The sequence below is a fragment of the Medicago truncatula genome, chromosome 1, assembly GCF_003473485.1.
Source record: "Medicago truncatula cultivar Jemalong A17 chromosome 1, MtrunA17r5.0-ANR, whole genome shotgun sequence".
NCBI lineage: Eukaryota > Viridiplantae > Streptophyta > Magnoliopsida > Fabales > Fabaceae > Medicago > Medicago truncatula.
In genome coordinates this window covers 56,482,390-56,695,761 of record NC_053042.1, presented here as the reverse complement: position 1 = coordinate 56,695,761, position 213,372 = coordinate 56,482,390, and the positions used below count along the sequence as shown (strand labels likewise).

The 213,372-nt window shown below is 34.8% G+C and overlaps 20 protein-coding genes, 3 long non-coding RNA genes, 1 other non-coding gene and 1 pseudogene across 36 annotated transcripts; 14 read left to right on the top strand and 11 right to left on the bottom strand.

Moving 5' to 3' along the window:
- Positions 1–8,178: 8,178 nt before the first annotated feature.
- LOC120577915 (uncharacterized) lies at positions 8,179–14,187 on the bottom strand. The gene is made up of 5 exons (XR_005643852.1): positions 14,100–14,187; positions 13,990–14,017; positions 8,556–8,630; positions 8,372–8,482; positions 8,179–8,288 (listed from the first exon to the last, which is right to left on the bottom strand). It is a non-coding gene; the product is annotated as an uncharacterized lncRNA (long non-coding RNA).
- Positions 14,188–16,770: 2,583 nt separating this feature from the next.
- Positions 16,771–18,807, bottom strand: LOC25485763 (exocyst complex component EXO70B1). Its single transcript, XM_013615067.1, has one exon. The coding sequence runs from the start codon at positions 18,805–18,807 to the stop codon at positions 16,771–16,773; it is 2,037 nt and encodes a 678-aa protein (XP_013470521.1).
- A 4,009-nt stretch (positions 18,808–22,816) lies between these two features.
- On the top strand, positions 22,817–30,373 carry LOC25485762 (serine/threonine-protein kinase PBS1). 7 transcript variants are annotated; one of them, XR_005643928.1, is made up of 7 exons: positions 22,817–22,941; positions 23,191–23,357; positions 23,608–23,837; positions 23,935–24,124; positions 28,984–29,375; positions 29,480–30,018; positions 30,113–30,373. XR_005643928.1 is itself a non-coding variant. In XM_039830081.1 (6 exons), exons 2-6 carry the CDS (start codon positions 23,225–23,227, stop codon positions 29,957–29,959), a joined length of 1,422 nt encoding a protein of 473 aa, XP_039686015.1. In that variant the 5' UTR covers positions 22,817–22,941; positions 23,191–23,224; the 3' UTR covers positions 29,960–30,338. The 7 variants fall into 7 exon arrangements, 6 of the variants coding, with proteins under 6 accessions (XP_039686015.1, XP_024629188.1, XP_024629186.1 ...); XM_039830081.1 differs by having other exon boundaries at positions 23,611–23,837; positions 29,480–30,338; XM_024773420.2 differs by having other exon boundaries at positions 29,480–30,338.
- A 6,625-nt stretch (positions 30,374–36,998) lies between these two features.
- On the bottom strand, positions 36,999–37,105 carry LOC112422253 (small nucleolar RNA R71). Its single transcript, XR_003012620.2, has one exon. It is a non-coding gene; the product is annotated as a small nucleolar RNA R71 (small nucleolar RNA).
- Positions 37,106–44,512: 7,407 nt separating this feature from the next.
- On the bottom strand, positions 44,513–45,783 carry LOC120577954 (uncharacterized). Its single transcript, XR_005643929.1, has 3 exons — positions 45,637–45,783; positions 45,407–45,555; positions 44,513–45,172 (listed from the first exon to the last, which is right to left on the bottom strand). It is a non-coding gene; the product is annotated as an uncharacterized lncRNA (long non-coding RNA).
- A 267-nt stretch (positions 45,784–46,050) lies between these two features.
- LOC25485759 (photosynthetic NDH subunit of lumenal location 5, chloroplastic) lies at positions 46,051–51,458 on the top strand. The gene is made up of 5 exons (XM_013615062.2): positions 46,051–46,215; positions 46,309–46,695; positions 50,471–50,525; positions 50,716–50,801; positions 50,892–51,458. Exons 1-5 carry the CDS (start codon positions 46,162–46,164, stop codon positions 51,042–51,044), a joined length of 735 nt encoding a protein of 244 aa, XP_013470516.1. The 5' UTR covers positions 46,051–46,161; the 3' UTR covers positions 51,045–51,458.
- Positions 51,459–58,748: 7,290 nt separating this feature from the next.
- LOC112417490 (UPF0235 protein At5g63440) lies at positions 58,749–59,904 on the top strand. Its single transcript, XM_024773383.2, has 3 exons — positions 58,749–58,932; positions 59,002–59,525; positions 59,613–59,904. The coding sequence occupies exons 1-3, from the start codon at positions 58,818–58,820 to the stop codon at positions 59,670–59,672; spliced, it is 699 nt and encodes a 232-aa protein (XP_024629151.1). The 5' UTR covers positions 58,749–58,817; the 3' UTR covers positions 59,673–59,904.
- A 179-nt stretch (positions 59,905–60,083) lies between these two features.
- LOC25485758 (phosphoglucan, water dikinase, chloroplastic-like) lies at positions 60,084–71,724 on the top strand. The gene is given in 16 exon segments (XM_024773393.2): positions 60,084–60,915; positions 61,113–61,238; positions 61,359–61,537; positions 65,028–65,112; positions 65,453–65,617; positions 65,707–65,759; positions 66,219–66,427; positions 66,532–66,650; positions 67,028–67,098; positions 67,272–67,389; positions 68,533–68,619; positions 68,695–68,781; positions 68,880–68,953; positions 69,105–69,255; positions 69,911–70,022; positions 70,436–71,724. Coding segments are annotated over 16 exon segments (2,679 nt in total). The 5' UTR covers positions 60,084–60,777; the 3' UTR covers positions 71,341–71,724.
- A 1,667-nt stretch (positions 71,725–73,391) lies between these two features.
- On the bottom strand, positions 73,392–86,831 carry LOC11441760 (ATP-dependent DNA helicase 2 subunit KU70). The gene is made up of 14 exons (XM_003592813.4): positions 86,469–86,831; positions 85,952–86,380; positions 85,814–85,872; positions 84,948–85,081; positions 84,612–84,655; positions 83,687–83,763; positions 81,226–81,373; positions 80,680–80,741; positions 79,944–80,004; positions 79,696–79,788; positions 79,461–79,581; positions 74,580–74,682; positions 73,944–74,127; positions 73,392–73,754 (listed from the first exon to the last, which is right to left on the bottom strand). The coding sequence occupies exons 1-14, from the start codon at positions 86,742–86,744 to the stop codon at positions 73,641–73,643; spliced, it is 1,905 nt and encodes a 634-aa protein (XP_003592861.2). The 5' UTR covers positions 86,745–86,831; the 3' UTR covers positions 73,392–73,640.
- Positions 86,832–88,062: 1,231 nt separating this feature from the next.
- Positions 88,063–89,029, bottom strand: LOC11445551 (E3 ubiquitin-protein ligase MPSR1-like; annotated as a pseudogene).
- Positions 89,030–90,789: 1,760 nt separating this feature from the next.
- LOC25485757 (importin beta-like SAD2) lies at positions 90,790–107,561 on the bottom strand. Its single transcript, XM_013615060.3, has 19 exons — positions 107,102–107,561; positions 106,687–107,002; positions 106,427–106,611; positions 106,174–106,347; positions 105,856–106,001; positions 105,644–105,767; positions 105,388–105,568; positions 104,452–104,611; positions 104,319–104,360; positions 104,123–104,241; positions 103,817–104,015; positions 103,137–103,268; positions 94,094–94,197; positions 93,772–93,951; positions 93,216–93,355; positions 92,936–93,075; positions 92,615–92,781; positions 91,638–91,755; positions 90,790–91,525 (listed from the first exon to the last, which is right to left on the bottom strand). Exons 1-19 carry the CDS (start codon positions 107,395–107,397, stop codon positions 91,365–91,367), a joined length of 3,084 nt encoding a protein of 1,027 aa, XP_013470514.1. The 5' UTR covers positions 107,398–107,561; the 3' UTR covers positions 90,790–91,364.
- Positions 107,562–109,406: 1,845 nt separating this feature from the next.
- On the bottom strand, positions 109,407–118,340 carry LOC25485756 (signal peptide peptidase-like 5). Of its 4 annotated transcripts, none has more exons than XM_024773354.2 (14): positions 117,632–118,339; positions 117,398–117,556; positions 116,899–117,004; positions 116,491–116,613; positions 115,900–116,057; positions 115,320–115,499; positions 114,275–114,309; positions 114,014–114,170; positions 113,389–113,442; positions 113,178–113,270; positions 112,760–112,902; positions 110,759–110,829; positions 109,790–109,864; positions 109,407–109,691 (listed from the first exon to the last, which is right to left on the bottom strand). In XM_024773354.2, coding segments are annotated over exons 1-14 (1,467 nt in total). In that variant the 5' UTR covers positions 117,743–118,339; the 3' UTR covers positions 109,407–109,689. The 4 variants fall into 4 exon arrangements, 2 of the variants coding, with proteins under 2 accessions (XP_024629122.1, XP_013470513.1); XM_013615059.3 differs by having other exon boundaries at positions 109,781–109,864; positions 117,632–118,337; XR_003007993.2 differs by having other exon boundaries at positions 109,632–109,691; positions 112,764–112,902; positions 117,632–118,340.
- Positions 118,341–121,651: 3,311 nt separating this feature from the next.
- LOC11440759 (prolyl 4-hydroxylase 1) lies at positions 121,652–124,243 on the top strand. Its single transcript, XM_003592803.4, has 5 exons — positions 121,652–121,849; positions 121,919–122,406; positions 122,499–122,588; positions 123,703–123,795; positions 123,923–124,243. Exons 1-5 carry the CDS (start codon positions 121,783–121,785, stop codon positions 124,028–124,030), a joined length of 846 nt encoding a protein of 281 aa, XP_003592851.1. The 5' UTR covers positions 121,652–121,782; the 3' UTR covers positions 124,031–124,243.
- A 2,285-nt stretch (positions 124,244–126,528) lies between these two features.
- On the bottom strand, positions 126,529–128,128 carry LOC11419595 (protein CMSS1). The gene is made up of 4 exons (XM_003592804.4): positions 127,636–128,128; positions 127,450–127,499; positions 127,229–127,342; positions 126,529–126,919 (listed from the first exon to the last, which is right to left on the bottom strand). Exons 1-4 carry the CDS (start codon positions 128,080–128,082, stop codon positions 126,793–126,795), a joined length of 738 nt encoding a protein of 245 aa, XP_003592852.1. The 5' UTR covers positions 128,083–128,128; the 3' UTR covers positions 126,529–126,792.
- A 3,190-nt stretch (positions 128,129–131,318) lies between these two features.
- On the top strand, positions 131,319–135,127 carry LOC11440758 (transcription factor bHLH128). 3 transcript variants are annotated; one of them, XM_039830078.1, is made up of 6 exons: positions 131,321–131,986; positions 132,094–132,426; positions 132,528–132,653; positions 132,744–132,809; positions 134,461–134,529; positions 134,743–135,127. In XM_039830078.1, exons 1-6 carry the CDS (start codon positions 131,615–131,617, stop codon positions 134,794–134,796), a joined length of 1,020 nt encoding a protein of 339 aa, XP_039686012.1. In that variant the 5' UTR covers positions 131,321–131,614; the 3' UTR covers positions 134,797–135,127. The 3 variants fall into 3 exon arrangements, with proteins under 3 accessions (XP_024629103.1, XP_039686012.1, XP_003592849.1); XM_003592801.4 differs by having other exon boundaries at positions 131,321–131,999; positions 132,095–132,426; XM_024773335.2 differs by lacking the exon at positions 134,743–135,127 and having other exon boundaries at positions 131,319–131,999; positions 132,095–132,426; positions 134,428–134,529.
- Positions 135,128–137,726: 2,599 nt separating this feature from the next.
- On the top strand, positions 137,727–145,406 carry LOC11446024 (uncharacterized). The gene is made up of 14 exons (XM_003592800.4): positions 137,727–138,087; positions 138,160–138,301; positions 138,446–138,772; positions 138,870–138,991; positions 139,077–139,168; positions 139,898–140,003; positions 141,231–141,385; positions 141,975–142,102; positions 142,384–142,505; positions 143,844–143,941; positions 144,025–144,233; positions 144,389–144,469; positions 144,571–144,940; positions 145,028–145,406. Exons 1-14 carry the CDS (start codon positions 137,782–137,784, stop codon positions 145,101–145,103), a joined length of 2,334 nt encoding a protein of 777 aa, XP_003592848.2. The 5' UTR covers positions 137,727–137,781; the 3' UTR covers positions 145,104–145,406.
- Positions 145,407–168,587: 23,181 nt separating this feature from the next.
- LOC25485755 (extensin-2) lies at positions 168,588–173,463 on the top strand. Of its 2 annotated transcripts, XM_039830077.1 has the most exons (4): positions 168,588–168,968; positions 169,116–170,074; positions 170,594–172,953; positions 173,039–173,463. In XM_039830077.1, the coding sequence occupies exons 1-3, from the start codon at positions 168,718–168,720 to the stop codon at positions 172,915–172,917; spliced, it is 3,534 nt and encodes a 1,177-aa protein (XP_039686011.1). In that variant the 5' UTR covers positions 168,588–168,717; the 3' UTR covers positions 172,918–172,953; positions 173,039–173,463. The 2 variants fall into 2 exon arrangements, with proteins under 2 accessions (XP_039686011.1, XP_013470510.2); XM_013615056.3 differs by having other exon boundaries at positions 168,588–170,074.
- On the bottom strand, positions 173,187–175,392 carry LOC112417482 (uncharacterized). Its single transcript, XR_003007989.2, has 2 exons — positions 175,162–175,392; positions 173,187–174,297 (listed from the first exon to the last, which is right to left on the bottom strand). It is a non-coding gene; the product is annotated as an uncharacterized lncRNA (long non-coding RNA).
- A 2,612-nt stretch (positions 175,393–178,004) lies between these two features.
- On the top strand, positions 178,005–178,921 carry LOC11446765 (zinc finger CCCH domain-containing protein 44). The gene has a single exon (XM_024775178.2). The coding sequence runs from the start codon at positions 178,096–178,098 to the stop codon at positions 178,783–178,785; it is 690 nt and encodes a 229-aa protein (XP_024630946.2). The 5' UTR covers positions 178,005–178,095; the 3' UTR covers positions 178,786–178,921.
- A 630-nt stretch (positions 178,922–179,551) lies between these two features.
- Positions 179,552–182,005, top strand: LOC11446764 (protein NRT1/ PTR FAMILY 7.1). Its single transcript, XM_003592810.4, has 4 exons — positions 179,552–179,741; positions 179,822–180,039; positions 180,139–180,695; positions 181,076–182,005. The coding sequence occupies exons 1-4, from the start codon at positions 179,639–179,641 to the stop codon at positions 181,965–181,967; spliced, it is 1,770 nt and encodes a 589-aa protein (XP_003592858.1). The 5' UTR covers positions 179,552–179,638; the 3' UTR covers positions 181,968–182,005.
- Positions 182,006–183,328: 1,323 nt separating this feature from the next.
- LOC11446763 (AP2/ERF and B3 domain-containing transcription factor At1g51120) lies at positions 183,329–184,225 on the top strand. Its single transcript, XM_003592809.4, has one exon. It carries the CDS (start codon positions 183,329–183,331, stop codon positions 184,223–184,225), a length of 897 nt encoding a protein of 298 aa, XP_003592857.1.
- Positions 184,226–189,566: 5,341 nt separating this feature from the next.
- Positions 189,567–192,706, top strand: LOC11443787 (non-structural maintenance of chromosomes element 4 homolog A). The gene is made up of 6 exons (XM_003592808.4): positions 189,567–189,842; positions 190,640–190,909; positions 190,974–191,380; positions 191,637–191,853; positions 191,951–192,042; positions 192,228–192,706. Exons 2-6 carry the CDS (start codon positions 190,732–190,734, stop codon positions 192,486–192,488), a joined length of 1,155 nt encoding a protein of 384 aa, XP_003592856.1. The 5' UTR covers positions 189,567–189,842; positions 190,640–190,731; the 3' UTR covers positions 192,489–192,706.
- Positions 192,707–192,825: 119 nt separating this feature from the next.
- On the bottom strand, positions 192,826–195,646 carry LOC11424712 (cytochrome P450 76A1). The gene is made up of 2 exons (XM_003592807.3): positions 194,439–195,646; positions 192,826–194,083 (listed from the first exon to the last, which is right to left on the bottom strand). The coding sequence occupies exons 1-2, from the start codon at positions 195,351–195,353 to the stop codon at positions 193,430–193,432; spliced, it is 1,569 nt and encodes a 522-aa protein (XP_003592855.1). The 5' UTR covers positions 195,354–195,646; the 3' UTR covers positions 192,826–193,429.
- Positions 195,647–198,395: 2,749 nt separating this feature from the next.
- LOC25485754 (protein adenylyltransferase SelO) lies at positions 198,396–204,599 on the top strand. The gene is made up of 7 exons (XM_013615055.3): positions 198,396–198,770; positions 198,862–198,971; positions 199,068–199,424; positions 199,765–200,015; positions 202,997–203,303; positions 203,383–203,656; positions 204,115–204,599. Exons 1-7 carry the CDS (start codon positions 198,465–198,467, stop codon positions 204,367–204,369), a joined length of 1,860 nt encoding a protein of 619 aa, XP_013470509.1. The 5' UTR covers positions 198,396–198,464; the 3' UTR covers positions 204,370–204,599.
- A 132-nt stretch (positions 204,600–204,731) lies between these two features.
- On the top strand, positions 204,732–207,068 carry LOC11424711 (extensin). The gene is made up of 3 exons (XM_003592805.4): positions 204,732–205,370; positions 205,699–206,673; positions 206,760–207,068. The coding sequence occupies exons 1-3, from the start codon at positions 205,289–205,291 to the stop codon at positions 206,789–206,791; spliced, it is 1,089 nt and encodes a 362-aa protein (XP_003592853.2). The 5' UTR covers positions 204,732–205,288; the 3' UTR covers positions 206,792–207,068.
- The last annotated feature ends 6,304 nt before the right edge of the window (positions 207,069–213,372 follow it).

Here is a 213,372-nt window from a genome sequence, read left to right as displayed (position 1 = left end):
TTAGAGGTAAGAAAGAGATTGAGTTTCTGGAGTTGAAACAGGGTGACATGTCCGTCACGGAGTATGCTGCTAGGTTTGTGGAGCTTGCTAAGTTCTACCCTCATTACAGTATGGAGACAGCTGAGTTCTCCAGGTGCATCAAATTTGAGAATGGGTTGAGGGCTGACATCAAAAGAGCTATTGGGTATCAGCAGATCAGAGTCTTCTCTGAGTTGGTTAACAGGTGTAGAATTTATGAAGAAGACACCAAAGCTCATTACAAATAATGAGTGAGAGGAGGGGTAAGGGACAGCAAAATCGTCCTAAGCCTTACAGTGCTCCTGCTGACAAAGGAAAGCAGAAGATGAATGATGATAGGAGGCCTAAGAGGAGAGATGCTCCTTCTGAGATTGTTTGTTACAAGTGTGGTGAAAAAGGCCACAAGAGCAATGTTTGTGGTAAAGATGAGAGGAAGTGTTTCAGGTGTGGTCAGAAGGGTCACAATTTAGCTGAATGTAAGCGTGGGGACATTGTCTGCTACAACTGCAATGGAGAGGGTCATATCAGTTCACAATGTCCTGAACCGAAGAAGGTTAGAACTGGGGGCAAGGTGTTTGCATTGACTGGTACGCAGACTACCAATGAGGACCGACTTATCAGAGGTACTTGTTTCTTTAATAGTACTCCTTTAATTGCTATTATTGATACTGGTGCTACTCATTGTTTTATTGCTATTGAATGTGCTTATAAGTTGGGTTTGGATGTATCTGATATGAAAGGGGAAATGGTTGTTGAAACTCCAGCTAAGGGTTCAGTAACTACTTCTCTTGTTTGTCTGGGGTGTCCTATATCTATGTTTGGTAGAGATTTTGTGGTGGATTTAGTTTGTTTACCGTTGACGGGTATGAATGTGATTTTTGGAATGAATTGGTTAGAGTATAAACGAATTCATATCAACTGCTATAGTAAGACAGTGCATTTTTCTTCTGCTGAAGAAGAGGGTGAGGTTGAGCTTCTGTCTACAAAACAGATGAAACAGTTTGAACGTGATGGAATTCTGATGTATTCTCTAATGGCACAATTGTCGTTAGAAAATCAAGCTGTGATTGACAGGTTACCTGTAGTGAATGAGTTCCCATGAGTATTTCCTGATGTGCCACCAGAGAGAGAGGTTGAATTTTCAATTGACCTTGTTCCAGGAACGAAGTCGGTGTCGATGGCACCATACCGTATGTCAGCTTCTGAGTTAGCTGAATTGAAGAAACAGTTGGAGGATCTGTTAGATAAGAAATTTGTAAGACCCAGTGTTTCACCTTGGGGAGCACCGGTGTTGTTGGTTAAGAAGAAGGATGGTAGTATGAGACTGTGCATTGATTACCGTCAGTTGAACAAGGTTACGATAAAGAACAGGTATCCGCTTCCTAGAATTGACGACTTGATGGATCAGTTGGTTGGTGCTAAGATTTTCAGTAAGATTGACTTGAGGTCTGGTTATCATCAGATAAAGGTGAAGGATGAGGATATGCAGAAGACGGCCTTTAGGACACGATATGGTCATTACGAGTACAAAGTGATGCCTTTCGGTGTTACTAACGCGCCTGGTGTGTTTATGGAGTACATGAACCAAATTTTCCATGCTTTTCTGGATAAGTTTGTTGTGGTGTTTATTGATGATATCTTAATTTATTCTAAGAACGAAGAGGAGCATGCAGAGCATCTGAGAATTGTATTGCAAGTTTTGAAAGAGAAGAGGTTGTATGCAAAGTTGTCAAAATGTGAGTTCTGGTTAAGTGAAGTGAGTTTTTTGGGTCACATTATTTCTGGTAGTGGTATTGCAGTGGATCCTTCGAAGGTTGATGCAGTATCACAATGGGAGACTCCGAAGTCCGTAACTGAGATTAGAAGTTTTCTGGGTTTGGCTGGTTATTACCGCAGGTTCATAGAAGGGTTTTCAAAATTGGCTCTTCCATTGACTCAGTTGACCTGTAAGGGTAAGTCTTTTGTGTGGGATGCTCAGTGTGAGAGTAGTTTCAATGAGTTGAAGCGAAGATTGACAACTGCTCCTGTTTTGATTTTGCCTAAACCAGAAGAATCGTTTGTTGTGTATTGTGATGCATCTAAGTTGGGCTTAGGTGGTGTTCTAATGCAAGATGGTAAGGTGGTAGCATATGCTTCTAGGCAATTGCGTGTTCATGAGAAGAATTATCCTACATTATGACCTGGAGTTAGCTGCAGTGGTTTTTGTTTTGAAAATTTGGAGGCACTATTTGTACGGTTCCAGATTTGAGGTGTTCAGTGATCATAAAAGTTTGAAGTATTTATTTGACCCTCAAAAATATTTCTCATCACTCTCATTATTTTTACACTTGTTAATTTATTATCTTGAGAGCTATTTTATACTACATAGTTTATCTTGTAGTTCTTGTGCTTCAATTTGTTATATCTACACATTTGGTGTATTACTTTATTATTGCAACTCTTATTTTGTATTGGGCGCAATCCCAAAGTTTCAAGAGAGGTGATCTCTCTTGGGTTTAGAGGCTCTTCTACAAAGGGTAATTTTGTTTGGAGAGTGCTCGCTATTTTGTAAAGGTTACTAGCTTATCCCGTTTAAAAGCTAAGTTAGTGAAAATCTCAAGGGTCTTTTCCTTGGGGACTAGACGTAGGCCTTGGTGTTTTAGGCCGAACTAGGATAAATTTCTTGTGTCCTTTTCTCTCATCCCTTTATCTCTTTTACTTTATTTGTTATTTATTTTAGCGCAAAATATCTAGTTTTCATCTTTATTATAAACTTTTATAAGCACTTTATTTTATTTGGTTAAAATCTTTTTTTTTTTTTTGTGCTTATCTTAAATCGTTTTTTAAAGAACACAATTCACCCCCCTCTTATGTGTTTGAAGTCACTTGGTCAACAACCACTAATGTGTTTATATAGGCTATTCTAACATAATGGGTCAATTACAAATTACTAATAATAATTGTAAAACTTCACTATTTACAACACTCCCCCTCAAGCTAGTGAATTAATATCTATCATTCCTAGCTAGGAAACAATTCTTTCAAAGTTCTCGTTGTTCAATACCTTAGTTAGAATATCTGCAAGATTGCCTTGGGAAGAGATCTATGGAGTGCAAATTAGACCACTATCGAATTTTTCTTTGATGAAGTGTATGTAACTTCAATATGTTGGTTCTATCATGTTGCATTGGATCTTGAGCTATGCTAATATCATATTTATTATCACAATAAAATATCATTGGTTCCTCACTCTTTATCCTCGAGTCTTCTAGAATGCTTTTCAGCCATAGTAGTTCACATGTCCCTTGTGTCATTGCCCTGAACTTTGCTTCAGCACTAGATCTGGATACCACAGTTTGTTTTTTTACTCGTCCAAGTCACAAGATTACCGCCCAGAAAGTGCAATAGCTTGTAGTTGATCTCCCATCCACAATCGACCTTACACAATCAGCATCAGTATATGCTTCAAGTCTCATGCTTCCATTCAGTTCAAACAATATTCCTCTACTTGGGGTTCCTTTCAAATATTGAAAAATTTGGAGTGCAGCTTGTAAATGAATCTCCTTTGGTTGGTGCATGAATTGGCTGACTAAGCCTACAGCAAAGGCAACATCAAGTCTAGTATGTGATAAGTATATAAGTTTGTCGACTAACCTTTGATACATTTCGTTATCAACCGCAATATCTTCTGCATTCCTCAACTTTACACTTGGATCAATCAGTGTACTTGCAGGCTTGCATGCTGCCTTGCCAATCTTCTGCAGAAGATCAGTAACATATTTATGTTATGAAAATTTCTTTCTTAGAGTGAGTCACTTCAATTCTCATAAAATATTTCAATTTCCCAAGGTCTTGATCTCAAATTAATTGGCCAAGTGTTGGGATAATAGTTGTTGCTCCTCTTCATCATCACCGGTTACTGTAATGTCGTCCACATACACCAATAACACTGTTACTCCCCCTAACTTAGAGTGTTTGACAAATAAAGTATGGTTTCCTTGGCTTTGTTTGAAGCCCAAACATACCATAACTTTAGTGAATCTCCTAAACCATGCTCGTGGTGATTGCTTTAGTCCATATAAATCCTTTTTTAACTTGCACACGGTGTTGACTGAAGTAAGTCCATGGTATCTAAGGGGTACATCCATGTAGATCTCTTCTTCAAGATCTCCATGAAGAAAACGTTTACATCAAATTGGTTCAAGTTCCAATTGTAGTTAGCTACTAAAGATAATATCACCATAACAGTATTCAATTTTGCCACTGAAGTAAATGTCTGAATAATATCCATAAGTTTGAGTGAATCATTTGGCTACCAATCTTGCCTTGTACCTTTCAATAGATCAATCACCCTTGTATTTTATAGTGTACTCCCTCCGTCCCAAATTGTAAGAAAAAATAAATAAATCAAATCACACTTATTAAGAAAACTAATACATAAGAATTTGGAGTATAGTTTTTTGTGTTTTCTTTGGAATAAGTTTCACGGGAAGATGTAAAAACAATTTTCATTGGCTATTGATTAGGGATAAAATAGAAGAGAGAGAGAGAGAGAGAGAGAGAGAGAGAGAGAGAGAGAGAGAGAGAGAGAATGAATGTAATTTGTATTTAATTTCATGAGAATAAGCAAAAGTTTTTCTTGGGGTACAAAAAAATTGAGTTTTTTTTCTTACATTTTGAGACGGAGGGAGTATACCTACTTGCACCCAACAGATTTATTTCCATTTGGTAGAGAAACCAATTCCCAAGTATTGTTTTTATCGAGTGCCTACATATATTGTTAACCATAGTCTCTTCTTTTTTTCAGTTTTGTGTTCGTCTCCAAGAGACATCATTCTTTGGTCTTGGAGCAGTCCTGGAACTGCTGACACTGCTGTCGAAGACACGCGTGTAACGCCCTATTTATTCATTTCAATATTTTGGTTGATTTTAAGTCTTTTATATGACTTATATGAATTATGTTGATTTTGTGGTGTGTTGTATTTTATTAAATGATGTATTTTTATTATTTATTAGAATATGTGGGAATTAGAAATAATTGGAGTTTAGGGGCTGAACTAGAAATAAGGAGAGTTGTGTGGTTTAATTAAAATAATTGGGAGTTAAGTTAAAGGATTAGAAAACTGAGAAGTCAGAAAAACAGTTTCACGTAAAAACAAGCTTTTGGGAGAAAAAGGGAGAAGAGCCAAGGTAGCCAAGTGAAGAACCGGAGAGATTGTAGAGCTTTGTTCATCTAAATTAAGGTAATGGTGAGGCTAACTCTCAATAATCATAGTGTATGCAAATTCTGAAATTGATTTAACATGTAGTTGTTTATGAATTTGGGAATTAGGGTTAGAATGTAGAATTGAATCGTTGGAAGAAGTAGGTAATCTGATGGATTAGGGCAATAAAGGATGTTTAGATTTCAGATTAATCACAAACTAAGTTTCCAATCAGTTTTGGGGTATGGGTCGATGGAAATTGGAATTTACACTTGAAAAGTCGGAGTCTAAACGTTTTTGCAAATAAGAGATTATGTGAGGTTTGGGAAATCGATTTTTGGGTGGTTGAAACTTGAATATTTCTGTAGATTATGATAGGGCTAAGTTTCAGGAACATGTAGGTGAAAACGGCATCGAAAACAGATTAACGGTTTGATTTTTATGCGCAAAAACGTGAAGGTTGAAAATCTGATGCTGTCTGTCAAACTATGATCGTGCCATGATTCGGGACCAACGTGCCACGATTTTGATAAGTATTTTAGTTCGTCTGACTCTGGAAAAATCGTGCCACGATGAGAGACCAACGTGCCACGATGCTGTCATCTAAGAAACCTTAAAAATGCAATTTTTTTCACTCCAAATGCTTCCAGACTTCTTCGTAAGTGTAGGGACCTTATCCTAACCATCTAGAGATGTTTTTAGGAAATAAATAACTTTGTATAAAGTTTCTAATGAGTTCATGAGTTGGTCCTTGGGGTAGGAATGGAAGTTGTTTATAAAGGTATAGCTTTTCACTGAATCTAAGCTAATATAATTGATGTTGTTGGTTAATTTAAGCTACATATATTATGTGGAAAATGTATGATATAGAAAATATCGTTGTTTATATCATTCAAGTTGTTATTATTAATGTTGTTATGTTGCAAGTTGCTTATGTTGATGTCTCTGCAGTTGTTGATTATTAATATCATTAAGTTGACCAAGTTGTGGAGTAAGTCATAATTATTTTTGCACAGTTGTTGTTGCTGAGTTGTATGTTGATATACACAGAGTTGAGTCAATTGCATACTCATAAACCGTTGAGGGCTTATGCCATGTGAATGTCTTGTCATTCAAAATTGTAGAGGGCTCATGCCCTGTGAATGCTAGTTCATTCAAATTGTTGAGGGCTTATGCCCTGTGAATGCTCGTTCGTTCAAACACTTTAAAATGGTACCACATGCATGTGCATTGTCGCATTTGTCGTTGTGTCGTTGCATAGTCGTTGTTGTTGGTTGAGTTGTTGTTGTTGTCGTTGTTGTTGGTTAAGTTTGTAAGTGTTATTAATGTTGATGAAATATGAAACATGACTGTTGAAATACCCATTGTTAATTAGGTTGTTAAATACAGTTGATGATTTATATACCTATTATTATTGTTTGTGAATTTCACCCCTTCTGCTTGGAAATGTTGCTCTTCGTATGGGTAACTTGCAGGTGATCAAGAATAGTTGTGGTCGTGAGTGGATTTCTCTCACGTGTGTCTTAGGTGCTCTGATACATAACGGGATGGGAATTTGTTGTTGCTTTCTATTCCTTACGTATTATTTTATGAACATGTTGTTGGAATGAATTTTATGAGATTCTACGTTGATGGCCTGTGTCAAAGTTGTTTTAAATGTTGAAATAATTTCTGCTGCGAAGTATTAATTGATATGTTGTTGTTTGAAGGATAAAGAGTTATTTTATTCTATTTATGAATTTATGAAAAGCAGTGTGACATTCCGTATACGTTGAAATACTCTGATTTTATGTATGATTTATATTGTTGGGAATACCGGGTGTTACAACACGCCCCACCATCATAACTGAAATGCATCTGCCAATCTTTCGCTACCAGAAACATAACCACGATGAAAGTACCATGCAGTAAATTTCTCTTGTTGCCTCAATGTATATTTAAGGTTAATTATTGTTCGTAGCTCGATGGCAGTCCAACAAACTTCTGCTGCAGCCACTTCGGCTCATTTTAGTAATTCTAAGGGCTTGCCTATCTCACTTTGTGGGATCATGAATTTTAGATTATGGAGCTTCTGAACATGTAGTTGGTAATTCCTCGCTTATCTCTAATTTGTCACCTCTTAAAATACCTTGCAATATTACCCTTGCAGTTGGTAATTCCTCTCTTATCTCTAACTTATCACCTCTTAAAATACCTCACAATATTACCCTTGCTAATGGTTCTCATGCACAAAGTATTGGTCAAGCTTCACCTCTGCCATCTTTATCCTTGAATTATGTGTTATTTATTTGTACCTGGTTGTCCTTTTAATTTGATTTCAATAAGTAAACTTACTCGTTCTCTCAATTATACCATAACATTTTCTTCCAACTCTTTCTTTATACAGGGCCTGAGTACGGGAAAGACAATTGGAACATGATCTGAATAACAAGGTTTATACTACCTTCAACAATCATCCATCCACCATTTATGGTGTTTTTGCATCTCTGATATCATTCATTGTCGTTTGGGTTATCCAAATTTAGAGGAGTTAAAAGTATCGGTTCCTCATCTTTTATATTTGAATTCATTAGATTGTGAGTCATGTCAAAGCATCTTTTCCAAGTAGTGCCACAAAAGATACATGTCAGCCTTTGATATTGTTGGTTATGATGTTTGGCTCCTAGTCGGGTGTCATCTACTTCAGGATACAGATATTATGTCACTTTCATTGACGATTTCTCTAGATGAACCTAAATCTTTGTATTGCATGATCATTCACAATTATTGGGTGTCTTTTAGATGTTCTGTTCAGAGAGATAAATAAGCAATTTTGAAAAATATGGTTTATGATAGAATATTATGGTGTAATTTGATCCTTGTAGCCAACCCCACTTGGTGGGATAACGATTGGTTGTTGTATTAAAAAAGATTAACATATGTGACGAATTGATATCAAAATGACTTGTTTGTCATGCCAAGAAGAGATGCCATAATCCAACCACCAAAAGAAGAAAAAAGTGAGGCTAAACCAGACAGTAGCTTACCATATTTTGTGGCTAAACCCCAATAACGAGCTAGCCAACACCTCTTAAGAACAACTTCCTCCTAATAAGAAGATAGTTTATATAGTAAGAATTCCAAATAACTTACGAATTTCACTGGATTCCAGAAACTGTAGAAGTACCTACCATTTCTTTCTGAGTTAATATCATTCTCTGTGTCATTGATCGCAGAGTTTTCACTTCGGATTCAACCCCATTCAGCTGTCTCACTGTGGCTTCAGTCTCTACTTTTGCATTCTATTTGAGGAGATGGTTAAAACATAAATGGTAGAATGTATTGAGGATGTTTTAGAAAAATTGACATAATCACCTCAACTTCAGCCTGTAGAGATGTGATTTCCTTATCAACTCCATCCTTCGAGTCCCTGGAACTTTTAAGTGTGGCCTACGAAATATAAAACTGTATTAATAAGGGACTGAATAAGAAATAATAGCACGTTCTTTTATTTTGCTGAAAAATAGCTCCATCGAGAAATTCTTAGGTGCAAACGAACATAACACGTCATAGTTTAGAAACAACCAATCAAATTTTTTTGTTCAATTTAATAAAATAAAAACTAAAATAAAATAGACATGTTCTCTCTATTCTTCTCTCACCGTCTCTCTCCCGAAACAAAAACACAGCAACAATGTTGTTTTAAAATTCTTCCTTCTTTTCTCTAAATTACATCATGTGTTTGTTGCTTCTTCCTCGGACAATATCCTTTTTAACTTTCTTATTTAAACAAATCCAATTCTTATCCACATCCAAAATGTTTTCCAATAGCCCATCACTTTTCATTCTTCTCCATTCAATCTCCCGCATGAAGGCCATTGATGTTGGGTCTCTTCTTCTGCACCTACACTTGTGTTGTGTGCATCCTTCATAAGGGTTTCCTAATTTCTTTGGTTTTTGTATTTAATCAAATACATGTACATTTGGTATGTAGAATTGATCATAGAGAAAGACACATTGAAAGAGAAAAGTAAAAACTTTGAAAGAAAACGTGCCAATTTTAATTTTAGTTTTTATTTAATTAAATTCAATAAAAATTTCTGATTAGTTGTTTCTAAATATAACGTGTTATGTTCGTTTGCATCTAAGAATTTCTCTAGCTCCATCTCCATTTACTGAATAGCATATTTTAACTACCCCATAGTGTTAGTAATAGGTCTCCTATCACAAGGACTTGTGTTAGATTGAAGCATAGAAATCATTTATTGTTGGGGCAAAAGTTATGTAATATTAGTAGGCAATTAATTTTATTATTATAAAATGTTTGTTGGAATATATATATTGTTTTCTTTTATTATTAATGGTTGTTTATTTTTCATTATGTCACTCCTTAATTAAGAAGTTGAATAGTTGTATTCTCTCCTCTAAAAGGAGCACCATTCTTATTGAATAAAATACTCTAAAGAATATAGAGTAATTTCTACATGGCATCAGAGCCCCAGATTTTAGGGGTTTGCTTCCGCATAAACCCTAGCCGCCATCACTACATCATCTTTTGTTTTTTCTGGTTTTTAATATCCAGCAACACTGTTCACTGTCGCCGAACTGTTCATGCGAGGTACTATTCACGTGATATTGTTCATCCATGCGGTACGGTTCATGTGCACTATTCATCGGGAAAAAAAAAACTCTGTTTGAGTCGGATCAAAAAGTGAAAATAAAAAAATAAATAAAAAGGATGAATAAATCTAAGACTAGAAGAGAGAAGGCGCGACAAAGGGTGTTGGGTAAGACAATTTTCAACTCATCAACTGAAGATCGTGCACTCCAAGATAGTTCTGATCAAGGGCAGCAGTCTTCCTCAAACTCACTTTCGTCCACCAATGAACAACTGTACAATCTTCTTGAGTCTCAAACTACTTCCCGTATGTTTTCTTTCGGTTCCATTGCCAAAAAGGTAATTTCTTAGAGTCAGCCTTTCTTACTGTCAAACCAAGTCGTACTTGGATTGTTGATTCAAGTGCTTCTGATCATATGACAGGAGAGTCTAGTATGTTTTCTTCATATAGTCCTTGTGTAGGTAATTTAAAAATTAAGATTGTTGATGGTTCTCTTTCGGACGTGGCAGGAAAAGGTTCAATCATTATTTCTCCATTATTAACTCTTCAGGATGTTTTACATGTCCCCAATCGTGTAACCTATTGTCTGTCAGTAAATTAACCCGAGATAAAAGGTGTCAAACTCATTTTTTTTATACTCACCGTTTGTTTCAGGATTCAGTCTCGGGAAAGAAAATTGGCAGTGCTAAGCAAAATGGAGGACTCTGCTACCTTGAAGACGAACTTCAAACTAGACACCAACTTGGACAAATAAGTTCTTTCTCTGAATCCTTTTTTGTTTCAAATAATAAGGATGATGTTATATTGTGGCATTTAAGATTGGGCCACCCAAGTTTCAAACATTTAAAAACTGTATTTCCGAAATTGTTTGTTGATCAGGATTTTTCTTCTTTCCAATGTGAAATTTGTGAACTTGCAAAACGTCATCGAAATTCTCTTTATTCTCTATAAACCTTCAAAACCTTTTTCTACTAATCATAGTGATGTTTAGGATTATTTTTTTATCCAACAAAAGATGGTTTATCACCTTTCCTGATGATCTAGACTTTGTTGGGTATATTTTTATTAAAAGAAAAATCGGAGGTGGGACAAATTGTCAAGAATTTTATTAAACTGGTGCAGACTCAGTTTAATTCCATTATACAAGTTTTTAGAACTAATCAATGAAATTGAATATTTTAACACAGTTTTGGGAAGAAGAAAAAAAAAGTGAAATGGGATAGTTCATCAAAGTACATGTGTTAACTCACCCCAATAAAATGGAATTGCATAGAGGAAAAATAGGCACCTTCTTGAAGTGGCTAGAGCCTTACTTTTTTCCACTAAAGTTTCAAAATACTTATGGGGTGACCGCAACACTTTTAATAAATCGTATGTCATCCCGTGTTTTAAACCTTAAGACTCCTCTCGAAACATATTTAAAATTCTTTCCAATTGCCTCTATTTCAGCCGATTTGCCTCTAAAAATATTTGAATGCATTGCATTTGTCCATGAACACAAACAAATAGGAAAACTTGAATCTCGTGCTATTAAATGTGTCTTTGTTGGATTTTCCTCCACTCAAAAGGGATATAAATGTTTTAATCTCAATTCTAAACGGTTGTTGGTAACTATGGATGTTACTTTTTTTGAAAATAAACCTTTTTTTGAGAGCAATCATCTTCAAGGGGGAAAATCAAATGAAGATTCATATTTTTTTTGAGAATTTAATTCTTTCTGAAAATATGTGTTTATACCACAAAGTTCTAGGTTGTTTGCACCAAAGAAAATGTCCCAATTAATGTATGTGAACCTACTCCTTTCATGAGTGAGGATGTCACAAAATCAGGGGCAACAAACCAAAATTCTAATAATGAATCTTTTGAACCTAAGCATAATCAAGAATTAAGTCAAATGTCACTACATGAACATCCTTATAAAAAAACAGAAAGAAAGTTTGGAGAAGGTGAAGGAACTTGGAAAGGAATAATTTATGGAAGAAGGAACCATGGTAAGGTAGTAGAAGACTTGATTCCGCAGCACAGTCATGAATCTAAACCGAGGGAGAATCAACCTACAAAAACAGATAAAGGTAAAGGTAAAATTCTTTCTGATTTTCATGATCCTATTCTTGATGTTCCAATAGCTCATAGAAAACCAGTTAGAGCTTGCACCAAGCACCCCATATCTAGGTTCGTATCATATTCAAATACATCCTCCTCTTTTTTCTGCATTTACCTCTCACTTGTCTTGTATAGAAATTCCAAAGAATGTACTGGAAGCTCTAAATGTTCCAAAGTGGAAGGAAGTTGTGTCTTAGGAGATGAGAACACTTGAGAAGAATAACACTTGGAATGCTATGACTTTACCAACTGGAAAGAGAACTGTGAGTTGTAAGTGGGTGTTCACAGTAAAATATAACTCTGACGGTTCAGTAGAAAGATATAAGGCAATGCTGGTTGCTAAAGGGTTTACTTACTCAGACATATGGCATGGACTACTTGGCCTCTACAACAATTAGATGTAAAAAATGCATTTCTCAATGGTGATTTAGATGAAGTGTACATGGACGGCCCTCCACGCTTTGAAGAAAAATTTGGGTCAAAGGTGTGCAAATTGAATACATCTCTATGCTTTAAAGCAGTCTCCAAGAGCTTGGTTCGAAAAGTATACTCGACCAGTAAAGAAACAAGGATACACTCAAGGGGAATCAGATCACACATTATTCATAAAGTATAATTCTAGTGGAAAAATTACTATTCTAATTGTTTATGTTGATGACATAGTTCTTACTGGAGATGATGTGACAGAAATGGAAAGACTAAAGAGAAACCTCGCAGTAGAGTTTGAAATCAAAGACTCGGGATCTCTAAAGTACTTCCTTGGCATGGAAGTAGCTAGATCAAAGAAAGGAATAGCGGTGTCCCAACGAAAGTATGTTCTTGATCTCTTACAATAAACAAGGATGTAGACCTGTTGATACTCCCATAGACCCAGATGTAAAACTTTCGGAAAAAGGGGACACACCTATTGATAAAGGAAGATACCAAAGGTTAGTTGGGAAATTGATTTATTTGGCACATACTCGGCCTGACATTGCTTTCCCCAATAGTGTTAGTCAATTTATGCATGCCCCATATGAAGAACACCTTGACGCCGTCTATAGAATTCTGAGATATTTGAAGGCTGCCCCCAGAAAAGGCCTATTCTTTGGAAAAATTGGTGATAAGAATGTGGCTATTTTTACTGATGCCGATTGGGCAGGATCCATTACAGATAGAAAGTCGACTTCAGGTTATTGTACCTACGTGAGGGGAAACTTGGTAACATCGAGAAGCAAGAAGCAAAGTGTAGTTGCAAGAAGCAGTGCATAGGCTGAGTTTAGAGCAATGGCCCAAGGAATTTGCGAGGGTCTTTGGATCCATCGAGTTCTAAAGGAACTAAAGATAACGGTAGAACTTCCATTAAAACTATATTGTGACAACAGGGCCGCAATAAATATAGCCTATAATCTAGTTTAACATGATCGAACAAAACATATTGAAATCGATCGTCACTTTATAAAAGAGAAAATAGATTATGGAATACTTTGTCTACCTTTTGTGCCTTCAAATCAGCAAACAACATATATTTTAACCAAGAGCTTAGCAAGGACAAGTTTTGAGCATGTCATAAGCAAGTTGGGCATGATTGATATCTATGCACCAACTTGAGGGAGGTGTTGAAATATATATTGTTTTCTTTTATTATTATTCTATTTTAATGGTTATTTATTTTTCATTATGTCACTCCTTAAATTAAGGAGTTGATTAGTTGTATTCTCTCCTATAAAAGGAGCACCATTCTTATTGAATAAAATACTCTGAAGAATATAGAGTAATTTCTACGATGTTGTGTGATTGGTAACTGCTACCGTAGAAAGTAAGAAATGTTGTAGGAAGTTAGAATAATAAATAAAGGCTGAAAGGGAAAAGGGAGGGCATTCGGTTATTTTTATGTTTGGTTAGTTGGGAGAGACTAGGCTCTCTAATTCCTAGAGGTTGGGTTATTGTATTTCTCTTTGTTCTTGTAAGCAACTCTGTATAATGTTATTCTCCGATTGTTGTTGATTATATTATAAGTGATATTCAGTAGATACTATCCCTCACCCGTAAATTATAGATCTATCACATCGCTTATATCATATACAGCAAAGTTATTTCCTTATTACCTCTCTTTGACGCAATGCTGCCTCCTTTCTGTAATGTAATAAGATTGGGTTCATAAATCTACCAAGTGAAGGAAAACCATATGCAACAGGTTTAACTTTAATTTACTGACCTGCTCAAGAGTTTAGCTTCCAAAGATGCTCCTTCTCCGAGGGAAGCAACCTACAAACTTGGATAAAAAGAAAAGATTAAAAACAGCATATGCAGACTTGAGAGAAAATTCACTGGTGCGCAACATACAAACAGCATAAGCAATTGGTTTGATTGACAACAATATGATGCATTTAAAATATTAAAAACAATATTATATTTTAAGGTGGGATGGATAATGTGGAAAAATTGGTGGATCAAATTAAAAATATTGCTTGGATATGGTTCTTGAGCAAATTGCAAGCAGTATTTTAATCAAACCCGTGCAACGCATGGGTTTTGCACGGGTTATATACCTAGTATATAAATATAACAATAAGAGAGCTGCAAAATCCTCCCAACAAAACTTCTGCCATGGAGCCTTTTGTTTTGCGTTGTTTGTTTGTTACTCAAAGGCCATAAAGCGTTTTGCAGTTAAATTATTGTAAGGAAAAAGGGAAAAAAAATTGTTCGGCAACTTATACTTCCAGTTACCAGTAAAATAGATAAAATAAAGGAATGAGGTGGCCAATTATGATTGAAGCGTCTTAAAAAGTTTTTTTTCCTCTTCATAAAAAAAAGTTTTTCTCTCTTAAAAAAAGGTTATTTTCCCTCTTTATTTTTTGTCACTAATATATAAAAAAAAAATATATGTTACCGAGATTTATAAAATGGTAACCATAAAATAATACGGGACCAATGTTTAAGATTAATAATTATAAAACAACAATATATCAAAATTTATGATTGATAAATATTTTTTAACTATAAAATAATATATCAAAATTTATGACTGATAAATATCAAAATTTATCCTAGAACCCTATCAATTAGGGTTTAGCTATTCATCGTAGCTAAAGACAAATTACAAAAAGAATTGAACATACCCTAAAGACTAAGGTTGAGGAGTGAGACTCCTCCCTTCGAGCTTCTAGCGTGTGCCTTCCTCTTAAACCGCTTCGTTCTGAGAGAATTTGTGAATGAAAATAGTTGTATTTATAAGCTGATTTTCAAGTTGATTTGGGCTGAAAATTGGGCCTTTTCACCAAACCAGCAACTAGAAAACATAAAAAAGCTGTTATTTTTCGGACGGCCATGATAACAGGAAAAAGCGCCGGTCATTACTTGCATTTATCTCCCATTACATGTGATCTTGAGTGTAGGCAAAGCCTATTTAGTATTTATTTAGTTTAATTAGTTTTATTGTGCTTAAGAATCTTTATTTTAGTTTTTGAAGTTTATTTGAGTTTTAGGAACCTTTTATGCTTTCTAGTGTTGGTTTGAATGACAGGTCGTGTGAAAATATTCAAAAATATATCGATTGGAAGCAAGCTAACAATGTAAGAAGTTGTAGTGCTGAAAAGATGTCTAGAGTTATAGCATTGAAGATCTCTCAGCACAAGTGTACGACCTTGGGTCCATTGTTTGCAAGTCTTAAAGACTAAGTTTACATGAGTTGGCTACAAAGAATGTAGTACAAAGAAGAAGGAATATGTTGATTACAAGAGATAAGGCTGACAACTCAGAGGAGAGAGTATTGAAGAATACATCCTGGTGATGCAGGAAGCTGCAACTTTACATCCTGGTCATTAGAGTAAATTGTTAATGGATTTCTGCAACGAACTCACCTTCATCCTCAAAGGATTGTAATTTCTCTTTTGTAGACTCTACTCTCTTAATGATATATTCAGTTATGTTTTTGTCTTTTATCTTCTCCATTTCTATTATTGTGTTTATGTTCATTATGAACTAACCAGTTTTATGGGTAAGTGATAATTATGTTTACAAGTTTAGTTTGTTGCAATCTTTGAAGCTTCTTTCAAATAAATTGTTTTAACTCAAAATCTTTGAAAGAAAAATTTAATCTCTTCTACTTTTAATATTATAGTTCTCTAAGACCGATAGGGTATGAGAATGAAACTTGTTTGTTTAATATGAGTTAATCCCTATGCATTGAAAGATGAGGAGATAAAGAGAAACTAATTTGCACTAGTAGTACACTTACAATTGTGTCATTATGCATCTATTAAATAGTGTAGATGTAGATAGTAGTTACAAATTGTACCAACACTATCTAAATGAAGAAGAAGAAAAATTAGCAAAAGGGATCATAGTTTTGACCCTCATTTCCTTAAGTTTGATATTAGTGACAACTAAGTGTCCCATTTTTTTTTATATTGATTAATGAGAAATGATTTTTCTATTTTTTTATATTAATCAAATGCAAATATTTATCTTTTACCTTTTTATATATGAATGTTGAACATGTTTATCGTGTTCTTTTATGTATTTATTAGTAATTAATAAATACATTAATTTCATCTAATTATTTTGCGACAAACATTTGTCATGTGTATGATTTTTATAATGAACTATAATTAATTTACTTAATTTTTTAAAAAAGATATAAAAATACTAAATTTAATTAATTAGTGACCAATATTGTATCTCTTGCATGAGAGATAGACTTAATGTAATAAAAAAAAAAGTAGAGAAAAATGACTTATGTATAAAAAGAAACTGATAAATGCATGCCAAAAATGTAACTAAGGTGGTATGGTATTTATCTCCACTCAACTCACACACACACATATATATAAAGTGTGATGACATATTCTCATCTCATGAAAATAAAAGGAAATAAGTGATGAGTTTCATGTCCTCCTTCGAGGCATGGACGTAACATTTCCAACAAAAAAATCGTCAATCAATGTCTCAATGTCGTCGGGATGATACTTTATGTACTTGTCAATATGTCTTCCTGTTTCTAGATGATGTTTAAATCTTCCCATAAAGGAGCGATACGCAGGTATGACCAAGGCAGATATTGAAACTCTTAACTCTGATTGAAGTTGTTCATCGCTCACCATCCAACTACTTTGCGTCTTGTGGATATCTTCAAACATGGAATTGAAACACTTAAACCTCTCTCTCAAAACCTGCTTAGAGACCTTGTTCCCTTGTTGATGAAGGCCATCTGGGTTAAGGCACTGCAACACCTTAGTCCAAGTCTCTCTCTGATAACTCTTATGGTGGAACTTCAAACTTGTTTGCCTCCTCCTACACCAGTTATCACCCATGGACTCATGAAGATCAACACACCCTTTAATCTTTTGCACTATGTATCTCCCATTGTTCATTAGAAAAACACATCGTAAAGCCATATCCCTATATAACTTGGACTTCCTTTCGGTATTTTCATCTAAAAGGTCCATAATTGTCATCAATTGAACTACAAAAGGTGATTTGTTAGGCTCTCCATCTAAATTTTGATCCCTTGTTTTATCGTTGTTTTCTTCGTTTTGAATATCTGCGGTGGATGTGGATGTACCCTTATTATTATTACTATCATCAACATAATGGTGTCCTATAGTAGCAAGATAATCATCTGAACAATATTGGTAAAACACTTGCTCCAACGTCACTTTGTATTCACATGCATATTTAAGATAATTCATGACATAACGAGTCAATGGATGAACCGCTCCATATGGGACGGGAATCCTTTCATTATCACCCTTGATGGAGTTTTCCAAATCATAAAACATCGAAACGACAGCCTTTATTATTCCATGCTTTGTCATAGTCATCTCGTATGCCAAATCCTTGGCACATTGCTCTAAACCATCACCATTAATGAGTGTAATGACAGGTTCCACGTCATCCCTCAAGGTCTCATACATATCTAGGAATTTGAACAATTTCTCTGATGATGGCTTGGTTAAAACCACTGCTTGAGCAAAATTGAGAAAATTGATGATGACAGCTCGTGCAAGATCACCAAACATGCCATGAGATATAGAGGGTTGATTTGGGAATATTGAATTGTATAATTTTCGTTCAATGTTGAAGAGGACGGTAGTGCAATGCCGAAATGCTTTGTTCCATGTCAAAATTTCTCCTTCTAGTGATTCCCATTGCATTTTATAAACATCCCCCATCCTTACACATGTGTATCCTAATTTTTGCATTACATTTTTAAAAGCATTTCGCCTAAAATTAGTAATGGTCATGCAACACTCTGTATGATAGCCGGCGTTAATCATAACGGTGGCAATTTTGTTCATGACAAAAATTTCTTCTGTTGAGAAAGTCGGCAATAAGTTTCCATCTTTGTCATCCTCGTCAACTAGGTTGTTGGACCTTAAAGATTCCCTCTCGTCTTGCAAATCAAATTGAAGTTGAAGGGAACCAAAGGACGAAGATTTCACGGGTGGTGGCGTTGGTCTGAAAGTTTTTGATTTGGGGTGATGTAGAATAGCACAAAGGTCATTCTCTAAAATAATCATTACTTTTTCTAGGACAGAGCTTGTTTTATCTAAGAAGAAACCACTTAAACTCATGGTGGTAGACAACTTGAGGATTCGATCCACTGCATCTAGAAATAAATTGTCGTCATTTAGATCTTGCCCAAACCTGCTTCTTCTACCTCTACGCCCTCTATTGTATTTATCCATCATAGATTCTAACGATTTATGCAACACAACCACGCAATTGGGAATTTCTTCCCTCGAAATTGAATTTGTAGTTTTTGTGTTGTTGAGGAAACAATCTACATCTTCCAAAACATGTGGGAGAGGGATCAAATCATCTAATTGCTTGTGGAGATTGTCCTTTTCTTCTTCCCATTGTTGACTCCCAATGTCAACAATATCACCGCTTCTTGATGAGAAGCTCCACAACTTGTCCATCGATCGCTACCAAACCCAACGTCTAGGTAATTACTAATAATTTTGTTCCTCCACGAGCGTATTGATATTTATTATCACCAAAGAAATAATTATATATTTGAGTATTGCATGAAAATAACATGATCAGTGTTAATATGAAAAATTTGTTTTCATTTTACTCACCTCTCCAAATTCTAATTTAAGATTGCTTGCTTGTCTGCAGCCAGACAATTTAAATGTTGGATTGGATTGGATTGATTGTTCATCCAATTGATGTCGCTTAATTATTTTTCCCTCAAATTTTTTGTTCATATTTTTCTTTCTATTTTATCTCACTCTCCAGCTATTTAGGTGGAAAGTTGGCTCGCAAGATGTTTTGACCGATGACTCAAATGTGAAGGCATTCCGATGTTTGTGCATTATCCATGTCCATCATTTTACATCTTAATAAGGGAGGCTCTTACTTTTAGATTGAGTTATAATATTCTAACAATCAATTTTTGACAACTTTCACACTGTATGTACAAAGTTATAAAATATTATTATTTCTTTCTATTTTGTTTCATTTCGATTTCCATTTTCTTTCTATAAGAAAAATTTCAATTTCTCTCTCCAGGTAAACAATTTTCCCTTTTCCCATCAATCAACTCTTTCCTCTCTTTTCCCTAAAAAAAATAAAATAAAAAATTCCTCTCATTCAACCCCTCTAGAAAGTTTACTAATCATCTACTCTATTCGCCTACCATATTCATGTAGTGATGTTAACCTGTTGAAGATGTTCAAGTATAACTTTGATGGAAGAGATTATTATTGTATATGGATCTATGTCTATTCTAATTTTATGACTTTTTCGTATATTCAGAGATGGGATTTATTCGGCAAAAAAAAAGATATGATTTGAAAGTTTCTTTTGATGATGACATTGGCTGGGAAAAAAATCATAATCTCAATTTCCCTTTAAGAATGAATGGTTGTTATCGAGATGGATATGGTTTTTTGCTAAAAAAAATAAAATAAAATTACCTGTTATTTTATATGTGGGTGACATAATCAACGAAGGATCTAATTAGGGTAATTTGTACATATTTGGTGATCACCCATTATTAAAAGTTTATGGATAGTTCAAACAAATTGGATGTTTGTGATGGTTTTGATGGTGAAGTTAATGGAGTTGATATATAGTTTTAGTGGTGAAGAAGGAAGTTGGGAGCCTTCAACAAGAATGTTTTTTCTTTTATGGATAATGTGAAACCATTTTTGTGAAAAATATGCTTCTATGAAGGGTTTTGGATGGAAGATTAGAAACATCAAAGAAAGGAGGGGATGGGAAGATAAATCACTAAATGTTGTCATGCTCTAAAGAAGGATATCATGTGGATTGAAGACGCTTCCAACTAAAGCAAATAAATTGTCCAACAAAGATAATTGCTAAGTTGGCAAGAGATGGATTGTGACAAGTTAAAAAGTCTAAACCTAACCACTCTAACATAGTTATCGCCACTAAGTCAAAGAGAAAATTATTTGTAGTTGAAAAAGTTATGTAGAGATGCAGGAAGCATACCAATAAAGTGGGTGACAAGTTGACAACTAAAGCACATGTTTATTCTCATAATATATGCGTTAATGCTAAGTATTAACCAATCTATGGCCATGAGTATCACAAACTGCAGGCCAATCTATTAGAGTAGAACAAAAAGTGCAGCATTACCACAATGTTTACAAAATTATATCCATACTGGCAACAACATCACACAATAAGCTCTAAACTACAACACAAATATATCTCTCTATTTGATGCTACATTGTACATCTCGTAATACAAACCAGCAAAACATCTTAAAGTTTGTTTTTACCAATTTTTCGATATCATCTATTTAACTCCCTTCTTGCCTTCTTGAAGCCTGTCTGTCATGTCAACGACCAGTCATTATGAAATTATGAACAAAGGAGATAATTAAACGAATTTTTGGGTTTGTTTTTGTTTTTTTCTCAGATTTCGTTTGTGTTACTTTTAATTTGGTCTCTCTGCTACATCATTCATCGCCCAAATCAATTGCTACTTCATATGTTAATGAAAGTTTTTAACGTCAAACACTAAGCTGAAAACGGAGGTACACATCCAGTGATCATTTTGTATTTTATCTTGAGTCATGTACCATTGTGACAACGAGGTGCAAAGTGAAGGACCAAAGTAACCATTTATCATTTAAAAAATATGAAGTTATGATTGTGTTGTTTCAAATATATTCGAAATAATATAATTTTTTTGAACAAACGAAATAATATAAAATTAAATATGTGTCGCGTTAAGGAGTTAAACAAGTACTTTACTTCCAATTGCTAGTCATATAGACAATTTGATAAATATGGCTCGTAATGATAAAACGACATCAACGACTCAAGCTTTTTTCAAGTTTAGTTCAAAATACTTCTCACGCGTCAATGTCAGGTATGATCCGGTTAGATGACAGCGACCACAACACGATCGCGTCAAATGTAATGTCGATGCATCATTTTATGAACAACTAAATATAACATATATTGTGATATGTATTAGAGATGACGGAGGCACATTTGTGTTGGCCAATACTTTACCTATCACATCAATGAAAGTTTATTTTTTTATTTTTTTTTGGATTGAATCGTCCCTATAAAAATCTCAAATTTTGTTTTTACGTTCTCTGAAAAATTTAGAGTAAGTTTTGTTTTTAGGCTGTTTTCTATAGATGTCATATCATCATGGACAAATGTGACTGTTTTCTATTAATGGTCGTGTGGAAGGTGTTCAAATGTTGACATGTCTTTATTTTTTTGTGAGGATCGATGAGAGAACTTAGATTAAATCTTAAAATGTATTATTAACTAGTATGTAGAATTGTGTCAAACACGAGCAAGAATTCTGGTTTAATATTTTTTTATTATTTAAAATTAAGTAAATTATAAATAATTTTTATTTTTTCCTTAAAAAAATATTTATTTTTTATAGCGGTCCAATGTCATATATCGTGAACATGTTTTTTGGTCAAACTATTGAATATTTTTTTGTCAAACTATTGAATATTAACAGTCACACAAATATATTAAATTGAATTTTTTTGTAGTTAGACTATACTAATTTAACTTTTTTTTTTGAAAAATTTGATTTAACATTTATGAATCTTTATTAAGAGTAATGAAATCTTTTGGTGTCATAACTAAAATAAAACAAATATTTGGATTATAATATGATTATTAATTAATTTATTCTCTTATTAAATTATATATCTTATTATATGATATTATCAGATTAGATATCTTAAGTATTGGTGGTGGACTCCAATCGAATAATAGGATTTTTATTTTTTAATTGAAAAAATAAAAATGATGAGATGGAGCAAATTTTTATTGTCCTTATTGATTGATATATCTGTTGTATTTGCTTCTCGTGATGATTGGTCAAGTAATAAAATTGTTGTATTTTTCGATACATCATTATGGATCACTACTATCACTATTTGATGGGTTAATATTATAGGCGATGAAATAACTCAATTAATAACTCATTATATAAACTTAAGTTCCACCGAAGGTTAAGAATTTAATTTGGCGTATGTGTCGAGGATGTTTATCGACCCGTGTCCGTCTGTTAGATAAAGGTGTAGTTTGTCCCACTAACTGTGCTAGCTGTGACTCTTCTTATGAGGATCTTTTGCATGTTTTTTTCAACTGCTTGAAGCGACGACTTTGACTCTTCTTGTCCCACTAACTGTGCTACCACTTTGCTTGAAGCGACGACTTTGAAGATTGACTGTTCCACATGCATGAGAGAGCCGTATACCAGAACATCTACCGACCTAAGTGTTAATCTAAATATATATATAAATACTTATGTCCATCTAAATATATATATATATATAAAAAAAAAACATTCCTAATGAAATAGTGATTTTAAGAGAAAAAAGCAATAGTCAATATTATTTTAATTTATTCTTAAAAAAAAGATTAAAAATAGTGTTTTCAAACGATTTTAAGTGTTTTTAGAAAGCATCCTAGCAGGTAGACCCAGTAAAAACAAAAAAAGATTTAAAAGAGTAATTTAAAAAAGTGTGTGTGTTAATTGATGACGGAATATTTTGGGGGTTTCTATCGATGGAGTTAAAAAGAGAAAGCCGCGTGGTAAGTGTGATCACTACAAGATCATTCCCTTTCTCGCTCGCTCGCTCCCTGCTGTCAGTCTAATCAAAGTCTTTGCTAGTTGTTTGTAATAATCCCAAAAGCTTAAGCTTAGGTTACTCTGTTTTTGTTTGTTCGGCCACCACCAAGGCTTTTTAATTTTGATTTGTTAATATATTTATTTATTTATGATTTTTGATATTGATAATTAGAGAATCAATCAATCAATCGAATCTACCTATCTATTTGTAGAATTGGGAGATGAGCCTGCCCTTGAATTGATTGAATGGGTTGTTTTTCGTGTTTCGATTCCAAGGAGGATGAGAAGTTGAATCCTAATCAGCATCAACATCAGGAAACCCATCATCATCATCACGATCATAATAATATTTCTAGATTGCCCTCTTCCGGACCCTCTGGTCAGTTTTTATTCCTTTATATTATATTCATGATGATCTATCTGTATGTATGTATGTATGTATGTTTCTCATTCTGATCTGATGATTGATTATGTTATTCCAATCCAATCCAATTCTTTCTTTCTTTACAAATAAATAGATAAATATATTTATCTAGGAAATCAGATCCATCTTAGTTTAAGTTAAAAGTTGAAGTTGACTTCACATGACCATGAGTCAGTTAATAATTATGCCTTTTCCTCCAATTCAGGAGGAGTGGAGAAGCTGCGGTCAACAAGTAATGGATCTTCCAAAAGGGAATTGCAATTGCAATTGCAATTACCTGCTGCTCTCAAAGACGGACCACCTGGCCAAATTGCCGCTCAAACTTTTACTTTCCGTGAACTTGCCGCTGCTACCAAAAACTTCAGGCCTCAGTCCTTTTTAGGGGAAGGTGGTTTCGGAAGGGTCTACAAGGGACGCCTCGAAACCACGGGTCAGGTATTATATCCTTCTATGCTTCCATCCTTCTTTCAACTTTCTTATCCTACAATTACAAACCATTCTCATTATCTTATCTTATCTTATCCTATTACAGGCTGTTGCTGTTAAACAGTTGGACAGAAACGGTCTCCAGGGTAATCGGGAGTTCCTTGTCGAGGTTCTCATGCTCAGTCTTCTACACAGCCCTAACCTTGTCAGTCTCATTGGATACTGTGCCGATGGCGACCAACGCCTCCTAGTTTATGAATTTATGCCATTGGGATCGTTGGAAGACCATCTTCACGGTATCTAGTTAATATTTTCCATGCTGCTCCTTTCTAATGTATATGACTATAGTTGATTGTCACATAGAAGCTGGCAGTAGGATAGCATGATCATGAATTGAAATTGTAGTTTGTTTAGCAAATCATCCGACACATTGATTAGTATGATTTATTGTGGCATCCCTCAAAAAAGTGTCAGCAACAATAAGAGTCAGCTATAAAATGAAAATAATTGAAATTAGTTTAAGCCTTTATACAACTTGGTAACTTTTCTTGTTTAGTAATCTCTCTCCCTCCCTCCTATTTAAGTTTGTGGAGAGGTAGAGATGCGTACGTGTACAGCCTCTCCGCTCGGGGGTAAGACTGCATACATCTACCCTCCTCAGACCCCTGATGGGAGTCTCGTGCATTAGGCTGCCTTTTTTTATTTATTGAGGTAGAGGGGATCGTTGAGGCTTAGCTTTTGGATTGGAGCCAGGCTTTTTGACAGAGAAAACTACATGTTAGTTCGTTCTGAATAAAGTAGAATGCCTTAAGACTCCTTCCAAAATTTCATATATTACAAATAAATAAATTAACGGAATGTTTTAAACAATAAGTGTTTTCAGAATTATGATTTAAACATGTGAAAATAATGATAATGAGATAAGAATTTCAAATTCAGAAGTACAAGCTTGAAGGTACTTTATTAATTGTTTTAGCCTTCTTCTCAAAGTACAAGCTTGACCGTGAGCGTGCGTGTATAGACCTGGTCCGAAAACCTTGATAGCAATTCCTACAACGACGGTACTTTATTAATTGTTTTAGCTTTCTTATATGGAAATATATTTACTAGAGATGTTTGCAAGAATGAATAAGAGTTGAAGTGACTTAAATGATTTAGAATGAATGACTTGTTTATTACACAATGATGTATACAAGCTTATATACAAGAGAGAATCTCTCAATAAAGCAAAATAAGAAAACTAAATCAACCATAATAAATAGAGAATAATCAACAACCCCCCCTCAAGCTGGAGCATATATATCATATGCATCCAGCTTGTTACATATTCAATCAATCTGAGGTCCTTGTAGAGGTTTGGTGAAGATATCGGCTAGTTGATCATTGGAGCTTATTGAAGAGGTTTTAATGATGTCGGAAAGGATCTTCTCTCTGATAAAGTGGCAATCAACTTCTATGTGTTTAGTCCTCTCATGAAAAATGGGATTTGACGAAAGATGCAACGTCGATTGATTATCACATTTAAGTTCCATATGGCCCAATTCACAAAATTTTAACTCTTCTAACAAATGCTTCAACCATAAAAGTTCACAAGTATCATGTGCCACAGCACTACAATTTGCTTTTTACTTTCCCATGAAATTAAGTTTCCTCCCATTAAAACACAATAACCTGAACTAGATATTCTATCATTAACATCACCTGCTCAATCTGCATCTGAATATCCAACAATATTGTTATGGCCTCTGTCTGAATAAATAAGTCCTTTTCCAGGTGACCCTTTAATATACCTCAAGATTCGAACTACAACAGTCGAATGGCTATCACAAGGTGAGTTCAGAAATTGACTTACAACACTAACAACAAACAAAGTATCTGGTCTAGTCGCAGTGAGATAATTCAGCTTCCCAACTAACCTCATCTGCCTGGGTTAGAATACAACTCTACTTGATTCAGTAAAAGCTTCACATTGGGGTCCATAGGAGTATCAACTGGTTTACATTTACAATCAAGCATCCTTGTCTCTTCCAAAATATTTTCTCTGAGAAGTAACAATGCCTTCTTGGGACTGAGCTACTTCAATCTCAATAAAATAACGCAATTGACCTAAATCTTTTGTTTGAAAGTGGCTGAATAAATGCTGCTTTAGGTCTTTAATGCGTTCTTGATCATTACCGGTAATAACAATATCATCTACATATACAACCAAATAGATGACTTTGTTCAAAGATGAATGTTTAAAGAATACATAATGATATGTTTCACTACGAATCATGGCAAACTGTTGAATAACCTTGCTGAATTTTCTGAACCAAGCCCGAGGTGATTGTTTTAAACCATACAATGATTTTTGTAACATGCAAACAAGGCCATACTCCCCCGAGCAATAAAGCCGGTGGTTGCTCCATATAAATCTCATCTTGTAAGTCACCATGCATGAATGCATTTTTAATATTAAGTTGATACAAAGGCCAATGTTTCACAACAACCATTGACAAGAAAAGACGAACAAAGGCCATTTTAGCAACTGGAGAAAAGGTGTCAATGTAGTCAAGGCCATAAATTTGAGTGTATCTTTTTGCTACTAATCGAGCTTTCAAACAGTCTACCTGTCCATCAGGGCCTACTTTATAGCAAAGACCCATCGACAACCAACTTCAGATTTTCCATGAGGAAGTGGAACAAGCTTCCATGCACTACTAGACTCCAATGCATTCATTTCAGCAATCAATGCTTGCCGCCATCCTGGATGAGCCAATGCTTCCTTGACGGTCTTAGGAATAGAGATAGTAGACACAAAAACATGATGCAATGGAGACAAGCAATGATAACTCAAAAAATTATATATAGGATGCAGATTAGAAGTAGACCGATTAGCTTTACGAAGAGCAATAGGTAAGTCGATTGAAGGATTAGGTGGGTCAACAACGGGAGAAAGGATTGGAACAGAACCTGAATCATCAGAAATAGTAGGGGTAGTTTCTTGAACAATATTGTCAAAATCGGTAGGAGCACTCTCTGGAGCTGCAACATGTCGACGTCCATAAGTAACACCATAAGATGGAACTCAGGACGACTCTGTGGCTATGGAGGTCGCTAAGTATGGACAAATGGTTCAAATCAAGGAATTGGTAACATTTGAGAGTTAGAATTTGATGTAGTTGGTGTTGTAAAGGAAGGTGTATCCTCAAAGAAAGAACGTCTGCAAACCTCTTGAGCAGCCATCATATACAAACTAAATAACGGACCAAACAAACCGTAGAGTGTTCAACAATAGCGATGAATGTGCAAATATACACAGTAGACAAATGTTCACGATCACAAAAAACTCCAAAACTTTTCTCAAACGTTGTCTAGCATTGCAGAAACAGTCAACCAACTGAAAGTTTCAATGCTAAGAAACAGAAACTATGAGAACCCGACACAGCTGAAGCGAAAAACTACTGAAACGCTCCCCAAACATGAGACCTAATAACTGGAAGTCTGGAAGGGATACCAAAAGAATCAGGACCAAAAACCGAGCGTGTTGGAAAAATCGCCGTAGAAAACGGACCATCAGAGGGCGGCGCATGGCCCACACACGCGCGTAAGGTGGACCATTGTTGGCGGCGCATGAGAAATAATACGGCTGCACGGTTACTGGAGATGGCAGATCGGAGGGCTCTGATCACGATGGTGGAGCGTGTGTCACCGTCAAGGCTCCGGTGATGGAACCCTAAAATCGAAAATAAAGCCAGAACCGAACCATATTGCTCTGGTACCAACTTAGAAGTCGTGGTTGGGCCTAACACAACCGCCGTAGAAAACGGACCATCAGAGGGCGGTGAATGGCACACACACGCTCGTAAGGTGGACTATTGTTGGCGGCGCATGAGAAATAATACGGCTGCACGGTTACTAGAGATGGCAGATCGGAGGGCTCTGATTACGATGATGGAGCGCGTGTTACCGGCAAGGCTTCGGTGATGGAACCCTAAAATCGAAAATAGAGCCAAAACCGAACCATCTAGTACCAACATAGAAATCATGGTTGGACCTAACACAACCCCATAAAACCGGCTTTTGAGGTGAGGATTGCCCTCACTTATAAACACATTGTCAGACCATCTCCTATCCGATGTGGGACACTTAACACACCCCCTCACGACTAGCACTATTGAGCTTGTTTCGTGTACATAACTGGTGGGTGGCCCGATAGCGGAAACCTGATAGCAGGTGGCCCAATGGATCTTGAAGAGGCTCTGATACCAACTTAAATGATTCAGAATGAATGACATGTTTATTACAATGATGTATACAAACTTATGTACAAGAGAAAATCTCTCAATAAAGCAAAATAAGCAAACTAAATCAACCATAATAAATAAAGAATAATCAACAAAGTGAAACGCCTCTTAAAAAAAATAAGAGTTGAAATGAAATGCATTCCCATTGTAAGATCTGGAACCTGAACATCAATTGAATTTCTTGGTTGATAGAATATAAAAGTGAGGTCATTAGTCCCCGTGAGCATAGCTCAGTTGGCAAGGACATGCATTGTTATATGCAGGGGCCGGGGTTCGAACCCCGGACGCCCCACTTATTCACGTTGGAAAAGGTGAAAAAAGTGAGGTCATTATTGTGTTATCAAGTCTTGTAATTGCAAGATCTAGGTGTCATAAAGTATCAGATTTTGTCACTAATGACTAATGAAATTTTCACAAATCTATGCCATAGATTCTACAAGAAGGATGGATAAATGCATCTTGAACTGCTTAAGGGATGCATGTTAGCTCCTTCAAGAGATAATAGAAAGAATAATTTTCACACTAGAAAGTTTATATGTATGATCAACTCGAAAAGGTTTCCTGAGAAGCTTGATCAACTTGGTGTGCGGAATAGCCTTCCTTTTAGATTCCGAATTACAGAAAAGGAATACCATACATTTGATAATCATTGTATTGTCTGCTAGAGGTGTTTTGGTTTATCCTTTACTGTTTTTGTCTTCTGATGATTGGGAAGTGTCCCTAAATTTGGGAAGAATAGAGGATAAATGCTGTTTGTACATCACTGCATTCTTAAAACATAACACATTTAACTTCTTTTATTGACAAGAACATAATGCATTTAACTTGATAAAAACTTGTGTTAACTCATTGTTTATCGACTCATGCAGATCTCCCTGCGGATAAGGAACCATTAGATTGGAACACTAGAATGAAAATAGCTGCTGGTGCCGCAAAAGGATTGGAATACCTACATGACAAGGCAAATCCTCCAGTAATTTACAGGGACTTCAAGTCATCTAATATATTACTTGATGAAGGTTATCATCCAAAGCTTTCTGACTTTGGTTTGGCTAAGCTTGGTCCTGTTGGGGACAAATCACATGTTTCCACTCGTGTCATGGGAACTTATGGTTACTGTGCTCCTGAATATGCTATGACTGGACAACTAACTGTAAAATCAGATGTATATAGTTTTGGTGTAGTCTTTTTGGAGCTAATTACTGGCCGTAAAGCCATTGACAGCACCCGCCCCCATGGAGAACAAAACCTTGTCACATGGGTAGTTCTATGATATTTTCCTGTCATTTTAAGTTAATTTATCTTGCATCAACTTATGATTGCATAACAGTGGAGTGATAATGGTGGTTTCATATTTTTGAGCAGGCACGGCCTTTGTTCAATGACCGTAGGAAGTTTTCAAAGTTGGCAGATCCACGGTTGCAGGGGCGGTATCCCATGCGAGGTCTTTACCAAGCTCTAGCTGTGGCATCAATGTGCATTCAAGAGCAGGCAGCTGCACGTCCTCTGATTGGGGATGTGGTGACAGCCCTCTCTTATCTTGCCAACCAGGCACATGATACCAACAATGCTAGTATTGGTAATAATAAGGGAACTGGTGATGAGAAAAGGAATAGAGATGATAAAGGTGGAAGAATATTAAAAAATGATGAAGGTGGAGGATCTGGACGCAGATGGGATTTGGAAGGATCTGAGAAAGATGACTCCCCACGTGAAACTGCAAGGATGTTAAACAGGGATCTTGATAGAGAACGTGCTGTGGCTGAAGCCAAGATGTGGGGAGAGAACTTAAGAGAAAAAAGACGACAGAGTGTGCAGGGCAGTTTTGATGCTTCTAATGCCTAGTTTACATTCTGCAAATCCGAGCACCGTCTTCTGTAATATCTTGATTGTGGCCATGCAAGGTGAATTTTTTTGGAATCTCATCTTTAGTAGAGCTGGTCTAGGACAAGCCTGAATGGTCATTTTGGCGTTGACCGGGCTCTAATTTGTTTGCAGTGGATGCAAGGAAACATTATGAACCTGGTACCAAATCTGTTACTTCAGCCTTTTATGCACTTCGTTTTCCTTAATGTATTTAATTTGCCTGGTGGTCATGGGCATACCGAAGTTGTACATTATTTGCTGGTATTAGGAGCACAAGGTTACAAAACTGGTGTTTTAAAAAAGATGCTCCCGTAAAAACTGCAAGAATAAAATACTTGTTCTAACTTCCTTGTTTTTAGGTTTTGCCCGAGCAATTACGAGAGATTCCAACAATATTCTGAGTAAGCTCTAGCAGTTTGCTATAATTCCGTTATCCAACTAACATTCAATTATTGGTAAAAAAAGAACTAACATACAGTTAGAGGTGGCAAAATTAATAATTTATCCATCATCTATCGTGTTCATCCATTTATTGTACGGATCGTTAGAAGTCCATTTGCTATACATACAAGTCTATTGGATTATAATTATTTATATAAAACAACAAAAAAAGGGATTGCTTTATCCCCCCCCCCCCCACATTCTATAAAAATTGATATGTTCGTAGTGGGCGATTCTACGAGAGTCAAATATAAAGAAAAACTAAAATATATATCTTTATGAATCTTATCTTGACGATGTTTATATGTTCGTAGTGGGCGATTCTACGAGAGTCAAATATAAAGAAAAACTAAAATATATATCTTTATGAATCTTATCTTGACGATGTTTAGTTACTATAGAGATTGAACGTATCGAAAAAACAAAAATAAATTTATCTGTCAAATTTTATTTTTTTCCTTTTTAATATCTATATCTATTAATCTTATATACATACATTTGAGAATAAAAAATCAAAATCAAATATGTAAGAAAAGTTACATGTGGATTTTTTTTTTTTTGACAAAAAAAGTTACATGTGGATGGCAAGGTAGAATCATAAACATTTAAACAATAGCGGCAGAAATTTTGAATAATGCAGGCACAATATATATATAATTTATAGCATTAAATATACATTTTATTTTATTTTTAAAAGCAAAAATATACATCACAATTGTATTGGAAATATTGCATTTCAATCTCAATAAAAACATTTTATTTTTGAAAGAAAAAATATTGCATGATTCACTAAAAAAAAAAAAAAATTCTCTCTAATAGATAAATAACTAACAACCATTTAACTATTAATCTCATATGATTTCGCAACTCATTCTTGATAATAGCAAAGTTTTTTCGACTATTATACTTGTCACTAGTAGTATCAAGAATGAGTCCAAAAGTAAATATTTCAACACATAATGATTCCTACTCCATCTAAGATGTCATCAAAGTTGAAAGTAAAAGTACAAATATCACTACACTATTGCATAACATATGAAAACTATCTAGGACAAAAAAAAATATAAAGGGAACTGTACAACCATTTTAATCTTCAACAAAACCAACGTAAGTTTATTATAGTGGGTGGAGGTGGGATGAGATACGACAAACAAAATGAAAATATTTGTGCAGGCACGAGCTCGCACAAGCTTGTGTGTGGCATCACCAATGCATTTAAACATATTTATTTATTATAATTAATTACTCCATCTGTTCTTTTTTAAGTGGCATTTTAGAATATTAACATCAAAACAATGAAGTGTATTTTTGCACCTTTTCTTCATGTTATACCATCATTTTAATCTACTAATATGTTCTTATTTTTTGCACACACTTTCTCTCTATTAACATGTTATCTTCATCTTGTAACAAACATTTGTTAGTTAATATCTTTTTCTCCAACAAATTTCTATTTTTTTTGCGCTCTCTCTCAACAAATAATTTTCAATTTTTTAAATATTGTTATTCTATCTTGTCAAAGGAGTCTTCAACTATTTCTTCATCTTCACCTCCCATCAACCATTCCAATGAGTCTTCCACTCTTTCTTCTTTTTGAATGTTGTAACGCTGCTGCATGCCTAAGACTGAATTCAAACCCAAGACCTTGGTTATACTAAAAGAGACTCGTGTAATCTCATTTAAGCACTCTTGAGTTCTAATTTTATTTTATTTTAATATAAGTTAGTATATTTAGTAATTAGCTACCCAATAATATATATTTAACTGCCAAATGAGCTACCATTTAAAACATTTTATGTCCAGACTTTATTTACTTTTGGACGAAACATGATAGCCAAATAACATGAATTTGAATGGTGGATCAACTTATACATATTTGATTATGGTACCTATTAGTTTTTGAAGAGAGAAAAAGTCCTTATATAGCTATCAGGTAACTACTCCCTCCGTCCCATTTTAATTGAGCTTTTGACTCATTTCACACTAGACTCTCCACCCGTGCTGCCGCACGGGTCATATACATTGTAGATGTATTAGGCCAAAGCAAAATTTTAATAGCTCAATTACAATTTATAATTTTAATGTTATCATTTTTTTTGTATAAATAGTCAATATTTTGTGAAGGTACTTTCAATGTTGTTTATTCAAAATTATGAAAACCATATCTCTATTTCCACTCGGGGTCATATACATTATAAATGTAATAGGCCAAAGCAAACGTTTAATAGCTCAATTACAACTTACAAAAGCAAAACTAATGACATCAGTGTCATTCATTCAGATAAAAATTAGAAGACAATAGTTTGAAGACCATATGATTTCCCGTTCAGCCACCAATTCTCAAATTACCTCAACATTTTTTGTGTAAGCTGTAAATATATCAGCAACGATGTGCCTTAAATTCCCACAATCTTGATGTAGTCAGTACACATTCCCATTATAATACTAAATTTTCTTAAGAGAAATATGTTAGAACGCACATGTCACTAACTTTCAGCCATAATAGTATGCATAGTTATCATGTCATTATAATTTCAAAAGTTATCAAATTGTGGTTACCTTTGGTCATTATTCAGTAGGAATAGAAGTAGCATTGTATCACATGTAATGCTAAGAATCAAAAAACAATATATCATATACATTTAAACACATAAATAAAATACTATATTTTATATTACTTAAATGTACAAAAATAGTCATATGATATTAATTGTAATTATAATATCCTTTACCCCTATTAGTGATTATACATTTCGAAAATTTTCTTTATAGACAACATTTGTGGGGCACAGATCGGCCAATATGTAAATTACAAAAACAAAATATATGATAGAAAACATTTGGGTGACAAAGACAAAACACTTTTTACACTATATCTTGTCTACAAAAATTGTAACCCTCAATGCACATTAGAGCCATTCTCACTAAGTTTGATTTCACGACCCTTTCAAATATTGAACCAAAGCATTTCTGCCAAAAAAAAAAAATAACATGGTGAAATAATATGTAAGATTAGCACATCTTGGTTCCTACTAAATTATATAAGATCTAACTTGGTCAAATAACCTCTTATGTATAAAATTTGCATGAACAGATTCTATCAAGTCTCTGATGGTCATTCTTTTTTTCTTTTTGAAAACAACATATATTATAACAGCCGACTGCAAAGCACGACATAAATGGCCAGAAACAGGACTACAAATGCAGCCTAGTGCATTCACAAAGGTGGTCGACAGAGCCATAAATAAAAAACAGCACCATTCAATCGCAACAGCTCCTAAAAACTGGAAAAGCTGGACACAAAATCAGTAAAATTGAACACCTTAGCAGTACCCAAAACAGCACAGCAGCACAGAAGGTCAAAAAATAGTCCCACCACCAAGCTAATCATTATATAATAAGATCAATCAAGAATAAAGGCATTTATTTGATTAAAGTCAAAAAGGGTATATTTAATGTTCATTCAAGACTATGAATATTTGAAGTACAAAACATTAGGAATATTCCATTAAGAATATCATCCTAGATGTTTTCCACGCTGCACTTCATAAATGTTTCACTATTAGAATTTGATTACATCAAATAAGAGTCTTACAAATCATCCTAAGTGAAACAAAAGAAACATTCTGAAGTCCCCTGAGTTCAGAAAGTTCGATCCTGCTCCATGCTTTTTCTGACATGAACAGTACACTGGTTGGAAAGTAAAAGACAAAGTCAAAAAGCAAGATCTAATCTGATTCAACAAGATTTTGATACATAAGGGAGTTGGTACTGTACAAAGCAAATCAAATCCCCTAAAGCATGGAAGTGAAGTGGTAACACCCCGTTTTCCCCAACATAAAAATTTCGCATAAATAATCAGAGTAATCCACATAAACGGAATGTCACACTTCTTTCTTAAAAACCATAAACGGAATAAATAACTATTTATCCTTCAAGGTTCAACAACATAATAATTAATACTTCGCAGCGGAATTTATTCAACATCTAAAATAGTCTTTGGCACAAAGACCTCATCATAAACATCTCATAAAGGTCCAATCTAAAAACATAGTCATGATAATTCATAAAGTAATACGTAAGGAATATAAAAGCAATAACAAAGTTCTCATCCCGTTACGTATCAGAGCACCTAAAGACAAACATGAGAGATAGTCCACTCACGACAGCAATCTAACAACAACTTATTCTCGATCACCTGCAAGTTACTCATACAAAGGGCAACATTTCCAAGCAGAAGGGGTGAGATTTCACAAACAATAATATTAAGCATATAATTCATCAATTACATTTAACAACATAAACATCATCAACATGTCATAATAATAATTCATCATTAAACAATTCATAAAACATATCAACTTAACAACTTGACTCGACAATGCAACTTCGACTTGACTATGCAACTTATCTTCTTAATCATGCATGTGGTACCAATCCAGGGCATCAAGCCCTCAACTTATTTGAGCATTAATATACTCCCAGGGCCTCAACTTAATTGAGCAAAGGCTCCAGGGCATCAAGCCTCCAACGTGTTGAGCAAAGGCTCCAAGGCATCAAGCCTCCAACATGAATGAGTATGCATGGACTCAACAACTTACATCTTAGAAACATCGACATCTTATATAACTCCAATATTTTGGAACAACATCTTACTTCTTAGACCGACTCATGTGATGAGTTAATTATTATCTATTTTTATATGTTATTTAGTTTAGTTTTAATTAGATTTTATTTTATTTTATATTAGTATTATTTCCTTTTTAAGATAGTTTACTACAAATTGCATTTTATTTTATTTCAGGAATGAATATTGGATGGATTGAGTCTTGGAGCAAAAGAAAGGGACTTGGAGATGATTTAGTACGAAAATACGAAGATTCAGAGACAAAATTATGTCTCCCCCAAAGTCAGAAGCCTGGCACGGCCGTGCCACCCTCCAGAGTCACTTTTGCTTAGATTTTAAGCTACTCTATTTTAGCCCGCAGTTTCTTGTGGAACATTCTAGTAATGTAATTACTTAGATTTTAAGTCAAATGTATGCTATAAATAGAGTAGCTATCCATCACAAATATTCATCTTTTCTTGGAATTCAATAAGTGACGATTGTCTTTCTAATAAAAGTTCTTTTCTTTTCCTTTATTTTCTTGTCATTTACTTTTATGCTTTCTCTCTTCTTCCCCATGTCTACGATGAACATGAGTGAGTAGACTTCTCTTTGTCTTGGGATTGTTGGATAAGTCTAAATGACATAATCCTGATCAAACCAAGCTCTAAGCCTTAATCTTATGTAACCCTAATTTCTTATCTAAATTCACCGTTTTAACATGGATCAACCATTATCAAACTGTGGAAACGAAAGGGTTTGATAATCGTTTATCCATTATCTCAAATATCAATTCATAAAACGAAAGTGGAGCTTTGATATTCGAACAAGTGAATTTAGACAAGGATTGCAAAGGCAGCGAAATAGCCTTTGCAATCTTTGAGACACATAGTTTCGATCTTCAAGGGAACTAATAACGATCAAGTCAGCGAAATAGGCTTGGTTGTTAGAGGAACCAAAATCTAAGAGTAATCAAGTCAGCAAAATAGGCTTGATTGCTAGAGGAACAAAAGAGAAACTGTCTTGAGAAATTAGGTCTAACATAAAGTTATAAGCTTATAGTTTGGTTTGTGAATGACTTGTTATTTAGATGAATCAATGATCCCAAGGCTCCTTTTATATTATTATCTTTCAATCGTTTGAAACCCCCAACTTACAACTCGTTTCTCCTCTAATCATCATCAAAGGTTAATTGAATTAAACTACTCCCTGTCGGAACGATACTCTTTTCATACTACTTCGGTAAGACCGTGCACTTGCGGTTTTATCTCATCAAGTTTTTGGCGCCGCTGTCGGGGAGTTAACTAACTTAATTAACTCTTTCTTTGTGATTAGAACTCTTTCTTCTTCCTCTTTTCTTCTACTTCTTTCTTTCCTTGTGTTACCATTAACTTCTTGGGTTCTCGATTTCTTATGCGGAGAAGTAAAAGTCTCGGATAATTTATTCCTGAGATTGAAAGATATTTGCATAAGAAAAAGAAAGAGGCACAAAATAATATTGCTATGGCTGAACGCACTCTCAAAGAGTATGCTACTCCTTCAACGGAAGAGCCACAAGCTATTATCGTGTACCCGACGGTTGAGGGTAACAATTTTGAGATCAAGCCTGCACTACTCAATTTGGTGCAGCAAAATCAGTTTTCTATATCACCCACTGAGGATCCAAATCTCCATATTTCTTCCTTCCTTAGACTCAGTTTCGAGATCAAGCCTGCACTACTCAATTTGGTGCAGCAAAATCAGTTTTCTATATCACCCACTGAGGATCCAAATCTCCATATTTCTTCCTTCCTTAGACTCAGTGGCACTATAAAAGAGAACCAAGAAGCCGTAAGACTTCATCTCTTTCCTTTTTCCTTAAGGGATAGAGCTAGCGCTTGATTCCATTCCCTAGAAGTCGGTTCCATCACTTCATGGGATCAAATGAGGCGAGCATTCCTTACCCGATTCTTTCCCCCCTCTAAAACCGCCAAACTAAGAGACCAAATCACGCGGTTCAATCAAAAAGATGGGGAGTCTCTCTATGATGCGTGGGAGCGTTTCAAGGAAATGCTTAGACTTTGTCCCCACCATGGTTTAGAAAAGGGGCTCATAGTCCACACTTTTTATTGATGGCCTAACTTATACTACTAAGATGTCTGTTGATGCAGCTGCAGGTGGAGCACTAATGAATAAGAATTATACGGAGGCTTACGCATTGATTGAAGACAGGCTCAGAATCACTACCAATGGACCAACGAAAGAGCCATCACCGCCTCTACGCCCTCCAAAAAGGAGGTAGGTATGTACGAGGTCTCTGATTATGATCACCTTACTGCTAAGGTTGATGCCTTAACTCAAAAATTTGAAAAACTTAATGTTAATGCTGTCACACCTTCTCCTACATCTCCTCCTTGTGAAATCTGTGGTATATTTGGTCATATTGGTGTTGATTGTCAGTTAGGTAGTGCTACTAATAGTATTGAGCAATTAAACTATGCTAAATACAACCAAGGAACGAGGCCAAATCAAAACTTTTACAAAAACCCTCAAGGTTCCTACGGACAAGTAGCACCACCTGGCTATACAAACAACCAGAGGGTGACTCAGAAATCAAGTTTGGAAATTTTGTTGGAAAATTGCATGATGAATCAAAATAAACAACTCCAAGAAATGAAAAACCAAACAGGATTTATGAACGACTCTCTCTCCAAACTCACTACCAAGGTTGATTCTATCGCCACACACACCAAAATGCTTGAGACCCAAATCTCCCAAGTGGCCCAACAAGTGGCCACCTCTTCTCAAACACCGGGAGTCTTTCCCGGTCAGACCGAAACAAACCCCAAAGCTCATGGCAATGCTATTTCTTGTGGGGGTAGTAAGTTAGAAGAGACCGTTGCTCAAGCCAAAAGTATTAAGGGAGAGAGTGTTAGGCTTCTGGGTAAGAAAGATGTGATAGAAAGTGAGAAACCGCTTGATAAGAACAAAGCCCTTTCCCCATTAAGGCTTACTAAGCTTAACTTGGAGGCTCAATTCAAAAAGTTTGTCAACACCCTTAAGAAGATCTGCATTAAGATTCCCCTTGCGGAAGCTTTGTCTCGAATGCCTCTATATGCCAAGTTTATAAAAGAAATTTTTTCAAAGAAAAGGCTATAGACCACAAAGAGACAATAGCTTTGACTAGGGAAAGTAGTGCAATCATCAAGAAGCAACCCCAAAAGCTTAGAGATCCAGGTAGTTTTGCCATCCCTTGTGTGATAGGGAAAGAAACCGTAGACAAACCCTTGTGTGACTTAGGAGCTAGTGTTAGTTTGTTGCCTCTATCTCTCTTTAAAAAGATGGGAATAGGAGAGTTGAAACCTACCGAGATGACATTGAAGTTAGCCGATCGTTCTGTTATCCCATAGTTGGATACGTTGAGGACATCCCCGTTAAGATAGAAGAGATATACATCCCGACTGACTTTGTGGTTGTTGACATCGAGGAAGACCATGATTGCCCTATGATTCTAGGAAGACTCTTCCTCACCACTGCGGGTGCTATAGTTGATGTTAAGAATGGTAGGATAGTTTTTTAAGTGAGTGATGATATGGTAGGATTTGAGTTCGAGAATGTTATGAAAGGTCCCGCCCTTTATTATTGCAATATGATTAAAGAACATGATGTGAAAGAACGCTTTTTAGCGTCATCTACACAATACGATCTCTTTGACCTTTCTAATGGACACTTTCTAACGTCAAGCTAATGACTATAAATAAGCGCTTCGTGGGAGGCAACCCACGCATTTAACCGCTTTTGTTTGTTTCTTTTTTGTTATTTTAAGTTGTTTTGTAGGTAATTGTCCGAGTATGATTCAAGAAAACGGAAAATTTTGAAGCCCCGTAGTCCAGAACCTTGGCACGGCCGTGCCAGACCTTGCCAAGCCAAAACCATGCCGCATTCCAGGAAGTTGGCACGGCCCGTGCTAAGGTTGGCACGGCCGTGCCCGACCATTAGGTAAGAATAACCGCATCTTTTGGCCTTCTTCTTCCTTCACTCTCAACCACAAACATCTCTCCACCTTCAAACTTCTCTCTAAAACCTCCATAACCACAAAACCTCAAAACTCCATATCTACCTCAAAACCTCACCAATTCACACAATTTCTCACCCAATCAATCACAAACACCATTCCAATCATAACCCCCCATTCAGAAACAACTTTCATTCATCCAAACCAACATCACCCAAGTTCGTAACCCCCCTTAACCTAACCCAAAAACCAGAAATTCATCACCAAACTCCACAACCCAACTCCTAAAACTCACTTCAACCTTCACCACATCACTAAACCAACCTTTTCCAGCAAAACAACCCCAAAACCAAACCATCACCAACACCACACCAAATCAAAAGCAAGGTCAAGGCAATGGCTTCAAAGAGAAGTGGAAAAGAAGTTGCAAGCTCATCAGGGGGGCCTCCTCCAAAGAAGAAAGCACAAGCCAAGAATCATGGCATAATCTTCAGGGACAATAAGCAAAGAGATAGACCACGATGATGAAGACGAGGAAGGTGCACACTTGCACCAAGAAGAGGAAGGTGCACAATTGCACCATGGTGAGGAACACCATGACCGTGATGCCGGAGAAACAAATGAAAATGCAAGATGGGCATGGATGCATACCGAGGTCGAGAGGATAAGCATCGAGCAACAAAGGCAAGGTGTTGAATTGTCAGGACTAAGGAATGATGTCCTGAGGGGCAACCGCATATCCGAAGAAAATAACCAAATGCTTCGGAACATGATGCACCACTTTCACCTCCAAGGTACTCCCTATGGACCCCAATGAAAAAAAAATGTGAGCTTTCCTCTTCCTCTCTTCCCTTACTCCTCCTCCTCCTTCTTCTTCTTCTTCTTCTTCTCCTTCTTCTCTTTTATTTTTCTAATTTTGAATCACTGAGGACAATGCTTCTCCTAAGTGCGGGGGGAGCATAATAAAGTGTCTTTAGTCGTAGTGTTTCCAAACTCCCTTGAACTTTATTCTTTTTGTTTTGTTTTATTGTGAAAGGCATGATTAAGTAGCTTGTTTTTATTGAAAAATCATGACATAAAATTTTTATTGTCTCCTCTTATTGGTCGTTTCTTGTACATGAAAGTAAACTCTTGTGTTTTAAGTTCTCCTGATATACCCACATCTTGTTTTAAAGTGAATAAAACCTCCAATGAGAAATGCACAAGTTGCTTCCCTTGAGTAAATGTATGAATAGGTATTTTAAGGAAATGCGTTCTAATTTTAATGGTACGTTAACCTTTAAAAATTCTCAAAGTAAAAATAGTATAAGTTAGTATAAAGGAGTTTATAAAAAGCCAAGCTAAAATTTATTTCAAGGTTGCATTATTGAATCTAGATTGGGGAAGGAGGTAGGCCCTCTGACTTCCTACGTGAAGATAATGTTATCTTGAAAAACTTTAAAAGGCATCATTGAATCTAGATTGGGGAAGGGGGTAGGCCCTCCAACCTCCTACGTGAAGATGATGTTTTAAGGGGCACCATTGAATCTAGATTGGGGAAGGGGGTAGGCCCTCCAACCTCCTACGTGAAGGTGTTGTTCCTTAAATAAAGTACCCAAAATATGTAATTGGCAAAAGATCAAAAGGTCACAAAAAAACTCTCATCTCTCTTATATGAAATGAATAAAAAAAAATTCTTGGTTGGTTTAGTACTGGGATTAGAACATGTTCCTCATTATATCTATCTTATACAGGAGCAAGAAAAGGGTTGGACTACACACACACACTCACTTAAGACTTCATTGTTGGGTTGAAAAAGGATTACAAGAAATGCTTGAGTTTGTGATTAGTGTACTCTTGAAATAAAAGCCTTTGAGGAGACATGTGATTTGATTTAATTGTCATATGATAATGTTGTTTTATGCTACCATGATTATGCCTTTTGCTTGAGGACAAGCAAAGATTCAAGTGTGGGGGAGTTTGATGAGTTAATTATTATCTATTTTTATATGTTATTTAGTTTAGTTTTAATTAGATTTTATTTTATTTTATATTAGTATTATTTCCTTTTTAAGATAGTTTACTACAAATTGCATTTTATTTTATTTCAGGAATGAATATTGGATGGATTGAGTCTTGGAGCAAAAGAAAGGGACTTTGAGCTGATTTAGTACGAAAATACGAAGATTCAGAGACAAAAATATGTCTCCCCCAAAGTCAGAAGTCTGGCATGGCCCGTGCTAGCATTGGCACGGCCATGCCACCCTCCAGAGTCACTTTTGCTGCTTTTGCTTAGATTTTAAGCTACTCTATTTTAGCCCGCAGTTTCTTGTGGAACATTCTAGTAATGTAATTGCTTAGATTTTAAGTCGAATGTATGCTATAAATAGAGTAGCTATCCATCACAAATATTCATCTTTTCTTGGAATTCAATAAGTGACGATTGTCTTTCTAATAAAAGTTCTTTTCTTTTCCTTTATTTTCTTGTCATTTACTTTTATGCTTTCTCTCTTCTTCCCCATGTCTACGATGAACATGAGTGAGTAGACTTCTCTTTGTCTTGGGATTGTTGGATAAGTCTAAATGACATAATCCTGATCAAGCCAAGCTCTAAGCCTTAATCTTATGTAACCCTAATTTCTTATCTAAATTCACCGTTTTAACATGGATCAACCATTATCAAACTGTGCAAACGAAAGGGTTTGATAATCGTTTATCCATTATCTCAAATATCAATTCATAAAACGAAAGTGGAGCTTTGATATTCGAACAAGTGAATTTAGACAAGGATTGCAAAGGCAGCGAAATAGTCTTTGCAATCTTTGAGACACATAGTTTCGATCTTCAAGGGAACTAATAACGATCAAGTCAGCGAAATAGGCTTGGTTGTTAGAGGAACCAAAATCTAAGAGTAATCAAGTCAGCGAAATAGGCTTGGTTGCTAGAGGAACAAAAGAGAAACTGTCTTGAGAAATTAGGTCTAACATAAAGTTATAAGCTTATAGTTTGGTTTGTGAAGGACTTGTTATTTAGATGAACCAATGATCCCAAGGCTCCTTTTATATTATTATCTTTCAATCGTTTGAAACCCCCAACTTACAACTCGTTTCTCCTCTAATCATCATCAAAGGTTAATTGAATTAAACTACTCCCTGTCGGAACGATACTCTTTTCATACTACTTCGGTAAGACCGTGCACTTGCGATTTTATCTCATCATCATGCAGCTTAATTAATATACAACAACAACATAGGCAGCACATAACATCTCAAGATATAACAATACCAAATAATAATCAACATCAACTTAAACATCTTATATAATTCACATAATGCATATACAACTACATCACATTACTAACAACATCAAATCATATTATATCAGAGTCACTGAACATCAGTAATATTATAATCAACCTTCATTCCTACCCCAAGGATCAACTCATAACATCTCGTGCGACAAAGATCGCAAAAACCTATACAAGGTTTTATGTCTCTCTGCAGCTCGCGAGGCGAGCCACTCTACTCGCTATGGCGAGTTCAGGAAAATGGCTACTCGCCTTGGCGAGTAAGCTACTCGCCTTAGCGAACTGAAACTGGGTGCTCTCGGGAACTTGACATTTTTCACCCAAAAATCTCATTTTTAACTTCCCCGTGTTCAATTTCAATCTAAAGACTTGCCTAATTATTATTATACATGTTCAGGCACTCAAAATCATCTAAAGCTCGACTAAAGGAGTTGAATCACAAAATCAGGTTTCCTCACTGGTCAACTCGCTATGGCGAGTGATCTGCTCGCTATGGCGAGTAACTAAGGGTCACTCGCGAGGCGAGCGATGAAGTTCATCACTCGTGTGGCGAGGATCATCCCTCGCCAGGGCGAGCGATGAATGTCAGCTCGGGCAGAATGCAGATTTTCACGAAAATGCATCAATTCACATGGTTCTAAGCTTAAAACTGATTCTAAACATCACACTATGAATTATTTGAGGTCTGTACACACTTTCTACATCAATTCTACAAGTTTCCATCATCTAATCCTCAATTATCACTCTTAACCCTAATTTCCAATTTTCAAAAACTAACCCTACAACATGTTAAATCTAATCATCAGAATTAAAGGCTTAAGAAGATTGAATGTTAGTCTCACTCTTACCTTAAGAAAATCGATCAGCAGCTCTCTCTTGGTTCTTCTCTCCTCTTGTTCTCCCTTTTCTCCAAAACTGGTTGTACGTGAAAACTTTTCTAAACCTATTTTCTCCTATTTATCTTTTCCCATCTATTTTATCTTATTTCCTCATTTTCCCACAAAACTCTCTAAATTCTCAAAACAACCCTTCATCTCAATATTTATTTTATTTTCAAATCTTATTCTATTAAATAATAAAATAAGCCACTTAATAAATCACAACACATCATATAATCATTTAAATCACATAAATCATCTAAATAAACTCTAAACTCTATAAAAATAATCAAATAATTAAAGAGGGCGTTACAAAGTGACAGCACCACTTTATGAGATCCTGCACGCGCTCCTAGACATATTTCAAAGAAGATCTGATCTAACAACATTCTGAAGTCGTGTAAAGCAAATCTTTAAGTACAACCCAGAAATTCATGAAGAACACAACAACATTCTGAAGTATTCTCAAGAACACAACAACATTCTGAAGTATTTTCAAGAACACAACAACATTCTGAAGTATTCTCAAGAACACAACAACATTCTGAAGTATTTCAGTTTGCCCAGAATTTCAAGTGAAAGTTGGTGGGTCCCAGGACACGTGGCATAAGACCATTGGTCACTCTCCAACGGCTACAAAGGCTCAAGAACTCTATAAATAGAGATCAAGACCTCAGCATAACACACACATTTGCAAAGCATACAAGAAAACAACATAAGAGTGTTTGAAGCTTTAGCAAAAACATTGATCATCACAAAGATTCCAAGAAGTCTTCAAAAGTGTAAATCAATATTTCTCTTATCTTTTTAAAGATAAATATCTCCCTCTATTCATCTCTTGTTTGATCTATATCATTCAAACTCCATACAAATTGTAAACAAAGTCTCATCTAGCTTTAGGGGTACTAAAGTGTTAGTTTGAGCAGAAAGGTGTAAAGTCTAAGTGGGTAACTTAGCAAGAAAGGTGTAAGTCTGCTGAGGCTAAGAGAATACAATTGTTGTAATTGTTCAGGTGAACAAGGTTGTAAGGTGCAGAATTTGAGAAGTTATCTCAAGCATCATAATGGAAAATCTCACAAAACTGTGAGGAGTGGACTAACCCACATTGGGGGAACCACTATAAATTTCTGTGTGTTCTTCTTCTCTTCTCTTTACTATTTACTTACAGTAAACACAACACACACAAACACATTTAATTATTTAAATTGTTTTTATACTAACACTTCAGAACGTTCTGAAGTCTGTCTGTTAACTTAACCATTCCAAGTTTTCAACTTGAGAATAACTTTTAAGTGACAGGTTTAATTTTAAAGGGTCACAATTCAAACCCCCCTTCCTTGTGACTATTTTATCTACTTCAAATTTATCTACCACTGCATTACCAACTATAGGAGGAGTCTCATCATCTTCAACTAAAAACCCATCATTCATGCCCATAGCTTTTTCCTCTTCACTATCATCCAATCTTACTCCAGCAGCTTCATCTTCACTACTTCCCATATAGTCATCAGAACCATCACCACTCATTTCTTCATCATCACATACACCATCAGCTTCATTCATTGTGCCTTATTCAACTACATGACCTTCTTGACCTCCAACTCCCCCTGACATGTCCAAGTCCATAGAACTCTGCCCCACATCCATAGAACTCTACCCCACATGTGAACCTACCATCCCTATAACTGAATGTTCAACATATAAATGAGCCACACGTTTGTTCTCAATAACATAATCACCAACAATATCAGTGTCATTATCATCAACAATCCTTTTGTATTTATCATCTTCAATAACATACCACCATAAATGATACTTAAGGTGATCATCATAACCTAACTCTTTTAGTATACCAGTCGCTTCGAAGTAACACCACCTATCCCTATCAATCCCATTACTACTACGTGTTCTTGACCCCCAGTGTAATACAAAATATAGTCCGTAACAAATTCACCCCCATGGTGAAATACAATTGACACACTCATCCCTGTCAAATTTTAGAAACATAAACTTTGTTAATAAACCTTCATCTTCGTCTCTACCAAAACCACATGCAACAACAACACAAAAACAAGTATAAAACAACATCAAACAACATATAACGACATCCATTCTACTCTTTTACATCATTATAAACTAGCATTCAAAGATTTTTTGATTCAAACAACAAACAAAAGATAAGAAGAAGAAAAAAATAAGAGGATAGGTTAGAATGTTCTACCTCAATCGCAAGCCAAAAACCGCTTCTTCTACCGTCGATCACCTTCAAAAACCTTCGCTAACTGTTGATTACACTTCGTTGCCGTGATTCACCGTCAACTCACCTTCGTCTCTGTTCTTACACCATGACTCTCTAACTTCTCTGAAACCCTATTTCACAAGGACGAAATGGAAAATGAGAGCATTTTTTTTCAATAAATAGGGGGGAAATCAAAAGACAGGATGACTCACCAACTCTTTTGACACGTAACCCTCCTTTTGTCAAGTCACACTAAGCCACGTATGTCTCCGCCTGCCACCTCGCCGTTTTTGTAACGGGAGTTAACGGGAAGAATCATTTGCAAAACGAAAAAAGCTTACAAGGAGAGTTTTGAAACAAAAAAAGATACATGGACGAATTGCAAAAATGCGCAAAATTACAGAGACGGTTTGCATATTTAAGCCACTGTATAAATGAAATATCGAATTTTGTTGTAGTTTATTTTTTCCCCCTTATTAACCTAATAAAATAATTAAATCAAATCAAATTTGATACATCTTAGTCTAAATTTTAATTAAATTAAATGCAATCTCTAGCAAATGAAATCTAAACCAATTCTATTTTAGTTTTAATTATAATGTGGTGGCCCCCACAAAAAATGGTGGTGAATCCATCCATGGGTTTGAGTTGAATAGATATAGATTGGTCGCATCCTCCCCAATTTTAACGCATGCGCGATATCCTTCCTTCCTTCTTCTTCGGTGTTTAACCAAACGATGGCTGCTGCTGCTGCATTCAATGTTACTACAACACCGCCACTTTTCTCACTGGTAATATATATTTTTTTTATTACTTGAATTTAAATTTAATTGGTGTTGAATTCATTTTTATTAAATGATTGATTTTCTTGGTTGGGTGGTCAGTCAAATGTTGTTGCTCTGAACCCTAACCCTAGAAGAAGTATTTCCGTCGGGGTGGTTAGGTCCCGAGGTGGGGGTGTGAAACTAGCAGTAGCAGTACGACGACAAGTGAAAGTGAGGGCAGTGGAAAGTGGTAGTAGTTCAGAGGAGAAAGTAATAGTACAGTCAAAAGTGACTCACAAAGTATTCTTTGATGTTAGTATTGGAAATCCAGTTGGGAAGCTGGTTGGAAGGATTGTGATAGGACTCTTTGGTGATGATGTCCCACAAACTGTTGAGAACTTCCGTGCCCTTTCCACCGGTGAGAAGGGCTTTGGCTACAAGTCCTCCACCTTCCATCGCGTCATCAAGGACTTCATGATTCAAGGAGGAGACTTTGATAAAGGAAATGTAAGTATCTCTCTATCGCTATCTCTGTAATGATTCTACTTAATTGGAATAAAAATGTAAATGAAATTTCATTGATTCACTCAATTAAGCATTACAACTTAGTAATTGGAATCTCTCATAGAGAGTAATAGGTAACAAAGGAATGTAATAAGAATAAGAAAAATAGAAGTGAGGGACTAGAGAATTAGAGAGAAGGAGAAGAAGTTACATCAATCATTTCATACTTATTTCCTTGGCTTTTCTCATATTTATAAGGGTCCATATTCCTATTTCCCATAATGCCCCTTCTAACTCTAAGACTCATTACATTACCATCCCCTTTAAAATCAACCTTGTCCTCAAGGTTGAAGCCAAGATAATAATGTTGAAGAGTAGTAGTACTAGTGACTTTCAAGTAACTGCTAAAGTCACATAAACCTTGCCCTCGAACAAGAGAACATCCACCCGGGTCCCATTGTTGGAATTGTTGAGACCCTTTGGTATAGAAAAAATAGCCATTAACATCTACTAGAACGCCGATCCGTGCGGCGCACGGGTCATATAGATTGTAGAAACCGACAATAATATAGAAATTTGTATAAGCCTTCATAGCAATAAGTCATTAGTACGGTAATAAAGATAGTGTATTACATCATTCATACAAATAAAAAGACTATAAATATGTTCAATCATACAAATGACATAAATTAAGAAAGATTACGAAAAACCTCTCTATAAACCACATTAGATGTTACACAATCGTCTTCACCATCGTCATTAGATATTAAAATCTTCAAACCTTCTCTTGAAGTAACTCTTGACAATGCCATGTTCAATTGACAATATGAATTAAGCTAATATAATTGACAAAATTTGAGTTCCCTGCCTTAAGTAAACTAATATAATTATATACTCTTAATATTGAGTCATGTATAGTTAACGTTATTTTCCACTATACACCAACAAACTACAAATTTCTTTGAGTATATTAGTCATGAAATATAGTGTAATTCAGGCTGGCTAGTATCTAATCTTCCTACACAAAGGTTTGCAATATGAATTAAGCATGTAGTACAATGCTGATGCATAAGTTTCGCTCTCTATATTAACCGGCCATTAACAAATAAGTGATGTATTCAGATTAGCTATCCAGACAAATAAGTAAATTTAACCTTAAAAAAAACTATACAGATTTAACAATCAGACTTACCAGGCGCACCAAGCACACGTCTTTGTTTGTGCAAATTGTCATCAATTAGATTAGGCGAAGTGCTATTCCAAACAACCTCTGGTCTGTACAGCTGATCAGAAACCGTCAATGCTGCAAAAAGTCTTCACAAGTAGGTGCCCGTACCCCACAAACTTGCCTCTATTATGGCGTCAATGAATTCTCTGTCATCGTCCAACAGTCCCATCGCAAAGCAAGTGTCTTTGAAACTAAAGTATTTGACGTTATCCACCGTTTTTATGTCTTCGAAAGATGTAGGACCCTTGACATAATTTAGTAGAGTTCTGAGATAAAACTTTTCACCTAAACCGGGTGGTGCAAAATGTTCTGAGATAAAACTTTACCACGCCACTGTTATTTACAATTTGTATGCACAATGTCACAAAAGAAAAAATACACATTAAGCTTCATTTGAGATTAGCTCCACCCTGAGTTTTGTAGCAACAATGGCACTTTCTTCTTTGTCTGCAATAGGGAAAAAATATTGAAGAATTAAAAATAGGAAAAGAGAATAAGCATAAGTGACCTATCAAAAAAAGAATAAACGTGACTTACTTACTTATATGAAAGATGCTCTGGAAAAATTAAATCATCATTCCTTTTGTCATAATAATTAAGTTAAACTAATCCTTTCAAAAGAAAAAGTTAACTAATAGAGCTTATATAGTTTTGGAAAAAAAAAAAGTTAAATGGAACACAATGGTCGGACCTCAAACTTATTTTCTTTCCATTATCTTCATAGTTGAATTTAAATACAACTAACCTAAGGGATCCCCATCATGTGAGTATCTTCTATAGAAGTGCCTACAATGTTAACAGATTGAAGGTGAGTGTTGTGTTACAATTACTTTTTTTTTTTGGAGTGTTGCAATTACTTAACCTAAGTTATTCAACAATTTGAGCCATTGTGCACCCTAAATTTCTCTTTATTTATTAGTACTAATAATTATTATTTATGCAATTAACCACACTAAAACTTTAGTCTTATTAAAAAATATCTAGCTTTACAATATGCGGCTATTTATGGAAAATGTTTCAGTCCAGGCAATGAATTATCAACAAACACCGTGAAAGACTTGAAAAAGTTGTACATTGCTTTTGAAAATGATATCAGAACATAACAATAGATCGTTTTTTTTAAGGAAACATAACAATAGATCTTAGAAACATATTTATAAGATAAAATAATTTATTCTTTCAAACTTTAGAACTGACAGTAGATAAATAATGTTTTACAGAGCACACACCTAAGAGTATCAATCACATAATATTTATCTAACTACACAGTTGGAAATATTTCATTCTAGCACGGTGAGACTTCTTACTTGCCTACAATACTTTTCATCTGAAAAACATGTCAAATTATCCTGACTATTTTAGTAACAGTTGAAAGCAAAATAAATGTTCAATGTCATATGAAAACATTAGACTTCAAACAATAACCTCAAGTACAAAATATCAATGAAATAAACTAAATCAAAATAGAATAGAAAGGTTACTTAATTATGTGAAGCATGAAAAGAAACTTGTTAATATCTTTAGAAGAAGTGTAAATAGTCATGGATTAAAAAAAAAACAAAAAAAGAGAAGAAAAAAATACTATTATAGCGAAAATTCAAAATCAAAAGTCGGACACTTAAAAAATTAATAATGATATATGGAGTATTGCAAATTTGAAATCGTTTTTTAAAATTGCTTTGCTTAAAAAACCAAATTATAAGTGATAGTTCACATAAACATATCAAACATGTGGAATAGGAAAAAGTAATTAGAAGAAAAATTGATTCACAAAAGAGTGGTTGTGGCTTGTTCTCATGAGCAAATGAAAGTGACAAACAATTCCTATATTAAAACCTCCCAAACCCAGAAAACCTTCACTATTAGTGACATGTAAGGTTGAAATAAAAAATTATGTCACAAACAAAATCAGTTTTCATTGAAAGTAAGAAAAGTTTTAAATCATTGAATAAAATGAGGGAACCCAACATAATGTGAATATCAACATAGACAACCATGTTGGTTTTGTTGATATTCTATGGATGCAAGTTAGGGAAGACAATATCTACACTACAAAAAACAATATGGATAACCTATAAACAAAAATCACCATTAAATTTTTGTAAAAAATACAGCTCATATTTTATAAACCAAATGGAACTCGTCGAGTCATATTCATATATTAAAGGTAAGAAAGCCAGGTGGATGTTGAGAGAAAAAGCAAGATATACCTTGCTGTCAAGAGTTAATCTTTAACTCCATCTTGATGCTTGTGAAGGGAGGCCAAGAACCCTAATTTTGCAGCTGCGATTACAAATTTTTAAAAACCTTTACCACCACTTCTATCTATAATTGCAATTGAAAGCCTTCTCCAATTGAAAGCCTTCTCGGGAGAGAAGAAGAAGAAGTTACATCAATCATTTCATACTTATTTCCTTGGCTTTTCTCATATTTATAAGGGTCCATATTCCTATTTCCCATAATGCCCCTTCTAACTTTTAGACTCATTACAATCTCCTTCCTTTTTTATTCATTTCTTCTCATTCTCTTCAACTTATCTATCTATTGCAGGGAACTGGAGGCAAAAGTATCTATGGTCGTACTTTCAAAGATGAGAATTTTAATCGTGAGCTCTGTTTGCTTGCTTGCTTACCCCTTTCTTCTATTATTCTTATTTCATTTCTGCTGTCTTTGTTTCATGATACTGTCCCCCTTCACTGTGTTTATTTTATTTTAGTTTAGTTTAGTTTAGGCTGCCAAATGATTAGTTCAAGCAATATTGCAAATATAATAATACTCATGTACAATATCTCCAGTGTCTCATACCGGACCAGGAGCTGTTAGCATGGCAAATGCTGGTCCCAACACCAATGGGAGTCAGTTTTTCATATGCACTGTCAAGGTATTCATTCTTCTATACTTTTAATTCTCTCTTATAGGGTGCTTGTTTCTTGACATAATAATAAACTTAATTGTCTCATGACATTGGCAGACGCCGTGGCTGGATCAGAGGCATGTTGTATTCGGCCAAGTTTTGGAAGGCATGGACATTGTTAGGTTGATTGAATCACAGGAGACTGATCGTGGTGATCGTCCCCTAAAGAAGGTGACAATCAGTGACTGTGGCGAGCTTCCAATTGCTTGACATGTTTTGTCTTCTCATGGCTTCTCTTTGCTTGTTGCTGCTGAGGATAAAAAGAAGCTACCGCTCTCTCGAATTTTTGTTTGACTGTTCTAAATGAGTTCAGTACCTCTCTTATTTTCATACTAGGACCCTACAAACTCTTACCAACTATTTGTATTCTAGTAGAAATATAGTTGGAATTAGTATCATATTGGGAGATTTCAGATTCTATATGAGTAGAGTATCCTTAAGTTAGGTCTAAATGCAGATTCCATATGAGGGAACTCTAGCAGTCATCTTCTAACCGCTGGGTCAAATTTAATAACATTGTGAATGAGTTGTCTCTGATATTCTGTGAGTGATTCTATCACTTATTTCCTGATCCATTGAGAATGTTCTAGAAGATTTGGAATGAACTTCCTCTTGCTCTTTCCAGAGATACCCTTCAAATATTTTAAGATGATATCCATTTGATTGTTTTTTAAATGTAGAAGGATCTAGCTTAACTGTCACTAGCACTAGTCTGCAAGATTGGAGTGTTGATTACTGACGTTGATGTCCAGGGTTTCCTCTGTCCACTTACACACCTAATTGTCTGTCTCGTATGCTCCTCTTCCCACCTATTGTTTTCGCCTCTTTGATTTGATGCCAAAGAAATAACTTAGACCATCCCCAATGGTTTACACCATTCAACACCCCACTTTCTTTTTCAATTCCTAACACTCCACGTCATTTTCTCTCTCTTATTCAACACTCATTCAACTTTTACACTCTCCAATGGTTTTTCATTCAACACTCTACCCCATCATTTTTTATTTTTTATTCTTATTTAATTTTTGTTTTTATAATTACATAAAATTATCGATTATAATTAAATTAAAATAATACAATTAACTATTTTTTTTATTATTTTTGGAAAAACAAAATTTTGTAAAATAATTTATTTTTATTTTCTTAATTTAAAATGCAAGTACAACAAACTAAGCACGTGGAACACAAATAACTTAAAATGCAATACAAAAAACTAAGCATACAGCACACAAGTAATTTATTTAGTACGATACAAATCATCTTCAATCACGATACATTCCAAACTTTGTTCATATGTGTTTCACTAGATCTGCTTGCAATTCGTGATGAACATCTGGATCACGCAACTTGGATCTAGCACGCACATGATTTGCAAATGCTGGTAACACCTCGGTCGAGTATGGTTGCGGTGTACTAGATCCACTTCCCCCAGGTTGCTCAAAATCGGTCCAACGTTGAGCATATGTATCTCGTTCATCCTCAACAATCATATTATGTAATATGATGCATGACCTCATGATGATATCCAAATCGGCTATGTCCTACAAGCGAGCTGGTTCACGAATGATTTTAAATCGAGCTTGAAGCACTCCAAAAGCACGTTCAATGTCTTTCTGACATCCCTCTTGATGTTTTGCAAATAACTTATCGGGTTCACTTTGAGGAATTCTAATTGATTTGACAAAAGATGGATAAGAAGGGTAGATACCATCAGCTAGATAGTATGTCATATTATAGGGACGTTGATTCACAAAGTAATTCACCCTTGGTGCCTTTCCTTGTTCCACATCATCAAACACTGGTGACCGGTCTAGAACGTTTATATCGTTCAACGTTCCCGGACATCCAAAAAATGCATGCCAGATCCATAGATCATGAGATGCAACTGCTTCAAGAATAACTGTGGTGGTTCCCTTATCCCCCCTGGTAAATTGACCTTCCCATGCTTTAGGACAATTTTTCCACTCCCAGTGCATGCAGTCAATACTCCCGATCATCCCTGGGAACCCCCACATTTCATTAACATGTAGTATTCTTTGCAGGTCATCTTGGGTTGGTGCTCTCAAGTACATTTGCTCATACAGTCGTATGATTCCTTTGTAGAATCTAAGTAAGCACTCCAATGTTGTACTACTTCCTATTTTGATGTCTTCATCGACCGCATCTGCTGCTACATCATATGCTAACATTCGCATTGTTGTGGTACATTTTGCTAACGGTGATATACCTTCTTTATTGGCTGCATCAATTCGTTGGGTGAAGTAGTTATCACTGCTTGAAAGGTCTCCAACGATTTGAAGGAAAACGTGTTTTTGCCTCCGGTACCGACGACGAAACATTGCATCGTCGTATGTAGGCTCATTGGCAAAGTAGTCGTCAATTAGTCTTTGGTTTGCCACTGCATGATCTCTATTGAAATATTTTCTAGTACGAGATGCACTACCTTCCTCTAGTTTTTTTCGACGCTGAATAAATTGGTTGACGATATAAGTGTCTTCAACATCACGTTTTTGGAAGTAGGCTTCGATATCAAAAGGGTCAATTGATAGTTTTTTTGGAAGTAGATATGAATGAGATTTGTGAAATTGGAAGTAGTATTAAATGAGAATTGTGAAATTGGAAGTAGATATGAATGAGATTTGTGAAATTGAAAGTAGATATGAATGAGATTTGTGAAATTGGAAGTAGTTATGAATGAGATTTGTGAAATTGAAAGTAGATATGAGTCCCTATATATAAGTACATTGTGTCGTGGACACTGACGGATTCGAAATAAGTTATTGTAGGTGAAATAATGGGAACGTGGTGGACATAATTATTAAAGCAAATAGTAGGTGAAATAATGAGCACACAGTGGGCATAATTATTAAAGCAAATAGTAGGTGAAACAATTGGCACATAGTTGGCATAATTATTAAAGCAAATAGTATGTGAAATAAGTCACGGGGGACTAGACAACACTAGGGACTATCATTGAGGACTAGACAACACTGACAATTATTAAAGCAAACACTGGGGACTATACAACACTGACAATTTTGACCGAATACAAACAATTATTTGATTGAAATTAATTTCCAAACAGCTCACGCTCCAAGTTTTCCAACAGCTCTTTTTCCCGGTCATCGAGATGCTCTTCGGAACTTAACTTTACATACAGTTTCATTTTCTTCAATCTGTTTTTCTCCTGTTGCACCAAGGTGTACTCTTTCAATTGTTCAATCTCTTGCACCTTGATTTCTTTGAATTCAACCCACTCCTTTTCCACCCCCTCCAAGGAAGCGTCCTTGCTTTTCTTTTTACCTTTTTTTTTAGCTGCCTCCCTACCCGTCGGATGAGCACTAGATCCTACAGAGTCCTCGTGAGATCTCTTAGATCCACTACTTCCTGACCCAACATTTCCTCCCATTTGACTACCATAACGTGGTTGATCACGGAGAGCGTGCCATTCTTCATTTAAAGTAAATTGAATATTCTTCCCACGTGCAAATAATTCCTGCGCATTTGCCAAAACATCATCTTCCGACCAACCGCTTCCTTGCAAACGCTTAGTGCTTTCATAAGCACCAATCCATTTATTTATTACTTTGCTCATATAATTAAAACGGTTTCGGCATGCAACTAGATCGCGGAGAGAATCGAATGAGCAATACTCATTACAATACTCAGCAATTTTACCCCAATATGTTTCTCCTCTCTGGTTTCTCCCGACAACATTGCTTGTTCCATATTTAATCCATGCACTAATTAGAACCAAATTTTGTTGAGTGTTCCATGCTGGTTCCTTACTTCTCTTGCTCTTAGGAGTTGAATCTTCTGGAGTGACTTCATTAGCAACTGTCATGCCACCAGGAGTTATTTGTGTTGAAAATTCAGGATATTGAGTTGCACCAACACTAGGAAAATTTTCATTCTCCATTGGCATATAACCATTAAACGGGGGTGTTTGAGATGAATATCTCATCATAGATCCATAATATGGATGAAAGTTTGGAACAGAGGATGACTGGTTGAAATTTGGTGCAAAACCAAAATTAGGTACGTTTTGAGGACGTTGGTTGAAAAATTGATTTGGATTTGGATAATTGTTGGGATTTTCGTAGTTAAATGGATAATTAGAAAAATTTTGGGTGTTGAAATGGTTATTATTGGGATACATTTCACAAAAAATAAGATTAAAACTTCACTTAGTTTGCTAATAGAAATATAATAATAAGATGAAGATAATGAAAAACTTGGTTTTTTTTTCTGTGTTCAAATCAAATGAACCAAGTCTCTATTTATAGAGAAAAAAAATCATGAATTTTGGTATTTTTTTTTAAATTAATTTACAACGAAATAATTGAGGTCAAATTATTAAAATGATAAGAATTCGAACAACCAATTAAAACGCGTCACGTGTCCCTATCTATCCAAAACGTGCCACGTGTCCCTATCTATCCAAAACGCGTTTTCTCTCTCCGCCTTCTGAACAGTCACGCGCCTTGTCGGCGCGTGTGATGCACACGCCCGTTTTCAAGCAATAGCAACGCGCCGCGTGGCATCCGTGACAATATTCAATTGTGTTGAATGCGTTCATCCTCTCTCTCATCCATCTCACCATTCAACATGCATTAAACACACCATTGGAGGATCTACATCTTAAAAGAACAGGTTTGGATTGGAAAGGGAGGAAAGTGAGGAGGCGGGTGGGAGAAAGAGTTTGTTTAGAGAGATGTTAGAGCAAAATTAGAGAGAGAAAGCCTAAAAAATTCTTTGGCTCCACACCTTCGTCTCTCTTTGGTTTTAACATTACAACTTATCGTGGGTTTGTATTTGGTTAATTATGAGGTTGTTGTTTAAGAGTGCTGAGTCTGTTCAGATATAATTTCACAAGGCTGAATGTAAAGAAGGAAGCAATTAAAATAAGATTCTCTTGATGGCTTCACATGATGAAAGTTTAATGTTGAAAAGTAAGGTATACCATAATTGTGACGGTTATAAAATTCAGTTTCACATTCAACTATTCTTTTTTTCTTTTTTTTTGGTACAATCAGTTGTCCATCTATATATAATATGATTAGAGCTGTCAAAACGGGCCGGACCGTATGAATCGACCCGTTTAGCCCGAATAAATATAGGGTTTGGGTCTAAAATATTGAGCCCAAATTTTAATAGGGATTTTTAGCCCGGCCCGTAAAAAACCTGGTGGCCGCGGGTAGCCCGTTAGCCCGCATAACAAAAAAATCCTATAAATTATATATATTTTTCAGATAATTCTTTACTTAGTTGATTATCAAAGTAAAAAACAAAAGTGAAAATTCAATGAATGAACACAAATATAAATGTAATATAAAATTATATTTATTTGTTTCGTTATTTATAGTTTTAAAGATCAAATATATAAATATCTATAACCATAACATATCTAATTTATTTAAAATCATTTTCCTCGTTGTTTTAATTTACGATGTTTGTACGAAAATGTTTACAATTTATTCTTGTGTTAGACATTATTTAAACATATTAAAAATATTATTTATAAAAAAATTATAGCAGTGTTTTATAGTACTTTTTTAAAATAAAAAAAATATAATTTTTAATACTGGCCGGCCCGTTTAGCCCGCAGCCCGTGTAGGGCCGGGTTCGGGTAGTATATTTCAAGCCCGTTTTTCAACCGGACTTTTTGGCCCAGCCCGTTAAAGTCCGCAGTGTAACACTCCGTTTTCCCAACTTTAAAATTTCAAAACATTTATCAGAGTAATCAACACATAAACGGAATGCTACATTTCTAAAAATCATAAATGAGATAATTAACTAATTATCCTTCAACATAAACCATCAACATATTAATTCAAAAACTTGCAGCGGATTAAGTTTCATTATCATAAATAAGTCTTGGCACGCAGGCCTCATCAAAACATCTCATAAATTCAGTTAAACAACTTAATCATTTAAATTCATAAAACAAATACGTAAAGGAATAAGAAATAGCCATAAAAGATCTCATCCCGTTACGTATCAGAGCACCTAAAAGACTCAGTGAGGGATAACCACTCACGACAGCAAGGCAACAACACTACTCTCGATCACCTGCAAGTTACTCATACGAAGAGCAACATTTCCAAGCAGAAGGGGTGAGATTTCACAAAACAATAATATTAAACATATAATTCAACAATTATATTTAACAACATCATAATATTCATCATAGATAATAACATATCATTTATCACTTCATTAATAGTTCATATAAAGAATCACAACGTCAACAACTTGGCAACTTATCATCTTTGACTCGACAAATGCGACTATGCAACTTAGACCTCTTATATGCATGTGATACCAATCTAGGGCATCAAGCCCTCAACGTAATAAGTATTAATATACTTCAAGGGCATCAAGCCCCCAACATAATTGAGCTAAAGCTCCAGGGCATCAAGCCACCAACGTGGTGAGCAAAGGCTCTAGGGCACCAAGCCCCCAACAATGAATGTTAATGCATGGACACAACAACTTAACAACTTAGAACAACAACCTCTTATATAAGTCCAATAATTTGGAACATCACCATCTTCAACTTAGACCGACTCATGCAGCTTAGTTAAATAACAAACAACAACATAGACAGTATGCAAATCATCATGATATAACAATATCGAATCATCTCAAATATCAAACATAATTCATGTAATGTATATACAATTATATAACATTATAAACAACATCAATTCATATGCATCAGTCTTACTGGAACAACAATAGCAAGATAAACAACTTAGTTTCTAACCTCTAAGATCAACTCACATCAACTCGTGCGACAAAGATCGCATTTAACCTAACAAGGCATTCTGTAACTGGTCAATTCGCGAGGCGAGGGCCTCTACTCGCCATGGCGAGTTCAGGTCTAACTTTAAAAAATTCATTCCAAAATCTTTCCAGGTTCAATCTCATTCTCCAATCTTTCATAATCATTATTAGACATGTTCAGGCACTCAAAAACATCTAAGGGTCAACTCAAAAGTCAAAATTACGAAATCTGGATAGCTCTCTGGTTATGTTCACGAGGCTAGCGATGAAGTTCGTCTGTTCGCCATGGCGAGGATCATCACTCGGGAGGCGAGCGATGAATGTAGGCTCGGGCAGAAGTGCAGTTTTCACGAAAATTCACTATTTCTCATGGTTTTAAGCCTAACATTGATTCCTGTAATCATCTTATGACTTATCTAAGGTCTGTAAACAGTTTCTACATCAATCTAACCATTCTACATCAATTAATCCTCAATTTTCCTCATTAACCCTAGTTTTCCAACTTCTCTAATTCAATCATACACTTGCTAAATACAATCATCAGAATCATATAGGTTAATAGAATTGAATGTTAGTCTCACCCTTACCTTAGCAATGAAAATCGCAGCCTCTAGGTCGCTTTCTCTTCTCTTGGCTTTTTCTCCCTTTTCTCCAAAAACTGATCGTACGTAATGTTTTTTCTAAACCATTCTTTCTTATTTATATCTCCTTTATCTACTTTATCTTATTCCTCTTTCTCTTCCAAAACTCTCTAAAATCTCAAAACAACCCCTCAACTCAACATTTATTTTATTTTCAAATCTTATTTTATTAAACAATAAAATAAGTCACAACTCCTCATAAAATCACATAAAATCACCTCAATCATATAAATATAATATAAATTCATCTTAATAACTTCTAGACTCAATTATATGATGTTGGGAGATTTTATGTTGTATCGCATTAAAAATTAAAGTTTTGTTGAAAAGTAAAGCAATCCAAAGTTTCGAAATTAAAAATAAATAAATTAGTGATTAACAATATGGTTTAGTTTGGATGAAGAAAAAAAAAAAAAAAAAAAAGAGAGAGAGGGAGAGAGGTGTATGAGTAAAAGGGTGGGGGGTGGGGGTGTAAATAGAGAATGAATGAACGAATAAATAGATAATCGGAAGAGAGAATTGGAATAGAGGGAGTTAGTTGCAGCAAGGAAGGATGCCGAAGAGGACGACCCATACATACTCAAGCGAGGATGCAGCTCCTGAGGGCCCACACTCCGATCTCTTCGTTTATTACTGCAAACACTGCGGATCCCATGTTCTCATCACTGGTAATGAATCATTCATTCATAATAACACATCAAATTGAATTGAAAGTAGTAACCTAATTGCAATCGCAGATACCCAGTTGCAGAAAATGCCTCGAAGAAACACTGACAGAGCTTACGTTTTGGATAAGACCAAACATCTTGCAAGATTCAATATTCACGAAGCTGGCAACGTTCTCTTAAAGCGTGGCCAAGGCAAACTCGAGAAACAATTCCGCATGAATTGCATCGGTTGCGGTCTCTTTGTTTGCTATCGCTCTCAACAAGACTTCGATTCTTCCTCTTTCATTTATGTTCTTGACCAAGCACTCAGTACTGTTGCTGCTGAAACCAACCCACAGGATGCTCCCGTTCCACCCTGCATTTCCACTCTTGAAGGTGGTCTTGTTCAACTTGCTATTGAAGTTGAAGATCGTGCTCACCGCTCCGCAATCACCAGAGTAAATGCTGATGATGTTCGTGTCACTGTAGCTGCTCCTGCTGCTCGTGGAGAAGCTAACAATGAACTTTTGGAGTTTATGGGAAAGGTTTTAGGTTTAAGATTGAGTCAAATGACTCTTCAGAGAGGATGGAATAACAAGTCAAAGCTTCTTGTGGTCAGTCATGTCTTCTTCAACTTAACCAAGTAGTAAGTATTTCTCAACAAACATATATACTAATGCTAATTTTCACCATCATTTCAGGTGGAGGATCTCACTGCTAGACAAGTTTATGAGAAACTTTTGGAGGCTGTGCAACCTTGATGCTGTCCATTACTTTACTTTTATTATGCATGGGTTCTGGTTTCATTATAGATGTTGAATCTCTTTCATAAATCTAAATTAGTTTGGGGTTTGAATTTCAGTTTTATTTCTTCAATTTTACCAAGATACACGTACAAGGCCATTGGCCTATTGCACCCTGAACATTGATATTAGAAATCTTGAATAACTTAAAACTCAATTGCTTAATCAGCAATTGAGTGTGTTTGAGCAATATTGAGAATTGAGATATGTTTGACTTTGAATGTTGAAAACTGTTAAAAGTATACACTGTGATTGAAAGACTGTTAAAGGGGTGAGCAATTGTTCTAGTGGGTGGGGAGAAAGGGAGTTAATGGTGAAGGACTATAAGGGGTTGAGGTGCACAGTTGGTCCTGAGTACAGCTTATTGGAGGAGAGGGAGAGGGGAAGAGGACCAGGGTTGGGATTCAAAGAGGGATGGGTAGGGGAAGGGTACTGGACTAGGGGCGAAATATTGTTGCGATGTATGATAAAGATTGTTGAAGGGTTTTTTAAGGAGAAAGGGCATGTAGGGTTTTTAAAGTGTAAAGTGGATGCAGGTTTTTCCACTTCGGTTTCTACTGGTTTGGGTATGTATTGTTGTGACTGGAACAAGGCTTTTGTTGGTGCAAAAGATTGAGAGGGTTCCTTTTTGTCTTGTTATAGCAGAATGGGAAACCTACAGTCTTTTGAAAGCTCTCCAATGGGTTCTGAATTGGATTTCCATGATGTCCTCTTTGATGTGGATTACAAGTTAGTAGCTGACAGCAACAACCCTAAGCGTGATATATCATCCTTTGGTCTTATTATTAAGAAGTGTATTAATCTTATTTCCTTTTTTCTAAACTTTAGAGTAAGTTTTATTGGGAGACAAGCAAATAGTGTTGTTCATAAGATTGCTAAGGAAGCTTTGTCTATAGCTAAGTCACCAATTTTTTTATCTGAGTTCTGTTTTTATTGTTGATGAATTATTGAATAAAATGCCTTGAACTTCTATTAAAATATATATTAGAAAGTGGATAAACACAGGGAAAATACCATGTTTTGAAGATGGAGGTCATTATCTAAGCCCTTCTTAGATAATCTTATGCAGTGGATAAACACAGGGCAAATACCATGTTTTGAAGATGGAGGTCACCACCGTCCCAATAGGCATGCTGAAATTTCAAGGCTTATATTTCGCAAGTTAGAGCAACATACAAGTCGAAAGGATATATCTCCACAGGTGATTTATATTTATTTCCAACACTGATGTTTAAGTGCAGCCTTTTTGGTTCTCTATTACTCCATTAGTCAAGCCCATCAGATTTTGAATTGCCTATTTAAACTAATCAGTGTTTGTACATAATTCATAACTTTGTAATATATCAGTCATTATTTATCTACACTTGCTTCATTCACCATAAATTGATTTGTATACAGGAAGTTCTAGTTATTCGAAAGATTCATCCATGTTTGCCATCATTCAAGGCAGAATTCACTGCATCTGTTCCTCTAACTTGAATCAGAGATATTGCTCACCGAAATGACATCCCACATGACCTCAAGGTTATTTTCCCTAAAGTACATGAACTTTGGAATCTTATTGCACTTTATTGTTAATGATAGGTCAACTGTTTTCCACACACACACATATGTGTGTGTATATTTGTATTTATATATTTTCAGACACAAATTAAACATACAATACAAAACAAGCTTCACCGTTACGCTGGTCCTGAAGACTTGGTTGCTACAGAAGCCATGCTTGCTAAAATCACAAAGAACCCTGGAGAATATAGTGAAACATTTGTGGAGCAGTTCAAGATATTTCATCGAGAACTCAAAGACTTCTTTAATGCTGGCAGGTTTGACGTGAATATCACAGAGCTGGCTCATTATAGTTTGTAATCATATGTAAATGCATATTTGTTTTTGTTTTGTCTTCCAATCACTCTCTCTTGGAAATTATTGGAAAAACCCAAGTCCCACATAGGATGGAGATAACGAATGAAATGAGTTTATAAAAGTGACACCCCTCACCTTACAAGTTGGTTTTGTAATGATTAGTTAGGCCGAATATAAAAACATAATGAAGTATCAGAGCCTGCGATTAGTTAGGCTGTCATATCTAACTCCGAGAGTTAGTTTTGCTAGTGTTCTATTACAATGATAGTCTATGCTAGTATATGTGCTATCTATATACTCTTATATAGGTTGTAAACCAATTGACTGATAATGAAATTTCCCATATTTGTCAACAAGAAAATCTTCATTTTGAAGTAACCGTGTGTATCCTTAAGTCATAAAAGTCCTCCGGCTGAGCACTACACCCTCAGGTCACTATTATAAGCAAAAATCTACTTTTTAGGTTCATTCAATAAATGATGTATGTGATATATTTAATGGACCACATACATCATTTATTGAATGAACCTAAAAAGTGAAATTTTGCTTATAATAGTGACCGGAGGGTGTATGTAGTTGTTTCTTGATCTTAGAGGTGTTGAAGCTAAGGGTTTTAGATAAAATAAGAAGAAGAGAAACAATATAGACTTTTGAATATGATAATAGTGTAATGTTATTGATAATTAACTTGATACAAGAGACTAAAAACGGAACCCTATTGGGGTGCAAGACTCCTAATTGTAAATAAATAAGGAAATTAAGAACACAAATTGTTGCAATAACAAAGTAATATGAAAACTAACCTTAGAAGAGAGCCTAAGATATTATAGTATTATAAACTAATCCTATGAGATAAAGTAAGATATTATCCGACAATTTCTTATATTCTAACGACCCCCTCCCCCCAGTGTGGGTCAAGAAGTTTTATATAACTGGTGCCGGTGGCTCAACCATGACGATAGTTGGTCAATGTCATACGATGTGGACAGCAACCTTGATGATGGTTGGATGAAGGGCCTACCTTAAACTATTTACTGTGTGCTGAAACGCTTGACTATAGAGCCTGCTAAAACAATTATAGATCGGGACTAAGACAATCATGCGACCCGGGTGGTGAGAGTATGTTCAGAAAGAGGCTGTAACACGCTTTGGTGCATGCTTTAGGTGGAGCAATGCTGCAAAGATCGCAGGCAATAGAAATGGCACTTTCAAGCGTGTTAGCGGTGCAGTTTGATCGATTTTGAGGCAAAAAAATGGCGAACAATCATTTTGGTCCCTGAGTGTATTGGAATTGTAAAGACGTCTTCAAATGTGTCCTTAGTCATTTTGGTCCTTAAATCGGTCATTTTGGTCCTCAAGTATGTTTTTTGTTAGTCAATTTAGTCCCTAAAACTACAAACAAAAGAGACACTAGGGGATACATTTGCAATTTGAATACATATAGGGACCAAAATGGTTGTTTACTCATACAAAAAACCATTTGATCCAAAAATAAAAGCATATGCGTATGCGATTCTGTTCGGTTTGAATGACTCGTTTAAAAAAAGCGATCCAATCCTATTTAATGCGGTTCATTTTGGATCAATTTTTGCATATCCAAATTACAATTGTAAAAAAAAGCAATAGGGATTATTGGAAATTATAACGTATGATATGCTAAAAATTAACATTACCGAATGACAATGATCGATCATGTTTGAAACATATGAAATGGTAAAAATAAAACACATTAACTTAAACTAATAAGTATTATTAAAATATTAAAGACCAGCAAATAATAGTAAATTTTTTAGAGGTCCAACAAATAATAGTTGTATGCAATATATGATACTTAAAAAAATATAAGTATTAAAGTATATGTATGCGGTTTGGTTTGGTTTTGGAAAATGAATCCAAAAATCAATCTGATCCAAGCAGCTTTTACAAAAACACATCCAGTAATATTCAATTTTGTGCGTTTTTCAATTTTTTTGGATTAGTTTGCGGTTTCAATTTGGATTGGTTTGGATATGAGTGCCCCTTTGATAGGTTGTAGCTGAAATTTGGGGTCTTGTAGATCGGGAGGAGCCACTAAATATGGCAGGGGTTTTGCCGGAAAACTGACCAGGTAATTTTCTGGCAGCGCCTCACGGTAGTGACAGTGGAGGTGACCAGACAGGTTGGCATTGAAGCTGGAAAGAAGAAACACAGGTTACTAATTAGTTAGAGTTCTGAATATTTAGGAACTCGGCAACAAAGTGACGTGACAGGTTGGGGAGGATAGTGGCACTATGATACCATGTTGAAGTTATGGGTTTTAGATGAAATAATATTGGGAAAAACCCAAGTCCCACATCGGATAGATAGTACTCTTGGTGAGAGTTTATAAAAAGGAGGCATTCCTCACCTTACTCCTCACCTTATAAGGAGAAGAGATGTAATAAGGTCAGTTGATAATGGTGTAATATTATTGATAACGACTTCATACTAACTAGTAAATTGATACAAATCCTTATTTATAGTGATACAAGATTCCTAATCCTAAATACAACAACAACCAAGCCTTATCCCACTAAGTGGGGTCGGCTACATGGATCAAATGACGCAATAGTGTTCTATCATAAACCATATTTGGATCCAATTCATTGACCTCTAAATCCTTTCTAATGGTTTCTCTAATAGTTTTCCTAGGTCTTCCTCTACCTCTTTTAACCTATTTTTCACTACATCCAGGCGGCGATGCAGCGGCCCTTGCTCATTTGACACTGTACTCGAGCTATACAGCGCGTTGATTCCTGGCAACGACCTAGCATTCACACTATTTCGTATTTGGTCCATGTCATAGAGATTCGACAAAGTTTTATGTTGGCTGTCAAGGCCTAACACAACCCTCTCCTTTTACCCGGGCTTGGGACCGGCCTTGGCAGGATTATTCCTAATCCTAAATAAATAAACAAATCATTATAATAGTTAAGCAATATGGAAATTAATCTTAGGAGATAGTCTAACATATTCTAATATTTAAAACTAATTTTACGAGATAATCTAAGTTACTTTAGCATAATATATATTTTCTTATATTCCAATAGGGGTGCCATGCTCTGACTTCTTCAACAAAAAGGGTGACCCAGTACTTGCATCTGCTCCATTTCAAAGTATAGGGAGTGTCATGAATGGACCTTATTGTGTCTAGGGGGGCCATTTCCAGGTCTAGAATGTGTAAGATCTAACCTCCAATGTCACAACAACCTTACTGTTGCACTGAGACTTGACATAGTTTGTGAAGCCTGTAATAATAGTTAGGGAAATAAAGTAGCCAACCTTAATCTGTTATCACTATTGGAGTGCACCTTCGAGTGAAGAAAGTATACTAAATATCAGAGAGATTTTAAATTATTTTGACATGGAACTAATTAGCTGCTTGAAAAGAATAATTTTAATGATTTCACTTCTCAATTTGTTGTATTGCAGTCTTGCTGAACAGCTAGAATCAATATATGAATCTATGGATGAATATGGCATGTCAGCACTTAATTCATTTTTCGAGTGCAAAAAGGTGCATTTGCCTTTTCCGATTCTCTTGTACTTAATTGATTGATTTAGGATCCTAGCTTACTATCTTCTATCGTGCATTATTCTCTCAACCAAATTGTTTTCTCTTCCTTTTCTTTGTCTAAACTCTAAATACTTCTTCCATTGCGGGAAAATAACTTCTGAATAGTTTATGCTCATCTTATTCAGCATGAAATTGAATTATTATGGTTGTTAAGCTATTGCATGATAACTAATTCCCCTGTCGGTTAAGTAATGCTGATCCTTTTTATTTGATGTTGGTACTAAAAGCTGTTCTTATAATGGCATCTACTGATAAGTGATTTTTTTTTGCACTTCTCCAGAATATGGATGGTGCAGTAGAATCAACAGCTTCAAAAGAACAAGGAATTAACCCTTTATTTAAAACCATGGAGTCTTTGAATGCTTTGAGAGATATTATTGTAAAGGGTCTTGAAAGTGGCCTCAGGAATGATGCTCCAGATTCTGCAATAGCTATGCGCCAAAAGGTGAGATTAATTTTATTAAAGCTCGAGTATGGATAGTAATTTAAAGAATGTTGGAACATCTTTTCATTTTTGTTTCTTTGGAGGAACAGTGGCGCCTCTGTGAGATTGGGCTTGAGGACTACTCATTTGTTCTTTTGAGCAGGTTCTTGGCATACCTTTTCCTGATATACACTTTGAACAATCATCAGATATTTGGATTTTGAACAACTTTTGTAGAATATATGAATGGCACAATTTTGCAATAGGTAGAGTTCTTGCTAGCCACTTAGATGATAAGGTACAACTAGAATATAATGCATATTTGCTCTAATTGTACGAAAATAGATGTTTATTAGATGTTGGACTTGTTTAAAGAATTATATCAATTATCTAATTCATTAGAAGGGCATACTATATGATAAAATTTGTCAAATTTAAACAATTATTAATTATAAGGATGTATTGAAGACAGGCTGGCTAGATGTCAAATAGAAAAATGTAGTTGGATTGAATCATGTGGAACTTGATTTATGGAGATTTAAAACTTCTCCAGCTTCACGCCACTTGTAATATCAAAATTTTTCTCATGGTAGAGCATTAACTTCTGAACTCATATGAATAGATTTCTCAACGTGCTTGAAGTTATGGGAGGTGCTAGCTGGCTAGCTGCAAATTTGGAGTCAAAGAATGTAAACTCTTGGAATGATCCACTTGGAGCCCTTATTATTGGAGTCCACCAGATGAAATTATCTAACTGGAAACCAGAAGAATGTGGTGCTATTGAAAATGAGCTTATTGCATGGAGTGCAAGAGGCCTTTCAGAAAGCGAAGGTAACTTTTGTACACCTTTGCTTGAATTGTTCTATCTGTTGAATCGTTGTAGACATCTTAACTAATTTCTTTTCATTTTTAAATGTGCTCCTTTTTTCTCCCAGGAAATGAAGATGGCAAGAAGATTTGGACATTGAGGCTGAAAGCTACTCTTGATAGATCAAAGAGTCTTACTGAGGAATATACCGAAGAACTTCTTAAGATATTTCCTCAAAAAGTGGAGGTTAAATAGTAATTTATTGTTCAGATAAAGCCTGGTATTTATTGTGCAGTGCAAAATTTTACTAAACCAATATAATATAAACTCACAAAGTGAAGCCCAAGTACAACCAAAACTAGGGAATAATTGTGATTTGCGGCCTGCTACGGTCTTTTAATTTTACAATTGACCTTTTAATCAAAATAAGCCAGAATATTGAGACAAGATAATTTCATTTCAAATTTGGGAATCGTAATTGTGGTGCTTCTTTCATTTCAAACCTGAACAAGGTCTTGTGATACCAATAGTGTTTGGTTTTTTTAACCACGTTGTTGTTCCTTCATGTTATGTATATGTATTGATCTTGAAAAAAATCAAAGTTGTTACTTTAAATGTTGCAGATGCTAGGAAAAGCTCTAGGAATCCCTGAAAACAGTGTCAAAACATATACAGAAGCGGAGATTCGTGCTGGGTATGATAATGCATTTTCCTTAAATTTTAATAATAGGAGATTTAAAGGACTTTTAATATGTAGTGTTTTCAACAGTATCTCCGATTTCTTGTCTTCTTTATTCCTACACTGTGGATTTCATTATGATAAACATAACTTGTATGTTTTCTAACTTCACTACTGTAAATTTTTAGTGTAATTTTTCAGGTTTCAAAACTATGTACTCTTCTTCTAAAAGCTGTGAGAAGTACGCTTGGTTCTCAAGGTTGGGATGTCATAGTTCCAGGAGCTGTTTTAGGAACATTGGTTCATGTATTGAGTGTGTTTAGAGAAATCATGTGTAATGTTATTACGATAGTTACCCTGTGAGCATGGTGTGTGTGAGAAAGCGCTTTATAAACAAAAATCCTTCATTATTGAATTTAATGAAGTAAATAACCCTTGCGCAGGTGTCTTGGAACTCATCCTCATACTAATATTACTACGACTGCTGCAAGATGGAGCATAAATGATATTCATGCCTAACTTGTTACATATATCAAAATATACTGCAAAGTTGTTGTTTCCTTCAGAAAACTGTTATTTTTGGATCATTAATCAAGCAGAGATCCCTGTCTGCATCAGAAAAACCTATTTTAAAATGATTATTATCACTATATAGAATGCCGCGACTTGATGTTCTTAAATATATTTTAGAATGTAATGCTTCAGTACTCAACATCATAGGCCTAAACATCGTAGCCTTTAGCAACCAGTTCAACTTTCAACTTTAGTAATCAATCTATCAATATGTATTATGACTGCAAAGACTGACTTGAAGTCCATATCACGGTGTTTGGATAATGAAACCAAATGTCAGGCTTCATTTATCTCCAAACTACATCTCAATCTAAACGCTCTCTCACCACCCATCATGGGCAAGGGTCTTGAAATTCATACTTGGCAATCAAGATAGAGTTCATGGAAGTAGTAACTACTGAGAACACATCACAGTTTATTATTATCAAAGAAAAGTGACAAGTTAATAGGAAGGAGACCGGTGGTAAGACACAAAATGAGAAAACACTAATTAGAACAAGTAAAAAAAAATTAATATCAATAATAATCAAATAAAAGTCCTTAAGTTTGGGAAAAAGGGACATATAGAGTCCTCTTTACACAAGCAAAAACTAAAATTAAAGTAAGGAAAATGTTAAAGAGTGCCCCTGGGGCAAGTACTTTAAAAGTTTTTTATGAAAAACTGTGTGTTCAATGTATTGGAAATTCTAATAGACGACTTTTGAAAGAATAATTGCTAAATTTAGGTTCCTTAAAGAGTGCCCTGTTAACAAAACCTTAAAGTAATAACCAAATAGGTAAGATACTAGCCGGGGATTATCCCAATCCAAATACAACAAATAATAAAAAATTCCTCACTTCATTATGGCTAACATGAATTTGAATTTTTTGTCATAGGTTGAAAGAATTGTTCCTGGGTTGTTACCGTCTCCAGTGGAAGGTCCTATTATCCTCATTGTTAACAAAGCTGATGGTGATGAAGAGGTATATTTATACTTCCTTGAGAGTATACAGAAGTCTTAAATATATCAATATTAATAAGTTTGATTGCGCCGGCAGGTAACAGCTGCTGGGAGGAACATAGTGGGAGCTATACTTAAGCAAGAGTTGCCTCACTTATCTCATCTAGGTGTTAGGGCCCGACAGGCAAGTCTTATTTCTAAATATGCAATTCCAATTAATGATTTTTGAACTGTGAGCTTATAAATTGTCATTGACATTCATACAACAATTGCTTATTACAGGAAAAGGTCGTCTTTGTCACTTGTGAAGATGAAAAAATTGCTGATATTCAAAGGCTTATTGGGTCATGTGTAAGGTTATTTTCAAGACAATTTTCCCATCCATGATTGTCTGTCTTTAAATATGAAATCTATATTCCTTTCTTCAAATTATTTTGATTATATTGTGAATAGATCTTATTCTATAATGTTTTCCATGTTCACCTTTCCTGCTTTCCAACTTTTCAGGTTGGAAGCATCCGCCGCTGGTGTTAATCTGACATTGTCCTCTTCAGTTGACCTTGATGGCAATTCTTCTGTTGAAAGTGCTGTTGATGATAATATCTCTGGGGTTGATGTTCCTGCTTTCTCTGCTGGTAGAATCTCCAAATATAGTCAGGTAGGTAATGACTAAATTATTCATTTCAATATTTCTGGTTATGTTTTGACATTTTTTTTTGTATCTAGAAATAAACTTCTAGTTTTTTTGATTGTATATTGATTTGTTTCTGAGCCTATATAATAGAATCTCTGGTGTAGTTTAGACACACAATTTCACCGTATGCCTCTCGTTTTCTCTCATTCAACAAATTGCTCTAAGTCAAGCATGCTTAACTTTAGAGTTCTAAAGTTGTGTGTTACTGAGAAGAAAATTCACCTTGTAAGTATAGGTAGTACTAATTAATTCCTTTAAGCCTTCTTGAACTGAAATCTAATACTGCACAATCTCAAAATCCCTCAACTGAACAATCTCATACTTAGCCTTATCCATGCCTCATCTTTTGCCGCAGTCATCATTCCCTGTTCTCTTTAGTTCCTAGGTGTCAGCATTAGGAGTGTTGTTAGGTTAGTGTTGTTATTGAGTGGGGCTTGCACAAATAGTGCTGCACTTGTACTTGACCTAATTATTACATGTCATTCAATCTTATCTCATAATATTCAGAGTAATGATTTTTGTATGCAGATTATTTATTCAATTCTTATTATCATTACTATTATTATTTTAATTCTCTGTACTATGGGCCTCAACTGAACATAACTCTATTTGTGTCAAGGGTGCTTCTTCTACTGAAGTTATCTTGCTTCCTGATGCTGAGACACAGACTTCCGGTGCAAAGGCGGCTGCATGTGGTCACTTGTCATCATTGTCTTCAGTTTCTGGTAAAGGTAATAAAAGCAATATGTGCTGAATACCTATGTCAAAGTATCAATCTCACAGACTTGGAGCGAGTATCCTCAGTTCAATCGTTCTAATGATACACTACGCATTATTTCAAGTATTCTTTTTATTTTGGTTTACCAACGCTCATAAGAATAGCGATTCCAGCTGAAGAATTCTTTTTTAAAATTATTGATATCAAGACTTTATCCTCAGAGTTTTACTGAAATAATGTCTGATATATTTTTATTCGTATCAAGACTTTATCCTCAGCTGAAGAATTCTTTTTAATTAAGCTGGAAGACACTCATGCAATGTTGATCGTTGGTGATCGACCAGTCATAAATGTAAATTTTAATATTGAATGACAATGATTTATTCTCGCAAGCTACATTTCTAAAATCTAATTTTTGAATGACAGTTTACAGCGATCATGGGGTGCCTGCATCCTTTCAGGTTCCTTCTGGGGCAGTTTTACCATTTGGATCCATGGAATTGGAGCTAGAGAAGAGCAACTCCACTGAAATATTCAAGTCTTTACTGGACAAGATAGAAACAACAAAACTGGAGGGTGGTGAACTTGATGGTCTATGCCACCAACTCCAGGAATTGATTTCTTCCCTGAAGCTATCAAAAGACATCATTGAAAACATTGGAAGAATGTTTCCAAGCAATGCACGATTGATTGTTCGATCCAGCGCCAATGTGGAGGACTTGGCTGGAATGTCAGCAGCTGGACTTTACGAATCAATACCCAATGTGAGTCCTTCCAATCCAACAGTCTTTGCAGATGCCATTGGCCAAGTATGGGCTTCACTGTACACGCGAAGGGCAGTATTGAGCCGCCGAGCTGCTGGCCTGCCTCAGAAGGAAGCTTCAATGGCAATTCTGATCCAAGAAATGCTTTCACCAGATCTATCATTTGTACTGCATACTATGAGCCCAACAGACCAGGATAACAATTCTGTGGAGGCTGAGATTGCTTCTGGCCTTGGTGAAACTCTAGCTTCAGGAACCCGGGGTACACCATGGTGTATATCATGCGGGAAATTTGATGGGCTTGTTCAAACACTGGCTTTTGCAAACTTCAGCGAGGAGTTGCTTGTTCGTGGTGCAGGGCCTGCGGATGGGGAGGTCATTCATTTGACGGTGGATTACAGCAAGAAACCACCGACAGTTGACCCAGTTTTCCGTCGACAACTTGGTCAACGCCTTTGTGCAGTTGGGTTTTTCCTCGAGAGAAAGTTCGGATGCCCACAGGATGCGGAAGGATGTCTTGTTGGAAAAGACATTTATATTGTTCAGACAAGGCCCCAACCCCAGTAGAAATATGAATGGATATTGATGACGTATGAACTTAGTTGCAGGAAATTTCTAAGAATGTATGTGGCGGAAAATGGAAATGGAACGAAATCATATAAAAAAAGCAAGACGAACACAATTTTGAATATGCCTTTTGTTGTGACTTCTTACAGTTGAGATAAGCTGTCAGTGACGCCATGTATACTATTGTACCTTGCTGTTTACAAATAAATCCTTAAGGATCAAACACAAAATTGTAATACAAGTGTTAGAGGTATAACAAATGTTAGTTGCTCATGCAGTGCAACAAAGGGAAGGCAGTTATTGTTGGTGTTTGAAAAGACTTTAAACATTTAACACAAATATTGCTCATCTTCCACTATAATATCGAGAACATTTATTTTTCAACTTCTGTATGTTCGTTTGTCTTCTTTTTTTCTTGTGCAAGTACGTTTGTCTTTTTATTTTTAAAAAATTATTATCCTCCCGTCAAGATTTTTAGGAGTTATATAATCGAGTTTCAAACACCAGTAGAGTATCCTGGTATCCTCAACACATGACCAGAGGATATAAACCAATTTTTAGGTGTTTGCAAGTATGCTTAGGATTTTCTTCTAGCCTATTGATTGGTGGGCCAACATACATCACTAATAGAGTACCTTACCATTCTTATGTATCATCTAATGATTCAATTATTTTTTAGGCTAAGTTACACCAAGAGTCCTTTAAGTTTCAGACTTGTAATAAATTAGTTCTTTGAGTTATTTTGATCACACATAAGTCCTTTAAGTTTGTAAACGTTTTCTATTTAGTCCTTCTGTTAACCAAACATTACAAAAACGATGATGTGGCAGAATGACTAAATCGAAAACGTTTACAAACTTAAAGGACTTATGTGTGACTAGAATAACTTAAAGGACCAATCTGTTTACAAACCTCAAACTTAAAGGACTTATGTGTGACCAAAATAACTTAAAGGACCAATATGTTTAAAGGACTTATGTGTGACCAGAATAACTTAAATGACCAATCTGTTTACAAACCTCAAACTTAAAAGGATTTATGTGTGACCAAAATAACTTAAAGGACTAATCTGTTACAAACTTCAAACTTAAAAGACCCCTGGTGTAATTAAACCTATTTTCTATTGATAAAGTTTCCATGTTTGTCGTAAGGCATGCCTTAATACCTTGGGAGAGCACACATTTCATTCTAAGGAGCTTCAAGGCTTTAAGTATAGGCGTGACTTTGTTAGGGATGTCCTTTTTATATATTTAGACAGGCATAAGTATTTGTGAAAAAAGAAGTGTGTGAACTTCTTGACCGGACCACTAGAGGGAACATTGACACTTTGGTCAATCATCAATATTTAGTGTACGGGTGAGTATGAGAAAAATATGCATGTGTAGATTTGACTAAGCTCTCCCTAAGAGTTTTAATGTTGCTGTCCCTGAGAGTTTTAACGTTGCTACATGCAAGACTGGATTCGAACCCAAGATCTTGGTTAAGCTAATAGAGACCCGTTCCATCTCATTTAAACGCTTTTGGATAGTGGACATTCACTTATGATATTCATAACAAATGATTTTAAAAATATTTTATTTTTTTCTTTGTATTTGACTCACGCATAAAATTTCCGTCAGCTTTTGTCAAAAAAAGAAAAAATCTGTTAGCTTTGTTCAGACATCTATCTCTGGTTATGATGATATTCTCGAAATCAAAGATGAAACATTCTGAAATGTTTTTCTTTCAAATTGTCTGATCTTTTGCATATCAAATTTGATATTTATCGTCAAATTTGATCATGTTCAATATTCAGATATTGACTTGTTTGTATAATTGTTGATTTTCCTATTCTGGTTATTTTTGCTTCCAATTACACGATCTTTATGAATCTCATTTCCGTAATGATTCAATTCAAATGGAGATTGTGATTTACTTATTGTTTTTCTTTACAATTTTTTTTCTTTCTATTCCATATTAAGAATATTCAGAGTCATGGAGTAAGATTGGAAGTGATAGAACAAATATTTTAGATATGAAAATTAAAAAAGAAAATGATAATAATATTAATGTTTTCTTCAGAGACTTTGTATTTGCTGATGATTTTAGAAAATATGATGACATGTGATGTCATGATAGATTTTAACATGCCATGTTAATACTTCAAAAAAAAAAATGTCATGTCAATAACATCTTCCCTGCTGTCTTGTAGATTAATCTAGTATAAGTACAATCCAGTGTATAATCCAAAATCGGGTCAGGAACAACAAACACACGAAAACGACAGTTTAACAGTAGTCAAACGCTGGTCCTTTTCTTGGTCATTTTCCCATATGAGTTAATATTCGGCTAACTAAAGCTTCCTTCTTCCCAGAAACAGGAAGATTGTGTCCTGTAAGATAATATTTTAACTCCACCACTGTCAAATCCTTCAGCTGCAAAACAAGATCAAATGATTCAGTGTCAACAATTAAAAAAGTTAAAACAAAAGTGGTGCTAACTATGCAACTGAAAATTTGAAAATGTTGCATGGCCCCCCACCCATTGGCTTAAAGTTTAAGCAAACCTGCTCGTCCCAAATTTATCAAACCAAAAACACTAGCAAAATAAATTTCAAGGTTTACCTTTCCAGTATCAGCGAGCTCACCCCAATCATAGTTCTCACACTCTTTCATAGCAAACTCAGCATGCGCTTTTCGTTTCTTGGAGGCTTCAGTTGGCTTTCCAGTGCCAAGCTCACTTTCCTCATCATAATTCTCCCCGTATACATAGGACTTGAATTCTTCTAATGCCCTGATCACTACTGGTCTGCAGGTGATTGTAAGAAAGATTAATAATTTCATACTGATAGTCTTGTGAACAATTTTTTTATCTTTTCCAGTGAAGAGAGGAAGGGCCAAACAGGAAATAAAAAAAGAACACTGCAACAAACAATCTTTCTAACACACTTGTACCAAATGGTTGAAACTTATATGGGTACCACAAAATTTAGTGAGACCTATTTGAGTTTCAAACAATAGGAGAAAGTATATTAAGAAGTTTGTCAATGGCAAATGTTCGTAATTAGTTGTTAGACTAGTTTTTTCCTCCTTCCTCCGAGTTTGAACGCAAGCTCCCCCCCCCCCCCCCCCCCCCCAAGTATATTAAGAAGTCTGTTGCAAATAATACTAATAAAAAAGGTAGAATTTCTTCCATCTCTGTACACAGTCTGAAAATCAAACAATAAAATATTAATTACATCAACAAAACCTTGTGCTTACCTGGACAAGCCTTCCTCATCAGGTAATGTTTCATCTTTGATTTCGGGAATATCATCCTCTTCCAGAGCTAATGCCTGCAATACTGCATAGTGTCTCTGCAAGGCTGAAAACTCTTGCGTTACTAACCCCAGAATCATAACTTTCTCATTTTGTTAAACAAGAATAGTAATCACTAGGAAAATTATAATATCTACAAATATGAAGCATCCTAGTTATTGATGATATATCAGGGGGACCATGCACGTATAAGAAAGCACAAGAGGAACACTTTTTGAGTAAATCTTGACCATGCAACCGTATATGTATGATCAAGATGAAAAGTTATTTAATAGTCGCATGACCATTTGTAAAGTCAAAGTGACCGCATAGGAAATTCACATGATTTTATGTTTTAATATTGACTATTCATGATTTGGTTCAACGGTAAAGAGTTACTCACATTAGATGAAAAAAATATATGATATTTTAACATCAAATTCCGACATCAATTTGGATGGTTAATGCAGTTCAAATGGGCAGCCTGGTGCACTAAAGTTCCCACATACGGAGGTTCCAGGAAGGGGTCCCACCATAACCATTAGGTGTATTGTACACAGTCCTACCCTGTTTTTTTACCTAAGAGGCTGTTTCCAAGAGTTGAACCTGTGACCTTTCAGTCACATGACAACAACTTTACCGTTGCACCAAGGCTCCCCCTGGTTAATGCAGGTCAAATATACGGTTAATTATGTCCAGTGGATGGTTAATGAATATTACAAGATGTCACAACTCCTTATCCATCCACAGAATATAATTAACCACAACTTCTAAAGTCACTACCACAATTTTCAGGTGGTAAAATATACATGATTTTCAAGTGTTTAAGTATGCATGATACTCGTTAACCACGATTTATGAAAATTTTGGTTAGTGACATTCAAAATTGTGGTTGATTGTGTTCAGTTGATGATTGGACCGTCAATCTATTCCTAAGGGCACAAATGCCCTCCAGAAAGGCTTAGGCACCCTCTGCAAGGGCTTCTGAAGCCTAGGCGCGTTCCCCTAGGGACGCCACCTCAACAAGCATATGAAGCACTGTACGATAACTCTTACAAACAATCGACCTTATAGATTCATCACTTCGCCTTGTCCCAAGACTCGTGCTTGGAGGGCTGTGGACCGTCAATCTATTCCTAAAGGCACAAATGCCCTCCAGAAAGGCTTAGGCGCCCTCTAGAAGGGCTCCTGAAGCCTAGGCACGTTCCCCCTAGGGGCACCGCCTCAACAGGCTTCTAGAGCACTGTAAAAAGACTTAAGGCCCGGGTTGCTCGGGGCTTAAGTCACAAGAAAACAAGCCCATGAAGGCTATAAATACCCCTCTTGAGAGCATTCTCAAGGCATGACCTAAACAGACTAAACCCTAGTTTTAGATATTGTACTCACTGCAAGTACAATGATTAATGCGTTGCGGCGCCTTATTATATTCATTAACCATCCATTGAACATAATGAAGTATTTAAATTATGTTAACCATTGGAACTTAATGTCAATTTCGTGTCAAAATAATACAACTCAAAAAAGAAAGCTATCTCACTTGATACATCAAACACATGCATGCAAGCGCGCACACACCTGCACGCCAATTAAGACACCCACACATGAAGTAACACATATTAAGGGGAAATATGAAAAAATCTAGCTTAAATGGTTTGGACATGCAAGCAGAAAACCAAAAAAGGCTCCAGCAATGTTGCCAAATGGCGGCCATGGCATTATGGCATGGTAGAATATTATAATAGAAGGCCATGGCATGGCAGATTTTGCAAGGTTATCCGTGGCAGCCACTTTTCATATGGTACCATGGTATTCCTGGCGGAAATGGCAGAAGAATAAACCAGAAAGGAAAATGCTTAATCTTGTGATACCATATCCAACCAGATCATCATCATTGACCTTTTGATGAAAAAGCCAATGGTGACCAGATTCTGGGTGAATGGGTTTGCTGGAGGCAGAGGATTGTCATTTGATTCTTGAGGTGGAGGGGTTTGATTGATGGGAAAGGTGGAGGAACTTGTGCAAGGCTCATTGATCATTCAGAAGAGTTATATTGTCCCGCTGGGACTATTGTGCTCTGCTTATTGACGAAAAACCAAGTGTGGTTTGAAATTTAGAAGTTGGAATCAACTTTATAATCTGTATACAAACCATCGTCATCTAGGGATTGGGGTACTCATTTCCTCTTTCTCTATGTATTATTGATGAAATAAATTCAATTGTTTTAAAGGTGAAAAGGAGATTCTTCCCAAGGTAAACCGGCTCATGGATTTCTGCGCGGAGCTTCAGGCTCCGTGGTCTTTATGGAGATACTTATAAAGTTGTATTCAGTTGTATATTATGCTGCAACTCAAATGAACACAACACAAATTCTTGAGACCCAAGACGGCAATGATGGAAAAATGGTAAATAGGATGTAGAGAAGGACTGTAAAACTCATGCTAAGTTGGTAGCGGCAACAGATCAAAACGCTTTGCAGACGAGAGAGATTGTTATAGGGGTCACAGATGTTACTATTTTGGAGCAGTGTTGATGCACGATTGAAATCTATACTTTTTTATTTATAAAAACCCATAAGTCATGGGGTAGTAGGCATGCGAGCAACACACATTCTTGCTTTTCATAAAAGTGTCATTCATGAGAAATAGCGGCGCTGAACCAGGAAAAAAAAGGACATAGCCCAGCTTATTGTAATTCGAACATGAGAAAATGTGAGAGGGAAAATAGCAACAAAAGAAAACATGGAGAACCTAAGTGTGTTTGAGACATGAGAAATGCTTCAGAATTTAATTATGATAAGAATATGTCAAATACGAGTCTAACCTAACTAGCTTTTAGTTTCTTAACGGACTGCACCTAAAATAATCTTCTAGAAACAAATGAAACTATCAAAGAAATGCAGAAACTGCAAGAAGCTGTTGCATTGGAACACTAATCAGCAAACAACAAATCAGAAAGAAAAAAGCATGTAACACAAATAATACAATAGTGTGCTCTAACACAGACTATTTCTCCCTATAAACCATGACCCATAAAACCTTAATCCAATAAACACTTACCCTCGAGTCATCAAAACTCTAACAGTGTGTTTGGTAGAAGAGAAATAAGAGAGAAAGAGGGGAGAGAGACGTTGGAGAGAGAGGGACAATTTCTCCTGTTCGGTTAAGAAGAGAAGGTGGGCAGAGAGATAAAATGATGTGGGACCCACACCTTCATCACTTCTCTCCATAAGTGTGAAGAAATAGAGCGGAGACGCAATTTTTGTTTAGTTTTCCACTTTTCTCCCCATTATATACAGTAGGCGCAGAGCTACTATTATTTACTTGTTTTCACACAAACAGAAAGAAAATGCTAGTATACAGCACCAAAAAAGTTTACTTGTTTTCAAGTTGTTAGATATCGTGGTTGGGTCTTACACAACCCCACAAAACCAGCTTGTGAGGTGAGGATTGCCCCCACTTATAAACACATGTTCAAACCATATTTTATCCGATGTGGGACTATTTAACACAAGTTATTTTTGTTGTTGTACCAGCAGGTCAGGAAACTAGAAAGCAATTAATTTAATGGATTAGAATGAACAACATGCGTCTTCCTCTTTGTTCAAATTAATTTAATCCAAATGAAACCTTTTTTTTTTTTTTTTTTTTTATGGAAATCCAAATGAAACTTTTGGAATTCACTAATTAGTTAACTAATAATTTAGTTTAATTGAATGACTGTGTAAACAAGAATTAATTTAATAGACTAAATTCAAATATTTTAAATTATTAATTAAGTAAATAATTTATTCAATTTCTATGTAAAAAATGTATTTTAATTAATTCTTGGTTAAATTGAAATAAAATAAAATGTATACATTTGTGATTATATGAAATTAAATTCAGATATAATATTGTATATTAACATTTCTAGTATAAGGATATTTTAGTCTTTTTAAAAACTAAACACACTTCTTTCTCTTCTATCTCTCTTCTTTCTCTCTTATACCAAACAATATCTCAAATCTACTCTATTTCTCATCAACTTCTCTCTTCTCTTACTCTTTCTTACCTCTTTCTCTTCACACTTTCTTCTCACAACCAAACATACCCTAAACGTCTAATCTTACTCAATACTAATATACCTAACCTCCCTTCTCACCGTTACATTAAGCCCAAGTAAGAGAAGTTGAGCATATAAAGAATACTCTAATAAACTGGGGTAGAGGAAAACCTATGAGCATCAATACAAGTAACATTTAATTTCTTCTAAAAAAATCTTAGCTTATACCATTGGAGTTTTTTCTTCAACCAAATAAATAAGATAAACGAGATTTGGTGAAATATTGAATAGAAGTGCAAAACTGCTACTAGGTAGAAGCAAAAATTATTAAGCCACTATATACAGAAATTCTTAAAATTTACTCAACCTTTACAAAACTGGCTTGTAAGGTGAGGGATGCGTCCCAATTACAAACATATTTTCAGGCCATATCTCATTTGATGAGGTATACACTCCTCACACCTAAAACTAGGCAACTGGTGTGTGACCCAAGTGGCTCGATAGCAGGTGGCCCAACGGATCTTGGATTCTCTAACACCATCTTAAAATTTGAGTGACCCTTACAAAATTGGCTTGTAAGAGGTTTCAAATCAAGTCTATAATTCAGGTGAGGTAAGTGCAGGACTTTAAGGAGGTTTGTATAAAGATGACAGAATGCGGTGGATGTGAGAGTAATTGACTATATAAATCAAATTATAGCATTTCAATAATTAAACTAACAAAGGATTACAATAAAGGTTACTAAAAGTATAAACACAACATCGTTAACTTAGGAGAGCGGCTGAGCAAGAGGAAGAAGCTTACCAGGGTTGGTGATTTGGAATACAGAAAAATCTTTCAAGTCCAAACGCTTAATTAAATCATCTGCCCTTTTTATTTGATCATCACTTGCTTTAGTCACCACCCCACTAGTATCTGAATAACGCTGCAGAAATATGTCATGTCTTAATAATAAATTCATTTTTAAAACATCAAACTTAGTTTTCTCCAAAATGATGATTGAAGTTTAAAGACAACTTCAACTATTGCAGTTCTCTACCTCTTCAACAAGTCTAATGTCATCAGAATACGGAAGATAAATCATGTGCATTCCCGGCGGCTCAATCTGACCACCAGATTGGATAACCTCATCCTACAATCATGGACAAATGAGTATACGAGAAAATGCAAGGCAGTCATGTTGTTCAAGGATTTTATTTAAACTAAAACACCATATGCAAGCTCTTGAACTCAATGATTCTAGACATTGTATAATGAGAAAGCATTGTAACGTTCAACATATTGTACCTGCGCAATAAGGGCGACCAATTGAGGTCGAGATGAACTGCCACTAAATGCAACTGCAAAACTAAAAGGAACACAAGGGTATTACTTTGATTAGTAATTATTAAAACGCTAGTTAACAAATCATTTGATATCAGCTATGTCCTAATCACGAAACTACAATACTAAACATGTGTTAGCGGTTTTAGTAAGATGTTTAGTTAACCATAATACTACTAAACATGTGTTAGCGGTTTTAGCAAGATGTTTAGTTAACCATAATATCTTTGTCACACTTATACATGTGAGTATGCATAGTATCTTTCTTTCCCTTTTTCTACTGCGTAACCAGCCATTAATAGGCAAGATTAGTTGATCTTGAGTGTATTCAACACTAAAATCTCAAATTCTACTTCACATAAACAACCGATCTTACAGGTAAAAGAAATCACAAATATCTAACTGGAATATGGCTATGAATAGTAAATCACTTAGGTAAAGACTAATGTTGTGGACAATATTCAGAGTAGAGTCCCTCTCAAACCGTTACAAGCTCCCAACCTAACCTACTATAAAATTATGCGGGTTGCCTTTGCCTGCATATTTTTATCAAATTAGCCAACCCACCTAGTCCGCTTTTCTGCATGTTAGGGAAACTCAAAACACTTTGCCAACACTACACTAGACATAGACATGACTAAAAGGATGTGATAGTGCAGCTGAAGAGAACCATTGTTGTAAGGAATCAATAATGCTATACCGGTTGAGCTGTACCATGGACCTATGAAGGGCAATGAAGGTGCACATGCTAGCATCTGTACCCTGCAAAACAAAAAGAGGCATGACAAGGAAAACATTAAAGAAAGAGAAAATGAAACTAAATATAGAATCATATACTATACATTTTGTGCAATTACATGTCAAAGCATTTCCAAAATACCAATAGATCACTTGTTGAGAATAGTACTTAACAGTATATAAGAGATCTTACGCACCCATTCGATAAGCTGAAGGCATATATGCATATAGGTATTTCTATAACATGGAATGGAACATTAAATTGAGGGAAAGTCACAGTTAGCAAATTTGTCAGAGCAGTTTAAACAAAATTTCAGTGGGTAGAAGGTGGTGAAATCTCATCAGAGGGCATCACAATGTTGATGCTCAAGTTTGATTAATATTAAACAATATCAAAAGTAAAGGATAAGACATCCACACCAAGCAGAGAAGTTGCGATTAAAACCAAAAAATACTGATGAATAAAAGATGTAATCAACAGTTTATTGATGACTAGAAGAACAGTAACCTCGTCACTGGGATAAAGGAAAGTGGATGGCTTCAAGTTGTAATAATCTCTCAAGCAGCTTAGTGGCTTGAACCCTAAAAGATGTAGATGTCCGGTAGCAACTCTCTTAATTTCAGATAGCTCCTTCATAGAAAATATAATATTCTGGCTGAAAAAATATAAAAATCATATTATATTTATAAATAAATATAATTATAATTATAATTACAAACAAAAGGAGACAACACAATATCAAAACAAACATTTGAGGTATTTCATCAAGCATGCCATTAGCATATTTATTGCAGTGTATAATAAACCAACCACACTCAACAAATTGACGTTACATACACCACTTTCATCTAATTCATCCACCGACTAATTGTCAATTACAAAAAATTCCTAAATTTTCCCTCGTAATTTATTTGGACAATTTTAACATTCTACAATCTATTTCAAAGAAAAAAAATACCAACACCCTTTCTCCTCTCAGTAAAACTCATTACAGCACATCAGCACCCTCATTTTAATTTTTTTCGTTCTGGAAACTGGATTTATTTTTGCAGTCCAGATACATGCAGTTTTCAAAAAAATTAGTTTCCGAAAAACATTCTATATTGCATCTCAAACTCGGATAGATGAAGTTTCCGAAATTATATTAGTATCCATTGCATCGCAAATTTTATGCAAGCTTGATAAACTATTGTATCTGGAAACTAAACGCCGCCCTTTGGTGAAAAGGCGTGTCGTTGTAAGGATTACAATATTTATGAACTTGACAGATGGAAAAGCGTTGATCGGTTCTATTTTGATGCAAAGGTAAAGAGAAAGTAAAATATATGTGTTTTAGAGCAGAAGTGGTGCAACATTTAATAAAGATGTCTTAAATTTTTAATATCGATCTATGAAGCACGGACACTCTTCGAATAAGCCGTGTCCCGGTGTCGGACACACGTGTCCGACACCGACACATATAATTACACTGAATTATATGATTTTATTAAATTATTAACGGTATCGGCGTGTTAGTGTCCGTGTCTGTATCTGTGCTTCATAGGTATCCACTGAATGAGCGAGTGTTAGAGACTAGAGAGAGTGTACCTAGCACTCTTTTAGTAAATATGTAATGGAAATGATTAAATTGGGTAGTGTAAATAACACTGTCCAAATCTATTATGAGGGCTAATTTGGGATTTTAAAAATAAATAAAAATTAGACGATGAAAAAGATAAGTGTCGTGTATTTTGTTTTACTACAGAAGTGTGGTGTATGTAATGTAACATCAACCTGTTTATTAACCGTCAAAGGAAAACATGCCGGCGAAACATGAAAATAGAAATAAACCAAATCTCTATGAGATTCAACAAATTTTACATCGGCTAACGTCTCTACCTAGGCGTTGGACCAGCTGTGTAACACAACATAGGCAAAGCTTTATAAGATATTGTGATAAGTATTTAAGCCCTTAGTGAACTCTCCCTTAAAAGTTAGCTATCAAGGAAAAAGAACCAAGACATTTCAGTATTTTATCAAGCATCTCATACTACCTGATGTGGGACTTGGGTCCTCCATATTACCCAAGTCCCTATCATAGCAACACCCCCGAGAGCTGACATTCCGGCGAATGCACTCTACGATCTTTTACTCGGACTTTTCAGTCAGCCCCTCGGTAATCAAAGACACTTATGATCGGTATGCGCTGCAAAATGTCTAACACATCCACTTTTGCCTGGCTATGACCATGGGCCCTTAATTCCCACTTATAAACAATTTTATTTTTCAATCTTTCTTGAGAGTGTTTGAAACACTCATGTAAGCCACTGGTTTCCCATCTTGCATTAGAAATGCCTCAATTCTTTTCCCTGGTGCATCAAATTCTATCACAAAGGTGTTTTAAAATCTTGGAATGCTATCACCAGAATCATAGTCATAGCTTTCTTAAGTTTGCTCAAATGGAACTGGTTCCATTTGAGCATCTTCCACCCAAGCGAAGTTGTTTTTCTTAAGCTGTTGGGTGAGGGGGTATGCTATTCTTCCATAATTCTTCACAAACTTTATGTAGCATCCCATTAAACCAACAAAAATGTCCAAAGAATCTTGACTACCTTGGTCAAGGAATCTCAGCTGACCCCAACAAAATCAGAGATATGGTGGAGTGGGCTCAGGATGTGAAGGGTTTAAGAGGCCATAGTGCTAGCCGTGCAAAAGCGAGGTATTAGACATTTTATGGTGCATACCGATCAAAAGAATCTTTGATTACAGAGGGGTTGGCTGTAAAAACTGAGTAAAGGGTAGTAGAGTGCATTCACCTGAGCGTCGGCTCTTAGGGGTGTTGCTATGATATGGATTTGGGTATATTGTAGAGATTTTAGGGTTGCTATTTTTTCTAAATCCAATCTAAATAGAGCAACAATGATTAAAAATTGACCAAAGAATCAAAATTATAGTATTCAAATAAGATAAAGAAGAATAAAATGCATACTTTTTATAAGGATGAAACCGTCTGGTAGATTCTTCCATCAATGCACCGGTATCAGCACAAATGAAAGTTCTTTCACTCTGGGCCACCAAACTAGTCACAGTCATTTTCTTAAGCATTTTTTTTATAACATTCAGCATTATGGTCTGACTAAAAGAATATAATCACAGGAAATTTAGGCGATTTATGATCCAACAAAAAGGCATGATTACGGTCCGGCTAAAAGAATATAAACAAAGAAAATTCAGGAGGCTTATGATCCAACAAAAAGGCATGATTGCCGAGAGACCAACGGGAAATATACGATGCAGCAGTATGTGTATAGTGGTTTGGCTTTCTCAAAGCTATCAAAGTCATACTGGTGTTATTGAATTGTGGTCATGGCGGCGCCTACCGGTGACTGATTTTGAGGTTGCCAATATGGCGATGGCGGCCAAAATCCGACCATATTCCGCCATACCCTACCATAAAAGCGCCTTAAGGCAGCTGGAATTTCGGAATTTCGGGTCTCCGCCGTCCGCCATAGATACCACTCAGTCATAATAAATCCATAAGTATTCTTTCTATACAGTTACATTCATATCCTCCAACAAAATTCTAGAATCTAGAATCACTTTAAAATTCTGTTTTTTGTGTATTTATATAGAATAGGTATGGGACGGGTAGAAGGACCCTTTCAAGTTTCAACCAAGGGATATTATAACCTTACAACAACAACCACCAAGCCTTATCCCACTAAGTGGGGTCGGCAAATATTATAACCTTGCCATCGAAATTTTAAATGTATGGCATCATTTAATAAACATAACTGACACCGCTGAGTGGAAAGAGGCTTTGATTGTTGTTATTGTTTGATGAGTGAATTAAGAATTTATGCTATAACATAGAAAATAGATTGTTTAGAAGTTAAGGTTATAAAATTCATCACCTTCAAAGGAAGATTAGTAATAGAATCAAGCCATGTGATTGCTCCTACACATCAAAAGTATAAACTGTCATTACAACATAAGCTGAAATTTGCAAGCTATTAGGACAGATTTAGAGATTAATGAGTTGGACTGAAATATGGTTTATGATAGAACACTATGGCGGAATTTGATCCATGTATTAGGATAAGGCTTGGTTGTTGTTGTAGTGAAAAACTTAAAATAGGCCATGAGAATCTTTGCAAGGAGTAATGGAGGAAAAGAAAACGCCAAAGAAGGAACATAAATTCCACTAAACAATATCTGCTATTAGCTAGAAAATTACAAGAAATGCTTACCAGGAGCAGTTGGACGAATTAAAGCATATGAATTAAGTTCAACTGATAGCCCATCAACTATTGTGAATTTAAATTTGTTGACTCTGCGTTTCGTAAACATGCGCTTTCTTAACTGATCTTTCATATCCTCCAATCTGAAATTGAAATGCAAAATTAGCAACAACAAAAAAACAAGAATTTATTGTTTTAAAATATCAAATCCTAGTCCTGGTTTAGACCTCTTAATCATAGTTGCTCTTGTGCAACATAGTAATCCTCATGCAGTAGAAAATGACACCTTTCATTATCTTAAGTATATCAATGTTGATAATCCAACTATTAAAAAATGAGCTGAATATATTATTAGTTCCCCTAATTTGAAAAGAAAAAAGCTTTTCCATAACTTTTGGATCAAGTGCAACAATCATGGCAAATGTGCGGGATATAAGATCACAAACTCCAAGCACATATGCATCAACGGACAGTATGTTGATGATTGTAGGTTCAGACCCAATAACCATGGGTTTTCTCTTAAACCTAAACCCGTATTTGTGACTAAATTCCAAGCCCTAACCCAAAAGACAAATTGAAAATAACGTTTCCAACTTGACTAAATTTTCTTTCTTTCTTTCTTAATCGGTATAAGTTTACGCTATGACTATCCAACATAGATGTTCTCAATTCATAACAGATCAGAACCACCATTTACCAACATCTCTGCATTATAAATTAATACCAATTATAACTTTTTGAATTTGAACTTGCATAGACAGTTCTTAGTATGTATCTAACTAACATCCTAAAGCATACAGAGTCAGACAATGGAAGCAAGTTGAAGCTTGCTACTATCCCTACTAAACAAAAATGTACATAGATAGGTTACATACTTGTTTCCTGCTGATGCGACAAAGTTAACAAGATCATCGCCTTCCAAGCCAATCAAATCCTGAAAGACATGCAATTAAAAAAAGAGGATGAAAATTTGATCTAATGAGTATAAATTAAGAGAATATATGGGTACATACAACATAGAATTTAGATACGTCAAACGTTTGATCAGGGAAACTAAGGGGAAGAAGTTCAATTGTGATGCCAAGATCCTGAGTGTCTTTAGCTCTCTGCAGTGTTGTCCTTGTCATGTCTGATTTGAAAGGTCCTTTGAGAGAGCCAAAAGGATCATCTTGATTTGTGAACAAAAGTATGCGTTTATCGATGGTCTTTGCAGAGCCTTTACGAAGAAGTGCTTGAGCGACCCAGATAGCATTGTAGAGAGGATTTTCTCTACTTCCGGACATGACACCATGCTGACTTCCAATGTTTTTGGAAAAAGAATGATGGAGATTATCAAATTGTTTGATAAGTTTAGCTGTTGGTCTGTCAAGATAGTCGGTTCCTTCTTCAGCAACATGAAATACGTAAACACCATTTAGGTCTTGTAAATTCTTCTTTTCTTTCTGCAATTGCAATGCAAGTAATATAATATAATAGTAAGAGAGAGGAGGGGGGGGTTTATTAAGTAAAGTAAAGTAAAGCATTACATACGGTGTTAAAAAAGCATATGGCAATTTGATCTAAGGATTTGTTAATGATCATTGCTTTGAGTGAATCGGAGATACAGCTAAGGGCAATCTGGAAGTGAGATTCTTGTTCTTCAGATTCAGAAGAAGAAGTGGTAATGAACATGTTAGGAGATGCATCGACAAGGTAAACCACAAATTCTTTGTTGGAATCGTTATTATTTTGGAAAGAATTTTGAGCATCAGGATCGTCTTCATCGTCTCTGAAAATATCGTAATCACCTTCCTCTTCTCCATCCATTCTTTCTCAAACCCTTTTCCTTTCTTTTCTTTTCTTCCCTTTTTGTAGCTACTAGTACTGTCGTACTTCGTACACCTCACTCACAACTGCACTGTATTCTGTATTCCACATGTACACCTTATTTATTTATAATTTTTTAATAAAAATTCTTTAATGACAATACACTAAGGACTTCAATAAAAAATGTTTAAATAAATTTTACTAACTTTATATCATCATTATATAAAAATAATTTATTTATTTAATTATAAATTATCATATAAAATATTATTTATTTTGAAAGTGTGACCAACTTATACATATTTTATTACTTCTTTTAAACGTGAAATCTGTTAATTATTTAGAAGAGAAAGAGGCATTATAATTGCTTACGTAATAGATATTTTTTTTTTCTTCCTCCAATGGGGTCCTTAATATAGAGTGGTCCTTGTTAAGTAATGAACCCTTAAGGACCCCTCATTGGATATGGTATTGTATTATATTACTTATTTAACCCTTTTTAATTATGTTACTATTATATTCCGTCAAAAAAATAATGTTTAAGTATGTAAATCATCTTTGTAAGTTTGTGTCTTTTTGCTTTTTGTAAGTTGAAAACATTTTGATATTCGTCCTTCCCGTCAACTTATGTTACAAAAATGCTAAGTGTCTAATGATGTTGCATTGTTTGACATGGCATTAGTGGCTTATGTGATCTTTCAAATGATCCTCGACTATATTACCGAGACCAAAACTAAAACCAAAACTATAAAAATCCTTGTTTTCATCTTCTTCCTCTTTTTATTTCTCTTTCTCATCTCTCTGTCGTGTCATTCTTCTTTTATGCCCCTGAAATCTCACGCCCATGCTAATATGAAGATTCATATCATAATTGCACAACAACAACAACAATTTTAAACCATAATCATGATCGTAAAGATTCACAGCATAATCGTAACAACAACAACAACTATTTTAAAGCATAATCGAAACTAAAATATAAAAATTTAGAGCATGATCGCAACAGTAACAACAACATTAAACCAAACTTCAAACTATTGAACTGATAAATAATAAAACCACATCAAAATAATTAAAAGAATATTAAAAAAATCATTACTTACTCCCACATATAAGAACAATTTTGTGCATTTTCACCGATACATATCATTCAACAAATTGAAAACCAAAATTCTAACAAAACTAAAAGAGGTGTGATATATTAACAACCAAAAATGGTTGTCGTATGCACACTATACATGTTTTATGAAAATTTATACCTGACACATCAATCGAGATATACATAGATAGTATTATTAAAAAAGAAAGAAAAGGTAGATGAAAATGTATAATAGACCCGGATTCCCTACTATAAAAACAGCACGTAGTTTAACGCTGTAATAAATCTCATCTATTGATTTAAGATTGAACGGTTCAGATTTAAACTCGGTTTTACAGAATAAAACAATCCAAACTACTGATTTTAATCCAACGGCTCACAAGTGTAATTGCGTCACAGCAGGAAATCCTATTCCATGTATAATATACGGTTGCCTCACAACTTTGGGTTGTACAAATAACATTAGCCAAACTAAAATCAGAATTAGTTCTCAATCTCATCATCATCATCTCTAGAACTTGATAAAGAATCATTTGACACAAGAAGTAACTTGATTTTGATTTTGATCTTAATTTTCAACCTCATCATTATATCTAAGGCTTGATGAAGAATCATTAGAATCACCACCAGAAGTTGCTTGACTTTGATTTCCCCTACTTCTGTTAATAGAAAAACTAACCCTCTTGTCAAAAAAGAAAAACTGACCCAAACTTCACCACCACCAACCCTTCTCCTCTCCCCACCTTCCACTTCGTCCATCTTCATCCCATCATCTTTCTCATCAACATGTATCTGATACCTACAAACAAAACAAGACCTATGAATCCCCAACCACTTCTCAATACACTTCCCATGAAACCTATGCTTACAAGGCATCTCCTTCACAACACCCTCTCCGCCATCATCTTCTTCAATCTCAACCTTCTTCATATCTTCTATAGACTCCTTTTGTAGCACTTCCAAGGTTGTTGAAGAGTTCGACAAGCCTTGAAGCTCCATCAATCACAACCATACCATGTGTGAAAGGGGTCACCAAGATGATTCTTTGAGGGGTGGAATCTTTCATGGTAAAAAAATCTTGATATGGGTCAGTGTTCTTTCTTGAAGAAGAAGGAGATTGTAAAAGGCTTAACATGACGGGTAAGAACAAAGAAGGTGGCAGAGAGATGAAGAACAAAAAACTGAGATGAGGAAGATAGAATCTCTAGTTTTTAAATTTTAAATTTTAATGTTTACGTGTTTTTAATTCCATCCTTCTGTACCTTTCGTTTTTGGTTTTGGTCACTTAAATCTTATCAATTATCATCTATCGATACACATAAGCATGTTTTAACCATGTCAGCCTTCACCACATCAGACGTCGTTTGCCAGGAATGCTTTTTTGCAACAGAAGTTAACGGAAGGGACTAAAGGCAAAGGGTTAACAAGTTACAAGGTTTGTTTTAGAGAAGAAAAAAAAAATATATATATATATATATAGGGACAAAAACAAAAAACCCAAATTGCTGGAACAATTTACATATTTAAGCCAAAAAAAGTTCATGTACTATTATTTTTCTAATTGGAGTAGGTGTAGATTTTCATGATAACTATAAAGGTTAAAAAAAATTGTCCTTATAAATATACCAAATTTTCAATTTAGTCCCTCTAACATTTTGTGTAATATTATGATTGGGTATAGTTTGGGTTAACTATGTTGGTAATCTAAATTGTCATCAATCAATAGTATGGAGTGACTGGCTGGAACAAAGGAGAAGTTGAGACACTTAACCTGTTAAACGCATTGCTGATGGGCTGTGAAGCCCCGATACTTCAAAATGGATGACGTACCGTATCCCCTGCGTATCCTGCACCGATACCTGCCCGATACTTTCCGATACGTATCCGGAGAGTATCTAAATATTAAATTTTATTTTTTTAAAAAATAATTATCCGATACTTTCCGATACATCCCGATACGCACGGATACTTGTGTTTTTTTATATTATTTTGATTTCTGTTTTTTTTTTTGTGTAAAAAATAAGAATAAAAACATTATATTACTATAATATATATATATTTCCTTTATCTTTCTTTGGTGCCAGTACGACCCACACCACACCACACAACCAATTGCATCTTTCCCTTTCTAAGAAATTAGGGTTTCAACTTTTTCTTCCAAAGTGGTCGCCGTCCACTTTGGCCACCGTCGAACTATCCAAAAGCTTGCTTTAAAGCTTCCTGTGCAACCTTGTTCTTCCTCCTGTTGTGAGAGAAATTTGAGTACTTTCTCTTTTATCCATTCTTTGAAAAGAAACAAAATGGATCCAAAAAGGGTAGAAGATTTGGTTTATGTGCATATTAATCTTCGACTATTGTCAAGGAAAGAATGTGGATATAAGAAAGGACAATCAAGAATGTGAGACATTAGAGGAGATGCGCATGAACCGCTTGATGGTGTTGGAATTGAGTTAGCAGAGTTGTCTTTGGATGAACCGGATTTGGAAGTTGATCTGTATCTTGATGATGGGAATGGAGGAGAGGAGATGTAAACGTCAGTTACTTGTTAGTGTTAACTCTTAGTACTGATGTGTTCTTTTTTTGGATATAGTGATTCTTTTTTGGATCGATATAGTATATCACTAACAAGTTCATTTTGGATATAGTGTAGCATTGATGTATTACACTGATGGTGCTCTTAATTTTGGTATATATTGCGTATGTAATTGACTAATGACCACTCTCTTAATCGTCAATATTATATTTATATTAATGTGCTACGAGTCTGGTTTCTTGTGTTTGTTAATATACTTGCATAATAAAAAAATGGTTATAATTATATAGTACATTTAATTATATAATTTTTTTATTAACGTATCTCAGCCGTATCGTATCTTGATTTTTGAAATTTTGCCGTATCGACGTATCGGTGCAGTATCGTATCCGTATCGTATCTCGTATCCGGGCTTCACAGCTGATGGGCATTGGATTTATACTCAACGAAATCTTATTAAAACCAAAAAATGGTTAAAATACAAATAATTTTTCAATACTATCTCTCAACAAAAATTGCCTATACCAACCATTGGCAGCCCCAATTTACCCATCTATGTGACAGGTAGAAGACATCACAGAACACGCACATGAAGCCATTGCTGCACTAATCGGACAGGGATTCCATATGCTGGAAACCGTGAAACTTGGCATGGAGACCTGAAAGGAAGGATCCACGAAAAAAGTGAAAAGGAGTAGAACAACTACGGCAAGAATTGATACGTTCATCTAAAAAGGGCAGAAGCGCTAAACTCCACAGTTTCCTGAATCCAACATCCTCTGAAATCAATGGGAACCTCGGCATACTAAACTCGCAGGCATTTCAAAACTGCAAACTCTTAGACCCATAGACCAACTTTGATCACTGAGCCAAATAAATGCCTGAAATAAATATGCAACCCTCTTCATCTCTTACAGAGAATGGGTGCAAGGACAAAAGCTCGAGAACTTAACAGCAAAACAAGAACCAACAATGTACATCCAAAAGCTTAAGAATCTGTGGTAGCTGCTGACTTCTCCGACTTTTCCTTCTCAATCTCACCTCTTCTCGTCTCAGCATGCTGGGCAACACCATTTGCAAGAGCTTGATAAGAGAACTCAAGTGTCTGGGTCAGGTTCTGAAACCTCATTGGATCTGATGATTGCATCACTACAGACAAATTTATTTCGAATACAGATGATATGTTAGACAATTATAGCGATAATGATAGGTATTGGTAAATGAAACCTTTAACATGCTTTAAGGTGCAGTATCAGCATACCTTTCATTGTATCCACAAAAAAAATAAAAGGATCCACTTCATCAATTGGGGACTGTAACTCTTCGTCATCACTGAAGTCGTCATCTGAGTCCTCATCATCGGGCCTGAATGACTTTTCCTATTGGATGACATTGCAAATGACAATAAGAATTTAAGATATAAAATGAAAACAAATGTTAAATCACAAATGTAAACTGTAAGTGCACGATTTATATTTTATCTTCCAAGAGAAAGAAAAACAAGTTTCATTCCTAAAAGATACAAATATGAATCAAGAAGACAATAGTTCAACACAAACCAGCTGGTTCAACCACAAAATTGTGTAGCTGGATGGTTTACTGGATCGGTTAAGCACCTTATGGAGGTTCATTGAACTAGTCTATAATTCAAATAAACTATGGTTTCTTGTCAAAAATCATTAAGTTAACAAAATGGCGAATACTTCTACTGGGTGAACAATAACATCACTTTAAGCAAAAGTTCTGGGCAGGGAATCATACTTTGTTTCTTATTTATACTGAATTGCAGAAACTTGCTACTTTGAAACTAATTACGAAGTTTCAGGGCCTAATTCAGCCTCACAAAATTGACTTATAAGGCACAAATTGTCTAGACTTTATACTATGTCAAATTTGGTACTTTTTCCTAGTAGTAAACAATAAAACATGTTAAAAAAAAAAAAAAAAAGCAAAACAATAAAAATCATGACACTAAAAATTGTTAAAAATTCAATATTCTACAGTTCAATAATTATAAAACCTATACAGATTAAAATATTTTACAAATATTCTAAACACGTGAATGATATCAAACACTTCTAGCAATAACGAACTTGCCAAATTGTGAATTACTAGATTTCCTGTGTACAGATTGCAACCTTTTTTTTTTTGCATGCAAATTGGTAAACTAAATATCCTATATTTAGTTAATATATGGATGCAAATGTTCTTTGAGTCTTCAGAATTATATCCACGGACCTGATCAGTCAATTTTCTAAGTTTACTACTGTCAGCTTCATCCCCATCTTCAGCATCAGCTCCCATTTCCCTGTCAGAACCACTGTCATCCTCATCTTCATCATCAGTTTGAAAGCCGTCCATATCATCGTCGTCATTTTCTTCTTCCTCCTCCTCTTCTGCAGCTTCTGCAAAGTACAATAGTAGAGAAACAGAAATGGACATCAGTTTATTCCTGACAATCATATTGTAATTTACAAGTCCTCAACATGTCAGAGTTACAGAGAAAGTTGAGTCAAAAAAATAAATAAAAGAGTTACGGAGAATGTGTGACATAAAGACCTGCAACTTGATCCTTGTATGCAACCAGGAGATCAAGAGTGGCACGGAATACCCGGCCTAAAGCCTCTCCTGGCAATTGATCAGCTGGAAGTGCCAGCAAGGATGTTAAACCAAGGCAGCAAACTTTCTTGCCATGTTCCCTGCATAAAAATAGTCACAAGTCTGCAGTGAATAGACCTTCACATTGCTATACAAAATAACTTATATTGCAATGTGAAAACAAAGTATGGAGTAAGTAATTGAGGCAAGGAGGAGGGACAGTGAAAAGCAATGACAAGACCTTTTAAAATTAGCACGAACACCACTCTTCTTGACTTCTTGCAGCATTTGGAACCAAAGATTGAAGATTTCTGATGCAACACCTAACTTTTGCAATATGCTAAGAGTCAATGCGGCGTTGTAGTACAGACCATCTGAAATCTGCAAAAAAATATATCCTCTTATGAAGTTGCATTTGGTGTCTTTCCCTATTATCTTTAAGAAATTTTGCCAACTTACAAGATAGATAAACTGCACTCATTGAAAAATGAATGAATAAATTTCATCCGACAAGTGATTCGTAGCAGTTGATTTCTAACTCTATAAATTTGAACTCAGTAAAAGAATCGCGAACAAAGCAATTGCATAAAAAACTGCCATACAAAATTAGATGCATCCAACTTCTTATAACCCACACACTTGTTGTAGCTCGTAAGCCAATGTTCAAAATAGAAACAATGGGTTGAAAAGAAAACATGGTATAATGGACCATCGAAAATCCAGCTTTTAAGAAAGAAAGCAACAGGAGCCAACTATCTCATTTGTGCATGTCAATGAAGATTCTATTAAAACCTTACCACTTGAATGAGAAGACATTTCAAATATGATTTTCCAGTTCTATGCAAACGTTCAATTGTAATTCTGAGATACGGCTCAACCCAGTGGTCCACCAGTCCTCTGCAGTTTAGGAAGACAATTTCAATCAGCTTTGGAGCTGGCTCAATATCACTGTCCTCCATATTTTTATCTGCCATAATCTGCAATGTGAAATACAAATCAGAGACAACAAGAAGAAGCTAGAAAAAATAATAAGTTAACAATCATTTACAATCACCAGATCCCATTCCAGTCCTAGCAGGTGGTGGCCAAATTAATGATAATAATTCAAAGATCACTTACAGAGGAAATCATATTCCACAAACTCTGTTGATAGTCAGGTTCTTTGCATGTAATGAAATGGGAAGTTCCCCTTGAAATATAATTGTCCAAAGGAACCATAATATCTGCAGAATAAACTAATCAAGTAAATATGTAGAAAATGTAAAAATATATAAAGTATTGAAAAACATATAAGAAATCATATAAGAGTTTAGAGGAATGATTCTTTTTTTTTTTATTTCTGCAGTCCAAGACTGTTTATATATAAAAAGGAATTACAATAAACATAATGACAAATAATGTCTTATCATGACTAATAATGGCATAATATATTCTAATAATGACCAATAATATCATTTGACTTTTCTACACCCCCCCTCAAGTTGGTGCATAAATATTTGTCATGCCCAACTTGACTATAAGTCGCTCAAAATTAGGCCTTGCCAAGCTCTTTGTCAGGATATCAGCAGTTTGCTCATTTGAAGTCACATACGGTAGGCAAATAGTTCCAGAAACAATTTTCTCTTTTATGAAGTGGCGGTCAATCTCAATGTGCTTGGTTCTGTCATGTTGCACCGGGTTGTGAGCTATACTTATTGCTGCTTTGCTGTCACAGAATAATTTTAAGGGTAAGTCAATTTTCAACTTTAGTTCTTCCAACAGTTTCTGAATCCACAATAGCTCGCAGATTCCTTGAGCCATGGCTCTAAATTCGGCTTCCGCACTACTCCGAGCAACAACTCCTTGTTTCTTACTTCTCCAAGTAACTAGATTTCCCCAGACATAGGCGCAATATCCAGTAGTGGATTTCCTGTCAATAACTGATCCTGCCCAATCTGCATCTGTAAATATAGAGACATCTCTGTCATTGGTTTTCTTGAAGTACAAGCCTTTTCCGGGGTTGGATTTCAGGTACCTTAAGATTCGGTAAACTGCCTCCAGATGTTCTTCATAGGGAGAATGCATGAATTGACTGACAACACTCACGGAGAAAGCAATATCAGGTCTCGTGTGAGCTAAATAAATAAGCTTACCAACTAATCTCTGGTATCGTCCAATGTCAACAGGAACATTACCTTTCTCCCAGAGTTTTGCATTTAGTTCCATAGGAGTATCTGCTGGTCTACACCCACTCATCCCAGTTTCCTCCAAGAGGTCTAGGATGTATTTTCTCTGAGAAACTACAATTCCCTTTCTTGAACGCGCAACCTCCATACCGAGAAAGTATTTAAGTGCACCTAAGTCCTTTATCTCAAACTCTTTTGCCAAATTTTTCTTCAATCTATCCATCTCAACTATGTCATCTCCTGTGAGAATGATATCATCCACATAAACAATTAGAATGGCAATCTTACCATCATTGGAAAATCGCATGAATAAGGTATGATCTGATTGAGCCTGCATATATCCTTGTTTTTTAACAGACCAAGTGAATTTTTCGAACCAAGCCCTTGGAGATTGCTTGAGACCATATAAAGACTTTTGCTATTTACACACATTTAACCCAAACTTGTCCTCAAAGCCCGGAGGACTATCCATGTAAACTTCTTCCTGCAAATCACCATTGAGAAAAGCATTTTTTACATCAAGTTGGTTAAGAGGCCAATCTAAATTCACTGCCAAGGACAAGAGAACTCTGACAGTGTTTAATTTGGCAACAGGAGCAAAAGTCTCTGAGTAGTCTATGCCATATGCCTGAGTAAATCCTTTAGCAACCAAGCGTGCCTTGTATCTTTCAACTGTGTTGTCAGAGTTATACTTTACCGTAAAGACCCACTTACAGCCGACGGTATTTTTCCCTGCAGGTAAAGTCATGATTTTCCAAGTTTTATTCTTTTCAAGAGCTCTCATCTCCTCTAGAACAGCTTCCTTCCACTTTGGAATTTTTAGAGCCTCCTGTACATTTTTGGGAATTTCTACAGTAAGAGGTAAACGCAGCAAATGAAGAAGACAAATTTGAGTATGACACAAATTTAGCCATCGGATGTTTGGTACAGGATCTAACCGGTTTCCTAATTGCTATAGGTATATGTAAATCAGGATCATCACTTGTAGTAATAGAAGAAGACTTACCACGACACTTAGGAATAGAAGACTTACCAGGATTTGGATGATGATTAGGATCATTTATTGGTTCAGATTCTTGGCAGGGCTGGAGAATGGGTCCTTCATCTCCCCTTTTATGGTCCCTTCTTTCATAGACATTTCCCTTCCAAATAGGATCACTGCTATTGAACCTGTTTTTTGTTTCTTTATTTGAGTCATTTTGTTGTGGCATTTCAGGCTCTTCCTCGTTACTATCGATATCAAGAATTTGTTCATTATGGTTTTGATTTGAAAATGTTGCCCCAGAATTCGTAGGTACCTCATTCACAAGCGGATTGAGTTCCATTATCGATTCTTGGGCATTTTCTTTTGGTGCACCAATGTTAGTCTCAGAATTTTGTGACAGCACTACATCACTTAAAGTAATAATATTTTCAAAAAAAGAATCTTCCTTCAAGTCCCCCCCTTGAAGATGAATGTTATCAAAAAAGGATTGATTCTCAACAAAAGTAACATCCATGGTTACAAAAAAAAATTTTGTTTTTGGGTCAAAACACTTATACCCCTTTTGAGTTGGAGAGTAACCAATAAAAACACATTTGATTGCTCGTGGCTCGAGTTTGCCGATATGTTTATGTTCATGAACAAAAGCAGTGCAACCAAAAACTTTTAGTGGTAATTCGGCAGACACGCGTGTCAGAGGAAAATATTTTTTGAAAATATCAAGAGGGGTTTTGAAATCTAAAACTTTAGACGGCATACGATTAATTAAATATGAAGCAGTCAAAACAGCATCACCCCACAAATATTTTGGAACCTTGTTAGCAAAGAGTAAAGCTCTTGCAACCTCTAGAAGGTGCCTATTTTTTCTCTCTGCGATTCCATTTTGTTGGGGTGTATTAACACAAGAACTTTGATGAATAACCCCATTTTCATGGAAAAAATCGGACAAAACCATATTAAAATATTATGTACCATTGTCACTTCTGAAGACTTGAACATTTGTTTGATATTGGGTCTGCACCATTTTATAGAAGTTTTTAACAGTTTGTCCAACTTCTGATTTTTCCTTTAACAAATAAACCCAACAAACTCTAGTATGATCATCGATAAAAGTTATAAACCATTTTTTATTTGACAAAGTGCTTATTTTATTAGGACCCCAAACATCACTGTGAATAACTGCAAAAGGCTTTGAATGTTTATATGGTTGTGTAGAAAAAGATGAACGATGATGTTTAGCAAATTCACAAGTTTCACAGTGAAATAAAGTAGGATCCTTCTTAGAAAATAATTTAGGGAATAAGTGTTTCAAATACGAAAAACTAGGATGTCCTAGCCTTAAATGCCATAACATAATGTCATCATTATTAGAAAGAACAAAGCTAGATTCAAAGCAGGTACTTATTTGTTGAGGTTGATCCTTGAAGTCGGGTCCATTGTCAAGGTAGTAGAGTCCTCCACTCTTTTTAGCACTGCCAATCATCTTCCCCATGTTCAAATCCTTAAATATACAACGAGAATGAAAAAAGTTAGCTTGACAGTTTGTGTCCTCTGTTAACTTGGTAACTGATAATAGATTATATGACAATTTAGGAACATGTAAGACATTTTTCAAGGTTAACAAAGGTGACAGAATGACAGAACCTTTCCCTGCAATGGCTGAAAGAGAGCCATCTGCAATTTTAATTTTGTGGTTACCTGCACATGGACTATAAGACGCAAACAAACTCGACTCCCCAGTCATATGATCCGTAGCACCCGAATCAATAATCCAAGTGGGACTGGGTTTGACACTAACAAGAGCAGTATTGGGGAAATTACCTCTCTGAGCTATAGAACAAGAAGGAGTTTGAGACCCAAACATCTTGTACAGTTGGTCTAATTGTTCCTTGGTGAAAGGAAATGAACTTGAAGAAGATTGATGCTCCTGATCAGAAGTAGTTGCCTGGAGAGCACGACCTTCCTTTCCTCCCTTTTTCTTCCAGTTTGGAGGTTTACCATGAAGCTTCCAGCATGTATCACGGGTGTGCCATTGACGGTTACAATGGTCGCAGAATGGTTTCTTTCCATCTCTTTTTCCTTCTTCATTACCCTTGGTAACCAAAGCTGAGCTTTCGGTAATAGAAGCCGACTTACCCATCATAACACTTTGTCGAGCTTCTTCTCTTCTAACTTCTGAGAAAGTTTCCTGAAGTGTTGGTAATGGGATTCTTCCAAGTATTCTGCCTCGGACTTCATCAAGACAATTATTAAGACCAGCCAATAACACAAATACTCGGTCATTCTCTTGTCTCTTGAGAAACAAAACACTGTCTTCAGTGCACCTCCAATTATCATCATAGCATAAATCTAATTCCTGCCATAACGCCATTAACTCATTATAATAAGTGGTCACATCCCTGTCACTCTGTTTGGCTTGCCACAATCGTGATATGAGATCAAAAATTCGAGAAGAATTCTGAATATCAGAATATGTGGCTTTGACAGCATCCCAAACATTCTTTGCGGTTGGCAAGAACATATAGGACTTCTTAATTGCTGACTCCATAGTGCTCAGCAGCCAAGCAATAATTGTTGAATTCTCAGACTTCCAAAATCTGTAATTCGGATCTGTTGTTGAAGGCATTTGGATTTCCCCTGTGATGAAGCCAAGTTTTCCCTTACCGTCTAGTATTAGTCTTACGGTTTGGGACCACTCCATGTAATTTTTTCCACCAAGGCGCTGAACTTCAAACTTGAGGGTATTAGAATAACCATCATTGTTGCCATAAGGACCGCCGCCGCCAAAACTGCCACCGCCAGGGCCACCTCCACCGCCAGGGCCGCCGCCACCACCAGGGCCATCTCCACCAGAACCACCGCTGCCAGTAGTGGTGCTGCCGTTGTTGTTGGTGACAATCGGTATGGGGCCGCTACCGCCGCTACTTGTGGTGGTCATAAAAGCTGTTTTCAGCGTCAGGTCAGGAATGGTTGTTGTCGTCTTCCATGGATTGTGATGAGCCATTAGAGAGACGGAAAAAAAATTGCGATTTTGAGGGATCGCAAAAGATTAAGACTTGCAGTTAACTATTTGTAAGCTGCTAACCCTAATCGAACCATAAGGCTCTTGATACCATATTGAAAAACATATAAGAAATCATATAAGAGTTTAGAGGAATGATTCTTTTTTTTTTTATTTCTGCAGTCCAAGACTGTTTATATATAAAAAGGAATTACAATAAACATAATGACAAATAATGTCTTATCATGACTAATAATGGCATAATATATTCTAATAATGACCAATAATATCATTTGACTTTTCTACATAAAGACTTATATTAACTTAAATGTCAGAGCAACCAGGAAAATATTTGACAGATATTCCATGTTTTTGAATAGTATGGATCAGATCCAGAAAAATAGCACCCTTTTATTAAGTAACAAGGGATTGTGTAACGAAAAAACGCAAAAGATGCTCTATTATGTCCATAGCTGAGATTATCTTCAGGTTTACTGGGAGACACTTATTAGAACTGAAAATATGTTTATTATATCATATTATGTGGTGAGAGTAGGAGTCTCCTAGTTAACCCCTAATTAATAAGGAAGATTAATCAATACAATGACTAGTGGAGTTAAAACTAAATAGTCACAACTTTTCAATATCTCCACTAAGTATTTGATTAATTATTCTAATTGTCCCCCTTCAAACGGAGGGTGTCACAAACCCTCAGTTTGTCTCTAAGATAAAGGAATCTGGCAGTGGACAGAGGCTTAGTCAAGACATCTGCCCACTGGTCTTGAGCAGGCACATGCGAGACATTCAGTTCCATCCTTATAACCTTTTCTCTCACAAAGAAAATATCCAATTCCATGTGCTTGGTTCTTGAGTGCAGGACTGGGTTGTGAGCAAGAGAAACTGCACTGAGATTATCACAATAGACATGAGGAATTTTACTCTTAATTTGCAATTCATTGAGAAGAGACTGGATCCAAATAATCTCAGCAGAAGCTTGTGCAAGGCTTCTATATTCAGCCTCTGCACTAGATCTAGCTACAAGGATCTGTTTCCTTGCCCACCAGGAAACTAGATTGGGGCCCAGAAATATGCAGGCTCCTGATGTGCTTCTTCTGTCATCAGGATCTGAAGCCCAGTCAGCATCACAAAAGCCGGTGATTGCAATAGGTTCAGTAGAGCTGGCAGGTGTAAGCATTAACCCATGGTATAAAGTACCCTGCAGATATCTAAGTATCCTCTTGACTGCGTTCCAGTGATCTTCAAGGGGATTTGATAAGAACTGGCAAATTTTGTTCACAGAGTAGGATATTTCAAGTCTTGTATTGACCTGAAAAATGTAGGATCTGAGTCTGTACTTGAACCAAATTTAGACAATTTTGTACTAGATGTCATTGGTGAGGGCATGCTATTAGCATTAATCATATTAGCTTTCTGAAGAAGGTCCTTGATATATTTGGTTTGAGAGAGAAGTAAAGAGCTAGATGGTGAGTGATGCACCTCTATGCCGAGAAAATAATCTAGTATACCCAGATCTTTAAGGGAGAACTCAGAATTGAGCTGATGAACTAGATTTTGAATAGTCAGTTTTGAGTTTCCAGTGATGATAATATCATCAACATAAATCAATATAAAAATGCAGTGAGCTTGAGTGTGCAAAGTAAACAAAGAAGGATCACATCTGCTTGACTTGAACCCAAAGCTAAGTAAAGATGATTTCAATCTCTCAAACCATGCTCTAGGAGTCTGTTTTAACTATAGAGAGCCTTGTGTAGTTTGCATACAAGGTTCTTGCCAAAAGATTCAAAGCCAGGAGGCTGCACCATGTAGACTTCCTCAGTTAGCACTCCATTTAGGAATGCATTGTTCACATCCAACTACTGAAGAGTCCAGATAAAAGTAACTGCAAGTGTCAGAAACCTGCTTGTTGATGAAAACCTTAGCCACTAAACGTGCCTTGTACTTGTTTACGGTGCCATCTGGATTTTCTTTTACCCTGAATACCCATTTACATCCAATGGCCAGTCTGTTTGCAGGAAGAGATACTAGAGACCATGTCTAATTATGAAGTAAAGCATTATATTCTTCTTGCATTGCTAAATGCCACTTAGGATCCTGAAGAGCAGTTTTGTAAGTAGTGGGCTCAACATGAGTCAAAAAAGTGTAGGGTTAATTCTAGACTGCACAATTCCATGTTAACCTCTGGTTCTCATTGTGTAACGGTTTTGAGGATGAATTCTGTGAGGAACAGGAGTAGGAGACTCGGAATTTGTAGACTAAGAGCTAGTAACACTAGCAGATGACTCAGGTGAGGAATTTTGAGATGCAGAGGGGGATAGAATGGTGATGGGTGTGGGATTTAGGACAACATTATTTTTGTGTGAGGACTCAGAGTGATGAGAACTGATAGATGGAGTCTGAGGGGTGTTTGATATGGGAGTAGTAGGAACACACTCAGAATGAGAAGTTTGGGGAGTAGGTGAGTTAACAATGTGAGGAACAGACTCAGAATGAGAATTTTGGGGAGTAGGTGAGTTTACAGTAAAGGTTGTTAAGACAGGAGTGGGAAGAAAAGTGGATAAAGTGGAGCCATCTGGAAAAACAGAACACACTTTCTGAGATGGAAACAAGTCAAGATAAGGGAATTTTACCTCATTAAACACAACATCTTTGGATATAAAAATTCTACCTGAAGCATCTAAACATTTATATCCTTTGTGACTGTTGGAATATCCCAAGAAAACACACTCCTTTGAATGAAAATCAAACTTATGATAGTTACAGGGTCTCAAAAAGGGAAAACATGCACAGCCAAAGCTTTTAAGGAATTTATAGTCTGGAAATTGAAGGTGAAGTAAGAAAAAAGGTGATTTATTTGCTAAAACTGGTGCAGGTAACCTGTTGATAAGGTAAGTTGCAGTTAAAAAGGCATGGTCCCAAAACTTTAATGGCATTTGTGCATGAGATAAAAGAGTGAGACCAGTTTCAACAATATGTATGTTTCCTTTCAAATAGGTTCAGTGATAGCAGCTTTCTTGAACTTCTCATTTCTAGATTCTTGTGTGAGAAGCTGAGATTCAAGTTCATCTAAAGAAACAACCTCAGATTTCGCATTCACACTAGCAACAATAGGGTCAAACTCTTCAGGAAGTGCTTCAAGAACAACTTCAATTAGGTCCTGTGAGAGACTGGATCTCCAATTGAAGCAAGAGACTCTGAAATTGCGCGAATTCGAGCAATGAATTCAGCGACAGTGCGTGAACCTTTCGTAATGGATCTAAGTTCATATCGAAGTTGACGCGAACGCGTCTTCATCTGCATGAAGCAGTAACTATGGATCTCATCCCAAACCTGCCACGAGTGGCGAAGGAGAACGAATCGCGAAAGTAGTGAAGGCGAAATCGTTGAAAGAATCCAGGTGCAGAGCAATGAATCTTGTTCTTCCCATTCAGTGTAAGCAGGATTCTCCGTTCCTGCTTCGTGCGCGCGCTGCAACTGTGAGATAAACCGGTGGAATCTCAGGTGAAATCACAAATTTCACCATCTTCATTCCGCGAAGAACACCTTCGACTTGTTGCTTCCATTGAAGGTAGTTCGTATCATCAAGCTTAACAGAAACTACTTGTTTGAAGGTTGCTGCAGCAGTAACGCGTTGCGCATCAGAGGGAGTAGGAGAAGACGTAGCAGTAGACATGGCTCTGGTACCATATTAGAACTGAAAATATGTTTATTATCTCATATTATGTGGTGAGAGTGTACATTTATATGGTAGGAGTCTCCTAGTTAACCCCTAATTAATAAGAAAGATTAATCAATACAATGACTAGTGGAGTTAAAACTAAATAGTCACAACTTTTCAATATCTCCACAAAGTACTTGATTAATTATTCTAACAACATTGATTCATCTCTAGCTGTCTAAGTTATTAACAAGTAAAAAAGAAGTCCAAAGTACTGAACTTTTGGAAGGCAAAGATAAGTTGAGATAATTGCAATCAAATGTAGTTGAGAGCCATACTTGAAAAGAAATCAATAGCCCAATCTGATAGTGCTTCCATCATCAATGGCCAAAGGTTCCACATGTCCAGTGATATTGTTGGAGAGAAAAAAGTCATATATGATACAATCTCCAAAATTTCTTCAAAAACCTCTGTAAGCATGCATAGAAGACAATGGAAATAAATATAAGTAAAACCTGAGTGAAACTAAAATTTGATAACAATAGTCTAAATACCACAGTCTAATGACATCCAAATTTACACGTCCCACTTGAAAATCCGATAAGTTGAAAGTGCTCAATAAACCAGCCTCGGTTCTCAGCATCACATTATTTTGATTTTAATACAAACCGAAGCATACTATGACATTGTAAAGCTACAAGGACACTTTCCAACAAACCACTTACAATAAATTAGCAAAAACAGTGATGCTTGATTTTTGTCAATCAATACATTCAAATCTAGAGCTCTCCGACCAAAATACTATCATCGGATTATTTTTAAGGGAAAACCACATACGTTTAAGTATACCAATAATGCTAAATGAGTGATACCCCAATCCATACAATCAAGTAGAATCTCCTTTGCTCGATAAATGTGTATGTGCAAGCAAACACAAAATGACATTGAAAAGACAAGGTGATAGAAGCAAAAGAAAGCCTCGGAGTCATTTAGATAAACATGATTCATAAGGGAATACCTTGACCATCGGTTGTTAACATGCTACGCATTATGGGAAGCAAGGTAGGCTCGATTTGAACAAAAAGTTGAGGAAGACTGCTCACTGATTCAAGTATTGTGCTAATAGCACGCAAGCAACCAACTGCAGCCATTGAACTTGAATCATCAGCTTCATCATCAGCATCAGCAGTGTTCATACACCTCCAAAATGCAGCAGCCTTTGTTGAGAAAGGAAAGAGCTATTTACAATACAGAAAAATACTAGCTATCCAAAACAAGGACATCATTCTTGGCAGATACAAAAATTTTAAAAAATATAAATTACCAAATTTTGGCATAGCCCAAGTGCATAAGGTGCCATTTCTTCACCAAACTTGTCCACAATAGTCTCCAAAGTAAACACAAGGTCTTCATTCTCAACCTCATTCATAAGTTTGAAGAACTCTGGAAATATTTGTGTTGGTTAAACTCGTTCACCAAGTCAAATAAGTACAATGTACACCAATTTTTCATGCACGTACCATCAAGGAGCGAAGGGAGAAGAGAACGAATTTCTTCTAAATCTGCATCAATAAAATGAAAATATAAGCTTCATCAAGATTAATCTTTACCAGGATTCATCCAAATCACAAAATAAACAGAAAGTATGACCACCTTTGCAAGCTTCAATAAAAGAACGCAAAGCAAAAACAGAATCAATGCGGACAGGTAGTTCAGGATCTCGCATTCCACATACAACACATTGCAATGCCTTCCGGAAATTGTTCTGATCTGAGAAGCTAATGTGGGCATATTGTCCTGCAACCCACGCTGCCTGTTTTTCACAGGAAAACAAATAGATAGCCAAAATTCTTCAGATAATGAAGGTTCTGTAATGTATTACTCAAATACTAATTAACTTACGTCGTGTCATATCACAATACTGTATAAGCAAAACACCAATACTTTCTTTGGTTATAGTGAAAGCAATATTAAGGAAACAATGAGAAGAGCACTAGGCTCGCCCTTGGCTATAACCCAACATGTGGAAGAATATAAGGTTGGTTGCGACATGAAAAAACATTTTTGGTGTACATTTACATTTCAGCCGGAAAAATGTGCTTTGCAATATCTTTGTACCATACAAAATAAAACAGCAAAGACAATCACTTTAGTTCCCTTTTTGTTCAATTCTTGAATTAAAGTCTCCTCTCTTCCCTTCTTTCAAGGAAAGTCAGGAGGAGAGTGATTCACATCACCACACCCGTGCGATGAAAAAAATCATTATACTCATGGAGGATTTTTGTTTAGAATAAAATATCATAGAAACACGCATAAGCGCATAAGAGATCAACAGAAAAGTAAAGCCCTTTCCAGAAGTTCACTCCAACCTATTAAAACTTGGATGCCCCAACTTTTGCAGATAGCACCCAAATCATTTATCAGATATGGACATCAAATTAGCATGTTCTTTTGTGTGGATATTGGGAAATGGCAGCTTACCAATTTAAAATACATTCTTCAGACACCCAATAGAAGGAGAAAACAAAAGAGAGTGAATTTGGCAAGCATCAGAAAATGTGCACATATAAATTGTATAGGAAATCGTACCTTGGCCCTAAGATGGCCAACAGGACTGCCAAACTCAGAAAAGACGTGTTGTACTAACATACGCTCAAGTTCAGATTTATAGGGCTCAGTTTGTTTCAATTTGTCACAAAGTGTCCCAATAGCAAGAAGAGCTCCATCTTTCTGCCTATAAGACCTGTATTCTACTGGTGCTTCATCATACCTAGAATGGAAAAAACATAAATACAGCATCCAATCCATAAATCTTATTATTCTTAACAGAAAGTAAAATATTTACCTTTTCAAAATTTCAACAATGAATTGAATAAACTTGTGAAAATTATCTTCCCTGCGTTTTCGAACCAACTCACTCACAAAATCCACGGAGGCAGTCCTAGGACTATACAAGTCTTCAATAATGTCTGTAAGAAATAATTTGAAGCTATAAGCACATGACGACGCAAACTATTTGAAATCTAGTTTACATGTTTACACACCAATAAGACTTACCATAGCCTTTCCTAACATACTCATGTGGATCTTCGTCCCAAAGCTTTTGATCATTATCATTGAAGCACATGAGAGGGAAAACTATTTCAAAAAGAAGAACATCAAGCCGAGGCTGCAGCACAGTATACATGCTATTCTTTGAAATACTGCATGTTCAAAAATTTCAGAAAGAATGCATTAAGTCAAGAATCAATATGTCATGAAATTTAATGGTAGAAAATAGAACCATTTAACAGAGCAGCTAATAGGTGTCGCATGATTAAATACTATGAAGTATGAAATGACACCACTAAAGAGGTTTATATGATGTAGAAGTACCTGTTAGTTAGATATTGAAGAAGTAGGTTGATAACTCTGTCAGGTAAGTAACCACCTGCTCGAATGACATTCAACAGATTTAAGTGGCAGTCCAAAATCTTCCCTGCATAATGCTTGTGAAACATTTGAGCAAATGCCTTGGTTTCAGGGTTTCGCAGCTTCAAGTCACCAAAACTGTAAACAAGCATAGAAATTGTGAGTGAAAATAGAATTGTTTTGAATGAATAAAATGAAATGGAGAATTGAAACGGACCGAGTGTAGAGTCTGTTTAGAATGTGAATTGTCCATTTTTTGAGTTTCCACCAACCCCATGATTTGCGAAGATCAGGATCAACAGGCTGACCTTCCAAGGGAACAGGCCTCTCCAAAACATTTAAAAAGAGCACCATCCAAGCACTGAATACATTTAGATCAAACAAAAGCTTTGGAATCTCCAACTGCGTGAATTTAAAAAATGAAGATGAAGACGGAGAATATGATGAAAATAATAAGAGAAGGTAGGTTATACGTACGTATATAGAGGACCAGAATATTTTACAGATAAGCTTGATGAGATCAGCTACTTGAATGGATGGATTAGGAATCTGGAGAAGGGTGTTAAATATATTGAGAAGGTGGGGAAATGTCTCTTGAATAATGTGATAGGCAGGAGTCCTATCTTCGTCTGATTTGAATTCATATTTAATAGAAAGAATGCGAAGAACGAATAAGGCAGAGTAGAGATGTTGTTGATCGTGTAAATTATGTTTGATCCAATCAAGAAGATTGGGACAGTGATCAGGATAATCGGAATGAAGAATAGTTTTGAGGCACTCACCAAGTTGAACCCTGAAAAGGAATGGGAATGGGAATGGGAATTATTACAAACAGGTAGAGTGCAATTGAGTGAGAATGGAGTAGAGTAAGTAAAATAATGACATAACATACCTCAAAAGAGAAGGAAGTTGAGGTAAAAAGAGGAGAATGTGATTCCTAACAAAGTCTTTATCGGCGAAAGAGATGGAGTGAGCAGTGGAAGACCAATTCTTAGCAATGAAGTTTTTGAAATGAATGGCGGCAACTTGTCTGAGAGAAATATCAGAGTCCAATTGAACGATGATTTGTAAAATAGTTGGAAGATGATTGGGTGCATATTGGATCTCATCCAACCTTTGTTCAGCAGCCTTTCTTTCATTCGGATTCGGACTCAGAGTTCCTTCAAGTATAACACCAACTTCATCCATCTCTAAACCCTAGTTAGCAGTGACGGAGAGGGTTTTACTTTATAGACTCTTCCTCAGCTCAGCTGTACAAACAAACAAACCCCACTCTACTTCCTCTTCTTTGCTTCACACTCGCTTTACACCTCAACTCCGCCCAATCAAATCAAATCAAATCCTACCAATAATGTCATGGCTTAATTATCATCCAACATTGGTCCATATTTAGATTTTATTAAATTTTTCATCCCAACGTTTTTATCGTGTGTAAGTTTGATCCTTTTTACCGTCAAACTGCGCCGACTAGGTTAACAGAATACTGACTTAGACATGTCACATTGACATTTCAAGTGACATGGCTGTCATGTGGTAAATGACATCATATGTTTTTTGTCCCTATAAAATTGGGATCTTTTAAGTTTAATCCTTACTTAATTTTAATAGTGTATTTAGTCCATATAAAAATTATGCACTCAGTTTTAGTCCCTACAAAATTTAAATTTGTTTAATTATGATTAAATTTTCAATAATTTTTTGCACAAGTGTTAAGAATATTAAGAAAAGTTCATCTCCAACAAATTATCTCAAAATTTTATTTCTGCCTCCAGATTTTTGTTACTTTTATTTTGAAATTTTGTCTTTTAAAAAAATTCATATTTAATTAATTTCATGTTAAAAAATTCTAAATTTTAGTAAACGAACCTTTTGTAATGTTCTAAACTTGTATAAAATAATCTTTGAAAAATTTAAGAGTTTAAGAATAGTTACAAATTTTCCCATAATTTTTGTCAAAGCCTATCACTCTCTTGCATTCCTTTTTATTCTTCGAGATTCATAAAATATTTCACCCTGCAAATATTTTCGGTCATTCCCTGAATTTGCAGGAAAAAAATCAGATTTGTGTTACTGTTTCTCTTTGTTACTACTTTGCTCTCTTCAATCTTCTTCGCTCCACTCTTTATTTTTCGATCCGAACCTTAAAAATCGACTGGTTCCGCTTCTCTCTCGAAAAGGTTGTTGCTGGATTTTTCAATGGTGAAGATTGTTGAGTTTTTGTGTGTTGAAGTTGACCTGTGATTAAGTTGTTGAAATTGATGTCTTAGATGAATTTGCAGGCGAAGGTTAGAAGAGCATCGTCTGCGTGAAGGAGGTGGTGAAAAGAGTAGGAGGAGAGAGTTTGGATTTTTCACCACCTCATTCACGCCGGCGATGCTCTTCTAAAAACTCTTAAATTTTTCAATGATTTTTTTTGTACAAGTTTAGAACATTACAAAATATTCGTTTACTAAAATTTAGAATTTTTTAACATGAAATAAATTAAATATGAATTTTTTTAAAAGACAAAAGTTCAAAATAAAAGTAACAAAAATCTGGACGTCGAAATAAAATTTTGAGATACTTTTGGTAAATGAACTTTTCGTAATGTTCTTAACACTTATGCAAAAAATTGTTGAAAATCTAAAAGCATAACTAAACAAATTTAGATTTAGTAGGGACTAAAACTGAGTGCATAATTTTTTTATATAGACTAAAAGCACTATTAAAATTAAGTAAGGACTAAACTTAAAAGGTCCCAATTTTATAGGGACCAAAAACATGTCATTTACCACATGACAGCCATGTCACTTGAAATGTCTATGTGGCATGTCTAGGTCAGCATTCTGTTAGCCTAATCAACACAGTTTTTCGGAAAACACCCTTAATAGGTCATTCAAAAACCAAAATTTGTTAAAAAAAATTTTAAAAATGGCCTATTAGGGGTGTTTTTCAGGATTTTTTATTTTATTTTATGAGGATGCAAATCAAACCGAAAATTTTATAGGGGCGAAAACCGGAAATAACATATATTACTATAGTGAAAAGCACTATTAACCCAAATTTAAATAGGGATCAATGTTTTTTAGCCAAAAACAATCAGTTCAATGGGTTATAATACTCCGAGAGAAACAATGGTAAACTTAAAAACATTTTATTTTCCTTCTTTCTCGCAAAAATTACGAAGCATTTATCTGAAATGAGAGTACGAAGAGACAAAGAAAGAAAGTTAATTTTCATTGATTAATTATTATTAATTACAAGAGATATTCATGAAAGCCCAAGAATGGAGTAACCTGTACACCTGGTAATTTTCCCATACCCATTGAATAATTCACATGTCATTAAGTTTTATATCGATGTATCTTTGATCATTTTCCCAGTTTCATTGAACAACGTGATGATTCAAACTTTTGTAGGCTCGCTAGATGAACTTGAGTCTGCATTACAATTCCAAAGAGACTTCATCTCACCTCTAATGCATCCCAATATCACAGTGACTCCTGTTCAATTTAATTTGATAGCAATTCAATATTAGACAAGCTAACTAATGAGAATCACAGTATCTAATCTAAAATGCAAAATTAGTTACCTAGCGTACATGGAACAAGGTAGAGTAGGGCAGGTTGTCCATGACCATTCATCATATATAATCCCAAATATGTTAAAAAGAGGCCTGATACAAGAAACATACAATCTTTCATAACCTCAAAATGCATCAACTTTTGTAAATAGTACAAGTAAGTATAAATTATTGACCAATTAAATAGAAAATCTAGAATTTCAAAAACAAGTGTCCTGAATATAATCATTAGTTTTAATGCTTAAGCAAGTCATGAATAATGAACACATGATAAACATCAAGCAAATTTGTTTCATACTTAAGCATGGGGTTATTGCATTAGCATAAAATTGTTAGCAACTCTAACCAACAAATGTTTAATAAATGTCATTAAATCCCATCATCGAATGTACAAGAGGTAAAAATAAAAGTGCGCATTTGATATAGAACTTACAAAATCATTTGATATTTATTTTTCTAATTAGTTGACAACATTATCAATATTAATAATTTATTTTTTAACTAGCTATTTAATATCTTTAAAACACATGCATACACGTATTTAGTGAGAATAAAAGTTTGTGTATGATATAGACAACACATAATCATTTGAAATTTACCTTTTTAATTAGTTGACAACATTATTAATACTCCCTCCGGTCCTAAATATAAGTAAATTTGACTTTTTAGGTTCATTCAATTAATGATGTATGTGGACCATATTCATTCAATTAATGATGTATGTGGTCCATAATATGGTCCACATACATCATTAATTGAATGAATCTAAAAAACTAAATTTGCTTATATTTAAGACCGGATGAAATATTAATATTACCTTATTAACTAGTGTATCTTTAAGATAATCATTAATAGAACTTCAATAAAAATATTAAACACTATTAGTTCAAAGAGTAGTAGTGTCCATGAGTTTTTATTGTTTTCCTTTAATACAGATACACACGAATGAAGAAAAAAATAGTGTATTACAACTACAAAAGCACTTACCAAAGCCATAGCCAATTACCAGCCAAATAAAATATCCTTCAAATACCCCCTTCTTATTATCTTTGTCGAATCTGAGAGACCATCAAAAGCCATAACAAATACATTAAAAACAAAACATCTTCTATAAGGCACATTGAGAGAGAAAAAAAACATAGATATTGTTGGACATTAGAATAACTAAGGTGTTTATAAGTGGTGTAGAGTTGAATCCATTGGTTATAGTTTTTATTTTATTTTTTATCATGGTCCTCCATACTTAAGAATGGAAACTAATACACTGTCATATCACATTGTATTTGAACATATGCAATAACTCAGTTGGTATATTAGACATGTCCATGATCTAAAACAAACTATAATTTCAACTAAGATTTGAGACTCAACAACAATTAGAAAAAGGAAGGGATGGTGTATACAGCCAAGCAGACTGGCCTCGTTAAAAACAACCCCTAAAAAGGAAGGAAAAAAAAAAAGACTACCACCGAGGCTACAAACAAGTAAAATTAAGAAGATTCTTGTTTTGACCATGGACCTACATATGTTGGATCAATATAAACTAAGGTGATTATAAAAGGTGGAGTTTTTAGTCCATTGGTCTGATGCTCTGGAGTCTGGACCATGGACCTCCACACTTTAGAACACAAATCAATACACAACCAAACCACATTCAAATAAGACATGTGTAATGATCCAAAAAATATTAAAAAGATATTTTATCACATGTAATCATCATGCTTATGCAAGAATATCAATCCAAACGACAACAAGCTAGCAAGTTCAAAAATAATTAAATATATTTCCAACTTGTTGTTAAATATATGTGATCCATGTTGATCACAAACAAATAACTAAATAACTAAAAAATTGTAACGAGGAAGAAAATTGTGTTAGAGATCCGAGAATACAAGCAAATAGAAGGGGAAGTAGACCGAGACCAAATAACTAAAAAATGGAAGCAATGGATGTGATATATACATGTGAGAAAAAAAACATATTGTTGGCATGTGTGTGAAAAAATTATTGTGTATTTCTTCTCCGTCATTTATGAACTCCCTTTTTACTTTCACAATCGTTCTTATTCCATAGTTCTCCATTTTAGTGGTTAATATTATTCCTACTAGATACATTAGAAGTCAAATAAAATAGTAGTTTTGTTCCATTTTAATTAAACCTTATAAGATACTTCTATAGGTAACTATAGGAAGAGGTAGATAAAAATTTGATGGATGAGTCAGGTCATAAGAGGTATAGGAAGACTTAGGAAAATTATAAGAGTAATTATTATAAAAGATTTAGAGGTTAATGAGTTGAATCCAACTACGATTTATGATAGAACTTTATAGTGTAATTTGATTCATGTAACCGATACCACCTGATGAGATTGTTGTTGTTGTAAGATATAACTTATATAGGCAACTCTATTTGGAAAACTCTATTTGGAAGTCCAAAACCTCCTAAATATGCAAGTCTTTTTTTAACATATGTATTGTCTTGGACTTTTATGTGACTTAGTGCAGGTTATCCAACCTTACAATTTTCTCAAGTAATGTATGTAAAGAAAAAAATATGGAGAAAATAAAAGTTGTAAATGGAATTGTTATGCAAAATGGGGTAATAGAATAAATTTGAAAGTATAGTGAAAGGACGATCCTTAGTATAAAAAACTTAATATAAGAATGATCCTCAACTATAAAGGCAATATACTTATTTTTTGGTCTAAGGTTGATAAGTCCAAAACGTTTCTTGTGTTACTAAAAATATTGTATGAAGTGAGGAGGGCAAGACTTCTTAGGCAACATCGTATGTTTTACTATCTGGTGCGATGGAATCTACGGTGCGAGATTTCACCATATTTACTAAAAATATTTTTGAAATGATGGATGCACAATATCATTAAGAATTTGAATTGAATTTTATTTTATTCAAATCTATTTGTGTAAGTTTTCAATCAAGTTTACATATTTTCTGCATAAGATGTTGACTAAATAAGGAATGCAATACCTACGAGTAAAGGAGACAAGCAAACCAGGAAATAGAATATCTCCAAATCCAATCATGTCATAGCCACCCCAAGGATCAGAAGGACGTGGAAATCTCAAAAGCATGGGAATTGCTTCACCACCTGCTTTGTCACCACGAGCAACCTAGATAACAAAACGTTAAACTACATATACCATTTTTCTTTGGTGTAACAAATAACTTTTATTAGAGAGAGGAGGCACAAAGAAAATCTAGAAAGAAACATGAAAATGTAGATATTTATAGCAAGATGAAAAACAAATATCAAATTAAAAAAAGTTAAAAAAAGAAAGCAAAAAAAATAAAAAATTGGTTACGCTATAGTTTGAGAACTCAGGTCCAAAATGTAAATAAACAATCCTGGTAAAAAGAACAAAACAAATAAAAAAGTAAGACTTACTGTAATCATAACACTCTTCTGGAATATCACCGGGGATATGAATACCCAAAAGATGTCATATACAAATGCGCAACAAAGGAGTACAGTTGCGACCTAAGACATCAAATGCACATGAAAATGATAAAAAAAAAAAAAAAAATTATAACTAATGTTAGAAAAAAAAACAAATACGAAATCAAAATTATTAACAGAAAAAATGTCAATCATCTACCTTAATATTAGGCAAACGAGCTAATTGCAACACTGTTATCATTAAACATATACCCTGTAAAGAATAAAATCGTATTTCAAGTGAATTATGTCAAATAAAATCAAATAGATTCAATAAATATCTCTATCATGAGTGAGTTGTAAAAATCATTATTGAGACAACAAAAACCATTTTTCAATGCGTTGTTGTAGAAAGTTTGTTATGGAATCAAGCAACGTATAAAGTTTGTCAATGACAATACACAATCACAAGAAACTTTGTTGGAAAAAATGCACTATATGTGTTTGTGCATACGTCAACATGTTCATTTTTAAGTATGTAGACAAGAGGGTGAAATGTATAAAAAAGAAAATCAATGAAAGTATGAAGTCATCAACAAAGTTAAACCTACGACTAAAAATCAGTGCAACTTTTGCCTTTGTTTTTGAAAAGAAAAAAAATCATGGATTTGTTTTGTTTCATCAATTAGAGTCGGTTAATGACATGTTTAAAGAAAACAAATTAAATCTCATACAATTATCAATATGAGTAATATATTCCAAAGTTTGTCTCTTTGTCTTAAAGTTTTAGTGCATAAATTGCAATGATAATAGAAATTGTATTGGTACTAGAAACTTCCACTTACAAGAACATCTTGGCCAAACCATGAAAATGATTCTCGTCGAGTAGCAGCCCATATTATCGCAAATGCCACAGAGAATAGCAACACCACCAGTGAGAAAATAGAAATCTCTCCAAACATAGGTAAATTCACAGTCTTCTGACCAAAATTGGGACGTTTGCTGCTCATAAATTTGAAAAACAAATGAAAAGTTAACAAGCACACAATATGAAAAAAGAACAAATATTTTACTTTTTATGAGAAGAAATAAGACATATGTTATACCTTAAAGTGAGAGTTACAATACAATTATGCATCCCCTTGAAATGAAAAAAAAAATGCTTTAGTTAATGAAAAAGGAGTTAAGCAATTATGAAAAAACTAAAACCCAAATTAATTGAATTGACTAATTTCATATGATACATTTTTTATAGTAAAGAAAAATCTATCCAACAAAAAAAAGGAGAAATAGAGTCAGAGGCAAACAAATATTCTCGAAAGAAAAAAAAAAACGTATACAACTATAAACAGACTCAAGAACATAGTGAAGTTTCTCATTCCCTATGTATGGAAAACAATAATTCCCATGCAACTAGAATGAAAAAATAATCAGATTTGTATAATATAAGTAAACTTGGAAGGGTTGATTGTCTGCCTGAAAGTTTGGTTGATCTCTAAGGGCCATGTTCAAACTTGAGGAAGAGAATAATCCAAAACTTTTTCGCTTTCTATTAATCTTGAATGTCTCTCACCATTGTCATTCTCATCAATCAGAGATGACAAATATTTGTGTACAATGATTTGTTTGTTGTATTTGGAGCCATTTGTCTAGTTGTATCGTTTAAGAGAGCTTAGCTATTTAATTTGCAAGATTGAACAATTATACGAATAACTTTCCTCATGTTTGTAGTTTAATTGGTGAGAGAGTAATTAGTTTATGATATCCTATTTTCATCCGCAAGGTGATGGTATAAATATTTATTTGTGCTCTTAAAGTCTTTCAAGACCCAAGAACATATTCTCAAACATACACCAATAGTTTTGAAATCCAACAGAATCGATGTAATATAATTTGAATGGTGTATGTCTCTATGTTTATTGATTTAGAATTATACACTTATAGTTTTTATCGTTACATCAATTTGATCATAGACAATGATAAGGAATCAATACCTTGAGCAAACCATGAAATACATACACATATACACGTATACATATAAACATGCACACACTCACACAAATATATATATATATATATATATATAGACCCCCGCGCGCGCACACATGTGTGTGTGTGGGGGATAAAATCAATGAAATAAAGCTACCTTACCTCAACACCACCAATGCAGAAAAGTACAATCAATATCCAGATAAACCAAGATGACATGAAGAAAAATAATAGCACAAGAAACGTAGAAGCCGTAATGACAAAGATGATAGCCCCCTTTGTATCTATGTTAACAATTTCGTTTTCAGAATCATTTGTCACTCTTTCAGCAGTGGAAGATCCCTAAAATAAAAAAGAAACACACATATATAAACTAACATCCTTTAAGATTCAGTAGTAAAATAACTAAATAAACTTGCAATCATTAAACTAGGTGAACACAAGATGAGAATAAGACTTGCTTGGTGAATAATAACTCTAGTATAAGACCTAATAGTTAGCTGATTGCAATGATTGATGTCTAATCATATAGAAGGTAGTCAAAGATGAAAGGAAAGGCATAGTAGCATTCATGATGAGGTAATTCATTGATTATAAATTTCCAATTTAAGCATCGTTAAAACACTAGTTAAATGAAAGTGTAACTTTACATCATGATATACCAAATGATTTAAAAGTCACTCCATAACATATTTAAGAAACTATCATAAACTAGTACAAATATAAGGTTACATGAAAAAACCTTGGGAGATAATTCATTATAGCGTTCATCAAGCTGATCACGAGCAGTTAAGTCTGACCATAACGAAGCACATATAACTGTTCCGACAGACATCAACCACAAACATCCAACAGAGAAATCTATAGTTGGACGAGTTGGAGCATATAGTAGAACTTCCACTGAAATGGGCAATTCAAAATCAACCAATTGTAAATCTCGTGCAAAAAGGAATCTAATAGAAATATATGTTTCATCAACCACACAAAGGACACATGCAATATAATGAACATGACTATTCCCTTTTCGTATGTGTGTGTGCGCTCGTGTGATTCCTCCTCATTCTTCAGCACATACGAATCAGAGACAAGAAAATAATATACTCGCTACAAGATACATGTCTCGACACAACTAGTTCAATTAACCACGTGCTCTCCCCCCCCCCCCCCCCCCCCCCCCTCTCTCTCTCTCATATTTCTTATCATGGTTAAAAGAATTATACATTCAACAACTAAATAATATACATTGAGACAACATAATAGATAAATAAGTGCATATGTATTTTTCAAATGGTATATAAATTCGAATAGAAGTTTCAGAAATTGAAATCCCAACCTTTTTTTCCAGACTTCAAAATTTTGTTGAGATTATCTATCACTTCCTCTGTTACTTCGACAACTGGAATTGAAATGTTTATTTTTTCTGTAGTATCCTTGGGGCAGTCCATCTCAACAAGCTCTGAGAGAAAATAAAAAACATTTAAAAAGAACATATATATAACAAGTCAAATTGCATGGAATGTAAGGTACTTTCCAATTAGCAAATAGAAATGCTAACAGATTTAGTTCTTCATTGATTAATATATTTTTTAACTATAACTTAACATGGAGAATTAATAGTTTGGAAGAAAACGAGGGCATGAAAATGAGGATAAATATGATTTGGTGCTGAGATGGACAATATAATATGCGAAATGAAATACGTTTGAGTGAAATGAATGGGATGTATGGGTGGGGAAGTTACTCTCATTTATCATCAACACAGCAGTAGCACCCACTGACTGTGATAATGTAGCTTTAGTTGTGTAGTCGCAGTTACCACGAACACAAACAGCAACTGATCCAGATAACTGCAGTGCAAAAAAAAAAGGGGTTAAATATGTTCTTAGTCCCTAAAACTATTTTAATATTTTGTTTTAGTTCCACTAAAAAATTTCTTTGGCTTTTAGTCCCTCTTAAGTTTTCCATCACCAATTTTGGTTAGAATATATAAGAATCTCACCCAAAAATTCATATTTAATTCATCCCTAGTTAAAAAAATAAATGTTTTCAAGAGATAATTTTATAATGTACTAAACATAATGTGTTGACTTAAAATCAAGGATCAAAAGTGGTGATAGATTTTTTTGTGGGAATAAAGGTGAAAGAATTTTTTTTATAGGAATTATTTAAATTTAAATAAAATAATGATGATAAAAGATGCAATGCACAGTAGATTTCGAAAAAATGAATAAGAAATGCACCTTGGAAGTTGAAGGAGAACAACAGTCAGCGGGAATGGAAGAAATGAGAGGAGATTTGAGAGATTGATCGGCAAGTTTAGGCAAAATAGAGCCAAATTTAGCGGTCATAGCGTTAAGCATGTCGCCTTCTTTGCCATCAACCCAATTCTTCACTTTAACCTGTAACAAATAAAAACAAATAGTTACATATCCTTCCTTAGAAATAAAATAAAATAAAATACAAGTAAGAATTACCAATTGCGTTTCGTGATTGCATGCGGCGTTGTTGTCATCGGCATTTGTTGTTGGGAACATGAAGAAGGAGAGAATAAGAATGTTTGCCACCAAGTGCGAAAACCACCGCATTATTATTATTAATTCAATTCAATTTGCTAGAGAGAGAAAATGATATATTAAACTGTGTTTGCGTTTGGATTCCTTTTCCCTCTCTCCCTCCTCTCCTCTCCACTCCAATGGGTTTGGAGATACAACCATGCCATTTGTTTGCTTTGCTCCCTCTCATCGCATCAACGCCAAATTTGTGGCTCCAACATACAACCTCACGTTCATTATTGAATTCTATTCTATTTCTACGAGACCATGGACCTTGAGATGCACGGGTGATTTAAATTTTACTAATTAAAAAAATTGAGTAAAATAAATTTCCAATCATTTGTGCAATTTTATTGAAAGAATAGAGTACAATAACTTTTTTCATGTTACAATTTTTTTGAGACAAAATAATAATCTAAAAGTATATCTTCCAGGAGTAAAATAATTAAAGTAATCCCCGTGAGCGCTACTTGACCCAAAAAAATAAATTAAAGTAATAATAAATATAATAACAATCCCTTTTATATACTACATATAAAAGGAACATATGTTTTAAACTGACTTTATCACTTTCGATTATATCATTAAATAAATTTATCCGTAAAAATGCTATATTGTTGGCATCGTTCAAAAATATATGTATTTATATATTTTTTCTATATTTTTCTGAGGTTTTCTATATTGTTGGGTTATTAAAAAAGATAAATATGATTTGGTACGGTATGAAAGTTTAAAATATTTATATCTATAGTTTCATTCCAAATCAAAATATTTTTAATCAAAACTTTATAAAAATTATTGTTTGTAATTTATACGCATTAACACAATAAAAAGTTGAGTCATAAGAACACAAAAACTATAGCAATAATTAATAGTAATAAGACTTCAACCATGCATGAATTAGACAAACCATTCCTAACACAAAGAAACACAGTATAAAAATCACAATAAGGAAACATAGATAAAAAACCAAACTTGTATCATACAACCAAAATTAAAATCGATTGAAGATAACAGCAATTTCTTGAAATTGACATGACGCTATAAGTATAACATATAAATTCTATGCACCGGCCCTTAAAAAAAGTGTTATAGATTGAATCCTTATGCAATACTAATATGAAATAAACAAACACAATAATAGAATACAATTCATATAATAATGATTTAATCGACATCGATTCCAATTGATGGAATTGTAAAAGTATAATCTATAATCATCGATATAAAATTAAAACTTATTTACATAAAAAAAAATAGATTAAGAAGAATTGCATATCTCAATTGGTAAGCTCAGAAATGATAATTGAACACATTTTTTTAAACACAATACAAACACCATGGGTATTTATGTCATTTCAACTTTAATTGGAAGTGCAATTTTGTCATTTTCTCTCTTCTTCCTCCTCCTTTCACCGCAGTTTCCCCTTTCTCTCTCTAATTGTTCTTCTTCTCTGGAACATCACCTTTCCTTCCTCACCAAAAGTTGAGGTTTGGTTCTACTATTTGTGACCGGCCATGTCTTAGTAAGTAGACATTAATGGAATTTATGGATGATTATTTCAGAAATAGAAAAGAATTAATCGTATGGCAATGAAAATTATGAGTTGCTCATTTAGTTGAAAGAACAATAAACATGGTGTAAGAGAGAAAAGTCTTGTGTTGAAGGAGAAAGAAGAAACAGAGAAATGGTAATAGATGTATTAAGCAACAGGGAAATGGTATACGGTTGAGATGGATCTAAGAATAATGTTAGAGGGTAGTGGTGCCGGAGCCGGGGAGAGGAAGCGGCGGTTGGTTGGTTGCTGGGTGGGTAGAAGATGACAGAGAAAGGATGCAACATGGATGGGAGGGAGAGAAGAGAGATAAAGAGAGAAAAAAAATTATACGTACTTCATATGTGGTGTTGTATTGTGTTTGAGATTGTGTGTTCAGTTATCATAACTACAAGATTAAAGAGAAGCAGAGAAGAAGAGAGAGCATATATAATTATAATATGACTAAATAGTCAATTACCCTATAAAATTGTAAGTTTCGTCAATTACCCTCCTAAAATTAATAAAATGTCAATTATCCCTCTCAAATTGCACAATGTTAATCAATTTACCCCCTCCGTCAAATTTTTCTGTTAGTCAACATGACGTTTTGCAAATACCCCCTGAAGTTTTACATTTATGTGCAAAATGCTCTCTGAATTTGAAAATTTATATATTTTTTTCTTATCCTTAACTCAAAGATATTAAAGACAAGCAATTAACAGTTAACTTTAATATTTTACATGACTCTTTTATTCTTAAAGGGGTTTGTTATTTTATTTTGTTTATGTTATGCCATTTGGTTGTTCAATTCTCCATAAATTATGACTTATTTAGATAGAGATACGCCAATTCACAACAAAGTAAGCTAGAGACACTCATTCCTAATGAATAATTAATTATAGCAGTTTCTTGAGATAAGTTTGAATAAAATTATTCTATCTTAAAAATTGAACGAAACATGCATTTTACTAAAGTAATATGAAGTTATTAATTATGCGTTATTTTAGAGGATATATTCTTATTTTAAGCTTAAATATTAAAGTTAACTGTTAATTGTTTGTCTTTAATATATTTTGAATCAAGATAAGAAAAAAAACATATAAATTTTTAAGTTTGGGGGCATTTTGCACATAAGTGCAAAACTTCAGGGGGGTATTTGCAAAACTTCATGTTCACTGACAGAAGAATTTGACGGATGGGGTAAATTGATTAACGTTGTGCAATTTCATAGGGGTAATTGACGTTTTGTTAATTTCAAGGGGGTAATTGACGAAACTTACAATTTCAGGGGGGTAATTGACTAATTGCTTGTCTTTAATATCTTTGAGTTAAGGATAAGAAAAAAACATATAAATTTTCAAGTTCGGGGGGCATTTTGCACATAAGTGTAAAACTTCAGGGGGTATTTGCAAAACGTCATGTTGACTAACAGAAAAATTTGACGGAGGGGGTAAATTGATTAACATTGTGCAATTTCAAGGGGGTAATTGACATTTTGTTAATTTTAAGGGGGTAATTGACGAAACTTACAATTTCAGGGGGGTAATTGACTATTTACTCATTATAATATTCTCACATGTGATGTACAATTATGTTACCTTAAGAGTTAAGTACCTAAGGGTCCGTTTGGTTCAAGAGTTTTGGAGGGGAGGGAATATTTTTAATTTAAAGTATCTAGCTCAATTTTTAGAAGAGGAGAAGAGCAAATTTTATTGCACTACCAAAATTATCCTTAGATTAATTTAAAATCTCAATATTATCCTTATAACAACATTTATTATTACTGTTATGTTATATTATCTTTGAAACAACTTATTATTATTATTTTTTTGACGGAAACTTATTATTATTATTATTATTATTATTATTATTATTATTATTATTATTATAATTATATGATCTTGTAACAATTTTTATTGGTTTTTTTGACAAATTGTACAATTTCTATTGTTATTAGGTTATATTATCCTTGTAACAATTTTATTCCATATTATTAACAACTTAATTTTTTTGTAATAATTCTATTACTAATCCATTATTACATCGTCTACATCTTGTTGTTATCGATTACATCATTATTTTTTTTACAAGATCGATTACATCATTATTGTTTCGTTACTTTATTATCTTTATTTAATTAAGTTTAAGGGTAAACAATAAAATAATTTTTAAATCCCTCCCATTCCCTTACGAACCAAACACATGTTTAATTTGGTACCAAATAGACCTTAAAGAATAAGTACAGATATGTTCTTAAAAAAAAATAAAAAATTCAAATATATGTGACTTAAAAAATAATTAATACGATGTCATTAAGAAATATATATGGACATCGACTTTTCTTATATTCATAACAAGATTGAATATTATTTATTTCTTTGTAGAAAAAAGAAAAGAAAAGAAAAGAAAAAGAAAAAGAAAAAGAAAAAGGAGTAGAGAGAGAGAGAGAGAGCTTGGGAAAATGAATGAAAGGAAAGAAATGAAGTAAAAAAGAAAGAGATTGACTGACTGGATTTGAGTGAATGAATCGAATCGATGAGTCCTCCGGCGATGAAGATTGTGTTCGGACTTCTCACTTTCGTCACAATCGGAATGATTATTGGTATGTAATTTTATTTCTTCTTCTTCGAATCGATTCAATTTGTGATTGTGATTGTGATTGCAATTGCAGGTGCTCTCTCTCAATTGGCATTCATACGCAGATTAGAACTAGAAGAACCATTTACAACAACAACAACAACAAGATCACTACTCCCCAGAGGTTATACTTATTGGAATAATAATAATGACAAAGAAGCACAAATCTTACGCCTTGGATATGTCAAACCTGAAGTCCTTAGTTGGTCTCCACGAATTATTTTACTTCATAACTTCCTCAGCTACGAGGAATGCGATTATCTTAGGGGAGTTGCCCTCCCTCGTCTTAAAATTTCAACTGTCGTCGATGCAAATACAGGAAAAGGAATCAAGAGTGATGTCAGAACAAGTTCTGGTATGTTTTTGAGTCATGAAGAGAGAAAATATCCTATGATACATGCAATTGAAAAAAGAATTTCTGTCTACTCTCAAATTCCAATTGAAAATGGTGAGCTCATGCAAGTCCTCAGGTATGAGAAGAATCAGTATTACAGACCTCATCATGACTATTTTTCTGATACTGTGAGTCACTTCTCTCTCTATTTTCCATTCATTCATTCTTATAGATTCTTTCTACAATCACCTCAATTGCAACCCTTTCTGTTTGCTTACAGTTCAATTTGAAGCGTGGTGGCCAGCGAATAGCTACAATGCTTATGTATTTAGGTGACAATGTTGAGGGAGGGGAAACACATTTCCCATCGGTAAGCTTCTCCTTTTTGAAAACTATCATTTTCACATCTTTAGATAACAAGTAGAATGGAATGCTGAATGATTATGATGCATTGATACTAATTATTATGTTTTAATGCTCACTCTAGTTATGTACATATGCTATTTTTAGAGCTCGTGTCTTCCTTTTTTTTATTTTATTTTTTTAATCAGCAAATATTATTAGAGCATAACCCGCATGAAATATGCTAGGTTAGCATGAAACAAGGTAATACATAAGCTACGATATTCGGGAGAAAAAAACACCCCATAGAACCTCAAAACAGTCTCGTAATCAAGAACCCAACAACAACACACTAAAGTACACACCTCAAAATAGATAGAACAACACACAGCCCACTGCTGTCTGCACCTGTCAAAACCGGACAGCAACACAAAAACACCCAGCTGCCCAAGCACAATACAACAGCAGCACAGAACAACCTCAAAATGACAAGGAAAACTCATCATAACAGCAGCTTCACAAATCCAACCCACAGCACCTGCCAGCATCCCAGAAAAAATACCTCATTACCTCAAAAGACAATCACTCGGGTTCCACTACCATTCATAAAACATACAAGCCGGAATTTTCATTCTTCGCAATAAAACCTTAATCTCCTCCACCAAATCTTCCACCCCTTTTGTTATGTTATTAAAAATCCGGTCATTTCTCGCTTTCCAAATAATCCAAATAGCCGCGTGCCACTCCATCCACCTCCTTTTCCGGATTTTCTTATTAGTTAACCCCCCACCACTCCAACACTTCCAATGGATAAACAACTTTGGTGGAATGATGAAATTCATACCAAACCACTTCATTAATAACAACTAAACATTCCACGCCAACTCGCAATGTAGGAATAAGTGTGTGGATGTTTCAACCCCCATCGTACACCAAATGCAATTTAAATCAATCTCCGGGGGTAAGACATTCCTAATCGCAAGATTCCTTCTTGGATTTGCCCATAACCTGAGAAACATGCCCAATGTGTAAAATGCAAGTGTTAGCTATCTACTATGTGATGTGATAGTATTATCAAACACTCTAGTTGGACATTTTGACTACACTCAAGGCTGCTATTGATAGAATGCAATGTGTTTCAGGCTGGTTCAGATGAATGTAGCTGTGGTGGGAAATTAACCAAAGGTTTATGTGTGAAACCAGTTAAAGGAAATGCTGTGCTTTTCTGGAGTATGGTTAGTATAACTTTGCCTTTGAAGGAAATCATTCATCTGGATTACAAAATAGCAGTTTTCGTTAATATTCTAGAAAACTTGTTATATGGTTTTAAGATAGTAATTCTTATCTGCTTGGTATTATCAGGGACTGGATGGACAGTCAGATCCGGATAGTGTGCATGGAGGATGCCCGGTACTTGCCGGGGAGAAGTGGTCGGCTACAAAGTGGATGAGGCAATCAGTTCATGTATGATTTAGCTAGCTTTCGGTGGGTAGGGTAAAAAAAATCACCAAGGGATTTTCCCCTTCATATTTTCACTTCAAAGTAGTGATTATGCTTAGTTATTGTTGATAGTATAAATATTAAATAGTGGCGAGTTTCGATCAATAAAATACAGGATAATGTATGATATTAATACACAATGGATGGTTTGATCTATATCATTGGGTGTCTATGTTAAAGATATATCCTTGTGATTGGTCTCAGTATTTTATTCAATCATGTGATGTGACCTTGTCATAGTTGGTCTTAGTACTTAATTGGAAGAAGCCACCGTTGAGATTTCAGCTCCATTTCTGATCAAGGCTTTGATTGGATAAGCAGCTAAATTAAGGCTTGTAGCATAAGAGCGTATTCATACAAGTGTATGAATACGTTATTTCTATTAAAAATGAGGAAATAAAGTAAACTTTTTCCGCAAGCTATCCTAGAGAAGTTGTGGAAATAAGTTGAAAACAAATTATGGAAACGGCGTAAGCTATTTTCATAAGCTCTTCTAAAGTATTTGTAAATGAATGAAATCTTCCATGTTGGATATGTTTTTTCGAGAAATGATATTTTGACTAAAAAATTTGACATCAATTTGGATGATTAACATAGTTCAAATATGAAGTTAAATATATTTTTTGAGAGGAATTTGAGGTTAATTACGTTCTTTCAATGATTAATAGATATAACAAAGTGACACAATTAACCACAATGTTTAGATGCTTAAATATACATATATCAATTAATTAGTCATTTAAAATGTGTTCAAATATACATGAATTTTTTTTGGGTAAAAAATATACATGATTTTTAAACGTTTAAAAAATATAAATAATATAAAATGTTTACATGTTTAAATATAAAAATTGTAGTTGTAACAAAAAAAAATATAAAAATTGTAGTTAATGATATTCAAAATTTTGGTTAATATTTAAAGTTGTAACACTTTTATATATTTATTAAGCATCTTATTAATGTGATTAGCCGTATATTTAATTAAAATTTCATGTCAAAATTCAATGTCAAACTTGTGTCAAAATAACACAACTTTATTTTATGATACGTTTATCATATCTGAGGTTCAAAAGTACTCCTAATAAATTCAACTTAAAAATATGGCTCTTTCTAATATGATGAACAAGTGATTCAAGTGTCTCCTTAAAAAAGAAGTGATTAAAGTGTCATTGCTAAAAAAAAAAGAAGAAGAAGAAGTGAATGCACAAGCTTTATGAATTGTTGGATTGAGCGGTATGAAGTGAATGCACAAGTATTACATGCCCTATTCTACGACGAGTGTGTCCCACCTCCTCCTACATATCAATTGACAAACACCTCAGCAGCCATCCCTTCCACCACCCTTGAAATAAAAACAACCAATATACGAGTCAACAACCCAACATGTACATTTCCTACCCCATTTCATTGTTTCCGAAAAATCACCACTAAAGTCGATTTCTCTCTTTCTAGCTTCTTAAGGATTTTATTTATCCAAAATAAAATGTGCTATTTTTTTTTTTATCTCAGAAACCCTGAAAATATTTAAATTGAATCTTCCGTATCTGATGTTTTATAATAAAACGTGTTTGAGGGTTTCTGTATGAAAAATCCCATCAAATTCTAGACCCAATTGTAAAGCCATTTGATTTTTTTTTTATAAATTTTTTTATTATCTAAATGGAACAAACAGGCATCAAATTAGATTTGGATTTTCTACCGTTGCAACTTACAACAGAATAATAATGTAACATATAAAAAACCGTGTGATCTAATATGTCAAAATTGTTTAAAATATTTTGTAAAGGCATTAATATGAACCGTTCAATCTATAATTAACGGCCAAGATGTAAATCAACAAACTGCGTGCTTTATTGCAACAGGCAATCCTAGTCCCATCAAATTCAAGTTCTACGTCCAATACAAAAACCGTTGGAGAAAAATATTCATGCGTGGCAATTAGTATGCTATGGAATTGTAAAGTTATCGAGCAATTGGAAATTAGGATGGAAGAAGAAAAATACAATAGAAAGTTCAATCTAACGATAGATAAAAGTGGTGCATGATACAACACCTAACTCACTTGTCAACTGACGCATCCTTATAATAGAATACTAAATTGGAGGCAATCTTGCTGTGTACTTTTGTTTTGTATATAGTTAGACCCGATATTGAAGATCGCCTACTCCATCAAATAGCCATTTTGTCATGTCCTTCTTTGTGAACTCACAATATGAAAGCTCCATTGCTTAAGCATACAACAATCCATGGAGTTTGTCTTTTGGTGCCCTTCGTTTGGGATCAAGGCAACAAGGCAAACTTTGATACTAATGAAGCACAAACACTCCGGTAGGTAAGCACAATTCCAAAAGGAAAAAAAAAAACAAAAAAAAAAAAGAACAAGAACCAAACAAAAATCGTTTGAGAGAACCAAGTTTGAATCATGGTTGAAACAATCATTGGTCTTTTTCCGCTAAAAATCAACGGTATAATGCACGGTAAATGTTTTATTGAAGTAATATTGTCTCTTGATGTAAACAAGGTCCGTTAGAGTAGTAAAAATAATCCTGATACACTTCAACTTTTTAACGGCAACACACTCTAGTCGTGTGGACAAATTTAACTTCAATCATACGGTACTAACAGTAAAAACATTCCGTTTCATAAAAAATGGATGTCATTTAAAGATAATGGAATGTTAATATAAGATATTTTCAGTATACAACCCTAAAACAAGACAAGTATGATTAGCGTCATATATCCTTTTTTTTGCCATTTGAACAAGCAGCCAGCTGATATGGACCGTAGAGACAGATGCGCAGATCACCCTTGATCATCGGTTGATAAAAATAATTCTTGAACAGGTCCCAGAATTCATCCCTGCCAGCCAGTTATTTTGTGTAACATCAATGAGTTTAGCTTCACAAAAATGGTGATAATTTGAATGTAATTAGAGATATTTAAGTTTTAAAGAATTGAAACCAGGAGGATAAACAACTTATTTCTATAGCAAAAGATCAAATAAAGTTTTAAAGAATTGAAACCAGGAGGATAAACAACTTAAGAAAAATGTCATAAGCTTTTTCCATAAGTTCTCCGAAACAGTCACACAAAAATTATGCCAGTAGATAAGCTGCTCCAGTAAGAGAATCCAAACAGAATAGATAAGGGGAAGAAAGAGAAGCACACCTGACTTGTGGAAGGGTAAACAAGGAATAGCCCTTTACATCAGGATGCATGTCAAGCACAAGTACCTGTAACCTTGAAAGGCCTAATGCCTCAACGTCGATGAGCTTCTTTATCCTGCATTTGATTGGTTGAGAGTATATAAATAAATAAACAAATCGTACTTGAGGAAGGACTACTGATCTAAGTAATGAAAATGAAAGGATGTAAGATGAGCGAGCAACCTGCTTGGTGTGCCACTGGCAATGTTAACACGGTTTTTCAACAAAGAAATCTGCATTGGTTGATGAATAAAACAGATGAATTAGATAAAAGGAGAAATCATGGACATGAATGCAGAAGAAAAGTCAATTTATGGATAGAAATGTATGTAAATGTCAGGTCCCATAAATAACTAGGAAAACAGCTACCTGTTCTTGAAGTTTGATGTGCTTAGAGAATAACTTGACAGCGCTGCATTGTTTAGTCATAAAGCGAAAACCCTTTAAGAGGTGTATGGATCTTAAAGCAGAGGGAGACACAATCAGAACGGAAGGGCTGCCGGGAGGGATTTTGCCTTCAACGACTTCACTTTCACACAGCACCTGTCTCCAACAATTCCCAAATGCACCTTTAATATCTCCACCTAACAATTTCACATCCAAATCTGTATCTCTTGAATTTTGAGAATTTGATAGCTCCAAAATCGAACTATCTGCTTTCAGGGATTCCAACTCTATAGAAGAGAGTTGAACATCATTGGCAGATTGAAATTCATTCACAAAGAAACGCAGTTGCTCGGAGCCTGTTGTTTCCGTCTTCTTCTTCTTCTTCTTTCTTCTGTCATCGTTATTTTCCCTTCCTTTTCGCTTTCCCATTCTTCCTTCTTCACTCACACTCTCTCACCGTACCGTTCAGTTTGCGTTGCGTTGCCCTAATAATAACACAAGTTGATTTGAGTTGGGTTGGGCCTTCAATCAACCCGTTACAATGTGCGTGCGCCCTTCCTCGATCCTCCTGATCAACACTACCTTCTTTTTCCCACCTCCCACAATTCACTTTTTTTCCCAATTAGCTACGATGAAAACAATAATATATAATGACTAAAAAATACATTAGTAAACTATTTTTTAATATCAAAGTATGAATTTAGAATGAAATGAAAGAAATAATAATAAAATAGAATGGTTTGGTTTTGGTATAGGGTGCTCACTTTCAAACGATGTCTGATAGTGATCAAGTTTCATTGATTTGGTTTGGTTTTGAATTGAACAAGGAAAAATCAAAACAATTTAATTAGTTTGAAAGCACAAACGGGACAAGGATGGGATAAAATTTGCTTTAAGAACACAATTCATTTTTTTTTGTTCTTGCACATAAAAATCATTACCTAAAAACAATGTCTTTTTTTTTTTTTTTCCTACTTATTCAATAATGAATGAATTGAGTGTATTTGACTCATTCTGAGACACTTCATTTCTATTTATAAGTAAAAGTTGATCAAATAAAATTGATGTATTTGATTCAAATTTTGGACTAAATATATTAATTTTTTGGCAAATCCTATGGTACACCCACTATATTTGAGTGTACCGGTACACTCACTCTTTAAATTTATAGTTAAATGAATTGTTTTTTAAAAAAATATATTATTTTTTAGCATTTATAATTATAATAACTAAATCTTATTCATCAAAAGTGTCAACGAAATGATTTTTTATTTTTTTAAATTTTTATTGCTCATAATTGAGAACATTCATTATTTTTTACGATAATATGTAAAAAAAGTTATTATGATTCTTATAAACAATTAAATGATGTTTTTTCTTATGAAATGTTGTTCTATAAAATATAAATATTGACAAATAGCTATTTACTACATAAAAAATGATCGTTCATTTATAAAATTAAGAAGCAGAAGTACCGGTACACCTCATTTTGTGAGTGTACCGTAAAAGTTTCATAATTTTTTTACTCACTTTTGCTTATACATAGAAAAGGAGGAGGGAGTACATATTTTTAGGTAATAATTTTTATCAGCAACGTGTAAGTTAGGGTTAAAGAAAATTTGTCCCAACAAAATATCAAATTTTGTTTTTCACCCCCTTAAAAAACGGATATATTTCCGTCTCTATAAAATTTTACTACACACAATTTTAGTTCTTATTATTAAGTCAATGTGTATTTTTGCAAATATATTTAGAACATTATAAAATGCTCATCTAAAAAAGGAAAAAAAAAAACAAAAAAGGCTTAAAATTTGAGTTTAGTCGTAGATTTTTGTTACTTTTATCTTTGACTTTTGAAATTCTAAGAGTTCATATCGTATGTTAGAGAGATGGTCTTGCATATTACTTTTGATAAAGTAATGATTACAAAACTTTTTTTATTAAAATTTACTTATTTTAGATGCTTAACCATTGTCTTTAGGGCAGTGATTAACATTCTCCTAAACAAAATACTCTAGTTATTATAAGACTTTGTTCTCCTAGTGACTTGGTATCGTACTCACGTCACATATTGAATGTCGAAATTAGTTTAGCAAAATTGTAGTGTGTGTAATGATGGATTTATGGTGTGTTTGGTTAAGAAGAGAAGTTGGTAAGAGAGAGTTTGAGAAGAGAGAAAAAAGTGAGAAATATAGTAGATTTGATGGGTTGTTTGGTATAAAAGAGAAATGAGATAAATAGAGAAGAGAGAAGTGTTTTTTATATTTAAAAGTACTATAACGTCCCTATGTTAAAATAACATTTATATTGAAACTAATTTGATTATTTTGTTTAAATTCAGTTAATTAATTTAACTATTTATTTTTAATTGAACATATATATATTTTTTTATATAAATTTAAGTATTTTTTATCAATAAAAAGTGTAGTATTTTCCTAAAAAAAAAGTGTAATAACTCTTAAATGTTTTGTGAAATAAACAACAGTGTACTACGTACACTTATTAAAGAAAAATAAAAAATAGTGTACCACATACATTTGGGAAATAGCGACAAACTCTACATTTATACTAAAAAAAATCCGTTGGAAAAAAAATTACAGTATAATTAAAGCATATAAAATTAATTGAATGAAAAGAGAAGCGAGGGGTAAAATAGGAATACATAAAAAACATCCCATCTCTTTTCTATTTCTCGTGAGAAAAAAAAAATTTGCGTGGAACCCACAACTTTTTAGCCTCTCTCCCCTATTTCTCTTCTCCGCCGAACAGGAGAAGTTCATCATCTCTTTTAACTTCTCTCTTCCTTCACTCTCTCTTCCCTATTTATGTCCTAACGAATCAGAGTGTTAATGAATGGAAAGAAGCCGCCAATGGGATGGGAGTATATATAATACTACTAATTAATTAAAAAAAAAGGATGTGATTGTTAAGTTTAGGGTGTGTGTTCACATGGGAAAGGTTAATCCTTTCCAACCATGGGAAAGTTGAATTCAATGATTAGATTAAGTGAAGAACATATTCTTAACATGCTCTCTCAACACCAGATTTTTCTTCACACACTATCTTCCAACAATTTAAAAATTCTGAAAATTAATTTTCAAAAATTAAAAAAATATAAAAAAATTCAGATAATTTTTTTTAAAATTCTGTAATTCATTTATTGAATGTTAGAATTTTTTTTATTTCAATAAAAATAAAATTTTGGAAACTAAGATAAGTTTTTATTTTTCTAAAAAGAATATATTTTTTAATTTCATAATAAAATAAGATATTCTGAAAAATAAAATAAAAATCTTAAAAAAAATATTTTGAAATTAAAGTTTTTAATTTTTCTAAGAAAATAAAATTCTGAAAAATAAGGTTTTTGAAATAAAATTTTGAACAATTTTTTTTTTCTTCATTTTTTCAAAAAAAAAATTCTAACATTCAATAAATGAATTACAGAATTAAAAAAAAAATATCTGAATTTTTTTTTATATTTTTTCGATTTTTTAATTTCTGAAAATTAATTTTCAGAATTTTTAAATTGTTGGAAGATAGTGTAAAGAAAAATCTAATGATGAGAGAGCATGTTAAGAATATGTTATTCATTTAATCTAATCATTGAATCTAACTTTCCCACGTGAAATGACACTAAATTTAGTGCTTAGCATACGAAAATGGAGATACGTTGAAGGTGGGCATGTTTTGAGAAAAAAGAGGCACGTGATTGTAACAAGTTGATTTAAAAGTATTGTACAAGTGGGGTGTGAGGCAGCGCATCTAATCTAAATATCCATTATATCTTGTTTGTTTTTTGAATAACAGTCCCTCAACCCCACCCAAACCACCAACTTGCTTCTTATTCTTCTAATTAAATTAATTGAAATCATCAAATACCATCTTCCTTCTTCAATTGTCTAATTGTCTTAGTCTCCGCACACAGATTAATTGATTGAGAATTGAAATCATCATCATCATCATGTATCGTCCACCTTCCTCATCGGCTTCTTCTTCTTCCTCTTCGTCTCAGCAACAACAGAGCTCCATCAGTCAAACGGGTCTCACAAGGTATGGTTCAGCACCTAGCTCTCTCCTCAACACCACGGTGGATGCCATCATAGGAGGATCACGCCTTCTTCCTGGAACGGGACAACATTATTTCTCTGATGACTCTACCCAGCAGCAACAGCAGCACCACCACCAACAACAACAACAACAGCAGCAGCAGAGATCTTCTTACGAAGGTCAAGGTGGTGGCTTTGATGGATCCGCTTTGCTCCGTCAGAAAAGCTCTCCAGCCGGCTTTCTCAACCATCTAGCCACTCTCAACCACAATAACAATAACAATAACAATAACAATAACGGTATATGTTTGTTTTTATTAAGACAAAGTCAAAGTCAATGGATTATATTATATTGATAGATCTCATATATAGTAGTATTTTTGATTGAATTGAAGCTGGAGGAGGGTTCACAATCACGAGGGGCAATTCAAGATTGAAGTCTGAATTGAGTTTTACCGGGGGAGGACAAGAATGTCTTTCTCGAATATCCGAAAATGTTGTTGATTATGCATCAGCTGCTGCTGCTGCTGGAAATGGATCATTGCATACTAATAGTACCAATACCTGGGGTGGAGGAGGCCCTGATAATAACAACAACTCAAATTCCATAGTATTTTCTTCTTCTCAAACCCAAACTAATAATAATAGTAAGAAGCGTTCTAGTAGAACTGACCCCAATGATGATCCGGACCTTCTTCTACATTGCCTCAATGCGCTCGAAACTCAGGTACTATCTCTTTTCACAATATTAATTCTTCATCCACAACCACATTATTTCATTTTTTAATTACTAATTCAATATTTCTACTCCTTAATCACCTAATTCAGTATAGTCTCCCACAAACTTCTCTCGAAATGGACCAGCTTATGCATAATATTCCCCAAGATTCTGTCCCTTGTAAAATCCGTGCCAAGCGTGGATGTGCCACTCATCCTCGTAGCATTGCTGAACGGGTAATTAATTCATTCATTACTCTACTCTATCCTTTTTCTTTCTACTTCTGTCTTTGAATATAACAACTCTATTGCATTACATGTATGCAGGAGAGAAGAACTAGAATAAGTGGCAAGTTGAAGAAGTTGCAGGACCTTGTACCTAACATGGATAAGGTATAATTACTCATGCTACCAACTTCTGCTTCCTAACTTTCCTTACCTATTATTAATTCATTTGCTAGTATTTATGTTTCCTAATTTATCATCATTATATAGCCACTGTTTAAGCTAACGCACACATTAATTGAAATGTTTCAACAGTGAAGTAGTTAGGTGCAATGCAGTCAAAAATACTACTAAGGATAAAAACTATCATACATAAATAAAATACTTCGTAACATCTAAATCACAACATTAAACTAAGTTAATTAAACATTCATAACCATCAGTCCTTAAGTACATAAATAATTCAAAACTAAGTTCATAAATAAATTCACCACACAGTTCAGACAAAGGAAGGCAGAAATGAAAAAAAAATAAAAAATGGTCCTTTAAAAAACCAGAAACAGAGGAAGTAAGGTTTTAAAAACCAGAAACAGCGGAAGTAAGGTCCATGTGTAACTGAACGTGTTGCACGTGGCGGCACACATTTGAGAACCGTAGTCCAGTTGGCGGTGGCGCAAGAGGAACGACGTCACAGAGAAGAGAGGAGACTAGACCGTGAGAGAGTAAGGGGCAAACTTTTCTTACTTTTAGTGTCCGTGTTTCAGCCAAGGAAGTGTTCAAGAAGCACAAGTGTTTCCACAATACCAGACCAGTTTCAGAAAGGTCTGTTGCGAAACAGATGCTTCGAACTCGCGAGTTCAACCATGCCGTGGACACACCTCCAGCAATCCTGGTTGTATGACGGCAAGGAACCATGGCCGTGGATCGTAGAATCGTATGATACTACGCGGCGGTTCGCGATCATGACTACATTGGTTAGGCCTGGACTTGAGAGTATTATTGTAACAAACTCTTGAATTTTCACGAGTACTTACAATATCTACTTTGATTTGTTAATCAATGGTGAATTGTTTCACTTTAGAGGAGCTGGAGAGTATGTTTTACTGTGAATTAGAGCCCTTAATCTTGAATCTTGATGCCAAAGAGAGTGACTTGAGTTACTTTGTACTTGCCTGCTTGCTTTGAAAATAGATGAATGTAAGTGATACTACAGTCCATTTTAGTGTAAATGAGCTTCTAAACGACATTTTTCTTTCTATTTTATTTAAGCTTCTACCATCAACTTTGGATGCTAGCAGTAGCAGATAATACAGAAAATGGGTGTTTTAGCTATTTCTTTTCTTTCTAAAATACAAAAGTCAATGACAACATTATTCAAAATCAATTGCCAATAACACTAACAAAAGTTTTAGAAATAGTTTCAGTGGAAGGGTTATTCATTCATAGTATTTGACTACCATTTAAACTTAAAAGTAGCTTGAAACGTTATATGGAACTAGACTTTTGCTTTTGCTTTCCTTTTTTATTTTTCAAAGTAAGATTTATGTGCAAGAATTGAAAAATTCAAGTTAAATTAGTTCAAAGAGTCAGGATCAAGTTCAAGTTAAATTAGTTCATAACTACTCAGCAGGTAGATGGTTTATGCCATGAGAGCATTGCCGGTAATTCAAATATTTTCTACAATAAGTATTGGAGCATCTTCAATTGAATTTATAGGATTACTCGATAACATCACATAATATGTATCAATGTATGTCAAACCAGTGTTTAACTGTGTATATTATAGGTTGCTTAATGTTGTTTCAAAATGTGACTGTAGCAAACAAGTTATTCAGACATGCTGGATTTGGCGGTTCAACATATCAAAGGTCTTCAAACTCAAGTTCAGGTGTGTAAAGCTACCATAGCTTCTACTGAGTAAAATATTCTTTTTATATATGTATATTCCCAAATTAACAAGAGCTTCATATGAATACATCATTCTTAAAAATTAATATTTCATTAATAGGCTAGTACATACTACTGTTAAAAATAAAGTGTATGCATTCAGTAATTATTAATACTCTGTTGATCTTGACTATATATTTTCACCCCTTTGCAGAAGCTTCACGAAGACCTTGAGAATTGCACGTGCGGATGCAAACAAAGTACATAAACTTATTGTGTTTTATGAGATTCTATGGCACTGTGCATAGAAGTCAAGGTTTTGATGGAAACTGATTTTTGTACCTTCCAACTTTAAAAGAATAACGAAGGAAATTGTACATACAACGTATGTTGTAATCTACCTGTGGTAGACGTAGTCTAGAAATATCTATTCCTTTTCAAAATTTGATAGCTATATTTGAAAGTAGAGGTTGATTTTTGGATTGTTTCTTGTTTGGGTACGTGTGATGCAATGAATAACTTATTCTTATGGAATCAAAAGAATAGAAGCGAGAGCGGGACTAGTTAGAGATCTGGAATAAATCAAGCAATCCTGTTTAGTCATGTGCCAAAGTATAAATCTTCTCTCCCCTTCCTTCCCTCAAAAAAAAAACTCCATTTCACGGGGAACAGAATTAGTGTAAGGAGGGATTTGACTCTCTTCCATTCCCTTACATTCTAAAAGTTGAACCATTCCCTTTACATTCTAAAAGTTGAACCGAACGAAGAAAAAAATAATTTCGCCTACTATTTCCTCCAAAACCCTCAAACAAGAGGAACTCTTAAAGTTCTAACTACTTAGGAGTGTATATTTTTCGAGAGCCAAAAAGAAAATTACATATATATTTTTAAAATTAAGAGTGAGTTTGCTTCATATTATATTATTTGATACTAGAAAATAAACATTTTGAATTGAAAATTCATCTCTAATGATTTCGAGTAGGAATAAAAACGATGCTCTCCATTTTATCTATAAAACCATCTCAACATGGATCTCTCCATTTAAGACATAGTACCTACTACCTATGAGGTACCTTCATTGGGAAACAATAATTTTTAGCACTTAATGGGGAGTAAGGATCCTCTCCATTTGACAAAACAACATACAATTTGGAGAAAGATAAACACATAAAACATATAGTGGGTCCTACTACTAAGTGTGACCCATCATAATTTTGTTTTTTTTTTTTTGTGTGTCTTTATCTCTTCAAATGGATGAAATAGAGAGAATATTCATTAATGGGGCCAATACATGAGATGAAAAGTTATTGATGTAAACCATTTAGAACTTTTTTCTAGAGGTGTTGGATTGAAGATATTTAATATTTTTTAAAATTTATTAACAAATGATATGTAGACGTGAAACTCATATTTAAATACTAAAAATGTAGATATTATGGATGCTTTAAGAAATTAAAAAAGAAGATGAATATACATTTCATTTTCTAGCTATTCCTTTTCAATAAACCATTAAACTGACTCTAGTTTCTATCTTCATCATCTTTATTAAAGGATGATTTTGAGTCAATTTTTGGACCCGAAATCACTTCTTTTTGTTATCTATTTTAATTTAAATAAGTGATTTTTACATAGATATAATTTGTTTTTCATGAATTCGTCATTCGAGTTTTGCGCAGTGTTGTTCATCGTCTTGTGCGATGTTTGATTTCTCGTCTTATTGCATTGTTCATATGATTCTTGTTGAGTGTTGACTGATCAACTATTCAATTAATGATTTGAACGTCAACGTTGTATATTTGACAGCATATGTATTCATGTCAAGGGGCGATTTTACAACCCGGCGAACCTGTGCACATGCCCGGGCTCAACCCATACTTTCTCCGTATGCAGTGGTGTTGTCAAGGGGTTCAAATTTTTAAATTTTGACACACACACACACACACACACACATATATATATATATATATATATATATATATATATGGAGGCTGCTAACTTACACCCACCTAAAAACACTAAGGTGCAAGTTAGCAAGCTACATCCACTAGTTAATTACCAAAAGACCAATCCTATCCATTAAAAGTATGTTTTAAACAAAGGATTAATTGGTAAATTTCATTCTTAGACAAAACATGTTTCCTTAAATTTTTCTAAACAATATTGAATGTTAAAAGTTTTTTTTCCCTGAAGCTTTCGTTATTTTATTCCTTTCTAATGAGGCTACTAAAGTCTTTTTTTTTTCTTGAACTAACTAGTATTGTCTTCCTTCAAAAAAAAAACTAGTATTGTCTCAAAATGAAAACAATAACGAGTAAAAAAAATGGAGCACTTCAGATTTTCTTTTTTAGGAATTGAAGGTTTTTTTTACGTAAAAAATTGGCTCAGGAAAGATTAGTTCATCACTGAGAAATTGAAAAAACCAAAACCATCCTTCAATAAGGTGAACTTTACAAAACTATCCTTCAATATTTAGTGACACACAATAATAGTATTTGGCCTTTTTGGTAATTAATTAGTGGATGTAGTTTGCTAACCTGCACCTTAGTGTTTTTAGTGGGTGTAAGTTAGCAGCCATATATATATATATATATTCACACACACTTCATGATTGTCTTCTAGTTGTTTGATTTCTTGAAATCGTTGAATAATCGGTTCATTATTGATGTTCTCAAATATTTATTATTATTTTGTATGCATATGGAAAAAATTATTAAAATTTTTAATATCGTAGATCAGATACATAAGTTATTCAATGAACATAAAAAAAATTCGTTTATAATATTTATTTATTATCATTATTATTATAATTTTTTATATATTAATGATTGGATACTTAAGTGTCCTTGTAAGTTTAGGTCAGTTAACATGAACAATGCATAATATATACAAGATTTGAGGTTCGAACCCTGACAGTAGAAAATTTACAAAAAATTTAACTTGCTGAAATCTATTACAAGAAATTTGATTTCTAATGACAGCTGAAATCTGTATTAATTTTCGTAGCTAAATATGTCTCTCATATTTCATGCTGCTTTAATTTTATCTTCTATTTATACTCTGTAGGTTATTAATTTAAAAACAAAAAATGAACATTTTTTATTTGATGTTTACGAAAATAGTTTGAGACTCAAATAGTTTTTGATATTATTTTTCCCTAAAAAAAAAAAAATAGTGTTGTTTGATATATTAGTTAATTTCGTCGTTGTTTGTTGGAAGGAAAGTTGAGGAAAGATTGGGAAGCAAATAATCGGAAATGAAATGGGAGGAGGCGGAAGGCAGGGAGCAGAGGAAAATGGGTGTTGGAAACGTTAGACGTATGGGGATTGTTTTAGGGATTTGTAACGCACTGGTTTTCCTCCTTGGTTCCCTTCTCATTTCCCACAATTATCGCCTCTGCGATCTCCGTTCTCTTCTCCCTTTCGTTGCCGTTTCATTCTCTGCCGTTGTAAGGATTCTTGTTATGCTTCAAACCGCTTCTGCTCAACAATCTGCTGCAACTCTCATTCTTCTAGATGATCACAACCACGAAGATCACCTTCTTCTTCGCTTCCAAAGACGGGTATGTTATCAATTATTCTTTTATATTCATTCATTTCATTTATCTCATGATATTAATTAATTAACAACACAGGCGAGGTATAAAATATGGCTTTGGTGGAGTCGATGCACCGTCGCCCTCACTATTATTCAATTTGTGTGTGCTGCTTACCTTATCCTCAACTCTGTTTACTATTTATCCAAAGATAACACCACACCAACTGCTTGTATTTTAGGTTGGTGAGTCCACTTCATTACCTCTCTCTCTCTCTCTCTCTCTCTCTCTCTCTCTCTCTCTCTCTCTCTCTCTCTCCTATTTGTATTATCACCTCAAGCTCAATTCAACTCACCTTACCATACCAATGCTATATATGTTGCAGAATTAGGATGGAACCCTCACTGGTGGAACCACAAGCTACTCTCTCTATTCATCATCCTTCTCTCTTTCGTTGCTCTAGCTCAATGCTTTACTGGATCCGATGTTCTCCGATGGAGATCTTTCTATGAATCCCACGACAATGCTTGGAAATCCCATTACAGGGAAGTTTTTGATAACGGCTTACGCGAGACCTTGTGCTGTCTCGGCCGCGTCAAATACTTGACTGCAATCCAACAAGAAGAAGATGAAGTCTATTCCGTTGCACGCTTATTAGGCGATCTTGTTGCTTATCGTGCTTCTGGAACTGGCCATATGGAACTCTTGGCAGGTTTCTTCAAATTTCACTCTCTCAATCCACATATGGATCACATTGCATTTTACCATCACAATGCTGATTTCACCAATTTGAACTTTTTGTCATCCAGCTTTAGCTTTACTCCAAAGCAATGAAAAATCTTCAGAATCTTGTCAAGTATCCATGGAAGCACCAGAGATGCGAATCAGGGAGGCTGCAGCTCTTCATAAATTTGCTGAAGCTGCATACACTGTATTTCTATCAAAACCTTTATTTCAAATTCATCTTTTATGTTTACCAATTTGTTTTTCACATTTATCTGCATTCAATGATTCAGGGTCCGTTGCTTGATGTTGGACGAAATCCTCTCATGTTTCCTTGTTCATGGCTCTATAGACAAGGGGTTCTGTCTCCTTGGGCACGCAATAGGTGCTGATTTGTTGGATATTCAACATTATGAATTATGATGTATATAACTGAATCCGTAGTAGTTTGAAATATTCTTTTTTAATTTCAAGTTTTTGGGGGATCCATACTTATTCTTGATAACCTAGAAATGGTCTCTGAAATCCAAAAAATATATTACTATCAGAATTTGTGACAAGGTTGGAGGGATTTTCTGTATTGGCGTGCAAGTGTTTCTCTAGTTTGATTGTTCCTCCGCTCATTCTTTTCCATTCAATTTCTGTAGAAATATACTTTTCCTTATCTTTGCATTTTTTTTCTTCCTCTTTGTTGATATGTCTTTCATCAGAGGAAATACCATATCTAAGTAGTTTTGTGTTTTGGAATGACAAATGTTAGTATATTAGTGTTATGTTGTTGGTGGGGATAGAACCGTAAACCTCCTTATCACTCCACTCCTTAACTACCCCACCCCAACCACCAAGCCAACCTTCTATCCCCTACCATATCAAAGTAGGTTGGTAGATCAGTACGCAAGGTTACTTTTTGTACATGTCAGCGAACTCGTAAGTTTATGTAGCTTGACGACTGAATAGTTGTGCCTATATTTAGGCCATATGTAGCTTGACACTTATGCATACTGACACACACACACATACATCTTCGTGTTTCTCTGCCACTGTATCTCTGTTTTTACATTACATCTTACCCGCTTTCTTTCTTCATGTTTACGTACCTATTTCATTTTCTTAGACGACCTGTTTTGGATGGTGATAACTGGTGGCGAGGCCATGCTGCAGCCTTTCTAAAGTATGCCAATTTGCCTCCGGAAGCGCTCAGACATGGGAGAGTAAACCAGGTTAGAGAATTTAAATGTCCAAATGTGCTGTACATGATGCGCTTTGGGTCCATAGGAGACAAAGGCTTATCATACAAAATGAGAAGAGTGAAATTCTGTAGAAAAGGCCTCAAAATTTTATGAAGATTAAAAGGGACATGAATTCTAGTTAATAGATAACATAATGCTGAAAACCAATTGACACCAATCACATTATTATTTTTGAATTTTGTTGAATGAATCTCATCTTCAATAATAAAACACACCCACAAGAAAGAAACAAGGAAAATTTTACTAGCCAACAGTATCAATATATATGTCCTAAATAGATCCAACAGACAGCACCATTCTGCATGCATTTTGCAGACTATACTCTTAGATCAGTAATCAAGTGAGGAAATAAATGGAAAGATAGAGATATGGAGACGAACGTCGAAGCATATCACTTTTGTGCAAGTACAAGTAAAACAGAATATATAGAATGCATTTTAGCAAGAGGAACAAAACTATAGCTCAAAGGTGAATGAAGAAAGCATACTTTACGATGGATCTTACAATTAGGTATCTCAGGTCCATCATATATGGAATCATGGGGAAATAGAGAAAGACGTGAACCATCTGAGTAGGAAACATGAAATGGAGGAACTCCTTAGGTGTAATATTTGATAAAAAAGTACAACTGAAGCTTATAGGAAAATTTTACCGCGCAGTTATAAAACCTACGATGCTGTGCAAGACTTAATTTTAGTCGATCAAGAGCCAACAATGAATTATGATCAATGTTGCAGAGGTGAAAATGACATGATGGACGAGTGATCATGGTCACTTGAAACAAGACACAATTAAATGAAGTCATCGAAGGAAAAGTTAGGGCGATCCATGCAACTGACCACATATAATGGGAAATGATTTTGGCTCCTCGAAAATGGGTTTTCTGTAGAGTGAGAAAATCAAGGGTTGGTATTGCAGCACCCAAGAATTGTTATATATGTGTATATATTATCAACCATCAATTTATGCATCAACAATTGATATTACTCACTTTACTTTCTAAAGTGAGTTGTTCACTTTATAAAAGTGGATCTAATGGGAAAAGGCTTTGGTTGTTGTTGTAAATGCGGGGAAACCCAGAACTATCCAATTTGTGAATATTATATACTCAATTTGTGTATGATAATAATATATATATTTTTTTACTGGAAGAGACTACAAGTATAAAGTTTTTTTTTTTGCTCATACCCATGCCAGGTCAAGTGTGAAGCTGCATATTTTATTGTGGTTCTACATCATCTACAAACTGTAGTAATTGCTATACGTGGAACTGAAACCCCTGAGGACCTAATAACCGATGGATTATGCAAGGAATGCACCCTTTCTGCAGAAGACTTGGCTGGTTTGATAAAGTATTTTGTATTCTCCCTCTTTTATTCCACAATTAATTCGTTTATAAATTCACACACGTTTTAAACATTTTAAGAGCCCATATGGTTACACCATATGGATTCGGAAATACATTATATCAGAGTCACACGTAAAGTTTTCCTCGAGAGGGAGCTATTGCTTTCAAAATTGCTGTGGTTGTCATCCTATCTTCATTGAAATAAGTGGATCGCAAATTTTAGGACACCTGCATATTCTCTGGCATTGTAGTCAAATCAGAAATATGGTTTTCAAATGACTCTGCAGTTGGTCTCATAACTAGGAACTCAAATCATGTCGTATTAGATACCAGAAAAAAACAAACATGTATTATGCTGTGATTATCAAGTATCAATTATGTCTGTCATCCTTCGACAACCGCAAATGACATCCCTATTGAGTTCCTTGCATATGCAGAGAGAATCTTGGAACCGTCATATCTTCTCTTCTGTGTCTTACAATTTTGATTCCAATGTGTAATTAATTATTTGCCCAAAACTTTTAAAGATATTTTACATATTCCAATACAATACTTTGGTCTCTCGTGTCAATATTTTAAGTTTCTCCTTGCAGCTGCAACCACATTCATTCTGATATACACAAAAATGTGGCTTCATCATTCCCCCACTATGGACATTCGGGTATAGTCGAGGCTGCACGAGAGCTTTATATGCAGATTGAAGGAAACCCTGGAGAGCATGGTACGAAATGCTTGCAGGTCTTTGAACTCCGTACTTGTATATAAAGAGGTGTTCTTGTCAAATGAATTTTTCTTATTCTTTCCTGCTTTCTAAACAATTTAGTTATTGTGGAAGTTAAATTGTCACCATTCTATGGTTACCTGATTGAGTAAAATATTATACTTTTTATTTATGAATTTTCAAACTAAAATTGAAATTTATATAATTTAAAAACATTTGCCTTTCTTACATAACACATACTCCTTTTTTAACATTATTTTCTTTTCAAAATGGAAATACAGACACTGAATCCTATGGGCTTCTTTCTAAATTACTGGGATTTGGATGTGAATGCTTTGGATATAATGTCCGCATCGTTGGACATTCACTTGGGGGGGCTATAGCTGCATTGCTTGGACTGCAAGTATGTCTTTTCTCACTTTTAAAGGCTGAATTTACCTTCTATTTGTTTCTTCAGTAAGCATAATCTTCCATTTTGATTGGATTCAGAACCAGGTCTTCATTGAAAGTCTATTCTGAAAAAAACTGCATATGTAAAACAAATATTCTATGTTTCCTACTTTCCTTAGTTGTTTAATTATTGTTATATAAAAAAAAATTGAATATGGAAATTATATTGATTGCTTTTGAAAGATGCATTGGATCTTGCCACAAAAGACAAAACACTAATCCTTATGTATTGTAATACTAAACTCCTAATCCTAATGAAAAAAAAAAAAACCAGTCATGATCTATTAGGAAAGATGAAACAATTCCAAAAATCCAAAAAGACAATCCAAGTAAACTAATGCCAATGACATGTAACTACGTAAAAAATAAGCATAGTATTGCTTCTGTTTCAACTCATGTATATTTTTCCTGAAAAATATTGAAGGAAATTGGGTATATGATTTTTCCTAATTAAGTTCTTGGTCTAGAATCTAGATATGTATTTTAATTAGCTCTCCTCTTGGATGGAAGGATCGCTAAGTAGTACCCTTGACTTCTCAAGACTGTCTTAAATAAGTGCTATATTTGTTTGTATTATTATATGCAAGAATTAATCAAGTTAGACCAGATTCAGGGGCTGGTTGAAAACTCAAATAATCACTTTAAATGATTTATTATTCTTAATTTAGTACTGGCCAAGACTGAAAGTGAAGAAATGCTGAAAACGTCCATACATGGAAGGTCATTTTATAAACTTGGCTGCAATTATTTTTTAAACCCATTAAATCATAACTCATTCCTTTAATACTCAAATTATACATTTAGCACTTAAAATTTTAAAACAATAACTCTTATATATCACTGAAAAGTAATACTTTTTCAGTTTTACCATGCACACTTGGTTAGTGATGTAATTTTCCACATTTTTTTTAATGTTTGTTTCTTGTTAATTTATTTCTTTTTGTTCCTACTATTGGGAAAAACCCAAGTCCCACATCGGATAGATAAGACTCTTGAGAAGAGTATATAAAGAGGAGGCAATCCTCACCTTACAAGCCGGTTTTGTAAGGATGAGTTAAGCCCCAAATTTCAACACCTACTTTTTTCCTTAGGCTGGCATTTTATGTGTCATCTTTTTTACTTGCCATATTATCTTTGTAAATGTTTTATTTTATTCATAAATAAATTGTTGAGTTTTTTCTACAGCTTTATAACCGATACCCTAATCTGCACTGTCATCTTTTTTACTTGCCATATTATCTTTGTAAATGTTTTATTTTATTCATAAATAAATTGCTGAGTTTTTCTACAGCTTTATAACCGATACCCTAATCTGCACGTTTACTCATATGGGCCACTCCCATGTGTGGATTTAGTTGTGGCTAATGCATGCTCATCATTTATAACAAGGTAATTCTACTAGCAGAAAAGTTGATTGTGGTTGATTCTCTTTTGGCAACACTTTCAGCCTCCTTTCATTGTTTATATTACAGCATTATATATGGAAATGAGTTTTCATCCCGCCTTTCATTTGGATCCATTATGAGGCTAAGGGCAGCTGCAATCACATTACTGGCACAAGATCCTAAAGCTGACAGTGCCATGATTTTCAGACTTGCTCGCCGGTTTCTATATATAAGCCAATATGAAAGAAATAATCAAGAGGCAGAGCATGAAGCACAGTGTGACATTGATAATAAAGGTTGTTCATTTTAACAAGTTAATAGTCATGTTAAACAGTGCATATTGATACTGTTACAATTATTAGTGATGAGAGTCATGTATCTTACTTCATCATTTATCAAACTAGATTGGCGAGAGGTTCCTTTCTGAAAAGATTTTCGCTCTATGCTGCAGGCAGCAACATACAAGTGGTTCAAGAAGCTTCACTCTTGACTGAGGCAATTAAAAGGGATCTTCTTGTTACAGCTGACCATGGTGAATATTGCATCCTTTTGGGAATGAGGATTTCAAATCATTTTATTAATCTGATTGTTCGCATGGTGATGGTTTATATTGGTTTTTTGGTTATATTGCAGGCAACAATGACCATGATGACTTTTCACTCTGGGCTGATACCAGGGCAAGGGACCATATTGTTGAAATTAATAATGCCGAATTTACAAATCCTTTTGCTACAAATGTACATTCAATAGATGATCCGGTGTCTCAGTTTATAGATTCTGTTCCAACTTCTGAAAATCAGTCTGCTGATGATCCCCCTGAGATGTATCTGCCAGGATTTGTAATTCATATTGTCCCAGACCAGAAAAGACCTCAAACTGATTTTAAGATATCTTGGAGAACACAGGAGAGGGGGAAATGTTATAGAGCTTATGTAGCAAATAGAGAAAGCTTCAAAGATATTATTGTCTCACCATCCATGTTCCTTGATCATCTCCCTTGGAGGTACGCCAAATTATAACCAGGTTGTTTCTTCATTCTTAAACCTAAATGATTGATATATTCTTACAGAAGTCTCTTGAATACTTTCAGATGTCATAATGCCTTGAAAAAAATATTGAAAGATCTAACTGCTAAAGATCAAGTAATGGAACACAACTTAATCTGATTGATTTGGTCAACATTATGCTTACTCTGTTGAATGTGACATGAAGCGGATTGGATTTTTTCCTAAGGATTCTATGTATTGTGATTCTTATGGGTGAGATCAAGATGTATAGCAAGGAACAGGCCTTCCGAGTTTTGACATATCCGCTCTCCTACGAGTAGATAATCATTTAAGAAAAGTATATATGTTTTTGTTCATAATATATTATGTAAAATATATCATGTTATGTTGATCTATAGATGTTCCTAAATTTTTCTCGTATTGTAAATTATCTTACTCTTCTAGGCGGGTCTTTAAAAGTAATTAATCTTCTAGCGGCTCTTCAAAATTAAGTTCTAACAATCAGTTTTAATGGTAATATATGATATGATACAGCGAACTAGCTTTTTCTAACTAGACATTTAAAAAATCTTTCTGTCAATCCTAGTAGAGAAATGATACTAGGACATCTCTATGTGTTCTTACTCTCTTTCTATTATTTTGGTTTTCGTATCAATACCTATATTTTGTTATATATCTTTGATTATCCAAAAAATGTTGTTCAAATAATATACCTCATCTAAGTATGTACTATTAAAACTTCATTTGCATCACTACCAAAAAAAACTTCATTTGCATTAGACCAAAAGAAAGAAAGAAAAAACTTCATTTGCATTGTCGATAAATGTGATGGTTACGGTCTAAATCAAAGTATTCATAGTTTTTTACCGGTACAACAGTGCCCTCTCGTTATTTTTTTTTATTTTTTTTGTGTGAATATGAGATTTAAAAGCCATAAACAGAAAATAAGGAAAGTAATAAGACAATACCCCCTCCATTCTAAATTATAAGTTGTTTTGAAGAGAAAAAATAGCCACACAATATAAAGCCGTTTTACAATATCAATTAAACATTAAAAAAAAATCTGAAGAATGTCATCAAGGGCCATGTAAATTATAAATAGCTAGGTTGATAAACTAAGACACATTGAAAGAATTTTTAGCAGTAGTTCCCGAGTTAAAACCTCAAATGGATTAAAAAAGAGAGTACAAAATTGAATATTATTATTAGATGTGTTTGAATGTCCTTTTGTGAAAATTTATTTAATCCAATTACATTTTGAAAAAAAAAATCTTCAAAATCGACCAAGCCAAATTAAAATGTGTACATATACTTTAATACTAATTTTTTATTGGTAAAATATATTGCATTTATATATAAATATATATATATATATATATATATATATGTTATTCATTGTTTTTAATTTTTTTAATATAATACTCAACCAAATGAATTAGTTTAGTCTATTTTTTTACTATTTCATATGTTTCAAAAGATATACAACTTGTAATTTAATGCTACTTTTTATTTAAGGTAATTTGATTATCCTCCATAGCTAGAGTTTAAAAAAATTACCTCTATATTATTTGTTCAGAGGGTTTAAGTTCTTACATCAGGCACCACGAGAATATCGGTCTTATCCACGGCACTCACATCTGTCGGGGGAGTCCATCAATTACCCATCTCCTCTTTGCGGACGACAATTTCCTTTTTTTGTAAGGCCACTATCTCTGAAGTGACAACCCTCAAGAATATTATGGATACTTATGAGACTGCCAGTGGCCAAGCTATTAACTATCAGAAATCCTCCATCGCTTTGAGTCGGAATACAAATTCGACTCTCCGAAACAATATTATTCATCTTTTAGGTGTTGTGGAAATGATGGGACACAGTAAGTATCTTGGCCTCCCATCTATGGTAGGAAGAGACAAAAAATCAATATTCACTTTTATCAAAGAACATATCTGGAAAAATATCCAAAATTGGAATACTCGATCTCTTTCTCGTGCAGGTAAGGAAGTGCTCCTAAAGTCCATTGCTCAATCTATACCTACTTACTGTATGAGCGCTTTTCTCCTCCCTACCTCATTTGGGGAAGAAATAGAGCGCATGATGAATTCATTTTATTGGGGTTCGAAGAAGAATGGTGGTAGAAGTATCAATTGGTTAAACTGGGATAAGATGACTACTTGTAAGGATCACGGTGGTCTCAACTTTCGTGACCTTGAAGGTTTTAACCTTGCCATGCTAGGTAAATAAGGATGGAAGCTCCTCACAAACTCTTCCTCTCTCCTCACCAAAGTTCTCAAAGCTAAATATTTCCCTAGAAGCGGGTTTTTGGGCGCCACTATTGGTCATAGTCCAAGTTTCACGTGGAGGTGTATTTAGAGCACTATTCTGATGTTATCTCTTGGTTGTAGGTGGAAAATCGGTGATGGTAATGATATTAATGTCTGGAAAGACCCATGGATCCGCACTCGTTAGAATTTGCGGCCTACCACATTACCGGCAAGCAATCTCATCAATCTGTCTGTCTTTCAACTTTTCAATCCAACAACCAACACTTGGAATCGTGACTTTATTACTTCTATAATGAACACACAAGACACATCTGATATTTGTAGGTTGCCTTTGCACTCTCGAACTCACTCTGATACAATAATATGGAATGCATCACCTAATGGCTCATACACGATTAAATCTGCGTATAAGATGTGCGTGAGTATTTCAGACCAGCGGTCAAATTATCATGTCTCAGGGGATTGGAAGTTGATATGGTCATTGTGTGTTGCGCCAAAAATCAAACATTTTTGCTGGAGATTGCTTCGCGGCTGTTTACCTACAAGGTCTAATTTGCAAAGTTGTGGAGTCCATTGCCAGTCAACTTGCGTGGTTTGCAATCGTGACCTGGAAGATGAAATGCACATGTTTATGCATTGTAAATTTGCCACAGATTGTTGGAAAGCAGCGAATCTTTGGAGTAAGATAGCATCGTACATGACGTCAAACGGTAGTTTTTCCTCTATTATGTTTGCCATCCTTAGATCGCTTGAAGTGGACAATCATGTTGGATTTGTAGCTATATTAAGGAGTATTTGGTGTGCATGCTTGTTTATGGGAACAAAAACCAGTCAATGCACAAGCATCTTGTGTGCTAGCGAATACTGTTCAAGATTTCATGTGGTGCAACCGTCCCAATGATACTTTGCAGCCAGCTACTCCAAGATGGTCTAAACCGCAGGCAGATTGGATAAAGTGTAATGTTGATTGTGCCCTCTTCGAAGCCGAAGGTAAATTTGGTGTTGGTATCTGTTTCCGAGACAACCTTGGACATCTTATCCAAGCTCACTCAATGGTTTTTCCCTCTATTTCAACCGCAATTGAGGATGAAGCTATTGCTCTACAACAAGCCCTTCAAATTGCTCTCGACCTGCGCGTTGTTTTTGAAACTGATTGTCAGCTTGTTGTGAATGTTGTCCTTAGTAATAGCCCATATGTTAATGAATTATGAAGTTTACTCTCTAATTGTAGGGCGTTGCTTTTTTCTAATGCTACTTATGCTCTAGATTATGTTAGGAGACAAGCTAATAGAGTCGCTCATAATCTTGCTTGAGCGTCTATATTACAAGCTAGTCCCAGTATTTTCAATCATCCTCCCTATTGTATTGACTCTATTATTTTGGATGAAATGAAATGAGCTATCTTCCCATTATAAAAAAAAAATACCTTATTGTGTCTTTATAATACTAATATCATTCGAATTTTGTTAGAATTATAATTTAGATATGCAAAAACCATCCAAATTAAACTATACTCCATCCGTCCAGAATTATAAGGAAAAAAAACTCATTTTCTTTATTTCAAATTATAAGAAAAATAAGATCAACTTTTATTATATTTAATTATGTTATTTCAAAAATTTATCTTTTTTTAAAGAGAAATTAAGTGCAAATTGCAATCATTTTGCTCTTCCTTTCATTTTCCCTATAACTAATAACCAATGAAAATTGTTTTAACATCTTTCTATGAAACTTATTTTAAGGATAAGACAAGAAACTATACTACAAACTATTGTGTTTTAGTTTTCTTAATAAATGTGAAATGAGTTTTTTTGATTGCTTATAATTTGGGACGGATGGAGTATTAAATTGGATTGAATCCATTTTTAAAAAAAAAAAAAAGGATCAAATTGGTACAATCTCTGGTTAATTTTAAAATGGTCATTCAAACACGGTTTTCCTTTTTGGATAAACATTTCACATCTCAACCAAGAGATTAAACTTAATTGGTTAATAAATATTTGTTGTTCATTTTCTTAAAAATCAAAGGGTTGATACAACAACAAAAAATTACCACAAAATCAATTCAAAGAGGAAGTCTTATTTAGGTACAACTCCAAATAAAATGTATTTGAACAAACACAAATAAATAAAAAACATTAAAAAAATCTAATCACATAATTTTTTTAAAAATTTAATATTTCAAATGTGATTATGTATCCAAATAAATTTGATATAATGTTGTGCCCGAATAAGTTTTTTTTTGTCAGATCGTCTAGTGGTTAGAATTTACCTTATAAGGTAAATAAATGGGGTGTCACAGCCCCTACATATAATAATGTATTGTGAGCTATGCTCACGGGACTGTGCCCGAATAAGTTTTACTCTCCTATAAACTTCACCTGGAGTATCCCTAAGTGACCGGCTATGATTGGGTTAATTTATTTATTTTTAGAACAAAAAAGAATATAGTTTAGTGCTAGCTATGAAGAAAGTGACCGGCTATGATTAGGTTAATTTGAAGATTACACAAGTGGAGGATAGGTTAATCAACTCTAGCTATGAAGGATAATAAAAATGTTGTAGCTAAACCTGGTGGTGCGATGCTTCTGGGTGGGATTAGTTAGAAGGGTGACGCAAATTTTAATTTAATGCTACTTTTTTTAAGGGTAATTTGATGCTACTTCTCATCCAATTTCCTTGGCTTTTCATGAAATGCTCATTTTTTTAATGGATGAAATGCTCATGTTAAAAGCTCTGTTATTATATTATATTATTCCATGTAATAAAATTCATCTCTATTTTCAAACAGTTCCAATCTAATCATCCAATTAAATTGTTGTTTTATTTTGTTTAAGTTGCATGTTAGAATGTAACGATCTTTAGCATATATAGCTTAGTCATATAATTTGTGCAACAAAAAAAAAAGACTTAGTCATATAATATAAATATATAAAAAGACTAAAATCTCACTTTTGCTCTCTCATAATTTGTTTAGGACCCAATTCAGTTATGGCAAAAATGATATTCAAATTAGACCTTAAATTAACATCTCTTATGTTTTGTTCCTCATAAAGATAAAGGTACCATGAAGACATGTAAAAATAGTTATCTCTTGATCTTCAGGGATTATAGCAATTTAAGTATATCCAGAAGAATAGTCATCTAAAACGCAATACCCCTCTTGTCGATGGCTTTGAACATAACTAACTCACATATTGCATGAAATAGGATAAATAATCACAATATCTAGCCATTTAATAATTTCCTTCTTCATTCGTTCATGATTGAATATATTCATTCATTCAAATTAATAGAGTACATCGATACAATGAAAATTCACTAAAAGTAAAAAGGATGAATCCGTAAACAAACTCACAACATCCATGTTAATAGCATAAAACGGCAAAGTACTAAAGCCTACACATACGACTATAGTTAAGTTTCCGAAATACCCATGTCTCCAGATTTGCAACGTTGACGACTCCAAAGTCATTGATTTGATCTGCACTGGATCGAAGCTGATCTGACAATCTGAGCTGAACAAATACCTGAACGAAACAAGAAAGACAAACAACGTCTCACAAAGATGACGAACAAAACAACGTCGCACTAAGACGACAAAATCACGAAAGAAAAAACGAAATAAATGTGAAAATCACTTATTTCAATAAAAGGGAATTAGAAAGAAGAAAAAAACGAGTTAGAAGGGTGATTTTGGGTCAAAAATTGATCATAAATCACCCCTCTTTGATGGATGAATTTCAATAAAAGGGAATTAGAAAGAAGAAAAAAAACGAGTTAGAAGGGTGATTTTGGGTCAAAAATTGACCCTAAATCACCCCTCTTTAATGGATGAAAGAGAACAAACTAGAGTTTTGGCGACAACTCTCAAAAAGAGAGAAGATCCAATTTTCTTTTGGCCTTCAATGTTGTTTTAGAATTTTCCACAAGCAAAATCCTATATAGTCAATGATGATTCCTCAGATGATGGGTTGTTCTTGATAATATCACGAGTCAATTCTAGTTATACTTTATCAACCAACGCTTAGGTGGTTCTTGATTTGGTTCCTTAACATCATTAACTCATCTTGCTCTAGTTTGTTCAAAAAAAAAACTCATCTTGCTCTGGTTCCTTACTAATATGTTTTTGATGATATGTAACTCAATTTTGCTATAATTATCTTTGCTTTTTAACAAATTTTATAATTACAATAACAACCGGGTGTTATTTCATTAAACGAGATTGACTACACAAATCAATTTATTTTTCTTTCTATAAGTCAAGAGTAAAATGACATAAAAAAAAGTGGAATACATCAAAGAAGAACAAAATGACAACTAAGTTGGTATTCAACTCTAATCAATTGTCAATTGCTCATATATATTATTAAAAAAAAAGGAAAAAAATTACATAAAAACAGGGGGGACATAAAACCTAACCCAGTCGATCCAAGCGAATAAACTCTAACGGAGAATACATCAAAGAAGAACAACACGGTGGATCCAACCCTAATAAATTCTAACAAACGAACACCATAACGATAGATGCTTGTGAGTACCAAGCAGGTCTATACTTTGGCGAATGATGCGATCGTCAACACGAAATCGGATCACGTACCATCAACCACCTTGCAAAAACCGCAACAAGCATTAACGACTCTTTCAAGTCTACACATTCCCATGTCAAACAAAAGGATAATCGGGATACGACAAACCCAAAACAAACACCTATCCAATACAATCCAATGAACCCACATGGTAGCGCGAACTCAGAGTTGCAAAACAAACTAGGTGAATGTGCAGTGCTTCTAATTTGGCGTATGAATCGTCTGTCAACACATAATGATTCAAGTTACATCAAGTCCCTCAAAAAAAAAAAAGCAAGTCATAACAACCCTTTCGAGTCAAACCAGTTCCATTATAACGCAGCGTCGCAACCTAAAATGAATCAACAAACGTCGGAACTTGGACCTTCAGAACAACAACAAAAAAGATCTTCTCATCTCTTGACGCAATGGATGCAAATCCGTAGACTTGAAATCATGCAGATCTCAACAGACCTGAGTTAAAATCAGGAATCAAAGCAAGATAAACGCCATACTAGTCAAATTCGAGAAAAAAACATGACCCAGACCCACAAGGGATTCGACACCCAAAACAACCAACAACATCTCCAATGACTGAATGAGGGTGCAGAAACACGACGTCGGCTAACCAGCCACCACCGTTGAGAATCCAGCAACGAAAGAACCAGTACCAACCTGCACGACCCAAACGAATCTAGACTGCCAGGCTATAAAAAAACCAAGGTGGTTCGCGGCGGCGGATCAAACCAGCACACCAGAGTCCACCAAAACAACCCCAAAAGAGGCTGAAGATGGTGACGCTGCGAACGGGAATGCAAGCGCAACATCCCAGTCATGCGCTACATCGTGACGGGAGATGAAAGGATGGAGGTGGACGGTGGAAATGGGAAAGGTTTTAGAGGACACATATCAAATTATACCATATTGTTGTAACATAAAACATATTTTGATCAGACTCATAAATCTTTAAATATTTTTTAATAATTTCTTTTATAGTTTTTCCAGGTCATCATATGCCTATATTGATCTTATTATTTTCTATTTGATCTACTCTCCTTATTACACAATCTATAGGTCTTCTCTCTACATACTCAAACTCCCTAAGTCTATTTTCCACCATTTATTCTACAATAGGTGTTACACCCCCCCCCCCCCCCCCCTCCTCCTCTCTCTAACTAATATTATCATCATTTTGAATCATATCTTATCCAATCTTATCATACATTCAACACAACTTCCTCATTTTGTACTATTTCCATCTCAAAATAACAGTCATTCAAGGTTTGCGCATGATTTTTAAGGAATGGTAAAATTAATTTCAACTACTAAAATACTCTTATTAATTGTAGCTAGTGGAGTAGTTAATATGAATGAAATTCAATAATTAAAGGTATAATAATGAGAAAAAAAATATGTTGCATTGCTATTATAAAGTGGCAATTATTTTGAGACATAGAAAAAAATGTTAAAGAGACAATTATTTTAAGACGGAGGGAGTAACAAACTTGAAATTAAGAATAGGCTTTATTGTAGTATACACTTATTTTATTCTAATGTTGTCTATTCACCTCCCAACATTCTGTTTCATACAACATTGTCAGTCTAACAACAGTTCGATAAAATTTTCCCTTCAACCTGACTGGTTCCTTCATATCATAAAACCCCTGAGATTCTTCTCCATTTTAAATATTTATGCACTTTGCTAAAATTACACTCCTTACACTTGTCTAACTTTTAATCAGACGGAAGTCATGTGCATCGAAGACTTCTCTTCAACCTTTCATTTAATTCCTCCATAGACTCTCAAAGAACGACTATTTGAGAGAGAGAGAGAGAGAGAGAGAGAGAGAGAGAGAGAGAGAGAGAGAGAGAGAGAGAGAGAGAGAGAGAGAGAGAGAGAGAGAGAGAGAGAGAGAGAGAGAGAGAGAGAGAGAGAGAGAGAGAGAGAGAGAGAGAAGAGAGAGAGAGAGAGAGAGAGAGAGAGAGAGAGAGAGAGAGAGAGAGAGAGAGAGAGAGAGAGAGAGAGAGAGAGAGAGAGAGAGAGAGAGAGAGAGAGAGAGAGAGAGAGAGAGAGAGAGCATGTATCCTCTTGGATGTGTTCAAAATACATCCAAATCTAAAATAAAAATATAAGGGCTTAAGGTTGATCCTTTGTGTAATCCTATTGTTATGAGAAAATTGTCGGAGACTCCGTCCTACGTCCTCTCAGTAGTCAAAACTACCTCATAAATATATTTGATAGCTTGAATTAAGCATTCCGAACTTCTTTCTTCTATAGGACTTTTCACAAAATATCTCTTGGTACTCAATCACGCGTCTTCTCTAAATCAATAAAAACTTAATGCAAGTAGTTTTTATCTATCTGATATCGCTCAATCATACTGCTTAATAAATATATTGTTTTCATGGTTGACCTCCCATGCATAAAACTAAATTGGTGATCAGTACTCGAGTGTCTTTTCTTAGTGTCCATTTAATCACTCTTTATCATAACTTCATAAATTTAATTCCAACATAATTTGCTCAATTTTGTATATCCCTCTTGTTATAAGCCATAATTAAAATATTTATTTTCCACTCATTTGGCATTTGCTTTGTCCTCGTAATTTCATTAATAAGTTTTGTGAGCCACCCAATGATCTATCTACAATACTTTTCCAAACTTCAATAAGTATGTTGTCTGGGGCTAACTGTCTTGCCATTACTTATCCTTTTCGTTTTTTGAAAAAGCATTGCTCATCCTTTTCATCTCTTATTTTACCTTGAATTCTTGGATTCGACGATAGTAATTAAGTTTTGATCATCCTCTATAACGTTTATCCTATTAGATTTCAGGAAGATCTCATATTCTTCTTTAAATAAGTTGTGAAGATACTTCTTTCATCCATCCTATATATCTTTTTCATGAACCAAAACTTTACCCTCTTAATCTTCAATATAATTCACTTGATCCAAGTCTCGTGTCTTTCTTTTATGTCTAAGGATTGGTAACCTATAAAAATCTTGAGTTCTTTCTTGTTTTGCCGCCTTCTTGGTCTGTCTTTGATCACTCTTGTAATTTTTCCAAGTTTCAACATTTTTACATCTTGTCTTGATAAATCTTTAAACCATTCATTTTTCATTATAACTTAACATTGAATACTTCCACAACCATGATTTTTTTAGCTCCAGGTCCATAACCTCTTGATTCTTACATCTCTTTTGCTGCTTATATACTCTCATGCGTCATCTTATCCCATATATAAGTTGCGCTTCCTTGGGACTTCCCGAAATCTCCTTCTAAAATCTTATGTTGGAAAATCATTTTATTTTCACCCTTTAAATTCCACCGCTTTATCCGTTGGATTCCACTACAGCTTCTGTTCTTCTCTCTCCTCTAAACAACCGTTACATCAATAACTAATAATTTATGTTGGGCAGTCAAGTTTTATCTCCATGTATGACTTTCAGTTCAAAAAAAAATCTTTATGTGTCATTTCCTAATAAGAAAGAAATCTATCTGAGAACTAGACATCATATTCTAGTATGTGATAAGATGATCATCTTTTTAATTCATTTTAAATCACGCATTAGTTGCAATGAGATCAAAAGTTGAAGAAAACTCTAAGATGGGTTTATCCCCCCATGAAAGCCCTTAAAACCTCTTGATCACCTCCTAGAAAAATCTTTTCTCCTTGTGATATATCATCAATTAAGCCTTCTAAAGCCTCCAAAAACATTATTTCAAGGTGTTTTTGTAACCCTACTAGATATACGTAAGCAGTAACAACATTAAAGGTGTCTTATTCCACTATAAATTTTAAGGGCTATGACCTGATCTTTTATCATTTTTGCAACCACAATGTCCTTCTTCCACTCCTTGCGCATAATAATGCATACCTCATCTTTGGATCTAATTTTTTCAGTGTACCAAAGCTGAAATCATGAACTATATCTATTTTGTTTGTCTTTTCACCCACCCACTTAGTTTTTTGTAGGCGTATATATAAAAATAATCTTCCTCCTAGTCATAGTGTTCATTATCTCCATAGATTTCTTCCAACAATGCTTATATTCCAAAATAAATTGTACTCTCATAGACTAACTTCTTTATCCACATCCATTCATGAAGATGTGGAATCCTTGTTTATTTTTCAGTGCATCCACACATTGATGCAGGGAATCTTCCTTATTTGACATTGTACCAAACTATACAAGTTGTTGCTTCCGGATCAGGACCTAACATTCATGTTATTACGTATTTAATCAATGTCATAGAAATTCAACAAAATTTTACGGTGGCTATTGAGGCGCAACATAACTCTCAATTTATCCGAGCTTAAAATCAACTATGCATAACAAGATCGACCATACGCAGAATTCAGCTTTAATACTTTTAATATATAATTATAACAAATTTTACAATTAACTATTAAAAATATAATAATTAATTTATAATTATCCATTTTTGGGTTTCATGGTGAAGTTAAATTACCTAGTGCACAACAATTTCAAATTTATCGAGCTGATCTAATGGCAGGGCACGTGGGGGGAAAGAGTAGTGAACACATGGGAAGGGAAGCTATAGACATAAATATAATGGAGGATTTGAGATTGAGGACCCATTGTGTAAGACATAGTCTTTAATAATAATGAAATGCAAAAGATAAACCAAGTTGGCAATTGGCGGGCCAGGCGGCTCCAACCAAAGGAGAGACATTAATGTTCTTATTCATCTTGCATGCCATGTGGTCCATCACTCAAAATTACAATAATGTCTTATGAATTTGTCTAACATGTATAAGATTGCAATGTTAAGGCAATTAAAAGTATTACTTCCTCTGTCCCAAATTGTATGACGTTTTGGGCATTTCACACATATTAAGAAATATAATTAATATTATGAGGGAAAGAGATATTACGAGTTGTTTTACAAAATTGTCCTCAATAAATGATATGAGAAAGATAAATGAATGAATTGAAAGAAGAGGGAGCAATAAATAGTTAAGGATATAATAGGAAAAGTAACATTAATTTTTCATTGGTATTGTAAAGCGACATATAATTTGGGACAAATATATTTTCTAAAATGACATACAATTTAGGACGGAGAAAGTAATTTTTCATTGAAAACAAACAATTATTTATTAAAAGCTACATATTTATTATAAAAATCACAAATTTCAAGTCAAAATTACTATTTTAAACTTCTTATCATGTGCAAATGATAAATTTGCACCTATAGGAAAACCATGTCTTATATACAAAAGTTTCTAATTAACACATTTATTGATTGCCTATTTTGGCGTTTCTCCCCATGTCTTGTCATTCTCATATAATGTTCCAATCTGTTTGTCTTTTTATATAAATAAATATTACCAGATGACGAAATACCATGATTAATTAAACAGTGTAGTGTATTATTATGGATACAGTCTCATTTCTAAACACGATTCATCGAAAACCTTTATTTAATTCGATATGCATAATGATAAAAATAAAATAAATAGTCCCGTGAGCCTAACTCAGTTGGCAGGGACAATGCATTATTATATGCAGGGGCCGGGGTTCGAACCCCGGACATCCCATTTATTCACTTTAAAAGTGAATTTCTAGACACTAGGCTACCTGATCAAAAATAATAAAATAAAAGAATAAAATAAAAAAATTATGCATGTTTATTGTGATGAGAATTTTCCTTCAAAATTCTCGTGAAATCCCACTCCCCTACGCCGGAAAAAAAAGGTAATTTCAATGATTAAAATAGATGACAATCGGATACTGCTTATGCAAATGCAAAGTGTTGATTTTAAGTCTCTAATTTTGGCCAATCGATCAATTTTTCTTAAAATTAATTGAAATATGTAGTTAGAAACATTCCTCAATGTTATGGATGTCTATTAAATCGATTTTTTACACGGGGATTTTTTTTTATAGAAAATTTTGATTGTAATAAAAAAAATCATCATGTTACAAATTTATTATTCACACTCGGAAACTCTTCAATATTCATACATTTTACACCATCGTCTTTATCTGAAAACTCACTCTTTATGCTATTTAACTCCCTTCCTCCATCCCCCCACCCCCACCAACCTCAATTCCCACATACATCACCAGTTGAGATGAATTAAAATAATTCATTAAAAACTAAGAATCTTTTGATGCATTACCATCGCTCTTCCCACTTTTACTCCGCAAAACAAGTATTACATACACCAATTTTCTCCCAAATTATGGCAGGAACCTTTGATTATCAGTATTCAAAACTAGACTTTTAGATTCGTTACTTTTCTTCCTCCTTCTCATTACCACAACAAAGCCTTTAGAAAACCTTATTCTAGCGACATTGAGAGCTTGGAGTTGACCAAGAACAACAAAATGAAACAACAACAACAACCAAATCTTATCCTACTAAATTGAATCAACTATATGGATCAAATTACGTCATAATGTTCTATCTGAAACAATATTTGTATTCAACTTATCAACCTCTAAATCTTTTCTAATACTTTCTCTTTTGGTTTTTCTAGGTATTCCTCTACCTATTCTAATACGACTCTCCTCCATCTTATCTACTCTCTGTACAACAACATCTATCGGTCTTCTCTTAACATGCCCAAACCACCTAAATTTATTTTGTATCATCTTTTCTACTGTAGCTACTACCCCAACTCTCTTTAATGATGTCTTTTTGAATCCTATCTCATTAAATCTTACCACTCATTCAACACACATCCTCATCTCCGATACGCTTACTAAATTTTCGTATTAGCCCAACACTTCGTATCATACAACATTGTCGGTCTAACTGTCGTCCGATACAATTTTTCTTTCAATTTAAATGACACTTTCTTATCGCATAAAACACATGAGGCTCTTCTCCAAAACAACGAAATGAACTTGAAACAAAAATAATTTGAAAAAGGAATGAAAACCAACAATGACGTTTTGGTAGGTGTTGGTGTTGTTTTGAAAAAAAGGGGCATATGTGTTACCCATTTTTTCCTTGTTCTTCCTCTCCTCTCTCTCCCTTTCCTGGGAAAAAAAAAACAGTCCCAATTTTTTTTTAAAAAAAGGATTTTTCATCTACTCTTTTGCTATAAACTAGATATTGTTCATAGATAATTTGCTATCAACATGTTATTTCTTTTTTTGAAAAATAATGATGACAATAGTATATATTGCTTTGTCCTTAAAAAAAAAATAGTATATATTGCTTTCGACAATGTTTTTAAGGAAGAACGAGATTGTGATTTGAGACCGTAAAAATGATGATCCAAATGACAATATTTTGAGTTTTTGACACTTTAAAATTTATAATTAATTTCTTCTTTGTTGGAAAATTCTAATTCTTTATGAAAATCCATATTTTAGCCATATTTTGAGTTTTTATGACGAGGAACAATGTTTAGCGATAGATTTTGCAAAATTAGGGTTTTTCAATTTAGACATTTGACTTCTCGTACTTTTTTAAAAAATAAATATAATTATTAAAATTGTCAATTTAATTTTAGTACTAATGACGTGAAAATGAAAATATGATGACGGTTTCATATCAACAATGCAATGTAGGATTCTTATCATTAATGAGAGTCATGTCACATCTTTAAAGAGGAGGGAGACTAAAAAAATTCATTGACTTTTTAAGTAGATGGACCAAAAAACTGATTTTCGAAAGGGGAGTATCAAAGTTAACAAAACTGAAAAATAGAGGAACCAAAATTACATTTCAGCATGTATTTTTTAAAATAATTTGTATTAATTTTATTTAGCAATAAGGAGATATTAGACTCTTATAAATGGATCATTGTGTACACTTTTTTTTAAAACAAATGAAAATGTCAAAATAATGTTTTCATAGTTTTAAATATACATTGTCTAATTAGTATTTCATTCTTTTTTTTTTCATCACAATTGTTTATTTCAAGATTCTCACATTTTTCATTAGCAAATTAAAATGAATACCTACTTATAAAAATGAAAATGTCACTTTTTATCCACTCCCCTCGCCAGTTTTCAAACATGAAGAAAATGAGAGACAAAGACTTTTTTATGTCGTTATATATGATCACCAGCTGTATCATGGTATACTCCCTCCATTTTATAATAACTGAGTTATTTGTAAAAAAAAATGTTTTAAAATAACTGAGTCATTTCACTTTTCAATACAATATTAATTACTTTTTTCTCTTTATAATTTTAATTAGTATTACTTTCATCATTCCAATTGAATATATTCCACTTTACATTTATGATAGTGGAAAATGCACCAATACTTAACAAATGCACTCAAAATTATTTTTCTCTCTCCTTCATTTATACATTTTTTTTAATACGTGTGAAATGAGCTTTTGGCTCGGTTAATCCGAAACGGAGGGAGTAGTTGCTTGCTTGCTAGTACTACACTCTAATACATACATACTTTTTTTGTTTTGTTTTTGAAAGGGTCTAATATATATATATATATATATATATATATATATATATATATATATATATATATATATATATATATATATATATATAAGACATCCTTGGGATGAAAGGTATCCTATCTCTAGCCACCAACCAGCTGGCCATGCATGTAATACAATACAATCAATGTACCTTAATTGTCCAAGCAACAAAAGATCAGAATATTACACATACAATACACTTCAGCTATCCCTTCCCAGACACGGCAAAATCGGTTAAAACATCCCTATTATTCTGTATATATGTTATTGATATTATAAATAGACATTGCTAACAATAATGGTGTGTCAACATTAACAAAATAAAGTACATGAGGAAAAACTAATAAAAGTTTATCCGTGACTTTATTGTTATTTTGAATATATTAAGTACATTATAAAAACTAAGTAAAATACACTCATCATCTCCTCCCGCAGCACATGATTTTTTTTTTAATACAATAGCATTTTTTTTTTAAATTTTCCTTCAACCTCTCTTAACATCTATGAAATGAATTTCTTTTATGACCAGAATACCCATTTCATTTCTTTTCTTATTGCTTCCCTTCTTTTCTTCGACCGCGCCAGATCAATTTGTTGATTGATCAAACATAAATGTACAATGAAAAAACGTCATAATCGACAAGGTCTTTTTTTTCATTATGAGGTATTAATTCTGTTTATAAGGTATTAATTCAAAATGGTAGATTGCAACGAAAACAATATATATTACATGCCGTTAAAAATGATGAATCTTTGAACAAACTCACAAGAGTCACGACATCCAAGTTAATAACATAAAAAACAAAATTCAAATAAAATTAAAAAGTTAAAAGTCAATGAAATACCCATCTATCATATATGTAGCATTGATGCCCAAGTCATTATTGGTTGAATATAGGGGTGTTCAAAACTGAACCAACCCAATCGAAAAACTGCAAAAAAACGCATTTAGTTTGGATGTATTCAGATCATTTTTTACTCAACCGCGTAGTTTGGTTCGATTTGCAGTTTTTATTTTACTAACCGAACCAAACCGCAACATAAGAAAAATGTCAACTATAACTATGTCACATAAACCAATACTCATAGAAACTTTTAAATATTGACATATTTTTTTCTCTTGTTAAGTTTCTTCTTTGTTTTTTATCTCAAAAATATATTTATGTACTCCTTAAAATTTTATAGAATGATAAAATCTTAGTATTTTACATTTCTTACATAATATAATTACTTTTCGTCCATATTTTTAATTTCGTTTATATAGTTTGATGAAAATAAAATTGTAATGTTAGATGAAATTTAAAATATTGTCGGAAATATGTTGTGTTATAGCTATTTAACTCGGTTTTAATGTTGTAAACAAAAAAAATGTAGTCTCCAAAAAACTCGCATCAACCGATCCAACTCAAATCGCGTTGGTTTGGTTCAGATTTTATTTTAAAAGTCAACCGACCAAACCAAACAGCATGCTTTGTTATCTTGCGGTTCAGATGACCTTTAACCTTAAAACCGAACCAAACCAAACCGCGAACACCTCTAGTTGAATCTATAATGAGTTAAGGTTGACTTGTCAATCTGAACATAACATGTAACACAACAAAATGAAAAATCAAACTACATCGCACCAATACAAGAAAAATCAAACAATAACGCATTCAAACGATGAAACAACAACAACAAAATTAGGCCTATGTGAATATTAACTTATTTAGACAAGAGATAAAAACGATGCATACGAGTCATTCATAAAAGCGACACAAAACCAAAGATAGAGAGAGAGAGTGAAACTTCTCTCTGGAAGAAAAAAAAAAAAAGGGTTTGGCTTAAATGACTGTTAGGCAATATATTTTAAGCTTAAATACACTTTTGATCCATTATTTAAAATAAAAATTATAAATCCATATTTTAAAAACATTTTTTGTTCTTCAATTGCACTATTTTTTTACTTTTTCACTTCTCATCTCATTTTTTGAGTCATTATTGTGTTATTTGACGATGCTTGCTATATAAACGGTTTTACATTATCGATAAATTACAATGATTCATATGATTGATTTTAAAAGTAATTACGACTAAAGTCAATTAATTTTATGATCAGATGATTATTATGACTATTTGCACAATTTTTTTTAGGTTAAAGTGCACTTTTCCCCCTCTAATTTTCAAAAACTTGCAATTTTGGCTCCCTAAGTACCAAAACCACAATTTAGCCCCCCTAAGATTTAGCCCCATTGCAACTTTGGTCCTTTTGACCAATTTTGACCTAGTCAACGCTGATATGGCATGCCACATGTGTATTTTTTAATTTTCTTTTTTTTAAAAGCCACATAATCATTTATTAAATTAAAAAAATTAAAAAAGAAATTGAAAAATTAAAAAAAAAATCAGAAATTGAAGAATTTTTTTTAAATCAGAATTTTTTTTAATTTTCTTTTCTACTTTTTTTAAATTTCTGATTTTTTAAAAGCCACATAATCATTTATTAAATTAAAAAAAAATCAGAAATTGAAGAATTTTTTTTAATTTCTGATTTTTTAAAAGCCACATAATCATTTATTAAATTAAAAAAGAAATTGAAAAATTAAAAAAAAATCAGAAATTGAAGAATTTTTTTTAAATCAGAATTTTTTTTAATTTTCTTTTCTATTTTTTTTATTTCTGATAATTAGATAAATGAAAAAAGAAATTGAAAAATTAAAAATCATAAATTAAAAAAAAAATAGAAAAGAAAATTAAAAAAGTTCTTCAATTTCTGATTTTTTTTAAAAATTCTGATTTTTTTTTATTTTTCAATTTTATTTTTCATTTTTCTAATTTAATAAATGATTATGTGGCTTTTAAAAAAAAGAAAATTAAAAAATCAGTAATTAAAAAAAATAGAAAAGAAAAGTAAAAAAAATTCTTCAATTTTTGATTTTTTTTAAAAATTCTGATTTTTTTTATTTTTTTAATTTAATAAATGATTATGTGGCTTTTAAAAAAAAAAAAAAATTAAAAAATACACATGTGGCATGCCAAATCGGCGTTGACTTGGTCAAAATTGGTCAAAAGGACCAAAGTTGCAATGGGGCTAAATCTTAGGGGGGTTAAATTGTGGTTTTGGTACTTAGGGGGTCAAAATTGCAAGTTTTTGAAAGTTAGGGGGGGAAAAGTGCACTTTAGCCTTTTTTTTATTACTGTGACTAAAATCTTTACCTACTGTGTGTAGGCAGATGTAACACCGGTGCAAAATGCTTCGAATTATGCGAAATCTTGAATTATAAGAGCATCTACAATGGTGATCTCTTCTTCTCTTGATTATTTTATGGGTCCCATTGTGACACATCATCTTAAAATAACTCACTTGTTTTCAACTCCAATGGTAAATTTTAAAAAACTCGTATTAGATCCCACAACTTTATCTCAGATATTATTATTATATTCATATTTAATTTTATTATACTCCCTCCATTTTAAAACGAGTGTCGTTTTAGCAAAAAAAAATATTTTGGTCCTATAAATATGTCAACTTTTTGTTTTAGTCCCTCTAAAAATTTTCTTCAACTTTTAGTCCCTACAAAATTTTCAATCACTACTTTTGGTCCCTATTTTTAATTTAATTTTTGTATTTTTTAATGAAATTGTGCAGAAATGTGTAAAATATTCTAAAAAAAATTCCTTAAAAAATTAGATTTTTTAACAAAACACAAATTAAATATGAATTTTTAACCATAAAAAATATAAAAATTCATATTAAATTCATGTTTTGTTAAAAAATTCTATATTTTTTTGGAGTGATTCTTATAATATTTTGAATTTTTCTGGATATTTTATTAAAAAATATGAATTCTACATATGAGTTTACTTTAAAAGAGGGACCAAAAGTGAAGATTGAAAATTTTATAGGGACTAAAAGTTGAAGGAAAATTTTAGAGGGACTAAAATGAAAAGTTGACATATTTATAGGGACCAATAATATATTTAAACCTAACTTAAAATATTAATTTAATTATATTGAATTAATATCAATACGAATAAAATACGGTAAAAAAAAATTCAATACAAAAAAATAAAAATAAAATAGAACTTAAATTTTAAAAATTAACATTAAATTCATCACATACATAATTAAAAACAAACCACCATCACAGTTTATAAACATTACAAACAATGAAAGAATTAATAAAAACATGGATGTGTACTAAAATGACATAACAGCTACTTTTTAATTGATTTCATAACCAAAATAACCATTACTCCCTCCGGTCTCAAATGTAAGAAACTTTTTATTTTTTTGGTTCATTCAATAAATGATGTATGTGGTCTTTTTTAAGATCACATACATCATTTATTGAATAAATTAAAAAAGTGAAAATTTTCTTACATTTGAGACTGGACCTTACGAAGGCACGGCTATTCTAAAGTGGAGTACTCCAACTAAAATTTTGCCGAAGTACTCAATTTGTGATACTCCAGTTGGCGGACAATTGATTGATTTATGTCAGCCGCGGAAGATGCTCTAAGGAACTTTCGTTTGAATTCTACTTAATAGGTAATTTTGACATTTTGCATTGGAATACATTGTCAACAAATTCAATTTTTAAATGAAATAATTTTTTATGCTTTCTCTTAAATAATGGAGGGTTAAAACGGTTTTTTTTATCAATTTAATCTTAAAACTATACTGTCTTTTCGATTTAACTTCTAAAATATATAAATATAAATATTAGGCTTTAAATTATATAAAATCGATCAATTTAGCCGCTGTTATAAATATATTATAGACCAAAATTGATAAATTTTCAAATATTTTAAAAATTAAATTGACGAATTTATCATACGTTAACTAATTATTTTATATAATTGAAATATAACCAACTTCTTATCAGAAAAAAATAATAATAAATCAGGCACGTTAGGAACAGGGGAAATTTCCGGGAACAGATAAGCTTTTGTTTTGCTACATAATTAAAATGTGGCACTATGCCTCAAATCTTGGTTTCTACTCCCTCTGTTGTTTTTTTAATTGTCACATTTTGACTTTTTACACAAATTAAGATACTAAATGTATTTCATTACTTTTGATGCAATAACTTATGTTTTGCCTATAATATCCTTAATTATTTAATATCATATATTTCTCTCTCTACAATAAATTATTAAGGGCATTATAGGAAAAACAACATTTAATGTTACATTGAACTTTGAAAGTGACAGTTAATTAAAAACAAAAAAATTATGTAAAAACGACAGTTATAAAAGAACGAAGGGAGTATAATTTTTATCAAGTTCTCTTGAATAAATGTGAAAAGAGACGGAGTGTGTAGGCTGTAGCTACTTTTCGTTTTTTTCCCTCAAACTGAAGATACATAATTCAAGGAGTCAATAGAGTGCAGAGGGAAAAAGAAGGCAAGTAATTGTTCTTCTAAGGAATCACATTGACAAATTTTTATAAGTTATATTTTTGTGTAAGTCATACCAAATATTATGATTAAAAATAAAATAATTTCCTTTCTTAAATGATAAATTTATAACACAATATTACTTGTCAATAAATATATTGTAATTTCTTTTAGTACACTATTTTATATATAATATTATAATTATTAAATAAAGTTTAAACCCTTAATTCAAAGTCTTGGCATCGCTACTGCTGCCCAAGACACCAGCAATGTGATGTCATGAGTTTTTGAAGTGACTCGTTGCTCATTGTAACACTTGAATGGATAAAGGGCATGCAAAAAGGATATGAATATTAATTACATTTTCATGAGAATGTATATATGTAAGACCTCATACAAAAAGGGGTAATATGAATTGTAACAACCTGTACTACGTACCACCTAATTGCATGAGAATGTAAGAACCATAAGTGGTCCTCCAAATGACTTTAACACGAGAATAATTAGCTGCTAAAAAGAAAAAGTCATTATTATTATTTGATTTGTGATTTAATCTTACTCTTATCATTCATACATTATTAATTTATTTATAAGCATTGAAAGTGACTCACGTTTATAATAAATATTCCATTCCAAACACTCTGTCCAATGTTTCTAACTTTTTCACCCCACTATTGTATATTGCTCTTCCTCGTGGAACCACAACCATTATCTCTCAAATTTACCTAATCAAATTTGTGTTTGAAATTATCAAATTATTTATTTATGTTCTCTTCTTAGATTCAACTACCATCAATAATTCGATGTTCTATTTGCACTATAATTAAGAGACTTTCTATTACACGCCATTGACTAGCAGAAAGAGAGAGGTGCACGTTGCTACTAAAAATTAAGTATTAGTAGTAGGTTCACATGGAAACACAGTTAAGATACACACACATTCTATTATGAAATTTCTGATTGATGAGATGAGGCACAAATACATACATACATACTTATATTAATTAAAATGACGCACACACTGCCAGCCAGCTTATTATTATTAACCTTAAAACAGCAGCAAACACTGAACAAAACCAAAAAGTTACTATGTTTCCTTTAAAAAAGTAAAGGGCGCATCGAATACGATGATGAACTTTTTTTTCATTTTCATTTCCAGATAAAGAAAGATATTTGTTCAAAACATCATCATATTATAGAGAAAGAACTGTTTGTATGTACGTACCTGATTCCTCCACCACTTGGTCTGTGCCTGTGGGGGCACTAATATATTTTTATTTTAATTGCAAAAATCATAGTTGAACAGAACCAATAAAATAAATAATGTGCACATTTCATTTCATTTGTTTATTGACGTCCCGTTCAAAAATATATATATATTTATTGACGTCATAAATCATAATGCCGACAATGATCAGTTGCTAAAAACTATGTGCTTAGCAAAAATAAATACTACTAGTATTATTACTAGAAAATTCATTCATTAGGGTTTAGGAAGGTACAGTGTATACAGAACAAATAAATCAAACCAATTCCCGGTTAAGTTAATATACAACATATTAACACAATTTCACATATAAGTCGTGTGTTATGGGGTCGCTCATGAATTAGTTAGGGTAGCTCCATCTCATACTAACTCCTATGTTTACGATGATGTACCGTTATGTATCCGTGATTTGATAGCTAATGAATTTCTTTACTCAAAAAAATAAATAAAAAAATAATTAAAGTTAGCATTGGCATTCGAATATTTCGACTTTGTGTGCAAAATTCACTTTCTGAAATAATTCAGCTCTCTGTTACCAAAATAATTCAAGCAATTGATTATGAATGAACATTTCATCCTTAATTAGTTGGCGAAATAACCCATCCTAAAACAAGACAAGTAGATAGCAAATTGATTTGTGTCCAAACACAAACCGAGAAACATTAAGAAATGTTTTATATAATTTTCTTTTCTGCAAAATTGTCCTCGTCTAGAGACTAGTAAGACATTACTAGAGTTGAATGCCGAAGAAAACAATAATTATTATTTCATTCACAAAATTTGATTAAGAATAATTTTGTCCTGCTTTTTAGTTGCAAGGTGCACTTGGAATTCATGCATGTGTTGACAACAATCACGTGTTAATATCATTATTGAGAAATCACATGGCTAAGAAAATTCAAAAAGAAAAAGTGAAAGTAATAGCAGGTGGAACTAAAGTGGAAATGAACTTGTACACTTCCTTCTCCTGTATAGGCTATTATACGTATTTCCTGGGAGTGGAATAAATAAAATAAATGATGATTTTGCAATATACTACTATACTATTGGTTTTAGAGATTATCATGACGATCTGTATCGTACCTAACGGACACGTGGACCTGTGGCAAATATATGAAGCATATTTGGGTTATTCAGTATTACAAACTGCCAAAAGCTTGTGTTCAAAAACTTGCAAAAAGAAATAAAGAAAAGTCAATTATTATTAACCAAAAATAAAATATGTTCAATCCAAAACTTGTAATAGCTGCCACCCATTAAGGACTTGAACAAAAATAATGAATCAGTGATTCACTTACTTACTTACTTTCCCTCTCTGCTAAATAGAAAAGAAAAGAAAAGGAAAGTAAAGAATTTTGGAGTTACTACTTTATCGACACAAGTCAAGATAGGCAACTCAGCCAGAAGGGATAAAAGAATAGGAAGTTACGGTAACTATTATTATTATACTGAGATGAGAAGTAGAGATGCTCTAATTATTAGTTTTTGATTGTGACTGCTTCTATTGTATGGCCATTTGGAGGAAAACTAATTGGAAAAAGATCGTTTGAAAAACAGTCCTTAAAAAAAAGTCACAAGGCCAGCTGGGTAAACTTAGTTTAAAGCATTAAAATCAAACAAAAGCCAAATGATTATTTTGAATTGGTCCCTCATGACAGCTCCTCTTTAACGACTCATTACTCTCACTATAAGTATACTTATTCCATGCAGCTTTTATCAGTCATCACTAACACCAAACCTCACCTCTTTCTCCTCTCTATCTCAATCTTGATCCACTTCTAATCATTTTTGGTGAGGATCTTATCCCAAACATTGGCCACCAATTGCCTTCTGCCCATGACTGCTAGGGGCAGTGACCCCATAAGGGGTCGTTTTCGGCCGCATATGGCCATGGCATTGGCCATTGTTCTCATTTCTACTACAGTGGTTTCTGTTGCTGCTGATGGTTACCCATACAGTTCTCCTCCACCACCAACTTATGAGTACAAGTCACCCCCTCCACCCTCTCCTTCACCGCCACCTCCTTACATTTACAAATCACCCCCTCCACCACCTTATGAACATAAAGCTCCACCTTACGAGTACAAGTCACCTCCGCCACCGTCACCTTCACCACCACCGCCTTACGAGTACAAGTCTCCACCTCCACCTTCCTCATCCCCTCCACCTCCTTATGTATACAAGTCACCACCTCCCCCGCCGTATGAGCACAAAGCTCCACCATATGAGTACAAGTCTCCACCTCCACCTTCCCCATCCCCTCCACCTCCTTATGTATACAAGTCACCACCTCCCCCACCGTATGAGCACAAAGCGCCACCATATGAGTACAAGTCACCCCCACCACCATCTCCCTCACCCCCACCTCCTTACTACTATAAATCTCCACCACCACCCTCTCCCTCACCTCCACCACCTTACTACTACAAGTCCCCACCACCACCCTCTCCCTCACCTCCACCTCCTTACTACTACAAGTCACCTCCACCACCCTCTCCCTCACCTCCACCTCCTTACTACTACAAGTCACCTCCACCACCTTCACCTTCACCTCCTCCACCTTACTACTATAAATCTCCTCCTCCACCCTCTCCCTCCCCTCCTCCACCTTACTATTACAAGTCTCCCCCACCACCATATGAGCACAAAGCTCCGCCATACTATTACAAGTCTCCCCCTCCACCTTCTCCCTCACCTCCACCACCTTACTACTACAAGTCTCCTCCACCACCCTCTCCCTCACCTCCACCTCCTTACTACTACAAGTCTCCCCCACCACCCTCACCCTCCCCTCCTCCTCCATATTATTACAAGTCCCCACCACCTCCTTCACCGTCCCCTCCACCACCATATTATTATAAATCTCCTCCACCACCTTCACCATCTCCTCCACCACCCTATTATTACAAGTCTCCTCCTCCTCCATCTCCGGTACCTCATCCACCTTACTACTACAATTCACCACCACCTCCTGTAAAATCTCCACCTCCACCAACACCGTACTACTATCAGTCTCCACCACCACCCAAGTACACTCCACCTCCATACTACTATAATTCTCCTCCTCCGCCAGTTGTATATCCCCCTCCTTACCACCACCCATTGATTGTGAAGGTAGTGGGTAAAGTCTACAGCTACAAGTGCTATAATTGGGAGTATCCTGAAAAGTCTCATGACAAGAAACATCTCAAAGGTATATTACATTCATTTCTTAATTGATACATTTTAATCTCTCTTCTCTGCATCAATATTCAATATTGTTTTATAGTCAAATATTTGGCGGTTAATTTTAAATTTTTGGATGAGGTTCATATGTTTTATATATCAAGTTTAGCTATTCATTTTTCAAACAACAATTACAAAGCATTTTATCTTCTGCATATATCCATCACCTTTGAGAACCTATATCTATCAATAAAAACCAACTTATTTTTGACTCATTAATAAAACCAACTTCATTCCTACACAACATACAATATTTATTTAGAACCAAAAACATGATGCAATAAAGAAAATCAACATGATAATTTGACGCGAATTTCAGAACTGGTTAATGCCTAGTAAGAATTAACATGCTTAGGACACATATAGCTAAACTTGCCCTTCTTTTAGTAAGATTTTGTATCGTTTTTTTTTTAATTCTGTCATTGTTCATATTTCACTTTGTTATAACACATGTGTGACTTATGAATTTTAAATGATTATGGGATAGGTGCTGTTGTTGAGGTCAAATGCAAAGCTGGAAGGAACATCATCAAGGCTTACGGTAAAACTAAGAGTAATGGAAAGTATGCCATCACAATTCCAAACTTTAACTATGTAAAATATGGTTCTGTGGTGTGCAAAGCCAAACTATATGCTCCACCTAAAGACTCTCCCTTCAACATACCTACTAAGCTCAATGAGGGAACTGACTTGAAGGTAAAATCTAAAGACAAGTATGAAGTTGTGCTCAAGGCTAAGCCATTCGCATATGCTTCTAAGAAGCATTATGAAGAATGTGAAAAACCTAAGCCTTCACCAACTCCTTACTACTACAAGTCACCTCCTCCTCCTTCACCGGTTTATATATACAAGTCACCACCTCCACCATCACCTACTTATAAGTACACATCACCACCTCCACCTGTCCATCAATATTCTCCTCCATATTATTACAAGTCACCACCCCCACCATCACCTGTTTACAAACCCCCATACTACTACAAGTCACCTCCTCCTCCAACACCAATTTACAAGTACAATTCACCACCTCCACCATCACCAACTTACGTGTACAAGTCTCCACCCCCACCATCACCTGTATATAAACCCCCATACTATTACAAGTCACCTCCTCCACCATCACCTGTATACCAGCCCCCATACTACTACAAGTCACCTCCCCCTCCATCACCAGTTTACTACTACAAGTCACCACCCCCACCATCACCTGTATACAAACCCCCGTACTACTACAAGTCACCTCCTCCTCCAACACCAGTTTACAAGTACAATTCACCACCTCCACCATCACCAACTTACGTGTACAAGTCTCCACCCCCACCATCACCTGTGTATAAACCCCCATACTATTACAAGTCACCTCCTCCACCATCACCTGTATACAAGCCCCCATACTACTACAAGTCACCTCCTCCTCCAACACCAGTTTACTACTACAAGTCACCTCCTCCTCCAACACCAGTTTACAAGTATAATTCACCACCTCCACCATCACCAACTTACGTGTACAAGTCTCCACCCCCACCATCACCTGTGTATAAACCCCCATACTATTACAAGTCACCTCCTCCACCATCACCAGTTTACTACTACAAGTCTCCACCTCCACCTTCACCTGTGTACAAACCCCCGTACTACTACAATTCACCACCTCCTCCAACACCAGTTTACAAATACAATTCACCACCTCCACCGTCACCAACATATGTGTACAAGTCACCACCCCCACCATCACCTGTATACAAACCACCCTATTACTACAAGTCACCTCCTCCTCCAACACCAGTTTACAAGTACAATTCACCACCTCCGCCATCACCTGCTTACGTGTATAAGTCTCCTCCTCCTCCAACACCAGTTTACAAGTACAAGTCACCACCTCCACCTGTCCATTATTATTCTCCACCATACTACTATAAGTCACCACCTCCACCATCCCCATCACCTCCCCCTCCATACTATTACAAATCTCCCCCACCGCCATCACCATCCCCACCTCCACCATACTATTATCATTCTCCTCCCCCACCTAAAGAATTACCAAACCCTCCATACTACTATAAGTCACCACCACCACCATCACCATCCCCTCCTCCACCATACTATTATAAGTCACCACCTCCACCATCACCATCCCCTCCCCCTCCATACTATTATAAATCTCCTCCACCACCCTCACCATCCCCACCTCCACCGTACTATTACCAATCCCCTCCACCACCATCACCATCTCCACCACCTCCTTATTACTACAAATCACCTCCACCACCAACCCCATCACCTCCACCTCCATACTACTACAAAAGTCCCCCTCCACCCTCTCCCTCTCCTCCACCTCCATACTATTACAAGAGTCCCCCTCCACCCTCTCCCTCCCCCCCTCCTCCATACTATTATCATTCCCCACCACCACCATCGCCTTCTCCACCACCTCCCTACTACTACAAATCACCTCCACCACCATCCCCGTCACCTCCACCTCCTTACTATTACAAGTCACCTCCACCTCCATCTCCATCTCCACCACCTCCTTATTACTATCAAAGTCCTCCTCCACCATCTCCCACTCCTCATACTCCCTACCACTACAAATCCCCTCCACCACCAACGGCGTCTCCTCCACCTCCTTACCATTATGTGAGTCCCCCCCCACCTACATCATCTCCACCACCTTACCACTACACATCACCACCTCCTCCCTCCCCAGCTCCCGCTCCCACATACATATACAAATCACCTCCCCCACCAATGAAATCACCTCCTCCGCCAGTTTACATTTATGCTTCCCCACCACCACCTATCTACAAGTAAGCTCAGAATACAACAACAGCGTTCCTTATAAATCATGTAAGTTTATAATCTTACATCCATAAATATACATATATTACAACTGCATGCATAAATATTAGTAATGCAAATTATTTCTTTCCAGGTTTTAGTTTTCATCAAGGAATAAATGCAACCTCCATTGGGAACAAAGTGCAACATTTACCTTCCTGTCGAAGTTCTTTGAATAAAAGTCTGAAAGCCTCATCTCTAAGCAACAATATTTGTGATTCAGACGAGGTCGAGTCTATTTCTTTGGTGGCCATCTTGCACGTCCTGGTCTTGTTGTACTCAAGTGACATACAAATCAAAATGAGGAAGCAGTATTTGAATGTAAATGTCAAGTGAAAGTCATAAGTACAGTCCACTTTTAGTGATCTCTTTAATTTATTTGTGCATAGATGAATATGGTCGTGTATGATTGCTTTTATATTTATCGTGGCATTTTTGTATTGTGTTTGAAATAAGAGTGTTAGTAACCAAGGAGAACATTAGATTTCTATCCACAACTTAATTTGTGTTTATTTCCAATCGCATTTGCATGATTGTCGCAATTTCAAAAAGCTTCAATGACTCACAAAAAACTTGGTTCACATTTCTCCCAAAGAAAAAGTAGCTCGTTTTAAACTTTTCCACTATTGACGTTTGAAGAGTTATGTCACTGGCTATGTATATATAGACACACTCGTGCGCGCGCTCAATCAATTCTGCTTGAGTCCTATAAAAATTCAAAACACTTGGCAGATGTTTTTTTTAGTTTGGGGAAAGGTGGGAACAAGATATTGTTTTAATAATTAAACAAGCTCCCCGTTCAATTTAGCCGCATTAACCAACTAATTTCCTCAATCGATGGTGGTTAAAAATGTCGGCATGAATATTTGGGTTACATACCCACCAAAAACAAATTGTATAACGATCAATGTTATAGTTTTAAAAGATGAGTTCACCGCAAGGGAGGTTGGATGTAAATCAGCCGGTGCTGATAATCTATGTGGTGGTGGTTCAGTCCGAGGGGAGGAATCTACAGAGGCAATCTAATGTCCAAGTCAGAATTAATATCTAGTAATAGTAAATAGTGAATGGGAGGTAACTTCTACCTTGTATATAGTTGTTAAATGGGCTCCATAGAGGGCTTTATACTTTGAATTCATATAGGTAATTCATTTGGGGACTCCAGAATGGATGATCGAACGACATCAGACTGATAGCTCATGAGTGTAAGCCCTCAATATTTATGATCGATCTCTTTTGAAGTCAGCTTAGTACCCCGAATATAACCCACAACTGGATGCTATAATAACATGGAGAGTCCGTGCGGGTAAGTTAACCTCAACTCATCTTTATCTAGCTCGACCATCTGCACATCTAAACAACAGAGTATTTAGTTTGGTGCAAGTAATGCTAATAACTTTTTTAGTTACTATATAAAATTATAACCTCCTTTGTTATTCATCTTGAGGTAATGAAATATGTCCAATTTAGTTATTTTAAAGTCGTAACCTATATACTACAATAAAATTTGGGTTTTATACTTTAAAAAGAGTGTTGAGTATTAACTATGATATTTTTGGTATCAAGTTAGATATGATTTAGCATTGTTTTTTTGGTGTCCAGAGACTTGTTTCTTATATGAGTATACTTTGGCCCTTTTAGTAGACTTGATTGCTTTAACCACCACTTGCTTGGTGAGTCAGAAGCAGACTCAGCACCCACAGTTGTTTCCAATAAATAAATGATAGTTATAGATTTTGGGAGACAATTGGGGTTAACAACACCTGCACTAAAGGAAGACATTCTCCCACTGAACCTACCCACGACCAAATTTCTTCTCATCTCCCTTATACCAATTGGTCACACTTTGTTTCTGATTTTGTCCCTAATAATAACTCTTTCAATTTTTTAAAACAAGGGCCATGCCATGGTCACGATATCTAGAATGCAATGCAACATCACTATAATTGAAGAACACAACCGCAACCCATGTCACAGTGTATTTTATTTTTTTGCACCCTACCACAAAACAAACACATTTTACCCCCTCAATTCTAAGAAACTTCAAAATCAGGTTGCCGGTGATTGCAAGGAAGTAAAAAGAGGTTAATTGAATCTCATCTTAGAAGCAGCAAGCAGAAAAGTATTAATTACTACTATAGGGCTGGGCTTTGAATCAAACACCTTACAGACCCCGCGATAATAAGAAAACAAATTAGAACGGTTGAAAATACATACCTACGGACAGTGCGATAACGTTTAATTACAGCCAGTCCCAAATTTCAGAATCAAGAATGCATGTTTGCTCAGAATAAATGAAACCAAATTTATCTTTTAACTTAACCCGAAAGAAAAATGAAGTTTAGTAAAGTAAATGATAAATTTGGAAAAAGGATAGATAGGGCAGAAGGTGAAGTGACCAATGAGCGTCGCACGCGTGTCATCTCTCCTCACGTTAACATATATAAGCAAATCGGTAATGTAGTTGAAAGAAAGCTTTTGAATGGATCATCATCATCATCGCAAGAGAGGGAATATCATTAATTAATAATAAAAAATATTCAATTCAATATTCTTTCTTACTTAAATAAATCATCACTTAAAACTCACATTCAATTTTAATAATGTTGTGCAACAGAAATGGATGTTTTAGGAACCAAATCCAAGCCTTGCACAAAGTTTTTCAGGTTCAAATCTTCTTTTACTTTTCTAAAATCAACTCGGTAAATAAGGCTCTACAGTGCTACAGGTTTACCGCTAATCATTTCTCTTAAGTACTAAAAAGAGATGATGCTGATCAATTAAATGCCTAGCGACATGTTCTATCCAAACACCAAAATATTACTGATACTCAGAATCATTCATAACGTACTTTGTTCAGGATTATGTTTTCAAATTTTGACACTATCTGCGCCATTCAAAATATATACATGATTTGTGAGGATAATATTAACGTGTGTTGACCGTTGATTATATCGTTTATTTCTTATGTGCTCTTCGTATGCCTGTTGTTTATATTGTGAGTATTTTTGCCACATAATTATCTTGTCTTGTATCGAAGACTGTTATTTGCTGTCATAAGTCTATGGTCATCTTTTCCAAATCGTGAAACTTTGTAATGCAACAACAACCAAGCCTTATCCTCTAAGCGGGGTCGGCTACATGGATCAAATTACGCCATAGAGAGTCAACAAAGTTTTACGTTGGTTGTCAAGGCCTAACACAACCCTCTCCTTTTACCCGAGTTTGGGACCGGCCTGTAATGATTCATATTATTCAGGTCCTTCTTTCAATATTGTATGCTTTAAAAAAAAATGCTGAAATAGCAGTGCTTAAATCAATTACTACTTTCTGAATTTATTCTTTTATTTTGAAAATATTCCTAACTGTTATGCTAAAGGAAAATGCTAAATTCAGTGAAGAAAATACTCACAAAACATTCACGATTAAATGTGATTGGCTATTAATCACTACTACTTGGGTGAATTCCACCAATTCCTGGATTCAGCCAAAAACCGTTATCTGCAGTTTACTTTTTAACTAAAAAAACAACACTCGTGTAGTTTCCTGAAAAATAATTTGCTACATATAGCATTGCTGTATGCTAAATAATTGTCCATTAACTTTATTCTTTTCTAGTATAACTACCTGATGAATGCACCTTTAAATATTCCATTATCTCTTGTCATTGAACTCCTCACCTACTTATTCTGAATTCTATCTAATCAAAATTCCTCCTCATCATGATCACTGCATTTCTTAGCCCTCAATCTCCCTCATCTCCCTTGGAATCTTCTGTAGTTTTAGTTTGCAACAAAAAAAATTGTTACAATAATGGCAATTTGTTTAAACATTAAGATGGTGGAAATTTAGGATTTTCAGATTTCGTGGCTTGATTGATAGGCTTGAAGTGAAATTATTATGATGTCGTTTGATCCATGTAGCCTATCCCACTTAGTGGGTTAAGGCTTGGTTGTTTTTGTTGTAGGTTTAAGACAGTGTAGTAAATGATGATTTCAGGGTTTTACTTTTAGGTTGTGAAGTGATTTGAGGGTTTTACTTTTAGGTTGTGAATATAATGGTGTACTTGCAAAAGTACGGTAATAAAATCTAGGGTTAGACTGTTTGTCTCCTGCCTTGAGAGTGCTCCCAAGGGTGGTATTTATAGCCTCCTTGTGGGCTTGTTTTAGTGTTACTTCAGCCCTAAGGAAGCTGGGCTTTCGGTGTTTTAGGCGGTTTCTAGAGGTTTCTAGAAGCTTAGAGAGGCGGCGCCCTAGGAAGGGCGTGCCTAGGCCTCAAGAGCCCTTATGGAGGGATTTTGAGCCTTTCTAGAGGACTCTTAGGTCCTTGGGAATATTATGACGGTCCAAATGGTTTGAGCTGAAATAAACCATTGGCACTCTTCCACTGAGCAAACCCATCTTATGTTGATGCTGAATCTTATCTTGATTGTTGCAATATCTTTAACCTTTCTTTGCTAGGAAGTTTCCCTCACAGGCCGAGGGCCAAATATATGATACTAATATTATTTTCACAATCTTTTACGATTCATATTCTGTGACCACTTTTCTGTTCTATTGGTCACTTTCTGTATTGTTCTTTATCATTTTTATCTGCATATGTTGTGATTTTCAACAAGCTATTTCTATTGTTATTTTGGATTTTGGGATACACACTGCACTGTACCTTTATACATCACCGAGAATTACTATAAGTTGAGATACCTAATTTGCATTAATTCACATTTTCATACTCCTCTTCCGTCTCCTTGTCGTTTCTGTTTATATTGGTGATAATCTCTACTTTTTGTGGATGAAATAATGCTGATATTAGAATATATTGAAGGATTATAAATTGCACTGGGGCTATCTCTTTGTAACCACCTTGTACGTTAGAAGACACTGATGTATTATGCGTCATGTGTTCGATAACTGTTTTTGTTATAACCCTGCGCTCATCTGGGTTCCATCAAATTGTAAAAATGATCTGTGAATTGCAGAGACCATTCAAATATTTTACTAATTTTTTAATCTGAACAGATGGTTTATATGTATGTTACGTTAGTTTAATATTATATGCTTTCATCTATTATGCAGCACCTCTGGATGTCCATTTGGCGAGGGATGCCATTTCCTGCATTATGTTCCTGGGGGCTTTAAAGCTGTCTATCAGATGATCAATGTTGGTAGCAGTCCTGCTATTCCACCAATTGGTAGAAATCCAAATGTTCCACAATCCTTCCCAGACGGTTCTTCTCCACCAGTTGCTAAGACCCGGTTGTGCAACAAGTTCAATACAGCTGAAGGTTGCAAATTTGGGGATAAATGTCACTTTGCCCATGGTGAGTGGGAGCTTGGCAGGCCAACGGTCCCTGCATATGAAGATACTCGCGCCATGGGACAAATGCAAAGCAGCAGTGTTGGTGGGAGAATTGAGCCCCCACCTCCAGCTCATGGAGCTGCTGCCGGTTTTGGAGTCTCAGCCACTGCAACAGTTAGTATTAATGCTACCCTTGCTGGAGCTATCATTGGAAAAAATGATGTTAACTCCAAGCAAATCTGTCACATAACAGGTGCTAAACTTTCCATTAGGGAACATGATTCAGATCCTAACCTTAGAAATATTGAGCTTGAAGGCAGTTTTGATCAGATCAAACAAGCCAGTGCCATGGTCCATGACCTTATTCTAAATGTGAGTTCGGTCTCTGGACCTCCAGGAAAAAACATTACTTCACAGACTTCTGCCCCTGCAAACAACTTCAAGACCAAGCTGTGTGAAAACTTTACCAAAGGATCCTGCACTTTTGGGGAAAGGTGCCACTTTGCGCATGGAACAGATGAATTACGCAAGCCTGGAATGTGATAGAAATTTTAGTTTGCATTGTTTTTAGTGAGGATTGAACTGTGCAGAATTTTGTAGTTATCTATAATTTTGCCAATCACTTTTTCTATTTTGCAATATGGTAGGTAACTAATGGGAGAGTTTTACCCCAGCTTCAAAAGGTCAATTGCTTTCCTTTGTCACCATTTTTTTAATATTTATTGTTTCTGAAGTATCGAGCCAAGATGTGGTTTCAGTTCTGATTTTTATGTTTTTGTTATTTTTGTATTTTTAGTTTGAATATATTGGTTGTTCGCCAACATGATTAATGCAAGAGTCTCATGTCTATATATAAGGGTGGGATTTGAGGTTGCACAATTCATAAATTCAAATGGAAAGTGAAATTAAAAATAAATAAAAAAATAAAAAAGCTAGCTTCTATTAACTAACTTGAGAAGAATATTTATAAATAAATAAATGAAAAATGGACGATTAAGAATGAACGAAGGAGAATATTTTTTATGATAGTGAGTAGAATATTGACTCCAAAGCTCTGGTCTAGTTGCAAAAATACAGCTTTGAATCTAAAAGATAATTACACCCCTCATAACAATGGCAGGGCAGCCCATTTGACATTGCCTATGAGTCATACTCAACTATTATAAAAAAATCAAAAAATAGTTTTGAATGTAATTACGTATCTCCATTTAGCTGCACCGTAAACATTTCGCATCAAGTAGCATTTTTATAATAAAATTAATTTATTTTCCCTTCTTTTACTTTAAAAGTTTTAAGACATGGTGAAAAGGCAAATGATTACAAATATGTAGCAAAATGTTAAGTATGCATGTAGTAAATAATATAGATTTGCTTTATAAACAAATAGGTAGGTAAAATGGAAGGAAATGAGAATTACAGAGAAGAGGTTGTTATGGAAGAAAGTGGCAGAGCGAATGAGAATAAAAAAGGAGGAACCAAAGTTGCAACCCTCTTGTTAGGTACTTACTACTACTAAAATGATTGCAAACTCTTTTTATTTGTTACTTTTATTTGAGTTTTTGAAGAATGAACAATGCAGTGAATCAAGCACTGGCTACTTTAGCTTTCTTTGGAGTTGGAGTGAACTTGGTTCTGTTCCTAACTAGAGTTCTTGGTCAAGACAATGCCGAAGCTGCTAATAATGTGAGCAAGTGGACAGGAACCGTTTACATGTTCTCATTGGTTGGAGCATTTCTCAGTGACTCTTATTGGGGTCGATACTTAACCTGCACAATCTTTCAACTTTTCTTTGTTCTCGTATGTATAACTATAACTTAACTTATTAATATTTTGAATTTTCTATATATGTTGTCCATTTCATATATATGTATTTTTCTTATAAATTAAATTGAATAGGGATTGGCACTGTCATGTTTGTCATCATGGCGTTTTTTGATCAACCCAAGTGGATGTGGTAATGGCCATATTCCTTGTAAGCCATCATCAATTGGAGTTAGCATTTTCTACTTTTCTATATATCTTGTTGCATTTGGTTATGGAGGACACCAACCAACCTTAGCAACCTTTGGAGCTGACCAATATGATGAGAGGAATCCAAAAGAGAGGAGTTTAAAAGTAGCTTTCTTCTGTTATTTTTACTTTTCCCTCAACGTTGGATCTTTGTTCTCCAATACTGTATTGGTCTATTATGAGGACACGGGGAAGTGGACAATGGGTTTCTTTATATCATTGATCTCTGCTATCATAGCCCTTTTGACATTTTTATCAGGATCTCCTAAATATAGATACTTGAAGCCATCAGGAAACCCTGTCGTAAGGGTTGCTCAGGTTTTTACAGCTGCTGCTAGGAAATGGGATGTTGCTCCAGCCAAGGCAGACAAACTTTTTGAGGTTCTGGGTTCTAGATCTGCCATCAAAGGTTGTAGAAAGATTCTGCACAGTGATGATTTTCGGTAAGCTAGCTCTGAGATAAAACAAAACATTATTAACTTGAAGTTGAACCAAACAAAGTGATATAGCAAGCAAGCTATATTAATTTCTAAAAAAGATGGAAGAAAGAACCCAAACATTAGATGAATTTAATTAATAATAATATTTTGACCTTCAACTCATTGGTAAGAGTTTTACCCTTTAACCCATCTCAAGAAACGGAGTATAAATCTCCTACGTTACAATTGTAAAATGATCGTTGGTAAGGGTTTTACCCTTTAACCTATCTCAAGAGACGGATTGTAAAATGATTATCAGTACTAACTACTTTAATTAATTAAAATATCATGAAACTTGAAAATAATTATATATGTGATTGTTGATGTTGACCATGGGGGTGCAGATTGATGGACAAAGCTGCAACCATTACAAAGAATGATGATGAGCAGATTGGAAACAATCCATGGAAGCTTTGCACAGTGACTCAAGTTGAGGAAACAAAATGCGTGTTAAGAATGCTTCCAATTTGGCTATGCACCATTTGTTACTCTGTTGTATTTACACAAATGGCATCACTATTTGTTGAGCAAGGGGATGTGATGAACTCTAACATCGGAGAATTTCATTTGCCAGCAGCCAGCATGTCTGTGTTTGACATCTGTAGTGTGCTAGTATGCACTGTAATATATCGCACAATCCTTGTTCCGTTAGTAGGAAGATTGATTGGTAATACAAGGGGAATTAGTGAACTTGAAAGAATGGGAATTGGGTTAATAATTGCAATGTTGTCAATGGTTGCATCAGGTATGACAGAGATGGTAAGGCTGAGAAATATAATTCCTGGGCAGAAAAGAAGTTCAATGAGTATATTCTATCAAATTCCACAGTATGTTCTGATTGGTGCTTCAGAGGTTTTCATGTATGTGGGTCAATTGGAGTTCTTTAATGGTCAAGCACCAGATGGAATAAAAAGTTTTGGGAGTTCACTTTGTATGGCTTCAATTTCTCTTGGAAACTATGTGAGTAGCATGCTTGTTCACGTGGTCATGAAAATCACTGCAAGAGGGAATGACAAAGGTTGGATTCCAGAGAACCTAAACAAAGGGCACATGGATAGGTTTTTCTTTCTTCTAGCAGGGCTAGTTGTTTTTGATTTTGTGATTTACTTGTTCTGTGCTAAGTGGTACAAGAGTATCAATGTTCAAGGTGACCAAGAGGAGTTGGATGATGATGATGCTCAAGTTATTATAATTAAGTCGGCATCCAAAGACCAACCTTTAACACCACAAGAATAATATCCCAAAAACAAAATATACTATTTTTTTTTTTTGAAGAGGTTTCATCTCAAAATAAATGTATCATATATACTTTCATTCATGGAGGGAGTGTATATTATGAAATATACGAAGGTGTATGCTTCAAAGTGTTGGTCAAATACCTCTCCATGTCATGATAGTTTCAAGTGAAGGACAAGGTGGTAATTCTACATCATCAATTTAAAAGTAGCTACAGGAAATCGGAAACAGTTGCTAAGCTCCATATTTCTGAGGGAATCGTTCAATATTCACGTCATTCCTCATTAGAGATTTTTTCTCTCAAAGGGATGCTAGTGTTGTGTCTCTTCTTTCGAAATTCCTCATTTATTTTCAATGTTATGTTATAGGGTGATCTTCTCCAAAAAAAAATATATTATAGGGTGATTGGTCAGTTTTTTTTTTTTTTTTTTTATAGAGGTGAATTAAAATATCTAAACTATGAATCTGCTATTTTGTTTGTGTGTTTGATTTGAGAACACTTTTCAATGATCTATCGAACAATTAATATATCCTTAAATTTATAACCCCTAACCATAAAATAACCGTCATATGTAATAATAACTATTTTAATACGGTAATTCCTTCAACAACAAAAAAAACTATTTTATATCGGAAAATACTGAATGACTCTAATTTTCATATGTCTTATTATCCCACAAGGCAATTGTGACAATGAACTATAATTTTTTAAACCAAATGAATTTATATGATGAAAATACAAGTTCAAAAGCGATGCGTTAATGCAAAGACTTAAAATAGTATATGTAAATCAATTGCATTATAAAATAATTATATATAGGATGATTAAGCTAATTAAGTCCCCGTACTATAAGGTCAATTTGTGTGAATATGAGGTCAAGTGATATTATGTAGGAGAACAAATGTCAAGACAATAAAATGACACTACATAATCACAACTTGGAAAACAAGATTCTGAGCTAAATAGATTTAGTTTTTCTAAATTAAGTTCAACCAATTTCAGATTTGTCCCATAGGCTGTAACTTAAACTTTGTTTGTAACTGGTAGTTTAGTTTCTTAACTAACCGATAGAGTTGTTTATTAGTACAGCCAAACATAGTTAATAAGGTGATTAATTACCAATTCGCACCACAACAAAATACCATAATTGCCAGGTTTCATCCATAGACCAATCATGCAAGTATTTGTTTGTCTTATGCTCTAACACCAATCAAACATCCTTCTCACATTATTATTATTATTATTATCTTTTTGTTACATTTTGCACATGTTGTTGTGTTTTTCTTTTGAATTTTGAATTACAAACACATAAATAAATTAATTAGAAACACATTAAAAAAAAAAAAAAAAAAAAAAAAAGATGCTTTCAAATTGGAGGATAAATGGAAGCTATGAAAGTTCAGAATCTACTAAGATAAATTATGGTGTGAAACGTAGGAGGTATGAAGTAGAGGATGTTGCAGGGTGTGAAAAGTTGAAAGGGGTTGTGCCTCAACAAAATGGACATTGGGGTGCACAAATATATGCAAATCACCAAAGAATATGGTTAGGGACATTCAAATCTGAAAGAGATGCTGCCATGGCTTACGACAGCGCCACCATTAAGCTCAGAAGCAGAGAAAGCCATAGAAACTTTGCATGGAATAACCAAACAGTTCAAGAACCTATGTTTCAAAGTCAATATAGCATGGAAACAATTATGATCATGATTAGAAATGGAACATACCCCTCTAATTTTGCAACAACATTTCTTAGAAATAATGAAAGGCGCCAAGGTGCAGGCAAAGAAGGTGTTGTTATAGGGGTGAAGGATGAGGAACAATTTTCTTGCACACAACTACTTTTTCAAAAAGAATTAACACCAAGTGATGTTGGTAAACTCAATAGGCTTGTCGTCCCGAAAAAACATGCAGTTACCTATTTTCCTTTGGTTTGTGGCAATGACGTGGAAGTTGTGTTTTATGACAAACTCATGCGATTGTGGAAGTTTCGATATTGCTATTGGAAGAGCAGCCAGAGCTATGTGTTCACTAGAGGATGGAATCGGTTTGTGAAGGATAAGAAATTGAAGGCCAAAGACACCATTGTATTTTATAGGTGTGAACCTATAAATTTGACAAATAATAACGGAGAGAGACTGCCGTTGTCATTAATTGATGTAATCTACAGTGATATTGATGGTAATAATAAGAAAATACATTCTTTTGAAGATGCCAAACATGGAGGCTTAAGGCTCTTTGGCGTAAGTATCAGCTGAAGAAATATTAGTTTATTTAGTTTGTTTAGGAAGATTGTATAAGAAACTATGTATTAATTGAGCTTTGGGAATCAGACAAACTAGGATTTGATTTGAGAGATCGGAAGGATTGTGAAACAAGTGTTTGGGACTTTACTAGTTGGACCAGAACCACCTTAAGGAATTGTACGCAAACAAAAATGTAATTAACGTACTGTTTTCAAATGTACAAGCGTGTATGACCGACCAAAAAAGATATGTACAAGCGTGCATCTGTCAAATGTAAATTGTATTGAAAATTGACTTTATTTTAGAGAAGAGAAATGATAAATCCAGTGAAAAATTAATTCATGAACGGTTCCTGAATATGTTGGCAGATTAAAGGCCATAGCTTACATTTTTATTTGACTACTTAATAAAATAAAATAAAAACTAGGAACCTCACTCCTCCATGTTTTGCGGCTAGTAAATATTTTTATTGGTTGGAATGTAATTCGGGACACTTTCGCTATAAAATCCTTCGGGATATATAGCAATCCTCTCTTCTTTCTTTTTTTTAAATAAGAAAAGGGTAAGATGGGATTCAAATTTCTTTGAGATTACAAAGTAGCTCTAACTATTAAATCAACACCTCTTACACAAGAATATACCTCACCGTGTTAAAGCTTACTGTAGTTTTATTTTTCTAAAAAAAATTGTTGTAGTAATTCATAGAAAATAATTTTTCAAACGACGTTACTTAAATATTCATTTGCTTTGACAATAAAAGGTGACAAAAGATTATGGTTCTTTTTTTTTTTTTTTTTTTTGTTTAACTAACTAGACACTTAAAAATAAATCTTTAAATTATTAGACACCGATGAAACACGTTTGTTTCACATATTCAAAAATTATTTTTAGGAACAACATATTCGGAAACAAGGGTGGCCTTGAGGGTAGGCGGAAGGAGCGGTAGCCTATAACACCATTTTTTTAAAGGTATCAAAATTTTATTTTTATCTAGTAGTTTTGTTTTAGCAATTTTATTTAGTAGTTAGTATTATATAAATATATATATTTTTAATTCTCTTTAATTTATTTTATTGAAAAAACTTTGATTATAAATAATCTTTTTTAACAAAAAATGTAAGAATAAAAATAATAATTAAGAGGACATAATATTATTGTTTGGCTCAATGCACAAAAAATCTAAGGAGAATATAAAGGCGAGAGTTTTATTCTGGAGTATTAAAAAAAATTGTTTGGCACACTCCCAAGATTGTGTTATTACTTGCAACAACAAAAAAAAATGAAATACTACTCATATTTACGTATGTATTTGGTTGAGAATTGATGTTCCCACATTTGATAAGGTTGTGGCACACAAGTAATTTATTTTTTTGCCCCCTCGGCAGTTAACTGCCGACGAATTTGAAATCCGGCTGTAGTTAATTGCCGAGGAAAACAAATTATGCAGACAGTGGGCTCTGCATGATTCTAAACATTTCCAAGCCATTTTTCGGTCAGCTTTTACCTGTAATTAAACCAGAGTATTTCCAAAGGCAAAATAATTCATATAACATTGAAACTCTGACATAAATAAGAAAAATACAATATCTTTTACAATTGTCCATAATTAAATTAAACCGACATTTGGTTCAAATTACACAAACGTTTGAAATTCATCATAACGATTCAAATCACAAAAAAATATTGGTGCAAATGCACAACATAATTAAACCAACATTTTTATACATTAAACAAAGTAAAAAATCCCATGAAATTAAAAGTAATGTCATCAAAGTACAAATATACAAATCAATGTCATGAAAACACCAAAACTAAAAAACAAGTCCTAAAAAACAAAATACTACTACTACTCATCATGGTCTTGGTCCTGCTGATGGTGCCTCCTCCTCGGCCTCTGGCCTCGCCTCCTGGTCAAAATTGGCGCGGTCTGCTCCCTCATATGGCTCGTGGCCTGAAACCACTACTGAGGGGTCATGCTCATGACCTCCTCCTGGCCTAACTGCGCATCAGCGTAGGCAACAGCGCCACAAACCATGTCATAGGTGTCAGGCGAGCTTCTCGCCTCATACCGCTCCCACTGCTCTGCAATGATCTGCTCTTCATTTGCTGGCCTCGGAATATCTACTGGAAGAGCTGGCAAGATCTGAGGGTGAGACACCCTAGTGTACCATAGCACATAGCCATCCGTCATCCTCCATGTCTGCTCTCCTGCCTGCTCACCCCAATCAGCCGCCTTAAGTGTGTGAGTGTGGAAGTCGACGAACGTCTGCACAATGTGAGGCAGTGGCAGCTCTACAACATCCGTCGGATGTCTGGGGACGGTCTGGACGTATCCGTACTGCCTCAAAACCCTCTCGGGCAAGTGACGGTACACCCTACGAACACCTCACATAATCCAAGCATAATACCAGAAAACCTTCTCAAATCTTGGATCAAGCAGTGACCGATACGTGACCCCCTATCCGTGACCCTTCTGAAGCTTCCACCTCGCTGCAACCGGATAGTTTTCCATGTAGTCAGTGTTGGGATCAACACTGTAAAAGCCAAGAAAATGCGCCAAAAACCATGTCTGCACAAACCAAACAAATCACATTTATAAATTATTACGCACGAAAAAATATAACAAAAAAATAAAAGTTAAGGTTCACATTTATAAGTTTCTTACAATCAGCAGTGCCATGCTCCCCCCAAGAGCTCTGTCTCCAGGCCTACACGCCTCAACTAACTCGTCGTATAGGTATGCGAGTGTCATCCCTCCCTAGGAATAATTACGCATCCCTGCGTAGCTGTCCTCCATGGTCGTCAGATAGACCAACTCGATGCGTTTGTTGCTTCTATCGTCAAACAACAAGCATCCAACTAAGTAGAGAAGGTAACACCTCACGCAATAAGTCCTAACCCTCCCCCGCTCCTCCAGCTCCTCTAGATCCTCCGTATGAGCCAATATGTTGGCCCTACCAAGGTACCTCATATATAAGTCCCTCAGCCTCGGGTAGCTAATGTACCCACCGTACTTCTGCCCATAAATTTTGTCCGCCTCCTACCGCGACACACCCAAGTGCCTCATAAGTAGTGTCGCTCCCTCATGTTTCAACATCTTCTTCCCATGGCTCAACATCCGCCCCTCAATTTGAAGATGTGTCAGGAATGCGACATCATCCAAGGTCACAATCATCTCCCCCAAGGGCATGTGAAAGGTGCTGGTCTTGGGATGTCACCTCTCGCATAGAATCATCAGCAGGGCATGAGGCACAGTGGCTTAGCCTAGGTAAACCAAGTCATGTAACCCGCTCTCCCTAAGCGGATCCCAAAACCAATCTTGATTCCCATTTGGGCGTCCGAGACTTAAGATCTTAGCCCCATGATTAATCGGTTTTACCACACGGAGCTTACGAAACTGAAATAATAGAAAAATAAATATAGTTTAAACAAACACACATATAAAGAAAATAATTAAACATAAAGAAAAGAATTAAAAAAAAAAAACACATATAAAAGTGGATATAATAATTAATCAAACACACATATAAAGAAAATAATTAAACATAAAGAAAAAACATTTAAAAAAAACACATATAAAAGTGGATATAATAATTAAACAAACACACATATAAAGAAAATACTTAAACATAAAGAAAAAGAATTTAAAAAAAAACACATATAAAAGTGGATATAATAATTAAACAAACACACATATAAAGAAAATAATTAAACATAAAGAAAAAGCATTTTAAAAAAAAAACACATATAAAAGTGGATATAATAATTAAACAAACACACATATAAAGAAAATAATTAAACATAAAGAAAAAACATTTAAAAAAATTACACTTACGTTATCTGAATTATACCAAAGCGGCAACGCCACATGATTGGCATAAGAGTGCGGCAAAGATAAGTCTGCTGGTCCTCCAGAAAAGGGAGGGTCCACAGGTAACACCTCGGGGGCAGCTGTTGCTGCAATGTCATCATCATCTACCACATGCTGCTGCTGTGGTATATGATCCTGGTCATATCCACCATCAGTCACATCGTGGTGTACCTGATCCTGATAATTCAGGTACTCCTCCTGCTGGCTCGGGTCAACCACATGCGACTCTTCAGGCTGTGTAGCTTGAGAAGCCTCATGCGAACTCCCTGAACCATCTCCCCTCCGACCTCTACCCTCTTTGGGATGTGGCCGCTCTGCCTCTCCCTCCGGTGGCTCTGAGTCATCGCACGCCTACCACCAATCATCTTAGATGGATCAATGGGGTCCTGATCGGCCATATCTACACACAAAAAATAATAAAATTAACATCATTTCCATAACCTAATCAAACACATTAAACCTACGCTAAACATAAACATAATCAAACTCATTAAAAGTACAACAATGAACATCATTTCCATAACTTAAAATCATTCAATATAATCATCATTACAATAAAATTTATGTCTATCATTTCCATAATAACCTAAACATCATTCAATAATTAACACACACTTAATCATTTCTATACAACTAAATCATTTGTGTCTATCATAATTCTCTTAACCTAAACTAACAAAAAAATCAATATACACTTAACCAAACTATAATTAACATCATTTCTATCATTTCCATAGCCTAAACTAACTAAACAATCAATAAAATTGTCATTGAGACATTTTATCAAACACTTTGTGTGCAAAGTATAAAAGATATTCAAATTGTGTTATTTTGCCACCATTCAAAATCACATTATGACTTAAACAACATAAGCAACAACTACATTCATTTATCAATTCTTAAACTACACATGCAATCATCAAATTGTCAATTTTAAAATCAACCCTAACCACATGCAAACTACTCTAATTTTTTTAAAAAAAATCAACCTAAACAAATTAACATTATCATTAAAATGATTGACACAACTTACTTGTGATAATGTGCAGTTGATTTGCTTGCAATTCGTGAAAATAACTTTGGTGACGATTGGAGAAATTGAGAATTTTAGAGAAGTTTTGAAAATGGTATATGTTTCTGTTTCTGCGTTTGTTTATGTTAAGAAAACTTCGGCAGTTAACTACCGAGGTTTTCCTCGGCAGTTAACTGCAGCCGGATTTCAAATTCCTCGGCAGTTAACTGCCGAGAGGGCAAAAAAGTAAATTACTTGTGTATTATAGCCTTATTGGGAACAACAATTCTCTATTTGGTTTGGTTTATTGGTATATGTTTTTTATAAAAAAAGAAAAAAAAGAAAAAAAAAGAGAGAGTTAGTGATGGTAGTATCCTTTGGATTCGGAATCCGAAAAGTCAAATATGAAAAATGAAAATGTTAACTAGAATGGAGCGGCGGGAAAGTAAACCTCCATTTTTTTTGATAAAAAAATTTGGGGGAAAAAAAATCCTTTTTATTCTTTAAAATTTGGGGGAAAAAAATCCTCTCATATTCAATCTCATTTGGTCTTGCCGTTTCTCTCTTCTTTCTCCCAACAACAAAGCAAATCGAGTCAAGACAACCCAACCACCACACCACCGCCGGCCAGCCGCCGCGACCACTCACATGTCACCTTCTTCTCCATCCATCACCCGCCGGCGCATCCTCCTGACCTCCTCCATCTTCTGTGTTATCTCCATCTCTCTCCAAAAACCCTAATTTAGGTAATGTGAAAATTGAAATTGAATGTATCTTCCTTTAAATCTGATTCTTCTCTGATGATTATATGTTCTTTAATTGATTGATTGCCATCAGTTTTTTCATCTATTGTTGTTAAACCTAGTTGATTACATTAAAAGAATGTCAGTATAAATATGTATATGCTTTTTTTTTAACACACTTCATGTGGGTTTCAGAAGACTTTATAATCTGAAGATGCTAGTCTGTTTATCTTGAACTAGAACAAAGGTATTGATAATAAGATGTCCAGAAAAGAATCCCTGATAAAAAGGGGGAAAATCTAGAAATGATAGTACATATTGCAATGAAATGTATAATAGAAGGTAGTCGTAAATCACTTGTGCGAAGATTACCAAGTAGCTACTAGTTGTTAAGTTCTATTTTCCAAATAAAGAATCAATCTCAAGGCACCAAGTAGCTACATGTCTTGTTTGTGGAGATAAATAGACAATGGAACATAGTAGCGCTGTTTGTTTTATAATGTTGTTTTACGGTTACTAATGTTGTTTTATAATGTTTAATGTTCTTTAACTTCTCATGGAAATGGAAGATGTACAAATAAATGGTTAAATTATGGCCTATGCTATTCTAACTATCATTGTTGTCTCAGGTGGCTTATGCTTTTCTAACTATTTATGGCTTATGCTTTTCTAAATAAATGGTTCAATTTTGTTATGTTTTTCGAATAATTGTTGTCTCTCATGTTGGTAAATATATTTTGCTTATTTTGCATACCTACTCTTTCTGATCTTGTTGTTGGTTTGATTCTTGCAATTAACAGGTGAGCATACTATTGGCTTATGCTATTGTATAGAACATAATTGAAAACCCTCGGTTAGTGGTTTAGGGTTGAAAGAAAGAAAGAAAGAAGCAATGGCTCGTAGAGGAGAAGAAGAACAACAAGTGTTTCGTCGCGTTAAGAGAGAACGCCTCAACGCCGCCGCCGCCACGGAGGAGAAGGATGAAGAAGAAGAAGAAGAGGAGAATCAGGACTCCAGTATTCGCAGAATCATCCGCTCCGAGTTCTTCAAACTCAAGTCTCTTATCAATGGTATGGTAATTTTTTTATTTTTATTTTTATTTAATAATAATAATAAATGAATGAATTTGGACAGAGGAAAAAGATGATTTGATGAACGGTGATTCAGAGAAGTTCGATTCAATCCTTCACGAGTTCGATAAGTTACATGAGCAAGTGAAGAAACCTCGAGAACAGGTTGCTGACGCTGAAGCACTTCTAGATCTGACACGCACTCTTGTTGGATCCGTTAAATCTCTTGTCAACGAAGGTGTTACTCCTTCTCAGTTTGTTTCATCTCTTCTCAAACACTATGCTCACCCACCCAACAACGCCGCTTCCATTGACTGGCATAAACTCGGCATTTCTGTTTCCCCCATTTTCCTCACTGTTCATGGTTCCTCTACCATGCTTGGTCCCATGGAAAATCAGTTGAAACAACGCAAAACCATTGTTTCTAGAAAGAGAAATCCTCGCTCTACTACAACTGCTAGACCTCAACAGGTCTCCCTTTCTTCCTTATTATGTGCTAATGCTTCACTTTTGTTTGCCTGTTTTTCTCGTTATGGAACAAATATGAACTTTATAGTGTCAATGTCAATGAAATCAAGCCTTTTGCTTACATATTGTGCACTTTGTTTTTTCAATCTTCAACATCATATCATAGTACCTGTTTTCTTTGTTGGTTGATCCAATTTCAAAACATATTTAGAATCAACTTCTTTGTTATTTAATGCTACTTATTGTTTCTTTCAAACAGCTCCAAGATACTGAGGGAGAGGAAAAAACTGATACTGACAAAAACATGTCAACCATGTTCAACATATTAAGGGAAAACAAAAAGGTCCAACTTGAACACCTCATTTTGAACAGATTTTCTTTTGCTCAGACAGTTGAAAACCTGTTTGCCCTCTCATTCTTGGTCAAAGATGGTCGCGCTGAAATCAGTATGGATGACAAACGTTCACACTATGTTTGTAAGACTTGCTTCTGTCACAATTACCCAACTATTTGCTTTCATTTTATTTTTTTGCACTGTTTGTACTTAAATTGAATATGTGCTATCTTTTTCAGCACCAAAGAATGCTCCTGCTGCCAACTCTATAATGTCAAAAGAAGTTTCTTACACTCATTTTGTCTTCAGATATGATTACAAAGATTGGAAGGTATAGACATGCCCACTTTTTGTTAAGTTGGAAATTCAAATCATCAATATTAATGGAGTTTTCTTACACATTTTGTTTTTATGGAACTTATGCTGACAAATAATACATTACTCTGTTCATTTCAAGTCCTGTACATTGAATTACGATTCTTTTTGTAACTCCGTTGACATTGTTTTCAAATTCAGATAATGAAGGATATTGTGCCTGATGGCAAAGAGCTAATGCCACATAGGATTCAGTACAGTACTGCGGCTGATCCATCACAGGAAGAGATGGGTGGTGACAGTTCCACACAAGCTTTGGCTGTGACTCCTATCAGGAAGATATCTAGGAACCGAGGGCGTGTTCTGCAGGAGGAGAGTGTTGTGGAAGAATCTCCTGAATGTGATGATGAAAATGCTTCTAGAGCTGCTGCAATCCGAAGGTGTAAGCGTAAACTTCATTAGGAAATTGCATATTATGCCAGAGGCTGTAAATAATTGTAGATCCGTTGAAGTACAATGCCTTTTTGACTTTGCTAGAATGCATCGCACATTCTCCCTTTTTTGGATTTTGGAATGTTGCTTCTACTGCCATCTCTTTTAAGTACCGTCTTTAAATTGGTTAAATGTGTAAACTTGTTTAGGTATTGGTGGTTGCCTTGTTAACGTGGCTATCTGGAACACTCATAACCTCTCAACAAGTAAATGTTTTATATGCACGTTTCAGGGGGTGGGGTGAAGGCAAAATTCAAACTGAAGGATTATGTTGGTATTTTTATGGCTTATGTAGGTGAAACTTATGTGAAAAATAAGAAATTATAAAATAAATGACTTAAGATTGAATGACTTGATGCAAACTGCCCTTGAACATTTTCTTAGTTATAGCTGAATTCCTTAGATCTGTGTGGACTTTAGGTAAATTTTCTATATGTATTTTACCAACTCTGGTTGACCGAGATTAAGATAAAAAAGAAGTGATACAGAAGGTTAGAACTCAGCAACAGAAATGATAAACTCCATACATTACATGTATTTTTTTTGGTATGTTAAGACTTCTGTGCTGTTAAACGTAAAAAGAGCCAATCTAGTGTGAATGATGGGATGTAGTTGGTAGTTACTGGTTGGTATTTCTTCACCTCTTCAGCTGATGAAAGGATTTAGTCTACACTCACTATGTTCCGGTTGGTAATGGCATTACAACATTGATCAAGCCCTGCTTTTTAATAAACAATATTTAAATCAGACATAAATGATAAATCATTCAACACTAATTTACATTCAGCGTAACAAATCTACACATAGGAAAGCTTGGGATCGCCTGTGCACGATGATCAGAGTCTCGAATAGAAACATATATTATTCATACATTTTTGTTTGCTTGTAGCTAACAGTTCTATGCCAACATTTCATTCCCCTGCAACAGCAGCAGCAGCAGCAGCAACGGGACTTCCTTTGTAAGGTACAGGTATGACTTTCAAAGGAACGGCTTTTCTCAAAGTTATTCCCATTCCCTCTGTCATGTCCATTTCCTCTGGCTTAAGACCATCAGACAAAATCCAATCAAAGGAGTTGAGGAGGGAGCCTAGGGCCAGTGGAAGCACACGCGAGGCAAGCGGCAATGCCGGGCACATTCTTCGACCCGAACCAAAAGGTATATACTCAAAATGGTGTCCTTTGTAATCTACCATGTTTGGCTGCATAAACCTTTCTGGCCAGAACAATAAGGGAGCATCCCACACTTTTGGATCCCTCCCAATTGCCCAAACATTCACTAAAATTTGTGTCTCTTTTGGAATGAAGTAGTCTCCAATCATGCAAGAGTCCATGGCCATGTGAGGAACCAAAAAAGGAAGAGGTGGGTGAAGTCTCAACGTCTCCTTGATAACTGCTTTGAGGTATGGAAGACTCTCTATGTCCTTTTCTTCCATTTTCCTATCAGAGCTTATTTTGCTCCTTAGTTCCATTTGCACTTTTGATAGGGTTCTTGGGTTGTGCAGAAGCTCCGCCATCGCCCATTCTAGTGTGCTTGTTGTCGTGTCTGTCCCTGCAGTGAACATTTCCTACAACACAATAATATTACTATCAATGTCACAAACTGCCATGATTCTTCTCTCTATCAATCTTTGTTTATTCTCTCCATGATTTGACATAAATTAACTTTTTGTGATGGTTATCATTCTTTAGAAGCATCTTCCATAAATTTCTAACATGCCCAGTTCCAACTTATACCTAAAGCAATTAAAAATGGATTTTTTTACGTCCATTTTTACAATATTTTAATCTTGCTCTTGCACTTATTCCAAGTACTTGAAATTCGAATCTTATCTTATAAAAGACAAATTCAAAAAGAGAACTGATGTGAAAAATTAGCCTGCATATATCTTTTCTATACCAAATATGAAGTTGACTACTTACAAAGACAACAACGTTAATAGTTCTTGAAGTAAAACTGTAGGGCCCGCTGACACCATCCCCACGAAACTGCAAGAGCACATCCAAGAAGTCTTTACTGTTTCCATTTCCAACAATATCATTTTCCATCCTTTGTTTGATGAACCATCCTGCTATCTCAAAAGCTCTCTCAACATGGAACTGTGTGTTTCTCCTTATACCTTGAGGGTCAAGCCACTTCAATATGGGGAAGAAATCCGCAACGTTGGGTTTCCCAGCATATTTCATAACCTTAATCGCATGATAATAGAATCTAGCCCCTCTCTCCATTTCAGGGTCTAACAAATCCTTTGAAAAAATAAGGTTTCCAATGAGGTTAAAAGCCATCAAGAAAAAGAATTTGCCAACATCAACGGCACAATTACTAGATTCCGCAGCAGCTTCATCTATCAAGTGAACCATGCGGTCTATGCATTTTGCACGCACACCTTGCATAGCGTCTAAGCGACTAGTCACAAAGAACTCAGTGGTGCTCAAGCGCCTAAGCATGCGCCAGTGCGCATCATATTGAGAAGTTATGAGTGAACCTTCACTGCCATGGTTATGATTCCCTTTCATGGCCTCATAAACCTTCCTTCCTGCAAGAGCCGCATCGTTGTTTTTGAACATGTCACGGGCTGCTTCACAGGAAGAGACAACTACGGTGCACATGGAACCTAGCCAAAGGGTCATGATAGGACCATGTCTACGAGACAGTATTGTAAAGGACTCGTGTGGTGGTGACAAACCTAGCTGGAAAATGTTGCCAACCACTGGCCAACATCTTGGTCCAGGTGGAAGCTGATGACCAAGTTTCACTCTTATATGTTTCATCACCATTGCCAACCAAATCCATACCAAAACGGCTAGTACCAAACCCACAACCCCGTAATATTCCATATTTACTTCGTCTGCTAATGATTATATTGATTTAGTTATAGGGCACCTTTCCTTCTTATATAATTGCTTCCTGGCACCACCAAACAAAATCATCTATATCAGCCAATGGGGAATATTATTTCATATGTATAATATTTACCCAAAAAATGTTTTTTTATACTCTAAAATATGTGCATACTTTGCAAAATTTAACCAAACCTCAATTATCTTATCAATCATGTTGATTACATGGATCAGTTGCTGTCAACATATACTGAAATAAGTAACATTAATGATGAAAAAATGAAGTTACTCTCTGATTCATTTGTCACAAAATTTTATGAAGTTTTCTCTCACTAATGTAATTTTTTTTAGTATGAATCATATATTTTTTTTAAATAGATGTCAATATCGGTCTCTACAAATAAAGATGGTACAAATTTTTCTTATTTCCGTCTCTTTTTACCTTTAATATTCGGGAACATTGACTGAACATCTAAAATTTGACATTGTATACAAATATGTCAGAGTATATTGATTTGACTCTTCAAAACAAAATACTATTGATTTGACTCATGAAAAGAGAAAGAAAAAAAAGCTAATAAAAAAAGTGAAATTGTATCTACATCATATATAAATGCCGTGTTGGACAACACAAATATCGTCCAAGTAACATTTCTCAATATTAAATTATTTATTGAATTAATGCCATTTATTTTGTTACAAAAAGGGATATAAAAGCTTTTTTTTTTTTAACCAGAAGCTTTTAAAAGTTGAAATACCATTTGAGAGTAAAGGTGTTACAAAATATTTTATGGCTCATTTGTAGGAATTTACTCATGTCACCTGGTAAATGTTAGAATAATTGATTATAAAACGTTGGTTGATAATTATACAACTCAAAAGATAGGAAGAATAAAATCTAGACAAAAGATGTATACATTTTTTTGAGGAATGATAAAAAAAAAAAAAAAAACTATATAAAATAGGTCTTAAGCAAATATAACATTTGTCCGTGATTTCAAATGTTTTTAGATACGGCCATGCGTGTTACACTATGGTCCCCCCTAATCTTGATGACTGTGGTGAGCTTGAATTGAACAATGGTAATGGTCCCAGAACAGAATTAATGGTTACTATATATTCCGTACCAATTAAAAATGCCAGTATTCAATTGCCAATGCTGTCTTATACGTCGTTTGTGCATGACCATATACAAACTTATGTTTCGTGTTCAATTTTGTAATATTTCTGAACAATATGGTTTACAATTCAAACAAAAAGGGACAAAATTATTGGGCTTATTTATGTTATTATTGATCAAATCCATATCTTTCTGCAGGATATACTCTGTCTGTCTCGTAAGAAAACAACACCCATAACATAAACAATCTTGTTAGAGACAATGCAACCTAAAACTTTACACTTTATACCCTCTAATAAATTACATAGTTGAAAATGGCTCTGCTTTCTCTCCCTTTGTCACAATGAAACAACCTTTTTCACAATTAATAAGAGTGATTATACACGATTTCACCCAACAAAATGATTATGTGATAGATTCGTTACTAGTTTGATATTTCAAAAGGATAAGCCATGGATCACTCAGATTCCTGTGTTTCTTGTTTGTCTCTTGCTGCTAAAATGGAAGAAACCCATGTGCCACTTCTTTTGGATTTTCAAATATGTGTATGTTGAAATGCCCCTTTCCACAACCTTCCGTTTTCAACATATGAAAATTTGAGAAATTAGGGTTTGAATTTGAATATGAGTGAGAAAAGATGAAAGGGGATCTGACTATTTATGTATGGTAATTGGTAGCGATCTGGAAGAATAAGAAGGAATTCTAGAAAAAAAGAGGGATGAAAAAGATGTATTCTTGCCTTTATTATCATCTACAAACTTTATGAATGGATTTGCAATCAATTGCAACAAACATCACTAAACTAATCAAACTTAAGTAGCATACAACGTTTCAACTTAACATTACAATCAAAACACACAATATGATTGAGTGATGGAATTAGAATAAATTGTTGAAGGATATGGGTTTTGGTTCAAGGGCGCAAGGTATGAGATAGATTGGGGAAAGTTTGAGAGGAAGAAGAAGATTGAAATTTGAGAGGAAGAAGAAGATTGAACGTTTTTTTAATTTCATCCTTGTGTCAATTTACGTTTTTGATTTTAGTCCCTGTAATTTAACAACTTATCATCTCTCATTCCATCTCATCAACTTTGCCAACTCAGGAACTGCCACGTGTGCTTCGTTAACCACCATGACGTTTTTGTTGACGGAAGCTGAAGGCAAGGACCTTTTCCAAAATGTTAGCAAAATACAGGGTTTGTTTTAGAACAAAGAAACTTACAGGGACGAAAACAAAAAATGAGCGAACTTACAGGGACCTTTAACATATTTAAGCCTTTTTTATATATTTTAAATACACATTAATTTGGTCCTTTATTTTTGGTGATTCACAAATTCCTCCATATTCTCTGATGGAGTTAGTTATTGCTAACGACGATGGAAACTTCGTTCACATTTATAACATGATAACAAAACAAAAAAATGTTTTTAAAAAATGTGGATTAATTGTTTTAGGTCCATATGAAATTGAGACCTTCTCACTTTAGTATCTTTTAAATTTTAATTGAATTTTGGTTCCTCACATATTTGCACCTTGTAAGAATAGACTTTGATTTGGCTAGTGCAACAAGGATTCTTACGCCACTGTTTGATTCATTCAATTTATAATGACAGATGTGTTTGGAGTGATGATAGGATAGGGGACTAAACTGTGAGGAGTACCGACCATTTTTGCACTCAAGAAGTCATTGATACTGACCACCTCAAAGTCCCCGGTGAATGGGATAATATTTAAAAGTGTTGGAGTATTTTAGTTAGTTTGATTATGGATTATTTTTGACAAGATGAATAGGAGGAGGTTACGTGTAGAGTTATGAGCAACAAAAATAAAATAGAGTGACACCACACACCACAGAATAGAATGTGGTGAAAAATATGAAAATGGAATGCAACAAATAAAAATAAAAATAAAAATAAAAAGTAGTATACGTGTTTGTGTTGACCCACCCACCCACCCGAGCGAAGATTTGATTAAAAAGAAGAGAAAGATGATGGTACTATTAACTACTAGTAGTATTTGTTTCCCTCGTCTGTTGTCGTTGTATCCAAACTCACTCATCCGACGCGGCGGTGGCATAAGGAAATTCCATTTATACCCTGTTAGATGCTGCAGAATGATGATGGATTCAACAGAGAAGGGATTGTCAGCACCGTTGCTTGACTCTGTAACTCAAGAATTTAAGAATCAAAGCCTTATTCAGAAGAAGAAACGCGAACTTGAAGATCTGAATTGGGATAATTCCTTTGTTAGAGACTTACCCTCTGATCCAAGAACCGATCCCTTTCCAAGAGAGGTTAGTCATTTACGACGACAAGATTTGCTTTGCGATCTCATCTCGCAAATAAAAATAATCTTATTAATTCATAATTTAATTTAATTTGCAGGTATTGCATGCTTGCTATACAAAAGTATCACCATCAGTTTCAGTAGATGATCCACAACTCGTTGTATGGTCTGAATCCGTTGCCGAACTACTTGACTTAGATAATAACGAGTTAGTTTCTCACATTTCTTTACTCATTATTTACTTACTATCATATCATCATATTTCAATCTATTAACTATATTATATTCATTCATTCACTTTCAGATTTCAAAGACCTGATTTTCCCCTTTTCTTCTCTGGTGCATCACCTTTTGTTGGTGCCTTCCCTTATGCTCAATGCTATGGTGGACATCAATTTGGTATGTGGGCTGGCCAGTTGGGTGATGGTAGAGCAATCACTCTTGGGGAGATACTCAATTCTAACTCTCAAAGGTGGGAGCTACAGCTTAAAGGTGCTGGGAAGACTCCTTACAGTCGCTTTGCCGATGGTCTTGCTGTGCTACGTAGCAGCGTCAGAGAGTTCCTTTGCAGTGAAGCAATGCATCATCTCGGGATTCCAACAACCCGTGCTCTTTCTCTTGTCACCACTGGAAAGTTGGTTACTCGAGATATGTTCTACGAGTATGCTCACTCGCCTTTTCCTACTATTTTTCACAACTTACACTATTCTTAATGAATCATTTTTCACCTATATTATATACTATATATGTTACGCCAAGAAACTTTTCTCTATCTTAGCATACTCAATATCAAACTTTCTTCAACTCCATGTGTCACATTCCATGATAGTAGAACTTAACCATTAGATCACAAAACAAATAAAAAAGTAAAAGTTGTATATTCTATATGATAGAAATATGGATTTGGAGATCGATACCCTGGGTTTACAGTCTAGCGTGTATGTATTTTGCACAGATTAATTTTTTATTATTTTAATATGTTGTTAATATCGCATATGCAGTGGGAATCCAAAGGAAGAACAGGGTGCAATCGTTTGTAGAGTTGCTCAATCTTTTCTGCGTTTTGGGTCATACCAACTACATGCCTCCAGAGGTAGTAATGAGGACCTGGAGATTGTTCGTGTTTTGGCAGACTATGCTATTAAACACCACTTTCCTCATATTGAAAACATGAGTAAGAGTGAGAGCTTATCTTTCAGCACGGGTGATGAAGATCATTCAGTCGTGGATCTTACATCAAACAAGTATGCAGGTAAACTCATTCTTTTAGGAGGGGTTACTTTTTCACCTAATTTTTTTGTTGAAGGACTAAATAGCCACTAAACATTGTCGCTCAGTCTCAGTTTAAAGTTCATGAACTGAATAAACACTTTTGATTGGTTATTCACTTATTTGGTCCTTCAGCTTAAATATCAGTCAACCTAATGCCCTAATTTCCTCATTCATTATTTTCTGTGTAAATTGATTACATGAATTCAAACGACTAGCTGAAACTATGATTTCAACTATGAATTCAAACGACTAGCTGAAACCAAGTAATCCCGAGCTTAATGCCCAAACTATGATTTCAACTGTTACAGACATATATAAGAGCCCATATAACTCAAAAATTAAGAAAAAAAGTTCACAAGACTAAAATTCCCTTGCCTAGGCAATGGTAGTACTAGTACCCAATGTTATGAATCACGGATTAGCAGTTTATGGCAGAGGGAAACAATTCAGCCATATAAGAGTGGGATTGAAACCTGTGGCACCATAATGGCAGGTGATGCTTTCATAAATTGCCTACGGTGATTGACACAAAATGTGTGACACCATTCGGTCACGATTGCTATTTAAAAAAAAAAAAAAAACAACGCTGGTAGTACCTGATTTTGTGAACCTACTTAGAGATTAGTTACATAACTGTACGACGGAAAATATGGCATTAATTAAGCTAATTCTGACCACATATAAGCATAAATGTTCTAATTGTAAGGCAATAAGATAGATTATGTTGTCTGCTTCCTTCCTTGCACACCGTGTGCTTGGATGTGGTTATTGAATTTCTCTTTGCATTTGCAAAAAAACAAAATAAAAAATAACATGCTACAGTCTAACCCAACACACAAACTAGTGAAACTTTTTTATCTTGGAGTGGTCAAGTTTATGTTTTCTGGATTAGACTGCTGCCTTCATCATACTATGATATGATATTGAATTTTGTATAAACCTACCGTGTGCAGGTATGGCTGTTATTTTCTGCTTAATTCTTTGGTAATCTACTTCTGGGGCTTCACGGCCTCCTGTTTTTGTCATTAGTGTTGTGAGGCTATACAGCTTCCAACTTGGGTTGACTGGGAATAATGATAATGTGCACCTTCTGTTTCAGTGTTTGGTTTACTTGAACATCTAGAAAAAAGAAAATAAACTTCATTTTTCTTTAGTAATATTTTTTTTTTTGAGCTTTTGTCTTGTTATATCTTCTAGATCATTTATATTCACGTGTCGTAGAGAAGGGTCATTTGGCTCCTTTAAAACTCAGACAACAATTTTTTTTTTATTTTCAACAAGATGATGCTGTTATCTACGTTATGAACCACAACATTCAGTTACTTTTCCTGCCCAAGACTATGAAGGCTCCATAAGGGAAACAACGCCCAAAACAGGGAGACTGAGAAATCAGTGTGTTTACTTTAGACTATTGAGTGAACATCTTACCTTTATATATATGAAGAGTTGGGGTGACATTGTTCCCCTTGTTGCATGGTAGTGCAGATAACACCCAGAATCATCTCTGTCATGGTCAGGAAGAGAAATTTCTTTATACACCAAGTCCATCTTATTTTGACAGTTGTCCAAGTGTATCTCTGCATTAGGTCCAGTCAATTAAGTTAGCCAGGCCAGTTATTCTTAGTCTTGGATATGGGTAACCTGGATGGGGTCCAAGCAATAGGGTTGGTTTGGTGGCAGGATGTTGGGCTTGGTCAAGTAGGCCTATATGGTCCAGTTAGTTCTTTCTATAAATTGCTTTCCAGCACTTTTTGAAAGTAGTGAATGAGGATCTGTATTGTGCAAGATTTTGTAATGTGGCAGCTCTGTTGTCAATAGCGGCCGCTACCGGTGCTATCGTGGCGCAGCCAAAAATGACAAAATGCGACGCAGCGCTACAAGGCGGAGCGTTTGGAGAAAGCGGGTGAAGCGGCCGATATTCGGTGGAGCGGAGCGGTTAAAATTGGGTCAAAGCGGCTGATATTCACTTAAAACCTTTTTTTCAAGGTCAAAATCGTACAATTGGAGCAGCTGGATCTGATTTAACGCGGGTCAAATTGTACCCTTGATCCACGGTCAAGAGAACAAGAATGAGAAGAAATGAAAGAAGAATGAGAAGACATGAAAGAATCTTTGATTGCACTATGAAAAAATTGAGAAGGAGAAGTGAATGAAAGAAGAAAATTGTTTGTTTTTGCGGCGGCTGCATGCACAGAATTAGGTCTAGGGTTTATTTGTTAGTGAAGACTTGTGTGGGCCGGCCAAATTTAAACCCAAATATAATGGGCTTAAAAAAAATGTTTTGTTTTATTACTTTCCCTGCACGGCCTCTTGACCTTTTATTTAAGGAAAAAACCAATAGATTTTTTTTTTTTTTTTTTTTTTTTTTTTTTTATATATATAAATAAAAAAAACAATAGTAACATCTTTAAATAAAAATAGTATTATTTATTAATAATAAATCAATAATGGTTATAAAAAATAACAGACCACTACTTGAGTAATAAAATAATAGTTGTAATATAAGGTATTTTAGTATTTTTCATGAATTTTGTAATGTTTAAGGTATTTAGTATTTTTTTTTAATAGCGTGAGTATTTTAGTATTAAATTTATTTTGGGCCGCACCGCCGAAACAGCACTCACTACGCGCCGTGCTCCCGCGCCAATTTTTGGGTTGGCCGCGCCACATTTCCGCATTGACAACAGAGTGTGGCAGTAAGGATGATGTATTTGCCAACATGTACAACCACTTCAAAAATACCAAGCTCTGTCTTATGTAGTTACAGTTGCTAGAGTACACTCAACCTCTCGATTATAACTTACACAATGGAAGCTATGCAACCATTTATTTTTTTACTAGTGACTTTATTATGTTATCTTTATTTTATGGGTTATTCAGTTGCTTTTATGAATTTTATTTCAAAATAACTACAATACTGACTATAAATCCTTTGTTCTTTTTAATGGTATTCTATATCAGCATGGGCGGTAGAGATTGCTGAGCGTACTGCTTCCATGATTGCTAGATGGCAGGGGGTTGGTTTCACTCATGGTGTGATGAACACGGATAACATGAGCATTTTGGGTCTTACTATTGATTATGGTCCATTTGGGTTTTTGGATGCTTTTGATCCTAAATTTACCCCAAATACCACAGACCTTCCAGGTAGAAGATACTGTTTTGCAAACCAGCCTGACATTGGTTTGTGGAATCTTGCACAGTTTACAACAACACTGTCAGCTGCTCATTTGATAAATGACAAAGAGGCTAACTATGCTTTGGAAAGGTAATATTACCATTTCTAATAGCCTTCACCCACTCCTCTTTATAGGAGAAAAATTTACCTTATGGTTGGTCTGTTTCAGATATGGAACAAAATTTATGGATGATTATCAAGATATAATGACCAAAAAGCTTGGCCTCCCTAAGTATAATAAACAGCTGATTGGTAAACTTCTTACTAATATGGCTGTTGACAAAGTTGATTATACAAACTTCTTTCGCACACTCTCAAATATTAAAGCGGACACAAGCATTCCAGATGATGAATTGTTAGTGCCATTAAAGTCAGTGCTATTAGATATTGGTCAAGAGCGTAAAGAAGCGTGGACAAGTTGGTTGAAAACCTATATACACGAGGTATAATAGTTTGTGTTTTTCTTTAGTCGTCCAAGGCACTTGTAGAAAATAATTCTTAATTTTCGAGTGGCATAATCTTGGATCAATGCTTGTAAAGTTTTTGGTTCATTTATCTTTATTTAACAAGCAGTTTTGAAGATGCATACTATCATTGGCACATTTCTATTCAGATTATAGATGAGCAAGTACTCATAGTTTAACTTGCTGAAGGATTTGAATATTACTGGTCTTTCCAAGTAGTGTCATGGATTGGTCATTTGGATACCTTTTGAAATTTTGCTTATCCATGTGATATAATTGGTGTCTGTACTTTTTTTCTTTTCACAAATTGTTGATTTGATAAGATATTGACACTCTTGATGCATAAGTTGCAGTGATACTTTATGTGTGATTAAATCAATTGTGACCAAGATGGCCTGTGCTTTTGACATCTCTATCATTGCTTTGGGTTTTTGCAGCTCTCTACAAGTGGCATTTCTGATGATCAGAGGAAGACCTCCATGAATATGGTAAATCCTAAATATATTCTCAGGAACTATCTTTGCCAGACTGCAATTGATGCTGCAGAAATCGGTGATTTTGGAGAAGTTCGTAGGTTACTTAAATTAGTGGAACATCCTTTTGATGAGCAGCCAGGAATGGAAAAGTATGCTCGCTTACCCCCAGCATGGGCATATCGACCAGGTGTATGCATGCTTTCTTGTTCCTCATGAGTTGTCTGCTTAGGTAGGCGTATTCCAAATAGCAGCAGAAATAGGAGAGAAGGATTTACAAAGTTGAAGATTCAGAAACTAGGAATTAAACAAAACAAAAAATAGTGTGTATTTATTTGTATTGTACTAGTATAGATGAGTTGGAAAACGATACTGGAAGAATGATCTCCAGTTAGACACAATTGGATGCACTTTATATAAAGTTATGTTACAATTGTTCATTTTTTTAATTTTTAGTTCTCTTCTTTTTCTTCTTAACCATGAGAGAACTTCTATGCATGTATTCTATTTGAGATTTATGACACCGATATATTTATTTGTATCTACTGTGACTAATCCCTCTTTCTCACGCCACAAGAAGGGGAAGTGCTAGTCTTTCCATGAGGAAAAGGAGATCAAGCGAACTTTGAGTAGAAAGCAAGCAAAAAAAAAGGGGGCCTTGAAAAACCAGACTTTCAACTTTTCCAAAGGTTGAAGTAAGCATATATACCACCATGAAATGAGCTCATGCAAGCACAAAAGGATATTTGTTTAAACGGTGCACTAATACCCATAAAATACACATTTATGATTGCACTTTTAGCATTCCTTCATACATACAATACTTCTCCAACCAAAGATAGTACTAGTAGTGCATCGAATTTTTCACCCAAAGAATCAATCTTTATCCCGAACAGAACCGCTTGTCTACTCTTCCCCAAAGAATCAATCTTTATCCCAAACAGGACCACTTGTCTACTCTTCTTCCTTTACTCTTGACGATTCTAGGGGTTACCAAATTGCTTGTGTATAAAACCTCACATTGTTCTACCTTTAGGTCTTTCAGTGCACTGAAATTAGAGTGCAAAAGTGAAGCAAAAGCACAACCAGAAGCCTCTGCATCTGGTGGCATTGCACCAACAGAAATTGCAACTGGATCATGGCAACAAGCAAAGGAAGAAGGAGTGCAAGGATGCTTCTTTTCTGCCTGACTTTAGCTACTATTTCTCTCACTCATTGTGGTAAGCCAAGCCGGGTAAATCGGTTCATCCCACATGCATTTTTTCTTATCAATCAATTTTTCTAAATTAAAAAGGAGAGTTGTACTAACCGTGTTACCCCAACTTTTTAATTTCTAGCTAAAAGTAATTATCCATGAATCTATGATCTTGCATAGATAGGTTATATATGGAAGTTGTTTGCATGTCATATTTTTATGTCTAATAAGTCATAGCCAAGCAACAAAGGGCACCAAAATATAGTTGCAACTGCATTATGTTATTGAGATCAAATAAATTTGATACGATAGTGAGTTCAGAACTCAAAAGCCTCTTACTTTCCACTTTGCAGATGCAAATAGATCAATAAGGCTGTTGAAAGCCCCTAAACACAGAAGAATTGTAATCAACAAGAACCCAAAGAAGTTGAAAATAATGAAGCATTTTGATTTTGATCCATCTATATATTCATCAAATGCACAACCCTATGGTATTAGCTCTCCATTATCTTTGCCTCCTTATGAATCACTAGCTCCAGGAAAAAGCCCTCCATATTGTGTATACCCACCACCAAGTAGCAGTACTCCTTCTACCACTATTCCAACACCCACAAGCTCACAACCTACCCAACCATCACCTCCTTACACCTCACCTGATCTTCCATCCCAAAGCCCACCTCCAGGCCCCACAACCGTAACTCCTAGCCCACCGGAAAACTTTCCAACACCAACACCTGAAATTGTTCCAAGCCCACCAGATAACTTTCCAACACCAACACCTGAAATTGTTCCAAGCCCACCCAGTAACATACCAGGCTCACCAGAGCCTATACTGAATCCCCCCATCATTTTTCCAGGTCCACCCGGGCCATCGATGAGCCCACCTTATTTTGAGCCCGCTCCACCATACTACGAGCCAACACCACCATTCATACCTTCCCCTACTGGTGGCAGTGGCAGTATCCCCAGCCCACCAAGTACTTTTCAATCCCCTAGTGGAGGTACTATCCCAAGCCCAACTGTATATCAGCCACCCGTAGTCTACCCCCCACCAAGTGTGCCGCCACGGTCCAACACCGCCCCACAGGCCAGCTTGTGGTGTGTAGCTAAGGCATCAGTTCCAGATCCAATCATCGAAGAGGCCATGAATTATGCCTGTTGGTCAGGAGCAGACTGCAGTTCGATTCAGCCGAACGGGCCTTGCTTTCAGCCCGACAGTGTATTTGCACATGCTTCCTATGCCTTCAATAGTTACTGGCAAAGGACGAAAGCTTCTGGTGGCACTTGCGAGTTTGGAGGGACAGCCGTATTAGTTTCAGTTGACCCTAGTGAGTAATTTAATTTAGTAAACTTGTTTGGTTCATTTTATGCCAAAGTAACAAACTCATAATTGCTACCTTTTGCTTCTCAACAGGCTACGACGGATGTCACTTCATCTATAACTAACTGATCAAGGAGCTAAGAAAGCCACTTTTGGAACCAACCACAACCAATGCTTGAAGAGTGAAGACAATCTTTTTTTCATAACTCCCTCTTTTTCTTGTGGCAATATGTTATCTCATCTACACAAGCAGATTTTGTATTTTGCAACGTAGTGTAGAATAATACAGATGATTGATTTCTAGCTTATTATTGCCTTTATCTAGCTAAATTAACTCCTTTATAGTACCCAAAGAGGAAAAGAAAAGTCACAAATATTCAATTAACCTCCTCTCCTTCTCTAGCTGATACATCTAATATGGCACTTTAAAAAATTTACGATGATAAATGCAAAAATTATAAACCAGCGTAATGCAAGCACTAATATACGAGCTCCGTCAAGAACATGGGCATTTTACTACTTTGTGTGGCAAGTGAGAATTTATTTGGTTATATGCTGACATTTTTATGAACCTTTTGTCATTTTTTGTTTGAAAATGCCCGTTGTCGCGAAAAGCATCTTCACAAAATGATGATGCATGTTAAATGTGATTGGTTCTTATCGGATATCACTTACGCCTTATGTGATCTCCAATAAGGACCGAATTACACACAGCTTCTCCCTTTAATAATATAACACATATTGTTTGGCGTATTTCATGATGAGGTAATATAACACAGCTTCTCCCTTTAAACCCGCTCATTGAGGTTTGTTCATACCAAATAACATTATTGTTATTGTTTAGCTGCTATGAAGCAGGAAAAGGAATTGTGTTAATTGGATTTCCTGTAGCATCACTTTTTTATTTCTAATTTTATTGTCTTAAAAATGTAAATTTAGGTTTTTTTATTTTTTTTATTTTATATAAATAGATTTATTTATAACTTTACTAAACACAAATTTATAAATCTCAGAGTTATTAAACACAAAGTTAGGTTGTTTCTTCATATAAATATATTTGGTCTATATAAACAAATTTATTTATAACTGTATACTAAACACAAAAAATATTAAAGACTTGAAGCATGGATGGACCACTCTCCGCCTCTGGCTCACCACAGTGAGCATAGAGAAGCTTCATATAGTGAATGATCCACACATGAATGCATATATTATATATATATATATATATGGAGGTGGATAAATAACCAAACAAATTAATAATAATATTAATTCATTCACGTAGTGAAAGGAGTTGATTGTTCTACATGGCTTTCTTTCAACTTGAATTTGAGCAAGAGAAGAGAAATTAACTAGAGATAGAAGGCGATTGAGAGAGAGTTAATTAGTTAAGTGGTAATATCTCTCTGTCTAGATAGTTCGATTTAAATTAATTTCCTAGAACCATAATAGTGATTTGAGGCTTCACATTCAAAATGGCTGCGCTGTTAGTTGGTAAATCTCTCTCGCGCCTTGCTTGCTATTTTTGGCTTAACAGCTCAAAAATTGTTCCTTTTCAATACTCGATCCGTGCTTATAATTTATGATGAAAGAGTAAATTACCAAAAAGACAACATAAATTTATGTATTCTCTTTATGCATAGTACTTGCTATATTTATGCATATTGGCTTGCCTGAAAATGTTATACATACATAAATGCTAAAGCTTAACAATTCCACGCGTTATCTTAAAAAAAAAAAAAAAAAAAAAAAAAGTTCCTTGCGTTTAATATTTTTTTTTTTTTTGACAAACTCTTTTAAATTATTGAAACGCAAAACTACAAATGCAGATAAAAATTTTATCTAAAAAAAAAGTTCCGGTCTCCTTGCGTTTAAATAAATAACCTTAATTAAATAATTGTTAATCACTATACAATATGATCTCTAAAACAAGAAAACTGCTGCAGGGAACAATTCCATCAATATTCCTACAAGATCCAAAAAGAATTTCACACCTGGTATCCCCTCATGAAGTGCATTTACTGGAACATAAGGGGAATTGGCAACATGGAAACACAACTTCACCTGAATAAGATAATTCAAACTCATAAGCCTAGTTTTCTGTTTTTGGCTGAGCCTATGATAGATTTTACCTCCATTCCTATATGGTATTGGAAAAGACACAAACTGGATACATATGTAGTTAATAATAGGCATCTTTCTCTGCCTAATATCTGGTGTATATGGAACTCTTCTTACAAAGTTACTATACTTCTCAATGCATTATTTTTTCCTGTACATATGATGATTCTATTATTTTTTTTGGCTGTGGTTTATGCTTCTACCTTCTACACTCAGAGAAGGGATTTGTGGTCAGCTATAACATCTATGATTTCCAACCATCAGGGACCCTACTGGTTGGGGATTTCAATGCCATCCTTGGGGCTCATGAAAAGATTGGAGGGAAGCTACCTCTAAATATAGCTTGTTCTGACTTTCAGCAATGGTCCACTGTTAATTCTCTCCTGCACCTTGATACCAATGGAGTTCTTTATACTTGGTCAAACAATAGAGCTGGCAGGGCTTTTATAGCACAAAGATTGGATAGAGCTTTGTGTAATTAATGATGCTTGGCTTGACACTTGGAGTTCTGTAAGTTGCAATACTCTTGCTAGATATCATTCAGATCATTTCCCTTTGCTTATCACTATGCACAAGCACCCTCCTGTTGATATGGTTCCAAGATTCAAGTTCTTCAAAACCTGGTCCTCTTTTGATAGCTGTGAGAAAATCATTTCTGATCACTGGTGTTGTCCTATTTCTGGTACCCCCATGCACATTCTCAATTATAAACTGAAAACTCTCAAAGTTAGTCTGAGGAACTGGAATAAAGAAGTTGTTGGTGACTTACATCAAAGAATTGTTGTTACTCACAAGTCTATGGAGAATATCCAATTAATAATAGATCAATTGGGCATGAGTTAAGAGCGGGCTGCAGAGGAGCTTTCTTGCCTATCCAACTACACAGAAGCTTTACATTTAGCTAATAATTTCTGGAGGGAAAAATTATAGAGGGATAGGAATACTGCTTTCTTCCATCGCGCTGCCAAAATTAGAGAGTCCCAAAGTAATATCAGTTTGCTTAAGAAAGGTGATGATGTGCTCACTGAGACTGCTGACATAAAATCTCATGTTTTGGAGTATTTTACAAACATCTTTACATCTGACACTACCTATAATCACAATGATCTCCCTGATCAGGTGATCCCCACTATTGTTACTGATCAACACAATGATATGCTCACATCCATCCCTAAGACTGAGGAGATCAAAAATGTCGTTTTCTCTCTTGATGGAGATTCTGCCCCTGGCCCATATGGGTATCCATGTCACTTCTATCATACTTTCTGGCATATTGTGGGCAATGATGTGATAAAATCCACCCAGTTTTTCTTCACCAATAATCACATAATGCCTAATTTAAATTCTAATCTCCTCATTTTGATCCCTAAAGTTCCTCAAGCTGACAAACTTGACAATTTCAGACCAATTGCCTTGGCTAACTTCCAATTCAAGATTATCACTAAGATCTTGGCTGATAGGTTGGGCTCTATAGCTTCTTTGATCATATCTGAGTACCAAAGGGGCTTCATCCTTGGAAGACACATTCAAGATTGCATTGTGACTGCCTCTGAAGCTGTCAACTTGCTGCACAAAAAATCTTTTTGGTGGTAGCATTGCTCTGAAAATTGATATTAGGAAAGTCTTTGATACTTTGTATTGGGACTTCTTGCTCCATGTTCTCAGATGTTTTGGGTTTAATCACTGTTTTTGTAGGTGGATTCATACCATTCTCCATTCAGCTAAGCTCTCTATGAGTATTAATGGAAAATCTGTTGGGTTTTTTAGCTGCACCAGAGGAGTTAGGCAGGGAGATCCACTCTCTCCCCTTCTTTTTTGCCTTGCAGAAGAGGTTATTAGTAAAGGCCTTCATATTATGGTGGAAGAGGGGAGGCTTTCTCAAATACAGGCTTCCAGAGGTCTAAAAGTGCCTAGTCACTGCTTATATGCAGATGATATCCTTATATTCTGCAAAGGTACTCTGTCCAATATAAGAAATATCATGAAACTGTTCTCTGATTATGATGACTACTCGGGTCAGATAATCAACAATGGGAAAAGTAAGTTTTATAGCAGCTCTTTATCCCTGTCCAGACAAGCAGCCATTGCTTCTGTCACTGGTTTCTGCTATGGAAGTCTTCCTTTTGTCTGGGAGTTCCTCTTTTCAAGGGAAGGCCTAAAACTATATATCTAAAACCTATATTTAACAGAATTAAAGCCAAATTAGGAGCTTGGAAAGGCAAGTTATTGTCTATAATTGGAAGGGTTCAACTTGTTAATTCTGTTATAAGTAGCATTAATATGAAAAACAGTAGAATAGTAAAACTGAATTCTCATTACTGGAATTATTGTTACATAAGGTATATATACAAATATTGAAGTAACAGGATAAGGTAATGTAAGTGTATTCTAGAGAATAACTAACTACTTCAAGTTACAGCTAAGCTAGAGTACTATGTAATATCTGCTGTGTACTCTTCATTATGCAATAGCCCCCCACAAGATGGAGGTTGGTAAATGTTTATCAATCCCATCTTGGATAAAAGAATGTTGAAAGGTTTAGGAAGCAAAGCTTTAGTAAAAAAATCAGCTACTTGATCTTGAGATGAAACTGGGAGCAATTTGAGGATGCCTGCTTGTACCTTTTCTCTGACTATATGGCAATCAATTTCCAAATGTTTGGTGCGTTCATGAAAGACCGGATTAGCAGCTATATGGAGGGCACTTTGATTATCACAGTAAAGAACAGGTAGTTTAGGGCAAGAAATGTGGATGTCCTGAAGCAGGTATAGAATCCATTGGAGTTCACATGTGGCAGATGCTAAAGCCCTATACTCAGCTTCAGATGAAGACCTAGATACAGTGATTTGTTTCTTTGTTCTCCATGAAATAAGAGAATTGCCTAAGAAAAAGCACTGGCCAGAAATAGATCTTCTGGTGTCAAGACAACCTGCCCAATCTGCATCAGAAAACCCTTGTAAATTGATAGAAGAATTTCTGGGAAAAAACAAGCCTCTGCCTGGACACCCTTTGAGATACCTAAGAACCCTTAAAGCAGCTGTATGATGTGCTTGTGTAGGTTGAGATAAAAACTGGCTAAGTTGTTGTGTTATGAAAGTGATATCAGGCCTAGTGGTATTGAGGTAAAGTAACCTGCCTACTAGTCTTCTATAGGATGGTATGTCAGCATATGAAGGACTAGAATCTTGATGAAGCTTAATAGAAGAATCAGAGGGAGTAGAAACAGGTTTGGAATCTATAGTGCCTGAATCTGCAAGTAAATCAAGGCAGTATTTTCTCTGACATAAAGAAATTCCAAGCTTGGAGTGAGCAACTTCAATACCAAGAAAATATTTAAGCTGGCCTAAGTCTTTGATTTTAAATGAAGCATCCAAAACAGACTTGATGTAAGTAAACTCAGTAAGGGAATCACCAGCTATTATAATATCATCCACATATACTAAAAGAATAGTGAATGAAGAAGATGTCTTCTTAACAAAGAGTGAATGATCAGAAGAAGCCTGAATATAGTGATGATGAGAAAGCACAGATGTTAATTTTTCATACCACTTCCTACTAGCTTGTTTCAAGCCATAAAGAGATTTTTGGAGCTTGCAAACTTGATTGGGTTTATTAGATTTGATGCCAGGAGGGATGAGCATATAAACATCTTCTTGTAAATCTCCATGAAGAAAAGCATTGTTTACATCAAGTTGATGTAAATGCCAATTGTGTATAGAAGAGAGAGCAATGACAAGCCTGATTGTAGTAAGTTTAGCAACAGGAGAGTAAGTATCAAAATAATCAAGTCCCTCAATCTGATTGTAACCCTTTGCAACTAATCTGGCTTTGTGTCTTTCAATGGAACCATCAGCATGATATTTAACTTTATAAATCCATCTACATCCAATGGGTTTGATATTGGATGGTAAATCAACAAGTTGCCAGGTACCAGTTTTCTCAAGAGCTTGCAGTTCAACTTGCATGGCTTGTTTCCAACAATCATGCTTGCTTGCTTCAGCATATGATTTTGGCTCAGTGGTGGTGTGAAGAGACATAACAAAAGAAGAGTAATTGTTAGATAAGTTGTGATGTGAAATGTAATTATTTATAGGATAAGGGGAAGTATGAATATTATTACAAACATAATCTTGTAAGTAAGAAGGAGTAGTGGTTTGTCTGGTGGAAGTTCTGGAAGCAGGGGAAACAACAGGTATGGGAGGTGGTGGGGGAGGGTTAATAGGAGGTGAAGGAGGTAAAATGTCATCTATTATGGCAGGTGAATTAATAGGAGTAGGTTGATTGGAAACATCAGAAAAATTGGATGAGGAGAAGTATTCCCAATTAGGAGTGGTAGAGAGAGATGTATGAGGGTAAGGAAGAAAAGTTTCATGAAAAGTGACATGTCTAGAGACAAATATCTCTCTAGATTGAATATCATATAGAGTAAAACCTTTAAAACCTGATTTGTAACCTAAAAAAATAGATTTACGAGCTCTAGGTTGCAATTTTGTTCTGTGAGATTGAAGAGTAGAAGCATAACACAAGCAACCAAACACTTTAAACAAATTGAGAGCAGGTAACTGGTGATGTAAGACAAAATAAG

Bases quoted from the DNA above. Each gene is read 5' to 3' on its own strand.
- LOC25485759 (XM_013615062.2), top strand. From the start codon at position 46,162: ATGGCTGCTGCTGCTGCATTCAATGTTACTACAACACCGCCACTTTTC. The intron at 46,696-50,470 runs GTAAGTATCTCT...TATCTATTGCAG, and splicing joins GAGACTTTGATAAAGGAAAT to GGAACTGGAGGCAAAAGTAT. The intron at 50,802-50,891 runs GTATTCATTCTT...TGACATTGGCAG, and splicing joins TTTTCATATGCACTGTCAAG to ACGCCGTGGCTGGATCAGAG.
- LOC11446024 (XM_003592800.4), top strand. From the start codon at position 137,782: ATGAAATGGGAGGAGGCGGAAGGCAGGGAGCAGAGGAAAATGGGTGTT. The intron at 138,302-138,445 runs GTTGGTGAGTCC...TATATGTTGCAG, and splicing joins ACCAACTGCTTGTATTTTAG to AATTAGGATGGAACCCTCAC. The intron at 142,506-143,843 runs GTATGTCTTTTC...GTTTTTCTACAG, and splicing joins CTGCATTGCTTGGACTGCAA to CTTTATAACCGATACCCTAA.
- LOC11440759 (XM_003592803.4), top strand. From the start codon at position 121,783: ATGAGTCCTCCGGCGATGAAGATTGTGTTCGGACTTCTCACTTTCGTC. The intron at 121,850-121,918 runs GTATGTAATTTT...TTGCAATTGCAG, and splicing joins CACAATCGGAATGATTATTG to GTGCTCTCTCTCAATTGGCA. The intron at 122,589-123,702 runs GTAAGCTTCTCC...AATGTGTTTCAG, and splicing joins GGGAAACACATTTCCCATCG to GCTGGTTCAGATGAATGTAG.
- LOC11419595 (XM_003592804.4), bottom strand. From the start codon at position 128,082: ATGGGAAAGCGAAAAGGAAGGGAAAATAACGATGACAGAAGAAAGAAG. The intron at 127,500-127,635 runs GTAGCTGTTTTC...CAACCAATGCAG, and splicing joins ACATCAAACTTCAAGAACAG to ATTTCTTTGTTGAAAAACCG. The intron at 126,920-127,228 runs GTGTGCTTCTCT...ACTGGCTGGCAG, and splicing joins TTTACCCTTCCACAAGTCAG to GGATGAATTCTGGGACCTGT.
- LOC11424711 (XM_003592805.4), top strand. From the start codon at position 205,289: ATGGCAACAAGCAAAGGAAGAAGGAGTGCAAGGATGCTTCTTTTCTGC. The intron at 205,371-205,698 runs GTAAGCCAAGCC...TCCACTTTGCAG, and splicing joins TATTTCTCTCACTCATTGTG to ATGCAAATAGATCAATAAGG. The intron at 206,674-206,759 runs GTGAGTAATTTA...GCTTCTCAACAG, and splicing joins ATTAGTTTCAGTTGACCCTA to GCTACGACGGATGTCACTTC.
- LOC25485754 (XM_013615055.3), top strand. From the start codon at position 198,465: ATGATGGTACTATTAACTACTAGTAGTATTTGTTTCCCTCGTCTGTTG. The intron at 203,304-203,382 runs GTAATATTACCA...GGTCTGTTTCAG, and splicing joins GCTAACTATGCTTTGGAAAG to ATATGGAACAAAATTTATGG. The intron at 203,657-204,114 runs GTATAATAGTTT...GGGTTTTTGCAG, and splicing joins TGAAAACCTATATACACGAG to CTCTCTACAAGTGGCATTTC.
- LOC11424712 (XM_003592807.3), bottom strand. From the start codon at position 195,353: ATGGAATATTACGGGGTTGTGGGTTTGGTACTAGCCGTTTTGGTATGG. The intron at 194,084-194,438 runs GTAAGTAGTCAA...ATTGTGTTGTAG, and splicing joins CTATTAACGTTGTTGTCTTT to GAAATGTTCACTGCAGGGAC.
- LOC11443787 (XM_003592808.4), top strand. From the start codon at position 190,732: ATGGCTCGTAGAGGAGAAGAAGAACAACAAGTGTTTCGTCGCGTTAAG. The intron at 190,910-190,973 runs GTATGGTAATTT...GAATTTGGACAG, and splicing joins ACTCAAGTCTCTTATCAATG to AGGAAAAAGATGATTTGATG. The intron at 191,381-191,636 runs GTCTCCCTTTCT...TCTTTCAAACAG, and splicing joins CAACTGCTAGACCTCAACAG to CTCCAAGATACTGAGGGAGA.
- LOC11446765 (XM_024775178.2), top strand. From the start codon at position 178,096: ATGATCAATGTTGGTAGCAGTCCTGCTATTCCACCAATTGGTAGAAAT.
- LOC25485755 (XM_013615056.3), top strand. From the start codon at position 168,718: ATGACTGCTAGGGGCAGTGACCCCATAAGGGGTCGTTTTCGGCCGCAT. The intron at 170,075-170,593 runs GTATATTACATT...ATTATGGGATAG, and splicing joins TGACAAGAAACATCTCAAAG to GTGCTGTTGTTGAGGTCAAA.
- LOC25485756 (XM_013615059.3), bottom strand. From the start codon at position 117,742: ATGCGGTGGTTTTCGCACTTGGTGGCAAACATTCTTATTCTCTCCTTC. The intron at 113,271-113,388 runs GTAGATGATTGA...TTGATGTCTTAG, and splicing joins CTCGTTTGCCTAATATTAAG to GTCGCAACTGTACTCCTTTG. The intron at 109,692-109,780 runs GTAACTAATTTT...TAAATTGAACAG, and splicing joins CCTTGTTCCATGTACGCTAG to GAGTCACTGTGATATTGGGA.
- LOC25485763 (XM_013615067.1), bottom strand. From the start codon at position 18,807: ATGGACAAGTTGTGGAGCTTCTCATCAAGAAGCGGTGATATTGTTGAC.
- LOC11446763 (XM_003592809.4), top strand. From the start codon at position 183,329: ATGCTTTCAAATTGGAGGATAAATGGAAGCTATGAAAGTTCAGAATCT.
- LOC11441760 (XM_003592813.4), bottom strand. From the start codon at position 86,744: ATGGATGGAGAAGAGGAAGGTGATTACGATATTTTCAGAGACGATGAA. The intron at 86,381-86,468 runs GTATGTAATGCT...TTGCAATTGCAG, and splicing joins CCATATGCTTTTTTAACACC to AAAGAAAAGAAGAATTTACA. The intron at 79,582-79,695 runs GTAGAGAACTGC...ATATTTCTGCAG, and splicing joins ACATTAGACTTGTTGAAGAG to CGTTATTCAGATACTAGTGG.
- LOC25485762 (XM_024773420.2), top strand. From the start codon at position 23,225: ATGGGTTGTTTTTCGTGTTTCGATTCCAAGGAGGATGAGAAGTTGAAT. The intron at 23,358-23,607 runs GTCAGTTTTTAT...CCTCCAATTCAG, and splicing joins GCCCTCTTCCGGACCCTCTG to GAGGAGTGGAGAAGCTGCGG. The intron at 29,376-29,479 runs GTAGTTCTATGA...ATTTTTGAGCAG, and splicing joins AACAAAACCTTGTCACATGG to GCACGGCCTTTGTTCAATGA.
- LOC11446764 (XM_003592810.4), top strand. From the start codon at position 179,639: ATGGAAGGAAATGAGAATTACAGAGAAGAGGTTGTTATGGAAGAAAGT. The intron at 180,040-180,138 runs GTATGTATAACT...TAAATTGAATAG, and splicing joins TTCAACTTTTCTTTGTTCTC to GGATTGGCACTGTCATGTTT. The intron at 180,696-181,075 runs GTAAGCTAGCTC...ATGGGGGTGCAG, and splicing joins CTGCACAGTGATGATTTTCG to ATTGATGGACAAAGCTGCAA.
- LOC25485757 (XM_013615060.3), bottom strand. From the start codon at position 107,397: ATGGATGAAGTTGGTGTTATACTTGAAGGAACTCTGAGTCCGAATCCG. The intron at 93,076-93,215 runs GTCTTGTCATTG...ATTTTTATGCAG, and splicing joins GTTCGTGCTAATTTTAAAAG to GGAACATGGCAAGAAAGTTT. The intron at 91,526-91,637 runs GTATGCTGATAC...ATTTGTCTGTAG, and splicing joins TTTTGTGGATACAATGAAAG to TGATGCAATCATCAGATCCA.
- LOC11440758 (XM_003592801.4), top strand. From the start codon at position 131,615: ATGTATCGTCCACCTTCCTCATCGGCTTCTTCTTCTTCCTCTTCGTCT. The intron at 132,810-134,460 runs GTATAATTACTC...ATGTGACTGTAG, and splicing joins TTGTACCTAACATGGATAAG to CAAACAAGTTATTCAGACAT. The intron at 134,530-134,742 runs GTGTGTAAAGCT...ACCCCTTTGCAG, and splicing joins GTCTTCAAACTCAAGTTCAG to AAGCTTCACGAAGACCTTGA.
- LOC112417490 (XM_024773383.2), top strand. From the start codon at position 58,818: ATGCCGAAGAGGACGACCCATACATACTCAAGCGAGGATGCAGCTCCT. The intron at 58,933-59,001 runs GTAATGAATCAT...TTGCAATCGCAG, and splicing joins ATCCCATGTTCTCATCACTG to ATACCCAGTTGCAGAAAATG. The intron at 59,526-59,612 runs GTCAGTCATGTC...CCATCATTTCAG, and splicing joins ACAAGTCAAAGCTTCTTGTG to GTGGAGGATCTCACTGCTAG.